This window comes from Diadema antillarum, unplaced genomic scaffold, assembly GCF_040938485.1.
Source record: "Diadema antillarum isolate AM-2024a unplaced genomic scaffold, OU_Dant_1.0 scf00000125, whole genome shotgun sequence".
NCBI classification, from domain to species: domain Eukaryota; kingdom Metazoa; phylum Echinodermata; class Echinoidea; order Diadematoida; family Diadematidae; genus Diadema; species Diadema antillarum.
The window spans coordinates 1,412,911-1,701,268 of record NW_027271014.1 but is presented as its reverse complement, the minus strand read 5'-3'; the positions used below and the strand labels follow the sequence as shown (position 1 = coordinate 1,701,268).

General features: G+C 37.8%; 4 protein-coding genes and 1 long non-coding RNA gene across 6 annotated transcripts; all 5 read right to left on the bottom strand.

Moving 5' to 3' along the window:
- Positions 1–9,708: 9,708 nt before the first annotated feature.
- Positions 9,709–21,178, bottom strand: LOC139720275 (uncharacterized). The gene is made up of 7 exons (XM_071631634.1): positions 20,881–21,178; positions 18,824–18,893; positions 16,193–16,282; positions 15,317–15,436; positions 14,685–14,894; positions 12,423–12,806; positions 9,709–9,791 (listed from the first exon to the last, which is right to left on the bottom strand). The coding sequence occupies exons 3-7, from the start codon at positions 16,254–16,256 to the stop codon at positions 9,709–9,711; spliced, it is 861 nt and encodes a 286-aa protein (XP_071487735.1). The 5' UTR covers positions 16,257–16,282; positions 18,824–18,893; positions 20,881–21,178.
- Positions 21,179–36,800: 15,622 nt separating this feature from the next.
- On the bottom strand, positions 36,801–38,649 carry LOC139720246 (uncharacterized). The gene is made up of 3 exons (XR_011710153.1): positions 38,585–38,649; positions 38,046–38,255; positions 36,801–36,941 (listed from the first exon to the last, which is right to left on the bottom strand). It is a non-coding gene; the product is annotated as an uncharacterized lncRNA (long non-coding RNA).
- A 14,814-nt stretch (positions 38,650–53,463) lies between these two features.
- LOC139720274 (uncharacterized) lies at positions 53,464–216,273 on the bottom strand. Its single transcript, XM_071631633.1, has 21 exons — positions 215,671–216,273; positions 214,833–214,952; positions 213,768–213,977; positions 212,814–213,188; positions 211,428–211,505; positions 210,415–210,459; positions 209,317–209,577; positions 192,460–192,825; positions 190,989–191,255; positions 190,604–190,699; positions 190,175–190,261; positions 175,253–175,369; positions 174,343–174,792; positions 167,858–167,938; positions 167,277–167,489; positions 164,484–164,783; positions 163,082–163,333; positions 59,733–59,942; positions 55,730–55,801; positions 55,361–55,419; positions 53,464–54,188 (listed from the first exon to the last, which is right to left on the bottom strand). Exons 1-20 carry the CDS (start codon positions 215,744–215,746, stop codon positions 55,367–55,369), a joined length of 3,729 nt encoding a protein of 1,242 aa, XP_071487734.1. The 5' UTR covers positions 215,747–216,273; the 3' UTR covers positions 53,464–54,188; positions 55,361–55,366.
- LOC139720245 (uncharacterized) lies at positions 97,822–111,721 on the bottom strand. 2 transcript variants are annotated; one of them, XM_071631610.1, is made up of 5 exons: positions 111,638–111,721; positions 109,261–109,340; positions 108,423–108,542; positions 98,863–99,072; positions 97,822–98,291 (listed from the first exon to the last, which is right to left on the bottom strand). In XM_071631610.1, the coding sequence occupies exons 2-5, from the start codon at positions 109,334–109,336 to the stop codon at positions 97,879–97,881; spliced, it is 819 nt and encodes a 272-aa protein (XP_071487711.1). In that variant the 5' UTR covers positions 109,337–109,340; positions 111,638–111,721; the 3' UTR covers positions 97,822–97,878. The 2 variants fall into 2 exon arrangements, with proteins under 2 accessions (XP_071487711.1, XP_071487709.1); XM_071631608.1 differs by lacking the exon at positions 111,638–111,721 and having other exon boundaries at positions 109,261–109,595.
- Positions 216,274–253,420: 37,147 nt separating the features above from the next.
- Positions 253,421–285,427, bottom strand: LOC139720272 (uncharacterized). Its single transcript, XM_071631632.1, has 19 exons — positions 285,364–285,427; positions 284,797–284,916; positions 283,926–284,135; positions 282,935–283,357; positions 280,261–280,353; positions 279,378–279,614; positions 271,651–272,007; positions 270,450–270,722; positions 266,610–266,681; positions 265,890–265,973; positions 265,058–265,174; positions 263,042–263,164; positions 261,739–261,837; positions 260,941–261,156; positions 258,864–259,160; positions 258,077–258,328; positions 256,389–256,616; positions 253,947–254,005; positions 253,421–253,429 (listed from the first exon to the last, which is right to left on the bottom strand). The coding sequence occupies exons 1-19, from the start codon at positions 285,425–285,427 to the stop codon at positions 253,421–253,423; spliced, it is 3,333 nt and encodes a 1,110-aa protein (XP_071487733.1).
- Positions 285,428–288,358: the final 2,931 nt, after the last annotated feature.

Here is a 288,358-nt window from a genome sequence, read left to right as displayed (position 1 = left end):
ATTACAGAGTGTATGTATGCACCACTCCAACTACTTTACAACTACTTTACAGTAATGATAATAAGTAAGTCTGCTATTAAATTTAACACGTTCAGTTGCCTTTGCCGTAGTAATAACCGAATATGCACTGTGAAAATAGTGATAAATGGATACAAAGCATTCTTACATGTGATTATCTGAAATAAATAACAAAATATATCGCGGTTAAATGTGCACAGTAATGGAAAGGCACATGGTTTACATACATACATGTATACATGTTCATTTTATTATACATAATAATATACATTAGCCTATGCACATATCCTATACATACACATACATACCCATATTTATAGTATACGTCCCTTTACCTCAACAATGAAGGCGTATCTTTACGTACGCCTGTCTGCGTAACAATGGTAAAGGATTTTCGAGGAGTGTGCAAAATGATATCCTTTTTTCCAAACATTATCAACGGGAACGTGTACTGAGATTGTTTAGGCAAAAAGGAGCACGTGCACTTGCTTATGTTGAACGATCTTTAAAAGTCTACAGCAAGACAGAATAAAAAAAAATAAATGTAACATGTAAACTAAACACCACATGAAAACTGACTTAAAGCACAAAGTTTAAATGCCTTTTTCAGTCAGTCAAAATATCAAAACTTCAAGCTCGACTTTCTCAACTGTCGGAACTGTGAAACACAGGTACACCCCTTCGCGAAAACACAGCCTTTCTGTAGAATGTAAGGAAAGCTTTATTTGAAATTTAAATCACATGAAATAACATCTAGGTTAACTGCAAATTGACCACTAAGGCAGGAAAAGGAATTTCGTCTATAACGGGCTTCAGCAAAACTTACTCTTTTCAGACTGCGATTTCTCGTGTGATTCATTTTTGACATTTTTTTCGTCAGCTGCAGAGGAATCCCAAGCATCTCCTGCACGGCCTTTGGTGGAAAAAGTCGTGGAATATGTAAAAACAAACAAACATAAAAACAAACAAGACAAAACAACAAACAAAAGCAAAAACAAAGTTTTCTTCAGATTTCCACCATTATATGCTGTATATGCAATAAAATGTGTACTGGTGGCACAGGTAAGCATTGAACCTAAATTATCATCATCCGTTTTACTCTCGTCCGTGCGTCATCTATTCAACGATCTGTCACATTTTGAAGATTCCCTGTAGTTCAAGAGACTGATTCCGCATTTCAAATTAATCGCCATGAACCATCATTCTGCTGGCGATATTTCAGTCTTATGATAGGACAGCTCGTCACAACCTCTTACACGAAACTTCATAGACTCACAAGTCTTTAATAGTAGATTGCTTACCCTCTTTTACTGACGGTCTCCTTTGCTCATTGTGGAAAGATACGCTTGGGTCCTTTTCGGGGTAGATATCGCACTGGTCTTTTTCGATGCACAAATCTATTAGACCCAAAAACGAATAAAAAAGATAACTGAAATGAGTGGATTTTGCATAATTTTTGCTATAGCAATCACAGAATATTGGTCGTTTGACATGTTTAAATACAACATAAATGCTCCACCGGATTTGCAGAACATGGTAGGAAGCATCGATCCTTCTCGTGTTGTCATACAAACTTAAGAGATGTAAATGTCAGTGTGCATTGTAGCGCACATAGACACAAACAAAGAAACACACGGACAGACACACATACAGTATATACTTACTTAGTTTATAAAGGTATCATACCTGCAACGTCTTGTCGATCACATCTTTCAGCAGCTTTTCGAAGTCTACATCTAATTTTGTAGTTGCTGCATTCTTGGCTGGACACCCAGTCTTCTAGCAGCTTGTCTGTTCTAAACATCCATTCTAAGTTCTCCCTGTTTCTGGCATCTATGTCTTCTGGCTTCATGTGTATTTCTCTACTTAGCGACACGAAGTGCCGCTTAGTTATTGTCAGGGCCACTGTCTCAATGTCCGACTTATCCAGCGGCTTTTTGTTCTTTTCTGAAACTGAAGTCAGAGAAAATGTAAAAAAAAAAAAAAAGTTTTCCGATCTTCTTTCTGTTCGCCTCTCAATTGCTAACCAAGCAACGAAGGATACTACGTCTAATGTTCTTCTTATCCCTTTCACCACAGGAAGTAGCAATAGAGTTGGTTTTTAGTCCGTTCAGATTTTCATTTCTAGTGAGGACAATCATCAAATGTTTGTGAATACCACTGAAATTATCTTGGGACTTAGTGTAGGCCTATATTTTATGATAAGTCACGGTGGGATTGTGCCTCACTATTCACACAATATACACAAGTCAAAGAAAGGTTTGATCCATCTGTCATTATCTAGTGTGATGTAAGATTAACAAAAACGAAAACATCTTTGGGGAGACAAAATAACCCACAGGTGACAATCTACCAACGTACTGCTTTGAAAAGCAACTACAGCAATTAAAGATCACAATGTTTTCAGCTGAGAGACAGAAGAGCGCTATCGCATTTGCAGATTCGAGCGAAAATGAAAATAGTGATCAATTTCCTTAAAATTAAAATCTTGTTATTCATAAGTGGGTGGATTAAGGTTCCTCCTTCCAAATAAACATAACATGAAATTTGTATATTGTTCCATTGTTGTGAGGGTGTGCCAGAAAAAAAAAAAAAAACACAACAACAACAACAGAAAAATAGATGCCTCTTGCTTCACTAAGTGTCCTCTTGGTTTATGTCTCTCATTTTCGTACGTTTCATTTCTAATGTACTTATTTATTGTTTGTAGGATTGATCGCCAACATCGAGTACCACAGATATATTTCCAGATCATAGAATAAAGTTATAATATGGTGAAGACACATGAAGACACATGTATTCCTGTTCTAAGAAGACAGTGTTGATACAGAGACCCACTTTGGAATGGACTCTACAATAATGAAATTGATACAGTTCGTTACTATGACAGCACGTTAACGAAATTGCAGCATCACAAAATGAAAATGATTCAACAATATCATAAAGCTTTTGCAGAACTAAGTTTGTCGGCCTTTGCAACTACAGGCTTTCCCCATACGTAGCAGGACAAAACAGTCGCTACCAATGCTTTGATTATGATTGGCTCGAAGGATAAGGAACTGTACTTGTATGTTACGGTACTGACGTTTGTGCTTACTTCCTAATCTTTCTTCCTCAAATCAAACCTAAACAGAGCTTCATGAAATAGTTATTATATTGGTTTGTGATTAAGTCTCTAAAGTGCTTTGGTTCATGTTCATGGCACTTCTTAATGTCCCATGGCCCCAGTAGAGAGGTATTTCCACGATTTGCACTTTTGGAAAATTGGTACTTACTTTGGAAATACATCTTTGCCTCTTCCTTACAACCAGCTTTTTCCACAGCCAGACAAAAGGCCACCTTGACGTTGAAAGCTTTGCCCCCTTCGGCTGCCATCTCTTGTAGTTTTATGCCTTCTTCTACACGCACATATCGCGTCGTTTCCGTCCCCACACTAGCCTCCATGTAACCGTCTGCCCACTCTTTCAGCTTCATAGAACACTTCTCCACCAACGCTCTTGTATTTCCTGCTTCGATATCTACTTGGGGCTTGATGTTTAGGTGCTCCAGCAGCGCCTTCACTCGTTTGGTCTGTTTGGCGACACACCACATAACATGACTGATGTCGTCTTGAGAAAGCTCGTCATTCTTCTGGCGATACTCTGAAAAACAAAGATTCAGAAGGAAGTTTATCTGAAACAGAGTCCGAGAAAGGACTACCATAGTTTGTCACAGTATAAACGATTAGTGGAGAGACCATTGGTTTGATCGAAAAAAAAAGGGCATCGAGACATAAATACAGAAACATGATAATATATCTAGAAAGAACAATTTTAATTAGACCCGATATGGCCTTCGCGCTCTCCGCAGTGTCGCCAATCCACCTTTCCGACTTTGTAACTTCCAGAAAAATATAGAGCAAACGGGGAAATGGGGGGACTTGGGGCCTTGGGGTATACCGTCCCCTTGTGTATTCTTTCATACTGACAACAAAACGTGTCGAACCTGTAGACTATTTGATAGCCTGCAAATAGGGGAAGAATCGTCATATTTACATGATGGTTTCAACCCCCCCCCCCCAAAAAAAAAAAAAAAAAAAAAAAAAAAAAGAAGCAAACTGTGAATTATGGTTCCCAAATTGGTCCGGCTCAAAGTTGGCCGTCCTTCGTTCTGCGACAATAAAAAAACAACAACAACACCAACCGTTGTAGCGTTTACCCATTAATGCTCATCTTACTAATGCAGACCATATCATAAAAGAGGGTTTGTTTTTCTCTCACTCTCTCTCTCTCACTCTCTCTCTCTCTCTCTCTCTTCTCGCTCTCTCTCTCTCTCTCTCTCTCTCTCTATTAATCTATCTCCATATCTATCTAGCTAGGCTATCTCTTTCACGAGTTTTGGGTAATCTGGATGAACCCAAGTTTGGTATGGTACCCATTTATACAAATATGCATGATTATTATCCAAACGACTATACTTCCCAATTTGTTGGAAAATTTAATCATGTATTCTAAAAAAAAAGGTGAAAATGTGATGATTGGGTCCAAAATTTGGTCACCGCTCCCCCTAGAACCCAAGATGGCACCCTGGGTCCGTCGTTTATAACAGATATGAAAATACTGTCACCAATGTATTTTCTCGCAGCACTTACTTTAATAGCTCCATCACACCTAAAGAAGAATGTTACATATAATCTTATGTTAAGATTCATGATTCCAAGAATTCGGGGTCCCTACCAAGTGTATTGTAGGCCTACAAATGCATTTGAACAAAGTGCTCCTAAGGATATTACCTGGCAAGTATGTTGAAAATCTATCATTAAGTAACAAGAAGATTCTGAAAATGTAGTTTACTCTCGACTCCCTTTGCACGACGAGCGAAAATGATCGCAAGAGCTCGAAAGATCAAGTGCTATTTGATGGATACGATATCAAAAAATAGTAATAATAAAGAATAAATGAAAATAACAATGAAAGGGTCAGACGAAGTCAAATAAGTACGCCTGATTAAACTCATACGCCTAACACACACACACACACACCACACACAAACGCGCGTGCGCATACAAACACAGCACACTCAGCTCACAAACCCACACCCACACCATTGTATGATTCGAACTAACCTTCCATCTGCTTTTGCAAGGTACTATTGTTATATTGGTATGTACTGAGCTGCTTCCACTGCCTTCCCTCTTCAGTCTTCTCTTTCCATCTGCACAAACCGTCATAGATGTCTTTGGGTGGTATCACCAACTGACAGTCATCACCCAGTTCTTTCTTGTCAATGAGGAACTGTCCAAGGGCTCTAACGAGGTCTTTGTTATCGTTTGTCTTGGTACACATCTCCCACAGCTCAATGTAGGAAATGGGCCCTATGTATGACAAATTTTAATTAGAGTCAGAAGTTCGCAGAAGAACCAGAGTGTACGAAAATTAGTCATAAATTATCATAATAAGGTCATAAAGGATATCAACACCCAAAGATGTGGATTGAGTTAGAAGAACACATCAGTGAAAGTTTGAGAAAAATCTGACAATCTATGAAAAATGTATATTCTTAATGTTTTGTGTTAGAAACGTCGAATGAGGAGACTATAAGAGCTAATGACGCAATGTGTTGACATCAATATAAAGAAGAATAATAAAGGGAATTCCACATAAATTCACTTTTCTAGCAAAATGAAAGAGCACTTGACTAACCGCTTTCAGAAAGCACGGGGAATAATTGCTACCTTTAACAAAGTCAGTATCAAGTTGATTGCATGTGTCATTTTTACGAAAAATGAATTTTTGTGGAATTTCCTTTATATGTGACTGTGCACCTCAAAACGAACATAAAGTCGCACATACTGATTTTCCGTGAGGACTGAAAATGAGTGAAATGGGTCAACCTAGCCGAACTTGACTTTTTCATATTTTCTGAAAGAGCGGGTCTTCTCTTACATTATGCTAAAATTTGGTGTCGTAAAATGGGTAGGAAAGTGTGTTTTTTTAGCAGTTTATCTCGAACATTTTTTTATAGAATAGTGTGATTAGGTGTGTCTTTAGAATCCCTTTTTCATTTCTGAAAAACCTTGTCCACACTCTTCACTTTCAACTCTAATAACTTTTGAAAGGGTAGTGCTACTGCTTTGAAAGTTGGCATTAATTATGGACAGAATGTGTTAATGAAGTATGCTTAATTTCAGTTTAATCTAATAATCCCTTCATTGTTGTTACTCTGGTGGTTTACTTCCTGTTTTTTGTCCCATTCATCGCACAGCCAGCACGGTTTGGTAAAGATTAAACGCTTGAATAGACACTTTCTTCAGAGTCTCTTTTCTCACTTCACACTTTTCTTGAGTTTGTGCTTTCTTTCCAATATTTAGATAGGTTAGGAGAGTCCATATGATTTGAATTATACATCACTTTAAAGCTTAAAGTCTGCTCTTTTAGAATATGGTCTTAACTAAAAAGTCATGTCTGGCGACTTTTTGTTTGTTTTGAGGTGCAGGGTCACATATTGTTGTCCACACATGGCGTCATAACTCTAGTAGTCTCCTTATCCAGTCATTACATCACCAAAACTTTTGAAAATTCCTAACCTTTTCATAGATTGTGCAATTTTCCTCAAAACTTCACTTATTCTACAAATGTGACAGTGCACCTCAAAACGAACATAAAGTCGCACACACTGATTTTGCGTGAGGATTGAAAATAAGTGAAATGGGTCAACCTAGCCGATCTTGACTTTTTCATATTTTCTAAAAGAGCGGGTCTTCTTTTACATTATGCTAAAATTTGGTATCATAAAACGGGCAGGAAAGTGTGTTTTTTAGCAGTTTATCTCGAACATTTTTGGTAGAATACTGTGATCAGGTGTGTCTTTAGAATCCCTTTTATCTTTGTGAAAAACCTTGTCCACACTCTTCATTTTCAACTCTAATAACTTTTGAAGGGATAATGCTACTGCTTTGAAAGTTGGCATTAAGTATGGACAGAATGTGTTAATGAGGCATGCTTAATTTCAGTTTAATCTGATAATTCCTTCATTGTTGTTACTCTGGTGGTTTACTTCCTGTTTTTTGTCCCATTCATCGCAGAGCCAGCACGGTTTGGTAAAGATTAAGCGCTTGAATAGACACTGTACTTCAGAGCCTCTTTTCTCAGTTCACACTTTTCTTGAGTTTGTGCTTTCTTTCCAATATTTAGATAGGTTAGGAGAGTCCATTTGATTTGAGTTATACATCATTTTAAAGCTTAAAGTCTGCTCTTTTAGAATATGGTCTTAACTTAAAATTCATGTCTGGCGACTTTTTGTTTGTTTTGAGGTGCACAGTCACAAATGTTCTACTATCAAATGTTTCCCCTTCCACTCAATCCACATTTCACTTAGGGTTTATGTTTCCTTTAACCCTCCGCAACTTCTAATTGTTGAACGATTATCATACTGCAAATATGTGATTTCCCATTAAAAAACAGTGCTTTAAAGGGACTGTATAGTTTTGATGAAGACCTAATTTCAATTTCTAGCATATTTTGGTGAGATAATGGGAAACCTCATAAAATATGAAAGAGGATGTAATTCTATGAGGAATTCAACATTTATTCTATGAAAATTGGTTTTGGTATGGCTGAGATATCCACACAAAAAAGAGATTCTAATAAAGTGTAGGACCCACACTTATTCCGATCGCTTTGTTTTACTTTGTTTTTTGATGTTTCAGTCATTCCAAACCCGATTTTCATCAAATAAACTTTGAATTCCTCTTAAAATGGTATGCTCTATACGACATCACAAGTGTTTTCTTGGTATCTCGCAAGAAGTTGAAAGCCCAATTCTCCTCTCCACCAATACTGTACCATTCCTTTTATCATTTGCTTTTTTAATTCTTGAGTACATTCAAATCTTGTTTGTGTAGACTGTCAATTGAATTACGATGTACCCCCAAGAAAATCGTCAATGTTAACTAAATGGCAATGAAAGGTAACTGTCAACAGAGAAGGGTGATCAGATCACAGCAAATTGTTATCTATGTCAAGTACAGCAATCATAAACTGCAAAGGCCTATACTAATTCATTACTTAAAGGGGAAGGCTAGTAACTGATCAATGGGAATCAGTGGAAATGCAGGGAGATGATTGGTCCAATCCTTATGAGATTCATTCAAGGGTACATTATATATCTATTGCAATGTTGTGGGAAAGTTATTTGCTTCAGAATGGTCTCATATTCAAGTAATGTACAGCTTAATGTTTCTAGGTTAGCATGCCTGGTCAGTGACGGGGCATTAAAGGACAAGTTCACCTTCATAGACATGAGGGTTGAGTGAATGCAGCAATATTGGTAGAACACATCAGTGAGAGGTTTAGCAAAGTCGGACAATCCGTTAAAAAGTTATGAATTTTTAAAGTTTCTGCTTAGTCACGGCTGGATGAAAAGAATACTATAGCTTGTGATGTCACATGAGTACAACGATATATAAAGAAAGAATAAAGAAAATTCAACATATTTCGATTTTTCTCGCATAAGAAAAGAACACTCGACTTCTCTCTTTCAGAAGGCAGGGGGAATAATATTACCCTTAACATACGTCAGTAGCAAGTCGAAGAAATGTGCACTTTATTCAAAAAGTAAAGTTTTGTGAAATTCTCTTTTTATTTTCCTTATATAGTTGTACGCATGTGACATCATACACTCTAGTTGTCTTCTCTTCCAGCAGTGACTGCGCAGATACTTAAAATATTCGTAACTTTTGAACGGATTGTCCAATTTTCCTCAAACTTTCACTGATGTGTTCTACTAATATTGCTGCATTCTCTCAATCCTTATGTATATGAAGGTGGACTTGTCCTTTAAGCTGCTTATTACTTGAATATGAGACCGTTCTGAAGCAAATAATTTTCACATAACAATAGATATATAATGTACTCTTAAAAGAATCCCACAAGAATTGGAACAATCATCCCCCAGCATTCGCACTGATTCCCACTGATCAGTTACTAGCCTTCCCCTAGTGTACAAAAAAAAAAAAAAATCATAACGTCATTTTCACTTACCAGAACTTTTCGAATGCAAGACTTCCGGCTTCCTTTTCCCTGCTTTAAATAGGGAAACATGTAGAAGATGTCATATGAAAACACTACCTTTCAAGAACGGATTCACAAAACAGCAACATGCCTTAAGCCAGGAATGTTTCTCGACGTCTGGCGATTATTGGGTTTTTTGATCTAACATACTTGTATGTTAGATACCATTTTTGTCTACTTGTTTTTATTGTATATGTGGGTTTTGTGTGTGTGTGTGTGTGTGTTGTTCCCTTTGAATCATTGTGTTGTTGTGATAAGCAAATTATAGCACGATGTTTTAAAGTAAAATGTCGTGATGTACCCGTTGAGCTATATTCGCGAAAATGCTTAACCTGTAATCCCAGTACCAACTGTACCAACGTCTTTCAGTTTTGTTTTGTTTTTATTCATGTCATTGCAAAGTAACATCATGTAGGCATGCATTAAAGTGTTATTGTGTAATATGAAAAGACAACCGATTTTTAATGAATATTCACAAATGTTCCCCTTCTGTCCATCTGATTGTCTATCTATTTCTTTCCTTTCGTTTCCCACTCTCTGCTATTTAGATATTTTCTTTATCCAGATCAGTGGTCATCACATGTCAAACAGCTTTTACTTGTAACAGAACTCCTTCATCAAGATAATGGGTGTAGAGCTGTCACTCACATTTGAAGAACTTGTAGACAACGCAAAAGACAACGGCGAGGGCAATTACACCAATGACGGATGCTGCGATGGGAACTATATCAGGAGAAGCATGATAAGAAAAATGAGATGGTACAAACAGCAATCATAGTTTATTTCCAATCAACGAAAATCAAAACGTAATACAAAGTATACATATCATAAAATGATATTGTCTACACCTTTACAAAAGGTTCATGTAATATACGAAATAAATTATATACATCAACATATGTACAATAATCAGAAGGAACGATGCGTATACATGTATACTTCGCGAGCTTTCAGAAAATAACTTCAATTTTGGAAAATAGCGATCCACAAAAAAGCTACGCTTGTAGGACGTGGATCCCTAGATAATTGATGAGTAAGCAATATATTATTCAAGTTTGTTTTATTATTTTCTTACAGCATTCATATTGAATATAGATCACTTAAGTCGTTTGTAAAAATATAGCTATACGCTGGCTTCGACAATAATAGGAAATAAGTATCAATGCTAACGCCCAGACGGTGTTCATTGAACTGGTGTACCGGGAAAATATAAGAAGGACGACACACTCGTACAGACATTCAGTTACCCACACACATATACGACGCGAGACAGTACCGAGAAGAGAGAAGACGGTGACAATACAAGTCTACGAGGAACAAAGACAGGAAGGAAGAGGAAAGAAGAATAAAGAGAGAAGAGAGGTCTGCATACAGAACACGCCAAGTGCTGCGACATCAGGACAGGTGAAACCTCAAGCATAAATTAAAGCAATTAATTCAGATTATCTAGAATTATGAGTAGTTATAAAATGGGTTCAAGAATGTAGCCAATAGGAAGCGCTGAAATGAGACACACCTCCGTCCTTTACTTCAGTACAATTGCACTGCCTGTAATCCTATGGTAGATTGCCGATCGTAGTGCGCGCGGCGGCTCCTTTGATGAATTGCATGCATACGCGCTGTCAATCCTGTAAACAACTTCTTGTTCGGGCTGCCGGCCGGCCGGCCTGTCTTCGCTTGTGCATAACATGTGTGGCGTACGTACGTATACTCTACTATACGTACACTTTGTACAGTACAGTAGACCAAGCGTATGGGACCGGACGCGTACATGGAGTCACTTTGAAGAGCAAATCCAACGATTTAGCAGGTTAATTCTCACGCCGTTTTCAGAGTATGTTGTCTAGTAGGCCTATATGAGGAGTCTATATCAAGTCTTTAAGGTAAAGGGTGCATATTCTATGTAAAATAAGTAAGTTTTCATGCGGGAACTTAAGTGTCCGGAAACCCAACCCCCCATTATACTTATACTGTATGTGCGGGACTTCCGCGAGTGCGACGTGCGTAAATGTTTGGGACGAACATCTGCGGACGTCTTCACCCACAAAGGTACGTGAAAAACGCTGAAAAATGATGTTAGTTTTCGAATTTTCGACCCATTTTATAAAACAAATGATGCACAGGATTATTTCGTGGCGTTAGTGGAGGCGTAGCTCACTCTCGGGTATTTATAATGTAGTGCATGTTTCACAATTGTAAATACCCTCGAGTGCACCACGCCTACACTAACACACTCTATCCTGTGCATCATTTGTATAATAACAAATGTTTTCTGAATTTGTATTTAAATGTGAGGAATGAGGGTGAGTCTATTAAGCTATTATCTAGATTATTCCAAAGTCTGGGTCCGGTATACAGAAATGTATTTTGGGCATGTACGGTTCTCATGAATGGAAGATGGAATTCGTTGGATCGTCGCGTAGGATAGTTATGTACATGACTGTTTCGATGAAAAGAGTCGTGAAATATTTTGGGTAAAAAGTTGCTGTTATAATTAAACATGATCTGACCAAGTTGAAACACATACAAATCTTTTATTTTTAGTATTTTATGGTAAAAAAAAACCCAAAGGATCTGTATGTTCTCGTGTAGTTAGGTTAAAAACAGTTCTGAGCGCTTTCTTTTGCAATAAAAAAAGTTTATCAAGTAATATCTGATATGTATTACCCCAAGCAAGAATCCCGTAGTTTAGATACGGTAGTATCAAACTAGAGTAAAGAGTTAATAATGCATATGAAGGAAGATAATATTTCAATCTGTTCATTACGCCAATGTTTCGTGAAATAGTTTTAGCAGCAATCGCAAAGATAATGGCAGGCCTCTGCAAATATTCTAACATCGAAGCACAATGTATTGCTGATTAGGTTGTATTGCAGGATTGTGCATTTCAGCCCATAGAGCTCTTCTAGAATATTGTTATACAAAACTGATAATGTAACTATAATGATATGGCAATATATATATATATATATATATATATATATATCATTCGTCACTGCCAGTTTAATATAACTCGAAAAAAGGAAATGATAGCATTTCAGCCCATAGAGCTCTTTTAGAATATTGTTATACAAAACTGATAATGTCGTAACCATAATGATATGGCAATATACATATATATATATATATATATATATACATATATCTGCCAGTTTAATATAACTCGAAAAAAGGAAATGATAACAATAATGGGCTTAAAGTAGTAGCAGAACTGTGATAGCAGATTTAACCATAGTTTACTGTAGCCAGGTGTAGTTCAATTTATTTCCCTGTTTACATTCGTTATTGGAGTGGACTGCAACAAACTGAACGTGCTCAGCACATCCTGAAACAAGCAAAAGATTGACGGCTTACCAATGTTGGCTCCTTTTTGGTCATTGGGCTGCGACGTTGCTGTCACCATCGGAGCTAAATTCGTCATTGTGTTTGTTGGAGTTTGAGGCACTGCGGTAACAGATACCCGCGCTAGCTCAGCTCGCGTGGACTTTATTTCTGCTACACATGTGAAGACGTCATTTACGTCTGGGGTTATCTTCACGACTGCTTCGATATTCTCCGTTCCGTTCTCGTTGAAAAGAGAGTGGTAGGCGATCAGGGAAATCTTGCCGTCATTTGGAAGCCAGTATACCCTAACAACCTCCTGCGGTACATTTCTTGCATTGCATCGCAGTGTAGCATCTTGTTGGTTGGAAACCAAGAAACAGTCTGCAGTTGAGCATCCTTCGACAGAGAGAAAATCTGCGTTGAGAACAGACAGTCACATTATGAAATGGTGAACTTGTAATCGACGAAATACATAGAAAAGAAAATAATTTCAATATTGGTCTGACACATAGCTGCATTTTCATCGACTTAGATCTTACTTGCTGAAATGCGAAAGAGGCAATGATATTATGCAAACCGCTGTAAGTGTTTATTCAACCTAGAGCTCCCAGGACGTCTAACCTTGCAGTCAAGCTTAGATTATGATGAGGGTGTCAACTTGCAACTTTCAACTTCATTTTCACCTCCATCGAAATGAACAGAGAAATTATGTACATTTGCATATACACGGGATATTTGTGATACAGAACAAAATTTGAAAAGGTACATAAGAAAATTATGAAAATGAAAAGTAGATGCGATTACATCTTTGTTAAATACATAAAGCGTATAATGCAAGTCAACTAAGGATGAGGATGGAAGTGGAGGGTCCCACTAAGAAGCAAAGCTTGTACGATATGGGACCCTCAGAAAATACACAAAACATCAATATAAAACACAATAAACGAACTGATGTCAACTGACATCAAAATGATTGGGAAGAGGAGAAAGAGAGAAAAGGAAAGAAAAAAAAGAGGAAAAAAGAGAGGAAAAAGGGACGCAAGCAATCTAGATTTCATAATGTAAAATAAGTGATAAAATACAAGCTGGATTGAATGTAATGCAAAACATTTTTTATACGTAGTTATGTTGGTAAGAATGCAGGAGAAAGAGAAAAAACACATCGTTATATTTAGAACACAGACAGGGACATACTTAGGAGGACTTATGTAAAAAAGAATGATGACTTGACTGAGATGATAAAGGGAAACTAACTCTGTTGGATGTTGTAAAATTTCAATAAAAATGATTTTAATTTATTCTTGAAGGAATTCAGATATTGAGCTGTTGTAATGTTACTGGGAAGTGAATTCCAGTACTTTGGCCCATCGTAAATAAATGTGTCCTTTCTCCCTCCTCCTTATGTCATTCGTGTATATAACTCTTTAGCAACTGATGATTCCGTACGTAATGGTCTATTGCTCTACCTTAAAGGTACAACAATATTTATTTTGTTAACTTGCTCAATTATGCAAATAGCTTACAACCTCTTTTTTTTTTTGGTTTATTATAGGTTAGGTGTATTTGAAAGCCTATTATGACTTTAGCAAGAAACTTGAGTGTCACAGGAGTAATAGTGGCACACTTAGTCGAGCTTCAAATCCTTTAGACTACGTAAAGATTTATTCTATATTAAACCAATAAAAATGGTTTCGGGCGGGTCATTGACTAATGGGTTAAAGTGAAAAGGCTTACCTGACGGCCCAGCTCAAACATGTAAAAGGGTCATCTTATCGAATTATGTACAACTTTACTATTGAGATCTAGTTAAGCAGGAATATACACACACGCACATACACAGCAGAAGAATTTCGACTTGATTCCAGCGTTATCGATGAACGCAGGCTTCGATGCATGTATTCGATGACGGGCGATATCCTTGGTATGCGAATGAATCCCGGTGGGCAAGAAATGGAGGTGGAGTCAGTCAGACCTGCGGTGCCTTCACACGTTACCGGGTCTTTATGTGGTGTATATCCTACCTACTGCCCATTTATAAACCTTGCGACGGAAGGCAGGAGCGTTTTGGAGAACGTGTCTTTTTCAAGAACGTCAAATACATTTGCGGGGCTCGAAATATAACCACTCATAGTAAAGTGACGGTGCAAGAGCACATATTCGAAACATGTCACAACATTAAAGCAAAACAGTGAGGGAAAGAGAATGCAATAAAAAGAAAACAAAGAAGAAAAATGTCTTGAATCCAAATATATGAAAAACAGATTTGCACGTCAGGGATCGAAGGTAACCAACCTGCTACGGACACGTCGGTATGGTTCTGGACAACATTATTTCTAAAGTCGGCTACTCTGCAGAAATATCGGCCAGCATCGTCGTCATTGACTGTGTGAATGATCAGCGAGAAGTTGGCGTCGATCGTCATCAGCCCGTCGCTGAATCCTTTGCCATCTATCTCATTTCGGAACCACTTAACCAGAAGTGTGACAGAATTGGCAGTATGTTCTGGAGGCAAGAGAGATTGATAAAGCATTTATATTTTGCAATACTCCTGTGCACAAGTAGGTGTGGGTCCAGGAATTCCGTAACCAAAAAAAAAAAAAGAAAAAAAAAGGGGGGGTAACATCCCCCCCCCCCCAATTTTGTTCTTTTTATTTCTTTTTCTTTTTGAACAAAAATTAAAGGGGGCGTTCGCCCCCGCCTGGATCCGCCACTGAGATACATAATCTCTATAATGTATTGTAATGTTAAGCAAGCATGTTTGTAACATACAACTTTTTTTTATGTATGGCAAATTATTATCCTGTGAAAGGACACAAACATTTTCAAATGATTCTAAAAGTGCCTCACTACACTGTCAAGCTTCCACAATTTTTATCAGATTGCGACAAATGACTGTAACTTTCTCCCGCTGACTCAGTAATCACCTTTTAGCCAATATACAGCCTGTGGCACCACAGAGAACTGACACTTGAGTTTCCCCGGAAGACCTCTTAAAAGAACAGGACGGACATCAACGACCACGACATCATCTGGAATCTGACAGTCTGTTAAATGATTATTGGGTAGAAATGAGGCAATTTAGTAAATCCCCACTTGTGTGTGTGTGTGTATGTGTGTACGTGTTTGCTTCGTCTTCAGTTTATACGTTTCTGAGTTATTGTAAATTATCATGAACATTTTCTTGGAGCTGTCATTTTGGCTTAAAACCCTATTTTATTGGCGGTTCCGATCTTCTCTTACAAGATTTGATCAGCTACGTACAAGTTATTAAATGCGTTATGGACCTACCTCTTTCCTGTTCATACATCAATTTATACACGACACTCTGGATCTCACCTTCTATCTTGTTAGCTGACCATAATATCATAGTGTTAAGTGATTTCGATGCTTTCTTTTCGTTAGCATTTCACTGTATATTATCGTGCAGAAAATACATGGAGATATATATTGTATCCATTCATAGCGGACAGAATGATTCCGAAAGAAAGCACGGTATTTTCCAGAAAAGACGCCGATTTGCATTGTACACGTATAATATTGTGAAGCAAAGGATGGTGTAGCGATCAATGACATTGTTTTAGTTTAGATAGAATCCAATACTTCACTGTCTACATAGAGAAAGAGAGAATAATGCGATATAGAGGAGAAAACAAAGAGACATAATCATCAATGTCAGTTTTGTTGATACGTATATAAAGAAACACTTTCATTGAATACTCAACACGTTCCATTCTGTCGTCTTTCTGTTATCTTTTGTTTTTTTCATCGCGCTATAACTGTCACCAGTTTTCACAACTTACCGATTTCTGTAGACATTAGAATAAAGCATGCAGTGAAGATGGCAATAATCCTCAGGTAACCCATTTTGATAGACGGGTTCTCTTGAAAAGCTGTCAGGAAAGTGTAGATAGAAGAGCAAGTGCACTACCTTTCATTTTTCATTTCATTTTTATTTCATTTCCGGCCAAAACATATAATATGACAATTTCATATAAACAAATTAAGTACAATGTAACTATTACATTTCCAAATGAAATTTAGATGCACGTCATTTGTTTACATGACTCAATAAACATACTAGCTGAAAAAATACATGGGCAAAATGTGACTGAATCATAAGAAAGAAAAGGTCGGAAATGGAGGGGACTGCTAAAAAGCCAAGCTTGTAGAATGCAGTCCCCTCGTGAGTCGTGAAAATTATAGTAATAATGTAACAAGACAATTTGACACCTTTTTGTAAACAGCATAGAGAACAATAGCTATGACCCTAGTTTTCAAACTTTGCTCTATAATTGGAAATTATTATGTATATTTAAAAGTACATACATTGTCTACAAACGATTTAAATATACTATTAGAAATTATGCATAATTACCGATGGGCCTTTTCTATCAAGCCAGCATGTAAAATTTCACTATGGTTGCAAAGAACATCTTCTTTTCTTTTCTTTTTTTTTAATCAGAGTAGAAAACGCGCCAAAGGAGGCTCGGGCAAACTTGTGCCGTGGTGCTAATCCAAGGTCTACAGGGGTCACGAATCTGTTCAAGCAAAAACAGCATCTGCTGTCTTTATCTACGCTCATTTACGTCTCTGATCTCTGGTCTCTTTCTCTCTTTCTCTCTCTTTCTTTCATTATCACATTTTACTTTATTTTTTACTGTACCTCTAAATTCCCTCCAACCACCCCCCCCCCCCTTTACCACGGCTATACAAAACAATATACTGACAATTACGGAGTTTGTAGCAACATCATTGACCAGTTGTATACTTGGAAAAAAAAAACCACTAACACATCTATCAAATACTTAAAGTGTAGCCTTGGAAGTCATTTCTTAAGAAGCCGTAAAAATTCAAGGAGGATTATCATCCCTTACTTTGTTTATGAAGGACTACCAGTGTGACAGTATACATGCTCTTCTCAAAATCTATATCATAACGTGAAGTTTATATCGGGCAGGCAGTATATACGGGGTACCTGAACTCAAGACAAAATAAGAAAATACACCTACACAATCGTGATGACTATTACATGAATGGTATTGCTCTGGTTCACAGAGGATTCCTAGAACATTTCAAACCTCTTAGAACAGATTTTAAGTGGCTAACGGGCTTAGGAAAGAAGGGATGTAGTACCAGAGTTCACTGCTACCCTCTCCCCCACACGCACAGACACACACACACCTCATACACACTTACACAAACACGTTTTAGTTGTTGGTAATTCTCATTCATCTATTCATCTATTGCGCCAACAACACAACGGTACTTGTCTGAAAAAGCTTCCCAAACTAGATACTGTGGGTGACAAAATGGAAATGGTGTTGACATCATTCAGATGCAGAGTGCATCTAGACCAAAGAGGTTCTATATGTAATAGAGTAAGCGCTCACCATTCAGTGCGTACAAATGAAAATGGGGCAAAAATGATGGAAAATGAATCCTCATCTCAACCAGGAGTCTATATACTGTACAGTCCCTTTAAAGGCCTTTATTGATTTTCTATTCGGCTCTGCTGTATGGTGTAAGGGTTCCAGAGTCATTCTCTTTGTAGAGTTCAATGCTCTGTCTAGTTTCTATTTAATAATCATTAATTCGAATTAAAGAGGGCGATTCATCACATTTTGAACGTTGTTGATTTTCGTTTTTTCTGTTCGCCAAAATAATTTTAAAATCTTGTATTTTGACTCTCACTAACGACATTATTCATTGAAGCTATGAATCACTAATACTACTTCTCGATGATTTTGGTGAGATAAATTGCTTGCCCCAACATGCTTCCTAGGCCTACAAGCAAACAACCAAAAACGAAACCTGAAAACCAGAATGACTCTATAGTGCTGAACGCTGACTACATAAAAGCGCTTTACAGGGGGACACGGCCCCGCCATGAAAAGAATATGACAATGAACTGAAGTTGATTGTTAGCAACAACACTCAAAGAGAGACAGGCTCAGGTCGCATATGCTTACTGAATGAACTTATGCACACTGTCTACGAGCTGTGTGCAAAGGACTGTAGGATATATTCTGGTAGAAAATACGCAGCTTTTCAACACAATTTTATGTTACATGTCATTTATGAAGACTCATTGTTCATTTCGAAATCTACTTAAAATCAAAAGTAAAGATGGATCTGTTTCGTACATTACATTATGTTTTGAATCCTACCTGACATTTTCTCCACAATCCATGATTTGTCAGAATCATGCTTTCACAATGTTTGTCCACACTCTTCTCTATCAATATCATATGCAAAATGAATTAAGCGAAATGAAATAAATACTAGTTCAACACCTGTGTTCCTTGGTACTACTAATCATGAAGAAGAGGTTCCTCACACTTATCAATAAATATCATTCTTGGTGGTGAATGGGTGCAAATACGTGTAGGAAATTATTAGTACTTTTATGTACCTGTTCAGCTTTCACTTACCACACAGGAGATATGATGAGAAGTGTCGAAAACGGAGCAGGGTGCATCAAACGATGACACTATTCAAATTCTGTACATGAAGGAGCTAACCATACAGCATATTGTGTTTGCGTGATCATCCATACGTAGTTTCCACATAATGGCTGCCAAGAGGTTCTGCTGTTTGTGCTATGTTTGTACAATGTTTGAAGGTGGGTAGGAACTTCACCCTTGCGATTTGAAAATAAAGCTACAATGATCGTTATCAAGACTTGACGGTTGATTTTGAATAATATATCAATGTGAATAACAGGAAACATGTATAGACTTTGTGGTTATGGACAAGCTATCCGACAAATGGGACTTCCCCGCAAATAGGTCCTATGTGGATTTGGTGCAGACAAAGAGTGGATAAGTGATAGACATCATTATTTGGCAGGAACGTTACTAATGTATCTGGTTCGGACTCAAAATTGCGATATTCATGAATGCGTGTTAATCTTGAAAAAAAAAATGCAGCCATGAATAACGACGCTGTGCTGGAGTGCTTGTAGTATTTGGAAGTGTGAAGGAACAGACCCACAATTAGCCTTCCACATAAAATAAGCTGCAATTTTCAAATAATGAATACACCAGAAGTTTTCAAAAGGTCCAGCTGTCCAAAATGTCGAGTCGAGTCGAATCTAGGGACACTAGGTTTGGTTTGCGTGTACATTTACGACGTGGTCTAATCGTACAGTAGTGGTTGAGATCAGCATCAGCTTGTATAACGTTTTGCCAGAAACTTAGTAACTACACTATGAAATTTTAAAAAGCATACAGTTCTAAAGGGAATCAGAAGTTTATTTGATGAAAATCGGTTTTGATATGACCGAGATATCTAAAAACAGGGAAAACAAAGAAATCCTGATGAACGCCGTGGCCTGTCAATTTTAATAGGATCGCTTTTTTGATATCTCACCACTTTCAAGGCCAATGTTCATCAAATCAGCGTTGATTACATGCTCTGTTATATCTCATAAGAGGTTTCTCATTATCTCACCAAAAATGTTGTAAACCTGAATCCTCACCTTAACCAGTAGCCTACTGTCAGTCCCTACAAAGCCTTTATTGATTTTCTATTCGGCTCTGCTGTCTGGTGTTGTCGTAAGGGCGCCGAAGTCTCTCTCTGTGTAGCGCTCAATGCTACGTCTTGTGTCTTATGCGAATCAAAGAGTGCGATTCATAACATTTTGGAACGTCGTTGTTGTTTTCTTATGTTCGCCAAAATAGTGTTAAAATATTTTATTTTGGTACTCATTAACGGCTTTAATCATTGAGGTATCAATCGCTCATACTACTTCTTGCTGATTTCGGTGAGATAATTTGCTAATCCCAACATGCTTCCTAGGCCGACAAGCAAACGGCCAAAAAAGAAATCTGAAGGCCAAAATGAATCCATAGTAGTAAACGCTGAATACATAGAAGCGCATCACAAGGGAACATGGCCCCACCATGAAACGAATATGACAATGAACTGAAGGTGATTGTTAGTAACACACTCAAAAAGAGACAGGCTCAGGTCGCAGTATGCCTACTGAACAAACTTATTCACGCTGTCTACGAGCTGCATGTGTGCAAAAGGACTGTTATATGTTCGCGCAGAAAATACGCAGCTTTTTCAACACGACTAAGCTAGATTTTATAACCGATGTCATTTATTGTTCATTTATGCATCCAATAAAGATATAAAGTAAAGTTGAATTTGTTCCATACATTACATTTGGTTTTGTATACCCGACTCTTCCCCCACGATCCATGATTTGTTACGATAGTGCTTTCACATGTTTGTCCATAGCCTTCATGTAAATAACAGATATGAAATGAATAGTTTGTAAGTCCCACATTGAAGATTTAGATACTAGCCCAACACGTATGTTGTTTCGTTGGAATCGTGAAGTGGAGGTTCCTTACACTTATCAATGTGTTTTATATGATATACACACTATACATGCTTTATATCCTTGGTGGCAGCCAGGAGCATGTAATCACAGGTCTGCCTACTAGTACAAGAGGGTGTCTGTTAAGCTTTCACTTACCTCACAGGAGATATGCTGAGAAGTGTCGAAAACGGAGCGCGCTGCATCAAACATTTAACATTTCAACTACTGCACATGAAGAGGCTAACGATACAGCATTGTGTCTGCGTGATCACCCATGAGTAATTTCCACAAAATGGCTGCCAACAGGTTTTGCTTTAACAAGAATTTTTGTACATTTTATGATGGTGAGTAGGACCTGCACACTTGCAATTTGAACATGAAGCTATGGTCGTTGTCAAAACTTGACAGTTGACTTTGTATATATGATGTATCAAATTAAATCACACAAAAGATGCTAGACTTACTAATATGTGCACAAGCTATTCGACACTTAGTAATGGGGATTTCCCGCAAATATGTCTTCATGGATTTGGTACAGACAGAGTGCATGAATTAATGATAGAAATCGTACCTGACAGCGTCAGCGTACGTATATAAAAGGAAAGTTACCATCATAACCGGACTTTGGACCTGAAATTGCGATATTCATGAAAGCGAGTTAATCTTGGGAAAAAATGTAGCCACGAATAACGACGCTGTGCTGGAGTCCTTTGCAGTATTTGGAAGCGTACGTGAATGAGCAGACCCACAATTGGCCATCCACATAAAACAAGCTGCGTGAAACAATTTTTTAAATAATAAAGTCACCAGACGTTTTGTAGAAGGTCCAGCTGTCCAACTGTCGAGATATTCTATAACCGGGGGGCCAAAAGCTAAAAACAGATGTCGAGTTGCACTCTCTCTACAAACTAAGTAGACCATGCTTATTTTCAAGTTTTTATTGTAACAAACAACATTCCACTGGTCTACCTCAAAAAAATTGTTGCGAAAGCCTCCAAATCCAAGATGGCGTCCAAGATGGCCGCCATATTTACTGAATTTGTTATTTGAAAGATAGAATTTGATTGAAAGATCAGATTTCAACAAATGTGATGTCATATGAAAGAGAATAAAATTTTCTACAAGTTGATACCATTTTTGTGGGTTATTGTGATAAGTGGATTGAGATTTTAAGGAAAAACACTCATTTTTTGATATTTTTCTGAAAAAGGGAAAATCATGAAATTGCTTGATTCAGCATAAATCAGAGAAAGACAGAAGGATTATCTTAAAACGTTTCAAGAATTTTGTTTGACATATCATTAATATTTGGAGAAAATTAAGGGTCAGTACCGTTTTTGGTTCAGGAGTTATAATGTCTCAAACTTGAAAACTCACTATGTAAAAATGGCCACTTTAGTTGTGACAATACCTTGTTGGTCGTAAAAAAGAGCCTGCGCGCGCCAAGACTACTACACGCACCACTGACACTTGCGGTTGTAGCAGTGCCAGTGGTGCGTGTAGTAGTCTTGGCAAACGCAGACATTTTCTTTGACAAACAAGGGTTTGTGCCTGCAAACTAACTTTTCATACCAAGTGGTAGCTCAGGTGACGCTGATTGCTATTATTTCAAAGTAGATTGTTCTGAAGCAGATGAGATGAAGCAAAAATATCTTTCAAATAGAGGTAGAAGCTTGAAACAACCTTGCTATAGAAAGTTTAAAACAAAATCTGGATCAATCACTCAAAAAATTCAAGATTGCGGGCCATCAAAGCTGACATAAAATATAAAATAAAATATATAATGTATAAAATTGCGCCAAAGTAAATGTATTATTTCGTTTTTGATACAATTTTGTCTGTTGTGCTATCTTAAACCGTCTTAGGTTTTTTTATGGACACATTTTTAGAACCAGTGATATTCTACTCTCCGAAAAAGAAAAAAAAAAAACAAATCGAGTGGAAGTTTTTGCTTTTGATGTGAGGAGTGAATAACAAGAAAACGGTGAATTTAGAGTGAAATTGGAGTATCTTTTAGTGAAAATGTTCATTTTCACTCATTTTAGAGTGACCTTAATAGGCAGGGCTCCACACTAACTTTTATTTTTGGTGGCCCAAAGGCAAATATCCGATCTTTTTTGGTGGCCCGATCAGGCCACCTATGTTCTTCATTTCTGACATTTTGGTGGCCCGACGTGCGTTTTTGGTGGCCCCGGGCCACCGGACCACCGTTAGTGTCGAGCCCTGCCTTAGGGATCACTTGTCACTCTTCGAGTGATCCCCGAGGTCACTCTAAAATGAATGAAAATGAAAATTTTCACTCTCGAATGATCCTGATATCTAATATGGGAAAGCATCTACCAAGGGCATAAGCTCAGATCAATTGTGACACTATAACCCACATGAAATCAGCCTAAAAACAATGTAAGAAAAATCTGGTAACAGAATATACAGTTTCAGCATGCATTTTTGGAAATGTGAATATACAGCACGAATAATCAATTTGGACAATTTTATTCGAACAATATACTGAAAAGTAATTTCGCACAACACATTTCGCACAACAAAGTTGAGAAATTGCCGCCATGTCGGATTTTTTTTTTTTTTTTTTTTTTTTTGGGGGGGGGGGGGGGTTCGGATAAGAAGGGCTTTCAAGGACATCTACGGATCAGACATTATTACACATATACCATCATCATTCAGGCGTTTCTACAACAGCAGAGTAACATACAAGTAAAAAAGCATATCTTTGATACAGAAGCATTTCTTTTTTATCAAAGATTGGGCCTTACCCTAACACTGGAATGAGCTCCACCCCCCCCCCCCCAAAAAAAAGACCCTCAATATGGTTTACACTAGCACAATATCGTTCGGATGTATAGGAACATGTAATAGACAGCAATATAAGAAGATTAAAAAAATATATCAAATTATAAGTTATAAGTTGAGATTTAACTTTGACGCGACACACTAAAGGTATTCTACCATTAAAGCCTAAAACATACGGAGATATCACCATTGCTTTTCAAGAAACCATAGCCATAACTGTTGACAATTTAGTATATAAAAAAACGTATTTATCAGATCTATTTAGTATATCTAATAATATTTAGCATTAATTATACTGATTTCAGTTTGTACATTAGTTGTTCTATCCCTAACTCACAGTTTAGAACTAGTTTGAGGAATTAAGTAAAGCTGGGTTTTTGTTTTACGTGCACTAATGGTAAATAATGCCTTGAACGACAACCTCGATTAATTACCGCCATCTTGAATTTTGTGTGGATACTATATTTATCGCTAAATATTACACATTGGCAAAATTTGTGCCAAATTCCAAGCTCCTATCCCTTTTTGGAAAATACTTTCTGTTCAATTTTATCTGCCTCAGAACAATCTACTATGATGAAATGCTACAGTAATAGCGATCAGCGTCACCTACCACTTGGCATGAAAAGTTAGTTTGCAGGTACTTGCAAGTCACTAGACCGTTACAGTATTACATGTGACCATGTAAACACATTGTATGCAAAATTTATAATGCATAAATGTAATTTTTTCAAGTTTTAGACGTTGAATTATCAATAGTGTATGATATTGCCTGTAATTCCAGAAATATGAATTATGTCTCAATCTCAGTAAATCTCAATCTTAATCGCAGGTTTCAAAATAATTCTTCAGTTCTTCTTTGATAAATACTAAATCATGCATTTTCACATTTCTTCCTTTTTTCAAAACAATATAAAAATATGGATTCCCCTCCCCCCCCCCCCAATCTATCACAATACACAGCTTAAGTGGTATCAACTTTTAGGAAGTTTTACTCTCCTTCATATGACATCAAATGTGTTGCAATCCAATGTCTCTATCAAATTTCATGTTTGAAATGTTAATTTCAATAAAAATGGCGGCCCTATTGGACCGCATCTGTACTTTGGAGGTTTTTGCAACAAATCTATTGAGGTGTACTTACGGAACATTGCTTAGTATGCTTAATATTATGTATGGTCTTGTTTATAGAGAGAGTGGAACTCGAAAAGTAAGCACGATCTTGGATTTGACCCTCTGTGACGTCTTTGGGAACAGATGCGTGTAAATGCATATTATGTAAAATGGGATTTCAAGTTTGAGACATTATAACTCCTGAACCAAATACAATACCGACCTCTAATTTTCTCCAAATATTGATTATATGGGAAAGATGTTAATTTCTGCATGGTTTTCATAAACATTTTTAATTTCATTGTTTTTTTAACTTTTTAGAGAAATATTCATGGTGCATTCTGAAAAAAAATGTCTCCGTAAAAACCTAAGATGGTTTGAAATAGCATTAAAATGTTCAGAATACATAAAAACCATATAAATAGACAGCAAAACAGACAAAATTGTATCAAAATCGAAATGATACATTTACTTTGGCGCAATACACTATGCCAGCTTTGATGGCCTGCAATCTTGAATTTTTTGAGTGATTGATCCAGATTTTGTTTTAAACTTTCTATAGCAAGGTTGTTTCAAGCTTCTACCTCTATTTGAAAGATATTTTTGCTTCATCTCATCTGCTTCAGAACAATCTACTTTGAAATAATAGCAATCAGCGTCACCTGAGCTACCACTTGATATGAAAAGTTAGTTTGCAGGCACAAACCCTTGTTTGTCAAAGAAAATGTCTGCGTTTGCCAAGACTACTACACGCACCACTGGCACTGCTACAACCGCAAGTGTCAGTGGTGCGTGTAGTAGTCTTGGCGCGCGCAGGCTCTTTTTTACGACCAACAAGGTATTGTCACAACTAAAGTGGTCATTTTTACATAGTGAGTTTTCAAGTTTGAGACATTATAACTCCTGAACCAAAATCGGTACTGACCCTTAATTTTCTCCAAATATTAATGATATGTCAAACAAAATTCTTGAAACGTTTTAAGATAATCCTTTTGTCTTTCTCTGATTTATGCTGAATCAAGCAATTTCATGATTTTCCCTTTTTCAGAAAAATATCAAAAAATGAGTGTTTTTTCCTTAAAATCTCAATCCACTTATCACAATAACCCACAAAAATGGTATCAACTTGTAGAAAATTTTATTCTCTTTCATATGACATCACATTTGTTGAAATCTGATCTTTCAATCAAATTCTATCTTTCAAATAACAAATTCAGTAAATATGGCGGCCATCTTGGACGCCATCTTGGATTTGGAGGCTTTCGCAACAAATTTTTTGAGGTAGACCAGTGGAATGTTGTTTGGTACAATAAAAACTTGAAAATAAGCATGGTCTACTTAGTTTGTAGAGAGAGTGCGACTCACTCGTTAAATAAGCGACTTTTGGGGGTTTGGCCCTCCGGTTATAGTTACCTTTTAGGTTTGGTTTGCATGTACATTGATAAGCCAAACTCACAAAAGATAGGCTGAGCTTGCAGTATGCCTACTGAATGAAATTGTTGACGCTGTCTCCCAGCTGTGTGCAAAGGACAGTAGGATATAATTATTCTCGCAGAAAACACGCTGCTTTTCAACTGGAAATTATCAATGTGAGAAGAGAAATGGTGAAGAAACTTGAGAAACACCGTACCGTGGTAAAGTCAAACTTCGAAGTTTTTGAAGAAAAAAAAAAATCTCCAGAGGTAATTTTCTCCACACTTATGGTGTACAAGAAGCTCCGAATGAACATTCAGACGAGACTGCTTGCATTCAAATATTGTTCAACTAACATCTGGAACTGGATCTCACGCCACTGCCTATGGATCTGGATATAGGAGCCATGTAATGATGTCTCGAGTAATTTGAGGCAGTGCTCGGATGACCATCCGGGAGCTTTGTCAGTGAAATGTGATAGTTATTATAACAAGAATATGCTACAACGTATAAGGCTTTCGAAGATCCAAGATTTTCACCAAGAAGAACTTCACCACGAAGAGACAGAAAATAGGGAGTACATGTGAGAAAAACTATCAGACAAGCATTAAAAAAGTGATGGACACAATATGGCCGAGTAATTTCCTCGTCAGCAGAATAATGGGAAGGAAATTAACATCCGTGATCTTTGACAAATGGATTCATTTGAAATTGTTAAACTTCCAGTAATTTCAACCTTCTTCCGTCATTGCCCATAAATCTAACATATCTCAAGAAGCATGCAACAATTTAGTCAAAAATAACCAGAAGGTTGCCCTCGGTAAAGAACGTCAAATGGGTCATTCTCAGATTAAGTGTTCAATTCCATGTGAGTAAAACCGAAAAATCAACCACAAAATAATACATTCAAAGATGTGTTTTCGGAAACTTCAAAACCGGTCAAATACAAAATAAAAAGTGGAACATTCTAAATGATGGCCATTCATTGAGTAAAAATGAATTAAAATAGATCATCATATTTGATTTTTGATCACCAATCAGATACGTTACCGCAAATTTACATGTTGTAATGGACTCCTAACTCTGAATTAGATTTATTGTTTTGAACCAATTTCTGTTCAGGAAAAGACATCTGTCCCTCCTAAAGATATTGGGGTTTTTCAAGAGGTAAAGATGTTGTCATCCCTTGCTAATTGGTAGAAATTATTTCTGTGTGATAGGTCGAAATATGCTTTTTGCTGAAATGAAATATAACCTTAAGATTCACTTTGTATTTTTAGCAAATTTCGCTTACAAATAAAGTTTCGAATCCCACAAATCATGCAAAGGGAACGATCCGATCTGGAATTTCCACAGGAAACAAATATGAATTGATTTCCTGGGGAAATAACTATTGAAAAACATCGAATCACCTTTGGCAACGTATCTGGTAAAATATAAGTAATAATTTTAGTTGTGTATGAATTAATAAATATCACCTGTTTAATTATTTACCTCATGAATTGATGTAAAAATGAATGAAGTAGGCCCAAATTAACCATTTTAAACATTGTACGTAATATTTAAACTATGAAATGTAGTTGAAAAGAGCCCTTAATGTGAAAGCTGAGTTCTTCATTCACAGAATATTCTCATCTTACGTCCGAATGTATTTATCCATCTGACTATAAATATTCATTAAGTTTTGATGGATAATGCAAACAAGGTTTAAAAAATATATTTTTGCAGGCACTTAGAAGGAAGTAGGTACAGTCTCTGTGAACTCGATATGCTAAACAGTTGTTTGACCTATTGTAACGTATTTGGCTCATCCCTTTTAATGAAAATGAATAAATAATTGTTCAACTTATCAATGAATCTTGAGTAGTTCTTCATATGTTGAAAAACACTAGAATAAATATGCAACAGAACACTGAAACTTTTCTCGGAAGCGTTTCATAAACTACTTTTTACTCTTTCAAAGTTTGGTAACGTATCTGGTTGTACCGTAAATGACCCTGTCAGTGAAGTTACAGAGCAATTTCTACTGAATATTCTTCATTTGAACATAACTTTAATTTTTTTATTGAAGCGTCATTCTATGCAGAATATTTTTACGAACACTTTGTTTTACATAACATTATTTGTCACCGTGGGTGCCCTGAATTATACGTAACGTATCTGCTAAATCTGAAAAGCAAAAAACTGATATGCTGAATCTTAGCTTCGTCTTGTAAAATAAACGTTCAAAGTTGTAGCATAGAATATGAAAGTGGCTGGGTTTTATAGAATAGAACTTTGGAGTTTATGAGCACACAACGATTTGTTTGTAAAAACATTTACAATTTCTTTTCAGCATTTTGATTATGTGGTAACGTTTCTGTCGGAAAAATTGGCATTAAGTTGTGAGACACTGAAGCAGAAAGAAAAATCATGTGGAAGTGTTGCTCTTTTTCACCTCTCTGTCCTTTTGGTGTAAGAATATAATCCTGAGGTCCAACAAAACGAAGCATGTAATGTGTAGGGATGAATTTTGACCAGATTTGATCCCCAGAAAGCACAAGACCAATGAGCAAAATTCGGTCACGTATCTGGGGTAACGTATCTGTGGTAACGTATATGGTCGATCATATTATTATGAGAGCGATATCTACCAAATATTTCTCACTTGTACTAAACATAATGTTGAATCGATGCGTCATTCCGAGGAGTAATGTATAATATACAATTTGTCTGACATTGCAATGTCTGCCGCAGTGGGTGGCGTGAAAAGTATGTAACGTATTTTTCAAAATAAAAGTGTAGAAAACCGATATTGCGAAGATTGTACCGTATTCTCAATAAAGAGCTGTTGCACGAAAAATCTAAGTACTTGCAATGTATGAAGTATATCCTCAGGGTTTCATAATATACACAGGGTCATTGCATAGTCTTCTTATTTTCGCAATGCCGTAACATTAAAGAAACTGGTAACGTATCTGGCGGTGAACTTGGCGACAGGTTTCAAAAGGCTATAAAAAAAGAAGTCAATAAAAATTTTGGAACTTTTTGAGTATTGTGATTAGCACATATGATATGCTCATCGTCCATGAAAATTATATTTGGAAAGTGTGTTTGTGGACGGAGAGGAGCAATAAAACATAATTCTGAATAGCCGGCGACACTGCGTTTTGAGGGTCTTAACGAAGTTTAACAGCAAAATTTTATACAAAAAGGCAGACAACCGCATTTGACCGTGTTTATCTTTAACAAATAAAGTCCTCGTGATATATTATAAACATTTAAATAGTATCTAATACGTTTCAGGGAACCGCAAACTGTCATGGAATGTCGGCGACACCAAAATTCCGTATTTGAACGCTTTTACTGAGAATGGGCCAAATACAGTGTCATGTCAAGTGCGGAGACCCAATTGCCGACCTTACAAATGACATTGACTTGGTTTGAATGTCCCAGAATATTCAATGATCCGCTAGTCTTTAAAAGTTTTGATGACGATCATGATTCAATATCGTTAACGCTATGTGATAATGCTTAAGACAAGTTGTCTCTGAACAGTGAACCAGAGTAAAAAATGATTTAAATCCGAGTTTTCCCATTCTAGTAAAAATCGAAAGTATTGGAAGATCAAAATGTTTGAAAGGAGTCATATAATAGTCATAGAATTCGACAAAACCAATATTGATTACATATTGAAGCATATAGAAAAAAAACACAAACAAATTTACCGGTTTTTCTGTACAACGATCTTATACTAGGTGATACAAAAACATTTCCCACTTTTGATGCTTAATACTGTTCAAAAACTATATATCAGATACCACTGACATTGATATGAGTAATAGCTCAATAGTGTACAATTTACTTGGAGGTGATTTGAATATGAACACCTATATCAGTTTCATGAAATCCATGATTAATTTCAAAGTTAGGTTTCAGATTTTTGTCAAATCTTAACCCTCGGTACAAAACCTCAACTTTAAACAGGAGCTAATGATGTGTATGTGAGTGTGTACTTACAATGACCATGAACAATGGACATGGATACCACCTGTTCAGAGCTCTGCTCCAATGCACATGGATTCTTTATTAATAATACATGATGGATTGTCCTGGACTCGGCTAGTCTGAATTCATGGCAAAGGGTGAAATGCATGCAAAAAAAAAAGTAAGCACATGTTTCCATGTGCTTGCACACGCCACATTACAGAATGAAAAAAGACCAGCTGTGAAAGTGGAATTTCCAATGAATGAATAATGGAGAATTCAAATCCTGGTCATTGTCCACGATCATTGTCTGGGTGTCAACTACACACTCCAATACCCACAAATTCTCTTCTGTGCAAAGTTACAGTATTGTACAGAGGGTTGAAAATAGAGCAAACTCTGAAACCTAATTGGAAATCAATGTTTAATTTCATGAGAGTGAATCATGCTTTCATTTGAAAATTGCCTCCAACAAAATTGTACACTATTCAACTATTGCTCATGTCAATGTCAATGTTATCTGATATATATATATATATATATATATATATATATATATATATGTATATATATATATATATATATTCAACTATTAAGGATCAAAAGTGGGAAATGCTTTTTGTAACACCTAGTACCTTATGCTGAGTAACATGGCTAGCAGGCTAGTGTTAGTGGCTCTGAGTTTGCATGGTTTAAGGGTAATCTATTGGATCGCTCACAGTTTGTGTCATGTGGATGCAATTGCCATGTAGACTTGTAATACAGTGATCGGAATTAAAGAGGGTCTTTTTTTTTAAGGGGGTGCATTTGTAATGTTTACCGATAATATTTGTGAGCAAACTGTATGTCACTTCAGATTTAATGAACGTCCAAGCTGTGTTTGCATGCTCGTATTACTTTTCAAATGATGAGATATCCAAATTCAATCAAATAATCCATTTTATGCAACTTCCTCTCGACTCAGCATAACTTGACTCAGCATAACTTGCATAACATGCAAGTTATGCTGAGTAGAGGGGAAGGTGCTTTCCAATGTCTTTTGTAAACATTTCAGTACTTAAGCACTGATTGACAGACGAGGTCATCTCAAGAATATTGGTTCGGAAGGAATTTTTGTGGGCGTTCCCAAGTAATCTGAAGAAAAATAGAAGAGAAAATCGTTAAAAATATAGGGAATGTTTGTAGATATTCGTTTCACAGCAAAAGTGATGTTTAGGGTATCATAAATCAAAACAAATCAACATGCATTTGGATTTCATTTGTAGGGGGGATTGAAACTTACGCTTTTATAATACAATGTAATAGGAAGATGTGTGCAATACGTATCATATCTCGTATATAGACAAGAATATCGTCCGTGAGATACTAGAATTGAATTCTTGTTCCTTGTTGTACATCTCAAAAACTATTAGGCCAATTGCCTCAATCATGGATTGAAAAGATCACCCAATTTTTCCCGTCTTGAAAGACTTTCTTTTCTAATTTATATTGCCTCCCTTTTAATCTTTAATTTTCTTGGCCAGCAATGTTTTTCGGAATCCTCACTAGCCTTAAAGGGAAAATCCAGTTTAGAGTAAAATCTTACGAGTTTTCAGGTCGAAATTGGACTGAAATCTGATGAAAACAAAAAGAAGTTATGAAATTTTGAAATTTGGCTTATTTTTGCAAAACATCTCATAACCTCACATTTCTCCACTGATATTGTACAAAAAATATGAAATGAAAAACTGGAAATTTTCGAAATCTTGTTTAGAAAACCATATGGCATGTGGTGAGGGTATGCCATGCCCACTCTGCCATTTGCATTTTCATAATGATTGTTCAGGAACTGTTTCCTAAAAAAAAAAAAATAGTGAAACACAAAAATATCAAAACTTTCCAATTTTTCACCTGATTTTGATCAAAATTTTACCGTTGAATTCGTAGGATTTTACTCTTTCTTATTAGGCTAACTTATGTCTGGGCTGAATTTCCCCTTTAAAACTTAATCCGTCCTTTGTGTCTGAGCATTGCTTACATCAATCCCCTTCACAAACCCCTTTGAATCTCTATTTATGAAGCCCAACCTGCGCATTTCTCCTTAATGTTCTGTGTTCTAGGCCCTTCAAAGTTGGCGCATCAACATTGTGTAGCAGTGCCGTCTGAGATTCACACATAGGTATACACTAGTTTTCTATATACATTGTCATTTTGCTTGTAGTAGAAAAACTAATTTGCGTATGACTAAGAAGTAAAAAAAACACACAATTTAATTCACACATGGGCATAAAAATCAAGGCAACTAATATCGATTAGCTGGATGGAATAGCATACTGCAGAATCTCGGCAGATATTCGTCAACACAGAGAGTGAGACGGACACACATGGAGAAAGAAAATCCATAGCAAATTTTTTCTTTGGTCTTTATTGCCTGTCCTCTGTACATAATGTTGTGCAACTCGCTTTCTATTTATACATTCACAACTACTACCAGTTTTATATAAAATAAAATGCTAAACCAGCACTAGTCGGGAAGGCACATAAGGCTTCCACATATAAGCCAGTATCTGTAGTTCTGTTTTGCAGATGACCAGAAAAGGTCGTTTGTACAAACAGGCATGTCGTTTTGACATTCACAGAGATACACATCTGTGATTAGTAATGCCAGTTACCCATGCCAATGTCATCCCATCCAACTTACACCAATTCAGTGAAGTGTTCATTGAAGGTCATCCGTGCCAACGCGCACAATGTCATGATCTACAAATACAAACTGTCATTTTCTTGCGGACTATTCTTCTTCTTCTTCTACATTTTCTTTTTAAGTCTGCCTCCTTCAAAAGGCTGAAGATTCTTGCAGACTGTGCAATCTACATAATGATACAGCTTATTTATAGATATTTACAAGCACGTAACAAATTTGAAGAAAACAACTTGCCAATGTGATCAACCATTAGTCGGTTACGGAATGGTCCCACAGATGGCGCTGAAACTATTTCCAACGACAAGGGATTCCAGCTCCTTAAAGTTCTTGGAAAGAAGGAATGGCGATGCTATGCAGTTCTCGAGAACTATTACTCAAGAGGAATAACCCAAATCTATATAGGGGAGCTTTCAGTGACCTCCATGATAGGACTTGATTTTTATATTCATATTCTATCATCACTTGTACACGCAAATAATCATGTATGCTAACCTCCTAGGAACAAAAGCAAAGTTTTACGAAAACTCGAAGATAAAAAGGGAAATGTAAAAATCTAGTCCCGTTCTATTCGAGATCCAACACTGTACCTCCTCATTGCATAAACTAGGCCTAGTTTAAAGATTCCGTAATAATTGTTGTTCCCTGCTGGCGGGTGAGGGGGGGGGGGGGATGATGCCATTTGGAAGAAACAATTCATTTAGCTCATATCACTCTATTGGGATTGTCAAGAAGTTTATCTGAAGTCACTATTTCCGTAGGCTATCTACACATGATCGTTTAGTCATAAATTACTTGTGTACGCAGTTGACAATATTACAACAGGACCAATCATTATTTGAGACATATTATAAGAGTATGAAGAACGTCGACTATTTTTTCCGTTGTCAGTATGATGCTGTCATAATGTGGTCTGCTCATTTCAATAGATATAGCAACTATATCAAATTGTGACTATTGTTCTCAAAGAGTGTCTTTACCGTGTCACCACTCTCGATCGGTCAAGGACGCATTTACAAAATTGGGTTAGAATAGGAAGTGTTGATCGATCAGCTTTTTTTTCTCAGGGACATGATTCAAACCCAGGTGCCCGGATTATCTGATGTACTATCGACCATTTCATGCAGGCTGTCAGCTTCTCTCGCAGATGTTCGACGCGCGACTTCTGTTAGGACCTCATTTTTACCCCGGACGCAGTCTCTATAGTCTCCTGGGGACAGAGATAACAAAGATATTCGGCAGTCATTTGGTTGGGAAACAGTAGAATAAAATAACACAGAGGTTAGACAACGGTGGAACCGTGAGCTGGTAACTGCCTGCGTATATGACGTTGTCAAGCCAGTATGTTAATATGTTCTGATGTACGATAACTCATTTTGCTACTTCAAGTTACTATACGAAATTACAATACGAAAAATCGCTAAAATAGATCATGTATTCGTATTGATATATGATTAACGGCCTAATGAGCCACTTCTGGATTTTTATCGATGATTGATAAATGAATGAAGGGAAGAAATAAAGAATATTGTCTGTATTATGTTAACGTATTCATAATCAATGATTTTATTTTGATGAATTCGGTATTCTTAATGAAGTACCACGCAATGCACAAACTGACTTTGAAAACATAGTTTTCGCCTCACAACTCGCCTAAACATTTGCACCCCAAACTGTGATTGATATAATGTTTTAAGACGTTCCTTTGGCGCAGCCATATCAGTCCCAGTCAGTCGAGGACTATATGGCCATCACATAGTTCGGTTTCATCATGTGTATCTATTATCAATATTTCCCCGTAACGTAACGTGGGATTTAAGAATAACAAATTGATATAAAACGTTTTATATCTATCTATCAAAACATAAAGTACGGCGCGAAAGTAAGGGAACAGTAAAAATCATCGCAGACACATCACGTATAGGATCGAGTGCGAAAAATCGATGGTATAAATTGATGGACACGAGGAATTTTGTACACTCGGTTATATCCATTTATTCAGGGCATATCCGGTTGCATTGAATATTCTGTTACAAGGATCCTCTACTAAGTTGGGGGGCACTGGGGTGCCAGGGGATCGGAGGACAGTACCGGTTTGTATTTCACAAACACATAATTTTATCACCTTAGCGATAAAGCCTAGATTTATGAAAATCGTAATCATGATATTGTGTTTTTATGAAGATGACAATTTGAAAACTTGGATCCAATCACCCCCCCCCCCAAAAAAAAAAAAGACCAACAGGGTCTGAAGAGAGCACCGTGGATCTACCTAGAACCGACTTGAAATCGTACTTCCCAACTCTTTTTTTAGAACACTTTAAACATTTTTTTAACATTCATGAAAAAATGAGATGTACAGTGTCACTTACGTTTACTGAAGAACCAGCAAGTGACACCAAACACAGCAGCAAACATAGCACCAAGAATGGGTGCTATGACAGAAGCTATAGCAATATATATGAGACAAAAAGAAGAGAACAATTGTGCGATTATTTTTTTCTTTTATAATGGCATTACACGATCAGCATTGGTTTAAAACTTTTGGATCCTATGGGTGATGTTGAATTGATGCAATCTAGAGTAACTGCGTCAGTACGCGGCCGTGCAGCCGTTCGCGGCAGGTACAACATACACGGTAATATACAGCTAAACACAGCATTGCACTGTTACATGCACACTACACATATACTAACACACTAGCAATCAACAAAAACCAACCGATAAAATGGGCACGATCTCTGACGAAAGTGAAATTTTCTCACCTAAATGACAACATATCCCATCCAAAATGAAATTTTCGGTACTTCTTAACATAACAGTTAAGAAACAGTGGTCCAAGAAACTGGATTTTTTGTCGTTTTCTCGATGTTCATGGATTTTGAAAACATATCCTCACGTAAAATAGAATTTTCGCGAGCCGATGTGGGCCGCCATTTTTTTCGGAAAGTGGATGTTACCATAGAAAAAATGAGAAAAACACGAGAAAGACATCAACAACACCGCCAGAATTGCGATCTTGTTTGCGGCCAATGCATGTGCGCACGCTATATTCACGTGCTTTCGCAATGGGAATTGGCGCTTACGCAATGTTCGCGAGACATGTGAAGGCGTTCAGCTAAAGATCGCGGAGCACGCGCGTATTGCATAGGGATTGTACATCGTGCCGCAAGCAGAAATACTACGTCGCATATCGCCCTTATCGGCGAAAATTGTGCCGGGTTTTGCCCTGGTAAATCATGAAAACTGCCTTGGTCAATGGTAAATTTCTTTCATGAAAACAATTGCGTTAATGAATTATCTTGTCTATAATATATGAAATGGTTGAAAACAATTTGCCTGATTTGTTTACAAGTTGGAAAAACCCTTAACAATGCTTAAACTGCCGCAAACGGGATATTTTACTCTAGTGAATTTCAGACTCTTTTTTTTTTTACAATTGTTTCTTGCGTTCTCGTTTTACAGGTTGCGAAGAATTGTCTCATTTGTGTGTGTGTGTGTGTGTGTGTGTGTGTGTGTGTGTGTGTGTGTGTGTGTGTGTTGGTCAATTGCAACTGCCTAATATCATCTGCTTTACCTCCACTTCGAAAACGCCTCACTTTTGGCTGGACAGTGGAACCACTTAAATAAAACTAGCAAAACTGCGTTATATACTCCCTTGTACTGAATTTGAACGATGGTGATCAAGCACGCACAAATCTCTCTCTCTCTCTCTCTCTCTCTCTCTCTCTCTCTCTCTCTCTCTTTTCACACGACACACATTACACTGTACCGCGTTTGATTTAACTGTCTATACACCTCCCTATATAGAAAGCAATGTAACTGACTGACGTAGTCCAATAAGCAGAGAAAATTGACCGTATACCGATAAAAATTCCTATTAATTTCTTGGACGAGGATGTAGCTGATGTCGGTATCCCGGTTGTTGAAGTTGGAGTCGCAATGGTCACAGATATCCTCGCCAGTTCTACCCGGGTAGACGTCATTTCAGCTACACACGTGAAAATGTCACTCCGTTCTGGCGTTATCTTTACTAGTGCTTCAATATTCTGCGTTCCGTTTTTGTGGTAAAACGAGTTGTAGGCGATCGGGGAAATCTTGCCTTTGTTCGGGAGCCAATAAAGCGAGACGATATCTTGTGGGACGTTCCTCGCCTTACATTGCAGCATGGCATCTTGCGGTTCGTAAGCCAGAAAGCAGTCCGTATTACTTGAGCATCCCTTGACAGAAAGGAAATCTGCAATTACAGGAGACAGTCAGATCATCGATTAATATTGTTTACATAATATGCAGATTCGCAGAATAAGCAGACACAATGATTACAACGATAATAATCAATAACGATGATAAAAATTTGCTACTAATGATAATACTATAAAATAAGATGATAGAAACATTAACTTCTTGCTACTACATGGTTGCAGCATTGTCAGGTAATGACTTTGCCAAGGACCAAAATAGGCGGTCTACCTGCTGCTCCTCATGGGATAATCGGAAACAACCTATGTTAATAATAACCATTGTAAGGTTTATCTCTTCTTTCTCCATCTCTTCTTTCAATCTCATTTCGAATTGTCTTATCTTTTTTTTTTATTTCTCATCCTCTCTTCCCATCTCAATCTTTCTCATGTTTCTGAGCTTCAGCTGTAATTACTGTTGTTTCATGTTTGTTTGTTTTTGTGTATAGCCTACAGTGTTATGTGTTATGTGTTTAACTGTCTAAAGATATGATGTGAATTAATTGTCGGAGGCCTAAAGTAATATAAGCTGTGCTTTTGATTTAGGCTACTCCACTTGTGATACCATGATTGTTTACATTTACTATTTTTTTTTTGCGCATATGTTATTAGAACATACGTTTCGATATCTTATTTATACCCAAAAGAAAAACAACAACATTTTATTGAATTCAAGGATTATCATTGTGACCCAGTAATGCTTGTTTCTCTCTCTGTGAAAACGAATTTGAAATACCGGTAAGTCTAAACTAAATAATCAATCAATCTATCTATCTATCTAATCTCTCTTATCTTGACATGACATATTTAGAATGAGTAGCCTACATTCTTCCGGATACCCACTTTATTTTCCAAAATCTTCACTGAGAGAACGCTTCTTGTGCAAGAACGCAAATGCATTACATTACATTACATCACATAAAAACACTCTTAATGAAGTGAAATGTTAAAATACATACAAAGGAATAATTTCGTAACATTGAAGCGAAATAGCGAGAGAAAAGAGAGTGGGGGAAAGCGAACAAACAAAAAAGAATGAATGATAAGAGGTTTATCTAAATTTGATAGGAATAACTGGACGTCAGAGATTGCGTGAAACTAACCTGTCACTGACACGTCGGTATGGTTTTGGGTAACGTTGTTCGAAAAGTCGGCCACTCGGCAGAAATAACGGCCAGCATCGTTGTCATTGACTGTGTGAATGATCAGCGAGAAATTGGCGTCCATCGTCATCAGACCATCGCTGTATCTTCTTCCATCTATCTCATTTTGGTACCACTTGACCAGAAGGGTGACAGAATTGGCAGCATATTCTGAAGGCAGGAGAGATTAGTAAAACAAATATAGGAAAAAAATACTTCGCAGTAGTCCTAAATAGCCTATATGTGCAGCTTCATAACTGCGTAATGCGCTGTGAGGTCGTATGTCTTACCATGTTGCGTATGACGCCTAACTTTTTTTATTCTATTTGACAAATTTCTACAAGCCATTGAAAGAAGACTGACATTTTCTAATGACAAAAAAAGTGACACACTACCCTACAAAGCCTGTATCTAATTGTGTATTATAGGTACGTGAAATTGCAAACTTTCTACCAACTGCGACAGATGAAGGCAACACTCTCACATCAGTCAGTGATTACCTTTGAGCCAGTACACTGCCTGTGGCACGACGGAGAACTGACACTTTAGTTTCCCCGGAAGGCCTGTCAATAAAACCGGACGAGCATCAACGACCACAATGTCGTCTGAAACCTGGCACCCTGTTGAAAAATTGAATAGAATGAAACAATTTCAAAATCCCAATCCAAGACCTATTTTGAAGTAGGCCTATGCATACCTTGGAACCCGTCAATCCCTAACTCCCCTTTCTCACGATTCTTTAATATGCATACTTTTTCCTGACATCATTCTGCTGGCCGATATTCACGTTACGGTCGTTTCTTAATTATCCCTTGTGTGGCTTTAATACATCTGTATTTCTGTTGTTTTGGGTGATTCGATTATCAAAATCGTCGTCCATATTTTTCAAAGTTATTGGTAATTGTCATATAATATTTCTTTTCATATAATACAATATTTCATATAATATTTCTTCTCTCTCTCTCTCTCTCTCTCTCTCTCTCTCTTTACTTTAACCGTTGACCCTATTTCGTCGTCTTGCCGACATTGCTGTTCAGACTTTGATCATTTTACTTACGGATCATTTTTTTCATTGTACCCTAAACCGCTCACTGAGTGACATGTATCATGACACTGCTGATCTCACTAACCTTGTCAGGTGGTTGGCCAAGTGCATTATAAATGAAGGTTTCTTTCTTTGGACAATATCATTGTAATTGTCATGAAGATAATACTTTCTGACAATTTTCGTTGCAGAACTAAATGGATGATTTTGAAAGAAAGCATGATTCGCTACAGGAAAAGGTATGGTAATGTCCATGTTACACATATTTTGATACAAACTGCAATGTCAATGTAATTACCTCTTGGTAGTTTTAATCACAGAAAAAAATAACTGGCTGTTGTCTCTACCAGGTAAAGAAAAGCGACCGATCTTAACTAAGTAAAATAAGAACAAATACTAATCGATTGGCGAGTGTTTACCAGTTGCGAATGATGTATAATCTTTAAATTATTATTTGTGACCCTGCACCTCAAAACAAACAAAAAGTCGCCAGACATGAATTTTTACTTAAGACCATATTCTGAAGGAGCAGACTTTAAGCTTTAAAATGTGACAGTGCACCTCAAAACGAACATAAAGTCGCACACAGTGATTTTGCGTGAGGACTGAAAATAAGTGGAATGGGTCAATCTAGCCGAACTTGACTTTTTCATATTTTCTGAAAGAGAAGGTCTTCTTTTACATTATGCTAAAATTTGGTATCATAAAACGGGTAGGAAAATGTGTTTTTTAGCAGTTTATCTCGAACATTTTTGGTAGAATAGTGTGATTATGTGTGTCCTTAGAATCCCTTTTTCATTTCTGAAAAACCTTATCCACACTCTTCATTTTCAACTCTAATAACTTTTAGAGGGATAGTACTACTGCTTTGAAAGCTGGCATTAATCATGGACAGAATGTGTTAATGAGGCATGCTTAATTTCAGTTTAATCTGATAATCCCTTCATTGTTGTTACTCTGGTGGTTTACTTCCTGTTTTTTGTCCCATTCATCGCACAGCCAGCACGGTTTGTTGAAGATTAAGCGCTTGAATAGACATTGTACTTCAGAGCCTCTTTTCTCTGTTCACACTTTTCCTGAGTTTGTGCTTTCTTTCCAATATTTAGATAGGTTAGGAGAGTCCATATGATTTGAGTTATACATCATTTTAAAGCTTAAAGTCTGCTCTTTCAGAATATAGTCTTAACTAAAAATTCATGTCTGGCGACTTTTTGTTTGTTTTGAGGTGCAGGGTCACAAATGATGTATAACTTAAATCAAATGGACTCTCCTAACCTATCTAGATATTGGAAAGAAATCACAAACTCAGGAAAAATGAGAACAGAGAAAAGAGGCTCTGAAGTACAGTGTCTATTCAAGCGCTTAATCTTTACCAAACCGTGCTGGCTGTGCGATGAATGGGACTAGAAGTAGGAAGTAAACCACCAGAGTAACAACAATGAAGGGATTATCTGATTAAAATGAAATTAAGCATGCCTCATCAACACATTCTGTCCATAATCAATGCCAACTTTCAAAGCAGTAGCACTATCCTTTCAAAAGTTATTAGAGTTGAAAGTGAAGAGTGTGGACATGGTTTTTCAGAAATGAAAAGGGGATTCTAAAGACACACATAATCACACTATTCTACGAAAAATGTTCGTGATAAACTGCTAAAAAAACACACTTCCTGCCCGTTTTATGATACCAAATTTTAGCATAATGTAAAAGAAGACCCGCTCTTTCAGAAAATATGAAAAAGTCAAGTTCGGCTAGATTGACCCATTTCACTTATTTTCAGTCCTCACGCAAAATCAGTGTGTGCGACTTTATGTTCGTTTTGAGGTGCACTGTCACATTTGTGTTTTATTACAGTGTATAGTTAAAGGGGATGGCTAGTAACCAATCAATGGTAATCAGTGGGAATGCTGGAGGATGATTGTTCCAATCCTTCTGGGGTCCATTTAAGAATACATTATATATCTACTGTTGTGTGAAAATTATTTGTTTCAGAACGGCCTCATACTCAAGTAATGTGCAGATTAATGCCCCGTCACTGACCAGGCACGGTAACCTGGAAACATTAAACCGCACATTACTTGAATATGAGACCATTCTGAAGCAAATAATTTTCACACAACAATAGATATATAATGTACTCTTCAATGAATTTCCCACAAGGATTGGAACAATCATCCTCGAGCATTCCCGCTGATTCCCACTGATCAGTTACTAGCCATACCCTTTGATTACCATTTTTTTTTTTTTTTTACACTTACCGGTGTCTCTAGAGATTACAATTAGACATGCAGTGAAGATAACAATAGTCCTCTGGTAGCCCATTTTTTTTATTTCTCTCGAGAAAAACCTGCCAAGAAAGAATGAATAACTGGATAAGGTGGAGGTTATCATTCAGCATGAGACGCTTTAAAACAATAACAGTTATTGTTCTTTGATTATTCTAAATATTTCACTTATTCTCCTTTGCTATTTAAATGGCATTTGATATTTAATATACAATAACTTGAAAGCACGTGTTTTTAGCCAGCATTTAAGCGGTTACCAAATAACAAAATAACGTGCAAAACACAGAACACTTGAAAGAAAAAGAAACAGGAATGTGACATAGTGCAAAGGTAAGGGTTGCAAGGGTAAGGAAACAGAAACATCATATCTTGCAGATCTCATTACATCTTTCATAGAAGCTCTCTTTCACAGCCTTTCGGTGTTCAATCCAGTTCAATAAGGGTGCACGTCACAAAACCGACACCCAAGAGTCATACAGCCCACAAGTCATACAGCTCACAAGTCATACAGCCCACAAGTCATGCAGCTCACAAGTCATACAGCCCACAAGTCATACAGCTCACAAGTCATACAGCCCACCAGTTTTACAGCCCACCAGTTCGACACAGTGTAAATTAAGCCCATGAGATCGACATCAAGTAAAATAAGCTCTCTAGTTATACAGCCCATGAGTTCGACATTACGCACAAAAGGCTCACGAGACAGACATTAGGCAAAAGACATTCACGAGACCGACACTTGGCAAAAGAGGCTCACGAGACCAACACTAGGAAAAGAAAGCCCACGAGACCGACAGGAACAGCGCCCCCTATTGACCAATTAATTGTACAGGATGTCGAGATAATGACATAAAGAAGGTATAAGAGATGGAAAAGGAGAATTTGCTAGGGTATTACCTCGTCAATTGCCCTCCCTCACCCCCTGAACGGTTCAAAATCTTTAATTGTGTTTGCGTATGTGAGTGTTTGTGAAAAAAATAAACAAATTCAGTAAAAGGGTATGAGATGTTTCAACTTTACTTTCGAAAATGCCAAAACACCCTCGTTTCCCTCTCTGCAAAGCCCATACCGGTATATACCTGCTTAAAAAAGAAAAACAATAGAATTATGTGGACATTCAGATCAACCAATTAGAAAAATACCCATCAGGTATGAAATGAAGTTCACTCCAAGAAAATCATTTACAAAATGTTCAATGTTGTAGTGCACACCTGTTTTACATGATATGGGGGAGGGGGGGGGGGGGGGCTAGTCATCTGCAATAGTGTCGAAATAATGAAAATCACAGAAAATAGTAATTGTCAATCAAGGCATCGTTAAGAATTCGGAAAAGAGATGCATTCATTAAGTAACTTTTCTATTTTATAAACTATGTACTGTTTTGAGAAGAATAATTTTACAAACGCAAACTACTGAAATCGACGTGAATCGTTGCGATAAAAAATAAAGTTTTCATCCGTTGAATTTAATACATTAAAGTTAAAGAGAAAATTACAAAGTGAACTCGAAGCAGGCGGGTAAAAGCAGGTACAAAGGATATCTAATAAGGCGTACTTAACTTGTGAAGCGAGAAAGAAAAGGGCAAGAAAAAAAAAACGTAGATCCTGTCCACCGTCTAAGTAGAAATTAGGAAAGCCTAGTGAATATAGCATGTTGGCATCTAAAATAAACAATCCATCGTTCTTGTCCTCTATTACTTTTACATCCTTTTTTTTTTTTGGGGGGGGGAGGGTGGAGGGGTCCTATGAAGAGGACAAAAAGAAAAAATGAAGAGTTTGTTCGCAAAAACTGACGTCCATTCTTGAAGATTTTGAAGTACGGCCTATGTCATAAAGTACCAAATAATACCTTTTAAATGATATATTGGTCACTACATATACAGGTATATTTTTGAAGTTATGGTCAAAAGAAGCAAAAATGCTCTTATTATTTTCTTTATCTTGACCTTTAATCGCAAATATCTCCATTTGGCAAATATGGACTTCGGCCCCTATCGGTTTTTGCGAACAAACTCTTCAAATGTAACAATGTAGCTCCCCGAAGCGTGACAGAACTGCCCCCTAAAAGCCATACGTGTAGAGATACATACTTAATGTCGTTGATATGTAGATGGTGCTGTTATTAGTTAGTAACAATCTCTCGCTCAACAGCGTGATGAAATTGCACTCGCCAGTATGTAATTTTCCCCTTGATTGAACACCCTACATGTAGATAGCAGCTGCGCTGTTCATCCTGTCGGTCTCGTGAGCCTCTTTGCCTATTGTCGGTCTCGTGGGTTTTCTTTGCCTAGTGTCGGTCTCGAGAGCCTTCTTTGCCTGGTGTCGGTTTCGTGAGCCTTATTTGCCTAGTGTCGGTCTCGTGGGCTTTCTTTACCTAGTGTCGGTCTCGTGAGCCTCAATTGTATTTTGTCGGTCTCGTGGGCTTTCTTTGCTTAGTGTTGGTCTCGTGAGCCTTTTGTGCCTAGTGTCGAACTCATGGGATGTATTACTTGTGAGCCGTATAACTCATGGGCTGTATGGACTCATGAACCTATTTTTATGTCGGTCTCGTGGACCGTATGACTCGTGGGCCAAGAGTCATACGGTCCGGGTGTCTGTCTCGTGGGATGACCTCTTCCATAAGGCTATTATTCTGTATCTTTTGACAGCAGGCGAGATCGTTGGCTTATTATTAAACATGTTTCCTATTGAAATCTGAATTCCCCGTTATAGACATAATACACAAGCCATCAGGTAACCGTAACGAACGATTTAAATTCATTTAGTATTTTTTTTTTATATTTGAAATAGCCAAAATAATTTTGCAACCTATCTTTATGATCCTTCCTAGACTAAGATGAATGTATTCACTTCATGTAATGTATGAAAGTTTGAGAAATTGCCAGCAGGGCAACGCCTTTGTTCCCATCACAGCCCCCCCCCCCCCATTTCCCCTCCAGATTAATGAAAGTTGCATCCTACAATCTCGTGCAAACAGTCACTGCTTCAGGATATTGAAATTGATTAGACATTACATTCCGGTTAGTTATCGATTACATATCATTTACAACATACTTCTATTTCATATTCCCGGTCACTTTTACTTTGATGCAAACTATGTGATGTATCATTCCAGTACTCATTCTAAGTTATTGTTACATAATAACAATGGCTACCAGTAATACGTCCACTCTCTGTGATCATTTGCCCGTAGTGGACGATCATAATTTTATGTAGAAAGCCCTAACGTTCAATGCGCGGTGATAGAAAGCTTGGTATACTGCTTCAAAGATTTTACTAAAATTGTAACCGATGTAAGTGAGACATTATATTACATTACATTTCAGAAAGAATATAAATTATTAGTGGAAAAGTGAGCAAAGAAAATGGGATTCCATCGGGATTCGAACCCGAGACCTCCGGATTGCTAGACCGGTGCTCTACCGACTGAGCTATAGAAAGCCCTAGTGCAGTGTTCGTCCCAGAAACCCTTAATTCTCAATGCTCGGGTGGTCAGAAGCTATAGCAGTGTGTTTGTGTGTGACACACACGCACAACACTTGAACCTGGCATAAACCCGAAGGATAATTCAACTTGGGGATAAATGCGAAGGATCACCGAAGTGATGCAGCTTTTTGAGTTTGTAACAAATAAAGACAGAATAAACTGACCAGAAAGAATATAAATTATTAGTGGAAAAGTGAGCAAAGAAAATGGGATTCCATCGGGATTCGAACCCGAGACCTCCGGATTGCTAGACCGGTGCTCTACCGACTGAGCTATAGAAAGCCCTAGTGCAGTGTTCGTCCCAGAAACCCTTAATTCTCAATGCTCGGGTGGTCAGAAGCTATAGCAGTGTGTTTGTGTGTGACACACACAAGGGTTTCTGGGACGAACACTGCACTAGGGCTTTCTATAGCTCAGTCGGTAGAGCACCGGTCTAGCAATCCGGAGGTCTCGGGTTCGAATCCCGATGGAATCCCATTTTCTTTGCTCACTTTTCCACTAATAATTTATATTCTTTCTGGTCAGTTTATTCTGTCTTTATTTGTTACAAACTCAAAAAGCTGCATCACTTCGGTGATCCTTCGCATTTATCCCCAAGTTGAATTATCCTTCGGGTTTATGCCAGGTTCAAGTGTTGTGCGTGTGTGTCACACACAAACACACTGCTATAGCTTCTGACCACCCGAGCATTGAGAATTAAGGGTTTCTGGGACGAACACTGCACTAGGGCTTTCTATAGCTCAGTCGGTAGAGCACCGGTCTAGCAATCCGGAGGTCTCGGGTTCGAATCCCGATGGAATCCCATTTTCTTTGCTCACTTTTCCACTAATACATTACATTTCATGACATTGACACTACATTATTTTTTTTTTTAAGTATATGTTCGTTTTTGTTTGACCCGTTTAAAGGCATTATTTATCATTTGCAGATAAAAAAACAAACAAACCTGATTTTGTGCTTCAAAAATACTTCTAACATGTGAGTTAGGGAAAGAAACAAACAATGTACAATTAATGTCAGTCAGTATAATCAATGTTAAGTAGTATTAAATATACAAGGTATGAGCATTAGTTGTAATAGATGTTACAGTTTCTAGAATGAACTGTCTACAGTAATGGTTTATTGAGAAAAATAGTTAAATCTCCTTAATATTTTATGCTCTATTGCAAAGTTTCTATATGCAAGATGAATTGAGAAACAACTGACCTAGACGTATGGCTAAAATGTGTTAACTCGAACAGATTTTTTTAATCAATGTTTCCAATGGCAACGATACCTTTTTTCCATCAATGAAAAGAGACAATTTGCTATTCCGACAATGCCGTAATGCAGGGTATGGATGCACACAACAAACGCTTCTGCACATTTCAAATTGCCAGATACTTAAAAACGGAACATCCTCACCCCTTACTCACAGAGACAAGTGATGTAATCGACCCAACGGCTTAACTACGTTTTAATTGATGTTCATCGAGGCACAACTAGTATTATAATGGCATGTTTCGTCAGCTTTTACTTACCATGCACACAGCAGATATGGTGGGGATAGTCGTTCCGAATGAATTAGGCTGCCAAATCACGAGACAAAAATAGGAGATTGCTCAATGATCCTATGACCTTAGCATATCCGTATCCACAAAATGGCTGGCCCTACCGTTGGCAATAATGGTTGCACAATATGCATTTGCTTGCTCAGATGTCTTCATACACGATTTTAACATGGAGCTATGATGACTTTCAAAATTAGGATGGTGTTGTCTTTAACTATGGATTTTCTGATTTCACATGATTTTTAAATCTAGTGTGTCTCTAACCTTCTATAAAACCTTGTTTAAATATAAACAAAGGAATGACCAAAAAAAAGGATTTCGTTTAAGTTTCTTAATTTTTGTTTTTTAAACCTTGAAAGTTTGCTATCGAATCGAGTTGTGTCGTAGCTTCATGGTAAGAAATATACCTCTACTTGAGAACGCCGCGAGAGTTTAATGATTTAAAATTCGCGTTTGCTACACTTACAACTATGTGACACATGATTAGTTAAGTTGTTTTTTTATGATAAATTTTCGTGTTGGAGACCGTGATATATGAATTAACTGAATTGAGCTGTGCGGTTATTTTGTTGCCATGAATCGTGAGGGACATGTTCTTGTTCCTGGGGTAGGTCATCGTTTACAATGCTACTATCATAATTTTAAGAAATGTGAGTGTGTGTTTTTGTTCGCGTGTGTGATGTGTTTGTGAGTGTGCGTGTGTGTGCTTGTAAACACGTGTGATTAGCAACGCGAATTATCTAAGTTGTTTCTCTTGCGTGGTATGCTGAATTAGGTATTCTGTTTCCAAGATCTTCCTGATTTACTACTATCCCCCTAAGGAAAGTGATACCGACAACAACAACAACAACAACAAAAAAGAAATTAGAAAATACAAAACCAAAACGAGCAAACTGGAAAACAAACTAAGAATTCGGCAGAACGACGTTTCAGGTATGAAAATAATTACAAATATGATAAGAACCATAATCTTTATGTTTTTTTTATCTGTTTTAATACTTTTTTATTCACATACATGTATATTTTTCTATGCCAAAGTGAAAGCTGACACCGTCTATGCCACCATCAGTATACATAAAACCGCTACACCGACCTCTTCCTCTCCCTCTTCCTGTAAACCAACATGACACAGATACATGGAAATAAAGGAAAACATTCAATTTGGATTGTACCCACCAGCTAGCTAAGTTCAAAAAAGCTTTTCTGATGTGTGTGCAGTCATAAATACCTGAACAAGTGATGTCTATTTCTTTTTAAATTAATGGGGCAAGTGTAAATATTAATAACAATAGTTACAATAATAATGATATCAATAATGATCTCTGAAAGGGTTGGAAGGGGATAAATTTTATTTTCGCTATTTGTAAATATTAAAATCATTTCTGAGTACCTCGTCTATGATATGAGTTTGTATCATTTATGTATTAAAAGAAGTAGCATATTAGATTTTTTGCGCATTTGTGTGTATTTATGCAATAGATAATCCAACAAACGAGTAGACACGCATAGTTAATCAGCATACTTATAGTTGTTCAATAGATTAGTTTTCACACAAATACAATCATTACCTACAAATTTGCTATAACATGGTATTACTTAACACATCTGCACCGAAAATCTGCTTTAAAAATTAATTGGCGTCGGGCAAGAAATTATGTATCATCCTAGGATATTTTTAATCCATCCAGGCATATTCTTTTTGAAACTCCGAAACTAGTCTTTTCGGCATGGTTAAGGCAAGAATCGGGCTATAAAGGCACTTCAGAAATAAACAGAGGATGTGAAGTCAATGCGAGGTGACGAGGTGACTCCCCTATGAAAGGGATATATACCAATTGCTTGCTTGATTATAAACAATCATTGCTTCTACGCCAGGCACGGAAAACAAACCAAATCAATTACCTAAGCAATCGGCGATGATGATCGTTAAAATAAATTCCATTTAATTTACTGATTCTGTTGATATTGATGCTAGTGCATCTAATGATGCAATAAGATATGATGATGACCTTGATTGCTATAATAATGTTGAAAATGGTGGCGTTGATGATTTGTCAGCTGATTCGACGATTCGGCTGATCGTCCTCATATAACTTGTTTGAATACTGTATCATATCTTTTTTCCTTTTTTTCCTATCACGTATTATCATTGGGCTAATACTATCCCTTTTCGGTTTTTGTGAGATTATGAAATTTCTGTCCATTGCATGAAAACAAATTTTGTTTCTGGAATATTTTCCCTCATCATCATGCGCTTCTGTTTCCTTTGCCGCATCGCCTCATGACCAGCAAATTTATGACCTTGAATGGATTTGATGGCAATGTGTTTTTGATATCAAGTTTTTACTGTTTGAGAGAATAAGTCGAAGCTGATGTCCCTTTCAATGTCAGTGTCAGTATGTATGTCCCTGCCCTTGTCTCTTCCTTAGCTTTCATTACCCATTCTCTCTCTCTCTCTCTCTATTTATTCTTCTTTCACAAATAGTCATATTCCCCTTGACTTTCATAGCACTTTCCTTCCCGATTAGTAAAAATTCTTCATTTGATTTTTTTTTCCCGCGTTCAATAGTGCATATGGTTTACAGACTCCGATTCTTAAGATTGGTTTCATTAATCTTCACTTCTCTTTCCTATCTCCATGGTTTTCCAACCTGCAATTTCTCCCCCACATCCTTTCCACTTCACATTTCTCATCCAAGCGATGTCCGAACCTTTTTACTTGATTACTTTTCACTATATTTTCCCTTACGACTCTATTCTGTCCCATTTTCTCCAGTCTCCACTAGTGAAACGTCAACTTCCAGCTCTCTTCTGCCCCTCGATTGTCACTATTTGCCTTCCTTACAATCCCCCTATGTTGTTTCCCTCCTCAGCTCTACTCTTTCTACGCTATCCTTTTGTCAAGCCACGATTCCTACAAGAACTACCACACATGATGCTACCGCAAAACTTTCTCCCTCGTTGATCCCGTAAATCTATTGTCTATATCTGAAACCTAGGTAGATGATGGTCTCACTTTGAATTTTGTAGTCAAGGGCCATTCTGAAGAGAGAAAAGACTGATACTATAAGGGGGTATATGTTGTCACACTATGCCATCTACAATGTATTTCTTATTTACGTCACAGTAAACTATAGACTGTCGTTAATAACTCGAAGTTTTGTGAATCGAAATCAGGATCGACAAATACAACATAAAGAACATGAAATTGAAGAAGTGTAAAATGTCAATCTTTAATATTTTCTTAACATTGACAAACACACTGAACCATGCAAATGTTAAGAACCATTGATTACATAAGGCATATATGCAAGAATAACTAAAAAAAAAGAGGTCATGATTATGCTGTATAACGTTCTCATACCATTCATATTGACAATAGTTTGCTGGTAATTATCCTTTGAATGCATTGATAGCCTACAACGCATTCATACACTCCACATACATCGTCAAAAGGACTCCAGCTAGAAACTATAAACACGTACTCATTTCCTATTATTTCGGAACTTTTTTTTTTGGAATCTACTTTACGTTGCTCTTTTATATGATTTCTATCTAACTTGCACAGTTTGTAATATATAATGTTATTATTATACATTGCCGTAGTTTGTGTAATTTTGTTTGTAACGAGTATATTTAGCAGAGTCAACGTGTATATCAAGCATTTCCCCTAAATCCGAGAGGGCTACCAGATTCAGTTTAGTTTATTCTATTTTAGCACGGAACCCACTTCAGCCAATGGCTGTTCTATAGCTGGTCCGTGCGAAAAAAAAAAAGTATGTATGCAATAACAGAAATAAAAATACAGACAAAACCCAAAATACAATATATCGATTGAAATACAAAATAAAACAAACGTCTACTCTATCCTATTCCCTCCATTCATAACAAAATACTGAATATTCACATGATATAAACCTTTATTTATAAAATATGTTTCTTAAATTAACACCATTTAACACCTAAACACTCAGCTGAAATCTAGCAAATTACTTTTTGTAGTTATATTTGTACGAAGTCTTGATAATTTTGAATTCTAACATAATTATTTCACAAACCATAATAAAAATTCTTTAAACACAATATATTTCATAAACTTACCAGGCATCATTTCGTGGACAATCTTATACATAACATATGAAACATGTTTATCTCTCCGAACTGAAAGATTATCAATCTTCAAACACTCGAATACTTCTCGACTAAAATGTGCAAATTAAATGGAATGGATTAAAAAAAAAAGGTATGAGTGTATACAATCTCACAAGTTCACATGCTATGCAGTGCTTATTTTGTTACCTGGTGCTGTTGAGCACTTTTTATAAACATTAAGGACGAACTGCTATGTAGAAAAAAAGGGAAGTTTTGACATTGACTTCTCTTGTAAACACACGTGTATACCTCATAAAACGCAGTCATACATGCTGGTCTGATGATTTCACTACTTTCATTGGCAGATCTCATTCATGCATGTGAGACAGGCACTGTTCCTTCACAATAACACACAAACTTGGAAAAGTGCAATTTGTCATTGTTGTTTTTATAGTTTATGTGTTCAGTCATGCATGATATTTGTCAATATTTTATGATTAGGTGTCAATGGAACGAGGAAGAGTTCCCCTTTCCTCACATCCAACATTGCGCTCTCCATAGCTGATTATAAAATAGTAGCCTTCAAAAGTTGGATTAGCTGGATTTTTTATACGAATTTTATATATAGGAGATGCATATCAATAATAAGTTGACAATGTTCAACATTAATACGGGCTTTTGTTGAAAAACGGTGGAATATCAAATGGTATGCAAATACTATAATGATTTTACCAGTACGAGTCAAACTTTCAGGAAGACGATGTAGAATGACAAGTGCATCCTTTAAATTCACGGAAACATGGCTTCGGTGAATGCCTCGTTATTTCTTTGTCCCAGCATTTGTCTCCAATATGCTATCTCTGCTTATCTTTCATACCAATGTTCTTGCACGCATTTGTAGGAATAGTACATTAACATATAGTAAAATAAACATAGAATAATTAGATTTCAAGGAAAACAATCGACGCTACATAGCAATCTTGAGTTACACGGTTCGTTTAATTAAATACAGTAAGTGAAAGACAATTATAAACAAGGAATAAAGACTGGGAAGCCAGGTGAACTAAGGTACTTATATATTGAAATCCACATTTCCATAATACATGTAATAGCAATGACGTTATCTATTACGCTGACTTAGACGAGAACTGCTTGAAAACGCAATTTGGTTGTTTCAGAATATCGGGTTTCCCAACCGTATTTTTTTTTTTTGACATCAAATCTGTGTTTGTTTTTGCTTTTTTGTCACTGTTTTACCTATGGTTAGAACTTCACTGTATTTCATCAAATAATCCCCGTCTCTTCTGAAGACACGAAATGAATGATCTTCTAGAACTGTTTAAACCGTATACCATTATCATTATACCTTGATTCACATTTGTTATTACTGCCAAAATGATAACGGCTCATCCGCCTACAGCATGTGGTTTATCCGACCCCCAGAACTGCGTGAGAGAAGAATTTGAAATATCCCTGTATATTTGTGTTTTGGGGTGTTTTTTCTCTATGTTTCGGTTATTTGTTGTACCCATGCTTCTCATCTCAATCTGTAGCTCGAATTTAATTGGGACCTACGCTCCACAAGCTCGCTTTCTAGAAAGCGAGTTTGTGGAGCGTACATCTAGATAAATAGTAGGTTCTAGATAGTAGGTTCCTTCATATTTCTGTAGCATTCATTTCCCATATTCAAATTTTTATAGATCGACCACTATGTTTTTATATGTTTGCAATATTCTATGTATGTTTCCTAGCTGGATATTATGTATAGGCCCTATTTCATTTTGTAACATTATTCCTCCTAGCTGGAAATTATGTATTATTCAATTTTGTTACGTTAGATGTACTTTTTTTATTATCATTCATTGATAAATATGAAAAATAAATGAAATGACATGTAATGAAATGAAATAATCATGATCATCACAGTCATTACGTACCTGTCCTCTGTGTAATAACCATAATGAATCACGTATAGTTTATATAAATCAAATGTTGCATTCTTTTGACTTTGACAATCAAAACAGCAGGTTTTTTGTTTGTTTGTTGTTGTTGTTGTTTTTTAGAATTTGCATGGTGGTAAACATGGAAGAAAGTGTAATTCTGCAGAAAGTCACGGTCATTCATGCAAGTATGATATATAGACAGGATGCATAATGTATGCCTTTATGACAACCGGTATTAATTTCCATGACAAACAGCCACCATGTTAGCACAACTATGTCCCTAATTAAGGCATCACCGTGGCAAAGTAACTGAAATTTGTGGCAAAGGCACCGTGGCAAAGGAACTGAAATTTCTTGACTTATGCTGTCATGGTAGATTCTGCCAGTAGTTGTAAATCATTAGGAACTTCTTCATGATTCTGAAATGCATCAATGGGACACAATGAATGGCACGAGAACCCTTGAATATCCCGTCAACTCTCTGATATTTCTTCGTAACTAAACTAAAGACAACGCGTTTTTTCGAGCCGTAATTTAAGAAGACTAGCGCTGCTCTCATGACTGGCAGTAATTAAAGCAACTTTAAGATTAGAAACCTTGCAAATAACAAAATGCTACATCTGTTATCGGACTGAAGAAGTTTGTGATATTGACACAGATTTTAGGTTCAATCCCTCTGTGTTCATTTACAGATGTAGAAACACAACAACGCAGGCACCAATGATAACTCGTTTAAGATGTATTCAATACTGTTTTTTTTATCACGTGTTGGTAAAGTGGCAAATATCACCATGTTCATCATCCTTGTTAAAGAAGGATCTACAAAGCTCAATATAGAAAAGGAACAGAAGTTGCTCATTCACAAGCATTACTATATATAATATATGTATATATATATATATGTATATATGTATATATATATATATATATATATATATATATATTAATAAGTGGTAGAAGGACTATAATACACACGCCATTACTTCAAATGTATAGTAAAATATAGCCCAGTTCGTTCCTTCAAATTCGTAGCAGAACCAATGCATAATCAGCGTTCTTTACAAGGGCATATCATCGTAGTTAGTATAATTCATTTTCATTGTATGTGTACAGTTCAGTGAAAGAAAAAAAATGCATCATCCCGTGTTAATCCCTCATAGTGAATAAACTTTACAAAAAGAGCAAAAACAATAAAACTTCACCGCAATAACTTCCTTGCCTGCTATATGCTAAGGACACGACCACGTGATATCCATATCTACATTTAACCTTGTGCACTGGAATTCACATCAACACGCACTGTCAAGGCCGTGTGTAGCTGTATCTGAAGGTGCTAAAGCAGCTTTTCCATTCGGAAAGGGTTTCTCTTCTAAAGACCTCCTTGAGCCAAGGCACCAGTGATGAAACAAACAACTAACAAGATGCTAAAAATCTTGGTTGCAGGGGTGACAATCAAAACACGTATTCACGTTGACGCGTGGGTATGAAACAAAGTTAACTTTCCCACATTTCCATCATTCCAGGTGATGTTTGTTGAGGTGCCAAGGATGAGTTTTGTCAATGGAGTTCATGTCAAAACCTTTCTCCTTTCATTTCTTAACCTTCTACGTTCCACCGAAGGAACGAGACACAAAGACCAAGAAGACTATTCATATCCCGAACTTGACTGTCAAGTTATTCCGAAGCTAAGGAGTCATCTTCTTGCTGGATTGTGCCAGGGAGAGACAACGAGAAAAAGAAAGATTAATAATTATCCACTTCTGATTTATTTTAATTGAATTGTCAATGCAATGACGATAATTCTTCGCTCATTTTGTTCACAAAAGCCAGGACAACTTTTTCTTTATACTATTTGTGCTTGACCAGTGTCACTGAATGATGGGTGACAGTGTGTCCCTTGGGTGTGATGCTTCTGTGGGTGTAATGTGTGTGTGTGTGTGTGTGTGTGTGTGTGTGTGTCTAGCAGCACGGTATGTTAAGAAGTGATTGTCACATAATGGACAACCATACGCTGCCCATCCGACTCAACAGTTCGTTAAAGGACAACTTCATCTTTATACACATGTAGATTGGATGAATGCAGAAATATCAGCAGCACACATCAGTAAAGGTTTGTGAAAAATCGGACAATCCATTTAGAAGTTATAAACGCTTTATCAAAGTTTCTTCGCAGTCACTGCTGGATGTGAAAACTTCTACAGTTAAATGATGTCACTTGAGCAGAAAGGTATAAGGGAACTATACAGAGAATTTGAAAAAGAATGATATACGTGTATATTTCTTTTTTGAAAAAAGTGCATACTTCCTTAACTTGTTAGCGTTGTATCCTAAAGGGTAATATCATTCCCCATTACTTCTAAAAGAGGCAAGTCAAGCGATCTTTCCTTATACGAGAAAAGTAAGATTATGTTAAATATTTTTGTGCATTTTCTTTGTTATAGTTGTTATAGTACATGGCATCACAAGCTCTAGTAATTTTCTCATCCAGCAATGGTAGCACTGAAATTCAAAATTCATAACTTTGAACGGACTGTCCGATTTTCTTCGGTCTTTCACTGATTGATGTCCTCTACTCCTATTAGTAAATGTGTGCATGGGGTGGATGTAGGTGTGCGGTATCCTAAGAAGCGATTACCAAGTACAATTTATGATTGCAAACACTCCAAGAACTATAGGCTTTTTTTTTGTTTAACTTTACCAGTGTCACACTGGGAGCACCTTTGAATTTGGTCCCACTGTGACTTTGGTCATAAAGGTGCACGGTGGCACCGGTAAGGGAGCTCCAAGCGTGACACTGAAAAGAGTTCAAAGTTGAATCTACATGTACTTTTCTTAGAGTGTTCAACAGAAGGCAAAATGCGCAGCTGCAAACTTACCTGCTGTTAAATCACATTCGAACTGTTTGTAAGTTGTGTAACCTTGCCATGCCTGATTCCTGGTTTTACAAAAGAATAGATCGAGAAAAACAAAACGGTTAATTTCAGTTCATTTCAATTCTTTTTAGTTTATCCTTTTTTGACAAGCAGTGCTTTGACCCATATAAACGCAATGCAAAACCTTGATGCCTCTATTCAAAATGCATTTTGTACTTATTGTAAGACCCCTAGGCAGAGCAGCTCGAGTGAGCTGAAAGGCATAGACGGTGCTAAAAGAAAACGTAGGGCCTCATAAATAAAAGGATAAATGCAACTGACTTGTTCACGCCTGGTTACTGATGTTGATCATCTACGAAACACTGTGCTTACCTGTCATGATTTCGTTCGCCAAGTTGATGAATCCAGCATCGTAAACTTTATTGCTCACTCTTTTGCGAAAATCTATTATTGAAATACAAATCAGGGCAAATAAACACTATTACTATCAATTTCAACCTTGCCATTCATTGTGCCCGTTCCTTTATGCGTGATCAATACTCGAGGCACCGTTATGAGAGAAATATATCAAGAAAACAAAATTAAATCCATAATCGTCAAGTATTCCCCCACGTTTACATTTATAAGTCACCAGTTTCCTGGTTCATAAAACTTACTATCAGTGACAACGGCCACATTTCTGTGACAAATTTGCTCTCAGCCAAGAACATGCACGGAGTTCACTAGCTTTTAACAATTATGACAACTTGACACTGATTGTGAAACGGGGTCCTTATTAAAAAGGTACATTTCACATGACGGGGAGTGTCACATAATTTCTCTAATACTTACCTCTTTCGTGCGTTTATTTCTTACAAAGCCGTTTGGTTCTAGATGTAAACGGGCCGATGACATGAAACCATGTTTGTTTCATTCTGACAGCTGAAACGCAATTGACATATGCTACTCACAAGTTGACCCAGCTACATAGGAAGACCTAATGGCAGTGTGGAGGATTTCGTTTAAGGCCCCGTCCCACTAGAGTGCCATCTGATGTCAAACGAATTCGACAAATTGAAGATACGTTGAAGATGCAGATTATAGAACAGTTCTTAACATTTTATTTGTATATGTATATTTTAGATATTTATAAAGATTTCCAATGATACGCCGCAGCTGACATTATCATTTTAAACATATCCAAAATCTTCGGCATATATATATAACGATCCTAACTAACGAATAGCTTATGAAAACAAAGAAAGACAAATATGTTTCTTCAAATTTTGGAATTTGTGGGGGAATCGTTGGACATTCCCGTGTGCCTTAACCAAAGACTAACAATAAAGGCGACGAGCAATAAGTGTGATTCCGCCGATATTTTACCTACTATACTAGTTTATAATACATTGAGAAATGATGTGACCTCAGTAAATCACAGTGTGAAAGCGTTGCCATCCCTCACCACGGTCACAAAATTATTCATAAAAATGTGTGAAATCGAAAACACGTTCCGAAATCAACTATCTAGCATCTATACATGTATGCATAGTGATATAATACATGGCACATGCAGAAATACATACACACATATTAACAGATATAGGGGACTATAGGCCCTACATACAGAGAACAACCACCAACCACACACGGTCTCCACCAAACACGCACAGGACACGTTTTGACACCACTGTACGACAGATCATGTGAACGCCTACACATAAACACCACACATACACCCGGCGTACTGGAAGTACACACAAACCACGATGCTCATAACACACACACACACACACACACACACACACACACTCGTCCCATATACTCACCTACACACCATACACAACACATACCATGCAGCCCCCCCCCCCCCCCCACACACACACAAACATACAAACACATATAAACATCACATTCACCAGTCACACCCACCCCTGGCCATCCATTCATAACACAGGAACGATACACCCAAACCACACAATTCGTAGTGAATCTTAGCATTTGTATCACCCCTAATGTAGTATCAACCCTAAATGTAATATTGACCCTAAATGTAATACACCTCAACCCTAAATTTAATAACAACCCTATATGTAATACATTTTAACGCTAAATGTAATAATCGAGTCAACCCTGAATGTAATACATTTTAGCCGTAAATGTAATAACCGGAGACAACCCTACATGTAATACATTGCAACCCTTAATGTAATATCGATCCTAAATGTAATATCAACCCTAAATGTAATACATATAACCCTAAATGTTATATCGACCCTAAATGTAATACATTTTAACGCTAAACGTAATAACGACCCTAAATGCAATACGCCATAACCCTAAATGTAATGCATCTCAACCTGAATTTAATATCGACCCTAAATGCAATAATTTTAATCATATGTAATATCGACCCTAGATGTAATTCATCTTAACCCTCAATGTAATAAAGGCAACAGTGCCCGTAAAGTAAAAGGAACAATGAAACAAAAGGAACCGACTGCTCTTTGAGCCTGATGAAGCGTCCCGGAGAGGACGTGAAACGTCGCTATTCCAAATTACAAGTACCGGTAAATCCAGTTGACTAGATTTACTGATAGTTCATGAGATACTTTACCTGGATGACTGAGAACATTCACAGACATGTCTTTTTATCATCTTTGAGTCACCACCCTAGGAGATATGAATGTATGAGTAAGGCAAACTGACTAGTCTGAATTGTTGAATCAGTAATAATATCAATACTGCAGAACGTGAAGCAATAGATACATCACATGCTGCACCAGTCCTTGGAAGGCCGCACAAGCTGCACAAGAAAACCGAGAATAAATACCAAACGCTCATGCTATTGCCTATATTGAATGATAAGACTGGCGACTTCTAAAGCTTGATTCTTTGATATAACTTATTTAAAATCCTTGAGTCTCATACCGAAAAGGGGTGGATATTAAATTGAGGTGTCAAAAAAGTATTACATTTAGGGTTAGCATGCATTAAATTTAAGGTTGTCTCCGGTTATTAGAGTTCACTCGATTATTACACTTAGCATAAACTGTGATACATTTTTAGGGGTGTTATTACATTTTAATAGGGTAAATGTGGTTTACATTTTGGGTGGTGATTACATAGCGTTAAATGTATTACATAAAGGGTCGGTATTACATTTAGGGTTGTTATTACATTTAGGGGTAAGGCGTATTATATTCAGGATCGTTATTACATTTAGCGTTAAAATTTATTACATTTAGGGTCGATATAACATTTAGGGTTAATATGTATTACATCTAGGGTTGATTTTACATTTAAAGATAATAATAAGTTTTGGTTCCTCAAAAAATTCCCTGAATTTCCTTGTCTTGGTTTGTGTTTCAGGTTAAAGTACGTTGTCTGTGAGAATTACTCGCCCCAAAGTGCTCTCATGTCTTAGTAATCATGCAATAATGGTTTCGTACCAGAGCGGTCGAGAGGACCGTGGGAGAGCTACATACGCCCAATACTACGGTCAGCGCATGCGCACACAAACATCTTATCCGTTCATGGATTTGAAATTTGTGCGCATGTGATGTGTTCGCATGCACTGGCTGTAGTATTCAGTGTATCAGGGAGGTGGAAAGGCCACCTCCCTGAGTGTATGTAGCTCTCCCAAGGTCCTCTCGACCGAGTCACATTCAGTCATCAATTCGAACAGAAAGGGACTATTGGCAGAACCAAACTTTGCTCGAAGCCTGTTTTCAATACTTCAACTTAATTGGTAAGTCTTCAAATTGAAGAAATTTTGGGATTTTAAGTTGACATTTACCCGCGATACTAAATCTGTCATGATCCTGAATGCTGCAATGCGAAGCCCGATTACGCTATGCGTATGGGGCTGCTGGTCGCAGTTAATTGCATGATTACTAAGACATGAGAGCACTTTGCGGCGAGTAAGTCTCACAGTGTTAGTTATATGAAAGGTACTTTAACCTGAAACACAAACTAAGACAAGGAAATTCAGGGAAACTTTTGAGGTACCAAAACGTTTTATTATCTTTAAGGTTAAAAGTTATTACATTAAGGGTCGATATTACTTTTAGGGTTGACATGTATTACATTTAGGGTTGTCTCCGGTTATTATATTTAGGGTTAAAATGTATTACATTAACGGTTGACTCGATTATTACATTTAGCGTTACAATGTATTACATTTAGGGTTGTTATTACATTTGGGGTAGAGGTGTATTACATTTAGGGTTGTTATTACATTTGGGGTAGATGACTGTATATTACACTAGGGTCGATATTGCATTTAGCGTTGATATTACATTTAGGGGTGATACAGCATTATCTTTTGCAGCTTGAAGACAACGACCGACGACAATTTGTACAGCTACGTTTCATTTTACCTAGAGCTCTTTACCTCGTTCGGACTCGAGAGGGTTTAGAGAGTTTTCCTTGCCATGCTTCACCCATCTCACCAGCAGTCCCAGGACAACATTGTCAAATTCTGGGTCAAGCTGTTCCATTTTAACACCCAACACTTCGCACAGCCGACCGGCTTCACTTGCAGGAATATGATGTGCCAGCTCTGTGAGAACCTCTTTACTGGGGACGCAGTCTCTGTATTGGCCTAGTAACAGGCATTAACAGCAAATATCCGTTTATCATTACACATAAGAAATGACCGAATGAAATAAAAGGGGTCAGTTATTAACATGATGAAGGAATTATGCTTGCTGGATTCATGTTGATATAATGTATAACAGTATTATTGTTAATCTAATGTAACTACTTTTATGTGACTACTTTATGTTACCAGAAACGTCTAAAATTTTTAACAAATGGTGTTGTTGTCTCTTCTATGCTACATAACATAATTATCGTAATGTCAAAGCACTAGTGATGGAATATGTGTTCTCTGATGTCCTCTTCATTGTTGTGCTCCATTTGATATGACTGAAACTTAGTGTAGCAAAAAAAAATGCTGAAAATTGCTTATCCAATAGTGGTGAGCCAATGGACTAAAATGCAAGTAAACAAAAATAGCGTTTTAACTTCTTTTATCAATATTATTCTCATTATTATCTTCATTGTGTATAAACACTCTATTATGCCTGATTATTTGTTCGTTGTATCTTAACTTTCATTCCGTTGCCTCCAATTGGCAATGATTGATACACCCAATTAGGGATCGCTGTTTGCTCAGCACCCCACCCCATTTCCCCTTGCTGCTGCTATTTCACTTTTTCCTTTCTTTATTCCTCTGTTGTTCCTTATCTTGTTTGATGTTGCCTCCCTATTCATCCTTTTCCGACCTTCAATGGTTGTCCCAATGGTCCTCAGGATCACGACCCTCCACACTGACCCTCCTCTGCCTTTTGTCTGTCCACCTTCTTGCTCTAACCCCCCCTTTTTTTTTTCTTTTACTTGTTGGGCTCCTTGCCCATGACTTCCCAACCTTCCCTTTTGTTTTCTTTGTCTTGTGTCCCTAGCCTGTCCCTGACTGTTCTTATGGTTTAAAGTCCTTATGTGATTGCTCTCCCTGTCTGTTTGTCGTTTTGCCTCCGACGAAGATTCTGCTAGGATCGAAAGCTCAGGCCTTTTTAACTCCATGACTGAAACTTATCAGAATTATTGCAAGAGAGTAAGACCAAAAAAAAAAAAAAATCTAGCCAGATATTACTGTAATTCCATAGTTCGAAAGCTGCAACTATCCATGTTGTTATTGCATTTTTCTAAAACTATGAATCATTTCCTACCAATGATAGGTAAATGCATGCCGAACAGAAATGTACAGTATTTTTTTTTCCAAGAATCCATGCTGGACATTGTCATTCCATATACCTTGAGGATAACTAGTCCCATATTGAACTTAATACACGGATAAACAGCAAACATTGATCAAGGTTTGTTGAAATAAAATGTTCATGAGGTGGTGATATTGGCTGCAGTCACCTCTGTGTATACAGGAAGGTGATGATGACTTGCTTACCAAATCCTCGCTACTGCTGTGTTTACAGATGTTAATGAGGAAATCATGATTACTATTAGTGACCAAGTTTATCTGTCACAAGTACTTCAATTTTTTGTAACACAATGCCAGTGTTTCATATTCTGCTTTCGTTTCTTTTTAAAATCATGTAAAAAAGGAGTGTTGGCAAAGATTGGTGCAGTGTAGGCAAATGGGATACATAAAGGCTATGCACCATCGCCTTATCTATTAGTGATTAGTGTATTACTGTTGTTTTGTCTTATAACAATATTTCCTGAAAAATGAGATATCTTTATTTTTTTCATTACTTCCTGTACGCCTCTAGCGGCTGATAGTTGACTTTATTGAAATCTGTGAAATAAACAGATATAAAGATGAAGAGTAATCTATTCTCATGAGTAAAGACATACCATCCCTTTTGCATTCAAATTCTTGAAAATCTGGTTGGAATATTTTAGGCATTGAAGAAAACACTATTTAGAAACCTCCCCTAAATTTTGAAATCAATATGGTCTTTATTTATTGAGTTAAATTGACCATTAAAATTCGAATATCTTTTTCGTCCTACGAAAGAGAAATACAAATCTAAACAAGAAGTCTAGTTTTGACAGACGTGTGTGATACACTTAAAATGTAGTTCATGTATGTGTGGTATGTTTTTATTTGCCATAGATAACAAAGTAAAAGAAGCTAGTGAATTCTTCCTTTCTGACCGCTTTAACATGCATATATTTTGTTCGACGTATAAGTATCATATTACAACCGCAGGATGATTATGCCGCTTTGCCTCGTTCACAGAATACGTTATACGGTAAGCACTTGGTACGTTATTTGAATTTTAACGGCTAACATCCTTCAAATATCACAGAAATGTTATAGCTTTACAATAGTTTTGTTTTTCTGGTGAAATACATCATGTTTTCTGCTATTTGGGCAGGAATGCAAAAGGGATGGCCCATCTTTTAGGGACATCTTGTTTTTTGAATAAAAGGTGAGCATAATATGGGAAAATTTAAGTCCAGAGATACACTTTCTGTGGTCAAGGTGACAGGAAATTGGCAATCTACATGAGTGTCACATGCCCTCATTTACAATTTATTAGGCCCTAAAAGTGCTTCATCTGTGATGCGACTTTGTCTTTTCAAGCTGACAGGTGTATATAAATATAGGCCTACATCCGAAAATTATAATTCCATGCAATCTATGACATGGAAACAAAATAAAAATCACCGGTATTAAGGTATATCACCCGTTATGATTTCCATTGCAACGTGCTTATATCCAGCCTCGAGCATGAGATCAGCCAAGGCGGTACGATGGTTGCAGTGTGGTGGACACATCATCTTCCTCCACTCTGTCAGCATCTTCATGTTCTCCTGGATCTTGCCTCCTATTCGAGTTTGTGTATTAGTGTAGTGCTCAATGCCCAACATCTCGGCTAGCTTGTCAGGTTCAATTCGTGATGCCACGGCCATCAGATCGCTAGTACTCACTTCGTAATCTGTTGTGACATCATGGGCGTGAAAACAGTAATTGGATTACAGCGTAGCCGTTCGGCTAGGCTATGGCGTCCGTGTATCATATATGGCACTGCTCGGTGGATTTAAGGAAACTAATCGTTTCATGAATTTAGCGAGCCGGTTTAGGGACATTGAAACTGTAATTCACTCTATGTCCACTTTGACAGTAGTAGGCCTAATGAGAGTAGGATACAATGACAGAAGTTTCATCGCAATTGGTCATGAAATATTATGTTAGTGGCGAACATCTTTCACGTTATTACTCATGAAACACAGACGACAGCCTCAGCAATATGAACATTACATTGCCTTTGCCTAGCAAGTCTCCCAGTTACACAAACGCAAATAAAATAATTTCATACAAACGTTGACATTCTTCTCATCAATTACGGCCATTTTTTTTTTTTTTTTTAAAGTTAAGAACTGATATTTGTATCTGTGATTCCGGTATCATTTTCTCGGGAATGCGTAAGAAGATGTACCACTCAGTTTCACATTCGATATGAATGAAGCGTCAAATGTTGTGCTTATATGATCTTATATTCATTTCAGTCAAAATTCAGTCAAGATGGCAAATAATCAAACAGAAATCCTTGTCTTTTGAGGAATAGTAGCCTGTAGATTACATGTGCATATAGGCATTTTTCTTTTTAATTCTTGCATGAAATCAGAAAGAATTCTAGCAGTGACAATTTAATTTAAGATGGGTATTGAGACACAGGCCTCTGGCCATACTGAATTAATATACAGGATTGATGTCATTTATTGTATCAGCAGTACGCATGCCATCATATCCATTTTTTCTGTGAAATATCACATGAAATATATTATGATCTCTTCCCCAATTCACGGATTAGTTATCATTACACAATTATGTTCATCATCAGATCATGAGTTAATATTATGATATCATTTCGCACTCTAATTCGGAGTGATACAGCTTTATTCTACTTTTTTCTCTCATTCCCAACCTTGGCAAAATTACCACAGTATAAAATCGTCAAGAATATAGAGTAAAATACTCAATTGTTAATTGATTTGTTCTGCAGTCATGGTATCATCTCCAAACCAATACGATATGGAACGTTGCGTTGTCAATATGCCTAATCTATTATAGGCAGTAAATTGTCAAGGCGCACAAACGTCTTGTAATCGAAATGGTAGTAAATCAACATGTTTCATTCAAATTGTACTATATTTTGGTTACTTTAATACGATAAATGTTTTATCAAATGTTCATTTAATGTTACTATTGCGTACAAGTTGTTCTACAAATAGGCGCACATTTCAATTTTAGGGTGAAGGGTGCCGGGGTGTCCTTACTGCGCCTGATTAGTAGAAGGGCGCTGATGGAAATTTAAATCAGAGAACACGATTGCCACGTTATATTCGGCTTCATACCTGCTCTGAGAATCTTAAGAACATTAATATAGGTATCTATCCTTTTAAAAGAATGACTAATCTAAATATGAATAACTATTCTAAACAAGTTGACCAGAGATTTTAAAGGGCAATCTCAGTCTTGCTTTAGAAATGCTCTTTTTTTTTTCCCGACAACATCTACTTACCAAAATAGACTGTTCGGGATATGTGCCCGTGACCGCAAAGTCTCAGTTCCTTGGGTAGGGCTGACCTAGTCTGATAATCCGGAGATGTCTTCACCTTCTCATACTGTAGTCGTATAAATTCATTTGTTCCCTTATTGCTTGCTGCTGAAGAACAATCCTTTTGGAATTGACTCAAGCGATGCATGGTGTAACCCAAAGCTTCGGCGAATGGGTAGACATCTTTCATAAGTAGGCGCATGGCCAGTCGGGGAATCTCAGCTTTGATGGTTACGCTATTTCTCACAGCAAGAAGCCTCTCTGTGAACATCCAAAACACGTGAAACAGCGTATGAACAGACTATGACGGCATTAATCCGTTGGCTCACTACCATGGCAATACATATTCATATACACGCATAATGCCAATTACTATCCTTTCACATTCACCACCTGCATGTCATGTTTATGCCCCTTGGAAAAATAAAAAAAAGAAAGAAATGAAATGCGAAATTGAAATATAATTCAAAACCTCTGGACATCAACAACATACTGACTTCATGAGGAACCACAAGTCAGCAATGATTGTGCTACGCAGATTGATGCGCGGCCGTCAGATGGTAAAACGGTCTAACTCGAAAATGTGACTTTTTGAGGTAAATTCACTTTCCGGGACATGTAAGGGTGCTCTTTCCAATAGTGCTATCGAGAAAATCCCATCATGTCTTGTTTTAGAGATAATTTTCGCTATCTTGGCACTTTTTTTTTTGTATTTTCCTTCAGATTTGATGGTAAAACAGTCTATCTTTGAGTTAGCATATTGTCGGTAATATCGTTTGGAGGTAAAAATCTTTTACATAAACCATAATATCTTTCTTAACTGAGATTTTTTAAATCATTGCTGTCAGATGGTAAAATGGTCTATCTTCGAGTTAGACCAGTTTACATAGTGTTTGTGGTCTATCTAGAAGATGGACCATTTTTCCATCTTACGATGTGTAGCGGGAGTGTATACATGTGCTGTGGTTAAACAGTCTATCTGCACAAAAATCTCATTTATTTTATAATTAAAACCCCAAATAAGCACAAAATTCTTCAGTTATCAGTGTTTAATATGCTTCTTCTTGTCCCATTGCTAAAAATGCATTATACCCATCTCCTAATAAAGCTCAAACCTCTAAATTCTAAATTCATTTTTCTCAGAACAGCAATTTTCGAGATAGACCGTTTTACCATCTGACGGCCGCGCTGCGGTGCCGCGTTGGTAAAGGTGGAAGACGTGTATTTGATCACTGCATCATCGAAAGGTCAGGGCAAAACGGCATTGTAACACACATTTTGTCAGTCAATGTCACTTGTCTATTCGTTGTCTGTGCGGACATTTTGGGGCAGTTCAATACTTCACCTTGAACAACCCCTCCCTCCCGTACAGGACGGTAACCAGGACCTGGTATCATTCTGTATAGTGTAATCCACCCGAACTTTGTATCATTACGCCGTCGATCTGTCGGAAGCGATATGCCAGTCGGGATGTAACAGACGGGCAGTAGGGTGTAGTCAGTTCCCCGGGAAGACGACAAGTATTGAAGACAGTAACATGTGTTCGGAAAGGTGTTGTTTTATTCATGGAGCTAAGACAACTTTGGCAGACTCCTAACACAGAGCTAAGACACACTCAATGTTCACTCATCATTTGGCCAGTACGTCTATACGCTAACTGTACCCCTGTACACTGTGTCATCGCTACTTCTATTTCTCGGACCCAACAATGTTGCACAAGTATTTTGCTAAAAGTCAGACCAGGTAATGAAACAGGGCCGCACGCAAGATTTTCTGAGCCATTTAAGGGCATAAAAGCATGTGCATAAGAGCGACCCTTTCTCAGTTACAGATTACCATACGTAAGATAATTATAGTCTGGAGTATCATTGATAATGACTTTTAAAAAAGGTATCTAGGTAAGAAAATGTATAGTCAGACAATACGTAAATAAATGTTAAAAATAAAAATGACTGAGAAAAAAAAAGTGTGACAAGCGTGGTAAACCACAACTTCATCAAGATCACGAAGATGGACCATGGTAAAGGCATATTTCCAGAGATGTTTCGAGTACTTGAATGTAAAGTAAAGAACATGTGGCATGCAAAGTCCCCAAGAATTTGACGAAAATAACTCTATACCAGAAGCATGACGTCAAAAGTCTGAGTTAATTGCTGAATGACAGCATTCATATTCGTCTAATTCTTGAAATATTAGGGCTTATTTTCTTTACTTTGGTTGATCTCAGTAGCATCATGATTATGTTTCATCATAAGCAAGAAGTCATACCTAGCCTATTCCTACACATTTATATTGGTTGCGCAAAGATGTGGAAGAGGTTTGACAAACTCACTGGTTCTTGTTTCCCTTCTGCCTGCTATGCATTTGTGTCTTTATATATAAATGCCTTATGGAAATGCAGCCTACACGGTGTGTAAACATCGTCAGCTGACCGCAACGGGTGAATAAGCCTCAATCAAATTCACACCTAAATACTTATTCACAGGCCCTGCCACGCCCTATATATATTCATGTTTTGCTCTTTATACCGACAACGGTATGGGTGGATAAAGGCAGGTTTAATCCACTCTCCGAATGATGGGGACATATCGTTTTTCGCTGTTTGGAAATGGGATACCTGCTGGAGAGTGGTAGGTGTAGTTTATTCATGGGTTTTATGAAGTGTTTTATAACGAAGATAAACTTTATCATGACATTACAATAGTTACATGGTATGAGATGATTGCATAGTCAAAGTAAATCGTGATGTACTATGAAAAAGATATGTGCAAAAAAGTAAAAAGAAAGAGGTCATCCTTTCAGATTTCAAAAAGCAAAAAAAATAAAGTTGTTGCAAAAATATTACAGAAAAATATTATTTTGAACTAAAGAATTCCATACTATTTAAATACAATAATCTGTTTAAGCAAAAACGAATGTACACATTATCTATTGATTTAATGACTGATCGAGTTTATCTTTATTTCCATTCATATTTCAACAGATTTCTACGTCAGTCCAGCAAAAAATTGTCATTCGTTACATGCAGAATAGAAATAAATAGACAAACAAAGACACAAACACACACACAAACAAACACACACAATATCTGCTTCTAAAAGGCTTCTATTGGAGATATAGAGCATGAAATCCAAGACCTAAACGCAATGCACTTATAGAACAGAAGATCGTTTTACCGTATTTGACATTTATCTTTTTCAGGATTCCCCTGATCCTCTTTCTCTGTCCTTTCCTCCTGTCGCCCGTCTCCCGTGCAAGCGCGCTAACTATTTCCACATCTTTGGCCGACCCTGGGTTTTTAAGCTTTAAGTCTACAGCGATACTTCTCACCGCCTCTGGGTCCGCATACTTCCTGATGAGTTGGATTTCCTCCCTGGTTATGTTGCTAACTGAATGAAACAAACAAAAAAATAAAATATGAAAAAAAGAAAAGGGATAATTTCGCATCCGTTACTCATCGTAACGACTTTTAGGTAATCAAAACAACACTGTTTTCATAAGGGTAGATTAGAAAGGCGATTGTTTTCACTTCAGTGTGTTCTTTCTTGGCAAAATAGCAAAAGACATCTTGAAGACAGCAATAAATCACTGACATCATCAATTCCATCTTACCGTTTAATCGCCTCACATAAGATTTGTATCATGTATTACATATACTCAGTGTTATGTCTCGTGGTGTTTGTAGATTGATGTTTTACGGGGTTTTTTCCCCTTCAATTAATTACAAGAAATGGTCATTCTAGAAGTGGTCTACAGAAATACTCACCTAACCCCACATCTTCTTCTTCTGTGCTGCTCGCTACATCCATGTCTTCATGTTCGTTTTCTTCCGTGCTATGATCTCCTCCTTTCGGCAAGAGGGGAGCAGTAAATTTAGGGGAAATAGTGTAAAGCAAAACAATAGCAGCAACAACAGACACGAGCAGCCTAGACAACCTTGTATATGCGAAAGGCACGATGGGGGTGTAGGGAATGACAATCCACTTATTCTACTGATCATACATATACAAATAGGCAAGACCAAAGAATATAAATTCGATTTTTCTTTCAGCAGGCAAATATTCATTGCACAGCTATGTACACAATATCCAATAATATACATATAGTAGAGGCTACTATGTCATCCCGTGAGATTTTTGTGGCTAACTTTGTCAACGTCTTCAGCCGCCATTTTGAATTTCAAAATGGCCGCCATAGCAAACTGTATTTTGACCCATATTTCATAAAGTGAGCATTGTAGAAGCTTCAAATTTGGTGCAAAATGCATGGGTGTGATGTCAGACACTCTGATATCTCTTTTTCTGATATTGTAGATTGTTTTGATACAATTTGTAGGCTGCCATTATCAATTTCAAAATGGCCGCCGTAGCAAACTGTATTTTGACCCATATTTCATAAAGTGAGCATTGTAGAAACTTCAAATTTGGTGAAAATGCATCGTTGTGAAAACAGACACTCTGATATATCTTTTTCTGATATTATTGATTGTTTTGTACAGTTTGTAGGCTGCCATCTTGATATTCAAAATGGCCGCCATAGCGTTTTTACCCATATCTGACGTTGTTGTTGTTGTAGAAGCATCAAATTTTCAAGAATGCACATGCTTGTCGTGTCCAACGTTCCAGTACAGCTGTTTCCTAATTGTGGATCATTTGATATAGGCCTACTAGGCCACCATGTTGAAATTCAAGATGGCCGCCATAGGAAAGAAAAATACTGTGGTAAGCACCTTAGATGAATTTGCCCAAATTGTCCTAGTTAGACCGAATTCATTCCCAGGTAACGCAGAATGACAGCCACCTCTTGATTCAAAATGGAAACCATAAATTCAACATTTAAGGACGAGGTTCAACAGTGACGTCATCAAGCCATGCTGAAGAACAAAATCTGTGTATTGGGGGGGGGGGGCAATACCACTTGACCATGTAATTTGGGCAAGCGTGTAAGCGTTACATCCCATATAGCCAGGCGGATATATGCGGTTCGCGAAATAAGCGCTAAAGTGTTTTGTTTCTGCCTCTCAGGCAACACATTATTTTGCGTTGTGGAACCTCGTTAATGATTATATCTAATCCAAGTCAATACATATTTGTACATAAGAAAGCATTGATACAATTGAAGGTGATCTTCAAAAATTTGATGCTGCCTCGAGAGAACGAAGACAAACAAGGAAATGTCTCGCAATGGCAAGAAATGTTATGGTCACCCTACCAGGCATGCCATTCACAAGCTTGTTTGTTGGCCACAAACTGAAAAAAAAGAAGGTTTGCTATATATATTTCTGGAATAACACAGAATTGATAAAGAATGAGTAGGCTTTTTCCTGATTGCCCTTGATCGAGTTATCTCCAATTATTAAAACTTTCAAAATGCTTTGGTTGTACAGCCAATGATCCTAAAACTACAAAAGAGCAATAATAGCTCAGTTCTGTGGCGCTTTGCATGCATCAGAATTCCTCCACAATTTAGAAAACCATCACACGAGGGTAATCTTAAAAAATTGTCACTTCCTTGAAGCTGATAATGTGGTGTTTGGCAGTCAGGTATCGGAAACATTCAAGGGTGACATTCTAGGAAGAGATAAAAAGGGCAGTTTTTATGTCCTGTATTCCCTAAGAATTTTTATCTGAGAGAATTAAAATGCATTAATCTCTGATCCATACATTCAGCTCATGCAAAAAAATAAAATAAAATACACCATGCAGGATTGGATCCAAAGTCATTAAGCTTAAGAGGATCTCCAACTTCTCACAACATTTCTACTGGTTCTTTACAGTCTGATAGACCTGTCATTACTTAAGTATCGAAAGGTGAAAGTTCTAAGTAATTCCACAATCACTCTTCATCTCATAATTTCATTGCCTTCTCCTCATTCTCGCTAACAAAGGTTCATTTTTCCTACCCATGCCTTGTAAAGCCACAAAACTGAGCCAAATAAACAGCCTGAAAAGTTGAATTACTGAGCAGTCCATCTGACACAGAGACCACATCATGGAAAGAAAAACGGGATTTATCAAAGATGCCATGGGAGCCGTCACCCGTCAGTCACAACAGCCTCATTTCATTGTGTATATTAGATGCTACTTCAAGAGCAGGGGGAAAATTGGAGATGTTGATGATTATTACGTAGACACGGACAATTCAATTCTCCCGATGGGTCTTGTAAATTTGCTTTACTTACTGCATTGCATGTTGTCTGCTACATTACTGGAAAAGGAAGTGATACACAATTGACATTATGGAGAGATTATGTTCTCCAGTTCGTTGCGAAAAAAAAAAACAACAACAACCAAAGGTCTGCTTTTTCATGCCTTTCAAGGTGTTGGCTGTAGTTTAAAATGTGAGGATATCTCAAAGAGCAGATGGATGAAGAAGTATCTAAACCTTGAATCACGCAGAATGTGCAATGACACCGTCCGTGCCTTCCAGAAGTTCGGCGTGGATAACTTCAACCAGGACATTAATCTCTGGCCTTACCTTCGTAGAGTCTTGATACAACACATCCAGAGAGTAACCTCGTAAACTCTCACAACCCAATTTGTGCCTCTACTACAGGGAAATGTAATATATTACATTGTAGTTATTTCCAGAGGGTATGTACTGTTCAATTATTGTAAATTATTACCTATACGAGGTAGTTCTGCGTGGCAATTACAGTTGGTATTTTGCAGGGTCGGGAGTTCAGCAGGCGACATTATAGCATATCACGAGCATCCGGGGGTTTTACATTTACAGTGGACTCCTGTTATAACGAAATCCTCGGGACCGGCAGTTTTCTTTCGTTAGATCGGAATGTTGTTATAACTGAACAAATGAACAATATAAATACATATAGTGGATGACATTGCAGCTCAAATTTTTACTTCATCATAACCAGAATTCTGTTATAACCGTGGTCGTTATAATAGGAGTGCACTGTAAAACAGGGAGGTGGGAAGAGAAAGAGTGGAATCTCTCTCCCCACCTCCCTGCTTAAACATTCCGATCGACCACAAAAAGAAAACATTCCAGGACGTCCAGGGTGTCAGGTACACGCACCGCTGAAGAACGCTGATAAATCAACTCATACAAGGTCGACCACTTACAGCAGCACTAGGCGTCAAACAATGACTAGTCCATTTGTGCTCAGTAATTGCACAGTGACCATTAGTTTTACAACTCTCCAACTTTAAACAGGAAGTAAAAATAAAGTGTAAGAGCGTTCAGATGTTTGAAGTTTGCCTGTTACAACTACATATGTATCTTTGAAGTTGGAGTTGAATGATATACAATGATGAACAATTTTGCAATTATTCAACATGTTGATGGTCTACAGGTAGTCAAATGTGGCTTGATCTGTATCATAGTGTATAGCCGTATTCACGTATTTTCTTAATTTACCTAGGGGATAGGTTATAATTATGATATTGACTGGCCTTTCTTTCGGGAGGTACCAGATAAATATTGCCCGCACTGAAAACATAATTGCCCTCGTCTTCGACTCGGGCAATATGCTTTCAGTTTGGGCAATATTTTCTGGTACCTCCCTCTGGGCCAGTCAATATTATATAAATGTTTTGAGCTTCCTACACCAACGATAGTCACAGAATTTATTATCGTGCTCATAGCAAGAAATGTAAAAGTCATTGTTTCTGGAAGAATTTAGAACCAATTGTACCCAGTGCACTGTAGTACACAAAAAAGTACCGCCGTAAGTGTTGTTACTTTAAAAACACATGCAGAGAATGAGCCTAGAAGGCATTTTTTTAGGTGACTATCCCATGAATTTTTAGAGTATAGGGCTAATATTGTAAACTATACAACCAAATCGTCTAAACGGGGCATTTAGCCACACAGACACAGTTATCAAGAGGCTCTTTTAAAAGTCATTTGTTTTGACATCAGAATCACATGATTTCCCATTCACAAATTCTACCCAAACCCTATGCTTTTAAAGAAATGTTTCCATGGCAGCCGTTTTGCATTTCAACATGGCAGTGTACCTACAGGACTAGGAAGCACTTCCGCCTACCCAATTTACTGAAGTGATTGACTTACACATGAGACACGTGTTCCAGCGTGCTTGATCTGTAATACAGCACCAAATATGGTCGAAATCCATCTTGAATTTCAAGAGTAGCAGCCAATACGAACAATCTATTATTACAGAATGTATATGCCCAATGTGTGAGCTATTTTTTTTTAAGAATGCACACTGTACGCCACCATAAACATTGATATGTCTAAATCTTTGCTTGTAACCAAAGATGATAGCTGAAAAGCAGCCATTTTGAATCTTAAGATGGCAGCTTCGAAAGTGATCTGCAATTCTAGGGAGGGGGAAAATGCATCTGAATGTTCATCATCATGAGCTCGGTTTATGTCCGAAATGTGAACATTCTGTATTGCTTACAATATAAAATATGGGTTAAAATATCCATTCTGGTATGGTGGCCACTTTGAATTTCAAGATGGCCACCTTTTATATCAAAATGAATCATCGTTTCAGTAAAAGATGTTTCATAATGTATACGTATGCTCTTTGCCCAATATTAGAACCTTACACAATACATACGATATGAGATACAGGCCCATTTACATATGTTACGGTGGCCATTTTGAATTTCAAGATGGCCACCAACGAACATGATCCATCATTTAAAATCAAATGTATATATTAGCATGTCTGACATCATAAGCATGCTTTTTGCCCCCAACTAATACTTTCCATAATGCTTACAACCTGAGATATGCGTAAAAATATATTTAGCTATGGCGGCCATTTTGAATTTCAAGATGGCTGCCTAAAATTGTATCAAAACTTTGTACAATATCAGAAAATGGTGTATCAGAATGTCTGACATCATAAGCATGCGTTTTGCATCAAATGTGCACCTTCTATGATGCTCATATTATGAGAATTGTGTCAAAATACAGTTTGTATGGCGGTCATTTTGAAATTCAAAATGGCGGCTGAAGACGTGATCGGAAACAATGGAACCAAAGTTTTTTTTGTTTTCTTTTTTGATTCAGCACCCCCAAATTGACCAAGTTAGCTAATAAAATCAATTTTGGCACGAAAATCTCACGGGACCCAATATTTCGACATAGCAGACTGTACTAATAAATACGATTTTATATGAATAGCCTAAAGCCGGCCACACAAACACTGACAATGAAAGATTATGATAATACATGTAATAAAATAATGATTATTCTAACAATAACAAAAATACTTATAATCATTATACTACTATAGGGCTTTAATAATGCTTCAAACCAAATAACTTTTTTTTAAAATAAAAATGAGTTAAACTGGTTTTAAACTCATTCACTGTAAGTGCCTATATTACAAACACGCACGTGGTATACTCCGGAAAGACATTTAAACACTAGTGTTTGACGTTGAGAACTTTAGAAAGGGTACAGCGTTTCAGATGATGACTTTAATTCTCCAAGTTCCTGGATGTACACTGCTACTGTGCTATCAATAGCACTGCATACTATTAAAACGGTTTGAACATAATTCTCTCTTTTAGGGGTAACAAAAATGTACCTCACATTATAAAGGATTACAATAAGAAGAATGAGACTTGCAAATTGATCTAGCACATGCAGTTTGTGCTCATTTAGATTGTAATTGCTTGTCAGAGAGAGATAATCAATTCGTGTAAAATGAGTGAGTTTTTCCAGTACGTTGTAGGTGTTTGGGCTGTCAAAAGATATTGTGCAATACCGAGGAAAAAGTGAAAAGAATGGTGACAAACATCAGAGATATATCACACAAAGGTGTGGAGTGAGCCAAACCAAATTCCCGTGTTCCTTGCAGAAATCAAAAGGACATCCACGCGTTTGAAGCTATCTTTTTTTTCCCCTTTTTCTTGCACATCCCTTCTCCGTTTGTGTCAATAGGCAGTGCATAAACTAAAAAAGTACGTAGAGACAAAGATATTTGTAACTGATACACTAATTTCTTTAAAGAAATGCTGCGTACGTCTAAAAAACAAACACATTTCTATCATTATTATTGCTTTCAATACGATCATCACTATCATTATCATGTCGGTACGTCTACAAAAAAGAAATGCAAGACAAAATAACATTATATTCGAATGGCAGTGATCTCGTTTTTATAGGGCATTGCCCGATACCTCAGTTTGAAGTGTCCATTCCAAAATGTCTTAGATTATTGTTTCCCCAAACTAGACTTTTGGGGTTTTTTAACAGAAATGTATCAGTACTCCTTAACAGTAAATTATTCGCGGTATTCAATTTTTGTGACAAAACTGAGAAATCAGTTTGATTCCAAAGGTGCTAAATCCAGTTAGACACACTCAGAAACCAGTTTGCATGATCTTCTCAGAGTACGGAAAGACTGGCTAGCTTCCAACAATAGCCGAGAAGCCATGCAGATGGCCCATCTATTGCTCGTTTATTTGTTGTGAAATGCTTTTTTTTAGCATATATGACCTATACTCGTTAGAGAAGTTGATAAGAAAAAAGAGAGAATGTGGAGAGATAACAAATCTTTCTATAAAAAACACATAACGTCACAAAAAAATTAGTGATTAAAACCGCATTTTCTAATCGTACGTCACAGTGCAGCTATGTTTCCCCCGAAAGGTGGTAAATCAACAAAGTTCCCAAAAATTTGACTTCTTTAAAAATCTGTTTAGACACGCAGACTTTTGCAAAGCATATTTTCTCCATCCCAATGTGAAGTTCTCCTTATGAGACATAAAGGCATATCATAAAAAGGAGTTAGAGGCATTATGAAAAACATATCTAAGTTTTTTCTCCTTACCATCCAAAGTGGATTCAGCATCCTTTGTAAAGGAAGCGTGCTTTAACTGCAAACAACGATGATACACATTGTATGAATTATATCAGACATTCTGTATATTGTAACTCCAATCAAATGGGACCGTAGTCTTCCTTAGTTTTCCTTTGGCGTTTTTTATTTTGCTTCCCAAGACCAAAAAAAAAAAAAAAAAAAAAACGGGGGAGAAAATAATATTTCTATGAATGTATGTATATTGTTATATGACGGTTGAAAGATAGATGGATACGTACTTGAACTATCTACGTTGTCCCCTCTGGCTACTTTCACGTCCTTTCCTTCCACGGGCCTTTGGAATTCAAAGTTCTCGTTAAGTCCCGATGTCTGACCATCATTTTGAGGCATCGATGTCTGACCAGCACTTTTGGGCATCGATGTCTGACCACCATTTTGAGGCATCGATGTCTGACCAGCATTTTGTGGCATAGATGTGTGACCACCATTTTGAGGCATCAATGCTGATGTACCTGTATTGAAATATACAGAACAGTACCATCCGTGACAACAGAAACAACAAACATAGGGCCTTCTCAAAATAGGAGCATGTGGGGATTCCATATCTTTCACACTTAAGAGCCTAAACGTCAAAGTCGGAGATCGGCAGAGTAGCTTAATGTCCTTTGTAATTATAAATTCCGAAATGAAAAAAGTCAAATAACATTGAATGCGTTAATTTAAAAGCGTTAATTGGAAACCCATTCCTTCCGGCAAATTGGATTATGTCATGGATAAAGTTACATTAAATGTCACACAAATGATTCCGTGCAAAAAGCGAAGACATCCGTTTCGACTGTGCGCAGCACGAGAAATGCTTGTCTTTCACTTTTTTACATTTTCGGTGAAGAGGAATAAGCTATCATCAACAAGATTGTGAAATTGAAAAAGACGAGAATGTACCCCCGTATAATACGAGTATATATGTACCGTTTTCGCCTTCTGTATAGTTTTTGTTCTTCTTTTTCCCTTCCTCACAGTCTATTGGATCAGATTCCTCCTCAGTATCCTCCATCGTTTGGTCGTTACTTTTGGACATCAATGGGACTGTACATAAAGGAAAAAACATTACCAAAAAGCAGACATAAAGAAAATTTAACCCAAGTTCTATAATATGTTTGTTAATTTTGTTGGTTCTGAAAACACTTGGTTTAAATACAATGAAAAGAAAAAAAAAGAGGAGCAACGATTCTAGGTATTCTAATATTTGCACCTGTCCATAAAAGACTGTACTGGTACATTGTTACTCGTCAGGAATATACTCTTCTTAAAAAATGAAGACAATGCACATTGATACATGTTTATAAACATGGCTTCCTGCACTAGTTGTAGTTAAGTGATTTAAACTAGCACTATATCTAACTGCTTGCAAGTAATATCTATTTTCTTTTTTGTGCCTTTTGTTTCTATTTGTCATGTCTGGGGCCTGTGCCGTTCAAACAATTCCAGTTATCATTATCACTATTGTCACTATCGTCATGACGAAATATGTAACTTTCATTATCATTATCATTATTATTGTGTGTCTAATATCTTAATATTTTAATTCTTGTGTTTCTAACTTTTACCGTCCAGCTTTTCAAAACCAACAAAAAGCCGCAGATTAGGATATTAAGAAGCGAAATGTTTCGTTTTGGTTCACCAACTCAATTTTCTTAGGTCTGTCATACCTTAAAGATGAATCTTTTCCCTACATATTGTCAAAATTTAATGGCTTAAAACAAATCCAAAATCAAAGTAACAAAAGTTTTCTGGCCCATTCCGTAGTCGGACAAGCGCGCCTATAGGCCCTCTGTTTTTTTATTGATCCTTTTGCGCAGCATGCTTGAGTGACTCCACTCTCGAATTTCTTTTTACTCCTTTTCCATGTAACTGCACCTCCAACTTCTCTTATTCTCTCTCTCTCTCTGCCTGTGTGTTTGTCTCTCTCTCTCTCTCCCCCTTGTTTCAATCATTTTAATGGGTTGGGACGGTCTCTATTAATAAGATATATATTATTTCAAAACTTACAGCTTGGTCTTTACAATTATGTAGAAAAGGGGACATTCATTTTGGCTTGCTTTTTTTGTGGATTTTAAAGCTGCGAAGTTACAAATAATGAAGACGCATTCCTTAGTGTATACAACGTCAAATAGAGCTGTACACTGACAGGGAAATCACGACCTGAACTTGCTGAATATTATTAGGCATACATCCTACAAAATATAGGCCTAATAACATAAAAACAAAATAAAAAAGCCATTTTCACATGATGTTTCCTTTTGTGGTTCATTGGCAGCATTGATTACGCAATTAGTAGAACTCCAGGCATCCTGTAAGGCCTAAGGTGAAATACAAAAAGCTGAACACAAGAACTACAGCACAACAATGTTACTATTTTTTGTTTGTCCAATATCACCAATGTTTTACTCGTTATATTCTTTTAGTTACACCTACTGCCATTATTCTTTTTAGATCTTGCGTTTGTTTGTTTTTTTTTGGGGGGGGGGGGTGGAATGATCGTATCTCTGAAAATATCCGATTTTCCCCATTTTTGGATGTTTTTGAGGTCCAGGTAGTACTGTCATTCCTTTTTTTTTTTTTAGACTTTGCGTGTTTTTTTTGTGTGTGTGTGTGTGTGTTTTTTTTTTTTAGGGTAGAAAGAGCGTATCTATGAACATATTCAAATTTTCCCCATTTTGGGAGGTTTTGGGGGTCCAGATTTTAATTTGGTCTGGTCTTGAAAATCATTTATTTTGCGTTTCCGAGATACTACGTGTTATCTTCTCAGTCTTAACACATTTTCTTTCTCATATTCTGGCAAAAGGGTGTATTTGAAGAGTTGCCCAGACCTGAATTCAGCTAGAGTGTTCATCATCTAGGCAAAACCGCACGTATTTTGATATACTCCTTTGTGGAAATGATAATATGATTTCTTTTGGCTAGCGATTGGATAAGAGGCATACATTTCGATACATCCCTTGGCCAAATAAATCATTCCTTGTTGAGTCTTTTGGCAGAAGAACGTATCTATAGATGCACCAGTCATTTCTCCTTTCTTAATCAAATGTTTTCAACAGCCGAATGTCTTGGCAAAGAGATGTATTTCTAAGTAAACCCTGATAACAAGTCAATTATCTGGTATTCTACGATATTTCGGAACATGGGCTATCTATTCTATCATGCATGCGAGGAAAGCCCACACTCTGTAGTCTGCATTATACTTTTGAAGTGTTTGTCCATATATTTGATTTGATTTGATTTGATTTATTTCTGCTTAATTCCGTTACACCAGATATTATTTTGTAAAAGTCATTTATGACAAATAGTATATTGACACACAGTTTTTAGTACTAAAATAAACAAATGCAAACAGCTTAGTAACCGGGGAACTTTAATAAACAGAAGGGTCTCCAAAATAAGCCGAGGCTTGACGGTATAGAGACCCTGTACTTAGCTACTCTTGATAGAATATATGGGATAAGGGATAGAGAAAGGGGAAGGGTAGAGGGAAAAGGGAAAATTACAGAGTGTATGTATGTACCACTCCAACTACTTTACAACAACTTTACAGTAATGATAATAAGTAACTCTGCTATGAAATTTAAGACGCTCAGTTGCCTTTGCCGTAGTAATAACCGAATAAGCAATATGAAAATAGTAATAAATAGATACAAAGCAGTCTTACATGTGATTATCTGACATGAAATAACGAAATATATCGCGGTTAAATGTGCACAGTAATGGTAAGGCACATGGTATACATACATACATATACAAGCTCTTTTTATTATATACATTATGCACATATCCTATACATACACATACATACCCATATGTATAACATACGGCCCTTTGCCTCAACAATGAAGGCGTATCTTTACGTACGCCTGTCTGCGTAACAATGCTGAAGGATTTTCGAGGAGTGTGTGAAAATTAATGATATCCCTTTTTTTTCGAAAGTTATCAACGGGAATGTGTACTGAGATTGTTTAGGCAAAAAGGAGCACGTGCACTTGCTTATGTTGACCGATCTATAAAAGTCTACAGCAAGACAGAATATAAAAAAATCAAATGTAACATGTAAACTAAACACCACATGAAAACTGACTTAAAGCACAAAATTTAAATGCCTTTGTCAGTCAGTGAAAATATCAAAACCTCAAGCTCGACTTTCTCAACTGTCGGCACTGTGAAACACAGGTACATCCCTTCGCTAAAACACGGCCTTTCTGAAGAATGTAAGGAAACTTTATTAGAATTTTCAATCACATGAAATAACATCTATGTTAACTGTAAATTGACCACTAAGGTAGGAAAAGGAATTTCATCTATAACGAGCTTCAGCAAAACTTACTCTTTTCAGACTGCAATTTCTCGTCTGATTCATTTTTGACATTTTTTTCGTCAGCTGCAGAGGAATCCCGAGCTTCACCTGCACGGCCTTTGATGGAAAAAGTCGTGGAATATGTAAAAACAAACAAACAAACCAATAAACAAACAAACAAAACAAAACAAAACAAAAACAAACAAAGTTTTCTTCAGATTTGCAGTAGCATTTAAAAAAATGCAATCATATTGGGCGTTATAAATGTGAAAATATGATTGTATTGTTTTGGGGGAAATATTGCAGTAAGTCGCCCCCAAAATTACAATCAGATTTTCGAATTGATAACACCCAATATGTTCAACCTGTCTAAGTACTACTTCAGGGTCTTAGAATATAACATCTTAGCTCTATTTTGCAGAAATCCCCATTCGATTTGTGTTTCATTGAGCAAAGACGGAAAATGAAAATTTTTTGTTGACTTTAAGAACACCACATGTGTGTGCATTTAGAGATACCTTACCATTGAAGTTAGCTGCTGAAAGTACGGCAGAGAGCTAACACGTTTTTGCAGCATCCGGTTTGGTCCGCAGAGACAAGAGTTTGACTTGTGGTCCTGAATTACGCATTAGAGAGGGCTACACCGAGCTTACAGTTACTGATGCATTCCGTCATAGAAGTGAGTTTCATATTTTTGGTTCATATATATCAAATAATTATTGTGTGTGCTGAAAATGAGCCTCAGAGTTTGTTGGTAAAAGAGCAAAGAGGTTGTTCAATAGTCACATGTTATAACGCATACGGTACGGTGCGTACCGTGTGTAGAGGCAGTAAAGTGAATTCAGTAGACGCGTATGTAGTCTGGGTACAGTGCGCTCGATAGAGGTTGTCGTATTAATTGGACAAGTTGCATACTCCATGAATGAAATTGTTTAATGTCTGGATGTATGAAAGGTTAGTTTAAGAGTGAAAATATGAGTCATAGACACATCAAATGAGCAAAGGGTTTAAATGGGTCTGAAGTCAAGATTAGATTTATATCAAGGTCGGGTCGCATTACTCGAACAAGGTTCTCAAAAGAAATAACGAGCATGAGGCAAGGTTTATTTGAAGAAATGGTACATCATTTAATAATGAACAACGCAAATGCAAATTCCATACATATTTCTTATTTGAGGAATTTGAGCATTAGCTTTATAAAGGTTGTAAATCAATTCGGAAGTTGATTGATTGTATACACAAACAGCAACAATAATATGAATGAGTTGAGTGTATTGAATAAGACTGACAAGTGTTACATGCCAGTTTATATTGCACTTAATACTCATATGTAATGTATGTAAGGAGGTTACATGGAAAAATACATGTAGGTGTATTTGATTAGAATTAATACACGATTATATAAATAGGTTTGCTGTTGAAATGCAGTTGAAATTACTAGGGAACGAACAACATCTGGAAGTGAGTTCAATGCAATACATATGCAAGTTAGTATTTTTTGTGTTCTATCCAAAACTAGAGTCATTGTTGGTATTATGCACACACAATTGAGAAAGGCATTTTCAGGCAACAGTTTATGATTCAGAGTATGTACATGAATAGTAGAGTGCCATTCAGAGATTTTATGCATGGTTAAGCCCTGTGACAATTGTGAAGGGGTATGTTGATGGGCAACTCATTTATACATGTACTAAGGACGCTTTCCTTTTTCTTATTCATATTTTTGCAGATTGAATAAAATGTGCAAGCAACGCCAGTCGGGCTTATGTAGACTGGATATGCACTTATGCAATACATGCGGAGTGTATTAGGCCGAATTCTTTGGAGCTACCGTGATCCATACATTCAATTTCTTCAGCTCTCCTGGGGTCTGGTGTTCCAGAGGATACAAGATGGCGGACGACGCTAAAAGTTTGAAGCACCGACGCAGAGGAGCCAAGGCTAAATTCACGCGTCTTGGCAATGCTCTGGACTTCATACTGTCAGAGAACCGTCCTGTTTGTGAAGTTTCAGAGGCTTTAAAGAGTTACAGCGAAGCCTACGCAAGTCTTCAGTCACAGCATGAGGCTTACACACAGATGATAGAGGATGATGCAGAGTTCGAAGCCGAAGAGAAATGGATGGAGGATTGTCAGAAGGCATTTCTCAAGCTTCAGATTAAGGAGAAGGATTACTGTCAGAAAGAGGCAGAGCATGTTACCACACAAGTCAATGAGGGTAACAATGTTAGAGAGACATCGCATGCTGCAAGCAATGATGTTCATGAGAGTCCATCCCCTGAGGTACCGGCGACAGTAACCTCACATTTCAAGCTGGAGAAACCAAAGCTGCCCAGGTTTTCAGGAGACATAAGAGAGTATATGATCTTTAAGGCAGATTTTAAGCATGTTGTGCATAATAGGTACAGTGGAAGAGATGCATTGATGGTTCTACGGTCATGCTTGACTGGAGAAGCCCTGCAGCACATAAGAGGTATTGGTCAAGATTATGAGGCAGCTTGGAGCCAATTAGATCTCATCTATGGAGACCCACGCATGGTGGCTGATGCAATCCTCAACGATATCTCCAGATTCGAGCCATTGAAAGGCGGTGAGGATGAGAGGTTTTGCGACTTCGTGAACTTGGTTCGAAGAAGCTACCACACACTGAACGAGGTAGGGCGAGATAATGACATGAACAACAGTCATATGTTAGCTGTAATAGAGAGGAAGCTAAACGAGGATGATAGAAGGCTATGGTTTCGGAAACAAGATGAGGAAACATCGCAGACCCTAGAGTCCCTCTTGCAGTGGATGGAGAGTGAAATGAGAGCAAGGATGCGTTCCTCTGCACCAGTGAGGAATGAAGCAAGGTCGAGGATGCCAGTGAGCCAGGTATCGGCTTCAATTCCTGCCAAGGTTTCAGAGTTTCGATGTTGGATGTGCAAAACCAAGGATGGGCACTGGACTGATCAGTGCAGAGAATTCATATCCAAGCCACAACAAGAACGTCTGAAGTTAGTAATGGACAATCATGCCTGCTTCAGTTGTCTCAAGCAAGCAGGTAGAGAGCACCGCATGAGCACGTGCAAAAAGAGGAGGTTATGCACTGAGAGTTACAAGGGGCAGCCATGTAAATTCTACCACCATCCACTTCTTCACCCAGATCAAGAGATGAACCAAGTCGGTATCGCCACAGTTGGAAGTAAAGAGGCGATTCTTCCTATCCTCAAGGCTGAATTTATGAAGTCAAAGACAGAAAGCAGAGTGGGAAATGTGCTTTTGGATTCCGGAGCACAGATCAGTAAATATGATCAGGCAAGGATTTGCTGATGAATTGGATCTGAAAGGGACCAAAACCACAATCACAATCACCAAGGTGGGAGGAGAAACCGAACAGCTACGTACAAAGTTGTACAAGGTTCCTGTATGTGCTATTGCTGGCAAGAGGGTGAGCACCATATCTGCTGTAGGACTGCCCAGTATTACTGAGGAGATACAGGACGTTGATGTTTGTTCTATAGCTGAGAAGGTAAACTTGAGTGCAAACGATGTCAACAGAGGTAGTGGTGAAGTGGATCTGCTCATTGGGATCGACCATGCAAAGATGCACTTAGGAGAAACTCGTCAGAGCGGTAACGTAGTAGTACGGAGGTCCCCTATTGGGTGGGTTGTGTTTGGAGGATCAGGAGTGAATCAGCAAAACCCACGCAGAATTCTACATGTTCAGATATCTCCGCCAGTCGATTTGTCAGATTTCTGGAGTACTGAAAGCATGGGAGTACGAGCAAGTGATTGTCATTGCAAGCCTGTTAACATGAGCAAAGCAGAGAGAGACGAGTACAACTTAATCTACAACTCTTGCGAAAAGGTGGGAAACCAATGGAAAGTTCCATACCCATGGAAAAAGGACCCACATGATTTGCCAGATAACAGAGTTCAAGCAGAGAGGATGCTCGAGTCTATAGAGAGAAAGCTGGCAAAAGATCCAGAGTACGCTGATGTCTACAATCAGCAGATGACAGACATGGAAAAGATGGGATTTTCGAGAAGGCTGACGGAAGAGGAGATGTCTGCTCATAAAGGTCCTGTGCAGTATGTGTCCCATCATGCTGTCATACGTCCAGAGAAACGAAGCACTCCAGTGAGGATTGTGTTCAACGCATCAGCGAACTACCAAGGCCATTGCTTGAACGACTACTGGTTGAAAGGACCCAATTTGTTGAATGATCTGTTTGGGGTCTTGCTTCGATTTCGAGAACATAAAGTAGCAATCTGTGGTGACATTTCTAAAATGTACCACAGAGTGCTCATGACGGAAGAGGATCAGCATGTTCATCGATACCTCTGGAGAGATATGCAAACTTCTAGGAAGCCTGACGTGTATGTGAAGCAAGTGGTCACATTCGGAGATAAGCCGGCAGCAGCCATAGCTCAGGTGGCACTGAGGAGAACTGCGGAAGAAGGAAATTCAAAGCATCCAGAAGCGGCTATGGTTCTTGAGCGTGACACTTACATGGATGATGTTTGCACGTCAGTCAAATCGTCAGAAGAGGCAAAGGAGTTAACCAAGAACATTGATGCAGTTCTAGCTGAGGGTGGTTTCAAGGTTAAAGGCTGGCTTTCTAACATCCCAATGAAAGGCGATGAGACTAAATCAGATGAGATGAATGTCCTTGAAGCGTTGACGGAGGAGAAGGTGTTGGGCGCTGTATGGAAGCATGAGACAGATGAGTTTTCATACCAAGTGAAGTCAACTCTGCTCCAGAGTGAAGCTGAGAAAGATGACTCACGCAAATGGACTAAGAGGCAAATCTTAAGTCAAGTTGCCAGAATATTTGATCCGATTGGTTTTGCCTCTGCTTTCTTGGTGCGAGCCAAGATAGGCATGCAGCGTCTTTGGCAACTTGGATTAGACTGGGATGAGGAGCTGCCGCCTAGAGAAAATGCTGAGTGGGTCAAGCTATTCAGAGAAATGAAGGAGCTCAATGAAATGACGTTCCCAAGATGTCTAACCCCACCAGAGGTAATGGGTTTGCCCAAGCTGTGTATCTTCAGTGATGCTTCGGAGGATGCCTTTGGTGCATGCGCATACCTTCGATGGCAGATGAATGACAGCGACCAGTATGATATCAGATTTGTGGCTGCCAAATCAAGAGTAGCACCGTTGAAAAAGTTGACATTACCCAGACTTGAACTTCAAGCGGCAGTGATGGCCACTAGACTGGATGAAGCAATCAGAGAGGAGACGACACTGGAGATGCAGGATACAGTTTTCATGACTGATAGCATGATAGTGCTGGGATGGATTAGAAGCCAAGCAAGGGCTTTTAAGCCATTTGTGTCATCCAGAGTAGGAGAGATACAGAGCAAATCCAATCCGCAACAGTGGAAACATGTAAATGGCAAGGAAAATCCTGCCGATGATGTATCCAGAGGGGTGCCAGTGTCAAAGTTGCTTGAATGGTGGAGAGATGGGCCTAAATTCCTTCAACTGGCTGAGGAAGAGTGGATGTGCAGAGAAATCTCATCAACAAATGCAGAAGAGAACAAAGAGAGGCGTAGAGCAGAACAGGTAATGAATGCAGTTGTAACTCCAGATTGCTTGGACTGTGAGAGGTACTCGAGCTGGAGGAAGTTAATAAGGGTCACTGCATACGTCAAGAGATTTCTTCACAATGCAAAGGCCAGGTGTAAAACAGGCAGTGACGCAGCAGAAGGTGGAAGGAAAGGACCTCTCAATCTATCAGAGTTAGAGTCTGCTGAGCGGTTCTGGATCAGAGAGGTACAAAAGCCACTGCATGCCAAGATGAAACGAGGGGAGTTCAAAACGCTGAGCCCGTATGTCGATGACGGCACCATCTATGTCGGTGGCAGAGCGGGAAGGATCTTTGAGTCTTACGATAACAGGCATCCTGTGCTGTTACCAGTTCAGCATAGGGTATCGAAGCTCATCACACGACAAATTCATGAAATTGGCCATGATGGGGTGGCGACTACTGCGGCTAAAGTGAGACGCAAGTACTGGATAACCGGAGTGACCAAGCTTGCCAAGTCGATAAAGCACAGTTGTGTCACATGCAGAAAGATGGAGTGTAAGTTGGAGTCTCAACTGATGGCCGATTTACCAGAGCTACGCACAGCAACGTTCACACCACCTTTTCACTACACGGCGTGTGATTATTTTGGGCCGTACAACGTTAAGGTCGGGAGAAATAAGGTAGCGAAGCGATACGGAGTGATTTTCACATGTCTCAATACGCGAGCTGTACATCTAGATGTAGCTGTCGATAGTTCTACCATGGAGTTCATTCAAGTGCTTCGGAGATTTTTCGCCTTCAGAGGTCAGCCCAAGGTCATAGTGAGCGACAACGGTACACAGTTCGTCGGCACAGAACGAGAGTTACGCGAGATGGTGAAAGGTTGGGATGACGTGCAGTTGAAGGAGTACTGTGCTGATCGCAGAGTGGAATGGAAATTCACAACGCCCTATGCCCCGCATCAGAATGGAAGCGCTGAAGCTCTCGTGAAAAGTTGTAAATATGCGCTTAAGAAAGCAATAGGCAGTCAAGTTCTGTCCCCCTCTGAGTTGTACACATGTTTTGTTGAAGTAGCAAATCTGGTAAACCAGCGTCCGATCGGCAGGGCGCCCAATGATCCAGATGACGGTAGTTACCTATGTCCAAACGATGTTTTGTTAGGTCGCGCATCGAGTAGAGTGTCGCAAGGTCCGTTCAGGGAGACGAGGAACCCCCGACACCGTGTCGAATTCGTCCAGCGCATTGTCGATGCATTTTGGAAAGGGTGGAATCGAGATGTTTTTCCGCTACTGGTGCCTCGAAGGAGGTGGAATGTGGAACGACGAAACGTTCGCGTTGATGACGTTGTAGTGGTATCAGATCCTAATGCTCTGCGCGGAAAGTGGACCTCAGGTAGAATCGTGCATGTATATCCGGGATCTGATGGCCGAGTAAGGAATGTGAAGGTGAAAACCGCTAGGTCAGACTATAAGAGGCCGATAAGTAAAGTAGTAGTAGTTTACCCAGCAGAAGGTTATGACGACTGAAAGTTATCTCACATCAAGCTTTAAGTGAGGTCACATGTAATGTCAACTATATATGTCAAGTTCAGTTTAACAATATGTATATGTCAAGTATTGATGAGAGTAGCAGTATTCAAGTGTCTGGTAAAACTTAATTGTCAATGATTTTTCATATTTTTGGAATGAGGTAAACCCCTCATGGGGGGGGGGGAGGTATGTTTCATTGAGCAAAGACGGAAAATGAAAATTTTTGTTGACTTTAAGGACACCACATGTGTGTGCATTTAGAGATACCTTACCATTGAAGTTAGCTGCTGAAAGTACGGCAGAGAGCTAACACGTTTTTGCAGCATCCGGTTTGGTCCGCAGAGACAAGAGTTTGACTTGTGGTCCTGAATTACGCATTAGAGAGGGCTACACCGAGCTTACAGTTACTGATGCATTCCGTCATAGAAGTGAGTTTCATATTTTTGGTTCATATATATCAAATAATTATTGTGTGTGCTGAAAATGAGCCTCAGAGTTTGTTGGTAAAAGAGCAAAGAGGTTGTTCAATAGTCACATGTTATAACGCATACGGTACGGTGCGTACCGTGTGTAGAGGCAGTAAAGTGAATTCAGTAGACGCGTATGTAGTCTGGGTACAGTGCGCTCGATAGAGGTTGTCGTATTAATTGGACAAGTTGCATACTCCATGAATGAAATTGTTTAATGTCTGGATGTATGAAAGGTTAGTTTAAGAGTGAAAATATGAGTCATAGACACATCAAATGAGCAAAGGGTTTAAATGGGTCTGAAGTCAAGATTAGATTTATATCAAGGTCGGGTCGCATTACTCGAACAAGGTTCTCAAAAGAAATAACGAGCATGAGGCAAGGTTTATTTGAAGAAATGGTACATCATTTAATAATGAACAACGCAAATGCAAATTCCATACATATTTCTTATTTGAGGAATTTGAGCATTAGCTTTATAAAGGTTGTAAATCAATTCGGAAGTTGATTGATTGTATACACAAACAGCAACAATAATATGAATGAGTTGAGTGTATTGAATAAGACTGACAAGTGTTACATGCCAGTTTATATTGCACTTAATACTCATATGTAATGTATGTAAGGAGGTTACATGGAAAAATACATGTAGGTGTATTTGATTAGAATTAATACACGATTATATAAATAGGTTTGCTGTTGAAATGCAGTTGAAATTACTAGGGGACGAACAACATCTGGAAGTGAGTTCAATGCAATACATATGCAAGTTAGTATTTTTTGTGTTCTATCCAAAACTAGAGTCATTGTTGGTATTATGCACACACAATTGAGAAAGGCATTTTCAGGCAACAGTTTATGATTCAGAGTATGTACATGAATAGTAGAGTGCCATTCAGAGATTTTATGCATGGTTAAGCCCTGTGACAATTGTGAAGGGGTATGTTGATGGGCAACTCATTTATACATGTACTAAGGACGCTTTCCTTTTTCTTATTCATATTTTTGCAGATTGAATAAAATGTGCAAGCAACGCCAGTCGGGCTTATGTAGACTGGATATGCACTTATGCAATACATGCGGAGTGTATTAGGCCGAATTCTTTGGAGCTACCGTGATCCAATTTGGTTAAGCGGTCACAGAGAAATGTGCATTGTTGTAAAGCACGTCATGAATTGGATTCTTCCGAGTTTAGCACTTCGATGATCTTGTGTGTTAATAATAGACAGAACTTGGACAGAAGAGATTGCCGACATCCTCTATAAAATTCCGTATTTCTCTTTGACCACTGAAGCAAATCGAATGGGGTTTTCTGTAAGATGTGGGCAATGAGTTATAATTTCATACCCTGAATTTGTATTTAGATTGATTAATCATTTTGACAGATATCATTGCGGAGGGCCCCGTTGTAATTTTTTTGGGGGGACATACTGTACTGTGTATGCAATAAAATGTGTACCGGTGGCACAGGTAAGCATTGAACCTAATTATCATCATCCGTTTTACTCTCGTCCGTGCGTCATCTATTCAACGATCTGTCACATTTTGAAGATTCCCTGTAGTTCAAGGGACTGATTCCGCATTTCAAATTAATCGCCATGAACCATCATTCTGCTGGCGATGTTTCAGTCTAATATGATAGGACAGCTCGTCACAAACTCTTACACGAAACTTCATAGACGCACAAGTCTCTAATAGTAGATTGCTTACCCTCTTTTACTGACGGTGTCCTTTGCTCATTGTGGAAAGATACGCTTGGGTCCTTTTCGGGGTAGATATCGCATTGGTCTTTTTCGATGCACAAATCTATTAGACCCACAAACGAATAAAAAAAAAATAACTGAAATGAGTGGATTTGGCAAAATTATTGCTATAGCAATCATAGAATATTGGTCATTTGACATGTTTAAACACAACATAAATGCTCCACCGGATTTGCAGAACCTGGTAGGAAGCATCGATCCTTCTCGTGTTGTCATACAAACTTAAGAGAAGTAAATGTCAGTGTGCATTGTAGCGCACATAGACACAAACAAAGAAACACACAGACAGACAAACATACAGTATATACTTACTTAGTTTATAAATGTATCATACCTGCAACGTCTTGTCGATCACATCTTCCAGCAGCTTTTCGAAGTCGACATCTAATTGCGTAGTTGCTGCATTCTTGGCTCGACACCCAATCTTCCAGCAGCTTGTCTGTTCTAAACAACCATTCTAAGTTCTCCTTGTTTCTGGCATCTATGTCTTCTTGCTTCATGCGGATTTCTCGACTTTGCGACTCGAAGTGTCGCTTGGTTATTGTCAGGGCCATTGACTCAATGTCCTTCTTATCCAGCGGCTTTTTGTTCTTTTCTGAAACTGAATTCAGAGAAAATGTAAATCACATCAATTTTCCGATCTTCTTTCAGTTCTCCTCTCAATGGCTTACCAAACAGCGGGTGATACTACATTCAATGTTCTTCTTCACCACAGGAAGTAACCTTATGAGTTGATTTTTAGTCCATTCAGATTTCCATTTCTCGTGTGGACATTCATCAAATGTCTATAGATACCACTGAAATTATCTTTGGACTAAGTGTAGGCCTACATTTTATGACAAGTCACGGTGGGCTTGTGCCTCACTATTCACACAATACACAAGTCACAGAAAGGTTTGATCCGTCTGTCGTTTTCTGTGTCTATGTCTGTCGTGTCATGTAAGATTAACAAAAACGAAAAACATCTTTAGGGACACAAAATAAACCCGCATTCTACCAACGCACTGCTTTGAAAAGCACCTACAGCAATTAAAGATCGCTCAGCTGAGAGACAGAAGAGCGCTATCGCATTTACAGATCTTGAGCAAAAGTAAAAATATAGTAATCAATTTCCTTAGAATTCAAATCTTGTTTGTTCATAAGTTTGGAGATAAATAACCCTCGTTCCAAATAAACATTGAACAAAATTATTGTTCCATTGTTATGAGGGTGTGCCAGAAAAAACAAACAACAACAACAGCAACAACAACAACAACAACAACAACAGAATAATGGATGCCTCTTGCTTCACTAAGTGTCCTCTCTGGTTTATGTCTCTCATTTTCGTGCGTGTCATTTCTAATGTACTTATTTATTGTTTGTTGGATTGATCGCCAACATCAAAATATCACAGATACATTTCCAGATCATTCAAGTTATAATATGGTGAGGAAACATGCATTCCTGTCATAAGAAGATAATGTTGATACAGAGACCCACTTCGGAATGGACTCTACAATAATGAAATTAATACAGTTCGTTACTATGTCAGCACGTTAACGAAATTTCAGCTTCACAAAATGGATATGATTTACCAATAACATAAAGCTTCTGCAGAACTAAGTTTGTCGCCCCTTGCAACTACAGGCTTTCCACATTATGATTGGCTCGAAGGATAAAGGAACTGTAGTCATGGTATGGTACTGACGTTTGTGCTTACTTCCTAACCTTTCTTTCTCGTATCAAACCAAAACAGAGCTTCATCAAATAGTTACTATCATCTATATTGGTTTGTAAGAAAGTCTCTAAAGTGCTTTATACATCTCATTGTGATTTTCAACCCGTTCATGGCATTTCCTAATGTCACATGACCCCAGTGGAGAGGTATTTGCCACGATTTGCACTTTTGGAAAATGAGTTCTTACTTTGGAAAAACGTCTTTGCCTCTTCCTTACAACCAGCTTTTTCCACAGCCAGACAAAAAGCCACCTTGACTTTGAAAGCTTTGCCCCCTTCGGCTGCCATCTCTTGTAGTTTTATGCCTTCCTCTACACTCGTCGTCTCCGTCCCCACACAAGTCTCTATGTAACGATCTGCCCACTCTTTCAGCTTCATAGAACACTTCTCCACCAACGCTCTTGTATTCACTGCTTCTAGATCCACTTGGGGTTTGATGTTTAGTTGCTTCAGCAGCGCCTTCACTCGTTTGGTCTGTTTGGCGACACACCACAAAACATGACTGATGTCGTCATAAGAAAGCTCGTCATTCTTCTGGCGATACTCTGAAAAACAAATATTTAGGAGGAAGTTCATCTTAAATAGTGTAAGAAAAAGGACGAACATAGTGTTTTGTCACAGTACAAGCGTTTACTGGAGCGGAGACGATTTGACCCCAAAAAGGGGGCATCGAGACACAGATAAAGAAACATAGTAATATATCTAGAAAGAACAATTTAGTGAGACCCAATTTGGTCTAAGCGCTCACCGCAGTGTCACCAATCAACCTTTCAGACTTCGTAACTTCCAGAAAAGAATAAAGCAAACGGGAGGCTGAAGTACTTGGGGGCCTTGGGGTATACCGTCCCTTTGTGTATTATTTTACACTGGCAACAAAACGTGACGACCTGTAGACTAATAGATACAGGAAGAATCATCACATTTACATGATGCTGTCAAAAAAAAAATCAGACTGTGAATTCTGGTCCCTAAGTTGGTCCGGCTCCAAGTTGGCCACCCTTCGTTCTGCCACAATAAAAAAAGCAAAAAACAAAAAAAACCAAAACAGCAACAGCTGTAGCGTTTACTTCTTAACTCTATTCCCACCGGCGTTCTCATCGACGTTTCGCGTGATTATTCCGCAACGCGTGACGCTCTCGCAGCGACAGTTTATCACTTTTTCTTTCAAGTATCGCGCAACATTTGAAACCGAATTTCTTGCTCCCGGGCATACCCTTTAGAAGCCAAACCCTTTTGAAAAAAAATGTCAAACCAAAATTGCTCAAAGACATGATTTTGTGTACAAATCCAATGTAAATTGTGTTTTTGTAATTAATGCATATAAAATGAATATTTCTATTTCGATGGATGATTATGATTTATTTCACCCTGATTATGCTTTAAAAAAGTTTTTGCGACTAATTCTGACGAAAAACAAAAACAAAAACAAAAACAAAAAGTAAAAAAAACAAAGACATTCACTAGAAATTCAATAAACAATAAAACACATAAGAAATGATTATTAAGCCGAATTTTTGCTTCAATATTATTGTTGAGAATATTGAAAAGAATATGTCCACCAAAAATTAGAAGTCTTGAAGCTTTATGTTTTGATTTCTAGGCAATAAAAATATTTTTGTATAAATTAGCATTAAGTAATTAATATAGGATACATACATTAGAATTTGAAAAATCTAACTCTACAGTCTAGTCGAATACATTGACCTCTACCTTTGTGCACATTTTTGCGAGGATGGCGCGATCCACGACTGAGATCTGAAGGGGGAACAAAAAGCTCCCCCCTGCAATCCCTCCCCCCACCCACCCCCCGTGGTTCCAAGTCCCTCAAAAAACCCGGTGGGATTAGAGTTAATGCCCATCTTACTTTAATATGCAGACCATTTCATAAAAGAGGATTTCTCTCTTTCTTTCTCTCTCTCTCTCTCCTTATTTATTTCTCTATCTGCATATCTATCTATCTATATATCTATCTATCTATCTCTTTCACGAGTTTTGGGTGATCTGGGTGAACCCAAGTTTGGTATGGTGCCCATTTATACAAATGTGCCTGATATCATCCTAACCATTACACCTTCCAATTTGTTGGAAAATGTAACCATGTATATCTAAAAAAAAAAGGTGAAATGTGATGATTGGGTTCAAAATTTGGTCCCCACTCCACTAGACCCCGATATGGCACCTGGATCCGTCGTTTATAGGAGAATATAAATGAAAATACTGTCACCAACGTATTTTCTCGAAGCATTACTTAGCTCCATCACGCCTAAAGAAGAAGATTATGTTAAGAGTCCTGATTCCAATGCTTCGGTGTCCCTTTCTAGTTTATTGTAGGCCTACCAATGCATTTTAACAAAGTGACATCCTCTCACCCTAGGGATATCACCTGGCAGTATGTTGAAAATCCGTAATTGCAATACCAAGAAGATTCTGAAAATGTAGCTTCATACGCACGACACACTTTGCACGACGAACGAAAATGATCCCAAGAGCTCGAAAGATGAAGTGCGCTTTGATGGATACGATATCAAAAAAAAAAACAATGAATAAATGAAAATAACAACGAAAGGGTCAGACGATACCAAATAATTTAGGCCTAATTAATCACATACGCCTAACACACACGCACACCACACATAAACGCGTGCGCGCATGCATTCACAAACACTAGGCCCATTCACAAACACACACCCACAAGGTCATACTAATCTTACTAACCTTCTACCCGCTCCGCCTGCAAGGTACTGCTAGTAAATATGTATGTACTGAGCTGCTTCCTCTGACTTCCCTCTTCAGTCTTCTCTTTCCATCTACACAAGCCGTTATAGATTTCTCTGGATGATAACACCAACTGCCAGTCATTACCAAGTCCCTTCTGGACACGGACGAACTGGGTAGTGTCTTTAAGTGGTGTTACCGAAATACAGTCATCTCCCAGTTCCTTCTCGTCAATGAGAAACTGTCTAAGGGCCTCAGCGAGTTCGTTGTAATTATCTGTGTGGTTGCTCATCTCCCACAGCTCAATGTAGGAAATTGGTCCTGTGAACGAGAAATACAAATCAGCTTTTGACATTTTCAGAATCAATTAAGTGCTTGAAAACAGGTAACTGTCTTTCACAGCGAAGTCGTGTTAAACGACAATCATTCTGCATCGATATCAACCATCCATTGCACATTAAAAGAGGCTAACCTTTTTTTTTTTTTTTTTTTTTAGTTATTGTTTAATACCGTATCTATCCGGACAGACCGATCAATTAGGATGTAAGATTACTGTTGACTGTGCAATCACCTTCGCTGGATACTAATCGGAAGAATTTAGGGATAATGATATCACTGAAATGTATGAGAGGAAATTGTCACAAGAGGGTAAATCTCAGCGACTTCGTAAGAGACTAAATTAGCTATACAATCAGTTATAAGCACTTGGTAATCATGTAAACGGACAGTAAGGAAAAGGATAAGGGTACCCGTTACTCGTCATGAAGAGCACATTAACAATTAAAGTCAAAGAATACAAGAAACTGCGACGCTAATTTAAAAAAACCCATCTTATGTCAAACAAGTAATAAGTGCTATGGTATTGCATCATGTTCACTTACCAGAGTAATTTGACAGGCTGATTTTCTGCTTCAGCTTTTGCTTCCCTAAAAACGAAAATGCGTAAAAGTGTAAAATCACGCACCACATTGTTTCCGTAATGGGTCTATACACATGACGATATTAGGCATTATAGACCAGGTACTGAAGGGCTATAACCATGCAATGGATATATTTGGGAATGCCTGGAAAACATTTTCCCTGATCTTGTATGTACACACATGTTGCAGAAGAATCTTGACTACAGTCAATGAAGTCAAACCATCACCGAATGAGCGTACCCTTTGATTTACAATATTTGGTCTTTCGTGACTTACTTGTGCTTTTTTAAATCGTGGTTTTCGAACGCTCCTCAGTATGAGCAGCGATTGAAAATTGATTCATTTGGGCCAACTTTCTCTCCCCACTATAGTCTGAGTCTTTACCTTTTTCTGAACTATGGAGTATCGCAATACTTTCGTCCCTTTGCTGAACTATCGCAATACTTTCGTCCCTTAGCCGCTAGAAAGTGTTATTGAAATAACACGTATCTTTTTTTTTACGTGAATATAAAAAATGAACGTTTGTGATAATCATATTTTTTTCTCGGACGGAGAGATCACCTATATTACAAAGGCACCGACAACACGAATAAAATGTTTTCAGCAATACCATGCAATGAGGGATCCAGGGGGAACGTACCGGGCGCGCGCAAGGCGCCCCCTCTTCATGGAATTCCTGAATCCGCCCCTTCCACGTCGAAAACTCTTTTAACAGAGCCTACATCCATACAATGAGTCCGAGATATACGTGGTAATACCAACAGGATCGCATGAGACTGTCGGCGATTATAATCATCATGTGAATATGTCTCTTTGTATAACATGCAAGAGCACTTACATGCTGTAGCTCATATACGTGAAACCTCTTTTTCTTCTCTAAATCTGATTATATCTGTCTCTCTCTTTCTATAGTTTCTTGTCGTTTCCATCCCGTAAAGTGCCATCATGGAAATGGCGTTCTTATTGATATGCATTGCCGACTACATTACAAAAAAAAGAAGAAAAAACAGTGAGGTGGTAGAGTTGTCACTTACGTTTTTTGCAGCGCCAGCAGAAAACGACAACCGAAAGAAAGATTGCAACGATAGCTGCAAAGATAACACCAACAATGAGTCCTGTAAATGAAAAACAAAAAAGAACATCACTGATAAAGTAGGACAAGAAGATATTATGCATTATGTCCCAATAGAAAAAAATTCAAAAAAAAAAATTGCAGTGACAATTTCCAACATAATTAAACTGCCTGAATGATGTTTCAGGGTTTAAAAGGATAACAGCTGAGCTATTATTCAGAAAATCCCATTCAATTTAAATAAGTGGTCAGAGAGAAATGTGGATCGTTGTAAATAATGTCATGGGTCTGATTCCTCCAAGTTTAGCACTTGGTTGTTTTTGGAACTGCATAACGTGTGAACACAATGGACAAAACTTGGAGGGAAGGGATTCCTGACATTCTCTACAAAAAGCCTCATTTCTCTTTGACCAGTGAAGCAAATCATATGGGGTTTCCTGTAAGGTAAGGTCATAAGTTATAGTTACATTCCGTAAAACTGTGTGTGGATTGATACACTATTATTAAAGTTACAATTTATTGCGAAGGGTACCTTTTTTGTTTTCGTTCTTGTTTTTGTTTTTGTTTTGTTTTGTTTTGTTTTGTTTGTTGTTGTTGTTGTTGTTTTTTTTTTTTTTTTTTTTTTTGGGGGGGGGGTTCATACGATAGTAAGGTAATACAAGGGGCGGAGCCTTTTGCACTGTCAGTTACATTAAATTGCTATTATACGTGCACTAACGTCCATTACATGTATATGGCGCTACATCAAATAATGCATGAAGTAAAAAGAAACGTCCTTTCTGCTGTTCAAGTTTTCGGCATCACCACCCTAATATTTAAATTCAATGTTTCCACGATATCAATGTTTTCATGATGATCCTACTAGGTGGTCTAATGAGTTTCATCTAGCCCTTTTGAGAACCTTATTAGCTCAGAATACATTTATATACACCGGTCCTACATCTTGGAATTCATTGAGTTCTGAAATGTAAAAAAACAAAACAAAACAAAACAAAACAAAACAAAACAAAACAAAAAATGTCATACTATTTTAAGCGTAATCTGAAACCTTTTTGTTAAATTCTGGCTGAGATATTTATTTTCATAACTTATATAGGTTACAGCAAACATAAGGTTCATTATCAGTTATTGAGTTCATCTTTACACAATAAAAAAAGGCATTATAAAGTAATGAAGTGCGGCTTTTTATATCCATAATTTTTCAACAATTGCGTGCAGTCACTAGCTGTCCGAAATACTTCCCCAATTCCCTCTTCCGTTTCTCTTGTTCAGCGTGTAGGCATTCTCTCTCTCTCTCTCTCTCTCTCTCTCTCTCTTTCTTTCCCTTATTTCCATAATTTTGTTTTTGCTATATTCCTATTAACCGTATCCCCCTCAGTCTAGTCATGTCATGTTTTTGTATCTTCGTTGTTTGTTTTATTTTGTCTCATCTTTTTCATTGTGCATTATGTATTTGTAATTACAATAAGTAATTTTGAAGATATTTTACAGTGGTCCACAATCTACAACCAATACTTTTTCGAGGACTTCTAAGTTCTCTTTTTTTTCCCCTTGAAACAAAACTCTGTAATTCCAGTATGTGTACATATCTTTATCAGTTTGATGATTACCACTTATTGTCGTACTTTGCAATGTATAAATGTTTATTATTGTATTTTTGATTTGCTTTCTGTTATGTTTTGCTGAAAGAAAAAAAAATGAGAATGAAATAAATGAAATGAGATGAAGCTATTGTGGATTGTAAACTGCAAACTACTGCGCACTTACGATTTATCGGAAAATTAATTGGCGTAGGGTAAACATAGATCGACCAGCAAATTATATTAGAACCAGCATATTTGAAAGAGATCTGTATAAATCTATGCAAGACCCACAGTCCATGATATTTGTTTCATCTTCATTTTTCCAAGTATTCTATCGTATAATCTCTCCCTCGATAGCTTATTGTCTTTCTCAAAGCGGACTTTCAGCATGAATTGTAGTTGTTTTCTTTTCATTTTTTTTAGTTTTCAGCCTACTTTTTAATTTGTTTAGATTTTTGGGCCTAATAAATACAATATATGTTTGTGATTTAGGCCCCTCAACATCATACACATAGGCCCTACTTTTGTTTTAAGGCTATTTCGTATATTGTTGCTAACGTATACTGTTGTTACTACATGGTTTCGATTGTCTTTGACATTGTAGCAATCATTGGAAATTACTTATGTCTGTAACTTCGCCCTTTGTAAACACAAAGTTTCAATCTTTAGTCTCAGGAGAGCGGCGTGATTCTGTTTCTTCTTGCACTCCAGAGAGTATAATTGTTACATACGTCTACACTAGTTTGTATGGAACATGATCACTTTCTCTTCAAATTATGAGTAACTAATTAGAAATCAATTATAAGAAAAGAAGAACACATTTATCTGAATAACCAAAGGAATGCATTGTGATAAAGAAATTGAAAAATCTCGTCAATATTCAAGTTCCTGAACAAGGTTCAAAGTTCCCTACTCATGCCTGTTTTAAACTAGTAAAGGTCGATTTTAAATGTTTACACTTCTGAACGTAGACAGGTCTACCATTTATATCCAGGTACTGACAATCATTCTCGTTGGAAAGTAAAATAATACAACATGAACGACATAGTCAAGGTCTAATCAAGTAAAAAAAAAATGATTGAATACCAATACTGATTCCTTTCGGTTGATTGATCGGCGATTTCGTCGACGCGACTGCGACTGCCGAGATAGGGATTGGAGTCGGAATGATTACAGATATCCGCTTCACTTCGGAGTGGGTGGACTTTATTTCAGCCACGCAGGCAAATGTTCCGGTCAAATCTGGCGTTACCGTTACGGTGGCATAGATGTTCTGTGTTCCATTATTGTTGCTTGCAGTCACAAGATTTTGCTTTTGATTCACTCCATTGTGAAGCCAGTATATGTTGATCAGCTCCTGCTGCACGTTAACGGCCTGACATTGCAGTGTTGTACCTTTTCCGTTGTAACTAATGGAACAGTCTGAACCCGAACATTTATCGACCGTGAGGAAATCCGGGTCTGGAATGAAATCCAAAACAAACACACTCTTGGTACCATCAGCTAGCCCTAAGAACATGCAAGTAGCATACTGTAAACACTCACGTCATCAATAATATTATGCCAGCGTTACAAGAATCAACTACGTCATAAGAGGTGTAATAAACTTCTAACGGTATTTCTTGTTAAGTCTCTCAGCACCATTATCCTTCAAAATTTTCGTTCGGAAAATGTTTGTACTATAGTTAAGCAAGTCGATTACATCCACTGACACAAATCATATCAAACTCAGGAAGGTAAGGTCTAATTGTTGCAACTTTAGAAATGACGATTATTTTGAATTCGAATCGTCATTTCCACTACTCCGGAAATTAGAATATTATTCAAGCTGCTTGATAGCTAGATGCGATCGACCGAGAGATATAGCCTTGCAAACGAATCATTTTGTATATAAATCTTTTCAAGAATACCCTAATGGTTGCCACCTTCATCTTTACAGCCCAGACATAAATTACAAAGTAAGGATATAGCCACTATTTGCATGCATTGATGCATTGCATCTTTATTCAAATTTTATACAATACGAACAAACCTGTGACAGACACATCCGTATAGTTTTGAATAAGGTTGTTCCTGACATCAGCCACTCTGCAGTAATATCGCCCAGCGTTTTCGTTATTGACTGCGTGGATGATCAGCGAGTAATTTGAGTCGATCGTCATCTCTCCACTACGGTAACGGCTACCATCGGTCACATTCCGATACAAACTAACCAAAAGGGTGACAGAATTTGGAGTAGGTTCTGGAGGCAAGGTCAGGCAAGAGACAAGAGAAAATGAAGGAAAGACGCTCATACTGCGCCATTGATGATTTCACTTCTACTTACATTTATGAGCACATTAAATGCAACAGTAGGCACAAACAGGGAAACTTGTGTCGGAGGAAGGACATACCTTGTTTTTCTAGAGAGTCGTGTTTTTAGGGAATAGCTTTTAATCATAACCGAAGAAGTATAGTCCTGTAGAATACGTGCAGTGATGGACAATTTTACTGTCCTAACAATTGTTTTAGCGGGGTCTAGGACTTGTCCCCCGGAGGACAACTCCCCCGGGGACTACTCCCACCTGACAACTCCCCCGGAGGACGTCTCCCCCGGAGGACTACTCCCCCGGAGGATGTCTCCCCCGGAGGACGACTCCCCCGGAGGACGACTCCCCCGGGGGACAACTGCCCCGGGGGACAACTCCCCCGGAGGACAACTCCCCCGGAGGACAACTCCCCCGGGGGACAACTCCCCCGGAGGACAACTCCCCCGGGGGACCACTCCCCCGGAGGACCACTCCCCCGGGGGACCACTCCCCTGGGGGACAACTCACCCGGGGGACAACTCCCCCGGAGGACAACTCCCCCGGAGGACAACTCCCCCGGCGACGTCTCCTGGGGGACAATCCCATACTGAACAGAGATTTTTGTGTGTGTGTGTGTGTGTCCTAGAAATTAGAATTAAATTCATCTGTGTAAAAACAGTATTCTTTTTAAATTAAAGTTGGCGTTACCTAAGACACGTCCATCTTTATAACAGTTTTTGAAATCTCAGCAAAAAGTTTTTACTATTGTACACGCTACGTGTAATGTCGAAAAAAGTAGAAACGCAGGTCCATTTTATCACTGAAAATTGGTCAAGAGATAAACACATTGACGGATACACGCTTTTGAGGGGAGATTTCATTCCTTAGCATGTACCTGTTATTTTTCATTATTTTATAATATTTTAAGAAGTCCATTCTTTGATGATTTTCTTTTTCTTTTTGCAATTCATGATTATGATAAGGAATATGTTAAATGAAAGAAAGATATCATTCAGAGGGGTGAAGGCTCAAGTTTTTGAGTTTCTTCAGTTTGTCTCCCTCTACAAAGGAATATGTTGTTAGAAATACCCTTTTAATGGGGTTATGATTTTTATCTTAGATTCTTATGATAGTTACTATCCTATATGTCACTGTCAGTAATTTCATTGTGCAATTTTCGTTTGTTATGTTGACTGTGAATTTATCTGAACATCATTACAATTCTTAATGTCGGAGAAATAATTGACAGAAAAAAATATGAATATTCTGTTCCTGAAAAGACTTGAACGTGTAAAAAGGTAATATCTTCCAACCGGCATTAGGCACTATAATGCAGAAGCAGTATTAGCACTGGTTGCACAGTTACCATGCATCCTGAATGCACCAGCCACATACCGGTATCTGCATGACACACGTATAACATAACCCTTGCTGTACTATTGTTGGTAGAAAACACCAGATTGATAGCTAGAACTTGTTATTAAGAGTATGGTAGTCAATACTACTTGAAAAAATACAGAAAAAATGCAAAAAATGGCAGTTGGGGTAGGGTTAAAAGGCAAGGAAATTTTATGCCTAAATATGGGCAAAAGGTTAGTATCATGTGGAAGATTAGGTTTTACACTAAAATTATCATTATAATCCATTTCCTTGACCCCCAAAACATGGGGTTAGACACCAAAACCATCACAATTGATCAAAAAATAGCCGAGTTATAACCAGAAATGTCTTTTTAAAGCCGAAACGGCGACCAGCTTTTCGGCCGGGGCACCCTGGATTTCGCATTTTTCGTTCTTTTTTTTCAAAAATGGTGTCAGTAGGCACAAAGTCATCAAACTAAGGTGTGATGAGCATGTTCTGAAAATGTCATCCTCTTTAGCCCATCTCTAAGAGATATCAAGGGATGACGACTGTAATATTTAGCCTGTTATTTAGAGAGTTCCTTAGTTGTTTCTTTAATCAGTCAGAATAAGCACACGATCTTGGCAGTAATTTGTTGTATTACAATCATGACGAGTTTGAACAATGCAAATGCTTTAGCGATATCGATTGCATCGGATGCCCAAGGGAAGAAACGGAAACTGGTCAAAAAGTATATGTGCACATTTTGTTAACACGCAGGTGATATGTTGATATGTTTTTATTCTTCTAGGTCTTGGGTGCAAGTAAGGAAGTTTGCTGAGGTAGTACATCTACCTCCGGGGTTTCTCGAGAGGGGTAACTATAGAGCATAGCAACAGCATCATCTCTGTGGGGATTGGTTGGTGGTGCATAGCTAGGCACTAGTCTCTGCGTTCAAACTGTACTAATTTCAAACATTTGGCATCTCCCTTTTTTTAGAAAAGTAAAGTTTCTCTTTTTCACACAGATTTTTTCATTTATCAACTACCACTGAAACTTAATTAATAAGCCATTGTCTTTTTAGGATTATCATGGCAATTATTTGATACGTTGTTCACACAATATACTTGTCCTATTTGAGTAATAATGGAAATACGTCTTGTATGGGCGTGTTTGACTTGCCATATCTTATATCTTACATTCAACTTTACTACATGTGTAATCATAGCAACACATCTTATAAACACAAACATTACTGATACTTGTAAAGTGAGTAACACTTCACTTCAATATTGAGATATCACGGCTTTGTATGACACATTACAACGCACTCTTATAACGACGTAAGTTCAATCTCGCTCTTCACACTTGGAGGAATACTTGTGATTGTTTTGTAAACTGTACTTTTGTTCACTTTTAGAAATGTGTTATTTTTGTCTTTGAAGAAACGTTAATCATTGTTTCTCTTATAATAATCGACAAAGCTGTTACTTTTGATAAGTTAGATGAAACACTTTTATTGCACTCAAAATGTAACCAACTCTACTCTCCAGATGAATAGTTCAACATCTAAACATTTTATCACAATCCCGTGATCATTGTCAATTCATTTCCCGTCAAACTCCGGTATCTATCCTATAAAATAGATAAGTTTTTACACTGGTCCATATTTTTGACCTGATCTTGTGATACGATATTATCTTGAGTCATCTAGCTTTGTTGCATTAAGGATTGTTTTCCGCTGTACCTCTTCTGATGTCAATTCTGTTTTGACAGGAGCATTTTTCCTTCACATTCCACTATGCAACTTCTTGGAAACTTTGTCTTTGAAACAGCAACTCTTTTCGCTTCGATCAAAGTAATTTTACTGCACTTTTGTTTCTTGGTCAGCTTTGTTTGCACATTCTTTATTACTTTTGGTTTCAGCAGCTGACTAGCTGTTGGCAGGGTGGTCCTTGTCCTCCTCTGCATCAACAATTGTGCAGGACTAGCATCTAGCCCATCGATCGGTGTGTTCCGATAGTCAAGAAATGCCAAACCTGGATCTGTTCCAGGGGCGTCACCAGCTTTTTTTCAAGGGGGGTGCGTTTTGAGACTAAATGTTTACGAGATTTTTTGGACAGACATTTTGAATATAGGAAGCTCTCAATCCCTAGACTTTTACTGTTTTTTTTTTTAGGGAAACCAAGCGGGGAAGGGGCACCGGCGTAGCTAGGATTTCATCTTGGGGGGGGGGGGGGGTTAGTATGCGAGGGAGCGAGCAAGGGTGGGGGGAGGGTGTGGAAGTGCCGGAGGGGGTTGTACCCCCTATAAATGGATTATGGAATGACGGTGTGAAACGACAAATTATACTGGCAGCGATATCAGGAGAATGGCATAACGACTACATGCGAGCGACGGGAGCGAGCGAGCTTGAAAATTTTGACATTTTACAGTCCAAAAACTGCCGTTTTATAGCCATATTTTATTGCTTTGTAAATTAAGGGGGGGGGGGCGCACCGGGCGCAACTGCTGGCAATTACTGGCAGCAACATCAGGTGAATGGCATAATAATTAAATGCGAGCGAGCGAAGAGAGCGAGCTTGAAAAATTTGACATTTTACAGTCCAAAAACTGCCATTTGGAGCCATACTTTTTCGCTTTGGAAATAAAGGAGGGGTGGGGGCGCAACGGGCCCAACTGCCGGTAATTACTGGTAGTAACATCAGGAGAATTGCATAACAATTAAATGCGAGCGAGCGAGCGAGCGAGCTTGAAATTTTTGACATTTTACAGTCCAAAAACTGCCATTTGTAGCCATATTTATTTACTTTGGAAATTAAGGGGGGCACACCGGGCGCAACTGCTGGCAATTACTGGTAGCAACATCAGGTGAATGGCATAGCAATTAAATGCGAGCGAAGAGAGCGAGCTTGAAAACTTTGACATTTTACAGTCCAAAAACTGCCATTTTGAGCAATATTTTTTCGCTTTGGAAATAAAGGAGGGGTGGGGGCGCAACGGGCGCAACTGCCGGTAATTACCAGCAGAAACATCAGGAGAATTGCATAACAATTAAATGCGAGCGAACGAGCGAGCGAGCTTGAAAATTGTTGACATTTTACAGTCCCAAAACTGCCATTAGTAGCCATATCATTTTGCTTTGGAAATTAAGGGGGGCACACCGGGCGCAACTGCTGGCAATTACTGGCAGCAACATCAGGTGAATGGCATAACAATGAAGTGCGAGCGAGCGAAGAGAGCGAGCTTGAAAATTTTGACATTTTACAGTCCAAAAACTGCCATTTGGAGCCATATTTTTTAGCTTTGGAAATAAAGGAGGGGGGGGGGGGCGCACCGGGCGCAACTGCCGGCAATTACTGGCAGCAACATCAGGTGAATGGCATAACAATTAAATGCGAGCGAGCGAAGAGAGCGAGCTTTAAAATTTTGACATTTTACAGTAAAAAAAAAACAAACTGCCGTTTGTATAGCTATATTTTTTCGCTTTGGAAATTAAGGGGGGGGGCGCACCAGGCGCAACTGCCGGCAATTACTGGCAGCAACTTTGGAGAATGGCATTACGACTAAATGCGAGCGAGAGGAGCGAGGGAGCTTGAAAATTTTGACATTTTACTGTCCAAAAACTGCTGTTTGCAACAATTTTTTTTTTCGCTTTGGAAATTAAAGAGGGGGGGGGGGGACGCCCGGTGCGCCCCTCCCCCTGGATCCGCCACTGGTAGTCCAGGGTGTGGGTTTATGTTCATGACTGGGGGAGGTATGACCAGCGAGGTGGCGTCGAAGAGTGACCAAGCGGGGAAAGGATGTCCAAAATCTGCACTTTAGAGCATTGTTGTTGTTGTTTTATAGAAAGAAAGAAGAAAGAGAAAAATGGGGCCCTATACAAATAATTTGCCCCAGACAGCACTTAACATAAAACAGACAATATTAATAATCTTAGAAAAATATGAACATTATTAAATATATATGTATGTACCAAGTCTCCACGAGGGAGCTCATATCGTCTCCTCGAGGGAGCTCATATTGTCTCCACAAAGGAGCTCATTAAGTCTCCATGGGGGAGCTCATATTGTCTCCACAAAGGAGCTAGTTAGGTCTCCACGAGGGAGCTCAAATGATATTTATGAATACCTCAAATTCTTTAGAGCATCCCCCTAAACTAATTGTGCGTGTTTGTTTGTGTGTGTGTATTATATACATGGAAAAGTTAGGAATTAGCCCAGGTCAAGTCTTTTTATTGGCAATGCAAGACATTTTTATATAGACTAGTATGTAAAGCAACACTGCAAAATGCAATGATCTAGCTTTGATAAAACGAAGCGTATTAAAGGTACAAAGGTGTACATTCTACATCACATTGCGCAACATTGTAGCGACTCTTCGTTCGGATGTACTGAGTACACTGCGCACATCCTGCTTATATGCACAATGCCAACCAGGAATCGTAATCTTTTGTCGGGTCCGGGCTTTTTGAACAATGTTTCACACTATATACCTATTTAATTATGGTTAAAAGAAATCATAGAAAGATATCTTATTTCTGGATCACCCTTTCATTCAAAAGCAGTTTACTAACACTTGTACTATTTCGGTAATTTTTTTTTTTTTACCAGCGGATTGGGAGGGGGGCGCACCCCCCCCCCCTCCGTAGTTACGCCACTGCTTTTGGGTGAAATAATTGGACAGATTTCTTGATTCTAACAAAAAAAGCAAGAAAATCTTTTCATCGCGGGAAATATGATTATGTGGGGTGGGGCAAATGGTGCGCTTGCCTCTCAATATTTTTATTGTTTTCTTTCAAAAGCAAGAAAATCTTCTCATTTCGGGAATTATTAATTATGGGGGGGGGGGGCAAAACTAAAATATGCTTGCCCTTCCATTTTTTTTCTCTTTTTTTAATGAGGCTAAGGCTCGCTCTTGGGCTGGCAATATGGATTGGTCAGAAGTAACGTACATAGACCCTACATACTTGTAAGTAGCACACATACATGCAAACGTGTATAAGTGGTCCGTATCGTACGGATGTACAGTATACATCGATAAATAGTAAACACTGTAGAATACTAATAGATATGTATAAAATCAGTGCTGCCAGAACCAGGGGTGCGAATTGTTTTTGCCGACGATTTTCTTGTGTGTGTGTGTGTCCCTGGTGCAAAATATGAAAAAAAATAGAAAAGAATAATTATTTAGCGTCCGGCGTTGAGGTCGCTCGCAGACTGTTTTTTTTTTTTTTTTTTTTTTTTTTTTTTAAGGATCTGAAGGGGGGTGCGTTCGCACCCAACGCACCCCCCCCCCCCCTGGTGACGCCCATGTGTTCCATCTCTCATTGCATTTTTCATTAGACATTGCGATTTGTACTGTCTTTTCAACTTTCCCATTGCTATGTAGAAAGTGATGAAGACGTGACATGCTTGAATTGGTACTGACAAGCAAACTCTTTGAACTGGTCACTTGTAAACTGTGTACCATTATCTGATACCACAATCTCCGGTATACCATTACGTGCAAAAGCGTTGTTTGCATACTAACTTCAATTACTCTTACGCTAGACATTTTTTTTTGTTTGTTTTCCATGTTCAAACGTTATCAAATAAAACTGTGTGAAACAAAACTTAATTTTCAATTAATTGAAACTCGAATCATCCCATCTTTGTGGTTGAGAGATTTGTGTTGGTCGTGCGGGTGTGCTTTCCCAGGGCTGTTGGAAGATATTACCTTTTTACACGTTCAAGTCTTTTCAGGCACAGAATATTCATATTTTTTCTGTCAATTATTTCTCCGACATTAAGAATATAATGATGTTCAGATAAATTCACAGTCAACGTAACAAACGAAAATTGCACAATAAAGTATTACTGACAGTGACATATAGGATAGTAACTATTATAAGAATCTAAGATGAAAATCATAACCCCATTAAAAGGGTATTTCTAACAACATATTCCTTTGTAGAGGGAGACAAACTGAAGAAACTCAAAAATTTGAGCCTTCACCCCTCTGAATAATATCTTTCTTTCATTTAACATATTCCTTATCATAATCATGAATTGCAAAAAAGAAAAGGAAAATCATCAAAGAATGGACTTCTTAAAATATTATAAAATAATGAAGAATAACAGGTACATGCTAAGGAATGAACTCTCCCCTCAAAAGCGTGTTTCCGTCAATGTGTTTATCTCTTGACCAACTTTCAGTGATAAAATGGACCTGCGTTTCTACTTTTTCGACTTTACATGTAGCGTGTACAAAAGTAAAAACTTTGTGCTGAGATTTAAAAAACTTTGTTATAAAGATGGACGTGTCTTAGGTAACGTTAACTTTAAAGGGAAGATAAACCCCAAGAGCAATGTGGATTGAGTGAAAGCAGCAACATTAGTAGAACACATCAGTGAAAGTTTGAAGAAAATCGGACAATCGATGCAAAAGTTATGAATTTTTAAAGTTTTGGTGTTGGAACCGCTGGATGAGGAGACTACTAGAGGTTATGACGTATGAGTGGACAACAATACCAAGAAAATATAAAGAAAATTCTACAAAAATCCATTTTCCATGAAAATTACAAATTCCATCAACTTGATATTGACATATGTTAAGGGTAGCAATTATTCCCCCTGCTTTCTGAAAGCGGTTGGTCCATTGCTCTTTCATAATTCTAGAAAAGTGAATTTTTGTTGAATTTCCTTTACATTTTCTTTGTATTGTTGTCCACTCATACGTCATATCCTCTAGTAGTCTCCTCATCCAGCGGTTCCAACACCAAAACTTAAAAAATTCATAACTTTTGCATCGATTGTCCGATTTTCCTCAAACTTTCACTGATGTGTTCTACTAATGTTGCTGCTTTCACTCAATCCACATTGCTCTTTGGGTTTACCTTCCCTTTAATTTAAATTCTGTACAAAAAGAATACTGTTTTTACACAGATGAATTCAATTTTAATTTCTAGGACACGAATAAGAAACATCTCTGTTCAGTTATGGGATTGTCCCCCAGGAGACGTCCCCGGGACAGTTGTCAGGTGGGAGTTGTCCTCCGGGGGAGTTGTCCCCCGGGGGAGTTGTCCCCCGTGGGAGTTGTCCCCCGGGAGAGTTGTCCCCCGGGGGAGTTGCCCCCCGGGGGAGTGGTCCTCCGGGGGAGTGGTCCTCCGGGGGAGTGGTCCCTCGGGGGAGTTGTCCCCCGGGGTAGTTGTCCCCCGGGGGAGTTGTCCCACGGGGGAGTTGTCCCCCGGGGGAGACGTCCTCCGGGGGAGTAGTCCTCCGGGGGAGACGTCCTCCGGGGGAGTGGTCCTCCGGGGGAGCTGTCAGGTGGGAGTAGTCCCCGGGGGACTAGTCCTCCGGGGGAGTTGTCCTGATACGGTTTTAGCGGTTCTGTATTCCTCTGAACCAAATCAATGTTCGATTACATAACAAAAAACAAACAAACAAACAAACAAACAAACAGACATTGGATATCTCCTAAAGATGATTTTGTTTCCGCTCTATAATGATAATGCATAGTCGGCATGTTTTGTACTTGTGAACGGATATAATGTCATCTGCTTCTCTCCCGGCGTTGGTCCAAAAATACAGGTTCATTCTTATTCTTAGAAAAGGAAAAAAAAAAAAAAAACCTTTGATATTGCTCTTCTTTGCTGATGTATGTCTGTTCTTTCCTTGCTGGCTTGCCTTTTTGTTGTTGTTGTTGTTGTTGTTGTTGCAATTTTGTGTGTGCGTGTGTGTGTGTGTGTGTGTGTGTGTGTGTTTTAACCAGACTACAGACAAGTTCGAACTTAATTTTGCTTCACATTTTAACTATGATAGTCGGAGACGAAAAGCATGGTTATTTGAAAAAGCTAAGTTGTGCGTGATAGGAGAATGACATGTGTCTAATTCGCTCTATGGGTGCGTCAAATCGCCAAAATTCTAACAAAGAGCCAAAAATGAATATATTTATAACACTCTTTCTCTCGTACAGTAATCACCTTTGAGCCAGTACACTGCCTGTGGCACTACGGAGAACTGACACTTGAGCTTCCCCGGAAGACCTCTTAACAGAACTGAATGGCGATCAACAACCACGACGTCATCTGGAATCTGACAATCTGTTCAACAATTGAACACAAATGACACAATGAACACATTCCAGTTCAAAGTTTATGTTGTTGTACATTGAAGCCTCCATTAACCCCCCTCCTCCTCAAGTTCAATGAAATCAACTCAGTCCTGGCAACATTCCTTGTGCCATTTAAAAATTTCCTGGAAACTTTCTTGAAGTTGTGATTTTATATTTTGTATCATATTTTTTGGTTGCTTAAGACCCTATTTGACCAACTTTCACCTGGCTTCTCACAAGCTGTCTTATATGGACATCACATTCATTGAGTGCTTTCTTGATTGCTTTGTACGTAAAGGCACGTAACGAGACACTGCGGATCTGACCTTTCACCTGATTGGCTTTAAATGAAACCAAGATGTTATATATCATTGATCCTCTTCAGCGTTATTTTCATACAGAAAATTACTTATAACATTAACCTTTCCAGAGCTAAAGTCATGATTTCGAGAGGAAAAAGTAGTAGAAAATAACCATAATACAGTCCATACTTTTTTGAAACAAACATGTATGACAACAAATTGAATGTAGTGCAAATTACAACAAACAATTCTAATATCGTTATTACTAAAATAAGAAGACAGAGAAGAACACAACGTGATGTGGACAAATGCCTATTCGTCTGATTATGAACCATCGTATTTTCTATCTTCACATTCTTTCTTTCTCAATAGCAATAACTACCTTGTTAGCATTTTGTAACTTACCAATTTTTGTACAGATCACCATAAGACATGCAGTGAAGATAGCAACGGTCCTCCGGTAACCCATTTTGTTAAACATTTTCCTAACGACGAAAAGAAAAAACTCAGGAAAGAATAAATAAATAAAACGACCTTTAAGCCCTATGTATCGGGGCAAAGAAATAATAGCGCACTATGCTTACAAGTGCATTGTTCTATTCAAATATGAAGGGTAGAGTAGACCATCTTATATATGTATAGTAAAGAGGGTGCCAAAGAACTTGGGACATAATGCTAATCCAATGTCTACAGAGGGGTCAATATTCTGGTTAAACAATAACATCTGATTGCCGTTATTTATGTTCATCAATGCTTCTATTTTTTTAGTTCTCTCTCTCGCTCTCTCTTTTTCTTTCTTTCTCTCTCTCTCTCTCTCTCTCTCTCTCTCTCTCGCTTTCCCTCTCCCCTTCAATTCAATCATAACGTTTTACTTTAAGGAGGTTTTGTGCTTCAGCTCCCTTGCCACCCCTTACGAGATATTTATCCGCGTTATAATGTTCCTGGTAATTCCCGTGTTTGGAGTCACTGTATACTTGAATGACATAATTACAACAATTACTAAAGGTATAGGCCTTACCGTGGAGATTAAGGTGATAAGCACCTTGCAAATCACGAAAATTACCAATGTAACAGCGATATTTTGCTCATACATTTTCTCCTCCACATCTATACTACAACATGAAATTTGTATTTGGCAGGCAATACTAGAATTCATGTAAAAATATGTTTACATAAGCCTGAATGATGAATGATTGTTCAAATGACACGAAAACTGCTTTTTCTGTATAATCAATTGACGTCATATTCCAAAGTTACCATGAACTTCATTCAAGTGAATACTGATGCCTCCTTTTATTTCTTAATTTTTATTACTATTTTGAAACAAAATGTTCTATATAGGTGCGGTAATCTAGTCCCATTGACATAAAGATACATTAGGATTTAATAGTCAAACACTAGATGATATCCAGAAGTAGGAGAAAAATTACACTTACAGTAATGATACATATTGTTATTGTCAGTAACCCTTACCTTTCAAAATTAATTTTAGTCGTATTTTTAGGTCATTATTAACTTGAGGCAAGTGAATATGTGATGCATCCGTCTAATGCTTAATCTAAATCACTGTTTTGGAACAAAATGTTCTAGCTGCAGTTATCCACTCCCCTCGTAGTTAATATATGTACTAGATAAGGAAAGAGATGATATCACAACGGAATAGATTTTGACCTATAGGTCAATCTTTATCATGTGGTGCTGCCAATTGGGTGCAACGGTTAATGCTTTAATGTTCTTCCCCATATTTTCTTTTCTTATAAAATGGTCATCGGAGAAATTATAATATTAGGAAACTTGGATACTTAAAAAGTGTGATGAATTCGAATTTAATATGAATCGTAAGTCAGCATGAATATTGGCCTATTAGGCACGTGAATTTATTCAAATGCTCACTCTCTTTCTTTTTTCAGTGTACATATCTGTAATCGCTCACGACCCTAGTCTAGCATAGTTGCTCCGCTATACTGACAATTTCTAAAATCTTCACCCTTTGCGAAAATGTTTTATAAGAGGCCAACGGGCTCAGCGGGGTAAAGGGATCTTGCATCAACACTTATATTACCCCACCACACCCCACCCAAACAAAAAGCCACACATGTAAGTTAATTGTTGTAACCAATAATTCAACCACAAAGTAGTATTTGTCTTGAAAAGCTTGCAAAACTATGTTGGAGGTAATAAAATTGAAATGCTGTTACATCCGTCAGGTGCAGAGTGCATATAAAAGAGACATGTTGCTATATATATATATATATATATATATATATATCTGAGGCTGCATTGATGTGCCTCTTGTTGTTTGTTATGTTCCACTGATTAGACTAGGAAGTTATATACCACAGTGTATTGCTACCTGGTGAGTATGCTAACTTTGTTTGTTTGGAATTCTTGCTACTCACAAAAGGTTATTGTTCAGCATTGCAATAAAAGACGACCAAAAGAAAGGACCTGTTTCCTATGTTCACTTATTTATTTCTTTTTGTAAACAAGACTCCACTGCCGCGATCCATGCTTTGCTGCCATCATGTACACTTATACATGTCCGTGCTGTTCTAAATCAACGAAAGGTATAAAATGGATATTCCGTCATCCCCGCAATGAAGGCTACTACTAGCCCAACGCTTGTGCTCCTTTCCTCTTGGGAGGTTCGTGAAGTGGGGGGTTCTTTACACTAATCAATGTGCTTTTAATACTTATATAAAATACTTTATCATTGGTGGCATCTAGATTTGTGCAGATAAGCAGGCTACTACAAGAATGTGTCTCGTTAGCTTTTACTTACCACACAGTAGATATGTTGAGAAGTGTCGAAAAATGAGCAGCTCCAGCGAATGATAAACACTACCGTTCCTTCACATCAAGAAGCTATTGCACTGTACTATCGCGTGTCTGCTAAACCACGAGGCGCCTACGTGCGAGTTTGCAGTTCATTGTGTGACCTCACTTGAATCGTTCCGCTGTAGTTCCACACAATGGCTGCCAATTACATAGGTTTAGATCGTGATTTTAACATGAAGGTATGATCGACATCAAAATTCGACAGACGAATTGAATAATGTCTCAAACCTGAGGTGACTCACATCAAACATACATACAATTTATTTCCTACCAGTATACATGGGCTTTTCGACACAAACGGGGAATCCCCGCGAATACAGGCCATATTATACATGTACATGGATTTAGCACGAAGACAGTGTGCGAGTGATAAGGTGGCAATGTCACTGGTATAAAGGAGAGTTACGACTGATATCTGGACTTTGGACCCGAAACGGGAGTATACAAAATTGTCTCATACTTGAAAATACAATTAGACCGGGGGCCCAGAAGATTTATTCAGCTGAAAAGGGTCACACTTTTAAATGGTCTCATCGTATAAGGATGTGGCCAAGGGTCAATAAAATGAATTGCTGGCAAGTCACATCCTGTACCGTAAGCCTAGGGACCACAAAAAGGGACCCCGAAAAATGGATTTATTCAGCCGAAGGGGGTCACGGATAAAAGTTGGTGGATATTGTTCCTTTGGGTGTACTTATCATGAAAACAGCAATGCCAGCTATTTTATCCTGTACGGGGCCCCAGACAGTAGCCCCAAAGGGCCTCACAAATATGGTGTTATTCAGCTGTAAAGGGTCACGGCTAATTTCTTTTGCAATGGAAGTAGTTCCCATCAGAGATATCCCAAACACCAATGCCAGCTATTGTATCCTGTACGGGGCCCCAGACAGTAGCCCCAAAGGCCCCATCCCCATAGGCCCTACGTACAAACACACACAAACATTGATTTTATTCAGTTGAAACGAGTTACGGCTAATTTCTTTTGCAATGGAAGTAGTTCCCATCAGAGATATCCAAAACACCAATGTCAGCTATTTTATCCTGCACGGGGCCCAAGACAGTAGCCCCAACGTGCCCCACCCCCATAGGCCATACGTACAAACACACACAAACATTGATTTTATTCGTGCAGCTGAGAAGAGTCACGGCTAATTTCTTTTGCAATGAAAGGAGTACCCATCAGAGATATCAAAAACACCAATGCTAGCTATTTTATCCAGTACGGGGCCCCGGACAGTAGCCCCAAAGGAGCCCCCCCCCCCCCCCCCTCCCCCGGCACACACACACACGCACACACATTAGTTTCATTCAGCTAAAATGGGTCACGGCTAATTTCTTTGGCAATTTAAGAAGTACTCATCAGAGATATCCAAAACACCAAAGTCAGCTATTTCATCCTGTACGGGGCCCCAGTCAGTAGCCCCAAACCGCTCCCTCCCCCCCCCCCCACACACACACACACATTGATTTTATTCTGCTGAAAAGGGTCATGGCTACATTCCTTTGCAATCGGAAGTAGTAGGCATACTCATCAGAGATATCCAAAACACTAAAGCCAGTTATTTTATCCTGTACGGGGCCCCAGACAGTAGCCCCAAAGTGCCCCCCCCCCCACACACACACACACACACACATTAGTTTCATTCAGCTGAAAAGGGTCACGGCTAATTTCTTTTGCAATGGAAAAGTACCCATCAGAGATATCCAAAATACCAAAGCCAGCTATTTTATCCTGCACAGGGTCCCAGTCAGTAGCCTCAAATTGCTCCTCCCCCCCCCCCCCCCCCCCCCACACACACACATTGATTTTATTCAGCTGAAAAGGGTCATGGCTACTTTCTTTTGCAATCGGAAGTAGTAGGCATACTCATCAGAGATATCCAAAACACTAAAGCCAGTTATTTTATCCTGTACGGGGCCCCAGACAGTAGCCCCAAAGTGCACCCCTGTACACACACACACACACACACACACACTCACATTAGTTTCATTCAGCCAAAAAGGGTCACGGCTAATTTATTTTGCAATGGAAGTATATAGTACCCATCAGAGATATCCAAAGCACCAAAGCCAGTTATGTTTTCCTGTACGGGGCCCCAGACAGTAGCCCCAAAGTGCCCCCCCCCCCCCTCTCCACATACGCACACATACGCACACACACACACACACACACACACACACACACATTAGTTTCATTCAGCTGAAAAGGGTCACGGCTAATTTCTTTTGCAATGGAAGTAGTACCCATCAGAGATATCCAAAATACCAAAGCCAGTTACTTTATCCTGTACGGGGCCCCAGACAGTTTAGCCCCAAACACGGGTAATTTCTTTTGCACTGGAAGAAGGACCTATCAGAGATATTTAACACACCAAGGCCAGTTATTTTATCCTGTACAGAGCCCCAGACAGTAGCTCCACAGTGTCCCATCCATTATACATGTACTGTGAATCAGCTGAAAATTCTAAATGGTCTTACAAATCCTTTTGTAACGTAAATATCAGGGCCTACTGAACAGAGATATCACAAACACCAAAGCAAGTCATCTTATCCTGTATACGGGGTCCTATAGGTTACAGAAGCAAAACACCCAAGAAATTTGCAAAGGAAGCATACTTCTGTATAGTGCACAACCGAGATGACCATATTACGAAAACCAGTCATTTCATCTTCATTTGCATACTGTACTGGGCCCGGTACAGTAGCCATATAGTGCCCCTCCCCCACATAATTATTATGACATCATTTAGCTGAAAAGAGTCATAGTTGTTTTTCTTTTACAATCGAAGTAGGCCTTAGTTTACATCATAGATACCCAAAACATCAAAGCCAGTTAGGTTTTCCCAGCCAATTTCGCACTTTTGTCGGTTCATTTGATAGAAGGTTCGAATTCGTAAAATGGGTATTCAAATTGGCTAGTACCCTACGTTCATTCAAATTCGCCTTGACTTGATGAGAAGGGTATTTCAGTCATTAAATTTCGCGAAAGACAGTCAAATTCCAAACGTGTTCATTCAAATTCAAATCATGCTATTTCTTTGTCTCAGATCATTTTAACGTGTCTTTCTATGTGTGTTTTCGTTTCATAACTACTGTTATAAAGCAGTAAAAGTATTATATTTCTTATCTAGTATAACTGGATTTGGTTGTTCTGTAACCAGACTGGTAACACTCCTTCATGTCATTATAGGCCTATACGTGTACCAGTAATGCAGATTAACTTCATATTTTATAGTCATGACAGCACAATACATACAGACGTATATCTCTAGAAGACATAGAAAGAATTATTAAAAAAAAAAAAAAAAAACATTTGAGGATCATAACCTTGACTTCCTGAACTGGCCGACCGCTCGTAATAAAGCGCTCGTAACGGCCAGATAATTTGTGGCTTCTTACTTCTTCGGATTCAAAAAGGACGTTAAAAAAAAACCAAAACAAAACTGGTGTCAAAATCTCTTAAACGAATACGAAAACATGAAATGCTATGATGCTTACAAAACAATAACTACGATGAAAGAAAATAAGGAAAGAGGTCAAGCATGGACATATCTGTTTAATTGACTTCAGAACATGTTAAATTAGATGGCCAGAAATCAATTTGAATGAACGAGCGCAGCATGTGATCACGTGACTATATCATTATGAATTTATGAATGAACGGATAGTGGAATGGTGTTTGTCTTATATATGGATTTCAGTTGAAAAAGTGTTATCTAGAATAAGGTTAGAGGTAATGTGAATGTTTCAAAATGAATTTGAATGAAGAGATTATGACATTGAACTACTATGTCATCTAGGCGAAATTTTTGCTAAATTTAATTCAACATTAAAAAATTCGATTAAAAGAGGTGCGAAATTGGCCCGGATGCAGGGCCCTTGACAGGTATAGCCCCAAGGTATTCCCACCCCATATGAATTAAGTGTTTTTAGGTGAAAAGAGTCATGATTGTATGCCTATTTTCCTTGGCAGTGGAATTAACAGCTGAGATACGTAAAACACAAACCCATCCAGTTATTTTTAGTCTTTCAGGGGCCCCCAGCCAGTAGCTGGAAAGTGCTCCCGTATTATTTTATTCTAAGTGAAAAGAATCACTGCTATAATTTCTTTTGCAATGGAAGTAGTACTCAACGAGGTATCAAAAACACCGAAACCAGTTATATACTGAACGGGGCCCCACGGAGTGTTCGTATTAGTGTCCCCACATGTAATTCCACTATCAAGATCTGCATCCCGATCTATTCAATCTGTCAGATCGGGAGAGAGCGGCAAAAGTGTACGGGGACCGGGAGCATCGTACCAGCAGCGTTTGGGTGATGGGGTTGGATCTGGCAATTTTACAGATCGGGAAGAAATTTTGAACTGGTTCAAAATTTCTTCCCCATCTCCCCATCAAGATTGACCTATTTTGAATCGTAGCTCAAACGGGGAGAGAGCAGTGACAGCGTAAATACCACGGGATGAGCGTAACAATTCCAGGTTTTTCTGACCGTAGTAACAGCGGCACAGGAACGGGAAGTAGTCCAAACTAGACACCGACGACATGGTCCCGCTGCTGCGCCGCTTTCTTGATCAAAGCACGACCTTCCCGCTTTAACGACGCTCTCACTAAGTTCTCTACTCTCGTATAAAATCAAGGCCTGTTCCTACGACGCTTCATTCCTGCTTCGATAACGCTATTGGCCGTTTTAGCTACGCTGTTCCTACGCTTTCCCAGACTTAATTACGCATGTCTTCCACAAGCGCATTCGTCGCTCTAAAATCGAACGTAGCCGATACGCTTGAAAATGTTTGCCAGAACAGCAAAACTGATGATGATGAGGAGGACGTTGTCGTTGTCGCGAAAATGAAGACGAAGGAGCGCATATTTAAGAAGAAGAAGAGATGCAAACAATAAAGAGAATAAAGCAAAACACTTTGGAGCTACTGTCTGGGGCCCCGTCAAGGATAAAATATCTGACTTTGGTATTTTGGATATCCGATGGTTACTACTTCCATTGGAAAAGAAATTAGCCGTTACCCTTTTCGGCTGAATGAAACAAATATGTGTGTGTATGTGTGTGTGTGTGTATGTGTGTGTGTGTGTGTGTGTAGGGGGCACTTTGGAGCTACGGTCTGGGGCCCCATACAGGATAAAATAACTGGCTTTAGTGCTTTGGATATCTCTGATGAGTACTACTTCCGATTGCAAAAGTAAGTAGCCGTGACCCTTTTCAGCTGAATAAAATCAATGTGTGTGTGTGTGGGGGGGGGGGGGGGAGGGGGTAAGGGGGCAATATGGGGCTACTGTCTGGGGCCCCGTGCAGGATAAAATGACTGGCTTTGGTATTTTGGATTTCTCTGATGGGTACTACTTCCATTGCAAAAGAAATTAGCCGTGACCCTTTTCAGCTGAATGAAACTATTGTGTGAGTTGGTGTGTGTGTGTGGGGGGGGGGGGGCACTTTGGGGCTACTGTCTGGGGCCCCTTACAGGATAAAATAGCTGGCTTTGGTGTTTTGTATATCTCTGATGGTACTACTTCCATTGCAAATGAAATTAGCCGTTACTCTTATCAGCTGAATAAAGTCAATGTGTGTGTGTGTGTGTGTGTTTGTACGTAGGGCTTATAGGGGGTGGGGCACTTTGGGGCTACTTTCTGGGGCCCCGTGCAGGATAAAATAGCTGGCTTTGGTGTTTTGGATATCTCTGATTGGTACTCCTTCCATTGCAAAAGAAATTAGCCGTGACTCTTTTTAACTGAATAAAATCAATGTTTGTGTGTGTTTGTACGTAGGGCCTATGGGGGGTGGGGCCCTTTGGGGCTACTGTCTGGGGCCCCGTACAGGATAAAATAGCTGGCATTGGTGTTTTGGATATCTCTGATGGGAACTACTTCCATTGCAAAAGAAATTAGCCGTGACCCTTTTCAGCTGAATAACACCATATTTGTGGGGCCCTTTGGGGCTACTGTCTGGGGCCCCGTACAGGATAAAATAGCTGGCATTGCTGTTTTCTAGATAAGTACACCCAAAGGAACAATATCCACCAACTTTTGTCCGTGACCCCCTTCGGCTGAATAAATCCATTTTTCGGGGTCCCTTTTTGTGGCCCCTAGGCTTACGGTACAGGATGTGACTTGCCAGCAATTCATTTTATTGACCCTTGGCCACATCCTTATATGATGAGACCATCAAAAAGTGTGACCCTTTTCAGCTGAATAAATGCTCTGGGCCCCCGGTCTAAATGCAGCCACAAATAATAAAACTTCATGGAGGCAGAGCTGATCTCAATATGTAAATTCCAGATAGGCGGAGTGCCGAAGTGATTGAAAGCCTGAAGGAGCAAGCCTACAATTGCCTTCCACAGCCTCACGTTATTAATGTGATAAATGCGCATCCGTGTATAACGTGTGGCACGCAAGATTCAGCTAGCTATGTGAAATTATAGTAGCTGGAGTCCCATGCCCGGAGAGTCTGAAAGAATAGTATAACGATTTTTCTTTTCTTTTTACGTTTTCCCCTTCATTTTCATTTCATTTCATTTTCAAACTATTTCATTCATTCAAAGTAATACATTTGTATTTCAATTTCTTCCCTGGAAATCTGGAATATGTCAATACTAGTTCAAATTCTTCTTTTGTCGATTATTTCAAACAAAATCTATTCACTTTGATCAATTTTGTCACACATTCTCGTCATTCGTCCGTCTCACATCAGTTCGAAGAGCCAGCGTCATGATCGGACGTGTTTTTTGAAGAGCTCCGCTCAAACGTAACTTGTCATTCATTCCTTGTCACCAGAGTGCATGTGAAATCTGTATTCTTCCATGGTTCTGTGGTGTCTGTGGTGTTAGTCATGTTGACAGGATGACTTACCAATTTATACCCGCAAACTAACGTTTCTGAGATATTTTGAGGACATTTTGGATTTTGGATTTTGGATTTTGCTCCCACAATGGCAAACACTCGGAACTCAAAGCTTCAAGCCGAGGAGCTGCACAATACCATCCGCACAGAAATCGACAAAGTTTTGGAAAGTAATGCTGTTGCTTGCAAACTGGTGAGTGCCATAAAACAAACTTTAATTGATGAAGTGACGCCAATCATTACGGAAAAGGTGACTGAAAGTTTGCGGGAATATATTGATTTTGAGATGCAGACGAGAGATACTCGTATAGCTTCTCGCGAGAAACACATTGAGTCTCTACTCGACCAGCAGGACGAGTCGGACCAGTATTCTCGAAGAAACTGCCTAATATTTCACGGGATTAATGAGAATGTGAATGAAAACACAGACGAAACTGTGATAAAGTTGTGTGCTGACAAGCTCAATATTGTCGTCGATTCAACAGACATTGACAGGAGTCACAGATTGGGGCCAAGTAAGGAAAACAAAACCAGAGGAGTGATTGCAAAATTCACAAACTACCGTATCCGAAACGAAATCTACAGAAATCGCAAAAAGCTGCGAAATCTTCAAGGGGGAGGTATCTACGTTCACGAAAGTCTCACAAAGACTAGGACAGAACTCTTTGGAAAATCAAAACCAAGTACAGCAATCATATCGAAGCCCTGTGGACCCAAGATGGCCGAATTCTCGCCATTTTGAAAGACACAAAGAAACGAATTGCGTTCACGAAAGAAAGAGATCTGCACAAACTGCCTCCGCATAATCCCTCCGGCACAAAGGATGGAGTCAACTAACTTCCACTGAATAATTACATCTTCTATGGACAAGTTCGATAGCCGTGGCTTGCCTTTTGTTGAACCATGTCTATACGCGCCTCTTTCACTTCAAGATAAATCGCCTGGTATTCTGCTGTCAATTGAGCCAACTTGAGGGAATCTTCTTTCGGTAAAGTCGTTTGTGTTTAACTCTATACAGTTGTGTGAAGCACTCATATCGTCTGAATTGGAAACACCCCTGCCTGCAGGACCCCCACGTTCTAGCTCGTGGTTACCATGACTACCGGAAGCTGTTCACTGCAACGTCGCCCCACCCCTTTCACAAATTCCACCGAAAAATAGCGCCATCACCTGTCGGCTACAATACCCCTCTCCCCTTTCGCTCTGCTTTTAATTGTGTTCTAATTGTGTGTGCTAGCCTTGCTCTACTGGTTGCGGTGCAAATGGTTCCAGCTGACACCCTCTCGCCATATCTGAATAGGATACACCCTGATTACAGTACATTACGCCGTAGGCCACGGTATTCATGATTGCCAGACGCCGAGTAGTGTATTGTCCCCATATGTATGAGTGTAATCGAAGAATAGCGCCATCACCTGTAGACACATTACCCCACCCTGCTCCGAATCGTGCTCTTTTGGCTTGCCCTCTGATTTTCGGCCGCTATGTCTCCGCTTATGATAACTCAAATATTGTGTGATTTCAGCCATCGCATTATCTGTTCTAGGATTAACCCTTGACTGTAGCACTTTATGTTCTGGCCAAGGGTTTCCACTGCATTTCCGCCCCCACACCCCTACCCTCACGAATTTCATAGATGAAGAGCGCCATCACTCGTCGATGTATAGCAGCAGTTGCTGCTTTACCTCACCCTTCCCCGGACGCGTATTTTCCTACTAACTGAACAGTTGTTTTACAGATCAGATTTTTGTTCTCCATTATGCGGTCGGCTGGTTACTGTTGGTAACCATTTCAATCATATTTAAAGTTTAAACAATTTAAAAATTAAACTATTTTTGTGAGGTCGTACAACGTATCTGATGAATGCATAGGGATCACCAGAGATCACTTAGCATGCTTAGTACACGTGTTTTTAAAATTAATGTAAGATTTTGAATGATTTGTGTTTTAAATCCATAATTTTAGAACACTCATGCATATTGAAGTCTATACATTGACATCCAGTTGGAATATGACATGGTTATTTTGAGGAGTCTTTGAATACTCTGAATACTTTTATATTCTCTCTGCGGAACATTGTGTTCCTATACTCGCGATATACATGCGATTATACTTGTTTGTGTATTTTTTTTCTCATGCTTTTGTGTTCTGCACAGTCAATGTGTCATTTTTGTTTCTTTTTCCCTGCTAAATGAAGTCTAGTATTTATAAATTTCCATGTGTTTGTTGTAAGAAACCAGTGAAAAAAAATCAAAAAGGATTGAGATGTACTAACTGCCAGCAGTGGTTTCATATTGCTTGTTCTGGTATTTCTGAAGGAGTTTATGATGATTTGACAGAAACTTTTAACGACTGGCAGTGTAATATTTGTTTATTTAAGCAGATGCCTTTTTATATTGATTGTGAAACTGCTGCAGATGTTGATTTACATGAGGTCAATATGACACAAAGAAATTTGCCTACTTCAGGGGAACTGCATCAAGATGTACGAGGTAACGGTCTAAGGATTGCACATTTAAATGTCAATAGTCTCTTGAGACATATAGATGAAGTTAGAGCGTTTGTGACGTCAAACGACATACATTTACTCGCTCTAAATGAAACTAAAATTGATTTATCTATTTTCGATCATGAACTCAATATAGAAAATTACTCACTGGTGCGAAAAGATAGAACTCGTCAAGGTGGAGGAGTAGCGATATATGTTCATAAGTCGATTCATTTTGAGAACCTCATACATGAAAGTTTGAATGAGTTAGAAGTGCTTGCAGTAAAGGTTTATTTGAAGCGTTCAAAGGCAATGGTGTTCACTACTTGGTACCGACCCCCCTCTTGTAATATCGGTGTCTTTGATTTATATGAAAATTTCCTTAGTTATGTAGACAGTTTAGGTTCTGATACAGTCCTGGTAGGAGATATAAACTGTGATTTACTGCCCCAGCCTTTATCTGGTGTCACCAAAAGGTATATTGATCTTAATACTACGTACGCGTTGACACAGATAAATTGCACTGAACCGACCCGGATAACTAATCTTTCTGCTACTTTGGTTGATCACATTGTAACTAACAATCCCTTTAAAGTGAAGAGTTTTGATGTAATTCACAATGGAATGAGTGATCATTCGATTAGTATTATGACTTGGAAGTATGATATCTCATTTTCTTCAAGAATTATAAATTTCAGAAGTCGGAAAAATTTAAATATTGATGACTTCAGAATTGATATTCACAATCAACCGTAGGAAAAGATTTGAGAATCTGAGTCTATCGACGAAGCTGTTGAATTATGGCAGAATTTGTTTCTAAATGTTATTGAAAAACATATGCCTGAACGGTGTAAAAGAGTAAAAGATAATTTTTCACCTTGGATGACTTCTGATATCTATAGACTTATGAAGAAACGAGATAAAGCTAAAAAGAAAGCATATAAATGTAAAGATGAAAATATGATGAATGAGTATCGAAAGTTACGAAATAAAGTTACAGCGGAAGTTCGGAAAGTAAAGAAAAAATATTATGTTGATAAATTCTCCCAAAATAGTAAACATTCCAGATCTACTTGGAGTTTGTTGAAATCTATCATACCAAATAAGAAATGTGATAGCTCAGTCCATGTGAATTCTGATAATTTTATTGAAACTGCTGATCATTTTAATGAATTTTTCGCCACAGTGGGAAGTACTTTAGCAGAGCAAATTCCTGATGCACCTTTTATTCACAGTAAAGCTAACTCTGTTAATGATATATTTGAATTTACTTTGGTGACGGAAAGTGAAGTTTGTAAAATCATTCGTAATTTGAAAGAGGTTAAATCCATTGGTTTTTATAAGATATCTGTTTATATGCTGAAATTATGCGCTTTTGATATATCACATAGCATTGCTGATTTTATTAATCTATCTCTGTTAAGTGGTAAGTTTCCCAAGCCATGGAAAAGGGCAAAAATCATTCCAATTCATAAAAACGGGCATAAAGATTATCCCTCAAATTATCGACCTATTTCAATATTGTCATGTGTTTCAAAAATTCTCGAACGAGTTGTTCAAAGACAGATACTAGCTTACCTACACAAAAACAATATTCTGACGTCTGTGCAATCTGGTTTTAGACCACAACACTCAACTATTACTACCCTTATGAAAGTCACGGATGACTGGCTTCATGCAATTGATAGAAATGAATATACAGGCTCTGTTTTTGTCGACCTCAGAAAAGCTTTCGACACAGTGAACCGTGATATACTAATGAAGAAGCTTAAGGAAATAGGCATTGATGGTACCCCCGGAGCTTGGCTGAGAAGTTATATGACGGACAGAGTCTGCCAAACATTGGTCAACTCCAAACTTTCCTCCGAATCTAATATAACGTGCAGGGTCCCTCAAGGGTCCCTTTTAGGACCACTGCTTTTTATAATCTATATCAATGATTTGGTACAATATATTAAAGTATGTAAAGTGCAATTATATGCCGATGACACCGTTTTATATTTTTCTCATTCTTCAGTATACAACATTGAACTTGCTCTTAATCTGGATTTAGAAAATGTGTATAACTGGATGTGTCAAAATAAGTTAAGTGTAAATTGTCAGAAAACTGTATGCATGTTATTTGGAAGCAACCACATGATGTCCAAACAAAATGTTTTACGAGTCTCGCTACACAACACTCCTCTGAATCAAGTACGTGTTTTTAAATACTTAGGTCTGTGGTGTGATGAAAATTTAAATTGGAAATATCATATTGAAAAGATGTTGATGAGTATTGGAAAGATGGTAGGTTTTCTCTGTAAGTGAATCGATTCTGAAATTAATTTATAAGTCATTGATTTTTCCTCACTTTGATTATGGAGACATTATATATGGGTCATCGTTTAAGAAACACCTAGATATTTAAAGCTACAAAAATTACAGAATAGGGCCGGCCGAATTACATTAAGATTACAACCTGATTCTCATGTTTCTGTTCTTGAAATGCATAACGCTTTGAATTGGCAACTCCTTGACCAAAGAAGGCATCATCACTCCCTTACTCTTATGTATAAGATAATGAACAATTTAACTCCTTCTTATTTAAAAGATGAATTTGAAATTGTAATTCATTCCTACCCCTCCCGTTTTGGGCAAAAATTAAGACTTCCCAAACCTAGAACTGAATATTTGAAGAAATCATTTAAGTATAAATATGCTAAGGAATATAATGACCTTCCCATGGATATTAAAATTTCCCCCAGTTTTCATATATTTAAATCTAAAATAAGTATGTTTAAGGTCACTGCCCCGTTGATTTATTTTTTTTATTTTTTTTTTTGCTGATGAAAAAGAGTTATTACAGAATTATTTGAATTAGTACAGGTTATTGAAAGTTATGATTTATCATTTTTCCACTCCCTTTCATTTGTATCCTTCTCTTTTGCTATTCGCTATTCGATGTTGTTGTTGTTGTTTTCTTTCTCTCAATCTATGTATACTGTATTTCAAATATGTACATTTTTACAAGAGTTATGTATTTCACAATGTCACATTGTATTTGTATAACTTCCATGTTCTGGACCCCATGGAAGACCAGCGATGCCATGTTGGCATCGCTGAATATGGGCCATCCAGCCGTTGTTGTTTTTATACGGAAAATAAAATCAATCAATCAAACAATCACTCGCTGCACAAATATCAAAAGCAATTTCGTCTTTTAGCGGTCATTTTCGTCAAAGTTTCTTTCAAATTCATTAAATATCTTGTCTGTTGTGAGTTCTTGGTTTTTTTTTTTTTTTCTTGTAAGCGTTCGCTGTTTTTTTACCAAAGAAAAAAAGAAATACATAACACTGTGATTATGTGAAATAACAATATGTTATTATAGGGTTTACAAGCAAATTTCCTACATGAACACTGATGGACAGCTCTGCTTTTGAGCTTCATGCTCTCATGCTCTCATGGAGTACTTACCCCCATTTTTACGCGCTGTCTCACTGTGCCGAATGCTTCTTGCTGTAGATACCATATTACTCCAGGTCTTATTACGATTATAGATATTAAATAATTGGGACGGCATTTGTAATGGCCTATTTGATAGGGAAACTCTCTTTTTCCATACTGGATATCATACATGGAGCTTTTCGCCAATTGTAAAGGTCTCCGCATAAGATTGCATAAACAGCACTCACAAACGTATTTAATCATCCAGATGCTTGCCATGTAAACGGCGGTAGAAGACTCATACAGACTCCAAATCAAGACAGCATAACATTGAAAACTTTTGCCGGGTGGACTGTCTGAAGTAGAAAGTCATTCCGCATCCTCCTCTTTCCATCCTCATTCGTTGTTAAAAGAAGACGACTCTGTATATGGCTTCTTAAAGGGTTGTATGTGTTTGTTTGTTTGGGTTTTTTGTCTTTTGTTGTTTGTTAGTTTTGTTGTGGATGTTCGATGAGCTGTTGTTATAAATACGTTTCTCCGAGGGCAACATTTTTCTGTCCCATATCAATAACAGTCTCGAGGGGTTCTTTTTTTCCGCTTCCTCTCCATTTCATACATCATTTATAAAGTATAATGCATCTTTGCTTCTCAAATTAGTACGTGACTTTTATTTTGTTTCTCTGTATGTTACTTTTGTAAAGTTCTTCGTGGAAAATGAAAATCAAATTACTTCTGTTTTCGTTGCATCCTCCCCCCCCCCCCAAAAAAAAAAAAAATCAAATGTGAAAATATCCCTGCCAAACGGACGTGTATCCTCCGAGTCGTTAAATTGGGAATCTAGCAACTAAGGTGGGAAAGAAATTGGTGCTTGCGCTTTTATTTCAGGCAACTACATAAGAATATCTTATTCGGACTACCAAATTTTCAATTTTAAAGATTTTTAACCCGAAACGGGCCACTAGCCAAATTTTTACATACGTATGAATTTATATATTAAGGTACATAATGATTATTCATATTGAATATGTATATATATATATATATATATATATATATATATATATATATATATATTGAAAGAAATTAGACTTCAGACGAACATTGCTCTCGATCATGTACTCTCTTTTGATTAATCAAGCTTTCGGCCTGCCACCAGGCATTCATGAAGATCTACTAACAGAACAACACATCCTGATGTCATAATGTGCCATGATATATAATGGAATGTCATATAACTTAGAAGATGTATTGTTCCGTTGGTAGATCTTGATGAAGGCCTGATGACAGGCCGAAAGCTCGAGTGATTAAAATAGAAAACAACATCGAGAGCAAAGTCCGCATCAAGTCTAAGTTCTTTCAATATATGCTACCCACAATGAAGCAATGTGTACGTTTGAGAAGGGAACAATCTCTCGTACTATACATAATTATGTATATATATATATATATATATATATATATATATATATATATGGGTGAGAATTTTGAACGATGTACAATTGCCAATTTTCGTACCTTATGACATTCTTTCCCTTAGAACACGTCAGGATGATCTAAGAAACCAAATGTTTTCATGTCATCTCAAAGATTGGTAAATTTCCTTTCAGGAAATACATGGTTTGGTTGACTTTTGCCTGATATTTTTCATTTGACATGGACTTAAAGCGTAAAAATACGGTAAAAACGCTATTTTGACAATAATTTTTGTTTTTCAAACTAATGATGTGCATTTTTAATGGTACGTGGCATCTAATATCTGACCATGTTCTGGATCTGACATATCATGGGTATGTACCAGAAAATTATAAGAACTTTATGATCACGTATAAAATCACAGAGAACAATTGAAATATCAAAGTCCTAAACAGACGAACGTCCGTGATTCTTTTATTTCTATCGCTGCTGCAAATTCTACTTTGTTGTCCCAACTGTAACGTATACGAAAATTTGGTGTTCCACCTAATGAACATATCCTGCAAAAATTGTACGTCTGCTGGCTGTACATGGGACGTAATATTCTTTTATGCAAAATTATACTCAGTTTTCGTCACGGACGTGCCTCCGCTATTTCCTAATAAAGATCGTAGCCCATGAAACGTTATTGGCGATATCGTTCTGAGTCGTAATCAGCTAAGATCTAGCAACACGATAATATGTTTGTTTTGAGTTTCTGTCCATCCTTTGTCAAATAGGAACCGAAATTATATTTTTAGACGAACCTCCAAGAAAAAAAGAACGTCCGTGATGATTAAAACGTTTTCGAGTGGGACACCATCTTGCTTTGATGGCGAAGGTGCATTTTACCTTTGGCTCTCTAGCCGAGGAGCTGCATGCCATTTTTGGAGCGGACTGAGGTTCGTCCGCAGTTTTTGGACCATGCAATTCACAAAAAACCAAGCAAATAATTAATATTTTCTCTGAAAATTCACCTCCTGATCCCCCTTTGAGCAATACATATGTTGTAAGGATGTCAAATTTCTTGTAATTTGCATTGACAATACATTTTCACATTTTTGAAAGAGTTAGGAAGGCTAGGTACTCTCTGCCGATTAGTTATCCGTCCTGGAACATGACCCTAGTAGTAGAACGAACGTCCGTGATAATTCCAGAGAACGTCCGTGACGTATGCAATCCCTCCGATAGGGATAACTTGTCCCGAAAGTGTCCTGTATTCTTTAAAACTTTTGGCTCGAATAGCAACAAATAAAGTTTTACAAAGTAGGAAATGAGTTTAGAGCAGTAGTTTAAGAATTTTTAAGGCGTTATGTGATCATGATGAACAAGCAATTGAAAATTTACTCACAATTTTACGCTTGTTTTCTCTCTAATCATACAAAAAACAGCTAAACACTTAAAACAAAGTTATAGGAAAATGGAATTTTGCGTAATCTTTGATTTCTGTGCGTTTAAATTTCTTTCTAATGAGGTTCTGGAGACAATTTGTACTGTTATAGGTTCTGAAAGTTTCGCTCACGGACGTTCTGTCCGAGAAAGGACATTTCTGACAATTACAAATATATCACTGCACATAAGATTAATGTTAGTTGAAAATATTACCAAATCACCGAGCCGCTCATACCCGAAAGTGAATAGCGTTCAGCACTCAATTTACCTGTAATAACAAACGGAAAACGTTTTTTTTTCACGGATGTTCGTTGGTTGAATAAGTCAGTGGATTACATAGAAGGAGAAAGAGGATCAGTGCCACTTTTTAGTGACAGGTGCTCTAAGTGTTTATCTTTTGAGTATGGTAGCTGCCGTCTCAAACAGAACACATCCAGTTTTGGTCTCCATAACGGACGTTCGCTGTAATTGTCATGATATTAAATGCCTTAATTCGTTCTTATTTTTCTCTTCATGACGATTTTTATCTCATTCCCTCAATAGCCTGAACATGCTGCGACCAAACAGAAAACAAAAACAAAACAAAACAAACCAAAACATATCCGAAAAGTGCTACGCAATCACATTCAGGATAATGACGTAAGAAGTCTGTAATGAGCATGTGTTGAATAAGAAACGGAAAAGTTTCAAAAGGACGTGGAAGCAGTTGAATGAAAATGACTGAGAAACAGAGAAGGGATCGAGCTCCAACACACAGAGAAAAGAATTGCCAGTGCACTCCCGTTATACCAAATTCCTCTGGAGAAGTTTTTGTTTGTTTGTTTATGTTTTTTATTCATCGAAATGCCGTCACAAGCGAACAAAAATCATGCAGTATACAATTATTGTCTAATGAAAACACACAAATCCTCCGCTTATCATCACATGGTGTTGTTTTATACTCATCAATGAAAAGCAATATTCATTTGTAATTTTTCCCAAGATTTTTTTTTTCATTTTACATTTAAGAGACAGAGAGATCGTCAATTTGTTTGTGCTTTTGCGCTTACTTTGAAAACACATGTTAAACAAAGTAATGATTAAGAATAGGTTTAAGGTTGCACTTTGATACGTTCGCTCTTCCTAAGATTCGTTCCTCCGATGTCCAAAGGTTTGTTATTCCGAAAATGAAAAAAAAAAAGTTTTTAGTTAATTAAGGAGGTTTGTTATTAAAAATTTTCTTATTCCGAAAGTTTGTAAGTCCGAAAAATAAATATCAAGGATCATTATTTTTAGGTCCGTTCTTGTAAAAGTGGAGAGGGCCTGATATTCGTTAAGGTGAAAACGGTTATTATGAGGTTTTGAAATTTGGAGGATTTTAGTTGTTAACTTGTTTCTCCACATTTGGATAAGCGAACATGATTTTTCATGTTCCAATTAATAAACCTTTCGATTAACCTTCGGAGATTCCTATCATTTACCGATTAAAAAAGCTTCATAATTATACGAACTCTATCAAGTTTCGTATTGACAAACTGTATGAATAACGAGCCTTCGAAATGACGCGCTACAAAATGTTTGTTATAACAAACCACATTGTATGATATCGAAGTCACAAACATCCATCCAAGTTATATGGACTTATTGTGTCTTGTTATGACGAAACATCGCAGTATCGAACCTATTATCATTTCTGACTAATATAATAATACAAATTCTCCTCGGTAACAGTGTGTAACACAAGGAGCAAACATAGAGGGATTTCTTCCCAACGTGTTCGTTTGCCCTCCCCAGCTAAACTTCGTATTTCTATAACGGAGCACATTTCTGTTGTCTTTTTATGTTAATTCTTTGTCAAAATTTTAGCTGTGACCATGTTCGTTATAAGCAAAATTTTGCATTGTAGACTTAAGATAACAAATTTAGGACCTGAATCTTTACTTCATGATAACGAAATTTTGATAAATATATTCGTTCTCAAGGATGGACTACGTCACTGAGATTACACGTACGTTTGTACATTCATTTACGAGAGATGGAAAAATTGTTTTCTTTGATACCTCAGTATGAGAAGATAAACAAGCTTATATAATTGAGAATTGGTAATATCTATTCAGGATTTTGCAGAGGAGTTTGTTCTCGACATGAAATTGCTGTTTGTTGTGAGTAGAATGCGTTTCCAACTCAAGAGAGCTGCATCTTGTTTGTTCCGAACGTCCGTGAGCTACATGCGAACCTCCGTGACGCAAAATATGCTATGTTTGTTGGGTTATAGAGACTGCCTAGATCAGATACATCTTAAAAAGGTATGTTATTATTTGGGAGTGAGGATTAAAGTATGGGATAGCGAAATAAGAGGTCAAAATATTGAGTTTCTGTAAAATGCGCGTAAAGTGGAGAAAGTGTTTAGCGGAAGAGCGATATTTCAACAGAAACGACGAATTTAGTTAAATCATCAGTTGTCTACTATTACGTACAGGTTAAGAGTACAAGCTTAATATTCTGCAAGCACGTACACGTGTCCCTAAAGATATTTCGTTAGGATTTTGAGCTGAATCAGATCTTTGCAAACTATGTTAAATGGTATTCAAGCGTATGTGCAGTACTATTTTTCACGGACGTTCGCTGCTCTGGACATGGTGAACTTCAGCGATGAATAAAAACTTGTTCCTCTGGGAAAATCCTAGTATAATTGGGTTCATATTAAAGGTTGAGTTATACTCTTTCAGGTAAGATGAATAATTTGGAGAATTTCCTACTTTTTAAATTTTGCCTTGTTTTGGCTCAATTGTACATCGTTCAAAATTCTGACCCATATATATATATATATGCTGTACACACATATATTACGACTTTCCATTATAAATGGTGCTAAATCAATTTTCCATCAGATTCGGATTTTTGACCCCAAAAAAAAAATTATATAATCATCTTTAGCTCATAGATAGGCACCTCTCTCTGTGAAGAGTGCACATTTAGGGTATTGTACCAATCTCTTTTACAGACAAAAATACATTAATCTTTCTTCAACCGTATATAATAATTGATATTTGATTCACCACTTCTCCTTGTGCGACATAAAAATACAATGCTAACACAGCACAAGATTGTGATTCAACACCCTTCGAACTTATTCAATCGTTTAGTTTCTCGCGTTGATCAGCTAGCTAACAATATGAACAGGCGAGCTAATATTCCTTTCAAAATTTTGTAGGACATGTCTGCAAATTCAGCATCATCTACTCCATCGTTCAAACTCATATTCATTCTCTTGCGAGACTCTGTAATTGTAGATATACGTCGGTGAATATCAACATGCAATGCTGTCAAATCAAGAGAGTTGTTAGCCAATCCTTTTGCGTGTAGATAATATTCGAAGTACCGCCATTACAGAAGAAAATCCGGAAAAAGAAAGAAAGAAAGAAAGAAAGAAAGAAAGGAAGGAAGGAAGAAGAAGAAAAAAAGAAAGAAAGGAAGAAAGAAAGAAAGAAATATAAGAAGATGGGTTAAAAGGAGACCCATTGGAGCCACCCATCTCTTGAGTATCACAACTTAACCTTCCACATTAAAGCTAGTATCACAAGCTTCATTCTGCGTATGACTGTGATATAATAATTATTCATATAATCCCTATAAATGACTCTTGTCACCCCGTCCAAATGACATCAACGAAGTGTTCTTTGAAAGTCGTTTGCACCAACTTGCACATGAGCTAAATACTAACTGGCTTTTTTCTAGCAGATTATTATTCAAGAAGAACACTGCACACCAAATTTGGGAGCTTTCGGGAACCTCGCGTAGGACTTGGTTTCCATTTCCATTATTCTATCAGACTGGCATTGACACCTGCCAATTTTGTTGAAACCTGTTTACAAAAATATATATATATGATAATAATGATAATAATGATAATAATAATAAATGAATAAACATGTCACTATTCTCCTCCAAAAGTGTCGTGGCATTGTCACCACACTCGATCGGCCAAGGACGCATTTATGAAATTGGTTCGGAACAGGAGGTGAAGAGTTTGTTTGCAAAAACCGATAAGTCCATATTTGCCAAACGGAGATATTTCCGATTAAAGGTCAAGAAAAATGAAGAGAATAATAAGAAAAAATTGTTGCTTCTTTTGACAATAACTTCAAAAATGTACATTTATATGTAGTGACCAATGTATCATTTAAAAGGTATTATGTTGTACTTTATGACAGAGATCGTACTTTAAAATCGTCAAAAATGGACTTATCGGTTTTTGCAAACAAACTCTTCAAGTGTTCATCGAGCATCTTTTTCAAAAATGTACGGTAGGACTTGATTCAAACCCAGGTGCCCGGATTATCTGATGAACTATCCACCATTTCAAGTAGTCCCTCAGCCTCTCTCACAGATGTTTGACGCTCGACTTCTGTGAGAACCTCATTTTTACCACGGACGCAGTCTCTATAGTCTCCTGAGGACAGAGATAACAAAGATATTCGGCAGTCATTTGGTTGGGAAACAGAAGAATAGAATAATTCAGAGGTTAGACTGATAACGGAGGAAACGTGAACTGGTTACTGCCTGTGTACAAGGAGCTGGTAAGACAGTATATTTATGTGCTGATGTACGATAACTCATTTTCTACTTAGAATTACTATACTTAAAACAAATGCATACATTCATACGCACTGACCAAAAAACAGGAAAACAGATCCTGTTTTCGTATTGAAATATGGTGGATGAATGGCCTAATGAGCCACTTCTGGATTATTGATAATATATTGATAGATTAATGAAGGGAATAAAAAAAAACTATTGTCTGTATTATGTTAACATAGTCATAATCAATGATTTTATTTTGATTTCGGTCTCCTTACTGCAGTGTCATGCAATGAACAAACTGACGTTGAAATATATCATTTTTTTTTTCTTCTAAGCACAGCAATATCAGTCCCAGTTAATTGAAGACTAAATGGCCATCACCTAGTTGCGTTTGAATCATGTGGCTCTATTATCAATATTTTTGTATAACATAACGTTTGATTTAGGAATGGCAAATTGAATGAAACGTTTTATATCTATCTATCAAAATGAACTGCAACATAAAGTACGGCACCAATGTAAGAGAAAGGTAAAAATACACATCACATCGGATCGAATGGGGAAAAATCGTTGGTATAATTGATGGACACGAGGAATTTCGTACACTCGGTTGTATTCATTTATTCAGGGCATTTCCGGTTACATAGAATATTCAGTTGTATGGATCCTCTTCTAAATTTGGGGACACTGATGGGGTCCCTGGGGTCGGAAGATAGTGCCGGTTTGTATTTCGCAAACACATTTTTTTTTTTCACCCTAGCGATAATGCTTGCCTAGATTTATGACAAGCATAATTATGATATTGTGTTTTTATAAAGATGACAATTTCAAAATAGGGAACCAATACCCCCCCCCCCCCAAAAAAAAAGAAAAAAAAAGACCAACAATGTCTGAAGCTAGCACCGTGGATTTACCACTAACTGACTTGAAATCATACTACCCAACTCTGTTTTCGTTTGTTTTTTACACTCTTAACATTTTTCACATTCTCGAAATAATGAGATGTCTAGTGTCACTTACGTTTATTGAAGAACCAGCAAGTAACACCAAACATAGCAGCAAAAATAGCACCAAGAATCGGTGCTATGACAGAAGCTATGTGAACACACGTGAGACAAAAAGAAAAGAACAATTATGCAATTATTTTTTTTCTTTTATTGTGGCATTACAGTATCAGCATTGGTTTAAAAGGGTTAGATCCTAAACAAAGGTGATGTTGAATTGATGCAATCTTGTTAATTTCAGTCTAATTTATTTATTTTCTTTAGTGAGCGTGTGTGTGTGTAGGTGCTGTTGTTCAAGTCCAACTGCCTTATAATATCTGCTGTACTTCCATTTCGAAAACGCCTAATTTTTGGCTGGACAGTCCGGTCACTAAAATTAAACTGGCAAAACTGCGTTATACTCCCTTGTACAGAATTTGAACGATGGTGATAGAACCAAGCACGCACATGAATCTCTCTCTCTCTCTCTCTCTCTCTCTCTCTCTCACACACACACACACACACATTACACTATACTGCGTTTGATTTAACTGTCTTTACACCTCCCTAGTAAGCAATGCAACCAACTGACGTACTAGTAGTCCAATAAGCAGGGAAGATCCTATTAATTTCTTGGACGGGGATGTAGCTAATGTCGGTATCCCGGTTGATGAAGTTGGAGTCGCAATGGTCACAGATATCCTCGCCAGTTCTACCCGGGTAGACGTCATTTCAGCTACACACGTGAAAACGTCACTCCGTTCAGGCGTTATCTTTACTAGTGCTTCAATATTCTGCGTTCCGTTTTTGTGGTAAAACGAGTTGTAGGCGATCGGGGAAACCTTGCCTTTGTTCGGGAGCCAATAAAGCGAGATGATATCTTGCGGAACGTTCTTCGCCTTGCATTGCAGCATTGTATCTTGCGGTTCGTATGCCAGAAAGCAGGCCGTATTACTTGAGCATCCCTTGACAGAAAGGAAATCTGCAATTACAGGAGACAGTCAAGTCATCGATGAACATTGTTTACTTATGCAGCTTTGTAGAATAAGCAGATGAAATGATTACAATGATAATAATAAAAAGATGATGATAAAAATTGCAAGATATGATGTGAATTAATTGCCTTAGGCCTAAGTAATATAAGCTGTTCGTTTGATTTAGGCTACCCCACTTTGGTTATCATGATTTCTACATATTTTCAGTTCATTTTCAGTTCCAGACGCATATATCATTATACGTTTCGATATTTTGCTTATACGCAAAAAGAAAAATTAAATATTGTTGTTTACCATTCAATGACAATCATTGTAACCCATTAATGCTTGTTTTTCACTTCGTGAAAACGAAATTGAAATACCAGTAATTCTGAAACAAATAATCAATCTATCTATTTATCTAATCCCCCTTATCTAGACATGACATTTTTAGAATGGGTATATTCTTCTGGATACCCATTTATTAAACCTTCACAGAGAAAACTCGTCTTGTTCAAGAACATGAAAGCATTACAGTGCTCGAGATAAAAACACTCTCAATGAAGTGACGGTACGGTTAAAATACATGGGAAACATGTTGCAACATTGAAGCAAAAGAGAAAAAAAAAAGATAGTGGGGGAAAGCGAAGACAAAAACAAGAAAGACTGGTGAAAGGTTAAGGTAAATTTGATAGGAATAACTGGACGGCAGAGATTGCATGAAACTAACCTGTCACTGTCCCATCGGTATCGTTTTGGGTAACGTTGTTTGAAAAGTCGGCCACTCGGCAGAAATATCGGCCAGCATCGTTGTCTTTGACTGTGTGAATGATCAGCGAGAAATTGGCGTCAATCGTCATCAGACCATCGCTGTATCTTCTTCCATCTATCTCATTTTGGTACCACTTGACCAGAAGGGTGACAGAATTGGCAGCATGTTCTGAATACAGGAGTAATTAGTAAAACAAAAATTGAAAAAAAAATACCTCGCAGTAGTCCTATAGCCTACATAGGTAGCGTGAAAATTTCGTAATGCGCTGATAGGTCATATGTCATTCTGATTGCGTACAAAGCCTATCTTTTATTCTATTTGACAAATTTCTAAAAGCCATTGAAAAGAGACTGACATTTTCAAAAGGCAAAAAAAAAAAGGTGACACACTACCCTACAAAGCCTGTATCTAATTGTGTATTACAGGTACGTGAAATCGCAAACTTTCTACCAACTGCGACAGATGAAGTCAACACTCTTCAGTCAATCAGTAATCACCTTTGAGCCAGTACACTGCCTGTGGCTCGACGGAGAACTGACACTTGAGTTTCCCCGGAAGACCTCTTAATAAAACCGGACCAGCATCAACGACCACAATGTCGTCTAAAATCTGGCAATCTGTTGAAAAATTGAATAGAATGAAACAATTTCAAAATCCCATTCCAAGACCTATTTTGAAGTAGGCCTATGCATACCTTGGAACCTGTCAATTCCCAACTCCCCTTTCTCACGATTCTTATGCATCCTTATTCTTGACATCATTCTGCTGGCCGATATTCACGTTACGGTCGTTTCTTAATTATCCCTTGTGTGGCTTTAATACATCTGTATTTCTGTTGTTTTGGGTGATTCGATTATCAAAATCGTCTTCCATATTTTTCAAAGTTATTGGTAAGTGTCATATATAAATATTTCTTTTCATATGATACAACATTTCATATAATATTTCTTTTTTCTCTCTCTCTCTTTACTTAACCGTTGACCCTATTTCGTCGTCTCGCCGACCTTGCTGACAGACTTATTTTTATATTTTACTTACGGATCATTTTTTTTTTCATTGTACCCTAAACCGCTCATTGAATGACATGTATCATGACACTGCTGATCTCACCTGTCAGGTGGTTGGCCAAGTGCATTATAAATGAAGGTTTCTTTCTTAGGACAATATCATTGTAATTGTCATGAAGATAATACTTTCTGACTGACTGGAACTGAATGGATGATTCTGAAAGAAAGCATGATTCGCTACAGGAAAAGGTATGGTAATGTTCATGTTACACATATTTTGACACAAACTGTAATGTCAATGTAATTACTTCTTTTGTAGTTTTAATAACACAAAAAATTAACTGGCTGTTGTCTCTACCAGGTAAAGAACCGCGACCGAACTTACCTAAGTAAAATAAGGACAAATATTAATCGATTGGCGAGTGTTTACCAGTTGCGTACAATGTATAATCTTTTAATTATTATTTGTTTTTGTTACAGTAAGTAGTTAATGACCATTTGTTTTACACTTACCGGTGTCTCTAGAGATTACAATTAGACATGCAGTGAAGATAACAATAGTCCTCTGGTAACCCATTTTGTTAAACGTGTTTCTCTCGAGAAAAACCTGCCAAGAAAGAATGAATAACTCGATAAGGTGGAGGTTATCATTCAGCATGAGACGCTTTAAAACAATGATGAACTTTAGACGCTTTTAACAGTTATTGTTCTTTGATTATTCTCAATATTTCACTTATTCTCCTTTGCTATTTAAATGGCATTTGATATTTATCGTTTTTAACCCGCATCTAAGCGGTTACCAAGTAACAAAATAATGCGCAAAGCACAGAACACTTGAAAGAAAAAGAAACAGGAATGTGACATAGTGCAAAGGTAAGGGTTGCCAGGGTAAGGAAACAGAAACATCATATCTTGCAGATCTCATTACATTTTCCATAGAAGCTCTCTTTCATGATTCTAATTTGCACAGCCTTTCGGTGTTCAATCTAGTTCCATAAGGGTGCACGTCACGAGACCGACACTCAAGAGTCATACAGCCCGCAAGTCATACAGCTCACAAGTCACACAGCCCACCAGTTCTACAGCCCACGAGTTCGACACAGTGTAAATTAAGCCCATGAGATCGACATCAAGTGAAATAAGCCCTCTAGTTTTACAGCCCATGAGTTCGACATTACGCACAAAAGGCTCACGAGACAGACACTAGGCGAAAGACGTTCGCGAGACCGACACTGGGCAAAAGAGGCTCACGAGACCGACACTAGGCAAAGAAAGCCCACGAGACCGACAGGATGAACAGCGCCCCCTATTGACCAATTAATTGTACAGGATGTCCAGATAATGACATAAAGAAGGTATAAAAGATGGAAAAGGAGAGTTGCAGGGTATTACCTCGTCAATTGCCCTCCATCACCCCCTGAACGGTTCAAGATCTTTAATTGTGTTTGCGTATGTGAGTGTTTGTGAAAAAAATAAACAAAATTCAGAAAAAGGGCATGAGATGTTTCAACTTTACTTTCGAAAATGCCAAAACACCCTCGTTTCCCTCTCTGCAAAGCCCATACCGGTTTATACCTGCTTAAGAAAGAAAAAAAATAATAATATGGACATTCAGATCAACCAACTAGAAAAATACCCATCAGGTATGAAATGAAGTTCACTACAAGAAAATTATTAACAAAATGTCCAACGTTGTAGTGCACACCTGTTTTACATGATATGGGGGGGGGGGGGCTAGTCATCTGCAATGGTGTCGAAATAATGAAAATCACAGATAATAGTAACTGTCAATTAAGGCAGCGTTAAGAATTCGGGAAAATGCATCTATTAAAGTGACTTTTCTATTTTATGAAATATGTACTGTTTTGAGAAGAATAATTTTACAAACGCAAACTACTGAAATCGACGTGAATCGTTGCGATTAAAAAAAGGTTTTCATCCGTTGAATTCAATACATTAAAGTTAAAGAGAAAATTACAAAGTGATTTCTAAGCAGGCGGGTAAAAGCAGGTAGAAAGGATATTTAATAAGGCGTACATAACTTGTGAAGCGAGAAAAAAGGGCAAAAAAATATATTGGTCACCACATATAAAGGTACATTTTTGAATGTATGGTCAAAAGAAGCAAAAATGCTCTTATTATTTAATCGCAAATGTCTCCATTTGGCAAATATGGACTTATCGGTTTTTGCGAACAAACTCTTCAAATATAATAATGTAGCTCCCCGTAGGGTGACAGAACTGCCCCCTAAAAGCCACACGTGTAGAGATACATACTTAATGTCGTTGATATGTAGATGGTGCTGTTATTAGTTAGTAACAATCTCTCGCTCGACAGCGTAATGAAATTGCACTCGCCAGTATGTAATTTTCCCCTTGATTGAACACCCTACAGGTATATACTTGTAATTGACATGTAGATGGCGCTGTTCATCCTGTCGGTCTCGTGAGCCTTCTTTGCCTAGTGTCGGTCTCGTGGGCTTTCTTTGCCTATAAAGTGTCGGTCTCGTGAGCCTTCTTTGCCTAGTGTCGGTCTCGTGAGCCTTCTTTGCCTTGTGTCGGTCTCGTGGGCTTTCTTTACCTAGTGTCGGTCTCGTGAGCCTTAATTGTGTTTTTTCCGTCTCATGGTCTTTCTTTGCTTAGTGTTGGTCTCGTGAGCCTTTTGTGCCTAGTGTCGAACTCATGGGATGTATGACTTGTGAGCCGTATAACTCATGGGCTGTATGACTCATGGACCTATTTTTGATGTCGGTCTCGTGGACCGTATGACTCGTGGGTGTCGGTCTCGTGGGATGACCTCTTCCATAGGGCTATTATTGCGTATCTTTTGACTGCAGGCGAGCTCGTTGGCTTATCATTAAACATGTTTCCTATTGAAATTTGAAATCCCCGTTATAGACATAATACACAAGCCATCAGGTAACCGTAACGAACAATTTAAATTCATTTAGTTTTTTTTTTTTTGATATTTGAAATAGCCAAAATAATCTTGCAACCTATCTTTATGATCTTTCCTAGACTAAGATGAATGTATTAACTTCATGCAATGTATGAAAGTTTGAGAAATTGCTATCAGGGCAACGCCTTTGTTCCCACCACCCCCATTTCCCCTCCAGATTAATGAAAGTTGCATCCTACAATTTCGTGCAAACAGTCACTGCTTCAGGATATGGAAATTGATTAGACATTACATTCCGGTTAGTTATCGATTACATATCATTTACAACATACTTCTATTTCATATTCCCGGTCACTTTTACGTTGATGCAAACTATGTGATGTATCATTCCAGTACTCATTCTAAACTATTGTTACATAATAACAATGGCTACCAGTAATACGTCCACTCTCTGTGATCATTTGCCCGTAGTGGACGATCACATGTAGAAAGCCCTAACGTTCAATACGCGGTGATAGAAAGCTTGGTATACTGCTTCAAAGATTTTACTAAAATTGTAACCGATGTAAGCAAGACATTATATTACATTACATTTCATTACATTGACACTACATTATTTTTTTTTCTAAGTATATGTTCGTTTTTGTTTGACCCGTTTAAAGGCATTATTTATCATTTGCAGATAAAACAAAAAAAAATCTGATTTTGTGCTTCAAAATACTTCTAACATGTGAGTTAGGGAAAGAAACATGCAATGTACAAATAATGTTAGTCAGTATAAAATCAATGTTAAGTAGTATTAAATATACAAGGTATGAACATTAGTTATAATAGATGTTACAGTTTCTAGAATGAACCGTCTACAGTAATAGTACGGTCTGCTATGTCGAAATATTGGATCCCGTGAGATTTTCGTGCCAAAATTGATTTTTTTAGCTAACTTGGTCAATTTGGGGGTGCTGAATCCAAAAAACTTTGGTTCCATTTTTTTCGACCACGTCTTCAGCCGCCATTTTGAATTTCAAAATGGCCGCCATAGCAAACTGTATTTTGACCCAGATCTCATAATGTGCGCGTCATGGAAGGTTCAAATTTGATGCAAAAAGCATGTTTATAACGTCAGACATTGTGATACACCATTTCCTGATATTGTAGATTGTTTTGATACAATTTGAGGGCTGCCATCTTGAAATTCAAAATGGCCGCCATAGCTAAATGCATTTTTACCTGTATCTCAGGCACAGAACTCTTACACATAGAAGAATCACACCCATTCACAACCCGCTGAGCTCGGTGTCGCCACCGCGCGCCCCGGATGTGACGCCTCAGTGCACACGCCGCCATGTTGCTTAGCGGAACCTCCGCAGCTCCCCGAGTATGGTACGGTCAACTCACTGATCGGACAGTATGACAGCCGCTATAGCCCTTGATATTTACTTGAACTTGTAAACTGTCAAACTGATACTTCTCAATCCAGCGTTGACCACAGATTCATGTACTCATTTATGTTATTTATTTCACACTCTTCCCTGAAAATTGTCTGTATTGAAACAGGTGTTTTTTCCCCTTTCGGATAGATCTATTTGACTTCGGAGACGTGATCTGCTTTGGTATAAAATAATCTAAGACGCGCGCCTGTCCTTGTCTGTGTCCTGCCATTTTTCTGATACCCCTCTCAACCCTATGTCTTGCATTTTTTCCCCTCCAATGATATTGCAAGAAGATGTGTGTTCGTGCTTTTGATTTTTCTCCCATTAAACAGGTCAAATTAATTTTCCAGTCAGTCCAGTTGTAAAAATCAATGATTTGTGGATATGATCATGTAATACATCTTCCCCATCTGACATATACTCGTTCAACATATTAGAAATTTGGAAGACAACATCACCTTAATTATCTATATTCCTGCTGTTATCATCATCATTAGTAGTGTGTAGTACAATGTAGTTATCACTATTGCACATATTGGTATAAGAAGCAATAGGCCTATAGGCATATATACACTGTATATCTGTATACATGAAATAAAACAGAAATCGAGTTCATGCTAATCACCGACAATTTATTTCACCACACCAATTTTTGAGCGATTTGCAACAACACTTGAGAAAGAGTGAATCACTCAAATATTTGTGTGCTGTAAATAAATTGTTGGTGATCAACATGAACTTGGTTCCTGTTTTACTTTCGATATTGCTGCACCAACATGTCGACTATATATATATATATATATATATATATATATATATATATAATATATATATATATGTATATATATATACATATATATATGTATTCACACACACACACACACACATTACAAGAATGAACTCCTTTCAAGATTGTCTTCCCACAAAAAAAAAAAAAAACAGGAAGTTAAGTTGGACAGAGTTAATTTTCCTGATTTTTTAAAATTTATTTGACATTTATCAAGGTCAAAGTTGATCGCTGAGAATCAACCACAGTACAGTGATATACCATTTGCTTGAAGTACACGTACCATTATCATACCTAATACGGCGGCTATAATCACAGGCAGTACATGCGTCAGGAACATATTATGCAAATGATAGGCAAGACCACCAGTGTTGCAAATTTGTGACAACTATTGTAATCATAAAAGCAAATGCATATATTTTGTACATCTATAATGGACATGCAAAAGGGCAACAACATAAAATTCATGAATAATGAACACTGTCTGGCAAGATTATCTAAGGCAATACATCAATATAGTGCACAATTTCACTCGCCCTTGATAGCTTCGAGCGTGATTCAAAAAGAAAATCCTAATGAGTGTAAAAACGCACTATGGTATAGTATGAAAACATATTGTGTTGATCCGCATGCACTATGGCAATATAAATCTACGAATTATGGACACTGAAAAGAACACCAAAGGCATTCCTGGCAACAGTATTAAAGGCAATATATTTGTAAATGTAAGATTTCACTTGTACTTGTTAGCTCAGCATGATTCAAAATTAAATCCTTAGTAATGAGTTTAACAAAAAACTATCCCATACACTGTGTAGTATGAAAACAAAATTTTGTAACAACATGTAAAGCAAAACAAGTATCACAGATATATACAACAAATGTTGTATATCACGAAAGCAAATGCCTGTATAATCAACTATCATGCAATATAGCAACAACATAAAATCCATAAATAATGAACACTGTCGGGCAAGAATATCAAATGCATTCTTGGCATAACAATATCAACTAAAGGCAATACATGAACATCTGTATAATGCAAGATTTCACACGCACCCGTTTGCTTCAAACGGAATTCAAAGTGCAATCTAAAGAGTGTGAAAACATACTACACTGTATCTCAAAGTATGTACATGTAGGCAAAACAAGTGTCACAAATATGACAACTACATGTCTTGTATATCATGAAAGCAAATGCATGTATGTACAATCACTTAGCATACAATATGGCAGCAAAATAAAACCATGAATAATGGACACTGGCAAGAATATAAAAAAAACATCAAAGGCAATACTGTATAATCCATGATTTTACTTGCACTTGTTCTCTTCAAGCGCAATTCAAAATGAAATCCTTATGAGTGTGAAAACATACTATGGTATAGTACGAAATGTTAACGTGGCAACAATATGTAGGCAAGACAAGTCTCGCAAATACATGTATGACAAATATTGCATATTGCGAAAGCAATGTTTCATGAACATGCATTAACTTGGCAATGTGGCAACAACATAAAAATAAATCCATGAATAATGGACACTGTCTGGCAAGAATATGAAAGGCATTCTTGGCAATGATAACAAAGGCAATACATTCATATACACATGTAGTGCAAAATTGCACTTGCTCTTGTTAGGTTAAGCACCATTTAAAATGAAATCCTGCAATATAGTTTGAAAGAACAGAAGTGAATGTGATAAAAACCTAAAATGGCAATAGACCTCAAAACGCTTTATCCTGGCGAGGAAAGCGCATTATTTAGAAACAAGACACCAAACAGGTTAGTCATCGCATTCTTCATCAGCGACCAGGATGCGATGTGATGGTAGATTAAAATCCGTTTCTGAAGCAGACATACACACAAGGGTATATGTCTGCTCCTGGTCGGACGGATTTCAAAACTAAAACTCAAATTTCAAACACCTAACATGCAAAATTAAAATTTGTTCTTCTGCATGTACCCTCATGAGATGTTGTGGAAAGTTGAATAAAGTTGGTACAGCATCTGCCCGCAGCCTTGTTATCTGGCCGGTGCGATCGAAGTACTTCTAATCTATACTAGAATAGTTAAATTTATTCAGTATTATCAATATCATTGGAACTTCAGTCTACCCTGCAACTGTTCGTACTACTACTACTACTGCTACTCTACTTTAATACTAGAGTACACAGTCAGTCTAGACAATCTAGTATCTAAACGACTGTAGTGTTGTCACTGACACTGACCCACCACTGGTACTGTGACTCTACATGTCTCTAGCTAGACAAGAATAAATCTACGTGTAAAGTTAACACCTAAGCTCAAATTTACATAAATAGATAGTACTTTTTTTCATGTACAAAGCTGCTTGCCCCAACACACAACGTACAGAGTGTATAGCCCCAGGGCCTAAATTAGGCCTACTTGATCTTTTTTATTTCGCATATTTTGGTACTAGTAGTTGGTGGTAAACAGATATGTCGACGGCAAACACAAAATCCAGTGTCTGGGACTACCTTTGCTACTGCGCTCACAAGAAAGCCAACATACGACCGATCCGCCTAATTGTAACGTTACTTGGGGAATTAATTACTTGTAATTCTCATCATGGCTTGGTGTCAAACTTACCTGTTTCCAAATCCTTTTGTCAAGTGATTTGTGCAGTTTACAGCCGCACAATACGGCATTTTAATGCCTCGCTCAGGGTCTCGGAACGTCAGAAAAACACGCTACAACATGCAGTCACTGTATGTGGATAGCGTCTGCTGGGATTTGCACGCAAAAAAGTTCCGCTAAGCAAAATGGCGGACGTCACGTGACAATGAGTCGAGCGACGGCGACAAAACGGGTGGCGAGTGATTCTTCTATGTGTAAGAGTTCTGTGATCTCAGGTTGTAAGCATTATGGAAAGTATAAATTTGGGCCAAAAAGCATGCTTATGATGTCAGATATGCTAATATATACACATTTGTTTTAAATGATGGATAATTTTGATTGGCGACCATCTTGAAATTCAAAATGGCCACCATAGCAAATGTAATTGGGCCTATATCTCATATTGTATGCATTGTGTAAGGTTCTAACTTGGGGCAAAGAGCATGTGTTTGCTATCATACTTTCTGAAACATCTTTATCTGAAATGATGGTCCATTTTGATATCATAGGTGGCCATCTTGAAATTCAAAATGGCCGCCATACCAGAATGTATATTTTGACCCGTATTTCATGCAGTAAACAATACAGAAAGTTCACATTTCGGGCATAAACCGGGCTCATGATGTTGAACATTCAGATGTACTTTGATCCCCTCTCTAAAATTGCAGATCATTTTTGAGGCTGCCATTTTATCATTCAAAATGGCTGCTTTTCAGCTAATATCTGTGGTCGACAAGCAACTTTTAGGCATATCAATGTTTATGGTGGTGTACATTGTACATCATTTTATAAACACAGACACACACACATAATCATATACATTCTGTAATAATGGATTATTCGCATTGGCTGCCACTCATGAAATTCAAGATGATTTCGACCCATATCTGGTACTGTAAGATCTGTACCCTGCAAACTCAAGCATGCTGGAGCACTTTCATGTAGGACCTATGTGTAAGTAAATCACTTCAATAAATAGTGTTATCATTGCATAGGAGGGACTGCTTCCTGTAGGTACACTGCCATGTTGAAATTCAAAATGGCTGCCATGGGAAACATTCCTTTAAGAGCATTGCATTTGGGTAAAACTTGTGAATGGGAAATCATGTGATTCTGGTGTCAAAGCAAATGACTTTCAAAAGTTCCTCAATAACTGTGTCTGGGTGACTAAATGCCCCCATTTAGACGATTTGGTTGTAGAGTTTAAATAAACAATATTAGCCGTGTACTAGAAAATTTATTGGAAATTTACTTTAGTTAATGTCTTCTAGGCTCTGGAAAACCCTACTCATTCGCATTCCTTATTCATTCTGTGTTATTCCAGAAATACATCCAGCAATTATGAGCTCCCTGATGAGTTGTTTTATTTTGTGGTCAACAAACAAGTTTGTGAATGGGATGCCTGGTAGGGTGACCATGGCATTTCTTGACATTGCGAGACTTTTCAGTGTTTGTCTTCATTCTCTCAAGGCAGCATCAAGTTTTTGAAGATCACCTTTAATCGTATCAATGCTTACTTTTGTACAAATATTTAATAACTGGGATTGAATGTAACTATTGACGAGGTTCCACGTAACCAGATAATGTTTTGCCTGAGAGGCAAAAACAAATCACGTGTAAGCGAATCACATACCCGCTTGGCGCTATTATGGGACGTGGGATGTAACGCTTACACGCTTGCCCACACTTATGGGAAATTGTATGGGACTCCTCCCCTCTCTCTCCCCCCCCCCCCCACACACACACAGTTTTTGCCCCTCAGGATGGCTTGATGACGTCATTAGAACCTCGTCCTTACAGTCTGAATTTATGGCGGCCATTTTGAATTAAGAGATGGCTGTCGTTCTGCGTGACCTGAAAGTGAATTCGGTCTAACTAAGACAATTTTGGCAAATATGTAGGGCGCTTACCACAGTATCATATGTTTTTCTATGGCCACCATCTTGAATTTCAAGATGGTGGCCTATCTAATGATCGACAATAGGAAACAGCTGTATTGGAACGTTGGACACCACTAGCATGTCTATTACTGAGAATTTGATGCTCCTACAATAATTGCAACATGAGATATGGGTAAAAACGCTATGGCGGCCATTTTGAATTTCAAGATGGCAGCCTATAAATTGTATCAAAACAAGCCACAATAACAGAAAAATTAATGATATATCAGAGTGGCTGACATCACAACCATGCATTTTGCACCAAATTTGAAGCTTCTACAATGCTCACTGCATGAGATATGGTTCAAAATACTGTTTGCTATGGCGGCCATTTTGAAATTCAAGATGGCAGCCTACAAATTGTATCAAAACAATCCGCAATATCAGAAAAAGATATACCAGAGTGTCTGACATCACAACCATGCACTTTGCACCAAATTTGAAGCTTCTATAATACTCACTTAATGAGATATGGATAAAATTACAGTTTACTATGGCGGCCATTTTGGAATTCAAAATGGCGGCTGAAGACGTGGTGGAAAAAAATGGAACCAAACTTTTTTGGATTCAGCACCTCCAGATTGACAAAGTTACCCAAAAAAATCAATTTTGGCACAAAAACTCACGGGATTACATAGTAGCCTCTATTATAATGGTTTATTGAGAAAAATAGTTAAATCTCCTTAATATTATACGCTCTATTGCAAAGTTTCTAATGCAAGATGAATTGTGAAACAACTGACCTAGACATATGCCTAAAATGTGTTAACTCGAACATATCTTTTTAATCACTGTTTTCAATGGCAACGATACCTTTTTCCATCAATGAAAAGAGACAACTGGCTATTCCGACATTATCGTTATACTATGTAGGGTATGGATGTACACAGCAAATGCTTATGCACAGTTCAAATTGGCAGAAATTTAAAAACGGAACATCCTCACCACTTACTCACAGAGACAAGTGATGGACTCAAATACTTAACTACGTTTTAACTGGTGTTCATCGAGGCACAACAAGTGTTACAATGGCGTGTTCCGTCAGCTTTAACTTACCATGCACACAGTAGATATGGTGAGGATTGTCGTACTGAATGAATTAGGCTGCCAAATCACGAGGCAAAAACAGGAGATTGCTCAATGATCCTATGACCTTACCATATCCGTATCCACAAAATGGCTGGCCCTACCGTTGGCAATAATTGTTGCACAATATGCGTTTCTTTGCAATGTTTTTACTCACGAGTTTAACATGGAGCTATGATCACTATCAAAATTAGGATGGTGTTGTCTTTAACTATTTTCTGATTTCACATGATTTTCAATTCTAGTCCTCTCTCAAACTTTGTTTAAATATAAACAAAGGAATGACAAAAAAAGAACTTTGTTTAAGTTTCTTAATTTCTGTTTTATATACCTTGAAAGTTTGCTATCGAATCGAGGTGTGTCATAGCTTCATGGTAATAAATATACCTCTACTTAAGAACGCCGCGAAAGTTTAATGAATTAAAAATCGCGTTTGCTTACACTTACAACTGTGCCACATCGTCAGTTAAGTTCATTTGTGGGGGGTGATAAATTTTCGTGTTGGAGACCGTGATATGAATTAACTGGTTTGAGTTGTGCGGTTATTGTGTTGCCATGAATCGTGAGGGACATGTTCTTGCTCATGGGGTAGGTCATAGTCTACAATGCTATATTAAGAAATGTGAGTGTATGTTTTTGTTCGTGTGTGTTATGTGTTTGTAAGTGTGTGTGTCTTGCTTGTAAAAACACCTGTTTAGCAACGCGAATTATCTAAGTTGTTTCTCTTGCGTGGTATGCTGAATTAGGTATTCTGTTTCCAAGATCTTCCTGATTTACTACAATCCCCCTAAGGAAAGTGATACCGACAATATAAAAAAAAAGTAATTAGAAAATACAAAACAAAAACGAGCAGACTGGAAAACAAACTAAGAATTCGGCAGAACGACGTTTCAGGTATGAAAATAATGACAAATATGATAAGAACCATAATCTCTATGTTTTTTCATCTGTTTTAATACTTTTTTATTTACATACATGTATATTTTTCTATGCCAAAGTGAAAGCTGACACCGTCTATGCCACCATCAGTATACATAAAACCGCTACACCGACCTCTTCCTCTTCCTGTAAACCAACATGACACAGATACATGGAAACAAAGGAAAACATTCAAGTTGGATTGTACCCACCAGTTAGCTAAGTTAAAAAAAGCTGTTCTGATGTGTGTGCAGTCATAAATACCTGAACAAGTGATGTCTATTTCTTGTTAAATTAATGGGGCAAGTGTGAATATTGATAACAATAGTTACAATAATAATGATATCAATAATGATCTCTGAAAGGGTTGGAAAGGGATAAATTTTATTTTCGCTATTTGTAAATATCAAAATCATTTCTGAGTACCTCGTCTATGAAATAAATTTGCGTAAATCGACATATAAATAAATTTTGTTTCATTTATGTATTAAAAGAAGTAGCATATTAGATTTTTTGCGCATTTGTGTGTATTTATGCAATAAATAATCCAACAAACGAGTAGGCACGCATAGTTAATCAGCATACTTATAGTTGTTCAATAGATTAGTTTTCACACAAATACAATTATTACCTACAAATTTGCTATAACATGGTATTACTTAACACATCTGCACCGAAAATCTGCTTTAAAAATTAATTGGCGTCGGCAAGAAATTCTGTATCATCCTAGGATCTTTTTAATCCACCCACTCATATTCTTTTTGAAACTCCGAAACTAGTCTTTTCGGCATGGTTAAGGCAAGAATCGGGCTATAAAGGCACTTCAGAAATAAACAGAGGATGTGAAGTCAATGCGAGGTGACGAGGTGACTCCCCTATGAAAGGGATATATACCAATTGCTTGCTTGATTATAAACAATCATTGCTTCTACGCCAGGCACGGAAAACAAACCAAATCAATTACCTAAGCAATCGGCGATGATGATCGTTAAAATAAATTCCATTTAATTTACTGATTCTGTTGATATTGATGCTAGTGCATCTAATGATGCAATAAGATATGATGATGACCTTGATTGCTATAATAATGTTGAAAATGGTGGCGTTGATGATTTATCAGCTGATTCGACGATTCGGCTGATCGTCCTCATATAACTTGTTTGAATACTGTATCATATCTTTTTTCCTTTTTTTCCTATCACGTATTATCATTGGGCTAATACTATCCCTTTTCGGTTTTTGTGAGATTATGAAATTTCTGTCCATTGCATGAAAACAAATTTTGTTTCTGGAATACTTTCCCTCATCATCATGCGCTTCTGCTTCCTTTGCCGCATCGCCTCATGACCAGCAAATATATGACCTTGAATGGATTTGATAGCAATGTGTTTTTGATATCAAGTTTTTACTGTTTGAGAGAATAAGTCGAAGCTGATGTCCCTTTCAATGTCAGTGTCAGTATGTATGTCCCTGCCCTTGTCTCTTCCTTAGCTTTCATTACCCATTCTCTCTCTCTCTCTCTCTATTTATTCTTCTTTCACAAATAGTCATATTCCCCTTGACTTTCATAGCACTTTCCTTCCCGATTAGTAAAAATTCTTCATTTGATTTTTTTTCCCGCGTTCAATAGTGCATATGGTTTACAGACTCCGATTCTTCCGATTGGTTTCATTAATCTTCACTTCTCTTTCCTATCTCCATGATTTTCCAACCTGCAATTTCTCCCCCACATCCTTTCCACTTCACATTTCTCATCCAAGCAATGTCCGAACCTTTTACTTGATTACTTTTCACTATATTTTCCCTTACGACTCTATTCTGTCCCATTTTCTCCAGTCTCCACTAGTGAAACGTCAACTTCCAGCTCTCTTCTGCCCCTCGATTGTCACTATTTGCCTTCCTTACAATCCCCCTATGTCGTTTCCCTCCTCAGCTCTACTCTTTCTACGCTATCCTTTTGTCAAGCCACGATTCCTACAAGAACTACCACACATGATGCTACCACAAAACTTTCTCCCTCGTTGATCCCGTAGATCTATTTTCTATATCTGAAACCTAGGTAGATGATGGTCTCACTTTGAATTTGTAGTCAAGGGCCATTCTGAAGAGAGAAAAGACTGATACTATAAGGGGGTATATGTTGTCACACTATGCCATCTACAATGTATTTCTTATTTACGTCACAGTAAACTATAGACTGTCGTTAATAACTCGAAGTTTTGTGAATCGAAATCAGGATCGACAAATACAACATAAAGAACATGAAATTGAAGAAGTGTAAAATGTCAATCTTTAATATTTTCTTAACATTGACAAACACACTGAAACATGCAAATGTTAAGAACCATTGATTACATAAGGCATATATGCAAGAATAACTAAAAAAAAAAAGAGGTCATGATTATGCTGTATAACGTTCTCATACCATTCATATTGACAATAGTTTGCTGGTAATTATCCTTTGAATGCATTGATAGCCTACAACGCATTACAAATACTGTATGCAAAAATTCCATTGGATCCAGTTTTGTACACTCCACATACATCGTCAAAAGGACTCCAGCTAGAAACTATAAACACGTACTCATTTCCTATTATTTCCGATTTTTTTTTTTGAATCTACTTTACGTTGCTCTTTTATATGATCTCTATCTAACTTGCACAGTTTGTAATATCTAATGTTATTATTATACATTGCCGTAGTTTGTGTAATTTTGTTTGTAACGAGTATATTTAGCAGAGTCAACGTGTATATCAAGCATTTCCCCTAAATCCGAGAGGGCTACCAGATTCAGTTTAGTTTATTTCATTTTAGTACGGAACCCACTTCAGCCAATGGCTGTTCTATAGCTGGTCCGTGCGAAAAAAAAAGTATATATGCAATAACAGAAATAAAAATACAGACAAAACCCAAAATACAATATATCGATTGAAATACAAAATAAAATGTCAAACGTCTACTCTATCCTATTCCCTCCATTCATAACAAAATACTGAATATTCACATGATATAAACCTTTATTTATAAAATATGTTTCTTAAATTAACACCATTTAACACCTAAACACTCAGCTGAAATCTAGCAAATTACTTTTTGTAGTTATATTTGTACGAGGTCTTGATAATTTTGAATTCTAACATAATATTTCACAAACCATAATAAAAATTCTTTAAACACAATATATTTCATAAACTTACCAGGCATCATTTCGTGGACAATCTTATACATAACATATGAAACATGTTTATCTCTCCGAACTGAAAGATTATCAATCTTCAAACACTCGAATACTTCTCGACTAAAATGTGCAAATTAAATGGAATGGATTTTTTTTAAAAAAAGGTATGAGTGTATACAAGTTCACATGCTATGCAGTGCTTATTTTGTTACCCGGTGCTGTTGAGCACTTTTTATAAACATTAAGGACGAACTGCTATGTAGAAAAAAAAAGGGAAGTTTTGACATTGACTTCTCTTGTAAACACACGTGTATACCTCATAAAACGCAGTTATACATGCTGGTCTGATGATTTCACTACTTTCATTGGCAGATCTCATTCATGCATGTGAGACAGGCACTGTTCCTTCACAATAACACACAAACTTGGAAAAAGTGCAATTTGTCATTGTTGTTTTTATAGTTTATGTGTTCAGTCATGCATGATATTTGTCAATATGATTAGGTGTCAATGGAACGAGGAAGAGTTCCCCTTTCCTCACATCCAACATTGCGCTCTCCATAGCTGATTATAAAATAGTAGCCTTCAAAAGTTGGATTAGCTGGATTTTTTATACGAATTTTATATATAGGAGATGCATATCAATAATAAGTTGACAATGTTTAACATTAATACGGGCTTTTGTTGAAAAACGGTGGAATATCAAATGGTATGCAAATACTATAATAATTTTACCAGTACGAGTCAAACTTTCAGGAAGACGATGTAGAATGACAAGTGCATCCTTTAAATTCACGGAAACATGGCTTCGGTGAATGCCTCGTTATTTCTTTGTCCCAGCATTTGTCTCCAATATGCTATCTCTGCTTATCTTTCATACCAATGTTCTTGCACGCATTTGTAGGAATAGTACATTAACATATAGTAAAATAAACATAAAATGATTAGATTTCAAGGAAAACAATCGACGCTACATAGCAATCTTGAGTTACACGGTTCGTTTAATTAAATACAGAAAGTGAAAGACAATTATAAACAAGGAATAAAGACTGGGAAGCCAGGTGAACTAAGGTACTTAAATATTGAAATCCACATTTCCATAATACATGTAATAGCAATGACGTTATCTATTACGCTGACTTAGACGAGAACTGCTTGAAAACGCAATTTGGTTGTTTCAGAATATCGGGTTTCCCAACCGTATTTTTTTTTTCTGACATCAAATCTGTGTTTGTTTTTGCTTTTTTGTCACTGTTTTTACCTATGGTTAGAACTTCACTGTATTTCATCAAATAATCCCCGTCTCTTCTGAAGACACGAAATGAATGATCGTCTACAACTGTTTAAACCGTATACCATTATCATTATACATTGATTCACATTTGTTATTACTGCCAAAATGATAACGGCTCATCCGCCTACAGCATGTGGTTTATCCGACCCCCAGAACTGCGTGAGAGAAGAATTTGAAATATCCCTGTATATTTGTATTTTGGGGTGTTTTTTCTCTATGTTTCGGTCATTTGTTGTACCCATGCTTCTCATCTCAATCTGTAGCTCGAATTTAATTGGGACCTACGCTCCGCAAGCTTGCTTTCTAGAAAGCGAGTTTGTGGAGCGTACATCTAGATAAATAGTAGGTTCTAGATAGTAGGTTCCTTCGTATTCCTTTAGCATTCATTTCCCATATTCAAATTTTTATAGATCGACCACTATGTTTTTATATGTTTGCAATATTCCATGTATGTCTCCTAGCTGGATATTATGTATAGGCCCTATTTCATTTTGTAACATTATTCCTCCTAGCTGGAAATTATGTATTATTCAATTTTGTTACGTTAGATGTACTTTTTTATTATCATTCATTGATAAATATGACAAATAAATGAAATGACATGTAATGAAATGAAATAATCATGATCATCACAGTCATTACGTACCTGTCCTCTGTGTAATAACCATAATGAATCACGTATAGTTTATATAAATCAAATGTTGCATTCTTTTGACTTTGACAACCAAAACAGCAGGTTTTTTGTTTGTTTGTTGTTGTTGTTGTTTTTTTAGAATTTGCATGGTGGTAAACATGGAAGAAAGTGTAATTCTGCAGAAAGTCACGGTCATTCATGCAAGTATGATATATAGACAGGATGCATAATGTATGCCTTTATGACAACCGGTATTAATTTCCATGACAAACAGCCACCATGTTAGCACAACTATGTCCCTAATTAAGGCATCACCGTGGCAAAGTAACTGAAATTTGTGGCAAAGGCACCGTGGCAAAGGAACTGAAATTTCTTGACTTCTGCTGTCATGGTAGATTCTGCCAGTAGTTGTAAATCATTAGGAACTTCTTCATGATTTTGAAATGCATCAATGGGACACAATGAATGGCACGAGAACCCTTGAATATCCCGTCAACTCTCTAATATTTCTTCGTAACTAAACTAAAGACAACGCATTTTTTCGAGCCGTAATTTAAGAAGACTAGCGCTGCTCTCATGACTGGCAGTAATTAAAGCAACTTTAAGATTAGAAACCTTGCAAATAACAAAATGCTACATCTGTTGTCGGACTGAAGAAGTTTGTGATATTGATACAGATTTTAGGTTCAATCCCTCTGTGTTCATTTACAGATGTAGAAACACAACAACGCAGGCACCAATGATAACTCGTTTAAGATGTATTCAATACTGTTTTTTTTTTATCACGTGTTGGTAAAGTGGCAAATATCACCATGTTCATCATCCTTGTTAAAGAAGGATCTACAAAGCTCAATATAGAAAAGGAACAGAAATTGCTCATTCACAAGCATTACTATATATAATATATGTATATATATATATATATATATATATATATATATATGTATATATATGTAATAAGTGGTAGAAGGACTATAATGCACACGCCATTACTTCAAATGTATAGTAAAATATAGCCCAGTTCATTCCTTCAAATTCGTAGCAGAACCAATGCATAATCAGCGTTCTTTACAAGGGCATATCATCGTAGTTAGTATAATTCATTTTCATTGTATGTGTACAGTTCAGTGAAAGAAAAAAAAAATGCATCATCCCGTGTTAATCCCTCATAGTGAATAAACTTTACAAAAAGAGCAAAAACAATAAAACTTCACCGCAATAACTTCCTTGCCAGCTATATGCTAAGGACACGACCACGTGATATCCATATCTACATTTAACCTTGTGCACTGGAATTCACATCAACACGCACTGTCAAGGCCGTATGTAGCTGTATCTGAAGGTGCTAAAGCAGCTTTTCTATTCGGAAAGAGTTTCTCTTCTAAAGACCTCCTTGAGCCAAGGCACCAGTGATGAAACAAACAACTAACAAGATGCTAAAAATCTTGGTTGCAGGGGTGACAATCAAAACACGTATTCACGTTGACGCGTGGGTATGAAACAAAGTTAACTTTCCCACATTTCCATCATTCCAGGTGATGTTTGTTGAGGTGCCAAGGATGAGTTTTGTCAATGGTGTTCATGTCAACACCTTTTTCATTTTTATTTCTTATCCCTCTACGTTCCACCGAAGGAATGAGACACAAAGACCAAGAAGACTACTCATATCCCGAACTTGACTGTCAAGTTATTCCGAAGCTAAGGAGTCATCTTCTTGCTGGATTGTGACAAGGAGAGACAACGAGAAAAAGAAAGATTAATAGTTATCCACTTCTGATTTATTTTAATTGAATTGTCAATGCAATGACGATAATTCTTCGCTCATTTTGTTCACAAAAGCCAGGACAGCTTTTTCTTTACACTATTTGTGCTTGACCAGTGTCACTGAATGATGGGTGACAGTGTGTCCCTTGGGTGTGATGCTTCTGTGGGTGTAATGTGTGTGTGTGTGTGTGTGTGTGTGTGTGTGTGTGTCTAGCAGCACGGTATGTTAAGAAGTGATTGTCACATATGGAAAACTTACGCTGCCCATCCGACTCAACAGTTCGTTAAAGGACAACTTCATCTTTATACACATGTAGATTGGATGAATGCAGAAATATCAGCAGCACACATCAGTAAAGGTTTGTGAAAAATCGGACAATCCATTTAGAAGTGATAAACGCTTTATCAAAGTTTCTTCGCAGTCACTGCTGGATGTGAAAACTTCTACAGCTAAATGATGTCACTTGAGCAGAAAGATATAAGGGAACTATACAGAGAATTTGAAAAAGAATTATACACGTGTATATTTTTTTTTGAAAAAAGTGCATACTTCCTTTACTTGTTAGTGTTGTATCCTAAAGGGTAATATCATTCCCCAAGTCAAGCGATCTTTCATAATACGAGAAAAGTAAGATTATGTTAAATATTTTTTTTTGCATTTTCTTTGTTATAGTTGTTATAGTACATGGCATCACAAGCTCTAGTAATTTTTCTCATCCAGCAATGGTAGCAATGAAATTCAAAATTCATAACTTTGAACGGACTGTCTGATTTTCTTCGGTCTTTCACTGATTGATGTCCTCTACTCTTATTAGTGAGTGCGTGCATGGGGTGGATGTAGGTGTGCGGTATCCTAAGAAGCAATTGAGTATATGAATATAAGAACGACCCAAATCCATGGAAGACCATTTCGAGTAAACTAAAAGAAACTTCATATCTTTTTAATTTGTCCAATAATATTCTATTCAACTGTGATGGGAAGGCAACATTGTATACACAAATTAGAACATATTATGACAATTAACATTTACATTAATTGTGGAGAGGCCATTTTGTGTGGTGGACTTGGGTCGTTCTTTGATTCATATACATGGTGTTCTGCTATAGAGATGAGAGAAGGATGGGAGAGGGCGCTATTATACGAATGTAAGAATGACCCAAGTCCCTCATTTTTACATTAATATAAGATTTAACTCATTCATTTCAGGCACTTCCGGGGGTAATTAGGATTTATCATTAATATACACAAGATGAGTCCATGCATAAGCTACAATTTCCCATGTCAAACTGAATTTGGCCAAAAATTGGACTTGGGTCGTTTTTATATTCAGGTCTTCAGTTACCAAGTACAATTTATGATTGCAAACACTCTAAGAACTAAAGGCTCATTTTTTTTTTTAAACTTTACAGTGTCACACTGGGAGCACCTTTGAATTTGGTCCCACTGTGACTTTGGTCATAAAGGTGCAAGGTGGCACCGGTAAGGGAGCTCCAAGCGTTACACTGAAAAGAGTGCAAAGTTTAATCTACATGTATTTTTCTTAGAGTGTTCAACAGAAGGCAAAATGCGCAGCTGCAAACTTACCTGCTGCTAAATCACATTCGAACTGTTTGTACGTTGTGTAACCTTGCCATGCCTGATTCCTGGTTTTACAAAAGAATAGATCGAGGAAAACAAAACGGTTACTTTCAGTTCATTTCAATTCTTTTTAGTTTAACCTTTTTTTGACACGCAGTGCTTTGACCCATATAAATGCAATGCAAAACCTTGAGGCCTCTATTCAAAATGCATTATGTACGTATTGTAGGACCCCTTGGCAGAGCAGCTCGAGTGAGCTGAAAGGCATAGAAGGTGCTTAAGGGAAACGTAGGGCCTAATAAATAGAATAAATAAATAAAAGCATAAATGTAACTGACTTGTTCACGCCTGGTTACTGATGTTGATCATCTACGAAACACCGTGCTTACCTGTCATGATTTCGTTCGCCAAGTTGATGAATCCCGCATCGTAGACTTTATTGCTCACTTTTTGGCGAAATTCTATTATTGAAATACAAATCAGGGCAAATAAACACTATTACTATCGATTTGAACCTTGCCATTCATTGTGCCCGATTCTTTATGCGTGATCAATACTCGAGGCACCGTTATGAGAGAAAGATATCAAGAAAACAAAATTAAATCCATAATCGTCAAGTATTTCCCCACGTTTACATTTTATAAGTCACCAGGGTCCTGGTTCATAAAACTTACTATCAGTGACAACTGCCACATTTCTGTGACAAATTTGCTCTCAGCCAAGAACATGCACGGATTTCACTAGCTTTTAACAATTATGACAACTTATCACTGATTGTGAAACCGGGTCCTGATTAAAGTGGTACATTTCACATGACGGGGAGTGTCACATAATTTCTCTAATGCTTACCTCTTTCGTGCGTTTATTTCTTACAAAGCCGTTTGGTTCTAGATGTAAACGGGCCGATGACATGAAACCATGTTTGTTTCCTTCTGACAGCTGAAACGCAATTGACATTATGCTACTCACAACTTGACCCATCTACATAGGAAGACCTAATGGCAGTGTGGAGGATTTCGTTTAAGGCCCCGTCCCACTAGAGTGCCATCTGATGTCAAACGAATTCGACAAATTGAAGATACGTTGAAGATGCAGATAATAGAATAGTTCTCAACATTTTTTTTTTTGTATATGTATATTTTAGATATTTATAAAGATTTCCAAAGATACGCCGCAGCTGACATTATTATTTTGAACATATCCAAAATCTTCGGCATATATATAACGATCCTAACTAACGAATAGCTTATGAAAACAAAGAAAGACAAACATGTTGGGAAATACGTGGCGGTTTCTTCAAATTTTGGAATTTGTGGGGGAATCGTTGGGCATTCCCGTGTGCCTTAACCAAAGACTAACAATAAAGGCGACGAGCAATAAGTGTGATTCCGCCGATATTTTACCTACTATACTAGTTTATAATACATTGAGAAATGATGTGACCTCAGTAAATCACAGTGTGATAGCGTTGCCATCCCTCACCACGGTCACAAAATCATTCATACAAATGTGTGAAATCGAAAACACGTTCCGAAATCAACTATCTAGCATCTATATATGTATGCATAGTGATATAATACATGGCACATGCAGAAATACATACACACATATTAACAGATATAGGGGACTATAGGCCCTACATACAGAGAACAACCACCAACCACACACGGTCTCCACCAAACACGCACAGGACACGTTTTGACACCACTGTACGACAGATCATGTGAACGCCTACACATAAACACCACACATACACCCGGCGTACTGGAAGTACACACAAACCACGATACTCATAACACACACACACACACACACACACACACACACACACACACACTCGTCCCATACACTCACCTACACACCATACACAACACATACCATGCAGCCCCCCCCCCCCACACACACACACAAACATACAAACACATATAGACATCACATTCACCAGTCACACCCACCCCTGGCCATCCACTCATAACACAGGAACGATCCACCCAAACCCCTAATGTAATATCAACGCTAAATGAAATATTAACCCTAAATGTAATACACCTTAACCCTAAATTTAATAACAACCCTAAATGTAATACATTTTAACGCTAAATGTAATAATCGAGTCAACCCTGAATGTAATACATTTTAGCCGTAAATGTAATAACCGGAGACAACCCTACATGTAATACATTGCAACCCTTAATGTGATATCGATCCTAAATGTAATATCAACCCTAAATGTAATACATATAACCCTAGATGTTATATCGACCCTAAATGTAATACATTTTAACGCTAAACGTAATAAGGACCTTAAATGTAATACGCCATAACCCTAAATGTAATGCATCTCAACCTGAATGTAATATCGACCCTAAATGCAATAATTCTAACCATATGTAATATCGACCCTAGATGTAATTCATCTTAACCCTCAATGTAATAAAGGCAACAGTGCCCGTAAAGTAAAAGGAACAATGAAACAAATGGAACCGACTGCTCTTTGAGCCTGATGAAGCGCCCCGGAGAGGACGTGAAACGTCGCTATTCCAAATTACAAGTTCCGGTAAATCCAGTTGACTAGATTTACTGATAGTTCATGAGATACTTTACCTGGATGACTGAGAACATTCACAGACGTGTCTTTTTATCATCTTTGAATCACCACCCTAGGAGATATGAATGTATGAGTAAGGCAAACTGACTAGTCTGAATTGTTGAATCAATATTAATATGAATACTGCAGAACGTGAAGCAATATATACATCATATGCTGCACCAGTCCTTGGAAGGCCGCACAAGCTGCACAAGAAAATCGAGAATAAATACCAAACGCTCATGCTATTGCCTATATTGAATGATAAGACTGGCGACTTCTAACGTAATAAGTGCCTCATCTGTCGAATCATTTAAAATTCTTCTTAAAACTCACCTGTTTAATCAGCTGTAATTTTTTTTTTTCTGGAGGCGCACACAGTTATCAATTATTGTACCATTGTATCACATGTATTTTTCTTTTCTTTTCTTTTCTTTCTTCTTCTTTTGTTACTGTTAACGTTAATTTTGTTAATGTTATTGTGTTTTCTAGTCTATTTGTATGAGTAGCAAAGTGCGCTTAGAAACGTCAGTATGAAGCGCCATATAAATGCAATTATTATTATTATTATCATTATTATTCTAAAGCTTGATTCTTTGATATAAATTATTTAAAATCCTAGAGTGTCATACTGAAAAGGGGTGATTATCAAATTGAGGGGTCAAAAAGTATTACATTTAGGGTTAGCATGCATTAAATTTAGGGTTGTATTCGGTTATTAGAGTTCACTCGATTATTACACTTAGCATAAAATGTAATACATTTTTAGGGGTGTTATTACATTTTAATAGGGTAAATGTGGTTTACATTTTGGGTGGTGATTACATAGCGTTAAAATGTATTACATAAAGGTTCAACATCACATCACACTGTAAATTGGATTTGAAACTACAATAAATATACGCAAATGTTTCTGTGGCTATCATTTCATTTCATTCTCATTATCTTCAGCATCACCACTATCACTTTCATCTTCACTATCACTTTTTTCTTCCTCACTACCCTGTCAACATCATCATACATCATCATCATCATCATCATATTTCACGTTACTCTTACTCGTATCTATGCACTAGGAATATAAAAAAACATAATGTATTTACAGTGTTTTATATTTTGTAGTATTTCTCCATTCCGCAAACAATATAATTTTTGTGTATTATGTATAGGTCCCTGGGCTGCCACGTGCTCAAGCTTTTTCTTATAGTGGCAGTCCTTCTTCCGCATAATTTCTCAGATAATTATTTGGAAAATTGGTAATACGATTTATAATTTGTTAATGAAATTAATTTACACATCGATTTTCCTTCTTTGAATCATGTACTTGTAATCTGCTTACTGATATTCCATGTGATATTACTGAAAATAATTTTGATTTATGTATGAAATTGTGTTGGAAGAAAAACAAATCAAACAAACAAATAAATCAAACATTTAGGGTTGTTATTACATTTAGGGGTAAGGTGTATTATATTTAGGGTCAGTATTACATTTAGCGTTAAAATGTATTACATTTATGGTCGATATAACATTTAGGGTTAATATGTATTACATTTAGGGTTGCTATTACATTTAAGGTTAAAAATTATTACATTGAGGGTCGATATTACTTTTAGGGTTGACATGTATTACATTTAGGGTTGTCTCCGGTTATTACATTTAGGGTTAAAATGTATTCAATTAACGGTTGACTCGATTATTACATTTAGCATTAGAATGTATTACATTTAGGGTTGTTATTACATTTGGGGTAGTGGTGTATTACATTTAGGGTTGTTATTATATTTGGGGTAGAGGTATATTACACTAGGGTCGATATTACATTTAGTGTTGATATTATATTTAGGGGTGATACAGCATCATCTTTTGCAGCTTGAAGACAACGACCGACGAGAATTTGTACAGCTACGTTTCATTTTACCTAGAGCTCTTTACCTCGTTCGGACTCGAGAGGGTTTAGAGAGTTGTCCTTGCCATGCTTCACCCATCTCACCAGCAGTCCCAGGACAACATTGTCAAATTCTGGGTCAAGTTGTTTCATTTTAACATCCAACACTTCACACAGCCGACCGGCTTCACTTGCAGGAATATGATGTGCCAGCTCTGTGAGAACCTCTTTACTGGGGAAGCAGTCTCTGTATTGGCCTAGTAACAGACATTAACAGCAAATATCCGTTTATCATTACACATAAGAAATGGCCGAATGAAATAAAAGGGGTCAGTTATTAACACGATGAACGAATTATGCTTGCTGGATTCATGTTGATATAATGTATTACAGTATTATTGTTAATCTAATGTAACTAATTTTATGAGACTACTTTATGTTACCAGAAACGTCTACAATTTTTAACAAATGGTATTGTTGGCTCTTCTATGCTAAATAACATATCGTAATGTCAAAGCACTAGTGATGGAATATGTGTTCTCTGATGTCCTCTTCACTGTTGTGCTCCAATTGATATGACTGAAACTTAGTGTAGCATAAAAAAAATGCTGAAAATTGCTTATCCAATAGTGGCGAGCCAATGGACTAGAATGCAAGTAAACAAACATAGCGTTTTAACTTCTTTTATCAATATTATTCTCATTATTATCTTCATTGTGTATAAACACTCTATTAATGCTTTATTATTTGTTCGTTGTCTCTAACTTTTATTCCGTTGCCTCCAATTGGCAATGATTGATACACCCAATTACGGCTCGCTGTTTGCTCAGCACCCCACCCCATTCCCCGTTGCTGCTGCTATTTCACTTTTTTCCTTTCTTTATTCCTCTGTTGTTCCTTATCTTGTTTGATGTTGCCTCCCTATTCATCCTTTTCCGACCTTCAATGGTTGTCCCAATAGTCCTCAGGATCACGACCCTCCACACTGACCCTCCTCTGCCTTTTGTCTGTCCACCTTCTTGCTCTAACCCCCCCCCCCTTTTTTTTTTTTACTTGTTGGGCTCCTTGCCCATGACTTCCCAACCTTCCCTTTTGTTTTCTTTGTTTTGTGTCCCTAGCCTGTCCCTGACTGTTCTTATTGTTTGAAGTCTTTACGTGATTGCTCTCCCTGTCTGTTTGTCGTTTTGCCTCCGACGAAGATTCTGCTAGGATCGAAAGCTCAGGCCCTTTTAACTCAATGACTGAAACTTATCAGAATTATTGCAAGAGAGTAAGACCAAAAAAAAAAAAAAAATCTAGCCAGATATTACTGTAATTCCATAGTTCGAAAGCTGCAACTATCCATGTTGTTATTGCATTTTTCTAAAACTATGAATCATTTCCTACCAATGATAGGTAAATGCATGCCGAACAGAAATGTACAGTATTTTTTTTTTCCAAGAATCCATGCTGGACATTGTCATTCCATATACCTTGAGGATAACTAGTCCCATATTGAACTTAATACACGGATAAACAGCAAACATTGATAAAGGTTTGTTGAAATAAAATGTTCATGAGGTGGTGGTATTGGCTGCAGTCACCTCTGTGTATACAGGAAGGTGATGATGACTTGCTTACCAAATCCTCGCTACTGCTGTGTTTACAGACGATAATGAGGAAATCATGATTACTATTAGTGACCAAGTTTATCTGTCACAAGTACTTCAATTTTTTGTAACACAATGCCAGTGTTTCATATTCTGCTTTCGTTTCTTTTTGAAATCATGTAAAAAAGGAGTGTCGGCAAAGATTGGTGCAGTGTAGGCAAATGGGATACATAAAGGCTATGCACCATCGCCTTATCTATTAGTGATTAGTGTATTACTGTTGTTTTGTCTTATAACAATATTTCCTGAAAAATGAGATATCTTTATTTTTTTCATTACTTCCTGTACGCCTCTAGCGGCTGATAGTTGACTTTATTGAAATCTGTGAAATAAACAGATATAAAGATGAAGAGTAATCTATTCTCATGAGTAAAGACATACCATCCCTTTTGCATTCAAATTCTTGAAAATCTGGTTGGAATATTTTAGGCATTGAAGAAAACACTATTTAGAAACCTCCCCTAAATTTTGAAATCAATATGGTCTTTATTTATTGAGTTAAATTGACCATTAAAATTCGAATATCTTTTTCGTCATACGAAAAAGAAATACAAATCTAAACAAGAAGTCTAGTTTTGACAGACCTGTGTGATGTACTTTAAATGTAGTTCATGTATGTGTGGTATGTTTTTATTTGCCATAGATAACAAAGTAAAAGAAGCTAGTGCATTCTTCCTTTCTGACCGCTTTAACATGCATATATTTTGTTCGAAGTGATTACAACCACAGGATGATTATATGCCGCTTTGCCTCGTTCACAGAATACGTTATACGGTAAGCACTTGGTATACGTTATTTGAATTTTAACGCCTAACATCCTTCAAATATCACAGAAATGTTATAGCTTTACAATAGTTTTGTTATTCTGGTGGAATACATCATGTTTTGTGCTATTTGGGCAGGAATGCAAAAGGAATGGCCCATCTTTTAGGGACATCTTGTTTTTCGAATAAAAGATGAGCATAATATGGGAAAATTTAAGTCCGGAGATACACTTTCTGTGGTCAAGGTGACAGGAAATTGGCAATCTACATGAGTGGCACATGCCCTCATTTACAATTTATTAGGCCCTAAAAGTGCTTCATCTGTGATGCGACTTTGTCTTTTCAAGCTGACAGGTGTATATAAATAAAGGCCTACATCCGAAAATCATAATTCCATGCAATCTATGACATGGAAACAAAATAAAAATCACCGGTATCAAGGTATATCACCCGTTATGATTTCCATGGCAACATGCTTGTATCCAGCGTTATGTATGATATCAGCCAAGGTGGTACGATGGTTGCAGTCTGGTGGACACATCATCTTCCTCCACTCTGTCAGCATCTTCATGTTCTCCTGGATCTTGCCTCCTATTCGAGTTTGTGTATTAGTGTAGTGCTCAATGCCCAACATCTCGGCTAGCTTGCCAGGTTCAATTCGTGTTGCCACTTCAATCAGATCGCTAGTACTCACTTCGTAATCTGTTGTGACATCATGGGCATGAAAATAGTGATTGGATTATAGCGTAGCCGTTTGGCTAGGCTACGCGTTCGTGTATTATATATGGCACTGCTCGGTGGATTTAGGGCCTATAAGGAAACTAATCGTTTCATAAATTTAGCGAGCCGGTTTAGGGACATTGAAACTGTAATTCACTCTATGTCCGATTTCAGTTTATGTTTGATTAGGTTTGAATAAACTGATTTGACATTGGTAGGCCTAATGAGAGTAGGACACAATGACAGAAGTTTCATCGCAATTGGTCATGAAATATTATGTTAGTGGCGAACATCTTTCACGTTATTACTCATGAAACACTGACGACAGCCTCAGCAATATGAACATTACATTACAAGACTGTCTTTGCCTAGCAACTCTCCCATCTACACAAACGCAAATAAATAATTTCATACAATCGATGACATTCTTTGTATCAACTACGGCCTTTTTTTTTTTTTTTTTTTTTTTTTAGGTTAGAACTGGTATTTGTATCTGTGATTCCGGTATCATTTTCTCGGGAATGCGTAAGAAGATGTAGCACTCTGTTTCACATTCAATATGAATGAAGCGTCAAATGTTGTGCTTATATGATCCCATATTCATTTCAGTCAAAATTCAGTCAAGATGGGAAATAATCGGACAGAAAACCTTGTCATTTGAGGAATAGTAGCCTGTAGATTACACTTGCATACAGCCACATTTTTGGTTATTCTTGCATGAAATCAGAAAGAATTCTAGCAGTGAAAATTAAATTTAAGATGGGTATTGAGACACGCGGCTCATACTGATGTTATCAAATATTCATTTAATGTTACTATTGCGTACAGGTTGTTCTACAAATAGGCGCACACTTCAATTTTAGGGTGAAGGGTGCCGGGGTGTCTTTACTGCGCCTGATTAGTAGAAGGGCGTTGACGGAAATTTAAATCAGAGAACACGATTGTCACGTTATATTCAGCTTCATACCTCCTCTGAGAATCTTAAGAACATTAATATAGGTATCTATCCTTTTAAAAGAATGACTGATCTAAATATCAATAATTATTTTTAACAAGTTGACCAACGATTTTAAAGGGCAATCTCAGTCTTGCTTTAGAAATTCTCTCTTTTTTTTCGACAACATCTACTTACCAAAATAGACTGTTCGGGATATGTGCCCGTAACCGCAAAGTCTCAGTTCTTTGGGTAGGGCTGACCTAGTCTGATATTCCGGATATGTCTTCACCTTCTCATACTGTAGTCGTATAAATTCATTGGTTCCCTTATTGCTTGCTGCTGAAGAACAATCCTCTTGGAATTGACTCAAGCGATGCATGGTGTAACCCAAAGCTTTGGCGAATGGGTAGACATCTTTCATGAGTAGGCGCATGGCCAGTCGGGGAATCTCAGCTTTGATGATTACGCTGCTATTTTTCACAGCAAGAAGCCTCTCTGTGAACAGCCAAAACACGTGAAACAGTGTATGAACAGACTATGACGGCATTAATCCGTTGGCTCACTACTATGGCAATACATATTCATATACTCGCATAATGCCAATTACTATCCTTTCACATTCACCACCTGCATGTCATGTTTATGCCCCTTGGAAAATTAAAAAAAGAAATGAAATGTGAAATTGAAATATAATTCAAAACCTCTGGACATCAACAACATACTGACTTCATGAGGATCCACAAGTCAGCAATAATTGTGCTACGCAGATTGATGCGGTGCCGCGTTGGTAAAGGTGGAAGACGTGTATTTGATCACTGTATCATCGAAAGGCCAGGGCAAAACGGCATTGTGACACACATTTTGTTAGTCAATGTCACTTGTCTGTTCGTTGTCTGTGCGGACATTTTGGGGCAGTTCAATACTTCACCTTGAACAACCCCTCCCTCCCGTACAGGACGGTAACCAGGACCTGGTATCGTTCTAGTGTAATCCACCCGAACTTTGTATCATTACGCCGTCGATCTGTCGGAAGCGATATGCCAGTCGGGATGTAACAGACTGGCAGCAGGGTGTAGTCAGTTCCCAAGGAAGACGACAAGCATCGAAGACAGTAACATGTGTTCGGAAAGGTGTTGCTTTACTCATGGAGCTAAGACAACTTTGGCAGACTCCTAACATGGAGCTAAGACACACTCAATGTTCACTCATCATTTGGCCAGTACGTCTGTACGCTAACTGTACCCCTGTACACTGTGTCATCGCTACTTCTATTTCTCGGACCCAACAATGTTGCACAAGTATTTTGCTAAAAGTCAGACCAGGTAATGAAACAGGGCCGCACGCAAGATTTTCTGAGCCATGTAAGGGCATAAAAGCATGTGCATAAGAGCGACCCTTTCTCAGTTACAGATTACCACACGCAAGATATGGTCTGGAGTACCATTGATAATGACTTTTAAAAAAGGTTTCTAGGTAAGAAAATGAAGGGTTTGTTTGCAAAAACCGATAAGTCCATTTTTGAAGATTTTGAAGTGCGATCTCTGTCATAAAGTTCAAAATAATACTTTTTAAATGATATATTGGTCACTACATATAATGGTATATTTTTAAAGTTATAGTCAAAAGAAGCAAATTTTTTCTTATTATTCTCTTTATTTTTCTTGACCTTTAATCGCAAATATCTCCATTTGACAAATATGGACTTATCGGTTTTTGCAACTCTTCAAATATATAGTCAGATACTACGTAAATGAATTTTAAAAATAAAAATGACTAAGAAAAAAAAGTGTGACAGGCGTGGTAAACCACAACTTCATCATGATCACGAAGATGGACCATGGCAAAGGCATATTTCCAGAGATGTTTCGAGTACCTGAAGGTAAAGTAAAGACATGCGGCATGCAAAGTCCCCAAGAGTTTGACGAAATAACTCTATACCAAAAGCATGACGTCAAAAATCTGAGTTAATTGCTGAATGTCAGCATTCATATTCGTCTAATTCTTGAAATGTTAGGGCTTATTTTCTTTACTTTGGTTGATCTCAGTAGCATCATGATTATGTTTCATCATAAGCAAGAAGTCATATCTAGCCTATCCCTACACATTTATATTGTTTGTGCAAAGATGTGGAAGAGGTTTGACAAACTCACTGGTTCTTGTTTTCCTTCTGCCTGCTATGCATTCGTGTCTTTATATATAAATGGAAATGCAGCCTACACGGTGTGTAAACATCGTTAGCTGACCGCAACCGGTGAATAGGAATCAATCAAAGTCACACCTAAATACTTATTCACTGGTCCTGCCACGACCTATATATTTTCATGTTTTGCTCTTTATACCGACAACGGTTTGGGTGGATAAAGGCAGGTTTAATCCACTCTCCGAATGATGGGGACATATCATTTTTCGCTCTTTGGAAATGGCATACCTGCTGGGGAGTGGTAGGTGTAGTGTTATTCATGGGTTTTATCAAGTGTTTTATAAGATAAACTTTTTTCATGACATTACAATAGTCACATGGTATGAGATGATAGCATAGTCAAAGTAAATCGTCATATACTATGAAAAAAAATGTGCAAAAAAAGTGAAAAGAAAAAGGTCATCCGTTCAGATTTCAAAAAACAAAGAAAATAAAGTTGTTGCAAAATATTACAGAATGATATAGTTTTGAACTAAAAAATTCCATACTATTTAAATAAAATAATCTGTTTAAGCAAGAACGAATGTACAACTGTATCTATTGATTTAATGACTGATCGAGTTTATCTTTATTTCCATTTTTTCTCAGATTTCTACGTCGGTCCAGCAAGAAATTGTCATTCTTTACATGCAGAATAGAAATAAATAGACAAACACACACACACACACACACACACACACACACACACACACACACAATCTCTGCTTTTAAAAGGCTGGTATTGGAGATATAGTGCATGAAATCCACGACCTGAACTCAAACACTTATAGAATAGAAGATCGTTTTACCGTATTTGACATTTATCTTTTTCAGGACTCCCCTGATCCTCTTTCTCTGTCCTTTCCTCCTGTCGCCCTTTTCCTGTTCAAGTGCGCTAGCTATTTCCACATCTTTGGCCGACCCTGGGTTTTTAAGCTTTAAGTCTACAGCGATACTTCTCACCGCCTCCGGGTCCGCATACTTCCTGATGAGTTGGATTTCCTCCCTGGTTATGTTGCTATCTGAATGAAACAAAAAAAAAAATCAAAATATGAAAAAAAAGGATAATTTCGCATCCGTTACTCATCGTAACGACTTTTAGGCAATCAAAACAACACTGTCTTCATAAGGGTAGATTAGGAAAGGCGATTGTTTTCACTTCAGTGTGTTCTTTCTTGGCAACATAGCAAAAGACAACTTGAAGACAGCAAGTAATCACTGACATCATCAATTCCATCTTACCGTTTAATCGCCTCACAAAAGATTTGTATCATGTATTACATATACTCAGTTTTATGTCTCGTGGTGTTTGTAGATTGTTTTTACCTTTTCCCCCTTCAATTAATTACAAGAAATGGGCATTCTAGAAGTGGTCCACAGAAATACTCACCTAACCCCACATCTTCTTCTTCTGTGCTGCTCGCTACATCCATGTCTTCATGTTCGTTTTCTTCCGTGCTATGATCTCCTCCTTTCGGCAAGAGGGGAGCAGTAAATTTAGGGGAAATAGTGTAAAACAAAACAATAGCAGCAACAGCAAACACGAGCAGCCCAGACAATCTTGTATATGCGAAAGGCATGGGGTGTAGGGAATTACAATCCACTTATTCATCTGATCATACATATTATACAAATAGGCAAGACCAAAGAATATAAATTCGATTTTTCTTTCAGCAGGCAAATATTCATTGCACAGCTATGTACACAATATCCAATAACATACATATAGTAGAGGCTACTACGTAATCCCGTGAGATTTTTGTGCAAAAATTGATTTTTTTGGCTAACTTTGTCAACGTCTTCAGCCACCATTTTGAATTTCAAAATGGCCGCCATAGCAAACTGTATTTTGACCCATATTTCATAAAGTGAGCATTGTAGAAGCTTCAAATTTGGTGCAAAATGCATGGGTGTGATGGCAGGCACTCTGATATCTCTTTTTGTGATATTGTAGATTGTTTTGATACAATTTGTAGGCTGCCATTATCAATTTCAAAATGGCCACCGTAGCAAACTGTATTTTGACCCATATTTCATAAAGTGAGCATTGTAGAAACTTCAAATTTGGTGCAAAATGCATCGTTGTGAAATCAGACACTCTGATATATCTTTTTCTGATATTATTGACTGTTTTGTACAGTTTGTAGGCTGCCATCTTGATATTCAAAATGCCGCCATAGCGTTTTTACCCATATCTGACGTTGCAATTGTTGTAGAAGCATCAAATTTTCAAGAATGCACATGCTTGTCGTGTCCAACGTTCCAGTACAGCTGTTTCCTAATTGTGGATCATTTGATATACTAGGCCATCATGTTGAAAGTCAAGATGGCCGCCATAGGAAAGAAAAATACTGTGGTAAGCACCTTAGATGAATTTGCCAAAATTGTCCTAGTTAGACCGAATTCATTCCCAGATCACGCAGAATGACAGCCATCTCTCGATTCAAAATGGAAACCATAAATTCAAAATTTAAGGACGAGGTACAACAGTGACGTCATCAAGTCATACTGAAGAACAAAATCTGTGTATGGGAGGGGGGGGGGGGCAATACCACTTTCCCATGTAATTTGGGCAAGCGTGTAAGCGTTACATCCCATATAGCCAGGCGGATCGGTTCGCGAAATAAGCGCTAAAGTGGTTTGTTTCTGCCTCTTAGGCAACACATTATTTTGCGTTGTGGAACCTCGTTAATGATTATATTTAAGCCCAGTCAATACATATTTGTACATAAGAAAGCGTTGACACAATTGAAGGTGATCTTCAAAAATTTTATGCTGCCTCGAGAGCGAAGACAAACAAGGAAATGTCTCGCAATGGCAAGAAATGCCATGGTCACCCTACCAGGCATGCTATTCACAAGCTTGTTTGTTGGCCACAAACTGAAAAAAAAGAAGGTTTGCTACATATATTTCTGGAATAACACAGAATTGATAAAGAATGAGTACGCTTTTTCCTGATTGCCCTTGAGTGAGTTATCTTCAATTATTAAACCTTTCAAGATGCTTTGGTTGTACAGCCAATGATTCTATAACTACAAAAGAGCAATAATAGCTCAGTTCTGTGGCGCTTTGCATGCATCAGAATTCCTCCACAATTTAGAAAACCATCACACGAGGGTAATCTAAAAGAACTGTCACTTCCTTGAAGCTGATAATGTGGTGTTTGGCAGTCAGGTATCGGAAACATTCAAGGGTGACATTCTAGGAAGAGATGAAAAGGGCAGTTTTTTTTTTTTTATCCTGTATTCCCAAAGAATTTTTATCTGAGAGAATTAAAATGCATTAATCTCTGATCCATACATTCAGCTCATGCAAAAAAAAAAAAAAAAATACACCATGCAGGATTGGATCCAAAGTCATTAAGCTTAAGAGGATCTCCAACTTCTCATAACATTTCTAAAGGTTCTACAGTCTGATAGACCTGTCATTACTTAAGTATCGAATGGTGGAAGTTCTAAATAATTCCACAATCACTCTTTGTCTCATAATTTCACGGCCTTCTCCTCATTCTCGCTAACAAAGATTCATTTTTCCTACCCATGCCTTGTAAAGCCACAAAACTGAGCCAAATAAACAGCCTGAAAGTTGAATTACTGAGCAGTCCATCTGACAAAGAGACCACATCATAGAAAGAAAAACGGGGTTTATCAAAGATGCCATGGGAGCCGTCACCCGTCAGTCACAACAGCCTCATTTCATTGTGTATATTAGATGGTACTTCAAGAGCAAGGGGAAAATTGGAGATGTTGATGATTGTTACGTAGACACGGACAATTCAATTCTCCTGATGGGTCTTGTAAATTTACTTTACTTACTGCATTGCATATTGTCTGCTACATTACTGGAAAAGGAAATGATAAACAATTGACATTATGGAGAGATTATGTTCTGCAGTTCGTTGCGAAAAAAAAAAAACAACAACCAAAGGTCTGCTTTTTCATGCCTTTCAAGGTGCTGGCTGTAGTTGAAAATGTGAGGATGTCTCAAAGAGCAGATGGATGAAGAAGTATCTAAACCTTAAATCACGCAGAATGTGCAATGACACAGTCCATGCCTTCCAGAAGTTTGGCGTGGATGACTTTAACCAGGACATTAATCTCTGGCTTTAGCTTCGTAGAGTCTTGATACAACACATCCAGAGAGTAAACCTAGTAAACTCTCACAACCCAATTTGTGCCTCTACTACAGGGAAATGTAATATATTACATTGTGGTTATTTCCAGAGGGTATGTACTCTTCAATTATTGTAAAATGCTTTGAGCTTCCTACACCAACGATAGTCACAGAATTAATCATCGTGCTCGTATAGCAAGAAATGCAAAAGTCATTGTTTCTGGAAGAATTTAGAACCAATTGTACTCTTCAATTATTGTAAAATGCTTTGAGCTTCCTACACCAACGACAGTCACAAAATTCATTATCGTGCTCATATAGCAAGAAATGCAAAAGTCATTGTTTCTGGAAGAATTGAGAACTAATTGTACCCTGTGTAGTACACACAATGTACGGCCGTACATTAAGTGCTGTTACTTTAAAAACACTTGCAGACGATGAGCCTAGAAGGCATTTTTTAAAGTGACTATCCCATGAATTTTTAGAGTATAGGGCTAACATTGTAAACTCTACAACCAAATCGTCTAAACGGGGCATTTAGCCACACAGACACAGTTATTAAGAGGCTCTTTTAAAAGTCATTTGTTTTGACATCAGAATCACATGATTTCCCATTCACAAATTCTACCCAAACCCTATGCTTTTAAAGGAATGTTTCCATGGCAGCCGTTTTGCATTTCAACATGGCAGTGTACCTACAGGACAGGAAGCACTCCCACCTACCCAATTTACTGACGTGATTGCCTTACACATGAGACACGTGTTCCAGCGTGCATGTATTTGCAGTTTAAAAGATCTTTAATACATCACCAAATACGGTCGAAATCTATCTTGAATTTCAAGAGTAGCAGCCAATACGAACAATCTATTATAACAGAATGTATATGCCCAATGTGTGTGCTATTTTTTTTTAAAGAATGCACACTGTACGCCACCATAAACATTGATATGTCTAAATCTTTGCTTGTGACCAAAGATGATAGCTGAAAAGCAGCCATTTTGAATCTTAAGATGGCAGCTTCGAAAGTGATCTGCAATTTCAGGGAGTGAAAAAATGCATCTGAATGTTCATCATCATGAGCTCGGTTTATGTCCGAAATGTGAACATTCTGTATTGCTTACAATATAAAATATGGGTCAAAATATACATTCTGGTATGGTGGCCATTTTAAATTTCAAGATGGCCACCTTTGATATCAAAATGAACCATCGTTTCAGTAAAAGATGTTTCAGAATGTATACGCATGCTCTTTGCCCAAAATTAGAACCTTACACAATACATACGATATGAGATACAGGCCTATTTACATATGTTACGGTGGCCATTTTGAATTTCAAGATGGCCACCAACGAACATGATCCATCGTTTAAAATCAAATGTATATATTAGCATGTCTGACATCATAAGCATGCTTTTTGCCCCCAATTAATACTTTCCATAATGCTTACAACCTGAGATATGGGTCAAAATATATTTAGCTATGGCGGCCATTTTGAATTTCAAGATGGCTGCCTAAAATTGTATCAAAACTATGTACAATATCGGAAATTGGTGTATCAGAATGTCTGACATCATATACATGCTTTTTTTTTTGCATCAAATGTGAACCTTCTATGATGTTCATATTATGAGAATTGGGCCAAAATACAGTTTGCTATGGCGGCCATTTTGAAATTCAAAATGGCTAAAATGGCAGCTGAAGACGTGATTGGAAATAATGGAACCAACGTGTTTTTTTTGTTTTGTTTTTTATTCAGCACCCCCAAATTGACCAAGTTAGCTAATAAAATCAATTTTGGCATGAAAATCTCACGGAACCCAATATTTCGACATAGCAGACTGTACTAATATGATTTTAAATGAATAGTCTAAAGCCGGCCACACAAACACTGACAATGAAAGATTATTATAATAATAAAATAATGATTATTCTAACAATAACAAAAATACTTATAATCATTATACTACTATAGGGCTTTAATAATGCTTCAAACCAAATAACTTTTTTTTTTTTTGATAAAAATGAGTTAAACTGGTTTTAAACTCATTCACTGTAAGTGCCTATATTACAAACACGCACGTGGTATATTCCGGAAAGACATTTAAACACTAATGTTTGACGTTGAGAATTTTAGAAAGGGCACAGCGTTTCAGATGATGACTTGAATTCTCCAATTTTCTGGATGTACACTGCTACTGTACTATCAATAGCAGTGCATACTACTAAAAACGGGTTGAACATAATTCTCTCTTTTAGGGATAACAAAAATGTACCTCACATTATAAAGGATTACAATGAGAAGAATGAGAATTGCAAACTGATCTAGCACATGCAGTTTGTGCTCATCTAGATTGTAATATTGCTTGTCAGAGAGAGATAATCAACTTGTGTAAAATGAGTGAGGTTGTTTTTTAGTACGTTGTAGGTGTTTGGGCTGTCAAAAGATCTGTGCAATACCGAGGAAAAAGTGAAAAGAATGGTGACAAACATCAGAGATATATCACACAAAGGTGTGGAGTGAGCCAAACCAAATTCCCGTGTTTCTTGCAGAAATCAAAAGGACGTCCACGCGTTTGAAGCTATCTTTTTTTTTTTCTTTTTTCTTGCACATCCCTTCTCCGTTTGTGTCAATAGGCAGTGCATAAACTAAAAAAGTACGTAGAGACAAAGATATTTGTAACTGATACACTAATTTCTTTAAAGAAATGCTGCGTACGTCTAAAGAACAAACACATTTCTATCATTATTATTGCTTTCAATACGATCATCACTATCATTATCATGTCGGTACGTCTACAAAAAAGAAATGCAAGACAGAATAACATTATATTCGAATGGCAGTGATCTCGTTTTTATAGGGCATTGCCCGATACCTCAGTTTGAAGTGTCCATTCCAAAATGTCTTAGATTATTGTTTCCCCAAACTAGACTTTTGGGGTTTTTTAACAGAAATGTATCAGTACTCCTTAACAGTAAATTATTCGTGGTATTGAAATTTTTGTGACAAAACTGAGAAATCAGTCTGGTTCCAAACGTGCTAAATCCAGTTAGACACACTCAGAAACCAGTTTGCATGATCTTCTCAGAGTACGGACAGACTGGCTAGCTTCCAACAATAGCCGAGAAGCCATGCAGATGGCCCATATATTGTATGTTTATTTACTGTGAAATGTTATTTCTTTTTTTAGCATATATGACCTATACTCGTTAGAGAAGTTTTATAAAACAAAGTAAGAATGTTGAGAGTTAACAAATCGTTCCATAAAAAACACATAACGTCACCAAAAATTAGTGATTAAAACCGCATTTACTAATCTACGTCACAGTGCAACTATGTTTGACTTCTTTAACAATCTGTGTAGACACGCGGACTTTTGCAAAGCATATTTTCTCTATCCCATTATGAGGTTCTCCTTATGAGACATAAAGGCATTGCATAAAAAGGAGTTAGAGGCATTATGAAATAGAAATCTAAGTTTTTCTCCCCTTACCATCCAAAGTGGATTCAGCATCTTTTGTAAAGTAACTCTGAGTTAACTGCAAACAATGATGATACACATTGTATGAATTATATCAGACATTCTGTATATTGCTACTCCAATCAAATGGGACCTTCGTCTTTTATATTTGAATATTTGTCTGTTTTCCTTTGGCGTTTTTTTGATTTTGCTTCCCAAGACCAAAAAAAAAAGGGGGGGGGAAAAATAATATTTCTATGAATGTATGTATATGACGGTTGCAAAGATGGATGCATACATACTTGAACTAAGTCTGTCGTTTCCTCTGGCTACTTTCACGTCCTTTCCTTCCACGGGCCTTTGCGATTCAAAGTTCTCGTTAGGTCCCGAAGTCTGACCACCATTTTGAGGCATCGATGTCTGACCAGCATTTTGAGGCGTCGATGTCTGACCAGCATTTTTGGGCATCGATGTCTGACCACCATTTTGAGGTATCGATGACTGACGAGCATTTTTGGGCATCGATGTCTGACCACCATTTTGAGGCATCGATGTCTGACCAGCATTTTGGGGCGTCGATGTCTGACCAGCATTTTGGGGCATCGATGTCTGACCACCATTTTGAGGTATCGATTTTTGACCAGCATTTTTGGGCATCGATGTCTGACCACCATTTTGAGACATTGATGTCTGACCAGCATTTTGAGGCATCGATGACTGACCATCATTTTCGGGCATCAATGCTGATGTACCTATATTAAAATATACAGAACAGTACCATCCGTGACACCAGAAACAACAAACATAGGGCCTTCTCAAAATAGGAGCATGTGGGGATTCCATATCATTCACACTTGAGAGCACAAAGGTCAAAGTCGGAAATCGGCACAGAGTAGCTTAATGTTCTTTTGTAATTACAAATTCCGAAATGTTAAATTCCAATAACAATGTATGCGTTAATGTTAAAGCGTTAATTGGAAACCCATCCCTTCCAGCAAATTGGGTTATATCATTGATAAAGGTAAATGAAAGGTCACATTCCCACTTTGATTCTGTGCAAAAAGTGAAGACATCCCTTTCGACTGTGCGCTGTGTTGAATTACTTGTCTTTCACTTTTTTAGATTTTCGTAGGGGAGGAATAAGCTATCATCATCAAGATTGTGAAATTCAAAAAGACGAGAATGTACTCCGCAAAATACGAGTATATGTACCGTTTTCGCCTTTTGTATAGCTTTCGTTCTTCTTTTTCCCTTCCTCACAGTCTATTGGATCAGATTCTGTTTCAGTATCCTCCATCGTTTGGTCTTTACTTTTGGACATCAATGGGGCTGTACATAAGGGAAAAAAATAACCAAAAAGCAGACATACAGACAAGTTAAGTTCTATAATATGTTTGTTAATTGTGTTGGTTCTGAAAACACTTGGTGTAAATACAATGAAAAAAAAAAGGAGGAGGAACGATTCTGGGTTTTCTAATATTTTTCACATGTCCATAAAGACTGTACTAGTTCATTGTTACTCGTCAGGAATGCTCTTCTTAAAAAAATGAAGACAATGCACATTGATACATGCTTATAAACATGGCTTCCTGCACTAGTTGTAGGAGTTTGGTGATTTAACATGCACTATATCTAACTGCTTGCACGTAATATTCATTATCTTTTTTTGTGCCTTTTGTTTCTATTTGTCGTGTCTGGGGCCTGTGCTGTCCAAGCAGTTCCAGTTATCATTATTGTCACAATCGCCATGACGAAATGTATAACTTTCATTATCATTATCATTATTATTAATTTGTGCTTAATATTTCTAATATTTTAATTTTTGTGTTTCTAACTTTTTACCGTCCAGCTTCTCAAAACCAACAAAAAGCCGCAGATTAGAATATATTAAGAAGCGAAATGTTTCGTTTTGGTTCACCAGCTGAATTTTATTTAGTCTGTCATACCTTAAAGATAAATCTTTTCCCTACACTATTGTCAAAATTTAATGGCTTAAAACAAAACCAAAATCATAATAACAGAAGTTTTCTGGCTCATTCCGTAGTCGGACAAGAGCGCCTAGGCTCTCTGTTTTTATTGATCCTTTTGCGCAGCATGCTTGAGTGACCCCACTTTCGAATATCTTTTTACTCCTTTTCCATGTAACTGCACCTCCAAATTCTCTCTCTCTCTCTCTGTCTGTCTGTTTGTCTGTTTGTCTCTCTCTCTTCCTTGTTTCAATCATTTTTAATGGGTTGGGACGGTCTCTATTAATAAGATATATATCATTTCAAAACTTACAACTTGTTCTTTACAATTATGTAGAAAAGGGGACATTCATTTTGGCTTCCTTTTTGTGGATTTTAAAGCTGCGCAGTTGAAAATAATAAAGACGCATTCCTTAGGGTATACAACGTCAAATAGAGCTGTACACTGACAGGGAAATCACGATCTGAACTTGATGAATATTATTAGGCATACACCCTACAAAATATAGGCCTAATAACATAAAACAAAATAAAAAAGCAATTTTCATATGACGTTTCCTTTTGTGATTCATTGACAGCATTGACTACGCAATTAGTAGAACTCCAGGCATCATCCTTTGAGGCCTGAGGTGATATACAAAAAGCCGTAACACCAGAACTACAGCACAACAATTTTGCTATTTTTTTGTTTGTCCAATATCACCAATGTTTACTTGTTATATTCTTATAGTTACACCTATTGTCATTGTTCTTTTTAGATCATGCGGGTTGGTTTTTTTTTTTTTTTTGGGTGGGGGGAGGGTGGAAAGATCGTATCTCTGAAAATATCCTATTTTCCCCATTTTGGGATGTTTTTGAGGTCCAGGTGCTACTGTCACTTTTTTTTTAGACTTTGCGGATTTTTTTTTTCTTGTTTGTTTGTTTTTTGAGGGTAGAAAGAGCGTATCTGTGAACATATTCCCTATTTTGGAAGGATTTGGGGGTCCAAAATTCTAATTTGGTCTGGTCTTGAAAATAATTTATTTAGCGTTTCTGAGATACTGGGTGTTATCTTCTCAGTATTTATACATTTTCTTTCTCGTATTTTGGCAATATGGTGTATTTGAAGAGTTGCCCAGACATGCATTCAGCTAGAGTGTTCATCATCTAGGCAAAACCGTACGTATTTTGATATACTCCTTTGTGGAAATGTATGATTTCTTTTGGATTGCGATTGGATAAGAGGCATACATTTCGATACATCCTTTGGCCAAATAAATCATTCCTTGTTGAGTCTTTTGGCAGAAGAACGTATCTATAGATGCTCCAGTCATTTCTCTTTTCTTAATCAAATGTTTTCAACAGCCGAATGTCTTGGCAAAGAGATGTATTTCTAAGTAAACCCTGATAACAAGTCAATTTTCATTTCATTTTTTTTTCATTTCATTTTATTTCATTCTCTTTGTTTTTGTTTCAGTTGAAAAAAGGAGAACTGAGAGGTCCACTAAAAAGCAAGCTTGTAGATTGTGAACCACTCAAGAAACTCTAACTAAATACTTATTTGTATATGCTGGACACAAGTATAATTTACAGAAGACGGAAAAAAACGGGAGACACACAATAACATGACACGACTAGACAGAAAGGTGGAAAATGAAATGAAGGAAGGAAGAAAGAAAGAGAATGCCTACACGCTGATCAAAGAAACAAAAGAGAGAATTGAAGAGGGAATTGAAGAAATTCTTTAAACAGCCGGTGGTTGCATACAGCTGTGTAGAAATTATAATGGCTATTTCATAAATTAGTGAATTCAGAAATCAATTGATTGATGGTTGGATGATAAACCCTGTGGTTGTTGGAACATGATTAATAAAAACGAACATCAGAGAGGGTTTAACAGAAAGGATTTCAACTTACGCTTAAAGGAATAACAAAGAAGGAGAATTTTTATTTCGCTTCTTAATGAATTCCAGAATCTAGGGCCTGTGTATATAAATGTATTCTGAGCCAATAATGTTCTCAGAAGAGGTAGATGAAACTCAGAAGATTGTCTGGTGGGATAATTATGGAAAAATTGCATTCCTTGAATATACAGGGAAGTGCATTTGTGTTGAAATTAAACATAAACTGTCCAAGTTGAAAAAAATATCTGGTATTCTACGATATTTCGGAACACGGGCTATCTATCCTATCATGCATGCGAGGAAAGCCCACACTCTGTAGTCTGCATTATACTTTTCAAGTGTTTGTCCATACATTTGATTTGATTTGATTTGATTTATTTCTGCTTAATTCCGTTACATCAGATATTATTTTGTAAAAGTCATTTATGACAAATAGTATATTGACGCACAGTTTTTAGTACAAAAATAAAACAAATACAAACAGCTTAGGGAACTTTAATAAACAGAAGGGTCTCCAAAATAAGCCGAGGCTTGACGGTATAGAGACCCTATACTTTGTTACGACCAAAATCACTCCGAGAATGATCGCACAAAAGAAACAATCAACTAATGTTCAGGCGGTCTATTAACGGTGATATTGTGGGTACAGACTCGTAATCGGTTGCACATCAGTACAATAATGATCAATAGAAACAATTACAAATCGGTAGTGGAATCACTTACATGCATCCAAACTATCACAAAGTCGCTACAGTTCCCTGGTAGTGTCCAGATACGATGTTCGATACACAAATGAATGATCCACGACGCACCGAAGAATGATTCGTGCGACGAAAATCCAAAGGCACAGGTTACAATAGTCCGCGTTATAAATCCAGGGTATATGTCCACAATATATGTCCACGGCAAAACGTGCAAATTCCAAACGTTGTGACGACCACGTCCAGTTGATGCGTTGAATGATGATTCACTTAATATTGTCCAGCTAGGAATCCAGCCCGTCACAGCTTTTCCGTAGCAATGTCCATTGACATAAAAATATGGAGTCTATCTTCAATGTAGGCAAATTAATTATCTGCAGGCAAAATGTCTCCCAGGCCAAGTATCTCCACAAACATAACAGGTCAGCAGGTAACACAGGACTGACTATAACAAGTCGCTTCAGAGCCAGAAGTGACGTAACTCTCAGAGCAGAGGTGTTGGGTACTCTGCCTACTGCAGAATTTCTCTGGCTTATATACTATCCATTCACCCCCTTCTAGCACATTCTATAACTCTCTCCAACCTACTAGCCAGTCCAAGTTCCAGGAAACCTGGATGACTCACTGCCTAACTATGTACAAAACATCATTACCAAGAATAACTACCAATCACATTGGGCTACAGGGACAGTGCATCACTCAGCCAAACATGTAAGCACTTCCCAGAACATTCTTGAATGGGTGAAATCATTCTAGATTGAGTGAGCTATAATGTATTTCCTGCTACATGCATGTACTGCATAGCCACATTATATACCACCTAGAAAATTCTCCACTGATCTGGTCAGCCTGTATGTACTATATCTATACCATGTAGAATGTTCTCCATGAATCTGGTCAACCTGTGTACATACACATTAAAACAGCCATGCATACAGTACATCATACATATGTACATAACTACTAGTGTGTACATTTGTGACACCATCCCCCATGGGAAAAAGAAAGCCTTGCTGTAGCAAGGGTTTCTTTTACCTTCACAATTTCTCATTGTCATTTGCAACGAATGTGAGATAAAGTCCAAGTCAAGCAACAATAATCACATACTATCACATGCCTTTTGGATAGCTGTATTAATTCCATGTTATCTTTTCATGGATACCATTTACAATAATATTGCTTGGATTCTCAGAGCTTATACAATCATATCAAACTGTTTTGCACACATTAATGAATATGCTAAACACATACACTGGAAATGATATGCGGTGAAAACTTTTCACCTTTGAATTCTACCATGCTATCCACTACCTATGTCACACCAACTGACTTTCTGTCATAGCACTCTTTCAGCATGTTGACATGACACATTTTCTGTGCTTCGCCTCTGTCTGGTGTACTGACTACGTAATTCACATCATTGAATTTCTTTTTCACACAGTATGGGCCACTGAACTTGGCTTTCAGTGGTTCACCTTGTATGGGCAGCAGTACAAGAACTTTGTCACCTGGGTTGAAAGTTCGGGCTTTGGCATTTTTGTCTGCCTTTCTCTTCATAGAGTCTTGTGACACTTTCAAGTGTTCCCTAGCTACCTCACAAGCCTTTGAAAGCCTTTCACGAAACTTTGACACATAGTCAAGTAGGTGGACCTCATCATCCTCAGTCATGAATTTCTCTTTGATGAGCTTCAGTGGGCCCCTAACTTCATGACCGTACACCAACTCAAATGGGCTGAAACCCGTCGACTCATTTGGGGAGTCCCTCGTTGCAAACAGCAGGAAAGGGATGCCCTTATCCCAATCCTCGGGATACTCCTCACAAAATGCCCTAATCATTGTCTTTAGGGTCTGGTGGTAGCGCTCCAACGCACCTTGGGATTGGGGATGATAAGCTGACGACTTCAGCTGCTTCACACCCAAACGATACATCACCTCTTGAAATATGCCTGACATGAAATTTGACCCTTGGTCAGACTGCACTTCCTTGGGCAACCCATACCTAGTGAAAAACTGCACTAGAGCATCTACCACAGTCTTAGCAGTGATATTTCGCAATGGGATAGCCTCTGGAAACCGTGTAGACATGTCCATGATTGTCAAGAGGTACTTGTGACCTGACCTTGTCCTAGGCAAAGGTCCAACACAGTCAACTAGAACCCGACTGAATGGTTCTTCAAACGCAGGTATCGAAATCAATGGCGCCGGCTTCACCGAATGCTGTGGTTTACCAGCCACCTGACATGTGTGACAAGTCTTGCAAAACTCAGCCACATCCACATTCAACCCTGGCCAATAGAAATGCCTCATGATCCGATCCTTTGTCTTTCTGACGCCTAAATGGCCGCCAACAGGTAACTCGTGAGCAATCCTCAAGATCTCACCGCGGTAACAGGGAGGGACAACAACTTGACGGACCACCGTCCAATCCTCATCAGCTGGCCTATGGGGAGGTCTCCACTTCCTCATCAAAATGCCATCTTTGACATAATAGCACTCAGGGACCTTTTCAGCCTCAGCCTCAGAACACGCCGTCTGAGACAAGCCTTTCAACTCAGAGTCTGCCTGCTGTGCTTCAACCAAGGAAGACTTGCTAAACAGCCCATCACTGTTAGCCTTGGAGCCTAATACAGCAACCCCATCATTCAAATCCTTGAAAAAGGTTTCTGCCAACCAAACACCGGAATTTTCCTCCACATCAACAGAATCCGCATCATCTTGAATAGCTCTACGAGCCTGAGACCTAGTCACAACACAATCTGGGAAAATCCCAGGAAACTCCTCCTGCAACTGCTCAGTTTCAGCAACCACCACTGGTTTCTCCGAAACAACTGGAGACGCAACCACCTTGTCCCCAGCCAAGTCATTCCCCAACAAGAAGTCAATGCCTGCCATGGGCAACTCAGGAACAACTCCAACAGTGACAGGACCAGAAACTAGGTCACACTTCAAATCCACTCTATACAGTGGCACTGACATATAACTGCCATCAACAGTCTGAATCAAGACTTTTGCATTCACTGCACTATCTGGTGGAAAAGTCATACCACCATCCACCATCAACGACTGAGAGGCCCCCGTATCCCGCAGGATGACTACTGGCTTACCTGCCTCACCAGAAGTACATGGGGTCACCTCACCATCAAACAAAAAGCTACGATAGCTCTCATCCACCTGCTTCAGCCTATCTTTGAATTTGGGAGATTGACTTTCAACGGCCTGTGTTTCACTGAACGGGACACTGTTTTCGGATAGGACACTTTTTGACATGACAAATCCCATGTCCTTCTTTGTTTTGTTTTGCAACTTCCAACACTGTGACTTTACATGCCCTGTCTTGTTACAGTGAAAACATTTGATGACATTTGCACTTGTACTGGACCCTTTGTCAGATTGAGGCTGTGGTGCCGACAACATTCCTGAACCAGCATTCCATTGGTTGCTCGACTGATTTTTGTCTCTCTTATTTCCAGAGAAATTCCTGACAGGTGGTCTGTTCTCATTTCTATGGATGAGCTCATACTCATCAGCCATAAAGGCTGCTTTATGCAAACTTGTCACTTTGTGATCTTCCAGATGCAACCTCACACTGAAAGCAACACTCTTTTTGAATTCTTCCAAGAGAACAACCTCACGTAAGTTTTCAAAATCCTGATCCACCTTCAGGGATCTGTACCACCTATCAAACGTCATTTCTTTTTCACGAGCAAACTCAACATGTGTCTGGCCTGGTCTGCGGTACAAATTTCTGAACTTGTGTCTGTACGCCTCTGGCACCAACTCATAAGCATTCAACACTGCTTTCTTGACTGTAGCATAGTCACGTGATTGCTCTTCAGAGAGAGATGAGTACACATCAGCTGCTTTGCCGACAAACACACTTTGAAGGAGCAAGGGCCAAAATTCCTGTGGCCAGTTCAAACTGTTAGCCACCTTCTCAAATGACACAAAATATGCATCAACTCTGTTTTCTTCAAACTTTGGCACCAATCGAATGTTCTTGGCCAAATCAAATTCAGGGGGAGCCCTTTCACGATTTTCGACAATCTGTGCATGAGCCAATTCTATCTCACGCAATTTCATTTGATGCTCCATTTCAAGTTTCTGCATTTCCATTTCTATTTCTCAAGCCCTTTCCCTTTCCTTCATTTCTAATCTCATCTTCTCTTTCTCCAGTTCCAATCGAGCAAGCTCAAGCCGTGTTTGATCGGAAATTTGAGCTCGATCTGGAGTGTCAATTTCTTCTTTGAGCTCCATGTAACCAGCTACTAAGTCAAGAATATCTGCCTTTCTTACACCTTGTGGAACATCTATATTCAAATGCTGTGCAACAGCGGTCAAATCACATTTGCGTAACCTTTGCAAATCTCTGAGGGACAAATCTGTCCTCTGAACAAATGCCTGAACATCCATTGTACTGATTGACATTGTCACAATGTGTAACACACAATATACAATTGAACAACCAACTCAACTGGTATTTTGTCTATACCAATATTCTGGATTCCGGAACGTTCCAAATTCTAACTTTTTGGCTTTAATTCACTTCCCGGACACAAGCCCCCAATTTTGTTACGACCAAAATCACTCCGAGAATGATCGCACAAAAGAAACAATCAACTAATGTTCAGGCGGTCTATTAACGGTGATATTGTGGGTACAGACTCGTAATCGGTTGCACATCAGTACAATAATGATCAATAGAAACAATTACAAATCGGTAGTGGAATCACTTACATGCATCCAAACTATCACGAAGTCGCTACAGTTCCCTGGTAGTGTCCAGATACGATGTTCGATACACAAATGAATGATCCACGACGCACCGAAGAATGATTCGTGCGACGAAAATCCAAAGGCACAGGTTACAATAGTCCGCGTTATAAATCCAGGGTATATGTCCACAATATATGTCCACGGCAAAACGTGCAAATTCCAAACGTTGTGACGACCACGTCCAGTTGATGCGTTGAATGATGATTCACTTAATATTGTCCAGCTAGGAATCCAGCCCGTCACAGCTTTTCCGTAGCAATGTCCATTGACATAAAAATATGGAGTCTATCTTCAATGTAGGCAAATTAATTATCTGCAGGCAAAATGTCTCCCAGGCCAAGTATCTCCACAAACATAACAGGTCAGCAGGTAACACAGGACTGACTATAACAAGTCGCTTCAGAGCCAGAAGTGACGTAACTCTCAGAGCAGAGGTGTTGGGTACTCTGCCTACTGCAGAATTTCTCTGGCTTATATACTATCCATTCACCCCCTTCTAGCACATTCTATAACTCTCTCCAACCTACTAGCCAGTCCAAGTTCCAGGAAACCTGGATGACTCACTGCCTAACTATGTACAAAACATCATTACCAAGAATAACTACCAATCACATTGGGCTACAGGGACAGTGCATCACTCAGCCAAACATGTAAGCACTTCCCAGAACATTCTTGAATGGGTGAAATCATTCTAGATTGAGTGAGCTATAATGTATTTCCTGCTACATGCATGTACTGCATAGCCACATTATATACCACCTAGAAAATTCTCCACTGATCTGGTCAGCCTGTATGTACTATATCTATACCATGTAGAATGTTCTCCATGAATCTGGTCAACCTGTGTACATACACATTAAAACAGCCATGCATACAGTACATCATACATATGTACATAACTACTAGTGTGTACATTTGTGACAACTTAGCTACTCTTGATAGAATACACGGGATAAGGGAAAGAGAAAGGGGAAGGGTAGGGGGAAAAGGGAAAATTACAGAGTGTATGGCATGTGTGTACCACTCCAACTACTTTACAGTAATGATAATAAGTAAGTCTGCTATCAAATTTAACACGCTCAGTTGCCTTTGCCGTAGTAATAACCGAATATTACTACGCGCCACCATTACCTAATGAATGGTGGCGCGCATAGCAGGTCGACCCCTTCATCTGCTCTCAATATCCCCCTGAATGCTTTGGACATTTCATTTGAAGTTTGTTCAAAATAGTATCAGAGGTTTGGATTTGTCTTTAGGAACCTACTGGACGATTTCTGGACATTTTCAGCCCGTGGTGTGTGTGCTTGAAGGATATCATTTTTTGCCTCAGCTGGCATTGAGTTTCCCTGCATGAGCCATTTTCTGTTGGGTTCACTGGTCATTGCTCCCTGTCTACAAGCATGACTCATTCAAGTTCAGTCAGCCACGACAACAAAGGAGGCATGTCTTAGTTGCCCTTTCATGCCCCAAGGTAACTATGGAGATGGGCGCTACCACCAGCATTGTTCTCATTGTTCTCACTGCCTTGGCCTTGACGCTGCCTTCTTCAGAATTGGACACTGAATTCAAAATGGCTGATACTGCACAGGACAGTAAACGACTTATTTACGATAGAGATTTTCTTCTACACCTGAATCCTCATAGCAGAGAGGTTGACATACTCATGCAGGCACCTGTCAATCTGCTCTTGAAATCAAAACACTGTGCTGGTCATCAGAGAAGATGCAGGAAGCATCGTGGCAAGCGTGGTGGAAGGTGAAAACAGAGACAGATTCGTGTATATACGGCATCGAATCTCACTGATAGGATTTGGCGCTATGAGGTACGTAATGACAATGGCGGAAATCTGCGTAACATTTTGAATGTACCTCGGGAACATGATTGTAAACTGAATGTTTAATTGTGGAACTGCAATTCGGTGAGGAACAAGACTAACCTCCTGCTTGAACATTTTATTGATAACAATGTGGATGTAATGTTCCTTTCGGAGACATGGTTGCATAGTGTTGATCCGGTTGTCATTGATGAGTGCACACCAGCGGGTTATACATTTTTAAATGTGGCCCGTCAGTGGTAGGAATGACCCTCATGGTGGGATAGCAGTCATCTACAAAACTGCATTGAACTTGTCCACTGCAAACATCAACATCTTGTCTTCTCACGACACCTTTGAACTAGCTGCTGTTACCAACCCCTCACGGTCAATATGTTATGTTGTCATCTACAGACCCCCACCCTCCTCGAGGAATGGATTTAAGACACAGGAGTTTCTTCAGGAGTTTGAGGAACTTGTTTGTGAGCTGACTACGCATTCCTGGAAGCTTCTTATCTTGGGTGATTTCAACATGCACGTACATACCCTTCGTAAGCCGGATGTATATAGCATGTTTCTTGGAAATCATTGAGGAAGCAGGTCTGCAGCAGCATGTCACTACTGCAACACACAAATTAGGCCACACTCTTGATCTCGTAATCTCCAGGCTGGATGACTCAGCTGTGGTCGACTGTCGAGCTTGTGATAAACTGTACTCGGATCATTTTATAATCAGCTGTACTATTGATGCAGCTAAACCTAAGCAACATGCTGAAACGTCACATTGCAGAAACTTTCGAAACTTAGACAAGGCTTCTCCCATTACTGACATCAGTGAAGTGTTTCATGACTTTCCTTCCGACGGTGATGTTGATGATCAGGTTACATTTTACCACAGTACCATTCTGGATGTGCTCAACACCATTGTCCGTCCACCAAGCGTGTTCATCGTTTTTGCCGTCATCCACCTTGGTATACGAATGAAATTCACCAAGCGAGACGTTCACGGCGAAAACTTGAAAGGCGTTGGAGAAAGTTACAAACACGAGAGAGCCGCCATCAGTACCTAACTCAGATTCATGCCGTCTGTTGTCTCATTCACAAGGAGAAATCTAAGTATTACAGAGAAAAGTTGAAAAGTGCAGATGTAAAGAACGTGTTTCGTGTCCTGAGCACACTCTTGAATAGGTCACAAGCAATCCTACCTGCAGACATTTCATCTACTTGTGCATCATTGCCTGACAGATTTGCCACATTCTTTGTAAAGAAAGTGGAAAAGATTAGAGAAAATCTCCAACGGAGGAACGAGGAATCTCATATTTACGTCTGTTTCAGTGGATCGATTGTGGATACATTTGTATCCGAGCTGGCAGATTTTGATGCCATCACAACCCAGGAGGTGTACAAATTAATTCACTCTGCGCCTAATAAGTCATGTTTGCTAGACCCACTGCCTACGTGGCTTCTGAAGGAGACCATCAACACTTTTCTCCCCTACATTGCATCAATTGTTGCCAAATCACTCAGCAGTGGTGTCTTCTCGTCGTCGTTGAAGGAAGCTGTGGTGACTCCTCTGATCAAGAAACCAAACCTCAATCGTGATAACTTGAAAAACTACAGACCAGTCTCCAATCTCTCATATCTTTCGAAGATAATTGAGAAAGCTGCTTTGTCTCATGTCTCGAAATACCTGGATACGAATGATCTTTATGATTGTTGAGAACCAGTCAGCTTACCGACGTTGGCATAGTACTGAGACTGCTCTCTTGAAGGTACAAGACGACATCCTCAGAGCACCGGACAACAAGCTCGTTACCTTCATCGTCTTCTCAGACCTGTCTGCCGCATTTGACTGTGTTGACCATGATATTATGCTGGCTCGCTTAATGAGCCACTTTTGCATCATCTCTGCGGGAGTGTGAAAGCTTGGTTCACCTCTTACCTCTCCGATTGCGGCTTCAGGTTGAAGGTTGCAAATTAGCTTTCGGAACCGATGTCTCTTGCTTTCGGAGTTCCTCAAGGTTCCGTACTAGGCCCGCAACTTTTCAGTCTATACACCCAACCCCATGGCTGACATCGTCAAACACCATGAGGGCATACAGCACCATAGCTATGCTGATGACGTGCAACTCTACACCTCTGTAAACCCGAAGGACAGTCAGGCAATTGAGCATGCTCTCACCACATTATCTGCATGTATCAGGGACCTACAGCTGTGGATGGAGGGTAATCTGTTGAAACTGAACTGCGACAAAACTGAATTCCTTGCTGTTGCTAATCCGTGGTTCCATCCCTTGATATCTGATGTCACCCTGACTGTTGGTAATGTCGTCATTCATCCATCAAGTTCAGTTAGAAGCTTGGGTGTCGAAATTGACTCCTCCATGAAGCTGAATCACCACGTTTCTTCTCTAAGCAGTTCGCTTCATTTCCATCTCTCAAATATTGCACGTATCAGGCCTTTCCTCGATCAGAAAGTTTGTGAGCATGCGGTGAGAGCTCTCATTACCTCAAGAATAGACTATGCAAACTCCATGCTGTCCGGTATACTTCTTCAAGTAATGTCCAGCGCCTTCAACGTGCTCAAAACCGAGCTGCAAAGCTGGGTTTTTTCTAGCCAAGAAGCATGACCATGCCTCTTCTCTTCTTCAGCAATTACACTGGCTCCCTGTGCAAAAGCAAATCGCCTACAAAATCCTGTCAATCACGTACAAATGCCTTCAGAATTGTGCTCCATCTTACCTCCTGATTCTACTTTCACGTCACCAATCTGAAAGACAAGGATTGCGGTCAGGCCAAGACCCAACCTGCCTATCTGTCCCTAGGACTCTCACTCAGACAGGAGACAGATCCTTCTCAGCAGCTGCCCCACGCCTGTGGAATCAGCTCCCTCAAAGTATCAGGGAATCACCATCTTTGCCAGTGTTCCAGAAATCATTGAAGACTTTCCTTTTCAATAACTGATTGATTCATTATGTACCTTTTTTTTTTCTTTGTCTGTTGTACTTTTTTTTCCTTTTCTCCTACCTCCCAAGTGTAAGATGGATTTGTGAAGCGCTGTGATACATTTGCATCATTTGTAAGAGCGCTATATAAATACAAATATTGTATTGTATTGTAATATGCACTGTGACAATAGTAATAAATGGATACAAAGCATTCTTACATGCGATTATCTGACATGTTTAATAACAAAACATATCGCGGTTAAATGTGCACAGTAATGGTAAGGCACATAGTATACATACATACATATACATGCTCATATCATTATACATAACAATATACATTATGCACATATCCTATACATACGCATACATACCCAAATGTATAATATACGTCCCTTTGCCTCAACAATGAAGGCGTATCTTTACGTACGCCTGTCTGCGTAACAATGCTAAAGGATTTTCGAGGAGTGTGTCACAAATGTACACACTAGTAGCTATGTACACCTTTATACATGTATGATGTACTGTATGCATGGTTGTTTTAATGTGTATGTACACAGGTTAACCAGATTCATGGAGAACATTCTATATGATATAGATATAGTACATACAGGCTGACCAGATCAGTGGAGAATTTTCTAGGTGGTATACAATGTAACTACAGTACATGTGTGTAACAGGAAATACATTATAGCTCACTCAATCTAGAATGATATCTCACCCAACCTAGAATGTTCTAGGAAGTGCTTACATATTTGGCTGAGTGAGGCACTGTCCCTGTAGCCCAATGTGATTGGTAGTTATTTTTAGCAATGGTGTTATGCACATATTTAGGCAGTGAGTCATCCAGGATTCCTGGAACTTGGACTTGCTAGTATGTTCAGGTGTATGGCCCCAGGTTGGCGAGAGTTATAGAATGTGCTAGAAGGGGGTGAAATGGATATAAAATCCGGAGAAAATCCGCAGTAGGTAGAGTACCCAACACCTCTGCTCTGAGAGTTACGTCACTTCTGGCTCTGAAGCGACTTGTTATAGTCAGTCCTGTGTTACCTGCTGACCTGTTATGCTTGTGGAGATAAGCCTGGGAGACGTTTTGCCTGCAGAGAATTAATTTGCCTTCATTGGAGATAGACTCCATATTTTAATGTCAACGGACATTGCTACGGCAAAGCTGTGACAGGCTGGATTCCTAGCTGAACATTATGAAGTGAATCATCATTCAACGTATCGACTGGACGTGGTCGTCATAACGTTGGATTCTGCACATTTCGCTGTGAACATTATACCGTGGATCTATAACGTGGACATATACCCTGGATCTATACCGTGGAGTAATGTAACCTGCGCCTCTGGATTTACGTCGGAGGTATCATTCATCGGTGCATCGCGGATCATTCATTTGTGCATCGAGCATCGTATTTGGACTTTTCCAGGGATATTGCATGTAATGCGTGTAAGTGATCCTATTACTGATTTATAATTGTTTCTATTGATCATTATTGTACTGATGTGAAAACCGATTATGAGTCTGTGCCCAAAATATCACATTTAATAAACCGCCTGAACATTAGTTGATTGTTTCTTTTGTGCGATCATTCTCAGAGTGATTTTGGTCGTAACAAGTGTGCAAAATAATATCCCTTTTTTTCAAAAATTATCAACGGGAATGTGTACTGAGATTGTTTAGGCAAAAAGGAGCACGTGCACTTGCTTATGTTGAACGATCTTCAAAAGTCTACAGCAAGACAGAATATCAAAAAATTAAATGTAACATGTAAACTAAACACCACATGATAACTGACTTAAAGCACAAAGTTTAAATGCCTTTTTCAGTCAGTGACAATATCAAAACTTCAAGCTCGACTTTCTCAACTGTCGGCACTGTGAAACACAGGTACACCCCTTCGCTAAAATACGGCCTTTCTGAAGAATGTAAGGAAAGCTTTATTGGAATTTTCAATCACATGAAATAACATCTATGTTAACTGTAAATTGACCACTAAGGTAGGAAAAGGAATTTCATCTATAACGGGCTTCAGCAAAACTTACTCTTTTCAGACTGCGATTTCTCGTCTGATTCATTTTTGACATTTTTTTCGTCAGCTGCAGAGGAATCCCGAGCTTCACCTGCACGGCCTTTGGTGGATGTAGTGTATATGTAATTAAATGTGTACTGGTGGCACAGGTAGGCCTAAGTATTGAACCTAAACTACCATCATCCGTTTTACTCTCGCCCGTGCGTCATCTATTCAACGATCTGTCATCATCCATTTTACTCTCGTCCGTGCGTCATCTATTCAACGATCTGTCACATTTTGAAGATTCCCTGTAGTTCAAGGGACTGATTCCGCATTTCAAATTAATCGCCATGAACCATCATTCTGCTGGCGATGTTTCAGTCTTATGACAGGACAGCTCGTCACAAACTCTTACACTAAACTTCACAGACGCACAAGTCTCCAATAATAGATTACTTACCCTCTTTTACTGACGGTCTCCTTTGCTCATTGTGGATAGATACGCTTGGGTCCTTTTCGGGGTAGATATCGCACTGGTCTTTTTCGATGCACAAAGCTATTGGACCCCAAAACGAATAAAAAAATAAATGAAATGAGTGTGTTTGACATAATTTTTGCTATAGCAACCACGGAATATTGGTCATTTGACATGTTTAAATACAACATAAATGCTCCACGGGATTTGCAGAACCTGGTAGGAAGCATCGATCCTTCTCGTGTTGTCATACAAATCATAAGAAAAGTAAATGTCAGTGTGTATTGTAGCGCACATAGACACACACAAAGAAACACACAGATAGACACACATACAGTATATACTTACTTAGTTTAGAAAGGTATCATACCTGCAACGTCTTGTCGATTACATCTTTCAGCAGCTTTCCGAAGTCGACATCTAATCTCGTAATTGCTGCATTCTTGTCTGGACACCCAGTCTTCCAGCAGCTTGTCTGTTCTAAACAACCATTCTAAGTTCTCCCTGTTTCTGGCATCTATGTCTTCTGGCGTCATGTGTATTTCTCTACTTAGCCACTCGAAGTGCCGTTTGGTTATTCTCAGGGCCAGTGTCTCAAAGTCCGCCTTTTCCAGCGGCTTTTTGTTCTTTTCTGAAACTGAATTCAGAGAAAATGCAAAATACATCAATTTTCCGATCTTCTTTCTGTTCGCCTCTAAATTGCTAACCAAGCAGCGGATGATACTACATCCAATGTTCTTCTTATCTCTTTCACCACACGAAGTAACCATGAGAGTTTTTTTTTAGTCCATTCAGATTTTCATCTCTCGTGTGGACATTCATCAAATGTCTTTAGCTGTCACCGAAATTAGCTAGGGATTTAGTGTAAATTTTATAAGAAGTCACGGTGTGCATAATTGTGTCTCACTATTCACACAATACAAACAAGAAAGATTTGGTCCGTCTACCGTTATCTAGTGTGATGTAAACTTAACAAATTACAAAAAAAAAAAAAAATCTTTGAGGACACAAAGGAAACCCGCATTCTACAAACACACTGCTTTGGCAACCATAACTAGAAAACTGTATTGTTTCATTTTTATGAGGGTGTGCCAGGAAAAAAAAAAGATGCCTGTTGCTTTTAGTGAAACTGTCTTCTTTCACCATTTTTTTTTTTTTTTTTGCTGATTTATTTCTCCCATTTCCCTGCCTATCATTTCTAACGCACTTATTACATGGAACATGAATCGTCAACGTCAAAAATCACAGATAACTTTCAAATGAATATTATAATTTCATTATAATCATTATAATTATGGTGAAGATACATGTATTCTTGTTCTTAAAGGAACAAAAACCTTCATTTTTGGACACAGAGACCCATTTCGGAATGGAAAATGCAATACTCAAATGAATATAGTAATGTTACTCCGTTGGAACCCTAACAAAACTGCGGCGTCATAAAATGGACATGTTTCATTAACATCACATAGCTTCTGCAGAACTCATGAAAACATGAATTTTCTCGGCCCCTGCAACAACAGGCTTGCCCCACGTAACACGGCAAAACAGTCCCTACCAGTTTTGATTAAGATTAGTTCGAAGCATAAACGAACTCTATCATAGCAAATGCTACTAACGTTTGAGGCTTCTTCTTCTTAATATGCCTTGCTTTTATCGAACCAAAACTGAGGATCCTGAATTTCACTATCACCTATATTGGTTTCCCTATGAGAAAGCCTCCACACCATTTTGTACATCTCGATGTGAATTTGAAGAAATTCATGTCACTACTAAATATCGCATGGCCCACGATGAGAGGTATGTGTCAAAATTTCCACTTTTGGAAAATGTTTACTTACTCTGGAAATACGTCTTAGCAACTGCCTCACAACCATTTTTTTCTATAGCCAAGCAAAAAGCCACATTGATGTTGACAGGTTTGCCCTCTCCCACTGGCGACTCCTGTAGTTTTATGTCTTCTTCTACACGCACATAACGCGTCGTCTCCGTCCTCACAATACCCTGTTTGTATACATCTGCCCACTCTTTCAAGTTTGGAGAACATTTCTCCACCAACGCTCTTGTTTCCTCTGCTTTGTAGTCCCCTTGGGTTTCGACGTCTTGCTCCAGAAGGGTCTTCACTAGTTTGTTCTGTTTTGCGGCAATACACCACAAAACATGACTGATATCGTCATCGCAAATCTCATCGCCCTTCTGACGATACTCTGAGGAGGAAAGATTTAGGCGGATGTTAATCTAAAACAAACTTAGAAAATGGACGAATATAGTATTTTGTTACAGTACAAACGTTTGCTAGAAAGGGGACCTTTTGACCGAAGGAAAAAAAAAAGAACAAACACAGACACAGAAACATAATATCTAGAAAAAAAAATAATAGTTTCGGTGAAACCGAATGGGTTTACCGCTCACCTCAGTGTTGTTAATCCACTTTTCAGACGAGTTCCGGAGAAGAATAGAGCAAAACATGGTGGGGGGGGGGTTCTATTGGAGCCGTGGGGTGTACGTCTGTTGTGACAAGGATTGTCGCTCCCGGCTCGGGGGCGACAATCCTTGACGCAGTTGGCGTCAAGGATTGTCGCCCCGTCAAAGATTGTCGTCTGGCGACAATCTGTGACGAGGGCTGGCGGCAAGGATTGTCACCCGCCCTCGAAGCACATTTTGCTGGGTAATATTGTTCTTGACATAGTCATTGAAATACCAACACATAACTTACATGGCTACATCTATGCAAACATGCCATGTAAAAAGTCATGGTGAGGTTTCAAGGAAGTGTGTATGTGCGCGAGCACATGATAATTTAGTGTCCATTTGTGCGTGTGCGTGTGCGTGTGTGTGTGTGTGTGTGTTAGTGTATATGATGGAAGAATCTGTTTATGTCAGCGTGTGTGTTTTGGCTGCGCGTGGGGAAGGATACCTAGTAAGTTGTTGTTGGCATAAACGTATATATTGCATTTTATCAGCAGCTTTGACTTTGATGAGTTTGACGAATTTAGATATCATGAATTCGGAGTGGTGCTTGCGTGCGGGCGGATGCTGCTTTTATGCATACGGTCCATTATGTCTTATGTATCAACATTTGAAAGTCGTTTCATCAGAAAGGAATGTGGTATAGGTTTGGGTTTATGAGTTGGGGGGGGGGGTACATTTCGTTATTGATAAGGTTCGTTATTCTGAAGGCTCTTTAGTCCGAAGGTTCGTTATTCCGAAGGTTCTTTATTCCGAATTTCATTTTCGGATCAACAAACCTTCGGAATAACGCCACAAATATTCGAATTAACGAACCCTTTTTCATTTTCGGATTAACGAATCTCTAGGTATAGGGAATTGTGTGTTTCGGATAAATGAACCTTTGGAAAAACGAACATTCGGAATAACGAACAGCACCCGTGTGTGTGTATGTGTGTAGGTGTGTGTATGCATGTGGGTTGATGAATGTGGGTGTGGGATGATTTAGGTTTTGGTTAATCGGGGGTTGGTGGGTTGGGGACTTGATTTGAAGAAGGATAGTTATAAATGGTATGACAGATTTCGGTAGGATTTAATATTTAGGATAGATTAATATTTGTTTCGGTGGGGGGGGGGGGTGGTCGGGTTTTTTATGACTGATTTCATTTTAGATTTGTATAATGTATTTGTGGTTTTTTTTATGTATATGCCCTTGTAAGTAAGAAGGTAATACATGATTCAAACCAAAATATTCAAGGGATATAGGTTTGGTAGGCCCTATATACATGTCAAAACTTTCTTGTGAAGAAATTGTTAGTAGGGTAGGTCTATAATCGAGTTATCTATGTTGAAGTGAGATTATTTGTGGTATAAATTGACAAATGGATTTGTTTCTGATTCGAATTGCCATTTGTAATATTTTTGTTCATGTTACACCCAGAATGGGTCGATTTATGAATGATTTGAATGAAATCAATTAATATAGAGGGAAAAAAATGTTGAGGTGGTTTATTTGCATTATGAGGATTTGAGTGTTTGTTGGTGTTTGTTTACAATACGTATGTATTGGTGGTGTGCATATGACAAAGAATAGTAATATGGAAGTTATAGTTAAGACTGATGGAAGAATATGACTACAGTGAAAAAATGAACAAAGACAGATAACATTTGGGGAGGGTACCTCCCTCGTATGCCTTTTCTCTCCGTCTCTCTCTCCTAGCCCGCCTCACCGCTGAAATTGACACACCCATACTATTTTTAAATCAACGCTGCTGTGAACTCTATAAACACGTGCTCATACACGTTGAAGGCATTTTCATTGCCACAGTAGTGCCTGCTGCTCAAAAAAGTTTGTTCGCACAAACATCAAAACACAAACACAAACAGACACACGTACGCATACGGGCACACGTATACACACAGACAAACAAACCACTACCACTATACAACCACCACACATGCACAGTTTCTACATATTGTATCATTATACTCCAAACACACACACAGCACATACCATGCAGCCCCCAACAAACACGCACACACACACACACACACATACGCATAACTTACCAGTAATACCCATCCCACCAAAGCATTACACCGGAGCAACCACCCCGAGTCGGGGGCGACAATCTTTGTCGTAACAATTTTTTTTTTTTTTTTTTTTGCCATCATAGATTGTCGCCATCGACGTCAAAAATTGGGAACTGCACAAGCGTCACAGATTGTCGCCAGACGACAATCTTTGGCGGGGCGACAATCCTTGACGCCAACTCCGTCAAGGATTGTCGCCCCGAGCCGGGGGCGACAATCCATGTCGGGGCGACAATCCTTGTCGCAACATACGTCCATTCCTTTGTGTATTCTTTTTCATTGGTAAGAACAAGTATCAAATCTGTAGACTATAGAATAGTCTACAATTTAAAGGAGATTCGTCATACTTTGACTATGGTTTTCGAAATAACAACAAAAAAAAAAATCTCAAACGGTTTATGTTTGTCCATTAGTTGGTCCTGGCTCAAGAGGGCCACCCTTGGTTACGCCACAAAACAACAATTACAACAACAGCAACAATTTTAAAGTAAACTCCTTAATGCACATTGTAGGCCTACTTATACAAGAGGATTTCTCTCTTTCTCTCTCTCTCTCTCTCTCTCTCTCTCAATCTATTTATCTATCTCTTTCACGAGCATCAGGTAACTTGGGAGACCTTAAGTGGGACGTGGTACCCATTTATACAAATATGCAATGCTATCCTCCTAGCTATAATAACAGTCACATTTTTTAAAAGATTTAACCATGACGTGTTATTCAGAAGAAAATGAAAATGCGATGATTGGGCCCAAAATTTGATCCTCACTCTCAGGGACTCCAAAATTTCTTGTCGCCCCGTCTATAGCAAACTGAAAGATACAGTCACAGATGTACTTTATCTTTTCATTTTCTACTTAGATTACTACATAAATTCTACATCTCAATTTATGTCTCAACAAAATATTACAAGATTTGAGGAAAACTTGTTATGCATTGATTGGTCAGTGGTTCTCAATGCAAGTGAGCCTAATGACGCATATGATAAGTTTGTTGATCTGATTGACCACCTCTTCTCTTTACATTTTGCAATAAGACCACAATCTAGATCAACTTTTAAAAAAGATAACACGATCCCCCTGGATATCGAAATTTTTGTTTAGTTCTATCCATTTCTCCCTATGGATGGAGTTTCCTCTTTGCTTGGTAATGACCTTGCAGGAGGTCGAGTGAGTGTTCTTCCGGTTGCTTCTGAAGTCCCAGTGTACGAGCAGGAAACCGAAAAACTTGTCGATGAATTCCCGGAAGTATTTCCAACATGTGCTATCACCAGGTTTCGAGCAAGTGAAGCAGAGCGTGAGAGAAAGGAGTCTGAAAGTGAAATTTCTCTTGACACATTCTTTGGGAAGGTGATTAGTGAAGGTGAAAGAGAACAAAGTTGGGAAGAAGGTGTGTTCAGTTAGCAAGCTTTAATCAACGCACAGATAGAAGATGAGGAATTGTTGAAGTTGAGTGAGGGTGCATTGACTGTAGATGAGGCGAACGGAGTGCCAGAATGTTTCTATGTAAATTCTGGTGTTTTGATGAGGAAATGGCGTCCTCCAGATCGTCCCGCAGATGAGTACTGGACGGTTGTCGACCAGATAGTTGTTCCTCCGCCGTATAGAAAGGATATTCTACATCTTGCACATGAAATTCCACTGGCCGGACACATGGGTGTCAAGAAGACTTTGTGTAGAATCAGAACTCACTTCTTCTGGCCCAAGATGAGAAAGGATGTGTCTGAATTTTGTTGAACATGTCATGAATGTCAAGTGGTAGGAAAACCACAACATGCCATTAGACCTGCGCCGTTGATTCCTATTCCGGCTTTTGAGGAGCCATTTAGCCGTGTGATGGTAGACTGCGTTGGTCCATTGCCGAAGTCCAAGTCGGGATGTCAGTATTTATTGACTGTGATGGATGTTTCCACGAGATACGCAGAAGCATTTTCGTTGAGGAGCATAACTGCTAAGACAGTTCTGGATGCCTTGTTGACTTTCTTTACTAGGTACGGGCTACCAAAAGAAATTCAGTCGGATCAAGGTAGCAATTTCATGCATATCACCCGCAATCACAGAGGGTCTTAGAAATTTGCCATCAGACGCTAAAAACGATGTTGAAGGTCTGCTGTCAGGATAATCCTAGGGACTGGGATAAAGGTATCCCTTTTCTTCTCCTCACTGCTTGTGAAGTGCCTAATGAATCCATTGGATTCTCCCCCTTTAAGGTGGTGTTTGGGCATGAGCCAAGAGGGCCCCTGAAAGTTGTGAAGGAGCAGCTGTTGTCTGATGAGGAAGACAAAGATTCCAATGCCTTAGACTACATCTCCATGTTCAGAGAGCGTCTTGTGAGAGCGAATGAAGTGGAGAGAGAACACTTGAGGTCTTCGCAACAGACAATGACGGAAATCTTTGACCGAAAGGCAAAGAGTCGTCTGTTTGAGGTGGGAGACAAAGTCTTGGTTCTGCTTCCATTGCCAGGAGATGCATTGAAGGCTAAATTCAGTGGTCCCTATGTAGTAGAGAGGAAGCTTGGAAAGGAGACTTATGTGGTGACCATGCCTGACCGTAGAAAAACCAATGGAGTGTGTCACGTTAATTTTTTTAAGAAATGCCATGAACGTGTAGAAGACGTAGGTGCAGTTGTGAGTGAGAATGTCCTACAAAGTGCTGGGAAAAGTGCAGAAGAGTTTGAACATGATGCTCCAGATTCAGGAATGATTCCGCGAGTAGAGAACTCAAAGACACTAGAAAATCCAGAGTTACTGCTCAGTCATTTGTCTGATTCGGAGAGGCAAGATGTTGTCGACATCTTCCAGGAATTTCTGGAGGTTTGCAGTGATAAATTGGGCTGTGCGAAAGACACTATTCATACAGTAGATGTTGGTGAAAATGCACCCATAAAGCAGCATCCATATCGGATTCTTCCTGCTAAGAGAGAACAGGTGGATAGGGGGATAGATTTCATGCTTGCAAATGGAATCATAGAGCCCAGTAACTCAAACTGGAGTTCCCCAGTAGTGCTAGTCCCAAAGTCAGACGGAACGTCCAGGTCTTGTATAGATTACCGGAAGGTCAATACCATAACCAAGACTGATTCGATTCCGCTTCCTTTGATTGAGGAATGTATTGATCGGGCAGGAAGTGCTGAGTATGTCAGCAAATTGGATTTGATGAAAGGGTATTGGCAGGTACCATTAGACAGAGATGCAAGAGAGATTTCGGCGTTTGTCACGCCCTCCGGTTTATACCAGTGTCGTGTCATGCCCTTCGGAATGAAAAATTTCCCCTTCACTTTTCAACGGATGATGAATCGAGTTATTGCTGGTCATGATAACTGTGTTGTCTATATAGACGATGTGTTGGTTTTCAGCAATACGTTGGAGGAGCATGTTGCTCATCTTCGAGAGCTGTTCCGGAGGTTGTCACATGCAGGACTCGTGGTGAATCTGGCCAAATGCGAGTTTGGAAAAGCTTGTATGACCTACTTAGGTCACAAGGTAGGCCGAGGTACCGTCGCACCACGAGATGCCAAGGCCCGAGCCATTGTGGACTTCCCAGTAGCGGCATCGAAATGGGAGCTTCAGCGCTTTTTGGGAATGTGCGGATTCTACCGGAGATTCGTTCCCAACTTCAGTCACTTGGTGGTGCCCTTGACGGACCTGTTGAAAAGGGGTACAACGTTCCAGTGGTCGGCGAGCTGCCAGGGTGCGTTCCGGAAACTGAAGGCCGTCCTCATGAACGATCCCGTGCTCATCGCACCAAACTTCGAGAGGAGCTTCCAGCTGGCTACGGATGCTAGTGAACGAGGAGTAGGAGCCGTGCTACTTCAGGACGACGGCAACGGACACAGCAAACCCGTGTGTTTCTTCTCCAAAAGAACTGAATTGCCATCAGCAAAGGTTTTCAACTGTGGAGAAGGAATGTTTCAGTGTCGTTCTAGCTGCGCAACATTTCGAAGCGTATTTGGACGGTGGAAGAGACTTCGTGGTGTACACTGACCATAACCCATTGACATTCTTAGAACGCTTCAAGCACAAAAATCAGCGTCTCTTCCGTTGGAGTTTGATTCTCCAGCATTACCCACTGAGAATTGTGCACACAGCAGGAAAGGACAACAAATTAGCAGACGCTTTGTCGCGAGCTTGATAATGTTGCCGAACGATAACAATCTCAAATCTACAGTGAAACCTACATCAAGCAGAACATTTCAAACAAGACTCAAAACAGACAAGAAACTGATGTTGATTTTTTTTTATATGAAAGCGTATACATGTGTTTATGTATTCTCGTTCAGTTTTCTTCCTTTCCCAAGGATCTGTGGAGGAAGAAATTGTATTTATGCTAATCATGTTTGTTTTAAACGAAAACAGTATATGTGAGTGATGCTAGGAAGTATGAGGAAGTACCTAATATTATGTTTTTATAAGAAGACATCACTTGAAAAATTTCATGATGTGTTACACGCCAAGCATTATATGGTATTTTGAAAACCCAGCATTACAGGAAGCGTCAGGATACAACATTTGTGGTGTGTAAGATTACAGTGAAAGCTGTGCTTCAGTGGCATACTTCTATTTTGATTTCATTCAATGTACCCCAAAGAGTCAAAGGATTCATATTGTTATGTATACCGATACGTTACAGAGTTAATGCTAGCAAATTCAAAAACAGTATAGCAAAACACAACCGGCCAGTCACAGGAAAACTGTTGATCAAATTTTGAGTTTTATGTCAACCGATTTGTGTTAAAGCAACAGAATTTGTGTTGTTTTGTATTAATGAAAAAGTGTTGAGTGACAGTGAGGCATAAAGAAGCCAAGATATAATGTCACTTTTGTAAATCAATAACCTTTATGTGTATATGTATTTCGTTACAGAGTGACAGAGTCACATTTGTGCGTCGAGTATGATCTTGATATTTTCCAGAGTTTGCACATATGTGACCGTGCACCTCAAAACGAACATAAAGTCGCACACACTGATTTTGCGTGAGGACTGAAAATAAGTGAAATGGGTCAACCTAGCTGAACTTGACTTTTTCATATTTACCGAAAGAGCGGGTCTTCTTTTACATTATGCTAAAATTTGGTATCATAAAACGGGCAGGAAAGTGTGTTTTTTTAGCAGTTTATCTCGATCATTTTTGGTAGAATAGTGTGATTAGGTGTGTCTTTAGAATCCCTTTTTCATTTCTGAAAAACCTTGTCCACACTCTTCACTTTCAACTCTAATAACGTTAGAAAAGATAGTGCTACTGCTTTGAAAGCTGGCATTAATTATGGACAGAATGTATTAATGAGGTATGCCTAATTTCAGTTTAATCTGATAATCCCTTCAGTGTTGTTACTCTGGTGTTTTACTTCCTGTTTTTTGTCCCATTCATCGCACAGCCAGCACGGTTTGGTAAAGATTAAGCGCTTGAATAGACACTGTATTTCAGAGCCTCTTTTCTCAGTTCACACTTTTCCTGAGTTTGTGCTTTCTTTCCAATATTTAGATAGGTTTGGAGAGTCAATTTGATTTGAGTTATACATCATTTAAAAGCTTAAAGTCTGCTCTTTCAGAATATACTCTTAACTAAAAATTCATGTCTGGCGACTTTTCGTTTCTTTTGAGGTGCAGGGTCACATATATTATAACATCTTAACTAGTGACAATACGTACATATGTGTGAAGGGACAAAAAGAAATGTCCGGTGGTTAAATTTTTGTTGTTGTTTTGGCTAACTTATGACGCAGAGTTGACATAAGTATAAGTTGACATAAGGATCCGAGATTATGAGGAAGGTGACTCTCACCCGAAATGCTGGAATTTGTAATATAGGAAATTTTTTGTTTAAATTCTACTGCAGTTCATTAGGAACTTGACAAAACAAGAGTCAACGTTACAGTGTATTACGTTCTGGTTGTGTGTTCATGGTCGCATATCTGTTGGTTACAACACAACTTAGTTGCGTAATAATGTGGATTTTGTATTTTCGTTGTATGGCTGGCCTCCACAAATATGTTCACACTCTTTTATTGGGTAATATAGAGGCCGTAGTGTACTTTTTTTGTTGAAAAGGATCAGAACCTATTGTGAACTTCCTGTGTAAATTATTTTTAGCTTTGATTAAGTAATAGACTTTCTCAAGTGTGTATTTCTTTTTTGGGAAAACTACCTGATGTGCTAAAGCCCAATTATAGTGTTGTGTTGCTTTCGGTCTTTTTGGAAGATTATTGTAAGAGTAATCTTTGGTTTATCATGGATAATATGCATGGTGCAGTTTTGATATGGAAGTATATTAAGTTCATTAGAATTATAATTGATGGGTGAAATATATATTATGGTGAATGGTTAAACAAAATGAATACAGGGGGCATGTTACTTGAATACAAAACGTGTCTGAACAGTTGCACATCAATATAATGAAAGGATGACACGTTTTTATGTCATACGATATGACTTTGGATGCAATGTTGTTTGTTGTTTGTTGTTTGTTTTTGTTCTTGTTTTTTTTAACCGGAGTACATCCGTTTTGAAAAAGAATCCGAGTATATTATGATAACAAAAATGAATTTTGGCGTAATGCAGGATTTGTATTGCGCAACTTGCTATGGTTTAATAGATGAAAACTCATGTTTTGTGATCATGGAATTCAAATTTTCATTTTGATATAGTATGTATTCCCTGTGTGTTTGATGTGATCAGATAGACAACTTTACAGAGTGTTATGAATGTGACATTACATGGAAAATTACTGTCACGTTTGTAAAGTTTCGTTCTCGTGTGAACACACTTGAAGATCAATTAATTTGTGTAATGAAAATAATATATATGGAATTTATTGACATTAGAATGAAAATGTATGGTTTTCGATTGTGTCATTGACCGTGTTTCTGACAGCAAGTGCCGTTAGGTCTGAAGTAAGAATATCCATGATTTTGATTATTTTGCAAAACATTGCAGTGTAATCAGGATTAACAATGTTATTGGTTATAAGTTTTTTTTCCCTTTTTCAAAAAAGAATGTAAGGAAACGCCAACAAGATATTGCTTTGCCTAACAGTGTTGTTCGGCAATATGATGTATAGTGTGACAAAATGATATATTGTTTACGGCTGTGTTTTTGACCGTGTTTCTGACGACAATTGCCGTCAGGTCTGAATTGAGAATACCTATAATTTGATTATTTTGCAAATCATTACAGTGTAATCAGGATGAATATTGTTACTGGTTGCAAGTTATTTCCCCTTTATTTTTTTTTCCAAAAAAAAAAAAATATATATATATGGAAATGTTATCAGGATGAATATTCTCACTGGTTACAAGTTATTTCCCCTTTATTTTTTTTTTCCAAAAAAAAATATATATATGGAAATGTCAACAAAGTATTGCTTTGTCTAGCAATAGGATATGTCGTTTAGCAATGTGATGTTATTGTCTAACAATATGATATTGTTTGCGGTTGTGTTTTCGACTGTTTTTCTGACAGCAACTGCCGTCGGGGCTGATGAGGATATCCATATAATTTTGATTATTTTGCAAAACATAACAGTGCAATCAGGATAGATAATTCTACTGGTCATAAGTTTTCTCCTCTATTTTCAAAAAAATATATATACATATATAAGGTAATGCCAACAAAATATTGTTTTGTTTAACAATATGTTATGTTGTGGTATGCTTTAATTGAAAATCCTGTAAAATTAGAGATGAATTGGATTTACGAATTTAGATTTATGTAACTGTTCGGATTTCTTTCTTTTTATTTATTTTTTGTTGGTGTTGGGGAATTACGCAAACTTGATGTTATGATGTAATGAATGATATACATGAATATTGCAGTGATATCTTGTACACGACAATAGTGAATTTCATTTTTTCAGTGCCGAAAGGCTATGCAGTTGCGAGTGTCCCCCCCCCCCCCACCATATTTACACAATGGAACAAAAGATTTCCAGGGGTTCCAACTGATTGTGTCTGTAGTGTGTATTAACTTCATTTGTCTGTGTCATATTTTCAATACATGTGTAATCCTCGTTGGGTTGTACTTTGACCAGTTGAGGAATATATTGCATTTTATAAACGACCCCCCCCCCCATCCATTTTGTTTTTGAGATGATTATTACTACAAGTCTGATCCCCCTCTTAATTGTGACAATTTTTGGAAAAGTTACAAGTTTTTATCCGTACGTTAGATCTTTATCGCTTGTCTGCATATTCATATGCGCACAACTCCTGCGTACTCATCATTCTGCCAAACTGGTGTAATGTGAACTACAGTACTTGCTTGTACAGCAATTGTTCACTTGTACGGTCCCAGTATCGTCTGCACTGAACCGAACCCTTTGCTTATCTGCCTACACTCGCAGCCACGCCCACGTCAAACACACACACGTTAAGACACACACACACACACGCACACGCACACACACACCCAAATCTCACACTCTCAAGCACAATCATACTCTCGCATGTTAAAACACTGCTTACACACGCCATGCATACACACACTACCACTGTTATAATGATGCCATTGGCGGCATTGGTGTGAAAATATGTTTCGTATTCAGACCTGCGGTGTGCTAACAAGTGCCCGAGAAGGTACATTATTGGCCTGGGGTTTTTGGAGCTATTCTGTACTTATCGTATATTATTGATCCGGAAATTGATCGAATGTAATAGCCTAGCCACGTTTGTCCTTGTCTAATGTCGGCTCAAATTTTTGTGTATGTATGTTTTTGCTGTCGTCTCGGAAGCCCACAGAGAGACTGGATTTATTCTTATTATGTTGTGTGTGTTCTATGTCTTTTTCTGTCCATGCTTCTCAGTGTTCTTACTTACCTTGTTCAGCCCTTTCTCGTTTCACGTTCTACGTCTCTTCAGCGATCTTCTGCTTATCATAATTTTGACGTCACCCATGTTCGTAGATTACTCCAGCGTCTTGCCACATCCCGGCGACTGGGTATTTTCTTGTATCGTCCACTTATTCACGACATCCTAGTTTTGTTAATAACGCAGACTTTTAAAAATTCGTCTCGTATTTTTAATTATGGCTAATTTTCTGAATGCTCCATTTCATTCCGTATCGAACGATGATTTTTTTGAATTGTTTAGGAACACAAGCTTAGATTCTGACCCAGTTAGTGGGTTAACCAGTACACGAACCACCCCTTACGATGATTTTGTTACCGATAGCCTGAATACAGCTGCAAATGAATTGCCTCATGATCTTAGTAATGATTTCACTCAAAATATGTTGTGCAATTATATTACAGTGAATCAATGCAAAGATATGATTCATAATTTTTCTGAGGACACGTTTTCTTTGTTACATTTAAATATAAGGAGTTTGAATAAACATTTTGATGATTTAAAATTTCTATTAGAATCTGATGCAAGCCAGTCGCTATCCGTTATCGGATTAAGTGAGACATGGTTAGCTTCCAATACAGAAAATTATTTCGCAATTGAGGGTTATAATTTGTTTGTTAACAATAGGCTTGATAAGAATGGAGAGGGCGTTGCATTGTACATATCACGTTCCTTTGATACTATTGTTCATGAAGATATTTCTAGAATGGACAATGTTGTTGAATCTTTGTTTATAGAAATTCTTATCCCAGGATGTAGAAATCTTATGGTAGGCATTATATACAGACCTCCTAATTCAAACGCCAATGATTTTTTAACTTATTTTTCAGATCTTGATAATGCACACGTTTTCCGAAATAAGGATTGCTTTTTACTCGGTGATTTCAATATTGATTTGCTGAAGTCTGAGCATGATAATATCTCTAGTGATTTTCTTCACACACTTCTGTCCTCGTCCTTTCTTCCTCTTATTTCTAAACCCACACGTGTTACAGATCGCTCTGCCACCCTCATTGACAACTTGTTTTGTAATATTCTACCCCTCCCTGACTCTTTTATAATCCTTTCAGATATGACTGATCATTTTCCAATAATGACTTGTTTTACTCTTAAAACAACAGCTAATATTAAACCTATTTCACCTCTTTTGTTTAGACGTAGAGTTTCACCTGAAAAGTTAGCTAGTTTTGATGTGGCCCTGGAGAATGCTGACTGGTCAGGAGTATTTGGCAGCGATGATGTTAATATATCCTTTTGTAATTTTATGGAAACTTTTAATCATCATTTAGATGATGTAATCCCAAAACAAAGAAATAGAACAGAGTATAAAAAGACACCAAGATTACCTTGGATTTCCAGATCAATTCTTCGTTCAGTTAATAGGAAAAATCGTTTGTATTACAAGTACAAATTGGAAAAAACTGAGCGATCGAAGAATAGATATACATCATATAAAAATACTTTGACAATGATTTTACGTTCTGAAAAGAAAAGATATTACTTTAAGCAATTATCGAAATATAAGTTTGATATGAAAAATACTTGGAAAGTCCTAAAACAGGCCATGAATGTTCCGAGTAAACACTCTGACATTGATAAAATTAAATTGAATGATGAATCGATTAATGATCCTCTTCATATTGCAAATATTTTTAATTCTTATTTTTCAAAAGTAGGCGAAAATTATGCTCAAAACATTCCTGCAACAGATTCTCATTTTACTGAATTTTTAGGTCAGCGTAATTCTGATTCCATATTTTTTATACCAACTAACAGATTTGAAATTATTGATATAATTTCTTCTTTTGAAAATAAACGAAGTTCTGGTTATGATGAGATAGATAATTTCATACTTAAGGGTGTTATTTCCTCGATTGCTGATCCACTTGCTCATATATTTAATCTGTCAATTTTTAATGGTGTGTTCCCTGATAAAATGAAATTAGCTAAAGTAATCCCAATATTTAAGGCAGGCGATAAGTTCGAAGTCAGCAATTATCGCCCAATTTCATTATTATCGTCATTGTCTAAGGTTTTATAAAAACTTATTTACAAGAGAATGATCAATTTTTTGAAGGTACACGACGTTTTTACGAATTTTCAGTTTGGTTTTCGTGAGAAACATAGTACTACGCATGCTCTTTTGCATTTTGTTGATAGAGTTGTTCACGCAATCGATAACCATTCTCATCTAGTTAGTATTTTCTTGGACTTCTCCAAGGCCTTCGACACTATCAATCACGATATTTTACTTTATAAGTTATCGCATTATGGAATACGTGGGAAGGCCTTGGAGTGGTTCAAGAGTTATTTAGTTGATAGAAAACAATTCGTTACAATTAAAAACAATGATTCCGTTGTCAGAGAAGTTAAATGTGGTGTCCCACAGGGAAGTCTCTTAGGGCCGTTATTGTTTATTATTTATATCAATGATTTTTGTCGCGTATCCGACGACCTCTCTTTTATTCATTTTGCAGATGACACTAATGTATTTTTTGCCCATAATGATATTGATTTTCTCGTTCATAAAATTAACATTGAATTGAAAAAAGTGACAAATTGGGTCAGGGCCAATAGGCTATCACTCAATGCTCAAAAAACAAAATATATGCTTTTTAGTAATATTGTTGATAGTTTAAGTACAAATATAGTATTAGATGACTCTCATCTACAAAGAGTCTCACATATCAAATTTTTGGGTGTTATTGTGGATGAAAAACTTTCCTGGAAATCACATGTTGATAATGTCTGCAATATAATTTCACGTAATATAGGCATTGTAAACAGATTGAAATTTCATATTCCACAAAAATCATTACTTATGCTATATTCGTCGTTAATATTGCCTCATCTTAATTATGGAATATTAGTTTGGGGCAACACGCATCAGAATTTATTAGAGAGAGTGTTCCTCTTACAAAAGAAAGCTCTACGTGTTATCTGTTATTCCCCTGTACGTTCTCATACAAATATGTTGTTTGCCTCCAACAAGCTCTTAAAAATTGCAGATTTGTTTTTGTTTAATTTAGGGCAATTTATGTACAAGTATTGTAATAACTTGCTTCCGTCTATTTTTGACTCTATGTTCCTAAAAAATCAATCATTTCATGAATATCCTACTAGGCGTTCCAATGAATTTCACTTACCTTTTTTAAGAACGATTTTTGCTAAAAACACACTTATTTATGTAGGCCCAAATTATTGGAATTCTTTGAATCAAGACATAAAAAACGCTCCATCCATATGTTCTTTGAAGAGGAGACTGAAGTCTTTTTTATTGCAATCGTACGACTCTACAATACCGAATTAACCATTTGGCCTTTTTTCTCAGTTACACTTACCTGCTCACTTTGTCCCCTCTTCAAAGAATTAATGGTATCTTTTTCCTGGATGCTCGCAATGTTGTCACCTATGCCATTTTGCCCATAGCGTCTTGAAGTTGACTTTCCGTATGTGACTCCTGTTCATACGTCCCTCTATTTTCTATTTTCTTGTCTTATTTCAGGCGTCAAAATATTACTTTTCCCCTACAACTATCCTCTTATTCTCTTGGCATGCTTCTGCCGAAGATCGCTGTTTCTGTTGTTCTGTTTCTGTTTCTGTTGTGCATTTTTGTCTGCTATTTTGTCTTCAGTTTGTCAGTCTTGTCCATTCCGTTTGTCTTGTACAACCTTTTTTTTTCAGTAGTTGTCTCGTTGTCTAGTCCTGTTTCATGTTTGTTCGCGTCTATGAAAGTGTATATATGGTAATCTAATTTTTAGTGGGCTTCCAGACTTCTTCCACTTTATTATCTTTTGTATCCAGACTTCTTCCACTTTGTTATCTTTTGTATCTACGATGATTCGATTCCATCAATGTTCTTCTCCAGAGGGGCCCACACACTACAAGCTCTGTCTTTTTAGTGGGTCCCTCCATTTTTCGCACGGTATACATGTACTTCATTTCGATCACTTCTGTTTCTTTTTTACTATACAATGTATGATTACTAAAGGTCCTCAATTATTGTACAGTCTTTTCATTTCACTATGTTCTATTTACCTTGTTCTCTGTTATCAAAAGAAGTGAAACATATGTTATGTCGGAAAATGAAATAAACTTTGAATTGAATTGAAATTGAATTAAGTATAAGATTTATTAGCAAGTACATTGAGTAGATGTACACATGTGTCACTGTGTTTAAATACGATGTTGTTATAATCAAGAGATGTGTGCTATTACCTCATTCAGTGAATCTCCAGTGAAAGTTTGTGTTGGAGAAACAGACATATCTTTGCAACAGTCAGCACAATTTAATGAAGAAAGTGTATTTTGGTTTTCACATTTAAAGATGAAGTGTATGTGTTACAAAAAAAAAATACTATTCATGCCTGAAGTTATGTAAGTTTATTGATCAAGTATGTGAGGATATAATTACAGTCGAGACTACCAGAAAGCAGTCTCAGTCGAACTATCGATACTACTGGAGAAATGATTAATTACTTCTGGTGTAATCTTTCCGGATTATGTGCACCCATATGTGCACCCATTAAAAACAGTTTCACATGTGTATTACTGTAGACACATTGCGTAATTATTGTATTTACATGTTTTGTAGGGGGGGGGGGGCTTGTCAAGTTGTCATATATTGCTCTAAAAGTGGACAATGGATGCCGGAGATAACGGATTCTGATAAGACTCAAAACCAGTAATTATAATGAAAGTAAGCCTTACAACGAAGGTGTTTATAGTCGAAAAGTTACATTCATAACTTTCCTCTTGTTGGGGGGAGGTGTGATGGAGAACAACAGTATGAAACCAGCGGGTGCAGAATAAAAGTGTCCATCAGGGACACGAGAGTTCGAGTTGGTGGTAAACATGGCGTGGACAGCTGTAGTCATTCGGTGTTGTTCCAAGAATGTTATGTCGGTGCATGACATGTGTTTTGTTGGTGCATGACAATAGGTCGAAAAAAATGGAATCAAATTTTTTTGGATTCAGCACCCCCAAAGTGACCAAGATAGCTAAAAAAGAATCAAATTTGGCGCGAAAATCTCAAGGGATCCAATATTTCGACATAGCAGACCGTACTAGATCCTGAAAATGTAGCTTACGAAAGACACACTACGCACGACGGACAAGAATAATCACAAGAGCTCAAAGACTCAAGTCAGCTTTTACCGAATACATCTACAACAAAATCAACAACCATATACAGTCACACGATATCAAATCCTTAAGGAAGTCATACGCACACACACACACTTACACACACACACATGCGGACGTATACACATTCAGCTCACAAACACACATCCCCATCGTCATACAAATCAAAACTAACCTTCTAACTGCTCCTGCAAGGTACTAGAGTTATATTTTTGATATTTTTCGTTAATGAGCTGCTTCCATTGCCTTCCCTCTTTAGTCTTCTCTTTCCATCTACACAGACCGTTATAGATGTCTTTAGGTGGTATCACCAACTGACAGTCATCACTGTCCAGTTCCTTCTCGTCAATGAGGAACTGTCTAAAGAACTCAGCGAGGTCGTTGTTATTGTTCGTTAGTGTACTCATCTCCCATAGCTCAATGTAGGATATTGGCCCTGTGAACGAGAAGTGTATATCAAAGTTTGACACTTTCAGAGTCAAGTAAGTAACAATAAATAACTCTTTCACATCAGTTATGTTAAACAACAATAATTCTGCATGATATCTACCATCCATTGCAAACAGACATTAATCGTTTATTTTTCCTTATTAATACCACATTTATTCGGTCAGGCCGATTAGATCATAGGACGTAAGATTACTGTCGATTGTACAATAGCATGGGATGCATACAAACCGACAGGATTCATGGATAATGTTGACATCAAAATGTATTGAAGGAAAATTGTCATAGGGAGGAAAATCTCACATTTTATAAGGAATTGAATAGTTTGATCGCAAAACAACTTAACTCAATATTTCTTAATTTCAGATATTTGCGATTGAACCTATTGAAGAAAAGAAAAATGAGAACATACGTGATATATTTCATCATAGCTTCAAGAATAATTCTTACTGTGTAACAAGTGAGGTATCTCTGAATATGTCTATTGTGTACTATCTGATGATGTACTTCCTTTAAAATGTTTTTAAAGATGAATCTTAACCCGTTTTGCGGTCAAACTCTTTAAATTGTAAATACTAACAGTAACATGTGATCTCTATCCTTACTCTGTGACTTTGTACGAGACAAGGTAAGCAATGAGTTATAAGCAGTGTGATCGTGTAATCGGACAATAAGGAAAAGTATACAATGATCCGTTAACCGTTATGAAGAGCACATTAACAATTAAAGTCAAAGAACACAAAGAAACTGCGACACTAAAATTCAATAACGCATTTCTCATGGTAAACAAGTAATTAGTGTTATAAATTGCATCATGTCTGCTTACCAGAGTAATTTGATAGGCTGCTTTTCCGGTTTGGCTTTCGCTTCCCTGACAACGGAAATGCATGAGTGTGTAAAATCACATACCACATTGTTTCTAAATAGATTTATACAGATGAATACATTAAGCATTATAGGCAGAATAGGTCTGTGCACATGACTACATGCAGTATCCCAGCATGATAGACCATGCAGGTACCGAGGGGCTACCATGCGATGGAAAGGCATTCTCGAATATATTCGAGAATGCCTGAAAAGAAAAAAAAAAATCTGTTCCTGATCTTGTAGGTAGGCGTACACACATTTAGCAGAAGAATTTCAACTGGAATTATTGAAGTCGAACGTTACCAATGAGCGTACGCTTCGATGTACAATTATCGTTAGCTGACGAACTTGAGCTGTTTTCGAAGGTACCTCTGTGAGCAGCGAATGAAAATCAATTCATTTGGGTCGACTTTCTCTCCACACGCTGGTCTGAATGGGTTTTTAATATAAATTATGATGTACTATAGCAATACTTTCGTCCGTCAGAAGCTAGAAAGTGTTGTTAAAATAACACAATGTTGCGTTTTACGTGAATTTGAAACTAACGTTTGTAATGATAATAGATTTTCTCGGATGGAGAGATCACGTATATTACAATTGCAGCAGAAATACTAATAGATGTTTTCAACAATACCATGTCAAATTCATGTGACTGTCGGGGATTATATCATCATGTGAATAAAATATATCAAACCCTCTGTCTTTTTTTCTTTTTTTTTTTCTGGCATAACATGCAAGTGCGAGAGTACATATAAACTTTACTTCATTTTCGACGAACCTATTTTTTAATCTCTCCAAATTTGATTCTTTCTCTCTCTCCCTCTCTCTCTCTCTCTCTCTCTCTTTCTCTTTAGTTGTTTGTATTTTCCATCCCGTATAGTGTCATCACCTAAAAGGCGTTCTTATATAATGCCTTACCGACCAACATAAAAATATAAAGAAAGATTAGTAAGGTGTAGACTTGTCACTTACATTTACGGATCAAGCAGAAAACGCCAATCAAAACAATGACAATCACAACGATAGCAAAGACAACACCAACAATGAGTCCTGTAAAACAAAAAGGAAATCAGTGAAAAAGGAGGACAGGGAGATATGCAGAAAGTCACAATAAAAATTACACGAAGATTTTTGCATGGTTTAATTGATAACTTCGTGTATGATTAAACTGCCTGAATGCTATTTCAAGGTCTAAAAGTACAACATAATAGATTTGCAGATAACCCCAGAGAAATTGGATTGTTGTAAAGCATGTGATGGGTCTGATTCTTCCAAGTTTAGCACTTCGATGCTCTTGGAACTGCATAATGTGTGAACACAATGAACAAAACTTGGAGGAAGGGATTCCTGACATGCTCTACAAAAGAGCCCCATTTCTCTTTGACCACTGAAGCAATTACATTGCGGAGGTTCCTGTCGTATTCTTTTTTTTTTGTTTTTTTTTTTTTTTGGGGGGGGGGGTCATAAGGTGGTATGGTAATACAAGAGGGCGAAGCCTGTTGCACTGTAAAGTACATTCCATTGCTAGCATACGTGCCTTATAGTTTTCCATTACATGTATATAGCCCTGTACATGTGTGTGCATGAAACCAAAAAATAACAATCTTTTGAACGCTCTTACCACTGTTCAAGTTTTCGGCATCATTGACACAACTTATTGTTGATTGTAAACTGCAAACTACTGCAAACTTATCTTATTTTCTCGTAGATCTTTTTCTCATAAGCGGAGTTTCAGCTATGTTAGTAGTTGTTTTCTTTTTATTGAAACATATTTTCATATCTATGTTTACTTGTTTTTATGACTATTTTGTATATTGTTGCTAACATATACTGTCGTTATTGCATGGTTTCGGTTATCTTTAACATAGTAACAATCACCGGAAATTGCTTACGCATGTCCCTTTGCTGTGTGTGAAGACAAAGTGGAAATAAATAACAACTCAATCAAGAGCGGCATGATTATATTTGTTCTTGCACTCCAGAGAGTGTAATTGTGAAAAACGTAATACACTAATTTGTACAGACTTGATCTCTTTCTCTTCAAATTCTGAGTAACTAATTAGAAATCAATAATAAGAACAGAGAAGAACGCGTATACCTGAATAAACAAAGGAATGCATTTCGATATAAGGGAAATTGAAACATTTCGTCAATATTCAAGTCCCTGAACAAGGTTCAAAATTTCCTACGCATGCCTGTCTCAAACTGCTAAATGTCAATTTTAGTTTTTTACACCTCTAAACGTAGACATGTCTAGCATTTATACTCAGGTACTGACAATCATTCTCGTTGAAAAGTAAAATAATACGACATGAACGACATAGTGAAGCCCTAATTAAGTTAAAAAAAATGAAATACCAATACTGATTCCTTTCGGTTGATTGATCGGCGATTTCGTTGACGCGACTGCGACTGACGAGGTAGGGATTGCAGTCGGAATGGTTACAGATATCCGCTTCACTTCGGAGTGGGTGGACTTTATTTCAGCCACGCATGCAAATGTTCCAGTCAAATCTGGTGTTAGCATTACGGTGGCATAGATGTTCTGTGTTCCATCATTGTTGCTTGCAGTCACAAGATTTTGCTTTTGATTCACTCCATTGTGAAGCCAGTATAAGTTCATCAGCTCCTGCTGCACGTTAACTGCCTGACATTGCAGTGTTGTACCTTTTCCGTTGTAACTAATGGAACAGTCTGAACTCGAACATTCATCGACCGTGAGAAAATCCGGGTCTGGAATGAAATCCAAAACAAACACACTCTTGGTACCATCAGCTAGCCCTAAGAACATGCAAGTAGCATACTGTAAACACTCACGTCATCAATAATATTATGCCAGCGTTACAAGAATTAACTATATGTAGGCCTACGTCATAAGAGATGTAATAAACTTTTTTTTTTCTTGTTAAGTCTCTCAGCACCATTATCCTTCAAATTTTTCGTTCGGACAAGGTTTGTACTATAGTTAAGCAAGTCGATTACATCCACTGACACAAATCATATCAAACTCACGAAGGTAAGGTCTAATTGTTGCAACTATAGAAATGACGATTATTTTGAATTCGAATCGTCATTTCCACTACTCCGGAAATTAGAATAATATTCAAGCTGCTTGATAGCTAGATGCGATCGACCGAGAGATATAGCCTTGCAAACGAATCATTTTGTATATAAATCTTTTCAGGAATACCCTAATGGTTGCCACCTTCATCTTTACAGCCCAGACATAGATTACAAAGTAAGGATATAGTCACTATTTGCATGTATTGATGCATTGCATCTTTATTCAAATTTTATACAATACGAACAAACCTGTGACAGACACATCCGTATAGTTTTGAATAAGGTTGTTCCTGACATCAGCCACTCTGCAGTAATATCGCCCAGCGTTTTCGTTATTGACTGCGTGGATGATCAGCGAGTAATTTGAGTCGATCGTCATCTCTCCACTACGGTAACGGCTACCTTCGGTCACATTCCGATACAAACTAACCAAAAGGGTGACAGAATTTGGAGTAGGTTCTGGAGGCAAGGTCAGGCAAGAGACAAGAGAAAATGAAGGAAAGACTTTTCATACTGCGCCATAGATGATTTCACTTCTACTTACATTTATGAGCACATTAAATGCAAATATAGGCACAAACAGGGAAACTGTTGTTGGAGGAAGGACAGACCTTGTTTTTCTAGAGAGTCGTGTTTTTAGGGAATAGCTTTTAATGATAACAGAAGAAGTATATAGTCCTGTAGAATACGTGCAGTGGTGGACAATTTTATTGTCCTAATAATTGTTTTAGCGGTTCTGTATTCCTCTGAATTAAACCAATGTTCGATTACATAACAAAAAACAAACAAACAAACAAACAGACATTGGATATCTCCTAAAGATAATTTTGTTTCCGCTCGATAATGATAATGCATAGTCGGCATGTTTTGTACTTATGAACGAATATAATGTCATCTGCTTCTCTCCCGGCATTGTTCCAAAAATACAGGTTAATTCTTATTCTTAGAAAAGGGGAAAAAAAACCTTTGATATTGCTCTTCTTTGCTGATGTATGTGTGTTCTTTCCTTGCTGGCTTGCCTTTTTGTTGTTGTTGCAATTTTGTGTGTGCGTGTATGTGTGTGTGTGTGTGTGTGTGTGTGTGTGTGTGTGTGTGTGTTTTAACCAGACTATAGACAAGTTCGAAATTAATTTTGCTTCACATTTTTACTATGATAGTCGGAGACGAAAAGCATGGTTATTTGAAAAAGCTAAGTTGTGCGTGATAGGAGAATGACATGTATCAAATTCGCTTTATGGGTGGGTCAAATCGCCAAAATTCTAACAAAGCGCAAAAAATAGATATATAACACTATTTCTCTCATACAGTGATCACCTCTGAGCCAGTACACTGCCTGTGGCACTACGGAGAACTGACACTTGAGTTTCCCCGGAAGACCTCTTAACAGAACTGAATGGCGATCAACAACCACGACGTCATCTGGAATCTGACAATCTGTTCAACAATTGAACACAAATGACACAATGAACACATTCCAGTTCAAAGTTTATGTTGTTGTACATTGAAGCCTCCATTAACCCCCCTCCTCTTCAGGTTCAATGAAATCAACTCATTCCTGGCAACATTCCTTGTGCCATTTTAAAATTTCCTGGAAATTTTCTTGAAGTTGTGATTTTATATTCTGTATCATATTTTTTGGTTGCTTAAGACCCTATTTGACCAACTTTCACCTGGCTTCTCACAAGCTGTCTTATATGGACATCACATTCATTGAGTGCTTTCTTGATTGCTTTGTACGTAAAGGCACGTAACGAGACACTGCGGATCTGACCTTTCACCTGATTGGCTTTAAATGAAACCAAGATGTTATATATCATTGATCCTTTTCAGCGTTATTTTCATACAGAAAACTACTTATAACATTAACCTTTCCAGAGCTAAAGTCATGATTTCGAGAGGAAAAAGTAGTAGAAAATAACCATAATACAGTCCATACTTTTTTGAAACAAACATGCATGACAACAAATTGAATGTAGTGCAAATTACAACAAACAATTCTAATATCGTTATTACTAAAATAAGAAGACAGAGAAGAACACAACGTGATGTGGACAAATGCCTATTCGTCTGATTATGAACCATCGTATTTTCTATCTTCACATTCTTTCTTTCTCAGTAGCAATGACTACCTTGTTAGCATTTTGTAACTTACCAATTTTTGTACAGATCACCATAAGACATGCAGTGAAGATAGCAACGGTCCTCCGGTAACCCATTTTGTTAAACATTTTCCTAACGACGAAAAGAAAAAACTCAGGAAAGAATAAATAAATAAAACGACCTTTAAGCCCTATGTATCGGGGCCAAGAAATAATAGCGCACTATGCTTACAAGTGCATCGTTCTATTCAAATATGAAGGGTAGAGTAGACCATCTTATATATGTATAGTAAAGAGGGTGCCAAAGAACTTGGGACATAATGCTAATCCAATGTCTACAGAGGGGTCAATATTCTGGTTAAACAATAACATCTGATTGCCGTTATTTATGTTCATCAATGCTTCTATTTTTTCAGTTCTCTCTCTCGCTCTCTCTTTTTCTTTCTTTCTTTCTCTCTCTCTCTCTCTCTCTCTCTCTCTCTCTCGCTTTCCCTCTCCCCTTCAATTCAATCATAACGTTTTACTTTAAGGAGGTTTTGTGCTTCAGCTCCCTTGCCACCCCTTACGAGATATTTATCCGCGTTATAATGTTCCTGGTAATTCCCGTGTTTGGAGTCACTGTATACTTGAATGACATAATTACAACAATTACTAAAGGTATAGGCCTTACCTTGGAGGTAAAGGTATAGGCCTTACCGTGGAGATTAAGGTGATAAGCACCTTGCAAATCACGAAAATTACCAATGTAACAGCGATATTTTGCTCATACATTTTCTCCTCCACATCTATACTACAACATGAAATTTGTATTTGGCAGGCAATACTAGAATTCATGTAAAAATATGTTTACATAAGCCTGAATGATGAATGATTGTTCAAATGACACGAAAACTGTTTTTTCTGTATAATCAATTGACGTCATATTCCAAAGTTACCATGAACTTCATTCAAGTGAATACTGATGCCTCCTTTTATTTCTTAATCTTTATTACTATTTTGAAACAAAATGTTCTATATAGGTGCGGTAATCTAGTCCCATTGACATAAAGATACATTAGGATTTAATAGTCAAACACTAGATGATATCCAGAAGTAGGAGAAATCTCTCGTACTATACATAATTATGTATATATATATATATATATATATATATATATATATATATATATATGTATATATATGCTGTACACACATATATTACGACTTTCCATTATAAATGGTGCTAAATCAATTTTCCATCAGATTCGGATTTTTGACCCAAAAAAAAAAATTATATAATCATCTTTAGCTCATAGATAGGCACCTTTCTCTGTGAAGAGTGCACATTTAGGGTATTGTACCAATCTCTTTTACAGACAAAAATACATTAATCTTTCTTCAACCGTATATAATAATTGATATTTGATTCACCACTTCTCCTTGTGCGACATAAAAATACAGTGCTAACACAGCACAAGATTGTGATTCAACACCCTTCGAACTTATTCAATCGTTTAGTTTCTCGCGTTGATCAGCTAGCTAATATTCCTTTCAAAATTTTGTAGGACATATCTGCGAATTCAGCATCATCTACTCCATCGTTCAAACTCATATTCGTTCTCTTGCGAGACTCTGTAATTGTAGATATACATCGGTGAATATCAACATGCAATGCTGTCAAATCTAAAATTTCATTTTGTCAAGAGTGTTGTTAACCTATCCTTTTGCTTGTAGATAATATTCGAAGTACCACCATTACAGAAGGAAGTCCGGAAAAAAAGAAAGAAAGAAAGAAAGAAAGAAGGAAAGAAAGAGAAAGAAGAAGAAAGAAAGATATAGAAGAAGGGTTAAAAAGGAGACCCATTGGAGTCGCCCATCTCTTGAGTATCACAAGTTAACCTTCCACATTAAAGCTAGTATCACTAGCTTCATTCTGCGTATGATTGTGATAAAATAATTATTCATGTAATCCCTATAAATGATTCTTGTCACCCCGTCCAAATGACATCAACGAAGTGTTCTTTGAAAGTAGTTTACACCAACTTGCACATGAGCTAAATACTAAATTGGCTTTTTCTACCAGATTATTGTTCAAGAAGAACACTGCACACCAAATTCGGGAGCTTTCGGGGACCTCGCGTGGGACTTGATTTCCATTTCCATTACATGCATTATTCTATCAGACTGGCATTGACACCTGCCAATTTTGTTGAATTCTGTTCACAAAAAACAACAACAATCATAATAAACAAATAAGCATGTGATTATTCTCCTCCAAAAATATCTTTCCATTGTCACCACACTCGATCGGCCAAGGACGCATTTATGAAATTGGGTCGGAACAGGAAGTGTTCATCGAGCATCTTTTTCAAAAATGTACGGTGGGGACTTGATTCAAACTAAGGTGCCCGGATTATCTGATTAACTATCCACCATTTCACGTAGTCTCTCAGCCTCTCTCGCAGATGTTTGACGCGCGACTTCTGTGAGAACCTCATTTTTACCACGGACGCAGTCTCTATAGTCTCCTGGGGACAGAGATAACAAAGATATTCGGCAGTCATTTGGTTGGGAAACTGAAGAATAAAATAATTCAGAGGTTAGATAACGGAGGAAACGTGAACGGTTACTGCCTGAGTACAAGGAGCTGGCAAGACAGTATATTCATGTGGTGATGTACGATAACTCATTTTCTACTTAGAATTACTATACTTAGTAAAATAATCTTCGATCATGTTTTCGTATTGAAATATGATGGATAAATGGCGTAATGAGCCACTTCTGGATTATTGATAATGTCTTGATTAATTAATGAAGGGAATAAAAAAAGACTATTGTCTGTATTATGTTAACATATTCACAATCAATTATTTTATTTTGATTTCGGTCTTCTTACTGCAGTGTCATGCAATGAAAAAACTGACGTTGAAATATATCATTTTTTTTTCTTCTTAGCGCAGCAATATCAGTCCCAGTTAATTGAAGACTAAATGGCCATCACCTAGTTCCGTTTGAATCATGTGGCTCTATTATCAATATTTCCCTATAACATAACGTTTGATTAAGGAATAGCAAATTAAATGAAACGTTTTATAGCTATCTATCAAAATGAACTGCAACATAAAGTACAGCATCAAAGTAAGGTAAAGGTAAAAATACACATCACATCGGATTGAATGGGGAAAATCGTTGGTATAATTGATGGACACGAGGAATTTCGTACACTCGGTTATATTCATTTATTCAGGGCATTTCCGGTTACATAGAATATTCAGTTGTATGGATCCTCCTCTAAATTTGGGGACACTGATGGGGTCCCTGGGGTCGGAATATAGTGCCGGTTTATATTTCGCAAACACATATTTGTTTTTTTCACCCTAGCGATAATGCTTGCCTAAATTTATGACAAGCATAATTATGATATTGTGTTTTTATAAAGATGGCAATTTTAAAATAGGGAACCAATACCCCCCCCCCCAAAAAAAAAAAAAAGACCAACAATGTCTGAAGCTAGCACCGTGGATTTACCACTAACTGACTTGAAATCATACTACCCAACTCTGTTTTTTTTTTACACTCTTAACATTTTTCACATTCTCGAAATAAACTTACGGTTATTGAAGAACCAACAAGAAACACCAAACACAGCAGCAAAAAAGGCACCAAGAATCGGTGCTATGACAGAAGCTATGGGAACACATATGAGACAAAAAGAAAAGAACAATTATGCGATTATTTTTTTTCGTTTATTGTGGCATTACAGTATCAGCATTGGTTTAAAAGGGTTAGATCCTAAACAAAGGTGATGTTGAATAGATGCAATCTTGTTAATTTCAGTCTAATTTTTTTTTTTTTTGTTGTGAGTATGTGTGTGTGTGTGGGTGTTGTTCACTTCCAACTGCCTTATAATGTCTGTTGTACTTCCATTTCGAAAACGCCTAATTTTTGGCTGGACTGTCCGGTCACTAAAATTAAACTGGCAAAACAGCATTATTACTCCCTTGTACAGAATTTGAACGATGGTGATAGAACCAAGCACGCACATGAATCTCTCTCTCTCTCTTTCTCTTTCTTTCTATCTCTCTCTTTCTCTCTCTCTCTCTCTCTCACACACACACACACACACACACACACACATTACACTATACTGCGTTTGATTTAACTGCGTATACACCTCCCTAGAAAGCAATGCAACTGACTGACGTAGTCCAATAAGCAGAGAAGATTGACCGCATACCGATAAAATTCCTATTAATTTCTTGGACGGGGATGTAGCTGATGTCGGTATCCCGGTTGTTGAAGTTGGAGTCGCAATGGTCACAGATATCCTCGCCAGTTCTACCCGGGTAGAACTGGCGTTCTGGCGTAGAACTACACACGTGAAAACGTCACTCCGTTCAGGCGTTATGTTTACTAGTGCTTCAATTTTCTGCGTTCCGTTTTTTTTTTTGGTAAAACGAGTTGTAGGCGATCGGGGAAACCTTGCCTTCGTTCGGGAGCCAATAAAGCGAGACGATATCTTGTGGGACACAAGATATTGAACACAATGAAGCAATTTCAAAATCCCATTTCAATTAAGGCTTATTTTGCAGTAGACCTATGCATTTAAACCCGTCATTCCCCAACTCCCCTTTCTCTCGATTCTTATGCATCCTTATTCCTGACATCATTCTGCTGGCCGATATTCACGTTACGGTCGTTTCTTAATTATCTCTTGTGTGGCTTTAATACATCTGTATTTCTGTTGTTTTGGGTGATTCGATTATCAAAATCGTCTTCCATATTTTTCAAAGTTATTGGTAATTGTCATATAATATTTCTTTTCATATAATACAATATTTCATATAATATTTCTTTTCTCTCTCTTTACTCCGTTGACCCTATTTCGTCGTCTTGCCGACCTTGCTGTACAGACTTTGATTATTTTACTTACCGATCATTCTTTTTTCATTGTACCCTAAACCGCTCACTGAGTGACATGTATCATGACACTGCTGATCTCACCTGTCAGATGGTTGGCCAAGTGCATTATAAATGATGGTTTCTTTCTTTGGACAATATCATTGTAATTGTCATGAAGATAATACTTTCTGAAAATTATCGTTGCAGGACTGAACGGATGATTCTGAAAGAAAGCATGATTCGCTACAGGAAAAGGTATGGTAATGTCCATGATACACATATTTTGATACAAACTGCAATGTCAATGTAGTTACATCTTGGTAGTTTTAATCACATAAAAAAAATAACTGGCTGTTGTCTCTACCAGGTAAAGAAAAGCGACCGAACTTAACTAAGTAAAATAAAGACAAATACTAATCGACTGGCGAGTGTTTACCAGTTGCGTATGATGTATAATATTTGAATTATTATTTGTTTTTATTACAGTGAGTAGTTAATTACCATTTGTTTTACTCTTACCGGTGTCTCTAGAGAGACATGCAGTGAAGATAACAATAGTCCTCTGGTAACCCATTTTGTTAAACATGTTTAAGGTGGAGGTTATCAATCAGCATGAGACGCTTTAAAACAATGATGAACTTTAGACGCTTTTAACAGTTATTACTCTTTGATTATTCTCAATATTTCACTTATTCTCCTTTGCTATTTAAATGGCATTTGATATTTAATATACAATAACTTGAAAGCACGTGTTTTTAGCCCGCATTTAAGCGGTTACCAAGTAACAAAATAATGTGCAAAGCACAGAACACTTGAAAGAAAAAGAAACAGGAACGTGACATAGTGCAAAGGTAAGGGTTGCCAGGGTAAGGATTTGTATCTAAACAGAAACATCATATCTTGCAGATCTCATTACATTTTTTGTAGAAGCTATCTTTCATGATTCCAATTTGCACAGCCTTTCGGTGTTCAATCCAGTTCCATAAGGGTGCACGTCACGAAACCGACACCCAAGAGTCATACAGCCCACAAGTCATACAGCTCACAAGTCATACAGCCCACAAGTCATGCAGCTCACAAGTCATACAGCCCACAAGTCATACAGCTCACAAGTCATACAGCCCACGAGTCATACAGCTCACAAGTCATACAGCCCACCAGTTTTACAGCCCACGAGTTCGACACAGTGTAAATTAAGCCCATGAGATCGACATCAAGTAAAACGAGACATGAAAACTCGTCACATTGAGGACGAGTTAGGTGATACGCTTGTGGTCATCAGATGACGGTCATCTGCGATCGACAAAGAAAAGAATGTGATATAGGCACCTTGAAAATATATTGAGCGTGCATGCCAAACCGTTTCTGTAACCACTCGGCCACGGGTCATCCACGGAAATGGTAAGACAAAAAAAAAATACACACAACAATGTATAGATATAACAGGGGGAAAGTCAATGCCCACTCAACTATTAAACGTGGCCGTGTGAACATCTATTGCATTGCAAGACGGAAAAGCGGCCTTTTAACGACTGAGGTCGCTATGCCATTTCTGGCAACTTGGGAAAAATACGTCCCGCAGACATAAAACCTATAATCGGCTGGTTTTTGATACCTTGCCTTTAATCACGCACGTGTGCAACCTTACGTCTCTGAGACGTCGCCTTTAACCTCTCAGTCATACGTCTCGACGAGAAAATATGAGGAACGTAAACTTATATGTGAAAGATGACTCAGGAATCGTTTCGTCCATCTTCCATTCTCATTTTCAGTTTTATGCTGCAAAATACTCAACCTGGTGAGAAGATAAAAAAAAAATAATAAAATGTATGATTACTGCAGCTTATTGTCTCAGCTACAACATACTTAAGTTTCAGAGGAAATCAAAATCAAGTGAGGTAAAGGTGCTCCAGCGTTATCGAGTCAATGCATGGATAAAAAACAAAAAATCCCCTTTCATAGACATAACGTACAATCTTCGCTGATTTCGATATCTCGCCTTTAACCATACCTTCTAGCATGATGACGTCATCAAATTAGAAAATAACGATATGGACTTGAAAGTTGTTCAATGTATAACATATTCATCGTACGTTGTCAGTTTGCTATTGACATGACGATCGATCACATGAACATGAGGCAGCTATTAGTACCTGTATGAAATTATTATAGGCATGGTTATCCAATTCCCCTAAAATTTCCTTATAATTGCTTTATTTTTACACTCAGTTAAGCTATCCCTTTAAACTCGTCACAGTTTAATTAGAATCATTAACATCATACATTAGTACCATATTCAGTTCCATAGCTGATCACGTTTGGTAATTAATTAAGATTAATTGTCTAGAATGTGTCATATGGCCAACCTGTATACACACGTACACACACACACAATGCTAAATGTATGTATCAAACCTCTGTAACACAACTTTGAACTAACTGTAGGAATTATCGCTGTACTTATCATCTATACTTTTTATCACTATCTGAAACTCCACAAAAACCACTAATTGACAAATAATCATCAATACAGAAGACTGACTTAAAGGAACAATTCAAATACCTTTTTTACAATGTATAGCTTGTTCCATGTATAAATCAGCACAAAGTAACCACGACTACATTGTGTTACTGAATTGATATGAACAAATTTCATTTTATTACAATATTTTAAATCAGTTTGAAAAGCCCAGCCTGCAAAATTTTGCAGCAGTCGGAGTAATGCAGTCTCCAACGCAAAACAAAGGGATACTATGTGAGTGTGTGCGTATATAGTTGTGTTTACATGCGAACGTGATTTCTACATGGACGAAGGTATAGTACTCCATTGAAGAAAAAACAAATTAAAAAAATTGTTATTTTCTTTCGTGCTCTTATGAGGTTCGAACCCGTACGTGTGCAACCTCACGTTTCTGAGACGACGCCTCTAACCACTCGGCCATACGTCTCGACGAGAAAATTAGAGGAACGTAGATTTATGTACGTGAAAGATGAATCAGGAATCGTTTCGTCCACATTCCATTCTCATTTTCAGTTTTAAATTGCAAAATTGTCAACCTCATGAGGAGATTTCAAAGAATAAAATGCATGATTACTGCAGCTTATTGTCACAGCTACAACATACTAAAGTTTCAGAGGAAATGAAACAAAATCAGCTGAGATAAAGGTGCTTAAACGTTGTTAAGTCAATGCATGGTTTAAAAAAAACTCACCTCCCATAGACAATACACGTAAACTTGTCCGATTTTGCGTCTTTACCTTTAATCACAATTTAAGGTATGATGACGTCATCAAATATCAAAAGCATGATATGGACTTAAAAGGTAAATGTTCAAAGTACAACATATCTGAATTTGGGATAATATTGAGCTTAAACAACAGAGATACGAGTAAATGAATGACAGAAACAGTACCTCAAAAAAATTAATTCCACTTTTTTGATTTCAGATGATGATATGATGACGTCATGAGTTTTCCTGGCAATATTGGTACTTGAAACGTTATTTCCAATTCATATGCTTTCGTAATATGCAAGAGAAATATAGGGTCAATGGACGATTTAAAGAGCTATGCCGAAATAAACAAAGACATGTTTTTTCACTATATTTGCAGAAAGACGCGCGCGCGGAATTTCAACTTTGACGCCAGTGCATTTCTTTGTTATAGGTCAACATCGATCGGAAATCAATGGATATTGTTACTTAAAGTATCAGGAATCCAAATCAGTCAAAAAAAAATGCATTTTTATGTTGCTTACGCCCTCTGCGCGCGAAATTGCGCGGACGGACGCGCACGCGAGAAAATGTTTGAAACGCTTAAAATTGTCTGAAACTTCGAGATTTCCCATTGGGAAGTCGTTTTGAGCCTTTTAAAATTTTGACGCGCGCAAACGCGCGCGTAATGAAGACCTGGGTAACTAGCGTTAAAAAGTAAGATAGAGCGTGACCTGAACTTTATGTCCACCGAAAATGATACAGAAATGATATCCAGTTATGAAGTTATGATCGATCATGTGACAAGGTCCGAAAATCACAAAATGGCGCCTAGATGACGTCATAGATATGTTACTGTCATGAAAACCTTATTGTGGCTAGATTTTGTCATGAGACATGTTGACTGAAAATGTCATGTTATTCCGTAATGTCATTGTTGAGATATTGACGACACAAAATGTGGCAGAAAGAAAGAAGAACGAGACATGAAAAGTCGTCACATTGAGGACGAGTTAGGTGATACGCTTGTGGTCATGAGATGACAGTCATCTGTGATCGACAAAGAAAAGAATGTGATATAGGCACCTTGAAGTTATATTGAGCGTGCATGCGAAACCGTATCTGTAACCACTCGACCACGGGTCATCCACGGAAATGGTAAGACAAAAAAACAACAACAATGTATAGATATAACGGGGGGAAAGTCAATGCCCACTCAACTAACGTGGCCGTGTGAACATCTATTGCATTGCTAGACGGAAAAGCGGCCTTGTAACGACTGAGGTCGCTATGCCATTTCTGGCAACTTGGGAAAAATACGTCCCGCAGACATAAAACCTATAATCGGCTGGTTTTGATACCTTGCCTTTAATCACAATTTTCAGTGTAATGACGTCATCAAATTACAAAACAATGACATGGTCTTGAAAGAAAATTGTTCAAAGTACAACACCTCAGTCGTCGTCATTACATACTATGATCGGTTTGACAAAGTCAACCTGCAAAATGTTGCTGCAGTCGAAGCAATGTGGTCTCCAACACACAAAAAAGAGGGATATGGCGTGTGTGTGTGTCTGTGTGTGTGTATAGGTGCGTTTATATACGAACGTGATTTCTACATGGACGAATATGTAATACAAAATTGAAGAAAAAAAAACAGTAAAGTAGCTAATTATTTTGTTTCGTGATCTTGTGGGGTTCGAACCCGCAACCTCACGTCTCTGAGACGTCGCCTTTAACCACTCGGCGACACGTCTCGACGGGAAAATATGGGGAACGTTATGGACTTGAAAGACAGTTGTTCAATATATAACACATTCATCGTACGTTGTCAGTTTGCTATTGACATGACGATCTATCATTTGAATATGAGGCAGGCATTAGTACCTGTATGAAATTATTATAGGCATGGTTATCAAATTGCCCTAAAATATCCTTATAATTGCCTTATTTTTACACACAGTTACGCTATCCCTTTAAACTCGTCACAGTTTAATCAGAATCATTAACATCATACATTAGTACCATATTCAGTTCCATAGCTGATCACGTTTGCTAATCAATTAAGAGTAATTGTGTAGCATGTGTCATATGGCCAACCTGTATACACACGTATATACACACACACAATGCTAAATGTATGTATCAAACATCTGTAACACAGCTTTGAACTAACTATAGGAGTTATCGCTGCACTTATCATCCATACTTTTTATCACTATCTGAAACTCCACAAAAACCACTAATTGACAAATAATCATCAATACAGAAGACTGAATACCTTTTTTACAATGTATAGCTTGTTACATGTATAAATCAGCACAAAGTAACCACGACTACATTGTGTTACTGAATTAATATGAACAAATTTCATGTTGTGACAGTATACTATATCAGTTTGAAAAGCCCAACCTGCAAAACTATAATTTTGCAGCAGTCGAAGTAATGCAGTCTCCAACGCAAAACAAAGGTATACTGTGTGAGTGTGTGCGTATAGGTGTGTTTACATGCAAACGTGATTTCTACATGGACGAAGGTGTAGTACTCTATTGAAGAAAAAAAGTAAAAAAAATATATTATTTTCTTTCGTGCTCTTGTGAGGATCGAACCCGTACGTGTGCAACCTCACGTTTCTAAGACGACGCCCTCTAACCACTCGACCATACGTCTCGACGAGAAAATTAGAGGAACGTAAGCTTATGTACGTGAAAGATGAATCAGGAATCGTTTGGTCCGCATTCCATTCTCATTTTCAGTTTTAAATTGCAAAATTGTCAACCTCATGAGGAGATTTCAAAGAATAAAATGCATGATTACTGCAGCTTATTGTCACAGCTACAACATAAATAAGTTTCAGAGGAAATGAAGCAAAATCAGCTGAGATAAAGGTGCTTAAACGTTGTCAAGTCAATGCATGGTTTCTAAAAAAATCACCTCCCATAGACATAACACGTAAACTTGTCCGATTTTGCGTCTTTACCTTTAAACACAATTTAAAGCATGATGACGTCATCAAATTTCAAAACCATGACATGGACTTGAAAGGCAAATGTTCAAAGTACAACATATCTGAATTTGGGATAATATTGAGCTTAAACAACAGAGATACGAGCAAATGAATGTCAGAAACAGTACCTCAAAAAAATTAATTCCACTTTTTTGATTTCAGATGACGATATGATGACGTCATAATGTAATTATGGAAATAATGATACTTGAAACGTCATGTCCAATTTATATGCTTTTGTAATATGCAATAAAAACATAGGGTCACCTGACGTTTTAAAGAGCTATGGCGAAATAAACAAAGACATGTTTTTTCACTATATTTGCACATAGACGCGCACGCGAAATTTGAACTTTGACGCAAGTGCATTGCTTTGTTATTTGTAGGAATCGATTAGAAATCAATGGATATTGTTGCTCAAAGTATCAGGAATCCAAATCTGTCAAAAAAAGTGTATTTTCATGTTGCTGACGCGCTGTGCGCGCGAAAATGCGCGGACGGACGCGCACGCGCAAAATTGTTTGAAACGCATAAAATTGTCTGAAACTTCGAGATTTCCCATTGGAAAGTTGTTTTGAGCCTTTTAAAATTTTGACGCGCGCTTACGCGCACTTAATGATGTCCTAGGTAATTAGCATCAAAAGAAGTAAGATAGAACGTGACCTGAACTTTATGTCCACAAAAAATGATACAGAAATGACCTTTAGTTATGAAGTTATGATCGATCATGTAACATGGTCCAAAAATCACAAAATGGCGCCTAGACGACGTCATAGATATGTTACTGTCATGAAAACCTTATTGTGGCTAGATATTGTCATGAGACATGTTCCCTGAAAATGTCATGTTATTCCGTAATGTCATTCTTGAGATATTGATGACACAAAATTGTCCAGAAAGAAAGAAGAATAAAAAGAAATAAAGAGAGATTTTGACAATCACAATAGGTGATACGCTGATAGCGTATCACCTAATAAGCTCTCTAGTTATACGGCCCATGAGTTCGACATTACGCACAAAAGGCTCACGAGACAGACATTAGGCAAAAGACATTTACGAGACCGACACTGGGCAAAAGAGGCTCACGAGACCAACACTAGGAAAAGAAAGCCCACGAGACCGACAGGAACAGCGCCCCCTATTGACCAATTAATTCTACAGGATGTCAAGATAATGACATAAAGAAGGTATAAGAGATGGAAAAGGAGAGTTGCTAGGGTATTACCTCGTCAATTGCCCTCCATCACCACCTGAACGGTTCAAAATCTTTAATTGTGTTTGCGTATGTGAGTGTTTGTGAAAAAAATAAACAAAATTCAGTAAAAGGGCATGAGATGTTTCAACTTTACTTTCGAAAATGCCAAAACACCCTCGTTTCTCTCTCTGCAAAGCCCATACCGGTATATACCTGCCTAAAAAAGAAAAACAATAGAATGATGTGGACATTCAGATCAACCAATTAGAAAAATACCCATCAGGTATGAAATGAAGTTCACTCCAAGAAAATCATTTACAAAATGTTCAATGTTGTAGTGCACACCTGTTTTACATGATATGGGGGGGGGGGGGGGCTAGTCATCTGCAATAGTGTCGAAATAATGAAAATCACAGAAAATAGTAATTGTCAATCAAGGCATCGTTAAGAATTCGGAAAAGAGATGCATTCATTAAGTAACTTTTCTATTTTATAAACTATGTACTGTTTTGAGAAGAATAATTTTACAAACGCAAACTACTGAAATCGACGTGAATCGTTGCGATAAAAAATAAAGTTTTCATCCGTTGAATTTAATACATTAAAGTTAAAGAGAAAATTACAAAGTGAACTCGAAGCAGGCGGGTAAAAGCAGGTACAAAGGATATCTAATAAGGCGTACTTAACTTGTGAAGCGAGAAAGAAAAGGGCAAGAAAAAAAAACGTAGATCCTGTCCACCGTCTAAGTAGAAATTAGGAAAGCCTAGTGAATATAGCATGTTGGCATCTAAAATAAACAATCCATCGTTCTTGTCCTCTATTACTTTTACATCCTTTTTTTTTTTGGGGGGGGGGGGAGGGTGGAGGGGTCCTATGAAGAGGACAAAAAGAAAAAAATGAAGAGTTTGTTCGCAAAAACTGACGTCCATTCTTGAAGATTTTGAAGTACGGCCTATGTCATAAAGTACCAAATAATACCTTTTAAATGATATATTGGTCACTACATATACAGGTATATTTTTGAAGTTATGGTCAAAAGAAGCAAAACTGCTCTTATTATTTTCTTTATCTTGACCTTTAATCGCAAATATCTCCATTTGGCAAATATGGACTTCGGCCCCTATCGGTTTTTGCGAACAAACTCTTCAAATGTAACAATGTAGCTCCCCGAAGCGTGACAGAACTGCCCCCTAAAAGCCATACGTGTAGAGATACATACTTAATGTCGTTGATATGTAGATGGTGCTGTTATTAGTTAGTAACAATCTCTCGCTCAACAGCGTGATGAAATTGCACTCGCCAGTATGTAATTTTCCCCTTGATTGAACACCCTGCAGGTATATACTTGTAATTGACATGTAGATAGCAGCTGCGCTGTTCATCCTGTCGGTCTCGTGAGCCTTCTTTGCCTATTGTCGGTCTCGTGGGCTTTCTTTGCCTAGTGTCGGTCTCGAGAGCCTTCTTTGCCTGGTGTCGGTTTCGTGAGCCTTATTTGCCTAGTGTCGGTCTCGTGGGCTTTCTTTACCTAGTGTCGGTCTCGTGAGCCTCAATTGTATTTTGTCGGTCTCGTGGGCTTTCTTTGCTTAGTGTTGGTCTCGTGAGCCTTTTGTGCCTAGTGTCGAACTCATGGGATGTATTACTTGTGAGCCGTATAACTCATGAGCTGTATGGACTCATGAACCTATTTTTATGTCGGTCTCGTGGACCGTATGACTCGTGGGCCAAGAGTCATACGGTCCGGGTGTCTGTCTCGTGGGATGACCTCTTCCATAAGGCTATTATTCTGTATCTTTTGACAGCAGGCGAGCTCGTTGGCTTATTATTAAACATGTTTCCTATTGAAATCTGAATTCCCCGTTATAGACATAATACACAAGCCATCAGGTAACCGTAACGAACGATTTAAATTCATTTAGTATTTTTTTTTTTTATATTTGAAATAGCCAAAATAATTTTGCAACCTATCTTTATGATCCTTCCTAGACTAAGATGAATGTATTCACTTCATGTAATGTATGAAAGTTTGAGAAATTGCCAGCAGGGCAACGCCTTTGTTCCCACCACAGCCCCCCCCCCCCCCCCCCTTCCCCTCCAGATTAATGAAAGTTGCATCCTACAATCTCGTGCAAACAGTCACTGCTTCAGGATATTGAAATTGATTAGACATTACATTCCGGTTAGTTATCGATTACATATCATTTACAACATACTTCTATTTCATATTCCCGGTCACTTTTACTTTGATGCAAACTATGTGATGTATCATTCCAGTACTCATTCTAAATTATTGTTACATAATAACAATGGCTACCAGTAATACGTCCACTCTCTGTGATCATTTGCCCGTAGTGGACGATCATATGTAGAATGCCCTAACGTTCAATGCGCGGTGATAGAAAGCTTGGTATACTACTTCAAAGATTTTACTAAAATTGTAACCGATGTAAGTGAGACATTATATTACATTACATTTCATTACATTGACACTACATTATTTTTTTTTCTAAGTATATGTTCGTTTTTGTTTGACCCGTTTAAAGGCATTATTTATCATTTGCAGATAAAAAAACAAACAAACCTGATTTTGTGCTTCAAAAATACTTCTAACATGTGAGTTAGGGAAAGAAACAAACAATGTACAATTAATGTTAGTCAGTATAATCAATGTTAAGTAGTATTAAATATACAAGGTATGAGCATTAGTTGTAATAGATGTTACAGTTTCTAGAATGAACTGTCTACAGTAATGGTTTATTGAGAAAAATAGTTAAATCTCCTTAATATTTTATGCTCTATTGCAAAGTTTCTATATGCAAGATGAATTGAGAAACAACTGACCTAGACGTATGGCTAAAATGTGTTAACTCGAACAGATTTTTTTAATCACTGTTTCCAATGGCAACGATACCTTTTTCCATCAATGAAAAGAGACAACTTGCTATTCCGACAATGCCGTAATGCAGGGTATGGATGCACACAACAAACGCTTCTGCACATTTCAAATTGCCAGATACTTAAAAACGGAACATCCTCACCCCTTACTCACAGAGACAAGTGATGTAATCGACCCAACGGCTTAACTACGTTTTAATTGATGTTCATCGAGGCACAACTAGTATTATAATGGCATGTTTCGTCAGCTTTTACTTACCATGCACACAGCAGATATGGTGGGGATAGTCGTTCCGAATGAATTAGGCTGCCAAATCACGAGACAAAAATAGGAGATTGCTCAATGATCCTGTGACCTTAGCATATCCGTATCCACACAGGATGGCTGGCCCTACCGTTGGCAATAATGGTTGCACAATATGCATTTGCTTGCTCAGATGTCTTCATACACGATTTTAACATGGAGCTATGATGACTTTCAAAATTAGGATGGTGTTGTCTTTAACTATGGATTTTCTGATTTCACATGATTTTTAAATCTAGTGTGTCTCTAACCTTCTATCAAACCTTGTTTAAATATAAACAAAGGAATGACAAAAAAAAAGGATTTCGTTTAAGTTTCTTAATTTTTGTTTTTTAAACCTTGAAAGTTTGCTATCGAATCGAGTTGTGTCGTAGCTTCATGGTAAGAAATATACCTCTACTTGAGAACGCCGCGAGAGTTTAATGATTTAAAATTCGCGTTTGCTACACTTACAACTATGTGACACATGATTAGTTAAGTTGTTTTTTTATGATAAATTTTCGTGTTGGAGACCGTGATATATGAATTAACTGAATTGAGCTGTGCGGTTATTTTGTTGCCATGAATCGTGAGGGACATGTTCTTGTTCCTGGGGTAGGTCATCGTTTACAATGCTACTATCATAATTTTAAGAAATGTGAGTGTGTGTTTTTGTTCGCGTGTGTGATGTGTTTGTGAGTGTGCGTGTGTGTGCTTGTAAACACGTGTGATTAGCAACGCGAATTATCTAAGTTGTTTCTCTTGCGTGGTATGCTGAATTAGGTATTCTGTTTCCAAGATCTTCCTGATTTACTACTATCCCCCTAAGGAAAGTGATACCGACAACAACAACAACAACAACAAAAAAGAAATTAGAAAATACAAAACCAAAACGAGCAAACTGGAAAACAAACTAAGAATTCGGCAGAACGACGTTTCAAGTATGAAAATAATTACAAATATGATAAGAACCATAATCTTTATGTTTTTTTATCTGTTTTAATACTTTTTTATTCACATACATGTATATTTTTCTATGCCAAAGTGAAGGCTGACACCGTCTATGCCACCATCAGTATACATAAAACCGCTACACCGACCTCTTCCTCTCCCTCTTCCTCTCCCTCTTCCTGTAAACCAACATGACACAGATACATGGAAATAAAGGAAAACATTCAATTTGGATTGTACCCACCAGCTAGCTAAGTTCAAAAAAGCTTTTCTGATGTGTGTGCAGTCATAAATACCTGAACAAGTGATGTCTATTTCTTTTTAAATTAATGGGGCAAGTGTAAATATTAATAACAATAGTTACAATAATAATGATATCAATAATGATCTCTGAAAGGGTTGGAAGGGGATAAATTTTATTTTCGCTATTTGTAAATATTAAAATCATTTCTGAGTACCTCGTCTATGATATGAGTTTGTATCATTTATGTATTAAAAGAAGTAGCATATTAGATTTTTTGCGCATTTGTGTGTATTTATGCAATAGATAATCCAACAAACGAGTAGACACGCATAGTTAATCAGCATACTTATAGTTGTTCAATAGATTAGTTTTCACACAAATACAATCATTACCTACAAATTTGCTATAACATGGTATTACTTAACACATCTGCACCGAAAATCTGCTTTAAAAATTAATTGGCGTCGGGCAAGAAATTATGTATCATCCTAGGATATTTTTAATCCACCCAGGCATATTCTTTTTGAAACTCCGAAACTAGTCTTTTCGGCATGGTTAAGGCAAGAATAAAGGCACTTCAGAAATAAACAGAGGATGTGAAGTCAATGCGAGGTGACGAGGTGACTCCCCTATGAAAGGGATATATACCAATTGCTTGCTTGATTATAAACAATCATTGCTTCTACGCCAGGCACGGAAAACAAACCAAATCAATTACCTAAGCAATCGGCGATGATGATCGTTAAAATAAATTCCATTTAATTTACTGATTCTGTTGATATTGATGCTAGTGCATCTAATGATGCAATAAGATATGATGATGACCTTGATTGCTATAATAATGTTGAAAATGGTGGCGTTGATGATTTGTCAGCTGATTCGACGATTCGGCTGATCGTCCTCATATAACTTGTTTGAATACTGTATCATATCTTTTTTCCTTTTTTTCCTATCACGTATTATCATTGGGCTAATACTATCCCTTTTCGGTTTTTGTGAGATTATGAAATTTCTGTCCATTGCATGAAAACAAATTTTGTTTCTGGAATATTTTCCCTCATCATCATGCGCTTCTGTTTCCTTTGCCGCATCGCCTCATGACCAGCAAATTTATGACCTTGAATGGATTTGATAGCAATGTGTTTTTGATATCAAGTTTTTACTGTTTGAGAGAATAAGTCGAAGCTGATGTCCCTTTCAATGTCAGTGTCAGTATGTATGTCCCTGCCCTTGTCTCTTCCTTAGCTTTCATTACCCATTCTCTCTCTCTCTCTCTCTATTTATTCTTCTTTCACAAATAGTCATATTCCCCTTGACTTTCATAGCACTTTCCTTCCCGATTAGTAAAAATTCTTCATTTGATTTTTTTTTCCCGCGTTCAATAGTGCATATGGTTTACAGACTCCGATTCTTCCGATTGGTTTCATTAATCTTCACTTGTCTTTCCTATCTCCATGATTTTCCAACCTGCAATTTCTCCCCAACATCCTTTCCACTTCACATTTCTCATCCAAGCAATGTCCGAACCTTTTACTTGATTACTTTTCACTATATTTTCCCTTACGATTCTATTCTGTCCCATTTTCTCCAGTCTCCACTAGTGAAACGTCAACTTCCAGCTCTCTTCTGCCCCTCGATTGTCACTATTTGCCTTAATTCCTTACAATCCCCCTATGTCGCTTCCCTCCTCAGCTCTACTCTTTCTACGCTATCCTTTTGTCAAGCCACGATTCCTACAAAACTACCACACATGATGCTACCGCAAAACTTTCTCCCTCGTTGATCCCGTAAATCTATTGTCTATATCTGAAACCTAGGTAGATGATGGTCTCACTTTGAATGTTGTAGTCAAGGGCCATTCTGAAGAGAGAAAAGACTGATACTATTAGGGGGTATATGTTGTCACACTATGCCATCTACAATGTATTTCTTATTTACGTCACAGTAAACTATAGACTGTCGTTAATAACTCGAAGTTTTGTGAATCGAAATCAGGATCGACAAATACAACATAAAGAACATGAAATTGAAGAAGTGTAAAATGGTAATTTTTTTAACATTAATCTTTAATATTTTCTTAATATTGACAAACACATTGAAACGTGCAAATTCTAAGAACTATTGATAACATAATGCATATACAAGAATAACTAAAAAGGAAGGTCATGACTATGCTGTATAACGTTCTTGCACCATTCATAATATGTTATTGACTGGATTTGCTGGTAATTATCTTTAGAATGCATTGTGGATAATCTACAACGCATTCCAAATATGCAAAGATTTCATTAGATGCAGATTTGTACATTCCACATACACCATCAAAAAAGGAATTAAGCTAGAAACCATAAACACGTACTCATTTCCTGTTATTTCCCGAACTATTTTTTTTTGTGTATACTACTTACGTTATCTGTTTTTTTTTTTAATCATTTCTGAATTATAATGATGTTACTATACTTCACTGTATTTTATGTAATTTTGTTCGTAATGAGCATATCAGGCAGGGTCCATGTGTAAAACATTTCCCTAATCCGAGAGGGATACCAGATTTAGTTCAGTTTATGTCATTTTAGCACAGAACCTGCTTCAGCCAACGGCTCTATACCTGGTTCTTGCCTGATAAAATCACATATGCATCATATACAATCACAAAGATAACAATACAGACAAAACCAAAAATACAGTTCATTGATTAAAGTACAGAAAAAGTACGAAACGTTTACCCTCTCCTATCCCCCTCCATTCATATCAAAATACTGAATATTCACATGATACATATCTTTATTCATCAAGTGTGTTATAAGTTAACACCATTTCAGTCAAACATTTAAACACTCTGAAATCTGAAATCCAGCAAAGGTTGTACGAGGTCTTCACAATTTTAAATTCTTACATGTATTTTACAAACCACAGGCCTAATACAAATTCTATAAATACAAAATATTTCATAAACTCATCAGGCATCATTTCGTGGACAGTCTCCTATATAACATATTAAACATGCTTACCTCTCCGAACTGAAAGTTTGTCAATCTTCAGACACACGAAATGAAAAGGAATGATGGATAGTATTTAAAAAAATGCATGAGCGCATACAACCCCAAATGTTAACATGTTATGCAATGCTCATTTTGGCATCTCGGTTGAGCACCTTTTATAAACATTCAGGACTAACTGCTATGTAGAATAAAGGCAAGTTTTGACATTGAATACTCTTGTAAACACACGTGTATGCCTCATAAAATGCAGTACATTAAATGCCTTCTAAACAAAGTTAAAGTTACTAAACATGAAACTTAAACGCTCTACTCATTGCCGGAGCCGCCCCCCCCCCCCCAGAACTCGATATGATTCACCCACATGTCATATATGTATTATATATATATATATATATATATATATATATATAATACATATAAGAAAAGTTGCCGAAGTAGAGTGGTAATGCATTTCAGTCCAACAGTGCTTTTTATTCAGACCAAATTTTCGACGAATACATTCATCTTCCTCAGGGTCGACAACAACAATTCTGATAGTAAACAAGATGACTCTAATCTATATAAACATAAGTGGTAACCATATGAATGTTTTTGGCAACACGCGTGTGGTATCTAAGAAGAGGCATACTGCTTAGTGTACCAAATTGTAGTACGCATGTTAATATATATATATATATATATATATATATACATATATATATATATAATTTGTGATAGAAGGACTATATTCATGCACAGCGTAAAAAGATGTACAACACGTCAATACTTCAAATGTAAAGGAAGCTCAGTTCACTTCCTTGGAAGAAATAATACATAATCAGCGTTACAATCTCATATCGTAAAATTATAATCCCGCAGTACAATGTGCAGTTTAAGGTCCCGTCAATGTACAGGCATGCTAGCCTGAAACAACAAGGAAAAGTAGAAATTACGCGGTGCGTAATATATGTCCCCGCCGGAAGTAGCATTTTGTAGCAACATGTACATTATAGGTCAAAAATCAAGGTAAAAGGTCAAAGAAGTCAAAGGTCAAAATTCTGCATGTGTAGAAGTTTGGAAGCCCTCACCTAGTGCCATCACATAAAGCAAACGGAATCGAAATCGGGTTAGAAAGGGCGAAGGAGTAGTATGTAGCCAATGTACAATATAGGTCAAAAATCAAGGCCAAAGAAGTCAAAGGTCAAAATTCTGTGTAGAAGTTTGGAAGCCCTCACCTAGTGCCATCACATAAAGCAAACGGAATCGAAATCGGGTTAGAAATGGCGAAGGAGTAGCATTTTGTAGCAAAATGTACAATATAGGTCAAAAATCAAGGTCAAAGGTCAAAGAAGTCAAAGGTCAAAATTCTGTGTAGAAGTTTGGAAGCCCTCACCTATTGCCATCACATGAAGCAAACGGAAACGAAATCGGGTTAGAAATGGCGAAGGAGTAGCATTTTGTAGCAAAATGTACAATATAGGTCAAAGGTCAAGGTCAAAGGTCACAACTGAAATTCTGTGAAGAAATTTTAAAGCTCCCATGTAGTGCTATCATATAAAGCAAACAGAATCAAAATTGGCTCATAAATGACAGAGAAGTAGCAAATTGAACATTTTGATCACACACGGACGCACACACACACACGGACACACACGGACACACAGACCTACGGAGCCTGTTTCATAGTCCCCTGCTCGAACGGGGACAATTAAACTGCACATTACTTTAATATGAGTCCATTCTGAAGCAAATAATTTTCACACAATAGATAAATAATGTACTCTTAGGGATCCCACAAGAATTGGAACAATCCTCCTTAAGCATTTCCACTGATCAGTTACTAGCCATTCCCTTTAAAAGCAATATAATTTCACCGCAGTAAAGTTCTTGTCAGATGTATACTACACTGTAAAAAATTGCTGTAAAAATTACAGTAATTTTTAACAGTAAAATGCTGTAGGAGCGATTTTACAGCAATTTGCCGTATTTTTAGGCGGTTCACGGTAATTTCCTGGAAGCATTAGTGCTGTTCTTTTCGCAGACAAATGTTACGGTAATTTACTGTAACAGAGCGCCCGAAGTGCATTCTGGGATACACAACGTCACACGCGCATGCGCACCATGCGCGAGCGCAGAACATAAATCTCTGCAAACGTTGGGTGTCTGAAGGAGAACATAAGTTGCCAGTTATCTGTGGAAATCATCGAGAATCAAGTGCAAGTGTAAATTTCCCTGGTAAGTGGTGATGATGTTTTTTCTAAGGATCTTTTAGATCTGGAAATTTTGTGTCTATATTTTTCCAATATTATGTAATATTTCATGGAAATTTGACATTCAATTCATCGTACTCACTTTTCGCGCTTTCTGTGTTGTCTACGCAAGATGTGTGTGTTAATGTGTATGTTGTGTTGTCTACCTAAGATGTGTACGTGTGCGGGGTGTTTTATGTGTGTGGCTATTACTATGCCTATGCCATGCAGATTCGAACGAGACGACTGGACTGGACTGGACTGAACGACTTTAATAACTTAGTTTTGAATGCTCAAATATTTCAACACAAGATCTATCTATAGAATGTTAGAACAAGTTGAAATTATCTTATTAGTGCTTCTTAACATTTTATTGGTATCACGTCGCAGGGTGTGGTTTTTCATTCGCAGTAGACTAAAATGCATAGGGTCTAACACTACAGTACAGTTAGTTTGCAAGAATCCACAGTCAATTGAAGGAGGCAGACTTAATCAGAAGAAGAGAAATCCTAATGCGTATCATGTACAAGTAAGCCTACTGTGCACTACATACTGTACGTGTATGGTCTATAGTTTACTGCATGCTATCCTAGCTGGCCGCCGGCTGACAATGACAATGACAATGACAATGATTGGCTATTCTAGGCGTCCTTTGTTCACAGCGCGCTACGCTAGCGTACAGCCTGCCTGTGTGAGCTGAGATCTAGAATCTATCTTCATTTGCATTGATTAGCACCTTCTGTCTCTTCTGACAACTGTAACACTGAATACTTGACCCATGCAGTCCCAATCAGGCATGCATAGTCAGGAGCAAACGATTTCAGCGGTTATCTTAGAAGTTATCAGAACATACATAAAAATGCACATATGGGACTAGATTCTAAATGTAAACAAGTAATGAATGCACCTCTAACTGTTAGTACTGCCGCTGCTTATTTTGACACCTCGGAAGGCATTGATGATATTAAATATATATTGTTAATCTTCGATCTGATTTAGCTGATAAAATATAAAATCACATAGATAAAGAGTTATTTTATTTGATCTTTTACCGAGGGAGAGGGGTCCACAGTCGCGTCAGTGCAGGGAGTGACTGTTTTTATTTGTATGGCGCTGCAACGCAGGTAGCCCGACAGACAACGCAACCTTTTTCTTTTTCTTTTTCTTTTTTCCTACCATGATATATGCACTGTACTGGGCATGTGTATGTGCGGACAAATCCGACGTGACTGAATGGACCCCTCGCCGATGGTAAAAGATCATTTAATGAAATAACTCTTTATCTATGACATGATTCTATATTTTATCAGCTAAATCAGATCGAAGATTAACAGCATATTTAATATCAATGCCTTCCGAGGTGTCAAAATAAACAGCGGCAGTACTAACAGTTAGAGGTGCATTCATTGCTTGTTTACATTTAGAATCTAGTCCCATATGTACATTTTTATGTATGTTCTGATAACTTCTAAGATAACCGCTGAAATTGGTCACTCCTGACTATGCATGCCTTGAGTGGGACTGGGTCAAGTATTCACTGTTACAGTTGTCAGAAGAGACAGAAGGTGCTAATGCACTTTCATATCCTGCCCGCATCCGTGAAAGAATTTTCTTCAAAATTTCAGAGAGTAATCACCAACATGTATCGCATCTTTCACTTCAATTTGAATCAAGTGAGACAGAGGCCGAGGGAACTCTCTGTCAGTGTCATCGCTCAACACGATCTCTCTGCTGTATGCTGAAGTTAGTATCAAATCTCAGTGTTACGTGCATGTTGGATACACATTCGCCTAAATTTTGATTGCTAAATGCCAGCGTCAGTTTAAACATCGCACACAAAGTACACACTAACACAGCGGAGAGACCGTGCTGAGCGACAAAGCGACGACACCAACATCAGAGCCGTAATGGAGGCTTCCCTCTGTCCAATGTGATTCAAATTGAGGTGAAAGATGCAATACATGTTGGTGACTTTAATGACCATTACATATTATCTACAAAGAAAGGTTCAATGGGCCACCACCACAGATGGTACACCGAATCAAGGACCAGTGGCCATATCTCTTCCTTCCTACCATGTTCAGTATAAGCATTTTGCAACCCTTCCTGGTGTCAATATTACCTCCACCCTTCTGACCGCATTTAGAGAGAAAGGACAAGCCATCCTTCAATTCCTAGTGAAGGAGAAATGGGACGATAAGAACAATGCCCGCCAAATTGTGGAAGCGGTATATGGCGAAGGGGATCCCAACTTGCACCAGGTCGCATGGGCCATCTTGACAGGTCTCCAGAGCTTCTTCAAAGTGAAGGATGAATCACTCTTCCTACTCTGGGATGTAAGAATTAATAATTACATTTTATTCTTATCTGTACCCAAAAAATATTTTGCAATATTAGTCTGGAGTGCAAAAATTAAGCATTTGGTTATTGCTTTCATGCCAATCACTCTACGCTTTGTGAATATGTTTTCTTTATAAAATTCATCTTGCCAGCTAGTGCATTGGATTGAAGGATTGAACCAGTTAAATGTGTTTAAGCTACTAGTTCTCAAGAACCTTAAATTCTTTTCTCTGTGGAACTGTTCCTTAGACTTTTTTTTTTTTTTTTTTTGGTGGGGGGTTGAGTGAGCCATTGGCACACCCCATCTAAAAAAAAATCTCCCCCCCCCCCTGCAAGTATTATGCAAGTTCATCGATGAACAACTGAAAATTGATTTGAGATTGGATTGGAGCTTCAAATTTGGGGACTGCTATATTTAAATCAAAATCAATTAAATGACACTATAGTGTAGAGTTGAATCGAATGTGTAATTGTGGTATAAACACTTGATTTTCATATTATTCTTTTCCTTTATGCACCCTTAATCTTCAGGTAACTGCTACTGCTGAGGAATTCGAAAGAGCAAGCGAGGCAACTGAATGTGAAGCACCGAAGCTTGTCATCCAAGGTGCGTTATCATTTAAGACTTCCAAAGATTTTGATTGAAAATCGTTGTAGAATGATATAGTTGGACATTAAAAACATTTTCACTTTTGGGTGTAGATTAATGTCTGTATAGATTATGTGTCCATCTTCTTAACCAGACTTTGTCACTTGTAGTTATCGTACTTTCAGCCTTTTACAGTTTTTAATTCATTTCAAACTGTAACATCATTTGAATGTACAATGCAATCACTTACCAAGGAGACATGTGAATACTGTATGATCCTAACCAAATGGTAAAAACAAGAGAGGAAGAAAAGAGCAAAACACACCTTTCACTCTGTGCTCTTGTCTTGTGATATTTCCACAATGTGTATTGGATTGGAGGGGGGGGGGAAGGAAAAAACATATCTGGTCTATCAAAAATGAGAAGAAAATATTATACATATAGTGCATGCTCTTGAGTTGAATATGTACCATAATATGTGCATCTATATACGGTATATTTGACGAAAATGAGCATGTACTATGCGTTATATACATGTAAGATGGGAAACTGCTTTTGGAATCGAAACTCACAAACTCTACATTGCAACATTCATTGATAAAGTGCAATGAACTCTGTATTATTGATTAATTTTTATCGTTATCGAGCGTTGTTTATGGCAGTTTGTGTAAAAAATGGCATATAATGAATTATGCAATGGCAAGACACGCGAATCTGACCAATCAGAAACCTTAATTGTTTCATACAATATATTTTACTCTTTAGTGAAAGGTGTCAGAGATGTTCCCATCAGCCAGTGTAGCAGAAGCAAAACCATAAATCAGTTAAGCCAAATGAAGGTCATAATGATTAAATTGTAACTTTATTTTTGTTTGATAGGGGATCCCATTGCCTCAGCAACATCCAGATGGACGGTTCTTGTGGAAAATGGTGTTATTGGTCAATCTACACCAGCTGAAGCAGGCTTCATTTGTGGGTTATCCTTCCTGTTTGCCTCATACTACAATCTGAACTTGCAGTATCAGAGCACCGCATCCACAACACTCGAATTCATTCAGAGGTACTAATGGCATGCAAAATATCAGAAGCATAGAATATCTGAGCTCTTTTTTATTTTGAATGTACTTTATCATGTGTCAATATGCTGCAGCCTGCTGGAGGTGGGTGCCGGAGGGATTAATTTTGTTGTTGTTGTTGTTGTCCGTTCATCTGTCCTGTTTTCATTCTCTCGATAGCTGAAGACCCTTTTGGTGGCTCCCCTTCAAACTTGGCTCATTTGGGGTCAAAAGTCATAGAGGTTATTGTATACATGAAAAATACCATCATTCTTGTGATAACTTAGGAAGCAACTGACAGAACAATTAAAAACTTTACTCATGTATGCATATGGCAATGATAATCTGATTAGATTATCAAAGTTTTTGAAAATATTAAAAGTTCAGTGTATTCAGATATGGCAATGTTGGAGGCATCAATTTTGACTGCCATTCAAGAATCCATCTGGTTATTATATTGTTTTCATTGAAAGGGATTTATTCAGGATGGCTTTAAGAAAATGCAACATTCTAGATCTTTTGATTGTGATCTGGAATTTTTTGAGGTATTTGATAGATCAGCACTTCCCGTTTTATATGACATCCACATCATTAATTATCAGAACTTAAGGCATTTTGATTCTAGAGCATTTTTTCTTGAAAAAATAGACAATTCCAAAATATGTTTCATGTACTTTGCTACCCAAATCATGCTTGGTGGAGTAAGCAACATGCACTTGTGGACTTGCCCTAGAAAACAAAAGCATAAGCATAAGTTTTTGGTAAGGCAAATAAGATTTTCTTCACAACTGTCACATTTTGAAGGTAAACATACCTTCGGGCAATGCTGTGTGAAACTCCAGAATGTCAAGAACTATGAACTACTAGCCGACAAACATCAGGCATACTGAGGTGTTTTCTTTTAGTTTGTGTTTGTGTTTACGTTTGTTTATAATTTTTTTTTGATAGTTTGTTTGTTTGTTTTTTGCCTCCTTTGTTTTAGGGAAGAGCTTGTCTCTTTACTAGCCAAAAAAAAAATAAAATGTATAATCTATTATCAATGTTTAATAAATTTCAGTATAGGCTTGCTAATCATGAGTCCATTATTTATATAAAGCCAAACAAAAAATTAAAAAATCATTTCAATTGTGAAATTAATCTATTTTTGTAATATCTTACCATCTTTTTTTCTTTCTCTCTGTCAGATATCTCCTTGGAATAAGTCTGGACGGATCCAAGTGCGGCGGATGTAAGAGACAGTGCAACCCCAAAGTAGTGGCATTTGTATGCCGCTTCGCTGACTTCCAGTGGCTTTAATCTTCACCTCTAGAGATTGAAATCTACACTCCTGTAGCCAGAGGCAGCACTGCAACCCAAAATAGTGTCATTCGTACGCCAATTTGCTGACTTCCAGTGCTTTTATGCTTCACCTATTACTGCATGTAGCCAGTCCTAGGGTGTCGTTACCACCAAGTGCCTGCATGAATGCTGGCACACTTAATTGGAATCAGTCCTGATGGGTCCAAGTGCAGAGGATCTAAGAGGCAGCAGTACAACCCCAAAATAAGTGTCGTTCATACGCCGATATGCTGATTTTCACTGGGCTTAATGCTTAAACCTGTATATTTTATGTGGATTTTGCCAGTTGTTAGGTCATCTTGAATTTCAAATGCCTGTATGAACAATCACACACATGCCTGTGTGTTGTCATAGAAGTGTAGATTACAATCTGATTCTGAGTATTTTTTTTTTACTTCCAAAGTCCAAATTTTAGACCTTTTCTTTTTTCAATTTGAATGTGTAGAAATATACACATTGTAAAGGACCTATAATTACAGAAATTCATGTTGACTTGTTGCTTCATACTTTTGTATACATCACACATTCATTAAAGGGGGTACCGAATGCTGAAACAATGTTAGTTCATTTTAAAAAACATGTTTTTATTATCAGAAAATCATCTGCCTAAAGTTTTTAAAAAATTCGTGTTGCCAGAAAAATCCTGAATTATGGTAAGATTTCAGGATAGTTTGGCCCCTCAGCTGTGTCCCAATTTCAGCTAGTTAACCACAATGACGTCAAAGTGTTTACGTTGTCGCCCAATTCTAGCGAAATGTGCGCAAGGTATAAAGCATTTTGTACAGTCTAGGGCGCGACACATCTGCAATACGCGAACCTTGGTAACCACTTTGACGTCATTGTGGTTACCTAGCTGAAATTGGGACACAACTGAGGGGCCAAAATATTCTGAAATCTTACCATATTTTGGGGATTTTCTGGCAACATGATTTAAAAAAAAAAAAGAAAAACTTAAGGCAGGTGATATTCTGCTAATAAAATCATGATCTTTTAAATGAACTAAGATTGTTTCAGCATTGGGTACCAGGGTTCGAAATTAGCGATGGTCCGCTGGCCATTGGCCACCCGAAATTACTTCGGACTAGCTAAAAATCATAAAATTCTGAAGTTACTAGTCCGTCTGGCTAGCCAAAATATTGCTTCAGTGTCAAAATTGATTCTAAGTAGTCCGCCTGGCTAGTTAAAACAAAAGTTAAGTGCGACCCCTGGGTACCCCCTTTAAAGGGGATTCTAGGTCAACTACCTAATAGACAAGTATGCCCCGGTGAACTACCCTCCAGGAAACCCCCCCCGGAAAGTCAGCCCCTGACAACTATCCCAAGGACAACTGTCCCCAGGACAACTAACCACCAAACAACTATCCCTTGGACAGGTACCCTGGGGTAGGGTAGTTGTTTGAGGGGTAGTAGTCTCGGGGGGGCGAGCTAGAGCCCCCTCCCCCTACATATTTATGCCTCCGCCTACCAAAGTTGGTGCCAGAGGCATTATGTTTTCTGGTTGTCTGTCCGTCCTGCCATTATAAAAACAACAATGGCCGTGACTGGCCATATAATACCTCATTCTTTGAGTTATATATTCATGTTCAAAATCTGATGCATGAATGAACATCTGAGTAAACAAATTTTGAAGTTCTTTGCAATCAAGTTTTATACATGTATGATATTAGACCACTAGTGTAAAGCTGTTTACTTGGAGCATTTTGTGTAATGTATAATATCGGTGATGTACATTGTGTATATAGTTCTGAAATAACAGCTCGTTTGTCCAAAGATTTTTTGGCAATCTAGAGCTTGTGGCGGCCAGCCCCACTGGTTAGTATTGCAGTACATGTATTAGGAAGATTTTACTGAATGCAATTTCGTCTATTTGGCAATTTAATGTGTAATTGGTAATTTAAAGGCACAGGCTAACCCTGAAAGAGCTGGGTTAATTTTTAGCTCACCTGAGCCAAAGGCTCAAGTGAGCTATTGCGATCGCCCTTCGTCCGGCGTCCGTCGTGCGTCGTGCGTCGTGCGTCGTCCGTCGTCCGTCGTCCGTCGTGCGTCGTGCGTAAACTTTTTACATTTTCATCTTCTTCTTGAAAACCCCAAGACCGATTTTCATCAAACTTGGCAGGTAGCATCCCTAGGGGGTTAGGAACTCAATTTGTTAAAATGGGCACCATGCCCCACCCAGGGGGCCCCCAGGGGGGCCCAAACCCCCCAAAATTAAGGAATCTGTAAAAATCTTCTCCTCTAGAACCAGAAGTGATAGAGCTAAGTTAATAATATGAGTTAGTACATTGATGACTGTAGTTTCAAGTTTGTTCATGGCAGAATCAGGGGTGCTTCCCTTGGGACCCAGGGGAGGGGGGTGGGGAAGGGTTCTAATGGGGCCTAAATTGTACATTTTCATCTTCTTCTTGAGAACTCCATGACCCATTTTCACCAAACTTGGCAGGTAGCATCCCTAGGGGGTTAGGAACTCCATTTGTTAAAATGGGCACCATGACCCACCCAGGGGGCCCCCAGGGGGCCCAAACCCCCCAAAATTAAGGAATCCGCAAAAATCTTCTTCTCTAGAACCAGAAGTGATAGAGCTAGGTTAATACTATGAGTTAGCACATTGATGACTGTAGTTTCAAGTTTGTTCATGGCAGAATCAGGGGTGCCCCCTTTGGACCCAGGGGGGGGGGGTGGGGGTGAGGAGGGGTCCTAATGGGGCCTAAATTGTACATTTTTATCTTCTTCTTGAGAACCCCATGACCCATTTTCACCAAACTTGGCAGGTAGCATCCCTAGGGGGTTAGGATCTCAATTTGTTAAAATGGGCACCATGCCCCGCCCAGGGGCCCCCCAGGGGGCCCAAACCCCCCAAATGAAGGAATCTTTAAAAATCTTCTCTAGAATCAGAAGTTATAGAGCTGAGATAATACTATGAGTGAGTACAGTAATGACTGTAGTTTCAAGTTTGTTCATAGGAGATCCAGGGGTGCCCCTCTTGGGGGTGGGGGGGGGGGGGGGTGGTTGGAAGGGTCCAAATGGAGGCCTGAATTGTACATTTTCATCTTCTTCCTGAAAACCTCATGATGGATTTTTGTCAAACTTGGCAGGTAGCATCCCTAGGTGGTCAGGATCTCAATTTATCAAACTGGGCACCATGCCCCACCCAGAGGGCCCCAGGGGGCCCCAATTCTCCCAAATTAAGGAATCTTGAAAAAATTGGGCCCTTATTGTACATTTTCATCTTCCACTTGAGAATGCCTCGTCAAATTTTGGTAGAGCTGTGAATAATTTAGATTAGTGACTGCGTGAAAGGTGAAGTTGCGATACTCAGGTGAGCGCTAGACCCGCGGGTCTCTTGTTAGTCTTGTTAGATCCTTTGGGGGGGGGGGGGGGGGGGGGTGATCACATTGTGGCGTGGAAAAAAAGTCACGTAAAGTCGTGGCAAAAAGTTTTCACCTTTCACTGCTTCCTCGTTCTTGCAATAACTCAAAATCCATTTCAAACATGATGCTGGTATGTATCACCATATGAAGACGATATGATTAGATTTTGGGATATGTAGGTCGAAGGTCAAGGTCACAGACATCAGTTGCTGTGCTGGTAGACGTTAGCCTTGTTAATGCGATATCTCCAGACCGATTTGAGGCATGAACTTCAAACTTTGTGTAAGTATGTATCACCATAGGTAGATGATCTTGGGTATGTAGGTCAAAGGTCAAAGGTTAGAGAGGTAAATTCTGAAATTGAAGGATTTTTTTGCCTTGTTTACACTATTGGAGTGTTGCAAGAAAGTTGCAATTAATTGCAACTGATTGTCACTGGCCAATCAAAATCATTGTTGCATGCATGTCTTCTTAATAGGGCAGACCCTGAGCCAATCAGAATGGTTGTTTCAAAATTAGCAATTATTTGCAATTGATTGCAACTTTCTTGCAACACCCCATATATCTCAAGAACCACTTGTTCCATTAACTTCAAACTTGTACTTGGTACTAGTACATGTATGTATCACCATAGGAAGACAATCAGATTAGATTGTGACAAATGTAGGCCAAAGGTCACTTACCATGAAAATTCAGGTTTTTGCATTGTTAACAACACTCTTGAACAATTTGAGCCATGAACTTAAAACTTGGAACAACATGTAGTATTCATCACCATAGTGAGACAAACTGATTAGATTTTTGTTCACTGAGGTCAAAGTCAAGAGGTCATTGATGTCATTATACATATGAAGTTTTTGGGTTGTTTTAGCTTTGTTATCATACATTCATATACCTCAACTATTTTGTACTCATGACTAGGAGGATGTAAAGTGATCAGACTTTGGGGTTATAAGGTGTGAGGTCCATTGTCAAAGAGGTCAACTAATATGTATGTTTTTATTCTGGTTATCACAATAATCAAAGTACAATTTGAGCCATCTATTCAGAGGAGGCATATAGGAGATGCAGTCGCATTCATCTTGTTTTGGTTAATCAATTGTAAAGAATTTCAAAACTGAGTTGTATACTGCACTGCATAGTATGCCTTTGCTCATGAAGATATTGACAAATACTGTGATAAGCTGTTTGCTGGGAACATTGTAAACATTCAATATATAGGACTAACTTGTCAAGCCCACCAAGGTTAAGGTATTAAGATTAAGGAATCATTGTGATATCTGTCCATTATGCTGTCAAAAAAAAATGTAAAATACTTTGACCAAAATTTAGTAGGTACCGGTATATTACAAAGTGTGGGTAAAGAAAATGAAACCCAGATTAATTTTCAAATCTCTAAAATTAGTCATTGGAATAACTTTTGAACACTAGTCTTAATTTAAGCCTTTTGTTGGCAACATTTGCTGAAGTCTGATTGAGCTCAAATCTTTTTGGTGTGACGATTGCATTGAGTGGAGCAATTTAAACCTAAAAATGCCAGGCTATTTGTAGTCTTGTGTGTGTGTCGGGAGGGGGGGGGGGGGGCATTATGGCCCCCCTACAAACTTAGCCGTGGACTGCGCGATCACAAATCAGCATGCATGTTGCCTGCGTCATAATCTACAAAATCGTATATTTAATTTCCTTCAATGATTTTATTGTTTTGATTATGTTAATTTTTGCTCTGAATCACTACATAAAGCTCAAAAATGCTATTTTTATGCCTCCGCCAACGAAGTGGCCGGAGGCATTATTTATCTGGATTTTGTTTTTGTTTGGAAATAGGATATTGTTGTGTTGTGTGTTTATGCAATAAAGACTTTCCAAAGTTTCATGCAAATGTTGTACTTCAGTGTATTTTTGTGTCAATTACTGTAAAACGATACTTTAATTTAAATGGTATTTCACTGTGAATTGGGTAAATTTACCGTAATTTACTGTGGAAAGTGTACAGTATATGGGGTAAATTACTGTAAATTGGGTAAATTTACAGTAATTTACTGTGGAAAGTGTACAGTATATGGGGTAAATTGGGCAGGTTTACAGCAATCTACTGTAGGAAGTGTACAGTATCACTGTAATGTAACCAAAAAATTACAATACATTACTGTAATTTAACCAAAATTTACAGTAGCTACCATTACAAAAGTTTTAAATTTTACAGCAAGATACAGTAAATTGTACAGTATCTCCCTGTAGATATTAGAAATTTACAGTAATTTACCGTAGGACAAAGTTACAGCAGCTTACTGTAAGATGAAAATTACAGTAAATTACTGTGCAGCAGAGTTGCCAGCAATTTACTGTAAAAACTACAGTAAATTTTTTACAGTGTAAGCCCAAGACTAGTGATATCCATATCTTCCTTTCACCTTATTTACGGGGATTCACACCAACATACGATATCCAGGCAGTGTGCAGCTGAATCTGAAGGTGCGAAAGCAGCTACTCCATTCGGAAGGGTTCCTCTTCTAAAGACCTCCTTGCCCCAAGGCACCAGTTACGCCTTTGCGAGCAAGATTAATCTCATGTCCATAGGTACGTGTGTGAAATTTGCGCATAGAAAAGGTTAAGAAACATCGACAAGTAACAAGATGCTAAAAGTCTTGTTTCAGGGCTGACAATCAAAACACGTCTTCACGTTGGCGTGTGGGTATGAGACACAGCAACTTTCCACATTTCCACCATTCCACGTGATGCTGGTTGAGGTGTCAAGGATGAGTGTTGTCAATGAAGTTCATATCAAGACTTCTCTCATTTTCATTTTTTTAACCCTCTACGTTCCAGCGAAGGAGCGAGGCACGAAGACCAGAAGACTGTTCATATCCCAGACGTGACTGTCAAGTTATTTCGAAGCTATGGAGGCATCTACATGCTGGATTGTGCCAAGGAGAGGCAACGAGAAAGACAAAGATTCAAGTTAATGATTATCCACTTTACTTCAATTGAATTGTCAATGTCATGACAATAATTCTTCGCTCATTTTGATTCGATCGATTTGTTTTATTTCTGCATTTTCTAAACAAAGTATATAAAACATAGCAAACAATTTTCCATTACTATAACATATTATATTCAACACAAGATGAATAGAACTAATACAGTCATAATGTACCAATAGGTGAATCATAGAAAAACAATTGGAAAATCATTGATTATTCAATCGATTTGATACATACAAAATGCAGGAGATCGCCAACTTAAGCTGAAACTTGAGTTTGATGGCGGCCTCACAAAAATCAGGACATTTTTTTTTTCTTTACACTCTGTGTGCTTGACCAAAGTGTCACTCATAGTGGAGCGGCATAGCTTGAAAAATTAGAGGAATTGTGCATTTTATGATAAAAGCACCAAATTTCGCACACTTGTTGGCAATGACATTTGAAATAAATTCAGATATTGGGCCATCGTAAATAGCGCCCTCAGCGGCCATGGCAGCCATTTTTCAAAATGGCCGCCATAAATGCCATTTTTCGTAAAAATTTACAAATTTCAGAAGGGAAAATCACTAAGATTTTGCAAACGAGTAGGAAATAACATTCAATATAAATTTAGATATTGGGCCACCGCAAATTGCGCCCTCAACGGCCATGGCAGCCATTTTCAAAATGGCCACCATGATTGCCATTTTTCCCAAAAAATCAAAAATTTCAGAAGGGAAAATCAGTAAGATTTTGCAAATCATTTTTTTTCAAAATGACCGACATAAATGCCATTTTTCCAATAAGATTTTGCAAACGAGTGGGATATAACATTTAAAATAAATGTAGATGTTGGAATATCGCAAATTGCGCCCCCTAACGGTCATGGCAGCCATTTTTTTTTTTCAAAATGACCGACATAAATGCCATTTTTCGTTAAAATTTACAAATTTCAAAAGGGAAAAACCAATAAGATTTTGCAAACGAGTGGGATATAACATTTAGAATAAATTTAGATATTGGACCATCGCAAATTGCGCCCCCTAACGGTCATGGCAGCCATTTTTTTTTTCAAAAAGGTCGCCATAAACGCAATTTTTTACAAAAAAAAATAAAATTTTAGTAGGGAAAATCAACAAGATTTTACAAACAAGTAGGAAATAGAATTCAAAATATATTCAGATGTTCGGCAATTGGGTAATAACGGTAATTGCAGCCATTTTTCTTTTATGACGATGTCCTAATGCCGGAAGAAGACAATAAACATTTTTTTTTTTTGCGCAAGTTGACAATTACATACAAAGAAGTTTAGACATTGAGCCATCATTAGCTGTGTTCTCAATGGCTATTTCAGCTATTTGTCAAAATGGTTACAATACACTCTTCTTTTTTTTTGTCTTGAAAATTTGCATAACTTCATCAGGAGAAGACAGTAGAATACTCACAGAAACATTACATAATCTGAAATATGGTGTTAAAGAAATCATTTAAGGACAACTAAAATAAACAAGGAAAATGCTTAGCGATTATATCTCACCAATAATGAATGCATATTTTAGGTGGCAAACACGAAAAATTTCCGAAAAAGAGTAATATGAATATCCAGGGATAACGGCGCAATGTATTAACTTGACAGTAACACCATATCATTGAATATATGGGACTATATGACCTGTATCTATTCTAAAATGTAACTTCCTAAATATTCTTAAGACAGACACGAAAAATGGCCTTTCATTTTACGAAAACGTTAATTTACTTGCTGTGCTTCCATAAAAACACATATACCTTTGATATCCATACTGTTAGCCGTCACACGCGAAATACTGCAATTAGAACTAAACTGAAAACATGAATTTAGAATTAACCCATCAATGAAATCATTTTTAAAATTTAAATTTCTTTGAACACCAGATTGCATTAGATTAATGGCTGTTTAGCAGTATTCTATTGCTTTCTCCTTCTAGAATAAGCAAATAAAAAAAGGGAGTGTGTGGAAGCCATTTTGACAAAGAGCTGCCATAGCCGTTGGGGACGATGTTTAAATGGTGGCTCAATATCTTCATTGCAAATTCAAATTCAAATTCAAACTTAAATTTATTTGAATGTCTTTTGTCAATTTGCACAAGAAATTGTATTGTTTTCTTCTGGCATTATCATATTTTCAAGAAATAAATAGCATCTATAGTGGCCATTTGGAAAATGGTCGTTGATGATGCCATTTGTAATGACCTCATATATTATTTTCTTTTAAATATGATTTTTAACATATGTACAAATTTCATTGATTTTCTCTCTGAAATTAGCAAATCTTTCCATCTTTCGGTTAGCATGTCCCTTGAGGGCGCCTTCTAAGAAGACCTTATACTTAATTCTATTTTTGAGCATAATTTTCAACTTGTTTGCAAAGTCTTATTGACTTTTCTTTCTGACATCAGCAATTTTTTGCAAAAAAAGGGGCATCCATGGCAGCTGTTTTGAAACTTGGCTGCTATTGCTGTTGAGGGTGCACTTTTGGATGGCGTATTATCAAATACAGTTTGAATGTAATTGTTCACCTTTATGGAAATTTTGATTGACGTCTGCAACACACACAAAAAAAAAAAAACATTCATGGTGGCCATTTTGAAAAATGGTTGGAATGGCCATTGAGGGGGCAATTTGCAATGGCCCAATAAGTTTACTTTTGAATGTAATTTCCCACCTGTTTGCAAAATCTCGTTGGCTTTCCCTTCTGATTTCAGTAAATCTTTTCGAAAATATAGCATTTATGGCGGCCATTTTGAAAAATGGCTGTTATGACCGCTGAGGGCGCAATTTCCGATGGCCCAATATCGAGATTTATTTTAATTTCTAAATGTCATTTCCCATTTATAACCAAAATTTCATTGCCTTTTACTTGTGAAATTAGCAAATTTTTAAATGGAAAAAGTGGCACTTCAATTACGGTGCCCATTTAAAAAAAAATGGCTGCCATAACCATTGAGAGCGCAATTTTCAATTGCCCAATATCTGGATTTATTGTGGATGTAATTTCCCGCTTGTTTGCAAAAAAGAAAAAAAAAATGGCCTTCCCTTTTTAACAAAAACGGCATTTATGGCGGCCATTTTGAAAAAGATGGCTACCATGGCCGTTGAGGGCGCAATTTCCGATGGCCCAATATCTAGATTTATTTTGAATGTATTTGATATTTATGGGCAAAATCCTATTAACTTTTCCCATCTAAAAATTTGCAAAATCAACGAAGAAGTGGCACATTAGAGAGCCATTTTGAAAAATGGCTGTCATGGACGTTGAGGGCGCAATTAACAATGGCCAAATATTTCAATTAATTTTGAATGTAATTTCCCACTTGTTTGCAAAATCTTACTAGCTGTCCCTTCTGAAGTTAGCAAATATTTTGAAAAAAAATGACATTTATGGCGGCCATTTTGAAAAATGGCTGCCATGGCCGTTGAGGGCGCTATTTCCGATGGCCCGATATCTAGATTTATTTTGAATGTAATTTCTCATTTGTAACCAAAATCTTATTGACTTTTCTCGCCTAACAGCAGATTTTGCGAAAACATGGCATTTATGGCAGCCATTTTGAAAAATGGCTGCCATGGACGTTTAGGGCGCTATTTACGATGGCCCAATATCTAAATTTAATCTGAACATGATTGTCAACCTGTGTACGAAATTTGGTGCTTTTATCACAAAATGCACAATTGTTCGGCTATGCCGCTCCACTATCAATGATGGGTGACAGTGTGTCTCTTGGGTGTGATGCTTCTGTGTGTGTAATGTGTGAGTGTGTGTGTGTCTGTGTGTGTGTGTCTAGCAGCACGGTATGTTAAGAAGTGATTGTCACACACGAAAAAATCTCACGCTGCCCCATCGGACTCAACAGTTCGCTAAAGGACAAGTTCATCTTTTTACGCATGTGGATTGCATGAATGCAGAAATATCAGCAGCACACATCAGTGAAAGTTTGTGAAAAATCGGACAATCCATTTGAAAGTTATGACGTTTAAAGTTTCTTCGTAGTCGCTGTTGTATGTGAAAACTACTGCGGTTTAATGATGTCACTTGAGGAGAAAGATAAGGGAAATATACAGAGAATTACAACAAAAACAAAAACATATACATGCGTGTATAATAGTTATTCTTCTTTTTTTTTAGAAAATAAGGGGCATATTCTCTTAACTTGTCAATGACATATCTGTATTTATGTTAAAGGATAAAATCATTCAACATGACTTCTAAACGAGGAATGTCAAGCGATCTTTCATTATGGGAGAAAAGTAAAAAGAAGATATGTTGACTATTCTTTGTGTTGTCTTCATATTATTATACGCATATGACATCACAAGCTGTAGTAGTTTTCTCCTCCAAGCAATGGTAGCACTAAAATTCAAAATTCATAACTTTCAACGGACAGTCCGATTTTCTTCAATCTTTCACTGGTGTCTCTACAACTATTGCAGCATTTTCTCGATCTACATGTTATCATTATTATCATCATCATTATTCATAAAGGTTAATCTTACCACGCCTGATTCTGTATGTGCATAGGGTAGACGTAAGTTAGCGGTATACTAAGAAGCGATTATCAAGTACAATTTATAATAGCAAACACTCTTAGAAATATAGGTTCATCTTTGCACCTTCATCAGTGTCATACTGGGAGTATCTTTGAAGGTGATCCCATTGTGACTGAATGTGAATTGTGACTGAAGCTGAATCTATTCTTCCTAGAGTGTTCAACAGAACACAAAATGCGCAGCCGCAAAGTAACTTACCTGCTGCTCCGTCGGACTCGAACTGTTCGTAAGTTGTGTAACCTTGCCATGCTTGATTCCTGGTTTTACAAAAGAATACATCAATGTACACAAAGCGGTTACTTTCAGTTCATTTCAATTCTTTTTAGTTTACTTTATTTTTGACAAGCACTGTTTGATCCATATAAATGCAATGCTAAAAATTGAGGCTTCTTTTCAAAATGTATTTGTACGTATTGTAGGACCCCTTGTCACAGCAGTTCCGAGTGAGCTTTAAAGGGATATACCCAGCTAAAGGAAAAGTAATAAATGAAAGGATAAATGCAACCAACTTTTTCACGTCTAGTTACTTACGTTGACCAGCTACGAAACACAGTGAATAGATGGGCTTACCTGTCATGATTTCGTTCGCCAAGTTGATGAATCCAGCATCGTACACTTTATCGCTCAAGTTCCTGTGCATTCTTTTGCGAAATTCTAGTATTGATATAGAAATCAGGGCAAATACAAGCGTATTACTATTGAATTAAACCTTGCAATTCATTGCGCCCGTTTCCTTATGCGTGACCAATACTCTAATCACCGCTAAGGAGAGAGCAAATCAAGAAAAGAAAAATAAAGTCCATAATCGTCAAGTCTTTCCTTACTATTTATGTAAAAATTGACCCAATTAAAGGGATGGTACAGTATCCGTGGCGATGAGTATTTGGCTTTTAACTTTTTAAGAGATACCAAGAAAACACTTGTGATATAGTATACAGAGCATACCATTTTAAGAGGAATTCAAAGTTATTTGATGAAAATCGAGTTAGGAATTACTGAAACACCCAAAAACATAGTAAAACAAAGCAATCGTAATAAAGTGCGGGTCCCACACTTTAGTTGTATTGCTCTTTTTTGGATATCTCAGCCATTTTAAAACCAATTTTCTTCAAATAAACGTTAAATTCCTCATAGAATTACGTGCTTTCTCATATTTTATAAGAGGTTTCTCATTGTTTCACCAAAAAATGTTAGAAACCCGAAAGTAGGTCTCGACTAAAACTGTACGATCCCTTTAAACTAGTGCATTTCATATGACGGGGAGTGTCACATAGTGTCCACTGGTGTTTAATCCTTTCAGTGTGTTTTTTTTTTTTCTTACAAAATCATTTGGCTCGGAATGGATGCAAACATGCCGATGACGGGAAGCCATTAGTTTGTTTCAATGTGATAGCTGAAACGCAACTGAAATACACTACAAGCCGACCAAGCTACAAAGTAAGACCTGATTGTAATGTGGAGGATTTCATTATAAGGCCCCATCTCACTAGAACGAATGCCCGACGGATGACCAACGATTTCGAAAATTTCAAGATGCATTTGTATAATTTCGTATAATACTAGAAGAGTTCTTTACATTGTTCACGTTCTCTCTTCATTTTTTAGTCATATGGATTCTCAAGGATAGGCTGCGCTCGACTCTTTTTAACATGTCCAAAATGTGGAGAGTATCTGCGAAGTCCTACGAATAGGCAACGCATACAAGAACGTCAAGAACTTTACGAACTATTCTAAAGGGGTGCAAAAGTGTCTTCAAATGCTCGAATTCGTCGGGTATTCGTTAAGCACTCACTCTAAAGTGACAGGCCTTATTAACCAATGAATTATTAAACAAAAGAGACGAAATAAGTGTGATTCTGTCGCTAAATTTACCTACTTCGACTTATAATAATGACGAAATGATGTGACCTCACTATTAAACAACAGTGTCCTCCCATTGCCACTCCTCAACTCAGTCACGAACTCGTTCATAGAAATGTTTAAAAAAGGGGAGCACAATTTGAGATCATAAATACCCAGCCATGACAGGACCGGTCGAATGAGAGAGTTTGATACTCAAATACGACAATTATTGCATGGTTTTCGTCATGCTTCAAATAACACAAGAAATAAAATGAAATGGGAGTAAAACTTCACTTCTAGTTTTTTTTATCATTATTTTCATATTGACCGAGAAAAAGATCATTTCTCTTCAAAACTTGCCGAAAACTCCCCATGAGGGTCCTATTCAATTACAGCACTGCACTACTAACTAGTTGACTGTACTGCAGCATCAAAATGTCTATGCTATTCGTCTCTCGCAGTATATGTGATTAAACTTTTAATTGTCATCACAAATTTTGCAGTTATTTTCTTAAGTTCTGTTTTTTGTTGTGTTTGAATTGGACACTTCAAAACATGAACAAAAATGACAAAAAAGACGATTGTGCGCCAGCCTGCGGCCTGATAATACAGAGATCCAGATAAGTGATGGACGTATAAACTGATGTCGGACTGCAGTGAATCTTTTATTGAACGTTATGTTGAAAGATGCGTGTCCCTACCAAAATTCAAACCAACGGTCATATGCACAATAACAGCTACCGTCAACCAACAACTGCACGTTTTGACAAGTGGCCTTTCCAATCAAAAACCCTTTACCTCGTTCGGACTCTGGTCCGAGCTGCTTCTTAAGTAAGTTCAGAAAGTTTTCCTTGCCCTGCTCCACCCATTCCACCAGCAGTTCGAGGACATAATTATCAGATTGTGGGTCAGACTGCTCTGTATTAACCTCCAAAATTTTGCGCAGCCGATCGGCTTCACTTGCAGGGATGTGACGCGCCAGCTCAGTAAGAACCTCTACACTCGGGACGCAGTCTCTGTATTGGCCTAGTAACGGACATAAACAGCAAATATTCGTTTGTTAAAACACATCGGAAACAGACTGAAAAAAAACATCAATTAATCAGAGGATCAGTAAACACGTCAAAAAACCATCTGTGGTATACATTCATAGGAAAAACAAAGCAGTACCATGTTACTGTTTATACAATATAACTCTTGCTACGAGACTAGCTTACTGAACAGAAACATCTGAAATTTCAGTTAGTTGTATTGTTGTCTCTTCCCTGCTTTATGAGATATCGTAATATCAAAGCGCTGCAATTGACATGCCTGCAACTTATCGGACTAATTGCGAGACAGTGAGGAATAAAATATATATATATAAATTCTAGCTAGAATATAATTGAAATTCCATGTTTCAAATACGAGATGCAACTATTTAAACCGAGACTGCATTTCACTTAAGTTCTGAATAATTTCAAATCAATGGAAGTTTAATGCATACAAAAAGAAAAATACACTGTATGTCAGTAATTTGTTTCTTTTTGCCGAAGAATTCAGATAGGACATTTTCATTCTCTTCCCTGTAATAAGAGGGTTGCCAATCCCACGTTGGACTTAGTAGACTTATAGTCAAAAGACAGATTTGTAAAGATTTCGTTAAGATAAAATGTTGATGGAATGATATAACATTTGTTGCACCCTGCAAATACAATGAAGTGATGGTATCATTGCCTTCAAAATACCCACTGTATGTTCACAGAAATGTATACTGAAACCATAATAGATAGTACCGGAGTGTACCAGCCGGAAGCCCTTTGCTTTAGTTACTCAGCCTATCTACATCTTTGGAATTCAACACCAGCATTTCGAATTTTCTTTGATTTCCTTTTAAAACCGTATAAAGACAACCCGTGATCATTTAGCAAAGTATTATATTTGTGTCAGTCAGTGGGAAAACATGTAGCTATGACAACAGCACCTTATCTAACTAGCGTAGGACTAGATAATTGTCCCTCATGACAATGTTTTATGAAAATGAAAGATTTTATATTTTTGTTATAAATAATTGTCGATTAAACTGAAGCATTTGAAGATTCAGTTTAGATTAATTATGAAAATCAATTTAACATGGAGAGTAGCCTATTTTCAGGGATTGCTTTCAGGGAAACGTATAAAAGAATTTTTTATTTTTTTCTTGGGGGGGGGGGTCTGGGGCATATATGAGAATTACAAATGGGAAATCCATTCTCTCAAGTCAGGGTGTCGGTATATTAACATTCTGCATGAATGACACGTGCCCACATTTTCAAGCCATTGATATTCCATCTGTGATGCAACTCTGTCTTTCTACGCTGACTGATGTAGGTAAATGTAGGCTCTACACGTGGGATTCATTATAATTCATCGCAATTTAGCATATATATATATATATATATATATATACATGTATATATATATACATATATATAAATCACTCGGTATCCAAGGTAGGTCTATATTACCCGTTAGGATTCCCATGGCAACAGGTTTATGTCTAGCGTCATACATGAGATCTGCCAAGGTGGTGCGATGGTTGCAGTCTGGTGGACACATCATCTTCCTCCACTCTGTCAGCATCTTCATGTTGTCTTGGATCTTGTCTCCAGTACGAGTTTGGGACTCAATGGGATGCTCAACACCCAGCTTTCGGGCTAGCACGGCTGGTTCGATTCGTGTTGCCACGGCCATCAGATCACTGGTACTCACGTCGAAATCTGATATGTCAAATATATTAAGGGGTAATTTGGTCATAATGTATCCTTATGACTATGCCATGTATCAGAGTATTGAATTTAATATTGTGTAGAAACTTTGCAGGTTGCATGTCCCGTCGGAACCGTCACGAAATTGTACATGTTTAAAGAATTAATGTTTCCATCATAGTGTATGAAATCTTACGGTAACACGCTTCAAAACTGTTTAAAAACAAATGAATGATAACCTATGAAACACCATATCAATAAAAAAAAAAATAAATATGTCCCCTCCATTATTGTCGTACATGTATACTAGTAAGCTTGATTGCGTTTGTACAGCTCTAATGAAGGTGTGAAGAACATGAAGGAAGAAGGAAAAAGACTGAAAGCTTGGTAATAGGTAACCAGTTAGATCTTGCTACGTCTATGCCCCTTTCATGCTTCTTCTTCTTCTCGCATTGAATAAGAAACAAGAAAGGAGAAGATACGCTGATTCTGTTGACGGTCGGTACCCCTTCTCGCCACATATACATTAAGTTCCTTATTAGCTTACCAAAATAGAATGTTCGGGCTATTTGTCTGTAACCGCACTTTCTCAGTAGTTTAGTAATCACTGTCCTAGTCTCGTCCGTAGATGTTTTCTGTTGTCGATACCGTTGTCTTATAACTTCAGTTGTTCCATTGTTACTTCCTTCTAAAGAATGATTGACTTGGAATTGGCTTAACCGGTGAGTGCTGTAACCCAGGGCTTGGGCGAATGGGTAGACATCTGTCATAAGTAGGCGCATGGCCAATCGGGGAATCTCAGCTTTGAATGGTGCGTTGTATCTTTTCTCCGCAAGAAGCTCCTCTGTGAGCAGTCGAACATGACAAACAATTTATTATCAAATCGGAATGTGTATGATGGACATAAAGAACGTTACATCGTTTGCACAATATCATGGAAATCTACAGGCATCACCCCTATCAGCCTGTTACATTGATCACTTGCATGAAAACGTTTCTCAACAATGTATGTCGGTTAGAAGATTTTACAAGAAGTGGCTATGAGTTCGAAATGATGAAATGGAAGAAAAAAATATACAGCAGTTAATATTAACTACACATACACACACACACACACACACACACACACACACACACACACACACACAACGTTCTATGTGGATTCCCAAAGTCAGCAATTAATGGTGCTATACCCTTTGATGAGGTGCCGCACTGAAGTCGTGTGGAACAAGTCCCACTGGTTCCTTTTTTCCGACACGTTTGTTCATTTACAGATCAGCAGTTGCGATCTTAACAAATTTTCATTTGTAGAGGGAGACAAACTGAAGAAACTCAAACCTGAGCCTTCATCCCTCTGAATAATATCTTTCTTTCATTAATGTAAACGGTGTTCGCTTTTCTTTGTTCGCAGGTCATTAACTTGGAGAAGACGCTTCTTTTGGGAAAAAAAGTGGTGTAGTTTTATTTGCGATTACTTTATAAGCGTTTTGTTACCGAACTATATGTTTTTAAGCACTACGCTTTGTCTCCTTTCTATCATATCCCTCTTCTACAAGTCATTTCAAAGTTAACGTATTTACAAATTAAGATATAAAATCACGCTACCTATCACGAAAGTTGTTTGTTTGTTTGTTTGTTTGTTTTGTTTTGTTTTGTTTTGCTTGTCATTTTTCCATCTGAGAAGATGGCTGAATGGCCCATATTCAGCTACACTAAACTGGTCTTCCATGAAGTTCACTGCGTTGACATATGGATTGATGAATCAGCTAAGTATAACCAAACAGTACATATCCCGTATGTAATAACTCCTTAGTTTTCATGCAAAGCTATTTATATATCTTTTGACAAATTTGATGTCAATTTCGATGAAATGTTTGTTCAGATTCAGAAAAAAAGAAGAGCGAGATATTCCGCGTTTTTCTTTTGTCAGAAATTACTGACGGACAAGAACTATTACGTGAACGTGATGTAATGGTATATGCAACATTACTCGCTAATACTCCTAGTCAAGTGAATTATAAGAACTTTAGCATCGATGACCTGTGAAAAATCACTGTGATCAGACAAAATGTGAACCTTGTCTCATATCTAAAGATGTCAAAACACCGTCAATATATATCATATTTTGAATCGCGTGAATGCACTTTATGCATGAAAGGTAATTAAATATGATTAAACAGTTTCACATAAGACATTACAATCATGTACGAAAAAATATATATATACACAAAGCAAAAAAAAAAAAAAAAAACAGAAATAAATACCGGAAAACAAAACAAAATATCTTTGAATCAATTCCTTGAAGCAACTGAATGACGCTTATATAAATGCAAAATATTGCAATTTGGTTTTATTAGCTAAATGCATATTGGTATATCACTTACCTTAATACACTCTTTCAAAACATGGGTTGGCCTTGCGTCATATTGGTATTTCAGATATGTATTGTGTTCATATTACAATAGAACTTTGCGACATTAGAGAAATAATTGATATATCTATATGACAAAAAATAAAGAAAACCTCTTCAGAAGGAGTTGTCAGAGGAAAAGGGGTGAGAGTGTTGCATCACATTCTAAAATCATACCACGCAAGGAATGCATTTAGATAAAGGGTAATGTTACCGTATGTAGGATTCATCTTTCGCAGAACTCTTCTGATCTTCCACCTTTTGCCTTCCTTCTTCCCTTCATCCTCCACATTTTCAAGAGCCTGAATCATGTCATTATCATCGACAGACTTTGGGATATCCAGTTTGAACTCTTGCGCGATACTTTGCAGCGCCTCCGAGTCGCCATACTTTCTGATGAGTTTGATTTCCTCAATGGTTATACTGCTAACTAAATGCGAAAAGAAAGAGGAAATAAAACCATGTTCCTCATCGCATCATCTCATTCACATGGGGGCATACTTGTTCTTATTTTTTGTAGTCGTTGTTATTGAATTGATGAATATGGTTTGATGGCATAATGCGTTAGACTAGGAATCTTAGTGCAACAAGTGGAACAAGTAAAAGCGTGAGACTTCAAAAATTTTGTCGTCATCATTTTCATAACTTCCGGTAACATGGTAAGAAACAATTTGGTTACTGGGTAGTCTGCTTCTGCAAATATACATTTCTATATTTAAAAAGGTGTTCTTCGAAATGTGCCACAACGCTACGAAAAGACATACTTTATCTAACAATGCTTCAGATTACATGAAACTTATCCAATTCACTCCGTCTGACAACAAGTAACATGAAAAGCCACATATTTTGTTGTTATACTGGTTGTTGTTTTTTTGTTTATTTTTTTTTACAGTGGCACGCATGAAAAAATATATATATATCTATATACATATACTGTACATATATATCAAACGTCTCCAAGATGCCTATAAAATCTTCTTTAAAAGAGAGTTAATGTGGTTTTGAGACTTACTGGCTTCGTTCTTGTCTTCCTCTTTCTTGATTTGTTCTGATCCAGGTTTGGTGCCATTGGGCCCTGTTTTATGACCCTCACTTTCAGGCATTGTTTGAACTGAAAACGGAAAGAAAATAACATTAAACGTTGAAAAAAAAAATCGACAACAACGAACACGAACAGCCTCAATCATTCAACTGGTCGGGAGGAGTATTTCTGCCGACAAGAAAAATTAATTCTCTCTTGCCTCGATGCATACAAAGACAGACAAAATCGACAGTGGCGATTTGGCTTACAAACAACAACGTGAACCTACATGCAAACACTGAACGAACTGATGTTTCCGGTACATTGTAGCAATAGCTACTTGTCTGACTTTTTACCTTGTTTTTAATTTCGCGATTGCGATTGTCTAGTAATCGCTCTTAATTTTTCGTGAAATAAAAACCAATTAGCAACTAGCGACAATACAATTCATGAATGTTTAGACTCGATGATTCCCTGTAAAATAAAAAAAAAAACCAATCAAACAAACACACACACACCACAAAACAAGTATAGGCCTACAGCGTGTTCTACATCTGAAGTAATATTCTGGCATGTTATGTCTCGGACATACGTAGATACGTCATGACCCATACGGCGTGTAAGACTTAGGTACAGTAGTTAATAGTTCGTTTGTGTGTTTGTTTTTCGTGAATTATGGCTTTCGTTGTATAGTCAATATAACTATTTTGTTTTGTTTTGTTTTTTCTTTTGCGCGTTTTTCACTCGACCAGTGTTATTTTTCGGTTCAACTGCGATTCGCAAAATTTGTTAATATAAAAGAAACAAGGACGACCACATCGCTCTACGTGTTTGAAGGGGTCCATGTGTTCTGCCATATTCTTTCTTCGCTTCTGAAGACAATGCATGATACTAACACGTGAAGTAAGAGACAAAAACAAGAATTATTGGCTTACAAATGTGTTCTAACTGTTATTTAGGCTATTATTAAAAAAAAAAAGTCTTATTGATTTTTACATTATAAAATATTGATTGCAATGAAGGCTGATTCTAACGTCACTGATATGACAGCAAGCAGCCTTAACATCATTATACTTGTGGCAGTTATATTTGCTCTTTGACTTCCCTATAATCTAATGACCTTTGTCTTTTCATATTTTGTTTATTTTGCTAGAATAACAGAAACAACAGCAATGATAATAATCATGATTATAATAATGATAATGATAACTTGCAAACAGGTATTTATACATATAATATGGTCAGTGCACGTTTTAGAGAAAATACTATAAAAGAAGTAAAGCGGAATTCGTGCCTGGTTTAACATCTTTTTCTCCGTTGACTACTTTCTGCCCTTGCCCTCTTCTTTGCAGTCCTGTATTCCCGTCATTATATTCCGTTTTCTCGTTGGCCGTTTGAGCTTCCACAGCGGCTGATCCTATCATATAGAAAATTAAGGAACACAAAAACGTAAACAAAAAGTACCCTTAAAAACACAACGATTTGAGTAGGGTATTATTTGAGTGTAAGTTGTTCCTGCTATGAATTCCTAAAGGTAAACGTGCGGCAGGAATGTGTACAATAACGGACAGAAATAGATTTCAAAATACAATCAGCAAAAAAAAAAAGAAGAAGAAGAAAGAAATTGATCATATTTTCATGTATATATTTCTTATAGAATTTTTTTGCTAAATGTTAATGCATTATTAACCATATGAAATGTTATCTAATTGGCTTACTTGGTAAAACAATAAAGAAGAAACTTTACGCATTGAAGACCTTATTTTTTCACTTCCAAGGCACAGAAGTAAAAATTGCAACAATGAACAAGTTGTCATTCATGCATAAATGCTCTTCCATGTAACAATAAGAACAAAACACAAATTTTACACAATAAAAAAATGAATTCATTTGCAGAAATATACCTACAATCTATAGAATATCTTTGATGCCCAAAGGATCAAATTAAGGTTAAGAATAATGGAGGAAAATGAAACTTTTCTGTCAAATTCAAATTCAATAATATTAGAAGTAATATTGAATTGATACCTTCCATTAGGAGAACTGTAAATTATATTCAGTTCTTGAATTTGTCTCATAAATTCCCAAACTACTAACTTGAATAAAATACAGATTATTTGTACCCTTACTACATAAGTCATTTGAAGTAGGAGCTTACAGAAGATTCTTAGTTTCCCCTCGTAAGTATCCTATTTTGATTTTGTTTGAGTTGAGAAGGAGATAAAGAGAACGAAAACTAATTTTTGCTATTTCGTTGATGTCTCTCATTGTATTTAATTTGTCTTTTGTTATCAATGTTATCTTAAAGTGCATTTGCAAGAGAAAGACAATATGTCAATTTTTGCCATTTTTACTTTTCTGCTTTTGAGGACAAAGCCAAATGTGTTTACTCATGCGTAAATTTCGCTTTATATTGAACTACTAGATTAATAACCAGTTAGATTATCTATAATATGGTATATAATACATTGATTTTCATCACCTAAAACATGAACTTGAAAAAGTGTTTGCTTTCTTTTTTTCTTTTTTTCTTTTTTTGCTGAGAGTATTTTCGTCGTGCATCGAGGGTAATGTCATTGGCTAATGAATCTAAATTAATGAATGGCCGTATACGCAATTGAGTATATGAATATAAGAACGACCCAAGTCCATGGAAGATCATTTCGAGTAAAGTAAAAAAAAACTTCATATCTTTTTTATTTGTCCAATAATATTCTATTTAACTGTGATGGGAAAGCAACATTGTATATACAAATTAGAACATATATTATTAAGACAATTAACATTTACATTAATTGTGGAGAGGCCATTTTGTGTGGTGGACTTAGGTCGTTCTTTGATTCATATGGACTTGGGTCGTTCTTTGATTCATATACATGATATTCTGCTATAGAGATGGGAGAAGGATGAGAGAGGGCGCTATTATATGAATGTAAGAATGACCCAAGTCCTTCATTCTTACATTGATATAAGATTTAACTCATTCATTTCAGGCACTTCCGGGGGTAATTAGGATTTATCATTCACACACAAGATGAGTCCATGCATAAGCTACAATTTCCCATGTCAAACTGAATTTGGCCAAAAATTGGACTTGGGTCGTTCTTATATTCATATACTCAATTGAATAATCGTTTCTACACAATTACTTAATCACGGAGGCATCCCAGTCGACTGTTTTCAACATAAGACTTTACTTTCATTAATTGAGTATCATTTTCTGATGATGAACTATCACCAACAAAATTTTGAACTAAAGAAATATACACGATCACGCCCACCCCCCCCCCCCCCACGGAATATTACGTACCGTTTTCTCCGTCCAACTTGTCTGTGCTCTCGTTTTGCCCTGCATCACAATCTTTTGAGCCAGAAGTTTCCTCAGTTTCCTCCGTCTCTTCATTTTTGATTGTGGCTATAAGTGGGGCTATGGATGTAAATTCATAAGCAAACAGTAAACGGAACGAATATAAAAGCCGTATTTTGTTTTCTTTTTATTCAATTATTTTTGTTTTAGTAACAGAGAATTATCATGGAGATGAAGGTCATGTATGACTGAAAAAAGAAACATTTGTTCACTTAACTGCGTTTAAAAAGAAATCAGTGCATTTAAAACATATTCGTATCTCCCGATAATCAGTCATCTTCAAGAAGCTGTGATGTATGGCGTATTGAGAGTTGACAATGCTCTTGATCTCCTTGTCTCAAAAGCTTACTAATTTAAGAGCTACCCAAATAGGTTTAAACTCCCCCTAGGTTTAAAAACAACAATGACAAACAAACAAACTGGACAATCTAATGACAACTTGTATAACACAACACAATCTGATCCGAAACTGAAAATTATTCTTCATCTTTCCATCAATAGTCGTATAAAGATAAACGTCAGCAGTCTCTTCTTCAATAACAAACACAAAGTAAATTGGCCTATACATGATTATGGGTTGTAATAACGAATAATGCATGACCCCAAAACAATCCTCGATTGTGAGTATTCTCATTATCAATTATCATTATCACCTACAGCCTGCTGGATACCGAAGACGCATATGTCGTTGATGTATACTATACTTCGAATATCAATCTCAAAATACAAGTCAAGCATTGCTTTAATTTGCTATTACATGCCAAAGCAAACTCACTTTTTTCAGACGTTTTATCCTCTTCTTTTTCATTTGCCGCATTTTCTTCTTTTTCAGTAGGTTCACTGGATTCACCTGAGAGAACTAGTATAAGATAAAGAGAAAGAGAGGTAAACCGTATATTACGATACAATAGATATCATCATCTTATCGTAATTATTTTCTTATATTCCTATTGTTTTCCCGGCTTTAATTGCCATTATTATGTCAATTTTATTGTCGATATCCATTCAACTTCTACAAAATATGAAAGACATGACCGGAAATTTCTGAAATCAGAGATAACCTCTTCACTAACTTAGGAAAGAATTTTTCATGTTAACGTGTTTCTACAAATCATACTCTGTTTTGTCTGCTTCTCCTGCGCTGGTTCAGTCTTGATATTTTTCCCGTCAGCTGTAGAATCTGTGGTACCTTCAGGAAAGACGTTGTGGAAGAAATAAAAAAATGGCATTTTCTTCTGGATTAAGTGATAGGTACAAGGAAATTACGATACAATAGATATCATCATCTTATCGTAATTATTTTCTTATATTCTTATTGTTTTCCCTGCTTTAATTGCCATCATAATATCAATTTTATTGTCGATATCCATTCAACGTTTACAAAATATAAAATACATGATCGGAAACTTCTGATATCAGAGAAAACCTCTAATGACAATTTTAGCACTAACTTAGGAAATAATTTTTCATGTTAACGTGCTTCCACAAAACTTACTCTGCGTTGGCTGCTTCTCCTCCGCTGGTTCAGTCTTGACATTTTTCCCGTCAGCTGTAGAATCTGTGGTACCTTCAGGAAAGACGTCGTGTAAGAAAAAAAAAAAAACATTTTTTTTTTCAGGATTAAGTGATACGTACAAGGAAATGTACAAGGATGTCAGAGCCTAGGAGAAATGACCATCAAACTAATATAGCACAGCCATCCATTTTTGCTCTCGTGTGTGCCTGATCTACCGAACGATGAATGTTTTTCATTCGGGGGGGGGGGGGTACGATGTGTTATTATTGTAAATATAAAGATTGTTGCCCCCATCTGAAGCAATCACCATGAGACACTGTACATTTGCGAGTTGCTCCCAATATTTCAGTCTTCTGGTAGGAGAACTAATATCAAAGTGTAACATAAAACATAAAAAAACCCAGACAAGTCTCAAATAGTAGATTGCTTACCTTGATTTACTGACGGTGTCTCTTGCTCATTATCACTGGATACACAGATGTCGCAATGCTCTTTCGTAAGGCAAATATCTATTAGAGACCGAAATTAAATGGAAAAAATGAAATAAGTGATTTCGACATAATATACAACAAATATCACAAAATATTGGTTGTTTGACATCGGCTTGGCTTAACCCTTGTCACAAATGTACACACTAGTAGTTATGTACACGTACATGTATGATGTACTGTATGCCTGGCTGTTTTAATGTGTATGTACACAGGTGGACCAGATTAATGGAGAACATTCTATGTGGTATACATATAGTACATACAGGCTGACCAGATCAGTGGAGAATTTTCTAGGTGGTATACAATGTAGCTAGATACAGTACATGCATGGAATAGGAAAAACATTATAGCTCACTCAATCTAGAATGATTTCACCCATTTCCAGAATGTTCTGGGAAGTGCTAACATATTTGGCTGAGTGAGGCACTGTCCCTGTAGCCCAATGTGATTGGTAGTTAATTTTGGTAATGATGTTTTGTACATAGTTAGGCAGTGAGTCATCCAGGTTTCCTGGAACTTGGACTGGCTAGTAGGTTGGAGAGAGTTATAGAATGTGCCAGAAGGGGGTGAATGGATAGTATATAAGCCAGAGAAATTCTGCAGTAGGGAGAGTACCCAACACCTCTGCTCTGAGAGTTACGTCATTTCTGGCTCTGAAGCGACTTGTTATAGTCAGTCCTGTGTTACCTGCTGACCTGTTATGTTTGTGAAGATACTTGGCCTGGGAGACATTTTGCCTGCAGAGAATTAATGTGCCTTCATTGGACTCCATATTTTAATGTCAACGGACATTGCTACGGCAAAGCTGTGACGGGCTGGATTCCTAGCTGGACAATATAAAGTGAATCATCATTCAACGCATCGACTGGACATGGTCGTTGGATTCTGCACATTTTGCTGGGAACATTATACTGTGGATCTATTGTGGACATATACCCTGGAATTATAACGCGGACTATTGTAACCTGTGCCTCTGGATTTACGTCGGAGGAATCATTCATCAGTGCGTCGCGGATCGTTCATTTGTGCATCAAGCATTGTATTTGGACACTACCAGGGAACTGTAGGGATTTCGTGATTTAGTGAGTAAGTGATTTCACTACCGATTTATAACTGTTTCTATTGATCATTGTTGTACTGATGTGACGCCGATTACCAGTCTGTACCCACAATATCACTGTTAATAAACCGCCTGAACATCACTTGATTGTTTCTTTTGTGCGATCATTCTCGGAGTGATTTTGGTCGTAACACCCTAACCAGGCCGGGAATTTGGCCTGTTCTGTGGCCGGGAATTTGGCCTGTTCTTTGGCCGGGGGGGGGGGGGGGGGGGGGGGTCACCGGGTTGCCAAGAACATACCCTGCCTGAAAACATGCATAAATTAGCTTACATTACATAATGGTACATCTGATTTTCGCGAAAATGGTGTCATAAGATGTGCGAGACTTGAAAGTAAAAAGTTAAGGCCGTATCACACCTTTCCGGGCAAGCTACACGGGCTTGTTGCGAGGAGGGTTTTCCAGCACTGAGGAGAATTTTCCGCGTGCGTACAAGAATGTTTACGACTTTCGCACTTGTGTCTTACCTGCTAGACTCGTGCTACTTACATTCTACTAACGTGTATTCCGTGTGACCTGCGTGAGAGCCTTGAAACCGATCCGTTTTCTGTTACCAGCAACGTACGGGTACTGAGAAGTACCTACGTTGAAGTTGCCTGCGATGTGCCGCCGGTAAGGGTCTCCTACTGGTGTTATGCGTGTACCTCTGCGAGCGAACCTCCACAACTCACTCGGAACAAGTTTTGAGCATGCTCAAAGCATTGTCATACTGCATCTTGGGAAGTTTTGCAGCTTGACTTTCGGGGAAACAACTTTGCTACCCGGAGCTCTCCGCAGTTGGTGCGCACCTGACAGCACGTAGCGCGTATCTCGCCTGTAGTTGCCCGGAGGTGCCCACGCAAGTCCCATTTAACCGCAGCCAAGTTTTGAGCATGAACAAAACTTTTTCCGGGTGAGTCGCGGGGATGCCCGGAGAGGTCCACGCAGAACGCCAGTAGGAGGTCCGTCGCGGCAGCACCTCGCAGGCAACTCCCACGCAGGTACCACGCGGTCCCCGTATGGAGCCAAGATAATGACATTCTGTGGGATTTCTGCCATTCCTTCAGAGGAATTTCTTCACTGAGTTGTAAGCACCCTAGTCTGGGCTCCGTCCCCTTTTCCTTGGTGCGACCAAGAGAGGGCGCAAATTTTCTGATTGCGATAATCGAGAGACTGCGCGCCCAACGAGGTGTTACGCCCCCATACGGCTTGTCGCGTACACTGAATCACCCCTACGAGTAAAAAGAGTCCAGAAGCTAGACTATTAGCACCCACGCGACTGGTACAAAGGTCACACAGTATACCCACAAGTAGAATAAAGTAGAACGCGTCGAGCAAGTAAGACACATGCACTGACTCGCCCAAATCCTTCTGCGTCGTCAGAAATTTCCGGTATCCTCGAAAATTCCCACTCACAACAAGCCCGCGTAGTATGCCCGGAAAGGTGTGACAGGGCCTATTCGACATGGTTACGGGTAAAAAAAAATTGCGTGCGCACCTCCCGGCGACTACAGGTGAGATACGTGATAGGTAACTGTCATGTGCGGCTCATTTACGGGGACCTCCGGGTAGTCAAAATTGTTCTTTGAAAGTCGCACGCAAGGCTTGCCCGGAAAGGTGTGACACAGCCTTTAGCGAGCGGTGCGGTCAAAAAAAAAAAAAAAAAAATCGCGCGGCAGAAATGGTCGCAGAAAATGTCGAGGGGGGAGTTGATTCAACCACCACCACTGCCCCCCCCCCCGCCTTTTCAGGGTTTATGCGACATGTATGCTCAACAGGGTTTGTAGAACCTAGTAAGAGGTAGCAACCCTAGTCCCGTTTTTACATAAATTATGAGAAAAGTGAACTGTTGAACTGCCATTATACATTGCATACGCAAACACACACATAAACTGCTTAAGTATATACGCCTATTATCTCTTTGACATGGCTACTACTAAAACACTGATTATTTCAGTGATTATTTTCGTCGATTAAGGGTACTACTTTGTTTATCAGTTGCTAAGTATACGTATACGTACACTTATAAATGATACAAATAATGAGGCTTTATAGTAATAATTTTCAGGGGCGGATCCAGGAATTCCGTAAAGAGGGAATTAAAGGGGGGGGCTTACGCACCCCTCCCCCATTTTTTTCTTTTTATTCCTTTTATTTCAACAAAAAATAAAGGGGGGGGGGGGGCGTGCGCCGGTTGCGGTCCTCCCTGGATTCGCCCCTGATTTTATACCTGCAACGTCTTGGCGATCACATAGTTTCGAAGCTGTGGCTTCACGAAGTCGACATCTCTTCTCGTAGTTGCTGCATTCTTGGTTCGACACCCAGTCTTCCAGCAGTTTGTCTGTTCTAAACAACCATTCTAAGTTATCCTTGTTTCTAACGTCAATGTCTTTTTCGTTGATACCTACTTTTCCACCTAATGACCGGCAGTGCCGTTTAGTTATAGCCAGGGCAATTGTCTCAATGTACTCCTTATCAAGCGGCCTTTTGTTCTTTTCTGAAACTGAATGAGAGAAAATATAATTTACATCATCTTTCCAGTCTTTCCATTTGCCTCTCGATAGCTAACAATGAGCGGATGATACTATGTCCAATGTTCTTTTATTCCCTTGGGCCACAGGAAGCAACCATGAGAGTTGGTTTTCGTCCATTCAGATTTTGATTTCTAGTGAAGAATCATTAAATGCCAGTAGATACCACTTAAAATAGCACGAGATTTAGTGGACATTTTATTTCACAAAAAGACAGAGTGAACATGTGTGTCACTATTCACACACAAAAAAAACACAAGAAAGGTTTTGTCCGTCTGTCGTTATCTATCCGTGTGGCGTAAGATTTAAAAAAGTAAGATCTTGAGGGACTCAAAGTAAAACCTCATTCTATCAACATACTGCCTAGGCAACTCTCCTCTCTGGTTAATTTCTTTCATTCTCCTCTCTGTCATCTCTAATGCACTTATTTATTGTCTGGAGCATTGATCGTCAACTTCAATACTCACCGATAACTTTCCAATTAGCATTGGATCATGTTATAATATGGTGAAGACACATGCATTCTTGTTCCAAGAGCGACGATAATATTGATACTTGGATACAGAGACCAATGAATTTTTGGAATGGACTCTGCAATGAATGAATTAAAACAGTATGTCACGATGTATGATTACGATTAGCTCCAAGGATAGAAGAACTGTATTTATAGCATGGTACTGACGTTTGTGTCTTCTCTCTAATCTGTGTTCTTCTCATCGAACCAGAACAGAGGTTCATAGAAATAGTTACTAACATCTACAATCATTTCCCTGTGAGAAAGCCTCACAATATTTTGTAATTGTTGTGATTTTCAACAAGTTCACGGCATTCTTTAATGACCCGTAGCTCCAGTGGAAATGTATTTGCAACAGTTTTTACTTTTGGAAAATGTAAACTTACTCCGGAAAAACGTCTTTGCCTCTTCCGTACAACCAGCTTTTTCCACAGCCAAGCAAAAAGCAACCTTGACGTTAAAAGGTTTGCCCCCTTTGGCTGCCATCTCTGGTAGTTTAATGCCTCCTTCCACACGCACATAACGCGTCGTCTCCGTCCCAACACTACTCTGTTGGTAACTACCTGCCCACTCTATCATCAGGTTCTCCACTAACGTTCGTACATTCCCTGCTTCTAGATCCACTTGAGTTTTTATGTCTAGTTGCTTCAGCAGCGTCTTCACTTGTTGAGGCTGTTTGCTGACACACCACAAAACATGACTTATGTCGTCATGAGAGAGCTCGCAGTACTTCTGACGATACTCTGAAATGGAAAGATTCAAGAGGAAGTTTATCTGAAATAAAGTAAGAGAAAGGATGAATATAGCATTTTGTCACAATACAAACGTTTGATGAAGAGGAGACCTTTTGACCGAAAAAAAAAACAAAAAAGAAGAACATCGAGACACAGATACAAAAACATGATTATCTACAAAGAACAATTTTAGTGAGACTCAGTTTGGGCTTAGCGCTAATCGCAGTGTCGCCAATCCACCTTTCAGACTCCGTAACTTCACAAAAAGAATGGAGCAAGCGGGGAGTTGGGTTAGTTATAGCCTTGCTGTATACCGTCCCTTTGTGTGTTCTTTCACACTGGCAACAAAACGTGTCAAACCTGTAGACTATTGGATAGCCTATACAAATAAAGGAAGAATCGTCATATTTACATGATGGTTAAAAGAAAAAAAAATGAATTCTGGTCCTTAAGTTAATCCGGATCCAACTGGGCCACCCTTCGTTATGTCCCCCCCCCCCCAAAAAAAAAAAAATACAACAGCAACAGCAGTAGCGTTTACACTCTAAGAATGTCCATCTTACTTTTGCCTATAATTTCATAAAAGAGGATTTCTCTCTCTCTCTCTCTCTCTCTCTCTCTCTCTCTTTCTCTTTATTTATCTATCTGCACATCCATCTATCTATCTATTTATCTATCTGTCTATCTAACTAACTCTTTCACAAGTTTTGGATAATCTGGGTGACCCAAAGTTGGCTATGGTACTCATTCATACAAATGTACATGATAATATTATCATCCTAACGATAATACCTACCCATTTCTTGAAGACTTAACCTTGTGCTCTTAAAAAAAAATGAATAAAAAAGGTGAAAATGTGATGGTTGGGTCCAAAATTTGGTCCCCACTCCAATAGATTCCAAGATGGCTCCCCGAATCCGTCGTTAATAGCAAATATGAAAATACCGTCACCAATGTACTTTTTCACAGCACTTAATTACTCAGCTGTATCACGCCCGACTCTACAGGAAGAAGTTTATGTTAAGATTCATAAATTCAGAGGTTTTGAGGCCCCTTGCTTATTACATTGTACGCCTGCCAATGCATTTAAACAAACGACATCCTGTCACTATATGGATTACCTGACAATGTAGTTTACGCACGACATACTACGCACGACGGACGAAAATGATCGGAAGACCTTTGTGAGCTTTCATTGATACATCAACAGCAACAACAAAAAATAACAACTAAAGAGTCACACGATATCAAATAGGTACCCCTTTATGGAAGTCATACGCACTAACACATACATAAACAAACACACACTCAACCTACACGCGCACTTTTTTTTATAATATTCTTTATTTGAGTTTCATTCACTATCAAATCCATATTAACAATAAAATTAATGAGTCCAACAACAAAAAAGCAGCTGTATTCTTCTTTCTTGTGCTGCTAAATCATTTTTCAAACATACAGTACAATATATTTGAGTCTTTTTGCCAAATCATACCCTGTTTTTATAAGAGAAATGACATGAAATTCTGCATAATTCTCAGAAAAATCTATTTTGATCAGCCTAATCAAGCCAATCCGAATGTGCCTTATCACTCACACACCCAATAAGAAATTTGTCAGTACCACACAATGTACCACATAAATAAATGTTACCACAGGAACTGTGTGGTATACTGTTTTACAAGCTCATGTGATACTCCATGTGGTACTGGTCGGTACCACACAATGTACCACACAAATATATATTAACACAGAAACGGTGTGGTACTGTGTCACAGGCTCGTGTGGTACTCTGGGATGTACCACAGGGCAGTACCTCAGGACATTACCACATGAAAGTACCACAGGACAGTACCACAAGACAGTATCGCACGAATTGTCCTGTGGTATTTTGGGACGTACCACAGGACAGTAACACAGGAGCTGTCCTGTGGTATTTTGGGACGTATACCACAGGACAGTACCACAGGACAGTACCACATGAATTGTCCTGTGGTATTTTGGGACGTACCACAGGAGAGTACCAGAGGAAAGTACCACAGGATAGTACCACAGGACAGTACCACACGACTTGTCCTGTGGTATTTTGGGACATACCACAGGACAGTACCACAGGACAGTACCACAGAAATTGTCCTGTGGTATTTTGGGACGTACCACAGGACAGTACCACAGGATAGTACCACAGAACAGTACCACACGACTTGTCCTGTGGTATTTTGGGACCACCACAGGATAGTACCACAGGGCAGTACCACAGGACAATACCCAGGAAAGTACCACAGGACAGTACCACAGGAAAGTACCACAGGATAGTACCACAGGACAGTACCACACGACTTGTCCTGTGGTATTTTGGGACATACCACAGGACAGTACCACAGGACAGTACCACACGACTTGTCCTGTGGTATTTTGGGACGTACCACAGAACAGCACCACACGAATTGTCCTGTGGAATTTGGGACGTACCACAGGACAGTACGACAGGAATTCCTGTGGTAATTTTTGACGTATACCTCAGGAGACTACCGGTACCACAGGAAGATCATATGGTACTGTTCCACACAGAAGTACCACACAGCAAATGAAATGCGTAATATCACACAGTCGTGCCCCATAGCAATACCACACAACAATACCACACATGATAGGAAGTACGACAGAAAAATACCACAGGATATTCTTTTTTTTCTTTACATTTTATACCAGAGGACTATCACATCAGGAGAATATCAAACAGCAGTACCACACAGGAGTACCACAGGAATTGTCCTGTGGTATTTTGGGACATACCACAGGACAGTACTACAGGACAGTACCACAGGAATTGTCCTGTGGTATTTTGGGACATACCACAGGACAGTACCACAGGAAAGTACCACAGGAGAGTACCACACGACTTGTCCTGTGGTATTTTGGGACGTACCACAGGGCAGTACCACAGGATAGTACCACAGAACAGTACCACACGACTTGTCCTGTGGTATTTTGGGACAGACCACAGGACAGTACCACAGGAATTGTCCTGTGGTATTGGGACGTACCACAGGACAGTACCACATGACAGTACCACAGGACAGTACCACAGGATAGTACCACAGGACAGTACCACACGACTTGTCCTGTGGTATTTTGGGACGTACCACAGAACAGTACCACCGGGCAGTACCACAGGAAAGTACCACAGGGCAGTACCACAGGACAGTACCACAGGATAGTACCACAGGACAGTACCACACGACTTGTCCTGTGGTATTTTGGGACGTACCACAGAACAGTACCACACGAATTGTCCTGTGGAATTTTGGGACGTACCACAGGACAGTACGACAGGAATTCCTGTGGTAATTTTTGACGTATACCTCAGGAGACTACCGGTACCACAGGAAGATCATATGGTACTGTTCCACACAGAAGTACCACACAGCAAATTAAATGCGTAATATCACACAGTCGTGCCCCATAGCAATACCACACAACAATACCACACATGATAGGAAGTACCACAGAAAAATACCACAGGATATTCTTTTTTTTTTTCTTGACATTTTATACCAGAGGACTATCACATCAGGAGAATATCAAACAGCAGTACCACACAGGAGTACCACTCAGGAAAATTGTAAGGCAGAACCAACTGAAATAACAAAAATATAAACAAAAAAGCACATATTATTGATATTCCTAAATTAATTGATAGATGAGTTATGCTGTGAATTATAGCAATTAGTTTGCCATTACTTAACCTGTCCTATACTCCTACAGTATTCCCTATTTAGTGAAAGTGCTGATGTAAAGCATGAGAAATTTCATAAGGACTTCTGTGGTACTCCTGTGGTACTCCTGTGGTACTCCTGTGGTACAAATTTTTACATAGCTCATGAATATTCATAAAAAGCACTCTAGATTTTAGAAAATACATAAATGACTTAAAAAGTCAAAGTATTAATGATGGGACTTACTTTGAACTTTATGAAAGATTGTCTAATTATGTTATGTTATTCCCAATATCATAGATATTGTTATGAAAGTGTAATTTCATATCTTTATAATAAAGTATAATCTAGTTAGTAACCATGCCTTAATGCTTTACGGATAGACGGCCATATATATATGTACTGATACGGTCGATGGCTACCTAGGAATAGGATATGACTATATAGATCTATTATTATCGGGACAGATTGCCGTCACTTGCAATCACTTCTTCATTTGTAATTTATTCGGCTAAGAATTAAAATGGGAATGTCAAAATTCATTGTTTTGACATAATTTTATATTAATCCGTGGCCCTATGTTTAGGTTGAGGCCACTGGATTAATTGAGTATCGGATTGATATTCGGGAGGGTTTGTTGTCGGGCATGAGTTTCTGTGAGACGGGTTATCATTATAACATATATATATTTTTTTAATGTATATGAATATAAATTAAAGGTTTATAATAATGGTGCGTCCCCATCCGGGTCTGGGCTTTTCCAGGGTTTTTCCGGTTCCCCGGGGCTGAGTCGTCTCATTTGATATTAATAATTTATGTAATTTATTGTTATTGTTATGTTAATGTGCGCGGAATGAATGACCGTGTCTCATTGTGAATAATTTATGTATGCGGAATCGCCCCACTCTATTATATTGGACTCACTGGAATACAAAATAATGCAAATGTTTGTTAAAATTCAATAGGTATGTTAAATGCCGTCAAGAGAAAAGTGTATCATGTATGTACTACACTTGTCCGAGTTTTCTTCTTCTTCTTCATGCTATTTAACTTTTCTCCTTTTTTCTATGTCTCCATTTTCTCTACTCCTAATCTTTCTGGTCTCATTTCTTATCCTTTTGCCTGCTTATACAATATTTTTCACACTTTGAATATGTGTAGGATTCTGTCAAAGTTATGTGTATTTATGTTCGTAAATCTTCTGTAACATTTTGTGATATTTATGTATATGCCCTGCTTATTCTGTTCATCCAGTTATGTCCTCGGCTTTTATGTTTTGTATTTATGTATTCCTTTGTTCGATTTGTATATCAATAAAGTGATGAAATATATATAGAATGGCACTTGGCCATTAGACTTTCGTTTGAGGTTTAGGAGTAGGACAGGTTATTAAGTAGGGTCATGTTTGTCCTGAAACCCATCACTCACCTATCAGGAATATGCCTTGATATGTGGCTAAAATTCTCCCAGATTTTTTTTTTCGATCTATCCTGTGTGGTACTCTCCTATGGTAATGCTGTGTGGTAATGATCAACCTGTGGCACTGTCCTGTGGTACTGTCCCAAAATACCACAGGACAGTTCCTGTGGTACTGTTCTGTGGTACTAGTCCTGTGGTACTACCCTGTGGTACTGCCCTGTGGTATGTCCCAAAATACCACAGGAATTCCTGTGGTACTGTCCTGTGGTACTGTTCTGTGGTACCGGTCCTGTGGTACTTTCCTGTGGTACTGCCCTGTGGTACGTCCCAAAATACCACAGGAATTCCTGTGGTATTGTCCTGTGGTACGTCCCAAAATACCACAGGACAATTCCTGTGGTACTGTCCTGTGGTACTTCCCTGTGGTACTGTCCTGTGGTACCGTCCTGTGTTAATTACCACAGGAGTACCACAGCATTTTTTCGTAAGGGACTTGATCAGATTGCTCAATATCCACTTCATTACATAAATTCTCTTACACTCTCTTGAGAATACAGCATTTCCTGAAACGTATCATAAAAAAAGCATTCTCTACTTAAACGAACAAAACTCATCATTTTTTATCTAACCTATCAACCTACCCCCCCCCCCCGTACAAAACAAAATAACCATATGTGTATATCATCAAAACAAACCATATTCCTGCCTAGCCCCTTAACCATTACTCTACTATTACCTAACTACATCTACCTAGCCCTAACCATCCCCACCTATTTCCCCACTAACCATTACTCTACTATTACCTAACTACATCTACCTAACCCTAACCATCCCCACCTATTTCCCCACTAACATACCCCCCCCCCCCCCGTAGCCTTCCCTCAGCACACACCCCCATATATGCACTAGACATCAACCAAAACAACAACAACATACCCACAAGTGCGCGCTCACAAACACCAACATTAATTGCACGCCAAATCACACTACATACATGTGGTATCTTGGTTACCTGTTTCTTGGACTGTTAGACACGCACCAAAAACCGAAGCTAACTAAACGTTTTACATGGGAAAGAAAAAAAAAGTGACCACCATAATGCTGATGCATATGTGACCGTGCACCTCAAAACGAACATAAAGTCGCACACACTGATTTTGCGTGAGGACTGAAAATAACTGAAATGGGTCAACCTAGCCGAACTTGACTTTTTCATATTTTCTGAAAGAGCGGGTCTTCTTTTACATTATGCTAAAATTTGGTATCATAAAACGGGCAGGAAAGTGTGTTTTTTTAGCAGTTTTTCTCGAACATTTTTGGCAGAATAGTGTGATTAGGTGCGTCTTTCGAATCCCTTTTTCATTTCTGAAAAACCTTGTCCACACTCTTCACTTTCAACTCTAATAACTTTTGACAAAATAGTGCTACTGCTTTGAAAGTTGGGATTAATTATGGACAGAATGTGTTAATGAGGCATGCTTAATTTCAGTTTAATCTAATAATCCCTTCATTGTTGTTACTCTGGTGGTTTACTTCCTGTTTTTTGTCCCATTCATCGCACAGCCAGCACGGTTTGGTAAAGATTAAGCGCTTGAATAGACACTGTACTTCAAAGCCTCTTTTCTCAGTTCACACTTTTCCTGAGTTTGTGCTTTCTTTCCAACATTTAGATAGGTTAGGAGAGTCCATTTGATTTGAGTTATACATCATTTTAAAGCTTAAAGTCTGGTCTTTCAGAATATGGTCTTAACTAAACATTCATATCTGGCGACTTTTTGTTTGTTTTGAGGTGCACTGTCACATATACCGATTCCTAAACATTAATACGGCTAAAACCTAAACTGACCATACATCTGACGATGGGGAAGAAAGATTAAAAAAAAGAAATAATATATAATTCATACTATCAATGTGCAAAAAACAAAAACAACAACAACAACAGCAACAGCACTCTCTATGAAAGTTTCAACTGCTCCCATTTTTGCAAATGAAAGCCAAGCTTACCTGCTTTAACCGCAACGTTCTTTTCCTCCTCTATAAAATCCAAAACAAATTTCTTTATCTTTTCCCTCTTGGGTAACTTATTTTGTTCTCTTGACCGAAATATTACAATTTTCATCAAAATTATCAACACACACACACACACACACACACACACACACACACACACACACCTGTACACCCACATGCACATTCCACTCACAAACACACATACCCATCGTCATACAATTCTGAACCAACCTTCCATCTGCTCCTGCAAGGTACTATTATATGTACTGAGCTGCGTCCATTGCCTTCCCTCTTTAGTCTTCTCTTTCCATCTGCACAGGCCGTTATAGATGTCTTCAGGTGGTAGCACAAACTGACAGTCCGTATCCAGTTCGTTCTTGTCAATGAGAAACTGTCTAAGGGTACTGGTGAGCTTGTTATTGTTCGTCTGGTTACTCATTTCCCACAGCTCAATGTAAGATATTGGCCCTGTGAGCGAGTTATCAACGTTTTACACCTTCAGCAGTTATGTTAAACAACAATCATTCTGCATGATATCTACCATGCATTGCAAACAGAAGATAATAATTTACTCTTCGTTATTGTTCTAATCCCACATTCATCCAGACAGACCGATCAACCAGGATGTAAGATTACTGTTGATTGTACAATAGCCTATACTACAAAGGCACCAGTAACACGAATAGGATGCTTTCATCGATACCATGTCAAATTCTGTCTTTTAAACAGAGCCTACATGCTTTCAATAGGCCTGTGATATACATGGTAATACCCACTGGAGCGCATGAGACTGTCGGCGATTATATCATCATGTGAATATTTCAAACTCTCTCTCTCTCTCTCTCTCTCTCTTGTATTTTTTTTTGCATAACATGCACGTCATTGCATAACATGCAAGAGTACTTCATTTTCAACGATGTTTTTTCTCTAAATCTGATTCTCTCTCCAACGTTCTCTCTCTCTCTCTCTCTCTCTCTCTCTATCTTTCTGTTTATACCAGTTTCTTGTCTTCCATCTCGTATAGTGTCATCACTCAAAAGGTGTTCTTATTATAATGCATTACCGACTAAGAAGACAAAAAGAAAGAATAGTAAGATATAGAGTTGTCAATTACCTTTAGTGCGGTGCCAGTAGAAAATGCCAATCAAAACAGCGATTACAACGATAGCGATTACAACGATAGCAAAGAAAACACCAACACCGAGTCCTGTAAAACAAAAACAAAAAAGGACATCAGTGATAAAGGAGGGCAGCGAGAATACAGAATATCCCAATAAAAAAATACAATCAGATTTTTACATTGATAACTTCCTATTTAAACTGTCTGAATGCTATTTCAAGGTCTGCAGATCATTTGATTTGTATAAGTGATCAAAGAGAAATGTGAATCGTTGTAAAGTATGTCATGGGTCTGATTCTTCTAAGTCTAGCGCTTGGATGCTGTCAGACTACTTGGACCTGCATAATTGTGTGAACACAGTGAACAAAATTTGGACGGAAGAGATTCCTGTCATCCTCTACAAAAAGCCTGATTTCTCTTTGACCAGTGAAGCAAATCTTATGGGGTTTCCTGTAGGGCAAGGTCATAAGTTATAGTTACATTCCGTAAAACTGTATGTGGATTGATACACTATTATTAAAGTTACAATTTATTGCGAAGGGTACCTTTTTTGTTTTCGTTATTGTTTTTGTTTTTGTTTTGTTTTGTTTTGTTTGTTGTTGTTGTTGTTGTTGTTGTTTGTTTTTTTTTTTTTTGGGGGGGGGGGGGTTCATACGATAGTAAGGTAATACAAGGGGCGGAGCCTTTTGCACTGTCAGTTACATTAAATTGCTACTATACGTGCACTAGCTTCGGTTACATGTGTATGGCACTACATCAAATAATGCATGAAGTAAAAAGAAACGTCCTTTCTGCTGTTCAAGTTTTCGGCATCACCACCCTAATATTTTAATTCAATGTTTCCACGATATCAATGTTTTCATGATGATCCTACTAGTTGGTCTAATGAGTTTCATCTAGCCCTTTTGAGAACTTTATTAGCTCAGAATACATTTATATACACCGGTCCTACATTTTGGAATTCAGTGAGTTCTGAAATGTAAAAAAAAACAAAACAAAACAAAACAAAACAAAAAATAGTCATACTATTTTAAGCGTAATCTGAAACCTTTTTGTTAAATTCTGGCTGAGATATTTATTTTCATAACCTACATAGGTTACAGCATACATAAGGTTCATCATCAGTTATTGAGTTCATCTTTACGAAATAAAAAAACGGCATTAAAGTAATGAAATGCGGCATTTTATATCCATAATTTTTCAACAATTGCTTGCAGTCACTAGCTGTCCGAAATACTTCCTCAATCCCCTCTTCCGTTTCTCTTGTTCAGTATGTAGGCATTCTCTCTCTCTCTCTCTCTCTCTCTATCTTTCTTTCCCTTATTTCTATGATTTTGTTTTTGCTATATTCCTATTAATCGTATCCCCCTCAGTGTGGTCATGTCATGTTGTTGTGTCTCTGTTGTTTGTTTTATTTTGTCCTATCTTTTTTATCGTGCATTATCTATTTGTAATTACAATAAGTATTTTTGAAGATATTTTAGAGTGGCCCACAATCTACAACCAATACTTTTTTGAGGACTTCTCAGTTCTCTTTTTTTTTACCCTTGAAACAAAACTTTGTAATTCCAGTATGTGTGCATATCTTTATCAGTTTGATGATTACCACTTATTGCCATACTTTGTAATGTATATATGCTTATTATTGAATTTTTGATTTGCTTTCTGTTATGTTTTGCTGAAAGAAAAAAAAATGAGATTGAAATAAATGAAATGAGATCAAGCTATTGTTAATTGTAAACTGCAAACTACTGCGCACTTACGATTTATCGGAAAATTAATTGGCGTAGGGTAAACACAGATCGACCAGCAAATTATATTAGAACCAGCATATTTGAAAGAGATCTGTATAAATCTATGCAAGACCCACAGTCCATGATATTTGTTTCATCTTCATTTTTCCAAGCATTCTATCGTATAATCTTTCCCTCGATAGCTTATTGTCTTTCCCAAAGCGGAGTTTCAGCATGAATTGTAGTTGTTTTCTTTTTATCTCTTTTTTTTTTAGTTTTCAGCCTACTTTTTAATTTGTTTACATTTTTGGGCCTAATGAATACAATGTATGCTTGTGATTTAGCCCCCTCCACAACATACACATACTTTTGTTTTTTTTTTGACTATTTCGTATTTTGTTGCTAACGTATACTGTCGTTACTACATGGTTTCGATTATCTTTGACATTGTAGCAATCATTGGAAATTACTTATGTCTGTCACTTCGCCCTGTGTAAACACAAAGTTTCAATCTTTAGTTTTAGGAAAGCGGCGTGATTATGTTTCTTCTTGCACTCCAGAGAGTATAATTGTTATATACGTTATACACTAGTTTGTATGGAACATGATCACTTTCTCTTCAAATTATGAGTAACTAATTAGAAATCAATAATAAGAAAAGAAGAACACATTAATCTGAATAGCCAAAGGAATGCATTGTGATAAAGAAATTGAAAAATTTCGTCAATATTCAAGTTCCTGAACAAGGTTCAAAGTTCCCTACTCATGCCTGTTTTAAACTAGTAAATGTCGATTTTAAATGTTTACACCTATGAACGTAGACATGTCTACCATTTATACCCAGGTACTGACAATCATTCTCGTTGGAAAGTAAAATAATACAACATGAACGACATAGTGAAGGTCTAATCGAGTAAAAAAAAATGATTAAATACCAATACTGATTCCTTTCGGTTGATTGATCGGCGATTTCGTCGACTCGACTGCGACTGCCGAGATAGGGATTGGAGTCGGAATGGTTACAGATATCCGCTTCACTTCGGAGTGGGTGGACTTTATTTCAGCCACGCAGGCAAATGTTCCGGTCAAATCTGGCGTTAGCGTTACGTTGGCATAGATGTTCTGTGTTCCGTCATTATTGCTTACAGTCACAATATGTTGTTTTTGATTAACTCCACTGGGAAGCCAGTAAATGTTGATAAGCTCCTGCTGCACGTTAACTGCCTGACATTGCAGTGCCGTACGTTCTGGGTCGTAACTCAAGGAGCAGTCCGAACTCGAACATTCTGTGACCGTGAGGAAATCCGGGTCTGGAATGAAATTCAAAGCAAACACATTCTTGGTGCCATCAGCTAGCCCTAAAAACATGCAAGTAGCGAACATATTCTAAACAATCATGTCCACAATGATATGATGCGAGCGTCACAAGAATTAACGACTCCATGTGACATAAGGGATGTATTAACCTTTTAACGGTATTTCTTGTTAAGTCTCTCAGCACCATTATCCGTCATTTTTTTTTCCTTCGAAAAAAAAAAATGTTTGGACCATGCAGTCAAGCAAGTCGATCACGTCCACTGATCAAGATCATATCAAACTCACGAAGGTAAGGTTTAATTGTCTCAAATTTAGACAGGACAATTGTTTTAATTAGCATCGTCACTTCCACAATCCAGAGACTAGAATACTATTCAAGCTGCGTGGTAGCTAGATGCGATTGATCGAGAGACATAGCTTTGTAAACGGATTCTTTATATCTGATACCCTATTCAGGATTACCTTTAATATGACGGTTGCCTCGATCCTTCATCATTGAAGACACGATATAGATTAGTTAGGATATAGTGAATGTTTGCATTTATAATTTACCTGTCTTTAATTTTTGGGTATGCTGCAACTTTACTCAAATATACGATACGAACAAACCTGTAACATAGACATCCGTGCAGTTTTGGATGAGGTTGTTCTTGTTATAGGCCACTCTGCAGCAATATCTCCCAGCGTTTTCGTTAATGACTGTGTGGATGTTCAGCGAGTAATTTGAGTCGATCGTCATTTCTCCACTACGGTAGCTGCTACCCCCTACCACATCCCCATGCAAACTAACCAAAAGGGTGACAGAATTTGGAGTGGGTTCTGGAGGCAAGGTCAGGCAAGAGACAAGAGGAAATGACAGAAAGACGTTCATTCCGTGGGGGCAAAAAGTTTCTATGTACCTTTATAAGCACATTAAATGTAAAAGTAAATACAAACAGGATAACTGTCGTTGGAGGGAGGAAAAGCCTTGTTTTCCTAGAAAGTTATGCTTTTAGGGAAATTGCTTTCAGTAATCATGGAAGGAGTACAGTTATCCAGCTGAGAATGTGCAGCAATGGACAATTTTATTGTCCTGATAATTGTTCTGGTGCTTCTTTATCAATCTGAACCAAACCAATGTTCGATTACATTATAAGAAAAGAATAAAGACAATTTCGTTTTCGCTCGAAAATAATAATACATAATCTGAATGTGTTGTACTCGTGAACGGATATCATGTCATCTGCTTCTCCCCCAGTGTTGTTCAAAAATACAGGTTCATTCTTGTTGTTAGATTTAAAAAATAAACGTTGATATTACTCTTCTTTGCTGATGTTCTTGTTTTTATGTTCCTTTTTACTATTTTTTACCAAACTGTAGAAAAGTTCGAAATGATTTGGCTGTATAAAGCATATTTTTATTATGATGGTGCTTTCAATCACAAAATTTCTAACCACGAGCAAAAAATAAAATAACATTCTTTCACTCATACAGTGATCACCTTTGACCCATTGCACTGCCTCTGGCTCTACGGAGAACTGGCACTTGAGTTTTCCCGGAAGACCTCTTAACAGAATTGAATGACCACCAACAACCACGACGTCATCTGGAATCTGACAATCTGTTCAACAATTGAACACAAAATAATGAATGCTTATACATTTATCTGAGTTATTCGAGAAACTGCCGAACTGATTTTTCACCTGATCGGCTTTAACTGAAAACCAATATGTTATATAACGTGGCTCCTTTTCATCGTTATAATACAAAAATTTACAACATATAGCTTTCCATAGTTAAAATCATGATTTCGCGACGAAGAAAAATTAGTTGAAGAAACACAGTAGGGCCTACATTCCACACTTTCTGAAAAAAAAATAAACCATCGGAAATTTGATTTTATTGTTAATTACATCAAACAATTCATTCTCTCCTCTCGTTATTACAGAAAAAAAACAACAGAGAAGAACACAAAATGACCAGACGTGAACAAATGCCAATTTTGTCTAATTATGAACCATCTTATTCTCAATTGCAATAAGTACCTTCTTAACTTTTTATAACTTACCAATTTCTGCAAAGTTTGTCATGAGACATACAGTGACGATAGCAGAGGTCCACTGGTAACCCATTTTGTTAAACCTTTTCCTTTCAGCAAACAGAAAAACTCTGCCAGGAAAGAATAGATATATGAAATAATTTTAAGCCCAGTGTATCAAGGAAGGACACGATAGCGCACCAAGATTACAAAGTGCATTATTTTTACAACTCCAGAATAAAATTTATCACTTTATATATGTAGTCTGTAGAGTAATTTAATAAGGAACTTTGGGTATGATGCTAATCTAAAGTCTACAGACGGGTCAATATTTTGTTTAAAACAACAATATCTCAATGCTGTTACATAGTCGCATGCATCATGCTTCTGTCTCTGTCTCTCTCTCTCTCTCTCTCTCTCTCTCTCTCTCCCTCTGCACTCAGACAACACAGTTTACCTCATGGTGCTATGGTATCCCTCAAATTCTTTGCTGCCCCCCCCCCCCAACTCATACAAGTTAAGTATCTACGTTATAATGGTACTGTTAGCAGTGTCACTGCATACTTGAATGACATATCATACTAAAGGTATAGGCCATACCTTGCAAGTTAAGGTGATATGTATCTTGTGTGTCATGAGTATCACCAGTGTAACGGTGATATCCCGTTCATACATTTCTCCTCCATATCTTTTTTACAACATGAAATTTGCGCTAGGCGGACAATACTACATTAATTACCAAAATGAAATAGAATACAATAAAATAAAATAAAATAAACACTTACACAACAATAAAAAATTAATGACTGTTTAAATTGCATTAACACTACAATGTATGTGATTCTGCTTAACAAAATCAAACAAATATTAACTCCTTATGCAAATTTGTTTGTACTTTTTGTATGTCTTTGTAAGAAAAATAAATGATGGTGTCATCCGCATATTTAGTGACCCTGCATTACAAACCCAGTAAAAAGTCGCCTGATATGGATTTTTAGTTAAGGGTTCATTTTAAAAAAGCAGACTCTAAGCTTTAAAAAGATGTATAGCCCATTTTGAATTGACTCTCCTAACCTATCTAAATATTGGAAAGAAAACACACACTCTGGGAAAGTGTGAACCGAGAAAAGAGGGTCTGAAGTGCAGAGTTATATTCATTGCTCTACGCTGTGACAGGTGTCTGACTTCATCGGCACATTTCAAGACGAATTTGAGAAGTATCACCTATAACATAGTGCATCCGAGAACTCTACCAGGTCATAGTTCGGTTCCCATCACACTTAACAGCAATTATCCATCTGCCTTGTTATACCTCACTATTCACCATATGAAGAGTTTATTCGCAAAAACCGATATGTCCATATTTGCCAAATGGAGATATTTGCGATTAAAGGTCAAGAAAAATAAAAAGAATAATAAGAAAATTTTTGCTTCTTTTGACCATAACTTCAAAAAGTATCTTTATATGTAGTGACCAATATGCCATTTAAAAGGTATTATTTTGTACTTTATGACAGAGACCGTACTTCAAAATCTTAAAAAATGGACTTATCGGTTTTTGCGAACAATCTTCATATTTACTCCTTCACCCCTGGGTAAGTTTATTCTTCATGATATTTTGGTAATGAAAGTTAATTTCACGACACCTATGCTAACCTGTTATCCTAGAAAATGCAGGGAAAGGAACATGTTTATTTTTCCAACAAATACGACTCTACATTCCTGGTTCTTATGATGCTTGCAGGCATATGCATGACATTATCATGATATTACGGGGAGTGAACCAACTCTACAACCCCTAAGAATGGAAGAAGAGGGCTTTGAAGGATATTGATTGTGATGTTGGTGATGATGATGCTGATAGAGATGGCGATAATTTCATTAATCAGCATCTCGTAGCAATTATGAGAACAATGATGACGATAGTGATGATGAAGTGTCTGTGTCGAAATAGTGAAATATTAATGCTAAATGAATGATACTGATGATACTTAGAATAGGAATGATTTGAGTGACCATAGTAAAAAGTGCCAAACAGATGCCAAAAGAGCGAAGTGTCTCCTGGCCTCTCTCCTCCAATCACCGCAGCTCGCGGTCACAATGTTTGTGTATGATGCGTACACACATACACACACACACACACACTTGTCTCAGTGGCAGCATTGTCCCACACGTTTATGGATAGCACTGCAGTCTGGCATTGCGCAATTGCATACTCAAATTTCGTTCTTTCGGAGGAGTTACGCAATAACGTACCATCAGGGGTGACGATCGCCCGACTTTAAAGGGGTCCTGAAATCCAAATGCATGTTGATTTGTGTTGATTTATGATACCCTCAACATTACTTCGGAACTTCATTACTTTGCGGAAAAACAAATATCTAGAAACATTCCATATATTTCTAACGATTTTTTCTTTTATTTTTCTTGAGATTACTTGGGAACGCCCAAAAGAAAAAAAAATCCTTCCAAACTAATCAATATTGATATTCTTGAGATGACATCATCTGTCAATCATTGCTGAAGTACTGAAATGTTTAACAAAAGACATTCGAATGCACCTTTCTCTCGACTCAGCATAACTTGCATGATTCTGTCATATTGATGTGACTAACTAAAGACATGGCGAGGGAACATGCAAGTTATGCTGAGTCGAGGGGAAGGTGCATTCAAATGTCTTTTGTTAAACATTGCAGTACTTTACCAATGATTGACAGATGATGTTTCTAGATATTTGTTTCACCAAATCAACATGCATTTGGATTTCAGGGCCCCTTTAATAGCCAGCAGCAGCCGACGCTATATACTGATGTGGAAGTACAACCCCCAGGGCTGGATTACGACCCTAAAGTGCAAACACGTCGTGGAGTGCCTGACATACAGGAAGTTTCCTCCATCACCATTTAATTATGCCATGGATATATTTAACTGGGTCTTTATTGTTTTGTCGGTTTATATTGGTTCTTTGTGACAGTGTTGCAACCACTTTTCTTGTCCAAATTGCCTTCGTACAATCCATTGACCT

Bases quoted from the DNA above. Each gene is read 5' to 3' on its own strand.
- LOC139720275 (XM_071631634.1), bottom strand. From the start codon at position 16,256: ATGGGTTACCTGAGGATTATTGCCATCTTCACTGCATGCTTTATTCTA. The intron at 14,895-15,316 runs GTGATTACTGAG...TCTTGCCTCCAG, and splicing joins GGCTGTATATTGGCTAAAAG to AACATACTGCCAATTCTGTC. The intron at 9,792-12,422 runs GTAAGCCGTCAA...CTCCTGATATAG, and splicing joins CCAAAAAGGAGCCAACATTG to TTCCCATCGCAGCATCCGTC.
- LOC139720245 (XM_071631610.1), bottom strand. From the start codon at position 109,336: ATGTTTAACAAAATGGGTTACCGGAGGACCGTTGCTATCTTCACTGCA. The intron at 108,543-109,260 runs GTAAGTTACAAA...ATTGTTGAACAG, and splicing joins GGTGATCTGTACAAAAATTG to ATTGTCAGATTCCAGATGAC. The intron at 99,073-108,422 runs GTGATTACTGTA...CCTTGCCTCCAG, and splicing joins GGCAGTGTACTGGCTCAAAG to AACCTACTCCAAATTCTGTC.
- LOC139720274 (XM_071631633.1), bottom strand. From the start codon at position 215,746: ATGTTTAACAAAATGGGTTACCGGAGGACCGTTGCTATCTTCACTGCA. The intron at 213,978-214,832 runs GTGATCACTGTA...CCTTGCCTCCAG, and splicing joins GGCAGTGTACTGGCTCAGAG to AACCTACTCCAAATTCTGTC. The intron at 163,334-164,483 runs GTAAGTAGATGT...ATGTCACAACAG, and splicing joins ATCCCGAACAGTCTATTTTG to ATTACGAAGTGAGTACTAGC.
- LOC139720272 (XM_071631632.1), bottom strand. From the start codon at position 285,427: ATGGGTTACCAGTGGACCTCTGCTATCGTCACTGTATGTCTCATGACA. The intron at 266,682-270,449 runs GTATAAAATCAG...TCTTTCCTGAAG, and splicing joins TGATCGCCAAGACGTTGCAG to GTACCACAGATTCTACAGCT. The intron at 254,006-256,388 runs GTAAAGGGTTTT...TTGTAAAACCAG, and splicing joins CGGACCAGAGTCCGAACGAG to GAATCAAGCATGGCAAGGTT.